The sequence below is a fragment of the Takifugu flavidus genome, chromosome 1, assembly GCF_003711565.1.
Source record: "Takifugu flavidus isolate HTHZ2018 chromosome 1, ASM371156v2, whole genome shotgun sequence".
Classification (NCBI taxonomy): Eukaryota; Metazoa; Chordata; class Actinopteri; order Tetraodontiformes; family Tetraodontidae; genus Takifugu; species Takifugu flavidus.
This window is the reverse complement of record NC_079520.1, coordinates 15187473-15470000: the sequence shown is the minus strand read 5'-3', so window position 1 is coordinate 15470000 and position 282528 is coordinate 15187473. Positions and strand designations below refer to the sequence as shown.

The window sequence follows — 282528 nt, the reverse complement described above, 5'->3', positions numbered from 1 at the left end:
GGGAAACACTAACCTTTATATTTTATTCACACCCCACTTAATAATGCATGATATATCGTGTGATTAGTGTCTGTGTGTGTGGGTGGGTAATGGATTTTTTTTTTAATTGGCTTGAAGAACTAGACCCCTGACCAGTGGCACATCAGAGATAGATAATGAGAAAAACACGCGTAACAGAGGCTAAAGCTGGGGGGGCATAATGAAATAAAACTGAGCTTGTCAGGGTCACATTTACCATCAGACGCTCAAAAACATTCACAGCTCAGAATATCGATGAGGTTTAATAGAATAATCTGAATGCAACTGTTTGCGAGTTTCGCTAATTAGCACCGGAGACAGCGTAGCAGGAAGACCGATGACCACCGTTTGCAGCACTCATGTCATTGAAGACGCAGAATCGGCTGTACGACGGCAGAACTAAGCTTGCCCAGTCAATAATATGCACTGAGGAGTATGTTGCTTTATTGATTAGAGAAGCTGGGGATATCATGTATTGAAGGATGTAAAGGTTCATTTGTGTACAAAGTGTGCGCTGTTCTCAAGCATTAACAAGGTAGTTGAATCTTTCATCGAGTCTTCTTTCATAGATTTTGTATGAACTACTTTCTGTAGTATATTTGACAGTGGCATGGCTAATAATTGTTTAATGATAGCTGCTTTCTGTTTTTTAAAATGTTTATTCCAGAAAAGCTGAATATATTGGAAAGAGTAGCTTTCTGGTGATGGATTGCTTTTGAATTCTGAGCCAAACTGAGATTGTTGTGAGCCAATATCACCTCCCAAAAGTAACGTCCCCACCTCATTTTAGCAAGAGGAAAAGGCAGAAAGACAAACAGCAACTAATAAATATGTCCTCACCCTTGACTTACATCTGGCTTTCACAAAGGACAGAGGTAGACTTGTAGCTGTGGACCGTGGGACCGGCTCGTCTTGGCCTTTGCAAACAAATCTGTCAAATCGGGTTAATGAAATCATGACTCCAATCACACTCCAATCAACACGGGAGGCTAAAGGATTTTGCAGTGCTGATTTCAAAAGGTTAAATTGACACTGAAATGTGGAAGAAAAGGCTTCCAATCAACCAGGCCAGCTGAAGCCGAGAAGGCAGCACTGAGGGAAAAATACCCCTCAGGGCAGCGTGGCAAGAGGGGGTGGCCCATGTCCACCTCCCTCCCTCTAATGGTGAGGTATATTTAGACCTAAGTCCACAGAAGAGGCTGCGAGTCATTTTTGATGAAAACACAGAAAGGAATTACGTTCACTTTTCTGCACACAATGCAACACTCAGAGAGCCGCTGGGACACTAACAGGTTCTTAAAAAGAAAACAGACACATTACGTAACAGTTCCGCCCGTCATTTACCTGTAGTCGCCATAGGTACCTGCGCTGAACCACAGCGTGAGCCAGCCAGTTAGGAGTCCCCCCCAGTGTTGTCCCCCTCTCCCTCCCTTGTGATTCTGGTCAGTCTTTGCCCTGTTTGTCTGTTTCAGGCCTGGGCGGGGCTACTTCCTGGTTCTCTCCCATCATATGATCCACACACCTGCTGCTCATCTCTGCCTCCTGCTTCAAAAGAGTGCTCCACACTTCCATCTGGCCAATTCCTTGTCTTTCCATCCATGGTAACAGCTCGTGTGTTTGGTTATTCCTGTTCTCGGGCCTTGTGCTCCTGGTCCTGGTGCTCTCCAACCTCGTTGTTGACTTCTTCCTTTTTGTCATTTCATTGTTTTCCTCTGCCAACCTGCCAACACCTGATTACGTGGCGCGCGTGTCTGTCTTTGGGATTGTCTCTTCTCTTTTATTCGCATGAGCAGAAAGGCGTCATGTCAGATAGGTGGGTGTGACACTTCAGTTTTAGTGACAGGACTCTCACCTTTATCCCACAATTTTCACAATCGGTCAGCCTAGCAGGCATGAAGCGAGCTTTACTTCATTGACTCGAGCTAATGCTAGCCACCTATTTATCAGGTATCAATTTTGGACAGACCTTATAGGTCCTGTAAGGTAAACAGTCTCTGCTAGCTTGTGTTTGTATTCTGTAACAGTTTGCAGCAGAATAACACTCCTTTTTCCACTTCAGCGAGCACAGGGGACCTTTGATAGATGGTTTGTGTTTGTGTGTAGTTAAAAGAAAAGATGTGCATGTGCACACACTCATTTGTACAGACACACAAAACAGAGGAGCAGACACAGACTGGAGCTTTTAGTGATGGAAGGCACTCCTTTTTTTTCTTTTTGGATGAAAGCATCACTTTAGCCTTCGCCTCAGAGCATTAAGCAGCACTGCCTTTAAAGCATGTATGAAACCAGAAGGACCACTGAACAAATTACTTGACAAGTAAAATTAGCTCCCTTCCCGCCTCTTCATTTCCACCGTTAATCATTCATAGCAAGTATGTGCTGACAGAATAGACAGACTGTTGAACACAGTGAGAAACCTGTTCAATCATCTCTCCATTCTCTTGTTCAGTATACATCCATTGCCCTGCTGGTCATAGTCCTTTCTGAAGGATGGGTCTTACTTTGGGAACTGGGATTATTATTATTCCCTTCTGTTGCCATTATCAATGGAAAAACCGCCCTCTTCAGGCTTGGGTGGAAAATTCTGGTGACACGGACAAACCGGTAAATCTACTTAATCTGCAATGTACGCCTGAAATAAAGTCACAGTCCCAATGAATTATGTATGTAAGAGCCTGAGGGTGGCGCCGTGGATTTCCAGGTTCTGTTCCAGCTCCGGAATCCCCCACTGTCCAAAAACCTGCACATTGACTTGACGGTAGACTCTAAATTGCTCTTTGTGTGTGTGTGTGTGTGTGTGTGTGTGTGTGTGTGTGTGTGTGTGTGTGTGTGTGTGTGTGTGTGCCCGTTAATGGACTGGTGACCTGCCTTTTACCCAGTGCCTGCTGGAATAGACTCCAGCAACCCTTGTGACTCTGATCAGGAATAAGCGGCTGTCAACAAACTGGATGGAAGCAGTGGTATGAAAAAATAAGGCTGATCTGTTCCTGGTGTTTTTTGGGTGGAGGGGGGTGGGAGTGGGGGTGGGGGGCAGGCCAGACCATTCTCTAAAGTCTGGGATGGTCAGGACTAGGTAGGGGATATGATCCTGGGTCTGCCTCGGGCATTTTAAAATGCCCTCTTCATTTTCAGCTCTGTTTTTTTGATGATACCATTCTGGATTGGTTGAACGATCCCCTTTAATCACATCCTGTCAAACCTGATTCCATAGCGGCGCTCTGCGTGTCCACTCTCACGTCTCTTTGTGAGGAGTTGTGATTGTTGGACATGTAGTTGACCCCAGCTTGTCCTTCTCAGCTCTGCCTATCCAGCCCCCCCTGAGGTAGCTCTCTTCTGTAATTCGGGTCCTTATCTCCTCCTTACATGCAGAGAGGAAGTCGGCACAGCCACAGCTCACAGGAACCGCCGTATCCACACATCTGAGTGAATTATTAAAGCAGCCGAGAGCGACGAGCAACCGCTTCCTGTTACCTGGGACAAAACGTTGTTCAGCCAGCTGCCGCTGCAGTTCAGAATGTCATTGGTTCTCATTTCTGATTTGATTGTCATGGCTGGGATGGTGACTCCGCAGGGGTGGAAGTTCCTGTAAACGCAATGAACGAGAGCAGAGTTGGTTCCTCGGGTGATATTAAATCCCAATATTGCAACAAAGTGCATGTATGTGTGGGCGAGTTGACATAAGGCAGCACAAAAAGGCAAACAAGGGCAAGAAGATGGAAGTCAATCCCGTGGTGGGCTCACCTGATCCCTACATTAAGATGAAGGTAGGCGGAGATTTCTTCTTTTTTCATTCACAAAGACTGAAATTAATAAGGATAAAATGCAAGTGTAGCGCAGCGGTTTTGGGAAGGTGAGAGCTTTCTCAGGAAAAACATTTACCCTCCAGTTCTGCCGGTGCTCAGAGAGACTGTAAAGAGGAGCCATATGGCATCTGCCGCTTCTTTTTTTGGCCCTCTTTCTCTGCTGCAGCAAAGCCAAATTTGTCTCAAAGCGACACAGGATGTTGCATCTTATCAAAAGCAGCTGCAGAATGAAACCATCAGTTCCAGGCGTCCCACAGGAGCCATATCCTGAACATTTGAGAATGAGCCTCAACAACCTCCTTTGTTACGCGTTACACCGTTGTTTAAGGTTTTTAAGCGTCTCGGTTTCACTTTTCGAGCACGTAAGGTCGAACGTTGCAACCGAAGAAATGGAATAATGTCCAGCTGGGGATAAGTCACCAATCTTCATTAACTCGCCAGACTGAATTGAGGCGAATGTAAAGGTTTGAAGTGGTCGCACTGATTTTTGACTTAAAAACTCTCCGATGGAAAAAAGTATCAGTCAGTGAGGGGAAATGTAAGCTGCTGTCCGCCGTCAGGGGCAGCTAATCTTCCTCCACTGTGTAACTGACCTGTTTAAAGCTCACTGTCTCCTTCCAAACGTACGCCAGCCAGGCTGGCACTTCGCTCCCAGTTCACCTCAGCCCTCAGCCAGTGTGGTCGCGTCCGCCCGACTGTAAAGCTGCTGGAATGAAAGAAGCTTCTCCTCTTTCAATATATGTGCACACGACAATTCAGCCACAACCAGCTGTAATGTGATCAGATGGCCAAACTCTCTCAAAGTGTCTAACTTTGAAACAGGTGACATTGATTTATGATTCGTTATATGATTATTTACATTTCAACCGCCTGTAAAGGCAGAAGAGGAGCTCCATCTTGTAGCAGGCGGATTGTAGTCACCGCAGATGTGCGGATGCTAATATCCTCATGAATTTAGCCAGGCTGCCAGACTAACACATTTATTCTGAAGCATCTCTCAGCGCTTATATCAGCAGTGTTATCTTCTTTAAAACAAACAACGCTGCGCAGTGGCCACTCCTTTCTCATTTTCTGAAGTGCATTTCCTGACTGAATAGTGGCAAACGTAATCATTTCATAGGCTCAGAGTCTGGCCTGCTCTGGTGATTCCAGTTTTTATGCTTTTATGACCGCGCTTCAGTTTCCCGATGCTCCCTGAGTGCTGCTTTGCCATATGGTGTAAACCCAGTCACACCAGTTGGTCGGAGAGGAGGCTATTTTCTCTGTAGTGCACGTTCATGTCACATGTCATCGTGGTTTTGACACCACTGCTTTAGAAAGCTGCTCCAGTGGCTAAGACCATCCGGAGAAGCTCTCGGTCAATACTGCAGGTCTTCTGTGTTGATGAACTTTTGGGTTAGATGGAAGAAATGTCTTTCATATCAAAGTGTAAATGCTGCACGAACATATCTCTATGTATGCCAGGTTTCGATGAAAGCAAACCTCAGTCAATGCGTGTCAGACCAGGGAGGGCCGTGAACTTTGTTCAGACAGTCAAGCACAGAATAATACATTAAAACCCATGTCAGACACTGAGATAAGGAAGCTCAACCCTTACAAACAAATAAGCACAAACTGTCAAGGGCAGGCGTGCAAACACAACCTACCTGTCACTGTTCCAATCCAGCCAGCATCACCAATAACGGTGACAATGCGGGCTAAACTGGACCCCACTGTGGACTTGAGACCTGTTTGAAACAGTCTTAGCCAGGATGAGCGTTAGAACAGTTCCTGCAGCATCATCTGATGTAGGAATGAACTCAGACAACAACTTCAGTCATCATCAAAACCCTTTTTGTTTAAAAGAACGCACGGGAGCCATTCATGGAGACATTAATGGATGTCCTGACTGAAGTTCAACTAAAGGGGCGAGATCATTTTAAATAAAAACTGTAAAAAGCAATAAGACAAAAGCAGGCAAAAATAGCACCCAGTTCTTTTAAAGAAGACTTTACAAGGAAATCTCAGGAGTTGTGACCCTCACTATTGAAGCATCAGCAGCCACAAACACAACACAATGTTTATCTGATTCCTTTTTCAGGATGACAGGTGGACCTTCTCTGACACGGTGCCGTCACTTTCAACAGTGAGCTAATCTGTTTTAAGGGGTTTTAAAATCTCTTAAATGAGTGAAATTAAGAGTTTGAGTTTTGGTGAACACTCTTTTTCTTGGCTGAGGACTTATTGATGATGTTCTCAGAATACAATGTCAAATAACCTGGAAAGCCTTGAAAGTCATCCAAGGAGCCAATTATGGCAGTGTGGAAGGCCGAGGGTGGGCTGTGTCAAAGGCAGGAGCAGAAGTGAAGAGCTATTCACTCTTAACGTCTTCTTCTTGGTCATTTGTGTCCGTTTCAAAGATCTTTGGGTGGATACAGTCAACCTTCCTCATTTTGCACCAATTTGAAATCAAAGCAGAAGCCTAGCATGCAATCAAAAATGATTCTGTTCCATTTATTCCAACAGAAGTGAGTTTTTAATCAGCGGCGCAAACTGTCTAATAAAATCAACGGTTATTTTGAAAGGGTCTGTTATTGATTCCTCATCATAAAAGGCTCTAATTATTCCTGGTGCCTGGATCACAGATTGAATCAGGCATTTTAAACATAAGGGCTTCCACCATTAATGCTGGAAAATCAATAACAATGCTGGCTGCAGCAGCAGATGAAGCGTTAAGAGGAGTGTGTGCACACTGAATTGTGTGTGTATCTATGTGTGTTTTGGTTGCCCTCACCAGCAATGTCCGTTAATCACAAGGACTCAGCAACAACGCAGGAGGAGAACGTGAAGCTGGGCAGATTTCAGCTCTCGAGAGTGGATTTGAAACCTGTCGGGTCTGAATCATTGACGAGGACGAGAGTCGTCTCAGACGCAGGTGGAGACAGTGCCTCCCGTAGGCTTCCTTTCGGCCGTATGGATTTCCCCGAAGGCCTGCGACCAGAGAGCACAGGCGGCCTTACAGGGAGCCAGTTGATAAGTCATAAAGTCTCTGCAGACGCTGGGATGGGTGATGAGTTGGAGGCAGTCGAGGTGAACCCTGCTTCTTTATGCACAGAAGGCTTCATGCTCTGTCTGCATACGGTCAGATCTTGTGTGTGTTTGCATGGCCAACCAGGGGCAGACGGATCATCTTCTCTACTGATAGATTAAAAATAGGGTCAATTCTGTGTGATAGCTCAGACTCAGATAACTCAGATGACTGGGATGAGAAGCAAAGAGTTCATGGTTCAAGCCCCAGTGCGGACGATGTTGTTCTGGTATCAGGGGGAGGTGCTAGGACACACTCGGAGCACTGTTGAGGTGCCCTTGAGCAAGGTACCTAACCCCCAAATGCTCACATAGGACTCTGCCGACGCTTTCTGAGTTGTACCCTGCCATTGCCCATAAGCAGCCGGGATAGGCTCCAACATCTTCCCTGTGATCCCAGAAGGGCTATAGCGGTCAGGAAAAAGGAAGAAGAAGAAGAAATAATAAATTCTGAATTTCTTGGAACATTTTCAAAATAACACTTTTTTTTTTTTTTTAAATCTGTACGTGTCCTCAATGTTCATTTGCATATTACAAAAATGCTACTTGGCCAGATTTGACGCTGATAGGGAGATGAAGCTCTAAAGCTCTTGTGCAGATCACAATCCCACCAGTGATCCTCCCGTCCACCACCATGTTGTAGGCTCCAGGTCGCTGACGAGCTTTGACCTTCTTTCAAAACTTCACTGCTTACAGAATCCATCCATCCATCCATCCATCTCTCTCTCTCTCTCTCCCTCTCTCTGAGTGTGGTGAGTGAGTCGGTGAGTGAGTGAGAGGCATTAGCGGTTTTCCAAACGTTTTCTACATTCTAATCTTTATTGTTACACTGGGTGGTGTTTATTCACATTGGGGAGCATTTTTCTGAAGTTTCGATTGTTTATTCACTGTCATTGGTGAAATCGTTTGGTGGCCACGGTCGCTATGCCCGTCATGGCAGCGGCGCCGGGAGCCTCCGAGCTGGACAGTGTGTCCGTGGAGGACTGCGCGCTGGCTGTGGGGGACATTGTGGGGCACGGGAGCGTGAAGTCCGCTTCCAGGATGAATAAAATGGTGGTGGTTTTTGTGGGTAGCATCGATAAGGCCGATCAGCCGGTGGCGGCGGGGGTGGCTGTTAACGGTGAACATACACCGGTGTTCCTCCTGTCGAACCCGGCAAGAAAGGTGGTGGTGTCCAACGTTCCTCCGTTCTTTAAGAACGACATGTTGTTGCGGGAGCTCGGCAGACACGGGCGCATAGTGTCCCCGATGAGGCTAATTCCTCTCGGGTCCGAGTCCCCGCTGCTGAGCCATGTGGTGTCTTTTCGACGGCAGGTATCAATGATCCTGAATAATGAGGAAGAGCTCAAATTGGCTCTTCGGTTCCGGGTGGATGATTTTGATTACATGGTTTTTGTCACCACCGACTCCCAAAAATGTTTTGGTTGTGGGGAGGAGGGCCATCTGATCCGGTCGTGCCCGAATGGCGCGGAGGCTCGCCGGCCAGCCGACCCGCCCGTCAGCGCAGCGCCACGCGAGCACGACGGGGACACAACCGTGGAGGTGGAGGAGCAGCAGGCTGCAGGGGGACCGCCTGGGGGACCACCTGGACCTGCAGAGTGAGCGTCTCACCGGAGAGATGGTGGAGCAGACGGTTACAAGAATGATAGAGACCGTCCTGGGCAATGAGGGTGTTGGAGTGGAGGAGAGCAGCCTCAGTGCGTCCACGAAAAGGAAGAGCAAGGATACAAAGGTCAACAACGACAAAGTATAGAAACTGTCCACAGCAGAACCTCACGCACATAGCTCACAGGACGCACATAGCTCACAGGACAAACACAGCTCACAGGACACACACAGCTCACAGGACACACACAGCTCACAGGACACACACAGCTCACAAGACGCACACAGCTCACAGGACACACACAGCTCACAGGACACACACAGCTCACAGGACGCACACAGCTCACAAGACACACACAGCTCACCGCACGCATGTATCCCACAGGACACACACAGCCTACAGGACACACTCAGCCTACAGGACACACACAGCTTAGACAACGCACACAGCTCACAGGACACACACAGCTTAGACAACGCACACAGCTCACACAATGGACACACAAAGCCCTTTGGTGGGCATACAGGAGGCTTCAGCTCATGGTGATGATGTAAAGTCATGCTTACAGTCTGGAGAGTGTTTCCTTAGGGTGACGAAGGGGCAGAGGTCTGTACAAGTAGAGGACTACTTTCCAGACCCCCAGCTCTTCCAGGATTGTGTTAAGATGTTCATGAAGATGGAGATACGGCGAGCCCGCTTTCACCGACCGGGACACGTACCGCCGGAAAATGCTGGTCAAGATTCGGTCTCAGCTTGAGAGTGCTGACTAGGACACACACGCTCCCTCTGTCTCTCCGATTAATTCTTGCTGGACAATGAACAACATTGAGGAATTCAAGAGCACAAAGTGCCTAAATAATGAAAAAGTTTTTTCTTGTTGTAAGAATCATGTTCTTGGTCTTTGTAATGTCAAAATAAATTGAGTTTTGAAATCTCTCTCTCTCTCTCTCTCTCTCTCTCTCTCTCTCTCTCTCTCTCTCTCTCTCTCTCTCTCTCTCTCTCTCTCTCTCTCTCTTTACTGCCTTTTTATTAGCCTTACCTGGTTGAAGTGGGCCCAGAAACCCTTTTAGACAGTTTTTCAGCAATTTAGATTCTGTGTTAAACTTTTTGTCTGAGAACATGAAGAGTACATGGAGAAGCTTCTTGTTCCTGACTAAACTAGCACGGCTAAGATATATTTGATAGCACCGTTTTGTGCTTCCTTCTCTCTGTGTAACTAGCTCCTGGTATCACTGACCCTATGGTTGCACACTGACATGCTGACTCGCTCAGGTTGTAGTTCTGCATATATAGTAGAAAAACTAATTTGCATTTACGTGTCTGTTTTCCTGTTTCTGTTCTTCCCACTTCTCTTATCTCCTCTTCCCCTCCTTGTTCTCCTTTAGCTCGCCAGCAGGAGGTTCCCCCATATCAGTCAGGTTTCTTCCTGTTAAAAGGGAGTTTTTCCTGCCACTGCTGCTTGTTTGTAACTTGCACTGTATAAATAAAGCTGAAATGAATAAGTGATACACAGAAATCATCGGCTTTGCTACTTCAGGGTGAAACAACAAGCAGTAGAATTTATGCAGGCTGCTGAAAGTGACAAGTTTGAGATCTAAATAAAAAGTGTGTTAACATCAACACCTCTGGAGCAGATTAAAATAGATGGGCTCAGTGCCAAAACTTTTTTGGAGTCTGCTTTTGACACAAAACGCCTCCAGAACTGGGCTGTCAGACTGTGTGACATATAATAACTCTGGAAGTAGCAGCTCTCAAAGCTAGTCTCAAAATCAGCCAGAAAATAACACATTCTCCCCAACAAAGGATGCAGGGGGAGTTAATAATTAATGAATGTCAACAGTCTCCTGTTTAATGAGTTTGGGGTACAGTGTTTATGTCACAGGCCAAACAATTCATCTCATTCTTTAATCCTGTGTTTTTGATTCATTTCTGTCTTGGCACTGCATTATACAGAACGTCTGCAGAGCAGCAGTAAAGCAATCAGTGAATCATTACATGAGCTGTCATAAACCATGATCACACCCTCAGTGTTTGGAACTGCAGAGCTATAATTACTGCGGGAATTGAATGGGAATTTGCAGCGTCCAGTACAGCAGAGTGAAGCAAAATTAAAATTTGTACATGAAAAAAGAGGTGATGTTCCACATCGGAACGCGAATCAATACTCCAAAACCATCAGAACTACAGTACGGTTGTTAGCCGACAGGCGCAAAAAACATCAGCGTCTTAGCACGTGCCTTAGAATGAGATTGGATAAATCATGGCCAGAATTATGATCTGCTGCTAAGCAACCATCAATCAGCGAGACACAGTAGTAACCCACCCACAAAGGGGTAAACTGGGGAAGTGTGCAGGTTACACAGTAGGTTTTCATCTGAATGCAAAGTTATTCTCCACACACACACACACACACGCACACACACACACACACACAGAAACACACAGTTCAGGTGAACAAAAAAGTATTGTGTCACGATCTTATTAGGAAAGCAGACAAAGGCGTCATACAGGTTGCCCGTAGCAACAATAGGCCAAGACACATAACTGTTTTTCATTTGAAAGTTTGTTTGGAAAGTTTATTTGAAAGTGTATTTATTACTATATTAATTTGCACAGGGTCTACTTTTTTTAATGAGTTTATTTTCAATGTATGCAACAAAGGCAGACGGCCCATGTGGAAATACAATCCATCTGTTTCGGAGTGTTTATTTTTCTGCCAAGGGAAAAAAAACCTGAAGGAAGTCTTTGAGATGATTACATGCTTTTATTTCCTCCTTCCCACAACAACTAGAAATGAAATGATCTCTCAACTTGATAGATGGGAAAATCATTGCCTGATGCCTGCTGGGTGATTCCTTTGTTCCAGCTCTCATTTTGAACACAACATGCAGCAACTGAGCTGGATACCGAGGACAACATTCAATTTCATCCAAAATCCCACAGTCGTCCTCTGTTTTCACCACGCAGGAGAATAGGGGACAGTGGCCCTGTCGCTGGCGAGGACAGAGGCTTACCAGCACGGCAACATGGCATTTACACCTGAAGTCAAAAGCTAAACATTTTCTGAGAATAAAGGTGCAGCTTTGCACGTTTTACTCAGGCTCTTAAACTGCCTCTATAAAGGCAAACTGCAATTCTTGCCTAATTGCTGCTGCTCCAAATTTCACCTCAGCATGAGTTGCTTGAGTAAACTCCTCCTTCTTTTGTTCTACCGCTGGAACAGAGGCGTTTTAAGCTGACAGATGGCGATGCATCCTTTCTGGTCTGTTTAGCTCTCCTTATTTTTAGGACGTGCACTCCACATGGGTTGTCTGCTACAGTGCATTTGTGTTCATTAAGTCTCACTTTCAAAAGCTGCTCAAAATGGATGCAAAGCTGTGCAGGAGATGAAGCATCGCACTTTCAGGCGTACGACTGTATGATCACAAAACGGTGGCGCCGTTTTACCCCAGCGTCTCTGGCAGCGATGCCGTGAGCGAGCTGGACCTCATAGGGAAAGAAGAAACGGCGTGAGAGCGGCTAGAAGCCTCAGACTGTCTGCTGAAGTTCAAACGTTCATTTCTGTTTCCTCTGGAAGTGTCTGCTAAACCGCTGAGCCGCTATCATGAATCATCGGGAGGATTCAGAGGTGTCAGAACCCAACGTCGATGCATTTGGAGCAGATTGAGGTTGTTTTAGCGCATTTGCATCGGAGAGGATGTCGGTTCATAACTTCTGATGAAAGCCAGAGCAGCGAGGGCTGATGTGATCTGAGCGTGGAAAACTCCACTTTCCTGACATCTTCCGGCTTTGTGTTCGAAATGTTTTGTGAAGCAAGGCCAATGACGACCTGAAAAATACTCTAAACCTCCAGCATGAAGGCCGAGGACTGCATCAGGCAGGTGGCAGCTGCAGGGGATGTCAAAGCCTCCCGGAGGACGACACGGACCAGGAATTTAGAGGAGTGTGAGGGAGTGCAGGTAGCTGAAGGTTGACTTTCAGACTGTTGTACTGTTTTTAAGAGAATTAACACTTGAACGGCATTATTATTACTACTACTGCTGCATTATTATAATTATTAATACGTGCATAGAGAACATCTGACGGCTGATCCACAGACCACAAACATTTGATCAACACAGCGTCCCTGCGGAGACGATAATAGTGCTCCAACCATTGTGGGCACGAGGTGCGACACAGATCCGCTCACACCTCAGCGCGTTTTACATGATCCAGAATCATGAGCAGCTGCTCCTTTATGCACCTCGCCTCTCCGAGCAGCATCAGTGAGCCATTAACCCAAATCAAGTCACAGCTTTGTGTGCGCTCCCCTCCACGCCACTCTCTTGTTGGGCACAGTCCTGGTTGCACTTATTAGTATTTAGTAAACTTAGTATTTGTGTTTTTCGGGCTCTAATAAACTGATCACAATCAGTTTTATTTCAGAGCCGGTGGCGCAGTGACTGTGGCAATTCCTCCTATGTGAGGTCCAGGCTCGTGAGAACACCCTTTATGATGGGCACCTGTCGGTTTTGAGACTATAGAATAAACTGGATTTGGCTGGAACAATGAAATCAAACCTGTGTCCCTCAAAATGGCTCAGGAAAAACTTAAACATAAACTTACATTGAAAAAGAAGAAACCTGAAGGAGAGCCACAGACAAGGGATCCTTCTCCCTAGGAATGCAGTAGCTGCCACATATACAAAGACCATCAGATAATACATCAGATAATAATGGGGAATGAGAAGTCCATGGGCCCAGGTCCATCTTCTGGTGTCCTCATACGAAGCTCTGGGCTTCTCCAGCGAGATCTGAAAATCAAGGTTCAGGATCAGTAAGAATACTGAAATCCATCTGGCGTCTTTATAGAAACCTGGAGTCTGACCCCCGAACAAGCAACAGTGGCAGGAAACACTCTCTGAACAGGAAGAAACCTTGAAAAGGACCGCTGGTATGGGGGGACCCTCCTACCGAAGGGACACAGAGCTTTCCATGGTGGTGATTTAATGATCGCCAGATAATCTTAAGATTCCCGTTTTCTTTGAGCGGGAATTGATGAAGTGGATTCATAGGAAAGAGAGAACCCACGCATGGACTGAATATCAATTATTCAGTTTATGCATAAAACATGACGTGCTCACATGACTTCCATGTGTGATTCTTTCCAGTTCAGCAGGTTTGAGTGAAGCTTTGAACGTTAGCTGGAGGACAAGCTCAACGTTTTCATAGTTTGGAGCCAATGTTTTGATCAGAAGTTATTCTTGGCTTCATTAACGATATTGTCTGTTTCATTTCTTTATCCACACACACTAAAGGAAAGTCAAACATGTGTTTTGGTGGGATAGCAGCCACGATTTAACCTCATAAATTAGAGATCTAAAACCTAACTTCTCTGTAGCTGCCCGGGGCTCCTATTTTAACTTCAAATCAGTAAATGATCAAGAATTTGTTGCTAATGAATAGCAGGAGGGCCGTTTTTGTTTTGATGTCATCTTCTAAAATCACTCTCTTAAAAAGGGAGAAAGGCAGCAATTTTACTTGGCCTTATATTCATTTCTTTTATTCCCTTTATTCATATTTCCACTGTTCAAATACTTTGAAATAAACTTTAAAACAGTCATTGAATTAATTACTACAAAAAAAGAATGTCCACTGATTGCGCTGTCCCGATCGGATACTGTCAGCCTCGGGCTCTTCAGACGCCAGGAAGCCTCAGGGTTTCTCAAGGCCTCCGTGCTTGATGGTCCTGCCTGTAGCTCCATCTCTGAGTTATCTTTTCCCAGCCTGCACCTGGAGTCCTGTCTGGCATGATATCCAATCTGGTGCCAAGCACCTGTTCTTGTCAGCACCCATCATCGCGACTTCATTGCCACCTTTCAATCCAGCCATCTTGTAACTGTCTGTGGTCCATGTCATGGAGAAGAAATGGAGGTGGGACCACCAAGGACAAACCCCTACATTTGTGGGAAGCCACCAGTTCTTCCTGGATGGTGGCGTTAACATTTGCCAGTCCTTGGTCTCTTTCCTCCTGTACAGGCTCAGGGTGCTGGAATGAAACTCTCCGTCAACAACAGGAGCGTCCTCCTGATGAAGTCTGTGTCTTCTAGCTGCTGTTGTTATCAGCTGGGTATATGATCATCGGTGGCACGTCGCTGCTGACAGATAATAATCTCATTGTGACATTAAAATGCATTTTCACAACAGCACATATTCAGCTGTGGCAGAATTCCATCCGACCTGATTGTCATTTGGAGCCGTCTTGAACAGCTGCCGTGCTGTCCTCATCAACATATAGATATAGAAAACGCCAGCGTTTTAAAATTAATTAAGGCAAATTCAGTCACTTGCCGTATATTTTTGTCATGACTTGAAAGTCAAACAACATTTCCATCTGCCAAACATCTTAACCCCCCCACACACACACACCACACACACACACACACACACACACACACTTCTTCTCCCTTCTTCTTGACCACCAGCTCTTTTTTTCCCAATCCGTTCGCGCCAGATGATAGAAGAGTTCTGCGCCGCATCGAAAGGCTGTAGCTGACAGCAGTATCCATTCGCCTAATTAGCCACCGTACCGTTTCAGGGTAGAGGTGATGAGTTTGGCATCCAGATATGTCGGACTTCTTCAAACTGGATTTGGGTGTGTTGGAATAAAAAAATAGCAAATGGAAGGAAGCCGAGTGCTAAGGAGGGAAACTTGCTCGCTCAACAGTGCTCTCAAGTCGGAACCAAATGGAAGTCCACTCCAAAGGCGCACCTTATTTTCTCCCTATAACCAGAACTCCTGTCTGAGCTGGGGCATAACCAAAACTGACCAAATGCAACGTGTGACCTGTAAACAATACATGTGCAATACTTGCCAAGATCATGACAAAACGTGATGCTTCCTCCATCGTATTGCCGAAGGTTCATCCTGGGTCCACCGGTGGCTGTAACACTGCTGAAAAGCCAAAAGGATTTTACTAAAAAGCGTGTCATTTCTAAGCCATTGGGCCAGTCTTATCAGTGCTCTCCACCTTTCCTCCGCTAAACACAATGCTCCGCTACTTCAGCTGCGAACTTTGAATGTGCTTTATGAAAATTTTAAAGGCACGCTGATGTCTTTTTATCTAATCCAAGGTTGCTGCATTCAGCTGTTGCCTTTCCCTCAGCAGATGTGTTCTGCTGGATGGCAGAAAAGCTCTATGACGCTAACATTTATTGGTCAGATGCTTTGAGAAACAGTGTGGCTGTTAACATCTTATTTTTACCCCCCTGCGTGCCTGCTGAGGGCTGGCATGGGGTGAAATCAATTTTTAAAGCATCACCGACAATTTTCCTCATCATAAAAATCAAACATTTGTTTGAGAGTTCTTTACACATCCATGTACTCCAGGCCTGCACTTCCATCATTGTTTTTTTTACGTTGCTTTAGGGAAATCTGATGCTGCTCAGTTAATATGCGTAATGAGATTCTCTATTTTAATTCCTGCCTGTCATTTGCAGCACACCTCCATTAAACTACATCTATCTACTATCGATCTATCCAACTATCCATCATCCATCTAACTGGGTAAAATTAGGAGGTAAACAGCACAAAGAATCATTTTAACAATTATGGCACATGATTTAAAAGCCTTCATTAATGCTACACTTAAAGAGCACTTTGTTTTTATGAGAGGTACTAAGATGGATTGTACTGCATCGCAACCACCACAACACAACTCAGATCTGATCTGATCTCAGCACATCACATCTGAAGACAATAACGATAAACCTGATCGATCATTAGTCTTATTTACTAAATAATGGGGTGGCTCACATGTATTACTATAGCATTTATGAGTGAAATAAAAAGCCCTTTTTTATTGGAGTGATGGAAAGAGGTCAGAAAAATGAGGATCATCAGATATTTCAGGAGACAAATTGCTTGTCGTGTACAGTCCACACTGTAATCGGTGGGATTACATAACAGACGCCGCAGCAGAAACACCCTGTCACCCTTCTGTAAATTTCTGGTTGAGGAACCTGGAGGCTGAAAAAGGTCACATATTAAATAGTTATCAGGGGTGTTTAATACACTTAGCCTTTTGGTCTTGGAGATTAGCACAACATAATGTAATGAAAGGCCTAGCATCACCATCCAAAGACATCTACCAGTTTTCAGCATCACCAAGTAAAAAACAAAGATGGAGCAGCTGTGAGCAGCTGCAGGTCTCCAGGATTTCTCATTGAGCAGGAGCCTATGAGTCTCATGCACATGCTGTCTGATGCCACGGGGGGTTGAACATTGTTTTATGAGGGAAAATGCAAGTAATCCAAATGGTCCAACCTGCAATAATAGATTTCTTTGCTATTTGGCCTCTGATGCTTTTGTGATTAGAGTCTCTGGACTGGAGCATTATTATTTTTGCAAAGCTCGTGGCATTTATGTTGACACTTCAACACATGGCCTTCGCACAGTGTCCCATTAGCCACCTGTCACGTCATCACTGCAGCTTTCGCCAAGGCAATAGGACTCAATGTGCATTGAAATTCAAATGGCGCCACCTGCATTTTTGTGAAGAATGATTGACTACTGTTTCAGCAGTTCAATTAATGTCAAGGGTATTTCTCCTCTCAATACAGTCGCAGGTTGCAGTGACAGAGAGGCCATTTAGTTTTGTTTATCCTGGCTCCTTGGAAGAGTCTGATAATAATAAACTCTGAAGGATGGACAGGAAAAGAAATCATTAGAGAAACAGGGCCCCGAGGTCTGAAAGAAACCCAGGCGGTGCCACAGAGATGATGCAGAGCGCAGTCATGCAAACAAACACACCAGATGCGGTTCGTCCGGGTCTAATCGCTGGCTGCGGGTGTTTGCCCTGCAAAGTGTCCAGAGAGGCCGCTGCTAGGAGCGTTCATTATTCACCGCGTCTGGTGATTAATGAAGTCTGGAAACTGGTCACCATTCATTAGCATCCGCTGACCCGCCTGCAGATTGCAGTGATTGGCCGTGCTTATTATTTGTCACCTCCTGGTCAGAACCACTTTCTCACTCAATCGAGTGAACTCCCATCCCCTCTTCACACCCAGGAAAACCTTCTTGCCTGATGAAGATGCACTTTTATACACACGTTTAACTCAATCATAATCAATTTGCTTAGATTATTACATCCAACAGGATCACTGGATCGTGCGAAGCTTACTGGATTTTACCAGGATGCGGTGGGAGGATCCTGGGTCAGGGATGAACCTGGTGCAGACTGAGCTGGCTGGGAAAATGTTGACATCTGAAAGATACACATCTGCAAAGACGTTGCTGCAGCCAGAAGCCACCAAGCCATGTTAAAAATGTGTTTCCAGCTTCGGAGCAGAATAAATGATTAGATTTGTTAAGCAACGTCAAGTTAATTCCATTTTCTTAAAAAAACAGTTCTGCCACATCAAGCTCAATCATTTCCAACGCTCCAGTCAATTAGTTAGTGACTCATTCTCATATGTCTAGACACCACAAAACAGTGAATGGTCAAGTCAAGCTCTCTAAAGAGAGAGAAAGGAGGAAATGTACCAAAAAGAGAATTCCTCTTTCTTCGCCTCAGAATTGCATCCAGCACGCTCACATCAGCCTTTGCAAACATGAAAAGCTTTAGAAAACACATGGTGAGATTCTGGCTGGATTTCTGTTCTTGTAAACTATTTAAAACCCCATCATCAGATGTTTAAAGACAATCGAAAGAAAGAAAAACTGCTGCTTAACATCACTGATGTGACGCCTTCATAATTCAGAACACAAAGCATTCATCTTAGCTGATGTTTGGTGGCTTTATATTACCCCTGAAAACAATAGGTGTGTGAAACGAGTTATAGAAGTGCCAGTGAAGTAAGGCCTTGGTATTTTGATCTAAATGTGTCATCACACTCAGGCAGGAAGCTGAGATCACTGCACAATCTTTGTTTCCTCCCACATGAAAGTGCTTGACAGGATTGTGTGCGGCGGATGTTGGTAAAACGCCATTAAATCACACAGATTCCACAGCTTGGGGTTCACTGTAATGATGACAAAATCAGCGTTAATGCAGACGGTGGCCCATTGGCATGGCAACAGTTTTGGTGCCAACATGATAGATGAATTGAATGATAACTGGATGAATGGCAGACATGCTAAACCTCTTACATCAGTGACATGTACGTTTAATGGAGGTAAGTCTACATTAGGAGGCCTAGAGCCATTTTCTAAATGACTGAAACACACACAAATCTATTAAAAATTCAAAGAAAAACAGGAAGTTGCTGTGTCGGCCTTCTCTGTATATAAGTAACCACTCCTCTCACCATCAGCTCTGCTCTCATCCAGCCGCTGGGATGACACTGATCAGGCCAGCCCTCAGTATGGTGACACCTGTCAAAAATGGTTCCTGTTACTTTCCAAGTGTCCTGTCTTTACAGTGTGATAAAACAGAGGATATGACCTCAGAAACACCCCCCATCCCCACCACCACCACCACCCTGTATGGTTACAATTTGGGACCAAAGTCCCATTAAAGTAAGATTTAGAGACACTTTCTCAAGTCAATATCCAACATGTTAAAACGTGATGAGGAGGCAACAGCAAGCGATAAAAGAGGCTGCTGATGACGGGGTTCATGAGGCTTTAACGGCATTATGTCTGTGAAAAAGGTAATGGCTTCTAAATGGCGCACTTGCCGCTGCATTGCACACGCCAGAGATGCAACCATTTTCAGCAATTAGAACAACTGGCTAGAGCCCCACATTAAACTCCAAAAGCTTTAGCAGTGAATTCAAGACCGAGGCTTTAACAGCAGCTCAGCTAACACATGTGCTCTGGTCTTTCAAGGAAAAGCAACTCTAAGGTCACTCATTAGTATTCTTTCTATTGCTCTCAGCCATTCTATCAAGCTTTTTATTATTTTCCCCCCAGGCCCTGCATCACCTTCAAGGGAACCTGTGATGGTGTCGGTTCTTCTTTCTTAACCTCACCGTGCGCTAAATAACCCCGGGATTCTGCTGGATGCAAAACAGCTCCACCCCATGCTCTTCGGAGAATTGCGAGATCGCGCAAATTCATGCATAATCGTGCGATATTGCAGGTTGTGGCGTCCATCCAGAGGAGTATAAGGAAATCAACTCCTGCCTGAACACAGGATCTTAAAAGCCTTTGAACTGGTCTCTGCACAACGATTGTGATGTTTCCAGAGTGTGAAAGATAAACCAAATGTTTTAATTTGTCATGGCCATGCTCGGACTTCGGGCACAAATAGGAGCTCTGCATTTCTGTTTTTGAAAGCCAGAGCCAGGACACAGCGCTTCTGTAGCCAGTGGGAGCACAAACAGCAGCTCACACGTTGACTAGAATGGAAGTCATCATATCCGATCCACGGCCAGTAAAGCTTGTCCAACACTCAAGTCACAGCTTTAACATTATTTAAGCACCCTGTGCTCCGAGGTCCTCTCTGTGTAGACTTCACATGTCTTCCCCACACGTGTGGGAATTTTCCATGGAACATTCATACCCCTCAATCGCCATGCTGCTGGTACACATGCAATATATCCCATCTTTGTATACCAGCAATCCAAACCTAGGGAGAATGCACGTGTAATTTGACAGCCGGTTATAGAAGAGCACATATGCTCACTGTCCTTCACTGAATAATTTCAAAAAAGGACTTTCATTTCAGACTAGTACCTACATAAATTAGTCCTGACCAAAGGTGATAGTCTGCCTGACCCAGCTTCCATAGAAGGTTGGGTAGATGACATTAGCAAGTGGCTAGATATTAAATTATATATTACCCTATGCAAGAAACTCTGCGCGCATACAGTGTGCTGGATGACTTTGTCCTGTCTGGGCACGTTTAAAACATCATCAAGGACATTGGGCATTGTTTTTTGTTAAGTATTTCCAATGTCATATACAGATATCTGTCATACACACGACACTAACAGTGTCACTAAGATATGCCTGCGATGCTAGCTGCTAGAAAACACACTTGCAGAAGTGTAATAAAGAATGGGAAAATAAACACAAAGGGCAGTACGAAACAAACGTGAGAAACTGCTTGTTCTGTTTTCACAGCCAACTGTTCTACAAGCAGGCATCTCAGGCAATTTGTGAACACTTTGTTGGTACAAGTCATAGCTACAAATCTGTGTTTTCTGACCCCAAACTGCACGCGCATCTTTCTATTGCATTGCACATGAAGCGGTCTGTAGATACGGCAAAAGGAAATGCATAAAAGATCATCTTTTCTTTTTCAAGAGAGCATGTTTCTCATCATGTGAGCATGGTAAACAAACGGGACTGCAGCGCAAAACAACTGAAGTGAAGAAGATATAATTTATTTATCCCACAAGGGGAAATTTGCGGTTCGCAGCAAACAGATGGAGTAAAACACACTCACTTTGTTAGAAAGCTCCAAGAATGTTCCTCTAAGGGGCAAAATGACAGGAGAGGCCAGGGACAGAAGGCTGCTCTGGTCACCTGGGAAGCCATAGAAGAGATGAGGAGAGGATATCCAAGGCAAGCTGAGTCAAAACCAACAAATCTGTCCAAGAAAGTCAGACTTTCACACAAAGACACTCAAGGAGGCGAAGAGGGAGTGAATCAGGGCTGCTTTATACTGAGAAGAACAGATGAGGATCAGGTGGGAGAAGCAGGTGGAGGTGTGACTGCATAACAAGCAGATGTGATCAGGAGGAGAAATTCTGCAGCAGTGGTAGGCAGGATGGATGGATGGATGGATGGATGGATGGATGGATGGGTGGTGGGTGGATGGATGGGTGGGTGGGTGGGTGGGTGGGTGGATGGATGGGTGGGTGGGTGGGTGGGTGGGTGGATGGATGGGTGGGTGGATGATGGATGGATGGGTGGGTGGGTGGGTGGATGGATGGATGGATGATGGATGATGGATGGATGGATGGATGGCTGGATGGATGGATGGGTGGGTGGGTGGATGGATGGATGATGGATGATGGATGATGGATGGATGGGTGGTGGGTGGGTGGATGGATGGATGGATGGATGATGGATGGATGGATGGATGGATGGATGGATGGATGGATGGATGGCTGGGTGGGGTGGGTGGGTGGGTGGGTGGGTGGGGGGATGGATGGATGGATGGATGGATGGAAGTGCCCAAAGGGAGTCCTGACTTTTTCAGAACAACGGCCTCATCTGATCTAATTCCATCTTTAAAAGGTGGCATTCAAAACTTCAGTCTTTTGCTTTCCTAACATTTATGAACGTAATTTCACTCAGCTGTTGCTATTGTCGTTCACAGTGAAATGCATTGTGGGTCATGGCACCAGTGGCCAGATCAGTGACCACGAGCGAAAGGTCTTCTCTACACGAGCCCACTGAGAGAGACGGGCGTGATGAAGAGAGCCTCAGGATTCTGATGAAATCAGGACGATGTGGTGGGCGAGGAGGAGGGACAAAATCATTAACCAGTAGAAACCAGGGGAGAGCGTGATAATTGCTGTAAAGAGCTAAAATCATGATTTAATCACAGTCACTGTAGTTATTCAAGTAATGCTGTTTATAAAATTGAGAATCTGTACCCTAATTGTCTTTGCTAATGAATTAACTCACATAATGAAGGGGGTCAAATGATCGTACATGATGGGAGTTTTGGAATGGCAAACAAATACAACAATAATCATACATCATCATCCAGAATTAATTGCTGGGACAAAAATGCCGACCTCCACGGGTTAAAAATGCATTATGGAATATTCAGGATTTTGATGCTCTTAAAGTTTTCACATGAAGCTGTAAATTTTAGTCGAGTAGGACAGCAACAATATTAAGTCCAACGTATGTTACTGTGGTTGTCAGGGCTCCCTTCAGTTGTTGCCATCAGTCAGATCGCTGGATCATGTTAATTGTTTACTGGGATCAGGACACAGCTTCATCTTCAGAGTAACATCCAAACGTTTTAAAAGTGGCCCCACAGCAGGAGTCAGAAGTGTTTTCGGCGTAAAGCTGAGGGCCAACCATATGAGACTATGCACACATGCAGACGTAATGGCCGTAGCAGGAAGTCCCACCGGCCTTTTTGAAAGCGTCACGGTTTGGTACCACCTCAACGATGTGCCATGACTTCATGGTGACATTATGAGGTTTGGACCTTTGCCAACAATGGGACCTCTGGGAACGGGATTGAAGATCCCTGATATACATGAATGACGATTAGTGAATGACGGAACGGACTCATTAATAGAGTGTTTAAGGAGGAAGACATGGATCTGGATTCCAGAATCATTTATGAGAGAATGAAGTGAAGTGGACATGACTGGCAGTGAATGAAGTGACCTCAAACGCATCTATGTCTGACATCACTCAAGATTAAAATGGTCCAACTGCTTTCTGCGCGAGCCTCCATCTGTATTTTCTCCTCAATATTCTGTTTCTCTGGATTTACAGATGCCAACATTACAAGTTGGCATCAGCAAAGTTATGCAAGCAAAGGGTCGCATAACTTTGTCCAGATGTCCTTTTGACAACTTCTGATGCTATAATTCTCCTGAGGACTCTTCCATGAAGGCCATATTTGTGCAGGTGTTGTGAACAGTCACACAGGCTCTGACTTGTTTTCCTGGTGATCCTATGAAAACGTTCTCTCTGGTATCTTTCTCGATTCTCCAGACCAAGATTAGAGGAGTCTGGATATATAGAAAGCTTTAGAATTAGCATCATCTGCCATTTCTAATGATGCTGGTCAACAAGCCGTGACCCTGGCAGGCTAATAAAGGTCTGATGCCTCACTCAAAGTTATGTGAAAGCTCCTGTGGTTCTTATCCTTTTACAGATTGCTGTTTTCCCCCTTTGTACTCTAAAACTGAATGAAACAAAAACCAAACAAACTGCTATTAAACAGGGTTTCACGTTTAACGTTATTCTTTTTAGGCATCGTTTCATCTTTCCCTTCCTTAACAGGAATTTTGAACAGATCTGTGCACATTTGTTGATCAATTCAAAGCTTGTAAATATTTTGAATAAATTAAATTCGAGCAGATGAGAAATCAGGAAAAAAAAAAAAACAAGTACACAACTAATCCTTGGGGTTATCACAGACAGGCATAAAAATCTGGAAAAGAAATGAGAACGTGACATCATTAAATGTGAACTGGGGTTAAATTCTCTACTCTGGGACCTTTTCGTGGACAAGCATGTATTCCTCCTCATTTAAGCCCTTGCCAAACATGTTCGCACAACGCTAATTAAGCATGTGTCTGCCAGGATAAATCTTTGTGTATTTTGCATTAACCACTGGGTCGGGGGCGAATTTCTGATGATTGGCTTTTCCTGAGGAGGGGAATCGCTGTAGTGACAATTGTCTCTGAGCTTCAGGCCGCGGCAACTGGAACTATGGCAGGCGAACGGTGCCATATTGTCAGCGTTAATGTAATTAATGCTTTTGCCAGAAGGATTCAGATGTTCTGCATCATATGCATAAAGTTGAGTGACGATGCAAATGTTTACTACTAGTCGTGGCTGAAAAAAGGATATTGTATATTTTCAGGAGAGGTGTGGAGGTGTGGGCCTCTCTCCACTACTTATTCAATAATGATTTAAATACCACTGACACAATTATATTTCTTCATTTACTGTAAAATTATTTAGGCTGTGAGGTAATACGATTGATTTAGGCTTCAAGTTGATGTATTGGGAACTGAGTGTATATCATTTGCGGTCTAACAAAGTATAGGTGTAATTTATACTGTATTATTTTTTTATAGAGAACGGCTCTTTTTTATGTGTTTTTTATAACAAGAAAACTTTGTGACCAAGTGTAAAACTTCCTATGACTGTGACTCATGTTACCCACCAAGGTCTCTTCAGTATCCTAGACAGCAAATTAGCCTCAGTGGCTAATTGAGCAGAATACTGTGATCATTAAGTTCCTCAGTTCATCTGGAGTATGTGAAGAGAACCCATGTAGACACAGGGAGAGCAGGCAAACTCCATGAAGAAAAGCCCCTGACCCAAGGGGCAATCGACAACAGTGCTCACCGGTGCACCACCACCACGCTCATTTGTCACTCTCAGAAAAATCCGAGATCCTGGTGGCCGTGATCTTTGCACATAGTTACAGTGCAGATGCCCCCCCCCCTCTTCCCCACAAACATGTCACAACAGCATGGCGGCCAACTGCCACGGCTGACTGCGCACAAGGCCTCGGCTCATTTCCGAGACACCATTATGGTGAAGGCAGCAGCACAGAGCTCACAGACAGCAAGGTGCCGCGAGGTCCGCGCATCTGTCAGTGACCACATCAGCCCCATAAGGAGAAACCTGATGGTAGCACGCTTGATGGCTTGTTTTTCTGTCCCCGCTTGCCGCTGCATTGCGCACAATAAGCAGAACTGCTTTTGGAGACTTATCACGGCCTCTGACACCAACCGGTTATACCCAGCTGTAGATGATAAATACATCACAAGGGGAATATGAGCATTAACCAGCACCAATTAAAGCCAACCTGAGACTCATCAACAAAATATGTTAACGTCAAGCCTGGGATTGAATGTCACACAATAACTGTAACCTTCAGCGAATGGCTTGTCATCATGATCATTTTGCAACAGCTAGCAGCAAGCGACTTTACCCAAGTGTGCTACCACCTCCGGGGGGCAGGCTGCTCATTATACACTATACTGTTATGTACTGTATGTCGCCATCCTGCCACCATTAGCTCACACACTAACGCTATAATTTACAGTTGAGGGTACTTTCCACTTGTAAATACATACACAATGATTTAAAAAAGCAGCACCAAGACACTCATTAAAACACTACCCGCCAAAAGTGCATTAAAATCATGTGCACCTATGAGGGCAACATGCCCAACCATAGCAGCTCCACGGTGTTTCCTGCAGCATCGACAGCACATACAGCCACAGGTAATACGTCACAGTGTTCACATCACAGAAACAGCACATAGATCACAAAAACACACAGGCAGCAACCACCACTATCATCATGTTACATGTACAGATGCAATTAGGTTCAGTGTGTGGGTTAGGGTTAGGGTTAGGGTTAGCTCTTCACTTATAGAGTGTGTGGTTTCAATGTGGAGCTGTTCGTTTGTCTTGTGAGATAATATGTCAAATTTAGCATGATCATAGCATTCACATATAATATGGCAGCATTGATGCAAAGTGTATTGCATGGCAGAGAAATAAATTAGTCTTGAAAAACACTTAGGGTCATTAATATCACAGAAAAAGTGTAATTATGAGTTGGGGAGTTGCTGCAGGAGTAAAAACGAGGGAATTAAACCAGAGAAAATGAATTCAGAGCCCTGTTATGTTAGCAGCACTTAAGTCAGGCAAACACAGCAGAGCAAGGCCACTCAAGACTTGAAGATATGACGTCTATTCTGATCTGCACTGGAAAACCGAAAAAGAGAGGCTTTGAAAAACTTGCAGGTTTTTCTTCTCAGTGCCTTTGCTTCTACTTTAATAGGGGTTTATACCTGCGCAGTACCTTGCTGGCAGACATGTGTAAAGTGCTCCCAGGTTTTTCCCCACAATTATGCAAGCACATGTCTGGCACCAGCAGTGTGGAGCACTTCATGTCAGTGGTCACTTCAGCAGATGCTCAAGACTGTTTTAATAATACAGTATCGCCGAGGCGAGCCTGTGTTCCTCTGCTTGAGGAATAACCTATTTAGGCTTTTTTTTCTCCTCTCCTGTCATGTAGGTCAGGGCTTGTGCAGGATTCATCCTTTTTTCCTGACTTGTCCATCTGAAATATGGACTAATACATAAGAAATAGGGAAGCCCTGCAGAAAATTAATGGGGCTCATAAATAGGTAGCCTGTTCTTGGCTGTTAATGAGAGAAAAGTTGATTCTACTCAGCAGATCTCAGTAACCCCAAACCCATGTGGAGTTTCTTTTTGACAACTAACCAGCCTATTTTGCATTATTCATCACTTCAGAGGCTATGTTTACGCCCAATAACCTATTTTAACTCCCGCCTTTGAGTCCTGGATGGCTTCGTTCTTGTTTTCTTGCTCAGTATTCATACCAAAACCCCTCACCCTCCCAGTGGACACGGCAGTCGAAGAAAAAAGCCATGCTGGTGTCTGCCATTCCTCCGGCTGGAGATGTGTAACAGTGATTCCTTTGTTTTTGAAACATATATGCCACTGCGGGTAAAACAACATGTTGCTAGCAGTATGTAGAGAGTATATCTACAGGCTAAAGTCACTGTTTTTGTGTGGTGCTTTGAAATATCTAATGTTTTCTAATGAGACTGCATTTTAGATGAATTTTAGGCTTCCTGCAGCTCATCTCACATGTCACAAAAACATTTTTTTCTCCTTCAGTCAATTAATAAAGAAGGATCAGCTGAGCACTCATCTGATGAGGGCATGTCCCGCTCATCCCCCTGAGACCCTAACATATCGATGTTCCCACACAGCAGCCATATTTCTCAGTTTTTCCAAACCTTTAAGTGAGAAAAATGCTGGATTTAAAGCACAGTTAAAGCCTGAGAGCAGCAGCCGGTTGCTGTTTGATTCACAGTCATGCAATCAGAGTTTGGCGGCATAAACATCCTCCAAAACCAACCGGCACCATCATTCCTAAACTTATACCGTTCCTGTCCACAGCATGATGGAGATCTCTGCAGCATAAGCACAAAGACACTTTCACCATCGCCTCTTTTTTATTCTGATGAGCCTGTCTCCTTCACCGCCGACTGCCTGTCACAGACTTATTTACCTCTCTAGCTTACCTTGTGGTACCACATTTGTGTCATGAAAATAAATCCATACAGATTAAACTCAAAAATCTAAGTCAACAACCAGTTTTATGAGATTTATGAAGCCCAGCATTTTCTGGGAAAACAAAAGAAATGCTGCGAAACATTGCTATTAGGAAAATGAAATCCTGGTGCCCTTCTGCTGGTACTTTCAAATCCACCATATAATCAGCAGTAAAATACAGCCAGAGTTTTTCCTTGCTTGCTGCTCCTATTGAGTCTGCAACATACTTCAGTATTCCTCCACACTGATGGTCCCATTGTGCACAGTTGCTAAGCAAATTGCTCAACAAGTTGTCTGCAGGCTGAATTTACTCGTGTCAGTGTGTGGCACAAACATCCTGCTGATACTTTTAACACAAAAAGTAACAATTTGACTTTCAATGAAAAAGAAAATAAAGAAACCATGATGGGAAAACAAGCAGGGCTCCAGTAACACGTAAATGAACTCCGAAAGAAAATGGCACTTGCGGTGTGCAATCCAGAGTGCACCTGACAGCTGTCGCCGGCTGTGTGGAGATGGTAAAGTCACACGTGTCTGCAGCGGTCATTGGCAAAGCCTTCATCTCAAGCTCGCACGACTTGGCGGTTGAAATGGGAGGGATCTGATAGAGTGATGGCGAACAAAGACACAAAGGCGACGCGCATCCGGCATCAGAGCCCGTCAGAGATGTGACATTTGTGAGAGCAGCATCTTTCTCCCCCACACACCAAACACTCCATCGACACCCAAGAAGCTCCCCCACAGCTCTCTGTTGTCTAACACTCAGCGGGTACAGATGTCACCGCACAAAGATGGCCTCCTTTCAACTTGTTCCGTGGTTATTCCATTTAAAGTGTCAGTCCAGAAATACTGGTGGGCTGGTGAGCGAGGGGCCCGCCTGTCACGATGCTCTTTGAAGAATCTTTTGTGTGATTTGCAGGAGTGAGCCTGTCAGAGGCCACGGCCAGAAGAGAATTCTGACAGCCAATTGACCCCACATGCAGAGGTCACATCCCTGAGCAAGGCTAACTAGTTTTATTCTGCTTTGATTTCGAAATCATTTCATTTTTTGGAACCCAAGCAGTGTCTGCTTAAGTCACCTTTGGAGATTGAGAAGTGAGCAAAGTCAGGCAGGAAACACAAACAGATGAGGCACAGTGTGATAGAGACACTTATCAAGTTATAGACCTGCAGGACTCATCTCTGGTTGGGAGAACATTTGAACATCCCCGTTCCTCAATGCACCTCTGATGCTTTGAAAGTAAATAGCCAGAGGCTGAGATCCCGCTGTGTACAGATGGAGGTCAGATAAGACACAATAACATTCTCTTTTACCTGCTTATCTTGAATTTATTACCTCTAATGAAGCTCCTACCTTTCACTGGGTAACATTTCCTGCACAGCAGGCAAACCTTCCCCGCGGAACAAAGTTGTATTTGTGTTTTGTTTTTGTGGTGGTGTAAAAAAAGAGGGTGTAAGATGTTAAAGCTCTAATTTGACTTGTGGCCCACCAGACCTTCAAATGTGAACCCGCACACACAAGTTCAATTTGTAATGATAATAATGTGTGAACTTGGGACAAACTTGGTTGTGTCAGTCCTGGATTTTGATGGCATCTTTAAAAAACAATTTTATTTTATTTTCCCCCCTCCATCATAAGTAATATGTTTTTATTTGTTTTATTTACATAAACGCATAACTGTTGCTAGTCAGTTTAAGAAGACTGGATATAAAAGCACACACATATATCTATGTTTTTGATATCCAAGCCCAAGATGTTATCCCCCCACCGCACACACACACACACACACACACAAACACACACACAGCAACATATAAGCCTTACATCTGCATTTTCTTTGTTATTAATAATTTAAATTTGAATGTGCTGTCGGACACACACACCAGCCTGACTTTGTCTTTGCTGGCTGTCGTACGGCGTCACCATCTCGGGCTGTTTCATCACTGTCTCCTGCTGTGAGTCTTTCTGCAGGTCTGTCTCCTCACTCTTGCCCATCTGTGTCTGTCAGAGCTAATCCAGCCTGTCAGGACTCGTCTTTGTCCAGCTGTTTGATTTAACACGCTCCATCAAAGGTCACAAGGCCAAATGTTTGCTGTGGAGGAGGCAGCAAAACATCTTCTGCTATTTGTCATATTTTATGAATTTCCGTTGCATTTCTGTCAGTGATTTTTGGTTTAAATTCTTCAGTTCCATTTTTCTTTAATTCTGTAGCGTTGAAACAAAACAAATGCAAATTCCAAAAGTTATAATACAAAACTCTTCCTCGCCGGATCCGCATCATTAAATGAATGCCGGTTTAATTCACTTGAAATATGGCTTTTGCAAAATCAGAACCACTAATCATTTCTGGGAGGATGTGATTTGAATTTGTGTATGTTAATTAAATCTTCTCGTGCCTCAGAATGCGGTGTGATCTGCAGCACACAGGGCTGCAGCATTGTACCAGTTGTCAAAATCTCTGAACATCTTGACAAACAAGCCTGAGCTTGCGAGGATGGAGATCAATGGAACGTCTCATCTGGAGGCTTTGAAGAACACCAAGAGCTTTTCTTTGTGTGCAGCTACATTTTAGGTCTCTCCAATAATTGGGGATTCTAGCTCATGTCAGGCACAGGAGGCCTTTTTCTTCTGCCTGCTGAATATGATTTTATCCAGACAATTGAGAGTAGGGACGATTTCAGGATCAAAAGATGGGGATTGTTCACAGCTGAGTGGGAAAGAGTTGAAGTAAGAGCTACTTACTTCATGTAAACCAGGCTGATAGTAAGAATGTGTTGAAGCGCTCACATGGGTAAAATAAGTTTTATGAATTGTTTTATTAAAAAGCACCATTCCGATCAAGTTTAGTTATATTATTTATATATAGTGATAGTATTACATTTTATTTATAAGTGGCTTTCACAAAACTCTCGACCAATGTACGACAAACACATAAAATGACATTGGATAAAATAAAAAGAAATAAAGGTTAGTTTGACTTTGAGTGATAAGGGGATCATAACAGGTGAGTCATGAGTCTGGGTTTAATAATGGAAAGAGAGTCGATATTGTGGATATCCGGTGGTAGAGAGTTCTAAAGTTTGGGAGCAGAGTGGCTGAAATCTCTGCTACCCGTGGTGCTGAGGTGGGCAGAGGGCACTGCGAGGTGATGGAGGGGCAAGATCTATGGGAGCGGGCAGGAGTGGCTTCTGGAGGAGGTAAGACAGATACGATGGGGTGAGGTTATAGACGGCCTTGATGGCAAACAGAAGGGGTTTGTAATTGATTCTTTGGATGACTGGGGGCCAGCGGAGCCACTTCAGGATGGGGGTGATGTGGTGGAATGTTAGGGTTCTAGTTATGATCTGGGCAGCAGAGTTATGGACCAGCTGGAGCTTGTGGAGGGGTTTCTGGAGGAGACCAAAGATACACAGCATGTTTAAAATGAGCACAGTCGACTAAAATGCTGCAATAAAAACTATATTGAATAAAAACTGACTAAAATAGTATTACAAATAAGATAATATCAATGTCTAGCAAGGTGATGGAAGGAGAAACGGCGGGTTTTAAGAAAGGCATTAAAATCAGATAAGGATGAGGCTTCTCTCATGTTCTGTGGCGAAAAAAAACATGGTTCCCTCTGAGCTTTTGCTTTGTTTTAGGAAGATTCAGGAGCAGCTGTATGAGCTCAGAGCTCAGGGTGGGTGGGGCAAGACAATTTAGACAATCAAAAGCAAATAAAATTATTTTAAAATGTTTTTAAAGATGGGCGGGCAGCTTAATTGGGTAAATGTGAAGATGTTTACATGTATTGGTTAAATGATGTGCAGCAGCACTCTGTACAATGGAGATCGGGATCCATTGCCCCCCCCCCAACCACCGGGGTTGCAATGTTTTTTGGCTTACGGGCCAACAAACACTGATCCACAGAGGAGGTGCTGGTGGTGCCACCAAAAACCATCAGTTCCATCTTTCTGTCATTAAAATGTATTAAGTTTAGAGCCATGCAGTCATTTATATCACCAAGACAACCCAAACAACTTTTTAATGAACGACGTGTCGTTCTTTTTAAGCAGCACATAGATTTGAATGTCTCCAACATAGCGATGAAAATAAATGCCAGGCTCCCTGAGTGTGGAGAGAGAGAGAAGAGAGAAGGGCCAAGAACCGAACCCTGTGGGACCCCACATGAGAGCAGAGCAAGGGAGGATACAGAGTCACCAATGCTAACATAAAAATGTGCACCTCTGAATTGTACCACTCCGGTGCTCTGCCCCTAAAGCCGAACCTACTCCTCCAAGCAAGAAATCAAGATTTCATGATCCACTGTATTAAATGCAGCAGTTAGATCTAAAAGCACAAGGACAACACATTCACCAGAGATAGTAGCGGCAAAGATATCACTAAAAAGTGCCGATCCAGTGCTCTTTCAGAAAGGTCATTCATTTCGTGTGAGATATTTTAGCACCAGGTTAAACTGAGTAGTTGGATTGACTAAGCAATTCATTTAAGTTTGAAATACATGTTTATTTTGAATTTCCTTCACAGTAGGAAAACTGGGAGGTTGAATTGATGTTTGAAAGTCTCCAGGTCACGAGAATAAATAAAAAAAAAAACACGCAAAAGAAATGAAACACGCAGAGAAAATCACCATTTATCTGTTTACAGTTGCACGCAAGCTACACATTTGCTGAGTTGCAGTACTGACCAAAAAACAATCAGCAGAACGCGTTCCAAACTGCAGCCACTGAAAATAACACGGCATGAAGTTTTAATTGCGGCCAGAAACTGCCGATTGTCATGAATCCCACCATCAAAGTAGAGATACCGCAGAGGCACATCTTCCTCACAGTCGCTGCCATATTCAGCTCTATTTTGTCCATCCAATGTGACATTTCTGTACAAAAGCCAAGAAGGTTGCGCTGCTACAAGATGAGCTGCTTCCCTAAGGAACAGTGCTGGCATGAAGATGTGCTGCAGGAGACCCTGAAAGAAAGGAGAGAATACTCTCACTCAGTCTCCCAGCTATTGCCCCTAGATTTGTTCTTAGCTTTTATTATGTTTGTGTTATACTATTATCAAGTTGTTACAATATTAGCTGTTAGATTACACAATTCTTCAATCCACAGTGCTTGGGCGTGTGGGAACTACTGATCTTTAGTTTAATTCAATCAGCAGCGCTGCATCATTCCAGAACTGTAGAAGCACCATCACTTTTTTTTCCAGAGCTCACTTTGATTTAACATCCGGTGCCAATATTCCAGTATTGTTTCTGCAATATTGCAGTTGAAATAAGACGGCAGGCTGACGTGCTGGAGTGACAGGCTCTCTCGGCGTGCGCACGGACGCGCCTCGTGATTTATGGATGAAGTGCACTTCTCCTCTGCAGGTCTTCTGTCAGATCGCAAAGCTCCTCCAGGCTGAACATCTGCAGCACCTACAGGCTTCACAAGCAACCGCATCCACATAGAGCAGCCAGGGAATCGGTGACAGTCTAAGACAAAGGAGGTCGTTCCGACAATTAAGCAGCAGTCGCAAATTCCTTGTCTGCGTAATGTTGGGGCGTGACACTTGCGCTGGCAGCCACGCTCATCTCAAATTCGCATTTCACCAATGAACGCCGTTGAAATGGAAGCTGGAATCATTGTTGTTGCCATCAAAACATCACGCCGGATTTCATACTAGACTGAGAGTGACAAGCAGCATACGTATTTAAGCCCTAGTGGCTGCCAATAAAAGAAAGGTAGAGCTAAAACTAGCTGTGGCAATCAAAAAGTCTATGTTGAAGCTCAGGTGAGGGAGTGGGTTGTGAGGAGCCACCTTACAGCCCACTCCCAGCTCCTGTCACGGAATCTCCCACAATCGAGAAGATGGAGCAGTAGAAAGAATCTCTTTGCTGGTGTCCCTGCTGTCAGATTGTCCCCCATCTTTGGCGGATCCGCCGTGGCTTCAGAGTGGTAACTTTACATGTGTTCACGGCATTCTGCCTTCAGGACTGGGTTTTTTTGCTGCCCAATCGCCCCATTCTCCAACTCATGGCCTGGAGCCCAGCTAATCCACCACTGACATTCCCTGCTTCGTGAATTCTCAGATGACCAACCTTCGACCTCTCCTCCATGTCAGAAGGACACGGTCTGAATTTCTGCCTTCCTGACAAATATAAAGCTGCTGTTCTTGCCTCTCACCCTCATCTGGTTGTTTGCACTTAGGCTTAACCAAACACCTGACAAAGTCTAGATGAAATTTAAACACTCTTTCACGAGGTAAATAAGACACATATCTCTGTCCTGTCAACTGTAGCTGGAAGACAAAGGGATGAAGCTCTCAACCACTGGCCTTTCTTGAACAAAACATTGCAAAGTACCCTGTGACTCTCAGCTAAAAAGAGAAGCTGTCTAATCTGCACAGCGGTGTCCCAGAGAAGGCAGGAATCATGAAGCTGCTTCAGGTACACCTGTCTTCCTCCATAGCAGGAGTTTGTCAGTCAAACTGATGAAACGTCGACAGTATGCAGCGCATCGCTGTGTTGCCTTAAGCTTGAATAAGCGGGGGAAAAGACATGCAAGGCTAGTATGTCCAAGGCAATGAGCTCAGCAGTCCTGTGGTTGGAGGAAATCTGTGCAGTTTAAAGGCATCCTCAGAGGAAACACAGCGCGTTTTGACACGTACAGTGAACAAGAACGGCTCTAACGATGTGATTCCGACATCAGGGGTGAGGAAAATTATGCTTTTCATTTCGATGCATTAGCTAATCTTCTTCTCCTTTGTTATGTCTGACTGGTTTAAACTTTTTTTGCAGAATTCATTGAGTGGGGGTTTTGGAGTTGAAGGGCAATTAGCTTTAGAGCCAAACACATACTCCTGTAGTCCCCCTGGTGCCCTCTGAGTGTCTGTATGTCCCTGTTTGTAGGAGGGCTGAGGCCAGAGCAGGGAAGCACCAGCTGCAGGCACAGGCAGCGAGTAGAAAAGGCAAACAGTTGCTATAGGAACAAGGTGCTTTTAAAAATATACATTAATTGTTGCCTTTTTCTGATTATTACTGTTGCCTTTCTCTCTCTGCCATGTCGCTCTGGATGCGACGCAGTTTCCAGGATAAACTTGACATGATTAAGACAAAATGCATCAGCTGGTGAATGTTATCGCATTATATCTGTGTTGGGGGGGATTCTCAGCAAAGAGAGACAGTATTTGAAATTGAATAATGACTGAAAAAATGGCCCTGAGCATTTTCCCGCGTAATCAGCGACCACACGACGCAGGGTAGCGATGCAGCTGAGCTCTTGCGCTGCAGCGGCTTGACGGAGGAGCCTCGTGCTGTATGTGAGGGAAATTCGGCATCGTCGGACAGCTTCTTTCAGATTTGTGTTTGCGTGCAGCTAAAAACTAAATAGAATTTGACTCAAATGGGTCTTTCTTTGCACTCCGTAATTTGAAGCCTCAGCTAATTAAACAGCTACTACTATATTTTTACACTTTCATTCATTGGCGAACCGTTCCATCTATCACAAATGAGCCGCAAATGAGTCTGGTTATCTCAAGGAAATGTAATTAGGTGACTTCAAATGTTTTTTTTATAAGTCTGAGTGTAAATAGAGCAGAAATAGCTTAAGAATGCTGAACAATGCTGTTCCCTATCTTGATACGTACCCTTTAACACAGTTGGATAAATTATGCATACGTCTGTACCGCATCCTAAATACAAACAAATGGAACAGTGAGAGGAACTGTTTAATAAAAGATACCGTTGTGTAAATTCATGACAGCTCACCGTGTGTGTACAGATGTAACATAAAATGTTGGCAACGTCAAGCCCAAAGGAAAAAGCCTTGTGGACACGTGTGATAAGACAGGGAAATCTCGCGTCCCGGCTGCCAAGCATAATGCACAAACATCTGTCATATTGTAAGACGCAGAGATTTTGCTTCATCCTCTGTATAAACCATCATGGCAGCCAGTAAATTTCCCCCACTGGCCTTCACTGAGGTAAAGCAGCTTATCAATGGGCATCATATGGCTGGATAAATGCCGAGTAAATAACCTGAGTTATCACTGAGAACCCTTTACACAAACAGATAAAGGAAACTGCACAAAAGCAACAACTACACCACAAGTCTAGCACTTTGGCTCTTTTTTCCAACCTTTACCGCGTTCTAAAGTCAAATGATGATCCAAAACATAGTCAGTTCTAAAGGAAGCGAGCATTACAAAAGCAGCACTTTAGGATCACAGTAAACACTCGTTTGTGTGTGTTTAGGTGAATCTAGGCCACTAGGGGCAGCAGCAGGTGTCCTCCTTGGGCTGGTCTAAAATCTGCGCAGGGGCCCATCAAGAACAGCATCCAGTGTAGAACCTGGGCAAAAGTAAATCTACAACTCAGTTCTATGACTCCCAAACCAGTGGAGGACCAGAGGTAGACCAGGGGTGGACCAGGGGTGGACCAGGGGAGGCCCAGGAAAGGCCCAGGGGTGGACCAAGGGAGGCCCAAGAAAGGCCCAGGGGTGGACCAGGGGAGGCCCAGGGGTGGACCAAGGGAGGCCCAGGGGTGGACAATGAGAGGCCCAGGGGTGGACCAGGGGAGGACTAGGGGAGGCCCAGGGGTGGACCAGGTCAATGAAAGCCATCACTGCTTGAAATTGTGTTACTGTGGGACAAAAGGAGACATGGAAGGCCTGACCATTGGCACAGAAAAAAAGGGGAGGTAAGAATGAGAGTAGGGACTCTCGTTACGGACTTTAATAACATCTTTATGAAATATTGATAATGGGCTGATGATTAAATTTTGGCAATCCTCTGGATTTAAGAATGACTTGACCTCTGACCTTCCTAGGGGCTTTGATCTCAAATGGATTTAATCTTTAAGCCATTTAAGATTAAGACCTATTGTGTTATGTAGCAGTGCATTACTGCCTATATGCAGTATCTTAATGGAAATGTTACAATATGGGGGAATTGACCTGCTTGTTCTGCACCTCTCCAAAATTCACATAATGTGATGAGGATGAGTCCAAAGTCAGGTGTGAACACCAAACAGCACATCAACACAAATACACCGCCCTCAGTGACCTTCAAGGGTGCTGACACCATGCTGCCTTCATGCTCCTCTGCAGCAGGCTCGTAAACGAACATGTTGATTCAGGAACCAAAGACGAGGTCTAGACCTTGAAGATGAGCCAGTTGTGCTGCCTTCAATTTGTTGGCTCGATGAGTTCAGCTCTCGATATGCTGAGCTGCCTTCTGTACAGCAGATGTTTAAGTCAGAAGAAAAGTTCTCAGAATGCTGCATTTATTCTCTTTAAATTTGTCTTTGTGTGGGAGAAACTGTAGCCCACAAGCAGTGTCCCAATTTCACAGTATGCTAATTCCAGCCGGGTGTTCACACAAGCAAAGTATGATATTTTACATGTTTAATATTGATAGGCCTCTCACTGTGGCATAATAACTCCAAAGGAATGGAGAAGATGTTCACCACTGGATAGTCTTTAAAGCCTTTCCAGGCAATACAGAGATGAGAATGCACAACATGTTTCGAAGTGACTTATGGGCCACGCAACTGCTCAAGTTTGAAAAAGTGGGAGATCCACCAGGACTCTATTATTCCCTTGTGGTTCGGAGGCTTTTTCCTCCGCCTGCTTTCTTCTGCAGCTACCAGGAGTGTCTTTCCCAGACTATCCTTGCCTTCGCTCTTTCTGCCTTCTGGCGCTCATGCAGTGAACGGCCTGTCGCATTAGCTGCCATTCCGTATTAATCAAGGGTGACGGGGACTTAAACCAACATTCTACACACATCCACCCAATAAAGCCGAGCTGACAAGGCTTCCTTGATCAGAACTCGATCGTAAGCACAGCAAGAAGGTTCTTGGTTCAGTTCTGCACATTACTGGTTGGGGAGCTTCCCCCCAGGCGTGACTGATACCAACCTCTTCCTTAAGTGTCCTCTGAACTCTTCCCTGTGGCCCTCGTGAGGCAGCGCTGCAGAACTGTCCAGAACAGGTAAAGGGCCCCGGCACAGTCGGACGGGGCTCCGACCTGCCGTTACTTTGGCACTGAAAACTTGTGCTGCGTGCGGCCGTGGAGTTTTCACTCTTACCATGAATAAAGGTAAAAATAAGGTGAACGCCACAGATGGCGCTGTGGTTGACGCGTCTGCGCCCGCTTCCTATCAGCACCTCACAGTTTCTGCTGTTCCTCCCCGAGCATGTCAGCACCGGCTCTCAGCTTTGTCCTCATACTTTCAGATCATCGGCGTTCCTTGTTCATCGCCCGCCGTTCCCGCTTCATCCTCTTTTAGCGTTTGAGCCACGGGTGTGCCTCACCCACCTCTCGCCTCCTTTTCCTCTCCTAATCTCTCAGTCCGACCTTTGAATTTCTTCCATAAACCTGAGTGCTGTGTTTCGTGCCACCTTTCACTGAACATATCAGTGTCAGGTTGTAAATAACACCCCACAGTTTAGGGATTTTAGCAGCACAACCGGGACGTATTCAGCTAAGCATTGAGCAGCTTTATTGGCTCAGTAATTTTATTTTTACAACATAATTGTAGGAATAAATAAGGCAAATCAGTTGTGAGTCATGCTAAAGAAATTGGAGAGGCCCTGAGGACTGAGACAGGCAGACGAAACAGCTTCTCTTGGTGGATTCACAGCAGAGCAGCTGAAGCAGCACTGGTGGCATATAAATGCTCGGCCCAGTGAAGAGAAGAGGCGCCACACTAACGGTTCAGGGCCGGGCAAGTTTTTACTGATGTTTTACAAAGCCCAGTTAGGCTTCCCCAGGTCATAAATTTAAGAAGAAAACATGGACTTCAAAATATTCACTGCTACTATTTAGCATCCTCCAAGAACGCAGCGTGAAAGCTGACACTTTCCTTCCAACGTGAGATCGGGCACCCAGAAAAAGACTATCAGCCAGTGGAAGGATGGTGTTTGAGTCGAAGTCCGTGAATGATATTAGCTCATTTTGTGCATGTTGCATAAAAGGCCTCCTGTGGCTCGCTGGTGCAGTCTCAGTGTGCAGCACAGATCAAAAGTAACTTCTGACTCGTGACATTTTAGGCGGACCGACATTCTGTTATGGCTTGAACAAGATGGGAGGATTAAAAAATGTGTTTTGCGCACTATACTTCATCAGACGGGTGAAATCAAGGGCTTTGCCGACCCGAATTGGCCAACGTTTCACTTATCAGAGGTTTGAAACATATGGTACGGTAGCACAAGACATGATCGGTCCATGGATATTGAGATTATCACGTCGCTGAACAGACCGTCTTTATGGCTGCTGAAGCTTCTGGACCTGAAAACACAGGAGCTTTCAGCTGGTAAAAGCAGAGCATTATTCCCCATTAAGAGCTCACCTCCTGCAGCACTGGCGTAAATGAAACACTCCATTAAAGCTAATCAAATGATGCAAAACTAAAAAAAATAAATAAATAAAAATTAAAAAGGAGAAAAACAAGATGCATAAACTGCTTAATGATTGTGTTCACTGACATTTTGTCCTGCTTTGCTCTGCATATGCAGCTCAGCCCCGCAGTCACACAGATACATATATGTTTACATGAGGCACCGGCAGGCTGGATTTAAGCTAGTGTCTACATTTCAAAGACTTTTGCCAACAATTTCAGATAAATCCTTAGCTAAATACTACAGAATGCCCATGTTTACATAAAAAAAACCTGAAGACCGAGCATAAACTTTGCATCGATCACTGCGTTAAACATTGACATGTTTACATCAGGGTAACAGCTGACGGTGTTGCTTAGGGAAACCTAATGAAGGAGGGTCGCAGTTTATCCCGGATCCTCCGGCCTGCTTCAGTGAGGGCAGCCTTGGTGGAAATCAGCTGACTGATTCCCAACCGGAAGCCTGGTCTTGAGTTTTACCTCATTTAAATTGGAGAAGCCGTGGCGGCTGTCCGGTCAGGGTGCAGCATCGTCACTGACGACCAGGGCAAAAAAAAAATCCTTCCGTGTTCTGAGAACACTGCATGATGATTGCATGCAAATTGCCTCCAGTCTGAGGCAGCAGAGATCCATGGCTAACGTCATAGCGTTTGCTCTTTTGCTAACAGCTTTGAAGGCAGGCTGGGCAGGTTTAGCACAGGCGGTAGAGCTCCCGCTCACGGCCATCAGATGACACAGTTATAGGTCGTCACTCAAATATCTCAGCCCAATATCTCTGCTTTCATTGTGGCACCTTTAATGTCTCGTTAGCATTTTGCCGGTGTCATTGTGATTTCCTGCCCTGGTAATTTGTCTTTGTTCGTATGCATGGAGTGCCTCACTTTATCTCTGGTGCCCCAAAAAAGTCAGAGTCCTCCAATATGGCAACATACTATTGTGGGTTTATTGTGAGAATCATAAGCATGCAAACACTGGGCCATCTGTGGGTCCTGGGTGAGAGATGCTTCAGAGAGTCTGAGATGGATCTGTTTCTAGACGGAGTAGCCGTTTGCCCTTGTGCGTCACATTATGGCGTGTTATCACGTCAAGGGTAATTGGAAGTGTGGGTGGGAATACCAAACGGGGATACTGAGGACAGAGTGACAGTGTGGAAAAAACAGAGGAGTCCAGAACAACGATTGTGCCGCTGCACCAAAGGGACACAACAGGTGAGGCGTTCGCCTTTTGATGCCGTTATTGGATTCAGACGGGTCACATTTATGGATGCTGGGACATGATAAGAAAACGAGGAACAGTATGATTGACTAGTGTCACTGCTTTTTATCAGTTGAAACCAAAACTCGTATCATTTCGCTTTACTGCACCACGTTTGCATGGACAGAGGAAAGAGCTGGTGGCAGGCCAGGAACAGAAATGCTAGCATTGAAGGGCAAAATAAACTCCCAAAGCATTTCAAAGCCTCCTTTCCCCCTTGCTTTCCGACTCGGTATCACCTCATTTGAGTAACACGCACACAAAATCACATGGTCAACTCTGATTTGGTTGCTTGATGTTAATTACACACTGTTAACCGAATATGTAAGCATTACGAAATCCTTGCCAAAATCCTATGCTGTCCACAGGAACTCTTACATAACCCCTTTGGAAGTACCTCGCATGGCAGTAGCTGCTACAGTAGCAGTGATGAATAAGTGTTGGATGAGCTGGACCCAGACCGGATAAAATGACCATCACCTGAGTCTGTTAGCGTCAACCCTTAACATCCTGCCTCTGCATCTACCATCTCCAGTCATGCTGTTTGTGAATCTACCCACACACAAGCCTGTTCCTGTGTGCCACACATGATTAAAGTGGGCGTGTGGTGACAAGAAAAGTGACTGGCTTTGATGCTTCCTCACTGTAGTCCCTTGTCACGCGAGGAGCCCCACGCATCATAAGATAAATAAATCAAACATGTGAGATTGTTGTTCATGAATCCTGAACTATCTCTGATCATTTGGGGAGAAGAGATAATAGCAGTACTCACCCTCTGTCAGCATTATTTTTAAGATTGGCTGAGACTTATGAGCGCTGCAGCGGCTTTACGCCTGGGTTAATACTGCCCCCTGCTGGTGAGGACAAGCACCACCTGCCGGGCGTGTATGGACGTACAGTATATGAAAAACGATCTATGTATGAATGTGTATGTATATATGTGTGTGTGTGTGTGTGTGTGTGTGTGTGTGTGTGTGTGTGTGTGTGTGTGTGTGTGTGTGTGTGTGTGTAGATAGCGAGAGAGAGACAGAGAGAGAGAGAGAGAGGTAGATTTGCAAATTATCAAGAGGAAAGTTATGTGTTATCTCTGATTTTGACACAAAAAACGCGGGAAACTGCTGTAAGGGGTCTGAATAATTAGGTCTTGCACCTCTTGTAGAGCAGAAAGAAGAAAATCTTCATAGGTTATTATATGCTCATTATTTTTCTCTTTCTGTTACTGCAAAAAAAATTTAAAAAGTCTTGACTCGAAACTCGAGCAGAAGCACTCCGCAGTGAAGGAGAGATGCTGAGGAGCGCCAGAGGGTTGCTGGCTGTCGGGATGGCAGCTAATTTAGTGTGGAAATGGTTCTACGCCAGTTTGAACACACATTTGGACGATACCTCGGATGGCTGTTATGAGCGCGCTGCCTTTCGTGTTTCTCCAGTGTCGCCGATGTCGTGACATCTTGGTACTCACAGATGAGAGGCAAGTACAGCTTGTACTGTCCGTGGAGCGAAGCGAGTGGCAGCACAAACAGCTCTCTATTTTAGGCCATGAAGAATTTGAGATTTTTGTTGCTTCGGGACACTTAGAAGTGTCAGATGCTGCCAAACCCCTGAGCCAATCCATTTCTCCCATTACTTCTAATCAAAGCAAACCTGTGCTGATAGCCTACTGATCTCAACAAAAGCATGACCTTGTTATTGCCCTGCGGAAATAACAAACCTCCAGGCATTTGCGCTCCTTAATAGCCTGCACAGTCTGAATCTCTGATATGCTAATGATTACAGCAAGGTTCACCCAAAGTCTAATCAGTTCTCTGACGGGGTGAAAATCAAAGTTTTGGGCTCCATTCCTGCACGGCCACTGAGGAAACTCACAGGGTCAATTCACCAGCTCCGAGTATCAACTGAAAAAGTTTGGATGTTTGCCTGTTTTTGTCTCCGCAGTGGGAAGGCGAGGGGGGGGGGGGGGGGGGGGCAGTGGCACTTGCCGTGCAGTGACCCAGCACCGGTGGACGGCGGTGGGTAACAAATATAAGCGGAGAACAAGGAAACAGGGGAGGGCTCTGAGAGCGGAGGAAAACAGCTTGCTCCCACATTGGTATGCTGGATGAGAGGCAGGGAGGCGAACCCTGCTCACCTGAGGCAGTCAGATCTATCCCTCTGATGACATACACCAAGAGAACAAATCCTATTGAAGCGTCATTATTTGATTTCCCCACCATCCTCATGCCGTGATCGTTGCTCTTTCAATGCATTTGGGGCTCCAAACATCAATAAAGGAGGCGGAGCAGCGGCGCTCAGTTGGCTCTAAAATATGAAGTAAGAACGGTGGCAGCAGAGATCACACCGGGACCTGGAACTAGGCCGGCTTCTCCTGAACACTCGCATAAGCAATGTTTAGTGTCACGGGGGGGTCACGGTCTTGGGTCACCGCATTTTCTCCCTCAGCTAATGTCTCCCGCCTTTCTCCTTCTCTGGGGCCGCACCTGGTTCAGCTGAAATTCATCCGTCATCCCGCTGCTTTGATAGATTTGTGTCTGTGTGTGTGTGTGTGTGTGTGTGTGTGTGTGTGTGTGTGTGTGTGTGTGGTGTGTGTGTGTGTGTGTGAGAGAGAGAGAGAGAGAGAGAGAGAGAGAGAGAGAGGAGAGAGAGAGAGAGGAGAGAGAGAGAGAGAGAAGGCCATGGCTCAGCAGCTACAGTAGGTTATGAATTCCACTAGATGGTACTGTCTGTCTATATTTCCCTGCTGGCAGAGCAACGCCGTCCTTCATATCAGACACGTCAGGAGGTGTTGAAGACTATGAGGATGTAGAGGTGAAAATGCTTTTTTTTTAAATGTAAATACTCATGATTCTTTAAATAAAAGCAAAACACAGAACAACAGACCGGGATTTATTGTTATTTTAATAAGTGAGTGTGCTGTTACCTCTGTTTTCTATCCATAGAGATAAGAGAATACACTTATTATGAACTGTATCTAAATGAGAAATGAGGTACGTGACCTAAAAAATGTAATCAGAGCAGAGAAAAAGTAATATCCCATGGCCTATTATTTGCTAGATATAGAGTACTGAAATACTCATTCTACAAGCAAAGTGAGGACATTTTGGTGGTCCTGGGAACTTGTGTGTGAGTGTGTGAGGGTTAAGACATACTGTAATTTTAAGGTTGGGGTCAGAATATTGCTAAGGATAGGATCAGGGTTTGCTGGTTAGTTAGGATGGATGGGGTTTGAGTAAGGAACTGAGGAATCTATCGGGCCGTTCAAAGTCCCCGCAAATACTTATAAAGACAGAGGCGGTGTGTGAGTGTGTTCCTATAGTTCTCAGGAGGGTTTGTTGATATTAAATGAGGGTCTCGGAGCATCTGTAACTAACACCACTGTCAGGACTGCTGGCAATCAGAGATGGATCTTTCTTTTAATCACAGCATCCCGAGGCAGGTCTCAGGACCTCACGACAGCTCGGCGTTGCTCGTGGATCTGGAGATCTGGTATCAATCACCCCCTCAGAAATCTCCTCCTGTAAGCTCAGCTGTGGTGCTCCTGGGTGGGGGGGGGCATCAAACGTAGGCAAAGAGGGACGGGTAGGGGGGGCTTGGGCCGGACGGGAATGAGTGATACGGAGCCGCTTCCTGCTGATGTCTCTCGATGGATTTTTCATGTGTTTAAGTTGGACACGAGCAGGAAGAACGACGCTGGAAGCTGATCAAGCGATGGCTCCCTCGCCTCCAGCAGGGCTTAAGAGAGCAGTAATCAATCACAAGCAGCAGCAATAACACTAAATCTCCTCATGGAGAGTGACTCCGTGCAATAAAGTAAGTGAACATCCACACAGCCAAAAATTAAATCAAATCAAAAACCCAGAGTCTTGTTTTCTCTGAATGTGGGGAAACGTGTGATTCCTCTCTGTTTAATCACGTGCACGAGCTCCTCAGCCCAGCTTGGACTGACTGCTCTGCCAACCATGTGCATTTAAGCCCCGTGACAACAGTTTAGGGCCTGAGATTAACAATTCAAGTGGAACGCACGTTGGAGTGTTGATGTTGTTAGGACGTGTGGGCCAGAAGCCTCCTGCTTGTTGGCCCTGCCCGCACATGATCAACACATCAATATCTTTAAGCCTGCTTTTAACTTCTGCTGGGACTGAGAGCGTTTTTATTAACATGCTAATGTAATCCACTCAGTTCATGAATCAGTCCGTCGGCCATTGATTCAGCCTCGCCTGTGATTCGATACCCGCAGACAAATATCATTAAACCTCCGGTGAAGAGGAGAAGTGTAACTGTAAAAGAGCAGAAAGGAGGCAGATCCTGAGAGGTTGTCTTTGGCCCCCGTCACATTCACGCTTGTCCTTTCACAGTCATTCGGAAAGGACAGGAAGGAAAATCAATGTTGCTGCGGCGACAGTGTCGGAAACAAGCTGGAGAGAACAAAGAGGATAAATGAACGAGGAGAGAAATGTCCCAGTGTGGCCCGGCATCAGTTTAGAAGTTTATTTATTTTGTTTATTTATTGGCCCATAATTAAAAGAGAGGGGTCCAAAATGCTGGAGGGTACCTCAGCATTGCTCTAAATATGTCCTTGGAAATGTCCCTCCATTTTAGCCCCACTCTGGGACCTGAACCTGAAACCCTCTGACTCCCAGCCCAGTCCCCTGCAGGACTGGACCAGACCCAGTAAGGGTGAAACCTGCATGAAAAGAAAAGAAAAGAAAAGAAAAGAAAAGAAAAGAAAAGAAAAGAAAAGAAAAGAAAAGAAAAGAAAAGAAAAGAAAAAAAGAAAAATGGCTGCGCAACAGTTTGAGGGTTTTCCCGCCGTCAGGTTCGGGTTTGCTTTGCTGACTTTGTTGCCATGAATCACAATTGTTCAACATGATTGGACCCGCGGTCCGGACAGGTCACCTCTAGCAACTGCAGTTTCAGATAAATAAGAATTAGAATTTGTGCTGCTAAAGTTGAGGGGAAAGAAATACCTTGGAATGGTTTTCTCCAAAAACAGCGGGGAGAGTGTTCGGAACATTTATCTAGATGGATTTATCCTCCTGAGCCCTCTGTGATTCTACTCGGTGATGTCACATGCTGCTCTTTAACTGATTTATAACGTAGATTTAGACGTTAATGGCTCCATTCCGCGCACGGACGCCTGACGTCACCGTTGCGCGCTGGCTCGGCAGAGTTCTTCATCAGAGAGGAGGACAGTCCTGATCAAACGCGCGCTTCAAATGCGGAGCGCGATGTTTTCTGCCCTTTTTTAGATTCTAACGGTGCTCATTGGGTGATAAAGGCTTGGCTGGTGCGACTGTTAAAAGTTTGGTCCAGGCGCAGTTTGTGCGCGTGAGGCGCGGCAGTCGGGAGCTCCGGAGGAGTTGCTGCTGGAGAACAGTGAGGTGGAAATGGTCCACCGCCGTGCGCGTCTTATTTGCTCGTCAGCAACTCGGGGAGGTTCGCGCATTGAGCTTGTGGCCGCTGGACTCGGCTCGGGAGCTGCTGAGGGACCAACAGGATGCATCGTCACTTCACCTCCCGTCGTTTGGAAGCTGAAGACGCGCGGATCCGTCTGAGCAGTTAAATTCTTCTCTCCCGCGAATCACCCCGACGCGCAATGATCTTAACTTTTGTCATCATGTTGGCCCTCCCGGGTAAGTAAGCCTTTCAGCCATCACGCCACAATTGCGCGCGGTGTTCCAGTCACGCGTAAAGTTTGCGTTAGTCCTTGCGCATCTTCGACAAAGACGCAATCACCGTGGACACGCGTGAATCTGCTTCACTTCCAGACCCGCTGCTCACCTTGAGGGGCGAGGGCGGCAGCGCGCCGGCCCGGCCCGTGCACCTCGACTGCGTAAAGGCCAGCGAGCAGTGCCTAAGGGAGCCCACCTGCAGCACCAAGTACCGCACGATGAGGCAGTGCGTGGCGGGCCGGGAGAGCAACTTCAGCGCGGTCCCGGGTCCGGAGGCGCAGGGCGAGTGTCGCAGCGCCATCGAAGCCATGAAGCAGAGCCCGCTGTACAACTGCAGGTGCAGGAGAGGCATGAAGAAGGAGAAGAACTGCCTCCGGATCTTCTGGAGCATATTTCAGAGCTTACAGGGTAGGACTCAGGGCTGGTGCACACCACTGTCATTTCGGGTCTGTTTAAAGCGAAACAATGAGTGTTGAAACTGTAGAATAAGTGAATAGCATCTTAACGTGGTGGCTGGGTGAGAATCCCCCAGCACAAACAGAAAACTCCCAGCGGATCGTTTCAGGTGTTCTTCACAGCTTCCTGTTTGTCCCGCAGGTAATGACTTGCTGGAATACTCTCCTTATGAACCGGTCAACAGCCGGCTGTCGGATATTTTCCGCCTGGCTCCCATCATCGCCGGTAAGATGCTGCTTTTCTACCGCTGTTGCTTAACTGGAGTCAGCGTTCGGAGATTCGGTCCACGTGGCCACGTCTCCGCTGGGAATCTGTTGCTGTTTTGCAGCCACTTCTCAGCAGCCATTGTTCACCACAACGCTCCTATCCGCCGCTGTGACCTGCCATAGCCCGGGTTAGCAGTTTAGTGTCTGTCCCTGTCATCGGTGGGAGTAAAGAGCAGCGGTCTGGCTGAGTTTTGCCTCCCAGGCTCGTGCAGCTAAGAGGGAAGTTGCGTTGCTTCGACTTGGGTTTTTCGTGAACCACCCTGGTGGCCCACAGCCTGGGATTACAGAGCTTGTAACGCTGAGAGGACATGAAACGGAAACCGGGGGGTGCAACGCTGATTTGAAGTGTGTGTTGTCCAAAGTGAAGATTGGGAGCATATGCCTCCAGTAGATGGGAGACACCTATCTACAGAAATCACACACACACACACACACACACACATATACACAGGAGTAATTAACCATCTGTCTGACTAAACAGGAGCTGTGAAATGTGACGAGCTCTGGGCTTCCTGGATGGAGGAGGGCGTCTGCATCACCAGCCAGAAACCATTTCACTCTTTTTTTTCTTCCTCTGGCTCTTTCTATGATTGAATCCACTTAGCATATCACAGTGCCCCTGCGCTCCGTGCGCTGACATCATGGTTAACTGGATTATAAACAGAAAGTGCAATGTTGTTGGAGTTCCTGTCTGTGTTGGGACGCAGGGAGGGAACCAGGAGGACGCTGGAAACAGGGAATCAGGCACATTTGAGGAAGCCAATCAGCTGGTAATCCAGAACAAGAGTTAATAAGGGCAGGAGCTATCTCACCGGGAGCTGAACGGGTGACAAAGACGTATTAGGAAAAGTCCTGTCTGCCGGTAATGCCCTGTTCCGTCACAGCTATTGACGTAGCCGAAGCACAACTCATCGTTATTTATGAGAAATGGCCAGTGAGCAAAATACCCCCCCCCCATCCCCCATCCCCCAGGCAGAGCTGACCAGTGGGTACGACGTGCAGCGGTGTGTGAACAGCCAAAGGGAATTCTGAAAAGAGAAAGAAGGGGAGGGGAAATCACTTTATGGTTTGGATATCAGGAATCCATTTGCCATAAGTGACCTCATTCCTGCCTGTAACTAAGCCGGGCTCCAGGCCATCAGGGTGTAAAATAGTGCAGCGCACAATCACCCACATCATCCTCCGAGTGAGCTGCTGCGCTTTGATACTGACAGGAGCCAACAAACTCGTTACCTCCTTTGTGAATGTAACAGCAAATCCACTTTGATAAAAGCCGGCAAAGAAGATGAGCGAGTTCTCCCATTAAAGTTGGAATCCTACATAAATATTCGCCGGGGAGCGGGATCGGGTGGCCACCCTGAAACTGACACCGGTGAGCGCTGAAGTCACTTGCGGGCACCTCGCATGTCTAACGGGCGAGCGTTTCGTTTGATATGGTCACCAGGGACCTGGATTGGTTACAGGATTATTCAGAGGTTCTCCATTGAACTGGCTGAAAATGTTAATATTCGGACCCTAGTCCTCATTTGGACTCGTGTCCAGCTCAGACTTGATGACTCTGTTACAGCAAATTCAAACATCTCCTGATTGCTGCGTCCAGAAATCCAGGTGGCCTTTTATCTTCTGAGAAATGTCACTAAAACCTCTTTATTTATTCCCACAAGCCCTCTGTGGGATTAATTAGTGATCAGATGGATGTTTATTTATATGACTGCTCACAGTCTTCAGACACCTTGAAGAGATTTATCGGGATTAACGCTGATAAAAAGTGGCGAATGTGGCTTCAAACGCCCTGATTGATTTGATCCCTTTTTTTTTTATTGCAACGCCTCTGGAATGCTTTGCTTATGACAAATTTATTACATTCTTAACTCATATCGAGGGTTATGATCTGCCGCATTGTGTGTCCAGGAACATCGGCAAAGCTCCGCAGCTAAATCAATGACCAGAGACCTTTTGAAGATGTAACACCATGATGCTGTGCAGACGTGAGGGATGGCGGCGATCTCCATCTTTTTGCTAATTAACCCTTGATTAAAGACAGTGTCCGCTGATTCTATGTGCAGGGTCTTGGAGAGCAGAGGGAGAGAGCAGGAGGGTCCCATTAAATGCCTCTGGTCAAGGCTTCTTTACATTAAAGGGAGTTTTCCTTCTGGGGTCACGCCCCGTTAAGAGATTTCTGCAAAGCGTCGAGAAATATGCAAAAAATTGAATTGAACTGAATTCACATAAGCTGCACGCTTGCTTGCTGTACTCAGAGCGGCTAACAAGAGACTTGTTGTCAACACTTAATGTCATGCTAGGAGCTGCCCAGAGAAAACTGGGATGTCTGACTAAAGCCACCTTAGTGTCACGTGAAATTAGGAATCATCTGCATACGTGGGTTACGATTTGATTCCAATTGTGTGACAGCAGTCATGTGACTAAGAAACAATACTAGTTTTAGTCATGTGACCAAGAATGAATACTATTTTTGCCAGTGCCCCAGAAGTGGTGCGGTAGGTTCTCCAACATGGATGACAGTAAGGATGGCTAACATGTTGTTGCTATGTTCTCTGCTCTGACGCTTTGGTTTAACCACACAATTTTACAATGCGGTCTGTTGGAGGTGTACAACTGGTCTCGATTAAAGATTCTTTAACATTGCAGCCAGTTCTGTGGCAGATCCCCATTTTCAGCTTCTATAGTTTTAGCTAGGCTACACACTTTGCCATTTTTGCCATTTTTACATACTCAGCCTTTAAATGATGACATCATGTTACTTTGCTGGTGGATCACAGGTGCATACTAGATAGGATGTCCTTTCCAGCCCCATAATGAAGCTCTCCTTCAGGTTTAAATTGGACCTAACTGGGTGTCTTCCCGAAGGTCTTTTGTGGCCGCCTATTTGAGGTTAAAAGGTGAGATTCCGCTGTTGCTAAACTGACAGCAAAGTGAATGGCAGCAGGGTGGTTTTGCTCTGGGGATGAAACCTAAGAGGGCTTAAACAGACGTGTTCTGTCCCTTGAAGCCTGGAGGCTTCTGAACCGTATTTGTTTTACTTCAGAGGTTCTGGTTGCTGCTAAGGCATTAGAGCTAACGTTACTTAATTCGGTGGATGAATCCGTGTTAGCTATTTATGGTTTGGGGATTTTCTGAGATCTGGTTTCTCTGCCATTAAAGGAAATGAATCAGAAGGAAATATTACTTATAAAAGTGAAGCAAACCATAACAACCATTTTAATTGTGTAATGTTTAGAGACATCTAGTGGTGAGAGGTCAGAGGGTTGTTCTCGTAGGTACAATTACAATTTCCTGCAATTACATAAAACATTGTAGCGTCTCTGACGATGTCTTCACATATTAGACATCCTAACTTTGTATTCTCTTGTATCATCTGAACCTTACAAGGAGCCTGATTGACTTGTGTTATCAGTTCATATTTTATTGATGAAGAAAGATGAAACCTTTGCACCCGCTCAGAGATGTTAGAAAGGTGTCAGGAACCTCTGGCAGATTCGGGCTTGAGGTGGGCAACTCCCCTCTCTGGGCGGCAACCATTTTGTGTGGAATTGTCCCACCTCTGACCCAAGAGCTCCACGCAGCCCGAAGTCCCAGCTCACATCTCCAGGCACTTGTTAGATGCAAGTAATGAGTTCTGTAATATGTGATTAACCCAAGGTTCAAGACTGTATTCAGATATAATCATGGCTCATTCAGCGGCGCATGAAAAAGTGCAGCGGCCTTTAATTCCACCTCAAAAGGCAGAATTACAGAACTCGCTCTTCCATGTCACGGCAGAGGAAGCACTCTGTGTTATGGCACAAAAGTCAGCCGAGCAAGAAGGACTTCAACTCCGAATGAGGAATCCGAGAGGTGAGCGCCTCTGTGCTGGCTAAAGCGTGGGAGAAAGAGAAGCGTCCTGAGAAAGGCTTAGTCGAGAAGGGAGCGCTTGCTTGATGCGCTGCCTTCAGGCCTTTTGAAAGGTAGATTCTCTACCAAGCTGAAAATAACAAAAGCTCAGTTACGCCTATTAAACGGGCGCAAGCATTTGTACGTGTTTGTGTCTGCTCACGAAGCTGCATCTATGTCGTCTGTGCACCATCCACCACCAAAAGGTTCCTTTTCTGCCTCCTTTCAGCTGAGCCCGCATCCACCAAAGAAAACAACTGCCTGAACGCCGCCAAAGCGTGCAACCTGAATGACACGTGCAAGAAATACCGCTCGGCTTACATCAACCCCTGCACCAGCAGGGTGTCTGCCTCTGAGATCTGCAACAAACGCAAATGCCACAAAGCCCTGCGGCACTTCTTTGACAAGGTAATCAGCAGGTTTTTCCTGGTTTCTCTGCTCAGTCCAGGAATTTAGGGGGTGGCACAAAAACACACCCCATTTCCATGAACACTCCTGAGTGCCGCCCCTCTTGCTTTGGGTCCATTTTGTTTTTCTCCTCTGGATGAGCATGAGGTTTTGTGATGTACTATATCGCACTGTTGTGTCTGAATTCCCCAAATCTCACGAGTCCTCATGATTCCCGCTGTCCGGTGGAGCCTGCGGTTGTTGACGGACGGCGGAGCAGAGCCGATCCGCATCCATCGGAATCCCAGCGTTACAGATATCCTCTGTTTTTGCTCTTATTGCGCTGGCAAATTTGAGATCATCAAAGAAACTTTAGCTTAAGAAAAGTACAAGAAACACTATTTTTTCCCAACAATCACCTGATTCACTCAAGATTTATAACTGTATCATCTATGAGAAACAGCTTTTTTCTGTCTTTCCTAAAACTGAAGGTTCCAACAAAATACAGCTACGGGATGCTGTTCTGCTCCTGTCCTGCGGGGGACCAGACGGCCTGTGCAGAGCGCAGACGACAGACCATCGTCCCCATCTGCTCCTATGAGGACAAAGACAAGCCAAACTGTTTGTCTCTCCAAAACGCCTGCAAGACCAACTACATCTGCAGGTGCGACGGCCGAGGGCCTCCCTGGGACCTTTTTGGAAGCTCCACTCAAAACAAAAAATCTCCTGTAATGGAAAGTCCAAATTGAAAGTAGAGCACTCAGAATATTAACGGAGATGGAAAAGGCCGCTCTGACATTGAGTCAGCTTGAAAAGATGGCAGGATTACATATTATAGGCTGTAAAACTGGGAAGATTTTAGCCCGCGCGGCTAACAACAGCAACAAGAAATTAGCATCTGTCGTGTGTGTTTATAGGTCGAGGCTGGCCGACTTTATCAGCAGCTGTCAGCCTGAGGTTCGCTCCATATCCGGCTGCCTGAGGGAGAGCTACGCCGACTGTCTGCTGTCCTACTCGGGCCTCATTGGTGAGTTAGCAAATTTATTATTCCCTCACAGGAGCGGGAGTAAGGTGCTTGAAAAGACGTAGAGATAAGATAATGAAGAGGATTAAGTGGCCACATGTCTCTCTTGTGCTTTCTGATCTCATCTGAGTTTGTTTTTACACGCTGACTCGAGCAGCCACGACTCTTCATTGGGGTTTAACGGTTCAAGTGTTCCTGCATCTATAACAGTCTGTCGCTCCTAAACCAGAATAACTCTACTCTCATTGCCTCCAATGACACGTGTGAGCGTGCACATCTATCCCATGATGAATGAATGGCGTGGCCGTGGCAGGATCGCAGTTTGCTGCTCAGTGTTGCTGAAGAAACAGAAGAAAGAAGAGCCTCATAGGCTCCACCCAAAGGCGGGAGTGTGGTCACCATGCTCGTTTACCCCCCCTGTATTTTCAGGTACGGTGATGACGCCCAACTACGTGCGGTCGCTGGGCATAAGCCTGTCGCCGTGGTGCGACTGCAGCAGCAGCGGGAACAGCAAGCCGGAGTGTCAGCGATTTGCGGAGCTTTTCACCAACAACCGATGCCTCCGTTAGTTCGCACGCTCATTTTGTTTATGCATGTTGGGTTGTAGAGCTAAACTAAACCAACGGTGGATTACAGGCAGACTCTCAACATCCCATCCTAAAGATTCCCGTTCTTTCAGGAAACGCAATACAAGCATTCGGAAACGGTACTGATGTTGGGGTGTGGCAGCCTCAGCCCCCCATTGAGCCCACTGCAGCAGAGCCGAGCATCACTCGAAGGGTCAAAGACCAAAGCAGCAATGCGCTGGATGCGCTGACGCACTTGAGCAAACTGGATCTCAATGGTGATCCGTTGTATCCCGTCTGTGGCACCTTGCAGGTAAAGAATCAGTCAATGTTGTCATGACGCGTTGACTGTAAGACTAACATTGCTTATTGACTGTAATTTTACTTAATTTTGAATCTTTATCGACTCAGAAGTTCACAGGTCAGAGGTCATTTGTTTATTATCTTCGTGTAATTAGCACCGCGTGAACTTTGATGACATCAACAACTTTGCAACAATCTGGAATTCAAAACTAGTGAGACCTAAACATTAGGTTGTGCCAGTTGTGGGGCTTCTGTCTCAGTGCCAGGCATCAGGTTTGGTGACTTTGACGGATCGGGATGGTTTTAAGGCATGCACAGAGTCCCCCCCCCCCCAGGGAGGAAGATGAGATGTCAGTGTGGAGTCAAGGTTTCCAAAGCTGTCATGTCAAAACTAATTGGTGGCCTCAGCAACATCAGAAATGGCCTAAAGGGGTTTGTGTGTGTGTGTGTGTGTGTGTGTGTGTGTGTACAGGTTACACAGTGAGGACCAGACTACACATTACACTCCCATTTGTCAGACTTGGTTTGAAGGTTCAGACGAGGGTTTGGGTCAGGATTAGGGGTTTAGTTATGATGTTAGCATTAAGCTAATAAGATGGGGGAGGGATTAAGAGCAAGCATGAGTTCTCACAAGTACAGTACAAATTTGGTGTTGTTTCAGTTGTGTGTGAGTCCTTCAGCCTAACCTGTCCTCTGGTAAAGACTGTCCACTGGCCAAGGGACGGATCAATGGATGCCATGTTTTTGGGGTCAGTTGACGAGGGTTAGCATGTTTCTGGGCTCTTTAGGTTGGATGAGATGGCCAATTTTCTGTAGCACAGTCCCGGTGATGTGAAGAGACTGTTTGAAGGTCACGCTGAAGGTTGGAGATGGGTCTGCAGCCATTTCCAAACGCTCAAAAGTATCACCAAGATGGGGCTGACCCATGTGAGGCAGCACGTCGCCAAGTGTTTGCTGAGATGTTTCCCCTCCTGCTGCTTCTCGAGTACTTTTTCCTGGCTTTGCCCACAAACTCCAGAGTTATTCTCCTCAGATAAATTGGAAGTGGCCATATTTTTAAGCAAGATGATATCACAGACTTAAAGCAACACAATCTATCACATTGGCTTTTAATAGTGATAATATGATTTATCACCACAAAAGAAAAAATGTTCTGCAAGAGGAAAGACCTCCTCAAAACCAATTAATCATTCTTCTTCTGGACTTTTGGGCTGGGAGCAATCGTTCTGCTTAAACAAACAGTTTATAGGGTGTTTAAGATGTTCCCAAAAGACTTGCTTTATCATTTCCTCTCCTGCTGTTTGTGAGTGTGTATTTAAACTTGTAATGTATTAAACTGTCCTGAAGTGATATTTATGTGCCTAAAATCTGTGTGTAGCAGCGGGAGTTGACTCGACCTTGTTTGGATGCTTAAATATGCCCTTTAACAGTTTGACTTCCAGACTCGGGTGGTTCTAATTTTGCCTTTTGGGCCGAGGCTCCTTAAATGAATGGTAATGTCAGAGAAGCCAGGGGATGAATATTTGATGGAATAGCTGCAGCTCCATCTGTCCGTCTCTCATCCTCAGAGAGCAGCGTGATTAGGAAAGATTGAGTTAAGTTAATGCCGCTTTTCTTTCTGTTTTTTTTTTCCAAACCTTTGGACTCAGGCCCAAAACCTGGCATCCAATCAGACGGTGGATGCCACCCTGTGTGTGGTAAGAACTCGTTTTATTACTTTGGAGCATTGGTCCCCAAACTATGGCCCGTGGGCCAGATACGGCCCACCTCCACATTTGGTCTGGCCCCCTGAACAATACCAGAAAGCATTTTGATTTTTTTTCATATATATGTATTTGTATTTGATAATGAAGTTGGACTTTAGAGACTGCTCATATGAGTCATTTAAGTAAGCTGAACTTGGATCTGTTAAGCTTGTGCATGGCACAGCAGCAAGTTTATGTTCCAAGGACTTTTTTTGTGTGAAGAAACCAGAAAGGGTTATTTGATTGTGCTTTCTTGAAAACAATAATTTTTTACGTTAAGGCACTCCTGCAATCCTCGCACTTTTTCTGTTATAAACTGACCCTGGCCCCTTATCAGAGAAGGCAAAAGTTATGTGGCCCTCACAGGAAAAAGTTTGGGGACCCCTGCTTTGGAGAGTTGCAACATGACACGACAGGAGTGGATTTACTGACAGCACTGATTAGATGCCACCGGCGTGCGTTCGTGTGCAGCCGTCTCATCAGCTCTGTGGCTTCCGACTCCGTGATGTCACTTTTTTGGGTGAAATTCTGCCTCCGATGCGGCTTCGGCTCCTTCTGGGAGCAGATCTGCCCAAACTGACTGGTGTTAGAGTGGTGTTAATATGCAACAGTATTGCACATCCTTCTTCAGAAATATAGTCGTCCCAGTTTGACGTTGCTCTCTATGTATGAAAGGGTTGGATTAGAACCAAAACTGACCGTTCTAATGGAATTCTCCAGCATTTTTATCATCATTAGTGTTGCTAATCTGGTTTTAATTCGGACGTAATCGTTGCTTTATTGTCCCCACGGAGCTCTTTTTGGTCATATCTTAATGTCCTCTAAACTAAAGTCACGTTGACCTTCTGACGTTCCTCCCGCAGAACCATCAACTGGGCGAGTCCAGCAGCTCTAATGCCATCGCCAGGAGTTCAGGAGTCGCGCTCACGAGCTCGTGCGCCTCCATCCTGCTGCTCATGCTGGTTGTTACTTTTCCAGCGCCGCTACAGGACGTCCAGCTTTTGTAAAGGCGGCAGGTCGACGCCGCTGACCTCAGCAAGCTCCAGCTCATTTTTTTATTTTTAAGATTTCGAGATCTTTGGGCGACACACGTCTCCATGTTGACTGTTGTTTGACCAGCGGAGATTCGGCAGTGGAGAACGTCGGCGTGAACGTCACTCCATCAACACACGTATGACGGAAGGCGCTGCACAAATTGGGTGTTTTGAAGTTTCCCACTCAAAAAACAAAAGGAAGTGTTACATGTTTATCCAAAGTTACATGTTCCAAGGAACACTGAAGACACCCACTCACCAAAACACCACCCAGAAGAGAAGAACCCTTTTTTTTAATTCTCCACCTGAAGATCTCACTGATTGTTACATGGTAGTTGGTAGTTCCACCGCTAAAGAAGATTTTGTACATATGATGTTACGTGTGCGCTCTGTTAAAGTTTGCTGCTGGTAGTTCGTGACACGTCCGTATCGGTTTCCAGAATCTATGTTATTAGCAACGGTAACAACTGAGCGCTCTCATCCAGTGTGGTTCTGGTTTGTCTGATGTGACGGCGTGTGATTCTTTACTCCCGTGGATTCTGTGTCTCTATTGTATGATTGTGGAAAAGTGCACAACATTTGCCTAAACAGTATTGAACAGATTCAGCTAGCTGTCGTGGCAACGAGAAAAGTCATCAAGGTAAACTATTGAAATATAGCGATGTTTTCGTTTGCTTTAAAGTGAAATTGATGAATGACTTCACCATTTTCTTTTGTTTGTTTTTTTTGGCTAAAACCACCCAGACAGGGGTTCACAGAGAAGGTGTACAGAACTACAGGCAGACTAAATGAACAAAGGCCAGAAGATGTTAATTGCTAGCAATTATTGCTGATGCAAGTGGCAAAAAGTTGGAAACACTTAGGGCTGTTATTATAATCTTAATGACAGCGTAATTACCGGACCTTATCGAACATGTTGAGGCTGACATTATCGAAGGCGCAGAACGCATCTGGGAAAATCACCGAGCCTGACGACTCAGGCAGAGCCTGTCAGGGCGCACTCGTCTATGTATTTATCAGGTTTGGATTTCCTGACAGAACTCCAGAGTTGTCAGCGATCGGGAGGGTAAAAATGTACGAGCAACGTGTAAAAATTATCTGTGTTTGAAAAAAAAAAGAGAAAAGAATCTGAAATAAAAAGGATCACCAGTGATTCATGCTGGTTTGGGCTATGAAAAATCCTTCATTTTTTACCGTCCTTACATTAGTTCTGTTCTGCTAACCGTGAGGTGTGTGTGTGTGTGTGTGTGTGTGTGTGTGTGTGTGTGTGTGGTGGGGGGCACTATTGCCAGTCCGATCACATCAGCAACAGTGTTTAGCTCCACGAGTCGACAAGGACGTAGCCGGCAGAGGACGGGCTGCACGAGGAGTCGGGGGTGGGCGCAGTGATGGAGTAGATGACCCGAAGAGAGCCCCAGATTTATTGGAGGCACCTCAGGAGAAGAAAAGGCTCTAAAATAATCCACCGCTTGTTGACCGATCGAGCCAGAAGTGACAACAGAGCTGAGCGTCGGGATTAAAGTGAACTTTGATGAGTTCACGTCGAGAGCTGAAGGGTTAAAGTCGCCGGGAACATGAGTGGCCTTTGTGTTAAAGTTCTGTTGCCATGACACCCAGACGATTTAAACCCTGTAACTCCTCCAGCACCACCACCACTCCAGGTCAAGTGTGTTTGCTCTTTTTACCACTAACGAAGGAAACGCCAGCGGATTCACGCTGCAGCTCAGCCTTTGTGAGCCTGTGCCACCACAGTATGATTCCGGTTTTCCCTTATTTTTTTCATGCTGGTTCCCTTCACATCTTTCCCTGGGACAACGATAAGAGACAGCAGGAAGGAGAAGGTAGCTGGTCTGGATTCAAGGTGACCTTGTGGGATGAAACGATGGAGGCCGCTTACAAAACCGAAAAACAGAAAAATAAAAACTCATCTATGTGTTGCACAGGCTGACGTGCTGTGATTTCAAGTTTAAATTGGATTAGGATTATTTTAAAAGTATTTATTTATAATTTTAAGAAAAGTTTAACCCAAGAACACTAGTAATGATTTTTATCTCCATAAGGTTGGATCTGAGGATTCATCATCACCATCACCATCACCATCACCATCATCATCACCATCACCATCACCATCACCATCACCATCATCATCATCATCATCATCATCATCATCATCACTATCTTGGAGAAGAACCCCCGATGTCACGATAAAGTCTCAAAAGTGGTTATTCAACACGTGCTGCTGCCAACGACACTGATCGCTGATCATTCCTGGGAGTTTCTTCTCAGAGGGGAACGTCGGGCTCCAGCTTCAGCACCACGGAGAGCTCCGCCCCCGCGTTCTGGGCTGAGACTGGAGGAAACGGAGGCAGCTGTCCTCCATCCAACGTCTGACCCGCCCGCGTGATGGCCGCTGTTTCTCTGGGACGAGGCGTGACTCCCTCCTCGCAGCGCGTGCTTAACCTGCCGCCCGGTGGCCTCGACCCGCTGCGTGACCCCTGCAGAAGGGGCCGGACACCCAGCTGGTTGGAAAACAAACCTGTTCGGCTGAGATGTTCCACAGCACCAGCCAACCATCACTGATAAGAGCGGTAATAAGCGCGGCAGACATGGAGCTGGAGTTCACTGCTCTAGATGTAATTAAGATATGGCAACAGAGGACTAATGTCAGGTGTCGAATAAGCCCTCCACTCCAGCTTACCTGACAATAAGCGTAACAACAAATACCCCTCTGGTGTTATCTGGCCTCCATTTTGGTTGTTGGGCAAATACTGTGCGTGTGGGAATCAGAATGGAGAAGAAATTAGCAGCAACAGATGCCAAACTCCCTCCTGAGAAACACAAAGAGCAGCCATATGGTGTGACCTGATGTTCTCTCTCTCTCTCTCTCTCTCACTCACACACACACACACACACACACACACACAGACTGGATTACAGCATTGAGGCAGGACGGGCCGTTTTAAGGAGCAGAAAGATGTTTGAAAAGGTGAATAAAATGCAGGTCGGACGTCCACAACAACTGTCTGGTCACAGTTCACAGTCGTTTCTGGTCTGTGACACCTGCCTGTTGAAGGGACAGATCGCGAGAAAGACAAAGTCAAGGTCTCCTCGACTTGATCCAATTAATGTCTGGAACATTTTACAGTGTTATCAGGACAAGAAGGAAATAAAACGAATTAAAGTGAGGGAGGAATGACAGACGCGGGGACTTGACTTTGCCACCAGACCAGAAGACGGAGCGTGTTGAACATGGGCAATAAGGACGTCACCTTCGGAGGACGCGCAGCCTTTACAGTGACGTTAAACACAGGTTGTGTCAGTTCTGTTCAAAACACTCAGCTGTGCGTTTCCTGAAGAAACCGACAGCAGAATTTCAAAAGTCCTCCATAAAGGAGATGATTCCAATGAGGAAGCATCGTCACCAAAACTTCCCATTCGATCCGGGACAAGACAATTAACAAAATAATTCGGAGGCAGTTAGTGGACTGATATTCGCAGCGGTTTTCCAGTCGAATCTCTTCCCTGCAACCAAATTTCAGCTCAGAACGTCCATCGGTCACCTTTCACCTTTGGTCCAAAGGCTGCAGAACCCAGTCGCTCCCTTGGCTCATGCCCCGACGCTGGGCCGATTACCTTCATGTTTGGGTTAACAAAGAAGATCCCACGTGAAGCTTCTCAGTACCACCCTCGCGCCTGCTGATGGTGCACGCCGAGCCGCTACCGATGTTGGAGCAGTCCTCGCCGCTGGAGCCGACGGCTACAGGACGATGGGAACCAGACGATTTAGTTTGAAAGCTCGGCCATGTCCCACTTTGAGCGTTCTGTCACAGGATTGGACACGTAATGACCTCAGCTCTCCTCTGTACAGAAAAAGGGCTAAAAATAGCGTCTTTGTCATGTGCAACCTCCTGGAGACCTCAGCCTGGCTGGTGCTCAAGTCCATGAATCAATCATGAGTCTTAATGAGAGGTCTCATTGTCTGGCGTCGCCCTTCGCCCCAAATTTCTGAACGCTTTCATTTTTTAAAAAGAGGATTTGCTAAGAACAAAAGAAATACCAATGATCATCATATGGACAACCAAAATAGAGGTTATCTTCATCTTTGCAGCTCTACAAGGACATTTTTTAACTTTAAATTGTGTGAATCTCCCAGAACAAGCTATAATCTGGAGAGGGGGTTTAACGTGCACGGATCTGCTAGCACAGACAGGCTGAGCATGTCAAGGACAGCTACCGGGGGGGAAACCGATCTAAAGCTTCAGATTAGGTCTAACCGATCTCCTGCTGGGTGCTGATGGCCAATTTAGGTGGAATTTCAATGATTTTCTGTGCAGGTCACTGATGGGAACGGCGTCTAGCGCCAACGGCGTCATTATCTATGGGCATGCGATGATGGAAAATCACTTTCAGTGATTACTGAACCACTTATCAGCGGATGTGTCATATTGTCAGTGTGTTTGGAAGCTGGACTTGAGTTGCTCCACAATTAATACCGCTGAGTCCAAACGGTGAAGAGCAGCACTCTGACGCTGGTGAGGAAGCAGAGGCACTCAGAGAGGCGCAATAAAGGGCAAAGCTCGAAAAAAAAAAAAAAAAAAGAAAATCACCTTTCAGAGGATGGTGCTGCATTTTCAGGGCCAGTGGGGTCGGCTTGGCAACTGGAAATATACATTTTTAAAAATGCACACCTGTGTGAGAGAATATAATCATTTAAATGGATATTAAAAGGCTTTTTTTCCCATCGAAAATGGCAGAGTAAAAAAAACAAAAACCACCTAAAATGGATGGTTTAAGCTTGTGTTTATCAACAATAACTAGCTTCCTGTACAAAAATGGAATAAGACCTTAATTTCTGCAGCCATAAAATACATTTTCTCAGTTTCACTCAATGTTTCGCAACCCTCAAAGGTTTTAGAGCAGCATGTAAAAGAATTGTAGCCATTTTTATCAGGTCTGTTTAGTTTATTTCCTGGCATGTTGTCCATCATTAAAATACACTAAAGATAACCAATAATACAGTTTATCGTTGTTTTTTTTCTCCATAATAGTGAGACCCCGACTCCTGTGCAGTGTCACCGCTCTTTGGTGACACTGGCAACAGGGAATTAGGTGTTAGCTGGCATCTTTATGAAATGCATCATGATGAGAACATTGCAACAACAACAACAAAAAAGGACAATGCCCACAGTCTGTAAAAAGTCTGGACATTTCAAATGACTTCAGTCGACAGTAAAAAGTTAAATGCGCAATTACACTGGAATTTGTTAAATATCAAAACAAAAACTATCAACAGAAATGCTTCTTCTTCACAAGTGTAGCAAAACACATTGTTTTTTATCATAGATATAATAACAATACTGAGATATTGTTACGATAATGTGATAACAATAAATTACAATAATAGAAATGAGCATCGTCTTTTGCCATTCAATCAGAAAACCTGGAAATAAAACATAGAATCTCAATTGGACAAGACACTGTACAGCCAGATTTCCTTTTTAATTCTGCAGATCAACAGCTGAGTTCATGGAAAGCCCATTATAAAAAGGTAGTGTTACTCCATGTAATCAAAAGATGGGAATACAGGACGGGGAAGGGGGGGGTTCAAAGTTTGGAAGTTTGAAGTGTTCCAGTTGATTGAATGAAGCTGGCGTCCTCTCAACCACGTGTGTGTGCACCCCCCCAGACTCCATGTCTGGCCAGCTTCAGCTGGGCTGGGCGACGGGCGCGGATAAACGCTAGGACAACAAGAGTGCTGACGGGCAAGGACCTCACGGCGTAGAAAGAGTTAAAAATTGTGAAGCTTCATTACAAAAGGCAAATGCAGCACCTTAGAATACCACTTGCTGGCAAGCATAACACAGAAAAGAATCCCAAAAGGCAGCAGAGCCGTTAAAGTCAGGTGATGATCTGACCCACGATGAAGGGAGACGTTTCCTTTGCCTTCAGGGCTCAGGGTGCAAACGTGCTGACAGGTGGAGCGGGGCCGGCTGCAGGTCGGTGCACAGGTCGGCCCCCGTGGTGGCGCGGTGACCTCGGTCTGGGCTGAGGGGAGGGGACCTGCCGCAGAGAGAGCCGTGATGGCGGAAGCTTTCCCCCGTCGTCCGACCTTTGGCGGATGTGCGAGAACCCGGAGACTTGAGTCGTAGCAGCCGACGATACTGAGAAGCCCCCGGCGCCACGCGCCGCTCAGAGGGTGGCGAGAAGGAGCCAGTGGATGGAAGAGCTGCGGCTCACACGCAGGTGCCCTGGAGCGCCGGAGGAAGAGCTTTGCGGTTCTTTAACGACTGGGTCTTGTCTTTAAAGTCCGACGGTTTCTGCTGTGAGACGTCTACCAGGGCGCTAGCAACAATCAGTCCTGAAGGAAGAAACGAAAAGATGCTCATTAATGCCTTTAAAGCTTCCTCGCTTGCATGTGCCCAGCGTCCCAGTTCGGCAGCCTGACCTGACTGTCCCGGTGGAGGCAAACCCGAGGGTCCAGAGGGCAGATGCAGCAGGACAGTCAACACGGCGGCTTTGCCTCCTGAACACGGCTCCATGGCGACAGGTTTGGGTGCCCCCTGTGAAGAGGGGGGGGGGGGGGAAGGAGACATTATTTGTGGAGTTATTGTAATGCGAGAAAGTTAACGCCGCGGTGCAGAGCAGGAAGTGGCTGTTTGGACTTTACAGTAAAAACGCTGCACAATGGAGTGTCACAAATATCAGCGATAACGTTTGTGATGTGTGACAGACGGGATCCTGAGTGATTCGGTTCAGGCTCGGATCGCTCGCCGCCGACTCAAGTTTCCATCTGAAACGTCTCGACAGATGTTTACCGCCGTGTTGCGATTGAATTGACTTTTGCGGCTCTAATCGCCTGAAGTGGCTGCATCTGCCACCCCCCCCCCACGAGACAACACGGGAAGGAAAACCAAAAAGCGCACGGCGCTGCGCGTCGGGACGATGGCCTAACCCTCCGCGGTAATGGCCGAAAACTGCTCGTCTCCAGCGTGGAATACATGTCACCCTGGTGATGAATGCGAGGCTTTGGCAGCATGTTTCAGACGAGGGGATGGAAATTGGGGTACGGTAATGTCTGGAGTGAACCGCCTCCGCTCTGGCATTTCAAATGGAGATGAGAGAGGCGCCGCATGCAGAAGCGAGTGCTGAGACACGGCGGCGGTAGCGTGTGTCCTCCAGTCGCACGTGTGCTAAGCACATTTTTAAACATGCTGTGCTGTGTCGTTCTTAAAGGGCTAGTAGATCCTGGATGTGCAACACAATGTTGCTCCTAAGGTAAAGTCGGGAGAGAGGCGACGTTAGCGCCACCACGAACGTACAGGGGCAGTTAACTGGTCAGGCAGTTGGTGACCGCTCCAAACCCTGTGCACTTGGCCCAGCATCTAGTCCTGTTTTAAAAATAGAAACTGGTTTGCCTTTTAAACTGTTAGGAATGGAGCAGAGCATATACATGGAGCACGTTTGGCATCTCATTGCTAACGGCCACTAATGGCTCCTGCCACCTGTTTGTCTCCTCTTATGCTTTGCTTTCCTTCTACAACGCTCCTGTTGGGCGCCGTTGGCTTGGTAAAACCCTAACCTACAATTAAACACATCCAATTGTTCATATAGTGGTCTGTAATGCCATGCTCAACAGTACAACCATTTACTCAGCAAGGCAAGCTTCCTGTTCACTTTAGCCTCATTCAGTCTCATCAAAGTGCTAAAAATGCAGAAATGTATAATTTCTCATCAACTATTTCATTCTTGGGGCACAGGATTTATATTAAGTCTACCTGAATGTGATGATCCCAAGCTTTCATTTAAAAAGAAAATAAATGTTGATCTGGATGAATTTATGGGAATGATAGCAAAGCTGAAGTTATTCGTTCCATTTCCATTTCAGTCACAGGATTACATCTTCCTATCCAAACCTTTATAATTGCTGCAACCATTTCCATATTTATCAAACAGGCTTACACAGTCTGCATTTATTTACTAGGTCTGCATTACCATCATTTACACACACACACACACACACACACACACACACACACACACACACACCACACACACACACACACACACACACAGTCTGCTCTCCTTTCCCCTCCTGACAGGTGTCATCCATCACGGCGGCTGCCCGCCCGTTCCATATGTTGAATGTCGGCCATCGTGCTTAAAGACATCAGTGACATCAGCGCTTGGGCCTGAAGTGCTCTGGGCCCCGATTCAACTGGCTCGCTGTCCAGCAGCCGCTCACTAAAGCCCAGATCAATCTCCTGAGGTTTAAACGCAGCAGAAGTGGGAACTGATCATAAAGGCTCCTCGTGTCCTCTCAGCTGGAGGGTCCGTGTTGGCACCAGTCCTGCGGTTAGACAAGCTAACAATCACAGGATAAAGCCTTCGCGTCGCCCATGCCGGGATGTGTGCGATGGCTGCCCTGTTCCCAGAGGGAGCGACACGGGAGCTGCCTGTGCGTTGACCTGGAGGAGGTCGGCGTTGCTTTAATGGCTCAGACAGCAGTGATGAGAGCGTGGCATCGGTGTCCTTTCTGACACTAACAAATATCTCCAAAGGCTAAGTGATGCCAGATGCTAACCAATCAAGCTTTATAGGGCTAAATTAGCTTCCCAATATCACGGTTCACCTTCAACTGGTGCCAAACACAGAATTGTTGGACTTTTCTCCCCAAAAAGTGTCCAAAGCACACAGACACATGATTAAAGCATTTGCATCTACAGGTGGAAGATGGCTTGATTTCTCTGAAATGAAACTAAATAAGGTTAAAGTTAACAACCTTAATTGGGATGTTTAATGATTTGAAGTCTCCAAAGTCAGCGCTTAGAAAGGTTTAAAAGAATGTTTGTTAATTATTGGTAAGGGGAATTTTTCAGGCTAAAATCCAGAAAAAGAAGCAAATTCAAAATCAATACATAAATGGAATGTCGACTTCATAGACACATGTATATGGCATTCCATTAAAATGTAATTAAAGTTTAAAGTCAAGGTCACTCTGCATCTTGAGAAGGTGTAGGAACAGAGGAGCGGGGATGAGGTTCCTGCTCGGTTGTCATTTCCAAAACAGCTTATCATGTTGTTTACAGCAGAACTCCCCAGTGGATGGAGACTCTCTACCTTAACAAGAACACCCCCTTCGGGTTTTTCCAGGAAAGGCCTGAAGGAAATGATTAAATAAGAGATGGGCGCACGCTGACGAGTATGCAATTAACATTTTACTGAACTCAAGGTGAAGCCGTGCTTTTCCACATAAGGATTTTGTCTTTAAAAGCTCGATGATAAAGTGCATCCTTCCAGCTCAGAGGCGTTGTTTTTCCTCTCGGCTGTTCTTTACATTGCCCTTCACAATACCATAATGCGCTTTGAGCACCTCTCAGTGCTACACTAATGGCTAATGTCACGTCTCTTTGCTGGTTGGCACGGTGATTTACAGCAGGGGAGAGTGCTGGCCCTGGCTAAGAAAAGTCCGCCGCTCCCCCAATGTCAACTCCAGAGTGTCTTCTATTACTCCAAGAGTTGAAGAGCAACTTCAGAGGTTCAGTAAACGGAGGATGTGATGGCACGTGACTCCGACTTGTTAACGCCGCTTCTCAGGCGAACGCCTCGACCAACCCGACAGGAAACGTTCCCCAGTTCCAGGCGCAGTGCAGCGGGCCGCGCATCAGTTGAGCCAATATTAGACCACAACGCTAATGGGTCGCAGTTTAAAGGAGAAGCAGGTATTATCGGATCAATATCCAATATTCCTGTGCAATTATTGGCGGCAGTTTAAGTGAAAAATCAAAAACGCGCAGGTGGCGAAGACAAACATTTGAACTTCAATACCTCAACAGAGAAAATATTCATATTGAGCTTGATCAACACTAAGGGGGTTGTGTGTGTGTGTGTGTGTGGTGTGTGTGTGTGTGTGTGTGTGTGTGTGTGTGTGCGTGCGTGTGTCAGCAGGACTCACGTCGACCACAGGTTGCATCAGATCCATACGTTCTGCCGTGGCGTCCAGCGCAACAGCGACTGAGGCGAATGGACGGCTGGCCATCTGCTGACGCTCTCTCATCAGCTGCTGCAATGTCAAGCACAGGAGACGGATTAGGAAACCATGGCAACGCTGAACATTAGAACAATGGAAAACGTTGTCAATATAAAGCGATGTGAAGAGCGGATACGAGCAGCTGGTCCAAAACCAACAACCTGCAGCTAAACTGGAATAAAGCCAGAGTTGGTCTTTACTGGTCAAAACCATACTGGTAGGTCTGGTCAACTATGGGATGCAGTTGTTCTTTTATGAGGCAATCATAATATGGAAGATAGGTGATAAGATTGGCGAGAGCTGGCGCTACAGAAAATAGCTTTACCTGGTCCCATCTAATCAATATTGTACAACAACTTGTGCCACAATTTCATCAACAACCCGGCGCCTGATCGATATCCAAACGGGTCCCGTTTTAGTGCCAAGGACATCGCTGACCGCTATTGGATTTGTGATGAGCTTAAGTGTGCCGCATTAGGATCTAATTTCACTTTAGATCACCAGGTGTCGTGCGGTGGTGACAACTGGAGTCATAAGCTGCCTTCTCGTTGAACCTCCGTGATGTTCACTAAATGTGGATGCACGATTCCATTCCCAAACACGAGTGTCACAGGCAACCCTGCAGAATGTCAGATAGTAGCTGAGGCAGGTTCCAACCCCCCTGGAGCTGGCAACCACCTCCCCACGGCACCAGAAAAGAGCCATATGATCAATTAATCGGAAACCACAGATGTCAGTATTCTGACAGTCGTTTATTATATACAGCATTTATTTAGTTGCTGAACACCAATTGGCAAAAGTCCCGAGGTCTAAAGAGAGTCGTAGCTTCCGACTGAAGGTTTTCCAGTACCCTGAACATGGCAGTTGCCAGTTTTTGGTTCTGTTGATACGAAATGTGGGAAAACTTGATTAGATGATGCACGACTGTTCTGTCGGCGTTGAAGCACTTTTTACAGGCCATTGTGGCTCCAACTCAGAAAGAAGCTGTCTGGAAAACATTCCCTAAAGCTAAAAAAGCCTCATAGGAGCCAGTGAAAATTGAGATTGATCACCCGATTGATTTTTTTTTCTTTTTGTGAGACCCATGGTCGATTGCTGAGCATCTCTACTATTAAACATCAAAGCAGCAACACCAAACCTACGGATTTGAGCCGCAGGGCCGGCACAGGTCAGACTGAGAAAGCCTGCCCTTTACACAAAGATAAAAGCAGGATGGAGGGTCCGGCTGGGCTGCTGCAGCTCCTAACGCCTCAAATCCAGCAGCATTCATCCTAAATGTCAGATAACAGTAATGGTATTTATCACGTGCTGGAATTAGTGGGGAACACAAAAGTGAAGCCTGAGCAAGGGACAAAATCAGGTAAGACTCTGGGGTCGTGCTTTACTCGAAAGAGACGGCCGCCACGAGATAATAAACAAGCGAATAAACAACCAAATTAATGGCGGAGAGTCAACCAGCTATTACAGATAACAAAATGTAGAGAAGTGCTGCAACACTGGACAGAGTCTGCCTGAGGATCCTAAGGAATGAATAGGTTTGACAGAAATATTATTCAATGAATTATTTATTTAGTTCAAACAAGTGAGGAGCACTGGAGAGAGTCTGACCACAAACAGCCAGTTCTGAAGAGGTGCTTTCAGACTTTTAACGATTTCCACACTTCAATAAAGATGCTGTAGGGAAATTCAATTACAAAGTGACTTTAAATCCACTCTGGTATTTGTGCCGATCTATTAAAGCTGGAATTTCTACAATTTTTACACAATATCTGTTATAGTGGACCTAGAATGTCCATTACAGCAGATGATATCGCCCAAATTCCACTCTAATCTCTTTGACAAGACAAGAGAATTTTTTTTCCCAATAAATCCTGTTTTAGTAAACGTTGAGAAAACGTCTAAGCTTCCAGATTAATCTTCAATCATGATGAATGGCTCATCAGAGTTAGACTCCAGCATTGAAAAGTGGAAGAAATTATTAAGAGTTCCAACTTTAAACTGAACAAGGAACAATCAAGGTGACCAGGAGCTTAAAGAAGGATAATCTCATTAGAGCAATCGATAGCGGGTGATTGAGCTCTTCAAATGGAACAAGATTGTGAAGCGGCACAGTCTGCATTGGAGACACAGCACCAAATTTAGTCCTTTTAGTTCTGTCAATGCAAGTATAATGGCTAATCTGACAGTGGGGCACTTCATCAAAACTGGGCCATTGTTGCATGGCGGAGAGGTCGGGGGGGTCGTCAGCAAGTATGTTCTGAGAAAGAAGATCCAGATTTCAGATGCAAGAATAATGAGACCATTTCGTCCATGTGCCAGTCAGAACTGGTTCACCTGAAACCACGGGGGCTGAACAATGTCCCTGCCACAAGTGAAGTCAGAATCTAGTCTGAATGGGTAAAAACTGTTTACAGCGAACTTTAAATAACCCACATGCTCACAGAGGACAACATGACAACATAAACTGGATCCGTTCAACGATGAGATGAGACGACCTAATGGAAGCCGAGCTGTCGGCCTCAGTCTAGCTCTGCTTTGTCCTTTCCTGTCACAATATGCTGGTTTAAAACACAAACGCGCGGTCAAATGAAACGAATTAGATGTGTTTGCATGTTTATGTGTAATACGTCTCTGGGTTCCAGACTCGTTAAATGTCAACGCTCCCTCCCATCTGTTTCCCCCACAGGTAGCTTCAGAGAGGTCAGCCCTTGTCCTCCTTGGTGGCATTTACAGCTGTTGTCTTTTCATCCTTGAGTCCCCGACTCGGGGTCCAATTCTTGTCACCTTTACTTAGCTGAAATTATTCAAATACAACAGCTACACCTTCGGTGCTGAGTACAAGATAAGCTATGTAGGAATAAGAAACTGCACAGCTGCCTCCAGACAGGCAGGACAGAAGCAGGGGGAAGGCAGTAAGAACCAGACATCCATGTGCTACACATCTGGATCAGCCTCATAAATACTCAGAACCAGAGTCACCCTGAACCAGTCTTTTTTGCACCCTATCTATACAAAAAAAAAACACCGTCTTGCAACGTCTGATCAATACACCGTTGCAGTGCTGACTTCAGGTAGGCCTACGTTAAAGTTATTAATGCCAAAGCAGCCATGTTTCACAGAGAAATTACATGACACAAAGCTGTTCAAGAAGTGGGCGCATAACTGGAGCCATTCGGCGACGGTTGCCAGATCTTAGCAGCCTGAGCATTTCTGGTCACTGGCCAGACAAAAACAAGTACTAATAACTAAAGCATCAGGCTCCTTTTTTTGCATGTAAAATATTTCCACACTAAAAATATTGTAGCCGTGTTCTAGCCTGTGCTGAACAGTGTCATAAAATAGAGCCATTACAACCTACAAACTGCGCGCGTAATGTGGCAACGGAGGCACTACTTCTGATAGTGTAGCACCACTACAGACATGGCAGCAGCACAACATCCAATGCTAATCAATAACCATCTGCATCAAAATGTCAGGTTGCGTTTATGGTCGTTTAACCGGTTGCAATTTGTTATGGTCATTTTTTTTTTTTTGTAGAGTAGCTTGAAGAGTGTGCGTTAACCTCCATACGTCCATTACCGCGCTGCGTGTACCTCTGTCTTTGTTGACAGACAGTATCTGGCTTGTTTCCTGCTCAGTCAGATACGATCTGACACTATTAAAAAGGTGCTGCTTAATCTAATACTTGGGCTACCACACTACCCAAAATCTGTGTAATGTCAATTAGCATCAATAAGAAAACTTTGTTCCGTGTCCTTGTGTTATAACAGACTTTTAGCTCAGATCACTCCAGTCCATATATTTAGATGAGCTTCCTAAGTGCATGGGCGGTTTTTCACGAGCACTTTTAAAGTAATGAGAAACCATTCCTCTAGAAGAGCCGAATGCTTCAAAAACCCTTGCAGGGTTTTTGAAGATGCCGTTATGGTGTCATCTTTTCCAGCCCATCAGGTCTATCGTGACCAAAACAAGCAGGCAACCTTTGAACATTTGTGCCTTGTTTCTCATCCACCAGTGACTCAGAAAGGCACAAGAGGTGAACGTGCTAGAACTTGTGAGTGTAACATGCAGGAGGCTGAGGTCGTTGGTGTTGGTGTGTCATGCACTGCTACAAAGTCCATCTAATAGACTGACTACCAACCAGCCTTGTGTTCCCCTAATGTCAGATGGGTCCAATGGCTGGAAAATAAAGGGTGGAGACTCTTTAACTATTCTCATTTGTTTGCAGATTCCCAGCTAAAGTAGCAAACACATGACAGGAAGGGATGCCAACAGGCAACGTAAAAGTTAACAGGTTTTCATTCATCGATATCAGCCCATCTGCCTGCATGACCTTTTAATGACTTATTATTGAGGTAAGATTCATTGGCATGGTAGCCATCCGTCTTGTTTATTCTCACATATCAATTAGATGATATAAATTCCGACCTTATTATTATTATGGATGTCGTCTCCAAAGGGAAAGTCATTTGCAGGAGCTTTTATAAGTCAACTGGCCAAATGTCAGGATGGGATTTAAAGATCCTGCAGTACTGAGGAGAATTCAGGATTGACTCTACAGAGATGGAAATGATGGCCGCCTTACAGAACCTCAGCAACAATTCCATGCAGGCTGGGTTGAGAGCAGCCGGGAACATTTGCTGCTCTCCCTGATTTCCTGCAGTACCTCCACCAGCCTTTTCCTGAATCTCTGCTGTCGATTACCTCACCCCTCGCCCGCTTATTCCGAAGCCCCGCATTCACATCAACGCTGAATATTGAGATTGCAATATTTACTTTTCGTTTACAAGCTTTCAGTATTTCCTTCAGACCACTTCCTTCAGATTTTGTGCACTGATTCAATTCACATTGGAAAGAAAATAAATTCTGAGAAAACTGGCAAAAATAATTTGCATCGGTCTGAGGGCATGAAATTAAGCCGCGATCTAAGAAGGTGCTAATATTTCATAGATACTTCTGGTAGCTGTTGACATAGCTTCCACGATATAAAATATTCTCCGTATTATCTGTACTTCTGTGTGTAACTGGGTTTTTTACACTTGCTCAGTATTTCCCAAGTCTTTTTTATACTACAGACAGGGCGGTGCTGAAACTGACTCCCTTGGGGCTTTTTATTCCTTCACTTGGAGTTTCACATTCCACACATGTTCAGCAATGACACTTACTTCTCTGCGTCGTGAAGCCCAGCAGGTCTGTTTGATCTTCCACACAACTGCTGCCACCAGGAGCAACGACAGAAAGCAACTGGAACAGAAGAAAGGAAACAAGATCAAGCGTGAGATCTTCCATTGTGCCGTCTGTTGTTAGAAAACAGGCCAGGGAATACCTAGACTGGTTAGTTTGTAAAAAAAAAAAATAATAATAATATAAAGATTCTTATTTATATGTTGCATTCATGCAGCTGTTCAGCAACTGCTTCAAGACCGCCCTATGGCTGATTTCCTATTACAATAGACATGAATATTTAAAGTTTCCTTTCCATTTTAAAAGGATCACATGGCAGAGGCGACAAGAGACGGTGAGACATCCATTTCTTTTAAGACTGAGTATTTTGGCCGATTACTTCACTTAATAACCCAACAAGTCCTGGGTGCTACTGGGTTAGAAAGATATGACGGATTGAAAGCTTCCACTTCATTATCCCAGTGACAAATGGGAATGTAAAGATGATTACATGATTAAGAGTCTAAAAATGGCTGAGGTTTGGCCCGGCTGTGCAGCTTTTAGTATCGAAAAGTGCATACAAAATAGATTTGCCATGTAAATCCTTCCTTTTTGTGCATTTGGTTAGAAAATACGGAATCCGAGCATCACAATCAATTCAAATCAATTAAAATGATTGCTCACTCGAGGAGCATGTTATTATTTTTCCTCCATTATTCTCAACTCGGTGAGCTGAGAATAATCCAACTGTCAACTGTTCTTGGAAGACAAACTGACCCTCCATCTGATGTCCAGAGACAAAGGAACTTGCACTTCCTTTTGCAATGCTGATGGTAAAGTGATCAATAAGGGCTTGACTTGAGGCTCAAGTCACATTCTTGGCACATTTCACCCCAGACAGATGACCACTTCTGATTTCACAGGATCATTTATTGATATTTAAACATGAATAGGCTCTCAATTTGGTTGCCGCACAGCTGTTTGATCCAGGATAAGGCCTGAGAGGAAGGTGATAAAATCTCTTTGATGCGGCTAAATGACGGCGGCTGGGATTACGATGTTAAATGATGTCTTTGCTGTGGACAGATTTTCTTCCCCCGTGGGATCCCTTTCATTCTTCATTCAGAAGTGTTTGGACCATCTTAGACAGCTTTGAGGGTATCAGTGAATAGAGAAGATTGTTGCGTGGGCTTCAAAGACATTTTCACATGACTGAAGTGACAGATATTAAATCCCTAAATACCTTTTAAGAAGTTAAAGCGCATTTTCTTGTCTTTGGTGCCATTATAAAGTTTAACAATCACTGGTGCTGCAAGTCATTTCTATTGTTTCAATTCTAAAGTCATCAGTTCCTCCATTGGTGTGGTAGCACTGTTGCTGTCGCTCTGATCTCCTGCGCCCACAGGCTCTTCTGTGTGGAGACAGCATATTCTCTCCATTCGTGCCAGGGTTCTTTCCAACTACTGTGACTTCCTTCCACTGTCCATAAACATTTGGAGGTGAATCTGGAACTCTAAACTGATCTCAGGTGTGAATGCGAGCGTGAATGGTTATTCGACCTCATTCAAAGATGAAACAGCAGAAGACGGACGGATGGATCACTGAAAGGCATAATCGTTTTATTTTATTCATACGCATTTAAAACAACAATAGATTGAACAAGTGGGGAATAAAAGGAGAAAGCTGAATTAAAAAGACCTATTCCGTGTCCCTTTGTCATTTATTCACCTTCTATCTGTCAGAAAAGGAGGTCTGGGAACCCTGTGGGGTGACCTGACATTTTGTCATCAGGCTGATTGTGTTCCCAGCAGGTTGATCCCCTTCAAACCTGCCACACACTCAACACTCACACGACTGCACCGAGGCCTTTCGCTATTTTCTGAATTTATGGGTCAGTGAGAACTGGGCTCCAGAGATGGAAGAGAATGCCCCTTCAAGACAATGGAATGAAAAAACAAAAACACACCAAAAGTCACAGAGCAACTGCAGAAAAGCAGCGGTTTTAGTGCGCTGTGTATTCCATGGTTTGACTTCCAGTTGGTCTCATGTAATCTTTTTCTCCATGAATTGTCTCGTAACAAAGTTCGTCTCAGTCCCCAAAACTGTCAGAAACTTTTGTTTTCTGTCTCCGAGCTCTGACGCGTTCTGGTCCGAATGACGCAAGTAATCGTGAGAAGCCTTTCTGATAAAATAAGTTCTGTCCTTCCCCCCTTTTCCTTGCAAGAATTCCAGAATTTGGATGTAATTTGATCCGATGGAGGCAGGAGATACGCGACTGTGTGACAGTGTTTTCAGAAAAATGTATTGTGGTTTTGGCAATGATGGGCAGGTGCCTTGGGCAAAGGCTGTCTTCTATTCCCACCTTGGCTGCTACACAGATAATACGCTAGTCTGTCAGCTTCTCTGGGTGGCACACCTTAAAATAACATCGCCATACATACAGGGAAGCTATAGTAACAGTGATTTTACAGAAAACACAAGTGAATTAAACAAAATTAAATGCAATGGTTCTTTTCAGAATAACCTGCAGCGCACCGTGACAGTGTTAGATGTGGACCCTCATATCTCCATTGCTCACGGTGACATAACTCTCAGCTATATGTAACTATTCTAATGGCCACTGGCAGGTCCTTTGCAGTTTGATGGAGTGAGACACAAGCTGTGTTTGCATGAAGTGAGTTTAGAAGGACAGGCTCCAATTACTCAGCAAGGCCCAAGACGCAGAAGTGGAACATGATGAGTTGGTCTGTCAGTGTTTGGATGAGGTTTGTTACACCTGGATTCACAACAATATCTTCACAACATCAGAGTCTAAACCTTAAGCAAAGGTCATTATCTAAATGACAAATATCTGAGTCACTCACCTGAAAAATGTGACAAAGAACTGGACCAGGTCCATGATATTGTTGTGCTGGGAGAAGGCAATCTAATGGAGGGAAGGAGAAAAGAAAAATCAGGAAGAAATGACAGCACACCACCCCAGTTGTTTTCTTAGTGAATTCAAATTTCAGCTCGAGTGCAGAAAGGTGTTTCAGTGGAAAGATGACGACATATGGAATGATTTTCACTCCAGGTGCCTTATTCTGATGGAGTAAAAGTGATACTGCAGAGGGACCAATTCATGTCTGCAGTGCATCTGATGGCAGGACGCGTGTATGATTATCACCAAGATGTTAAAAACAATGCTTAAATGTGGAGTCCATCTCAACTAAAAAGGAATGATTGCAGTCACTTTCAAAATACCATGGGAAAAATGTAGTTTTTAACTTGACTTACCTGACTCAAAAGCACAAAAAATACGCATTGTGGATTTATTTAGTAAGTGGGGCAGATTGATTTGGAAACAAAAAATTGCGCAATTGGCTTCAGGTTGATTGGATTTCAATTTATCATCACAGCCAATCAAAGGAAATGTTTGGGAATTTACTTCTATTACACCGAGTTCTTTTTAAACTGGGGCACGCACAAACACTGAGCTGAAGGAAAGAACAAAAAAGGAGAGAATTCTTAAATTCTGCTTTATCCTTGTCCATTATTGCGCTGTAAAGATGAACTAGACAGTGTGAGGTCATTTCCTGCTCTTACAGAGGCTTTCTGCTTTACGGCCGACGTCAACCCAAAATAAAGAAGTTTGCTCTGCAGGACATCAAATGGAAAACTAACTGGGCCAGATGGCATCGCTGACCCGTCAAGAGGGACAAGAACAAACTTGAAACGGAAGGAAAATTGCAAAATGACATTCGTGTAATTGTTCACAAATCCAAATTTGTCCATAATAAATCAATCCCCTGACTATGCTCTGTGGAGAGCCATGATGTGCTCCAGCTCTGATTCCCACCATCAGAACTTACAGAACTCACACCACTGACAGAACAGCCAGTAGGTGCTGTTGCTTGTTTTTCTCTACTGTCAAGTCATCGCACAACCATTTCAGTCCCTCATTTTTCATTCAGATTAGTTCCGTTTGGCCTTTAGCCCATTTTAATTTCCCGGTGGAAAATATTTTTGGCTAAAGCTTAATTGTTGTTTTCCAGCCAGCCCTAAAGTGACAGCAAATGGTATTCCTTTTTTTCCCACTGTGTTGTATTTTCATCCCTTTCACCACAGCAAATCAATCTCCTCTATTCAGAAAGAGGGCTAGAAAAGGTTAAATGCTGCTGCTGTCGTCTGCTAAAAACATCTGTGCGCCCATACCCAATAACCAGCGCCTATTAAATGTGTCATTAGAATAAAGTGCACTTGAAATCACCCCGCATCATAAAGACGGCTGTTCTGGTTCTCTATGTTCGAGATGGCTCATGTGACACGTGAAAAACACGGGTACATAACCTGGAACAGAACGATCCTTACCTGGATCTTGATTGGCCATGAGAAGTTACTGACGTAGACGTAAAAGGTGATGTTGGGGTTACTTCTGAAGGTGAACTTCTCACAGGAAAAACTGTCTTTGTATTCCTTGATGTTGGTCTTCGACACAATGGGCACCTCCTCTCCTGAGATGGTTCCAGCTGTTGAGGGTAAAGCGTTTGTGATCAAGGCACTGACATTTGCTGCTCACCTACAGGCAGAGATGGAGCCGTCCGGGCTAAAAGGTATCATTATGAATGCATTATAACTTTAACAAGCCAAGCACTCGTAGGCAGTTATTATCAAGGCCTAACATCATTCAACTTCTTTTGGGCAGACAGAGCAGAGTTTTATTTAGTAATTACAAGCGATCTATATTTAATTGTTAAGGAAACGTGTGGAAAAAAGCCACAGACTGAAAAGGGTTTGGTATGACGTCACTGATGGCCAGAACAAAGAGCAGCCTTTACACAAAACTACACAAACAGTCAGGATGATGCTATGGCTGTTGTCCTCTGAGGAGGGATAAGCATTCTGGGAGGGGGGGGGTAGTGGGCCACCTCAAGGTGTGTCGGGGTCAAACTTGTCTTTAATGAGTAAAGCAAGGGATTTGTCTTCTTATAAGAGGGATTACAAACGAGCAAGACTTCAGTCAATGTAAGGGCAGGAAACTTTTTCCTGGTTCTTATGGTTCTTGGCAGATGCTCATACAGGCTTATAATCGGTAAACTCTTCTAATCACTATCAGGGTGGGGCCGGGCCAGCTCCCCATAGCGCAGTGGCACGCCATAAACAAACAGGCGCCGCAATTTTAAGTGTCTCTAAGACAGCATTTGCAATATGTTGTAAACTTGCCATGAAACACTGATGACCTCATTACACAGCCCCGGCTGACATTTCAGACCAAATATAGTCACAGTGACAAAAGGTAATTAGTAAATAATAAAGCCGCATAGCTTAAGATAGATTAAACATCACAAATGGGTCTAATGAACACAATCAGGGACGTCAAATTTGTTTCTAGATTACAGCTGAACTGTAAAGCTTATGAAAACATAAATCTCTTCTCAGTCTATTTAAACATTTCAAGTCAATTTGTATTCTCGGTCTTACTCTGGGTCCTCACCATTGGCATTCCGACCCATACCTCTGAAACAAAAGAAGCGAAAATGACAGCTCCAGTGTGGCTACGTGAGCGTGTTTATCTTAATTGAAATCACCCTCCTCCCACCCAAAGGCGCTTCACTCTCTCGTCGATTGTCAAGAGACTCTGGTTTCTTCTGAGACACAATATCTTTTCTGAGGGAAAGGGGAGCAGACTTCAAATATTAATGACAGTGCTCTGAAAAGGTTAAAGTGGTGCGGAGGGTGCAGGAGGTTAACGTCTTTTAGTGGCCGGAAAATGTCAGAGTTGTTTTGAAGGGAGAAAGTGGCACAGAGAGAAAGAGAAAGGGGGGTTAAACAGTGTCACTGGAGGACTGCAGTGTCCTTGGGTGTCTTTCCTGGGGGGGGGGGGGCTATAATATTCACTCAAGGGTGATAGTACACGAGAGCACTGACATTATTGTTCCCCTGACACCAATGAAATAACTGTGGGAAAAAGTCAGAATATGTAAAATATATTTTACTCTACTGAATTATTAAAGTAAACAGCCATATTGTGTGGGCCTACAAAAAAGGATTTCTTTACGTGTAAATGTGTGACCATTTTCCCTTGAAACACTAAAAGCAAGTAAATTCTGGCCCATTTTTTGTTTTATACAATTTTAAAAACAAGTGAGCAAGCAAACTTGCACTGTTGGAAAGAGGTTTAAAAATAAGAGTCGAACTGAAATACCTGTTGATCCCACAGACCAAGTAATGTTGAGATTAAAGTTGTTGGATGCATTTATGGACATATCCAGGTTTTTGCTAGCCTTCGGGATGACCGGAACAGAAGAAGACAGAAACAGCAGTGATGACATTACAAAAAAGACAAAGAAATCGAAGCTTTTTGGTTTGGGAATCTTCTCCGCAAACCCCTTCATCAAGAAGCTGAATGCAGCAGCTGCACATGTAAAATATGAAATATCTACCTGCTCAGGTGAGGCCATAAAGTTGATGGCAGTGTAGTGATTATCATCTTCTTGAATGAGACTGAAGGTGAACTGGTAATCGATCAGAAGGTTGTCTGTTCACAGGAGAAAAAACAAAGACCTCAGACGGACCATCTTCCCTGCACTCACATAAAAACAGGCAGAGAAAATAATCAATTTTAGCTGTCAGGGGTTGTTTACAGGACCAGAGACTGCTGTGACAGCCTTCATAAAAAGTACTACTATGTGATATAGCGGTAACAAACTTCAAATGAACAGACTGATGGAGCAGAGAGAAATCAGAATGTCTGTAATCAAGTCCAATAACTGTAATCAGGGAGGACAATTTTCTCATCAAGCAGACAACAAGTAATGCTACCTGACCCTGACAACAACTCTAAAAATGCCCCCGCAGCGATCAATAATTTAACAAATGAATTAATGTGGGCCATGCACAAATTCACTAATCAGAATTACCTAAACACACAAGTGATGATCTTGTATACTTCTGTGATTGACAACTGCACTAAAGATTGATATTTTTGTTTGTATTTGGGGATTTTTAAATTGTGTAAAATCAACAATTATCAATGCACAAATTTAAAGGAGCAGAATGCAAGTAATGTATTTATAGTTATCCTTAAACGGCCCTGATATGCCTGCAGACATTAAGGAATCATGTTGATTCAGAGACATTAAGGAATCATGTTGAATTCAGAGACATTAAGGAATCATGTTGAATTCAAATGCTTATGTCACTGACAACAGTAGTCAGCCAGAATATTCCAAATTCAGAAGCAAAGTGTCAGCCTGTAAACAATGTTGATGTTTACATGTGAGTTTGCTCTGCTGCTCCACCCTCCAGTTATCTATCAATCACAAAGTCAGTAGCATTTCAACATCCAGGGTGCCGGTTACCACGGAGCTTCTGCTTCAAACCTTTGGAATCATAAATGTCTAATGTTAGTAAACCTAAAAGGCTCCATTATGATTCCCAACTATGTGAAAAAGTCAGAAATGAAAGATCTTTAAAGGGCACAGTCCAGGGATTTCAAATGTTCTCTTCAGTCAATTAACATTATGCATATCTGTGTATAGTACACTAACACATGCAGGTGGGTCATCATATTGACTAGGTAATAAATTGATTGAGCAATAAAAATGGTAACTCATCATTGCTAACATGTGCAACCCGCTAGCACTATTTCTCTGGCATAATGCTGAAAAGTTATGGAAATAGTTTCAAAATTAGCACGGCCATTATGTCAATATGAATTGTAACTGAGACAGTCAAATGGGACTTTCTTGATGTATCAGGCAACCTCAACTCTGGGGGGAGGCAGAGGGCTAAAGGGTTCAACAGTAGTCTGATTGTGGTTGCAGTTCCAGCTTTGGCCACAACCTTACTGCTCCTTTAAAGCAGCCACATGGTGCAGGGAGCGGCACGTTGGTTTTGCCATGTTGGCATGGTAACATGAAGCATCGATCACAAATTTGCAGAAAAGACTTTAGCGGGGACAAAGGAAAACACACCATTGCACAGGTTAAGTGAGGTCCAGGACTCAAGTGCCTCCTCCTCCTTATCACGTCTCTTGTGGGGTTATGGAATTTTAAAAAAGGGCAGATCTGTGGCAGAGGCTGAGCTGTCAGTCTCAGAGTGCTGAACAGAGACACTGTGCTCGTCAAGGACACTGCACAAATGAATACACTGTGTACTTCACTGAGCATTAAAACTTCCCACTTAATGTGTTTCCAGTGAACTTTGCACACAGGGTAAGTCAACTTTCTAAATGAATGAAAGAGTGGGCGGGTGATTGGGTGAGTCGGCAAGTGTGGACATTTTACTCCTCCATCTCCTTGATTAGCTCCATCACTCACTCCATCTGATGCTCTTGACATTTTCATGGCAAGTCATTCTGTCACCTAACAAGTGCCCCGGTGCCAAAGTGCTAAAATGCTCCATCTGCCACAGGCGGTGCGGAGGGAGGGGTAAAGCAAGAACAATAAGGGAGGGGTAAATGTGCATTTGCGTGCAGGGAAATGAACCATCTCCCGACCAAGAAGGTGTCCGGTGTGGAATTACTCACAGTAACAGGTTCCTCTGAGTGGGTTGCCAAGGTACCGGTTTTCTGAGTCACATCTGCAGTGAAGAAAACAGAAAGAATCAAATGAGGAAGAGTTCCTACAGACAGAGCAAGAATGCCTCTTATCAGAAATCGTGTGCTAAGTGCCAGCACATTAGCTGCCGGTGCTGTTGCCTCATCAAGTCTCCTTTTTCTGATGAGGAAATTATCTGATAGTTTGAAGAAGTTAATTAGATTTTTTTTTACTTAGATTTATCAAGTCATACTACAATCTCGAACTACCACCTGATCACGGAGAACAGTGTGAAAAAGTATGTTTATTCCTAAAATAACCCCGGGCACATGGCAGATAGATTAATTCTTTCAAAATTTAAAAAATTAATTTTTAATTGAATCAAAACAGTAGCTACTAGTAAGGAAGAATCATCTTTAGTGAAAGGATTAGATAATAAAAAATATACCGGGTAAAAGCATGAGCACCATCCTGTGACTTGTGCTGGCAGTCACCAGTAATGGCAGTGGTGCAGGTCCACATTCACACACATTCACACATAACACGACGGTGCCTCGCTGACGAATGAAGAGGTGCGATTTGCAATGTGAGCAGTTGCTGTTGTCTCCAGGTGCTTCTATTTTACATCATTTGACTAGATGATACATGTTTCTCTGTTCAAAAATCAGAATCTACCATTGGAAAAGCTTTTAGTCAGAATATGTAATCCAATTTATGCAATAATGGGACACAAATAAGTTAACACCCATAGCCCCTAAAACTCATTCATCAGATTACTTAAGATTACATAAAATGCAGAAATGGGAGGACGTTGATAAATTTCGAACAAATACCTTCAGAAAGTCAGTTGTAAATCTGCTTTAAACTAAAGCTTCCACATGATATGTCAAAGTACATAAATGGCTGGATGCAGCATAATTAGCCAATGTTTAAACAGTGTCGCATGTCTGTTGGAGGTGTGAAATGACTAAGCCTGGGGCCAGTGAATCTGGAACTTCGGCTAATGAGGGATCTGACCGTCGGCTGAACATGGTGTGAAAATTACACAATTACTATGTTCCATTTGCCTCCAGTCCAATGTGGTTAGGAAGTAAATGCGCTCATTTAAAGCCTCTGACTCGTCCATTGTCCTCACAAGAGGCATACAAGCACAAGCTCATTTACGAGGAACGATGCGCAGATTAGTCACTGTGTTTTGCTGCGGCTTCCTTGGCACTTGTAATTGAACATGGATGCAGCGCACTCAGGTCCTGCAAATTCCATTTTAGGAGATTTGTGCCTTTTCATTGTCTGTAATGAGGAGGAACATATGGCGATCTTCACTGGATTTAAGTGCTTTTATGCCGTTCTGAAGGCATTGCAACGGTCTCGTGTTTTTAACCGTCTACATTTATGCTGTAAAACTCTGCAACTGTGAAGTCAGAGCAAATTGCATTTTTCAGACATTTTCTAATATGGCAACAATTGTGTCACGGTTGTTTACGTTCAGGACAACTAATTAACATTTTTAAATGAGGCTATCAGAAGAGAGGACAGTGTCATGGATGTTGCCACGGAGAAGGTGATAGTTGATGATGTTGGAATCATTGAGGGCAAATGCATCTCTGAAAATGCTATCAATGAAAGACATCGACAAAGACGCTAAAAGATGCTAACCCTAACAAATTATTTTGTTGTTTAAGTTGTTTTTGCGCAGGTTGGCAGGATTATTTGCAGCATTACACAAAACCCGCTGAACAGATCGGCACAAAAATGTGGCCAGAAGTGGGTCTCAAGTGACCTTAGTCCTCCTATAAGTTTGAAAGTCGATGCTGCTTTTTGTGCAGAAAGCTTTTGTTGTTGCTGTGTATTAAAATAGAGCAAACAAACAATACACATCTTAAACCTAGGTGAATTTTGCAGGTTAGCAATTTAAGATAAGACCAAGACTGCTCCAGAAGAATGCTTCGCAGAGGTATTAGCGTGCCACAGGGGGGCTTAAGCCTGGGTACCTATGTTGAGGACTGCAATGTATTTTAAATTAGAGTTATTAATCTATTTTCTATCGTTCCCCAGCTACACAGACAGTAAAAGTATCCTCTGATAGTATTAACTGACCTGATAAAGGCGCCATTGAACCATCAGGACATTAGATTTGGGGTGAGCTAGTTGCAGCAAGGACATGGTAGAGTGCTCTTTTACTACAGCACATCAGATGAGAACAAACGCCACCGTGGGCCTTAGAACCTTACGGAACATCACTCCTGGGGTGTTGCAGCTGCTTGGCATTTGCAAACACGGCTGCACGCAGACCGCTGGTGGTGGAGTGTATAATGGAACTCCTCCACGCTGTATCTTAATTTAATCTACGTCTGCATGCACGTGTGCACACATCTGAACTGGAGCAGAATCTCCCACACCGCATCTTGACCTACACACGAGCCTTCCTCTGTGCTTGTGCGCATACACGCAGAAACTCACACGGTCTATCGCGGAATGTGCCGCGAACCTTCCCCGTGCCCTTCACGTACGCTGCGTGCACACACAAGGGCGGGCACGCACGTGCTCGCCCCCTGCTTGATGTTACGTCGAGCACAAGAGGAAACCCGAATAATGGATGCAACCAAACGAGCACGCTAATAAGACATATTACCCCTAAATGTTCCCGTTTGACTCGGTGCTGGAACGCCGCGCGCACCTCATCAATTGTTTTCAAAAACAATTCCATTCTGCCCTGATGCATCCTTCACTTCATTACAACAGCTATTATTTAGGAGTCCCAATGGCATCGGTGGCTGTGCAACGCGCATTTGTGTGTTTTTCTGGTAAAACCAGAGAAGCCAGTCCAGCCCTGGGTAGAAGTCTTTGAGGTCGCTGCTTCCTGGGATGTGTGAGGATGACACTCATCCCACTCATTTCATTACACAGCAGAAATGACATTACAAAACGGGATTCAACAAACTTCCCGACCGCTCGTCGAGTCACGGGCGCACTAATTAGATTATACCTGAACATAAATTAATCAAGTGACGACTTAAGCAAAGTGAAAAAGCGTCTAGATTCTTCGATTGGAATAATGACGCTGACCTAATTATAGCCTGATAACGCCTCCTGCTGGTTTGTGTTGCGGGTTAATGGGTTGCTGTAACGGCTGCCCCACTGCTGCCACAGGCTTCTAAACAGCCTCCTTCCATTCCTTTTATCAAACACAGATTTTTTCCCCTCAGAAATATCAGCTCTCGCTGAAATCCTGCCCTCCACAGCATCCCATCCAGTACCCTGACGTGACATTCTGACAGCTCTGCTAGCGCTATTAATGTCAGAGCGAGTACGGGGGGATTCAAACACCCTCATTTAGTTATTTTGGTTTCTGGGCAATTTGCTTTGTTTCCCTTCATTTACCGACGGTGTGCCTTGTATTTCCAATCACACCCGCATTTTCTCAATCAGTCACAGTTTCATCTGAACCCGTTTCCACTGAATCTTAAAGCATTGCGGTTTACAAGCAACAGCACCAAAACACCATGCAATTACATGAAAATGAAGTATAGTTATATTATTTAGTGAAGGCCAATTATCTTCAGCAAGCTAAAATTGATGCATAATTACTCATATATTACATATGAATACAATGTTAGAAGATAACAGGTAGGCAACCTTTTAGAGACCAGACGGTTTACAGACAAAAAATAGGAGTTTCTACTAAATTGTGGTTGTGATCAAAATATGAGCATTTTCTCTAATTTATGCTATATGTGCCAGACAGTGTGAAAGCAGACAGGGAAGGAGGACTGTGGGTGTAAAACACTTAACGCGCTCAGAAACTTCCACCTGAACAAACTTTCTTCTGTAAGATACTGTGACTCAGCGCAGCAGCTTCAAGGGTCACGACAGCTGAATGTGACTTTTGCCGACTCGTGACGCTGTGATGGCCTGTTCTCATTGGTGTGACAAACACGGTGTGAAATCTGTGACTGTGAAACGTGTAACTGAGTCAGAGAACAGAACCTGGATGCAAAAGCTGCAAATATTTATACCAGACTTTACTGTGAGGAGAATATGGTCTATTCGCTCTGACTTCTTTCCAACAACAATATAACTGTGAGGTTTTAACCACAGAGAACAGAACCACACCTCTTTGTTGTTCAAACTGCTTTTGAAAGATTACAGTTAAATAAATGTAACTTTTACATTTAAATTTGACTTTTACACGTTTGATCACAAAGGTTGGTGAACTTTGACTAAATTGCTCGACAAGTTTTAGCGTCGCCACATGCCTATCAAACAGAATTTAAAGTGTGTGTGTGTGTGTGTGTGCGCGCGTATTTGAACTCACAACTGGCACTGGTCTCCTTTTATCCCCTTGGTGGTGCAGAAGCATTTTCCAGTTAACACCTGGCATACATTTGCATGGCCATTACATTTACAGGCTGGAAGGGGCAAAAGAACACAGATGGAAAAGAGACAAGAAGGAAAATAAACACCATTAAATAAAAACTATTCATGATATTTTGTTAAACAAAGCTGAAAATTTTCCAAGTCGTAAAATGTGTGGTTTCCAGATCCCCTGAGGGCATAGCAGAGCTTACACTCCTACAGTCTACATCCTCACAGCTGCATCATAAAGCGCAGGGCTAGCACTTCCCCATCACTTCCAGTGTTTGTGCTAAGCTAAGCTACCTCCACTGTACTGAACACCGAGCTGAAATTGATATTGATCTCGGTGTGCTGGTAAACAAGTATATTACCAAAAGAGACTGGCTGAACTTCAGAAATCTGATACATGAAGGGGAAAAATACTATCCCACTCTTCGAAGGGACATCACAGTACCTACAGGCATGTGTGTATGAAATATAAACATCAATACATGGGCGAAAGAAGCTTTGCCTGGAATGGTTTGGGCTTTGCAGCCTTTAAAGGGCATTGTTTGAGGTCCAAAACTGCTCCTGATATATTCCTTTTATTTAAGCACAGACTAAAATTGTTCACTTAAATTTAAAGCTCGTCAATTCCTAACATGGCACGTTATGAATATTTCAAGAGATAGCCCTTTTCACCTTATTGACCGGGAGGGAAACAGGGATCTAATTACAACCTTTTACAGAACAGACATTACATATTCAGGGGACATCTTGGCTGCACACCGTGTGTGTGTGTGTGGTGTGTGTGTGTGTGTGTGTGTGTGTGTGTGTGTGTGTGTGTGTGTGCGTGTGTGTGTGGTGTGTGTACCCTTATAAAACCCCATGTAAATTTTCAGGAATTCTATCCATGTCTCATTAAGGACAACGGGAGTCAGTCTACTCTTGACCTGCCTTTCCGTCATGCGGACCATATCAGGTGGACTAAAGTGTCAAGAAAACACTCTTCAGATTCCACTGTGGTCTAAACTGTGAGCATTCCTTTAATTGAGATGAGAGTTTTTATCAACCTAAATTTTTCTATTAATCCAAAGGGCACAAAAATTCTAATCAAATTTAATTGGATGCCCAATAGTGCCGCCTACTGTCTATGATGAGATGTTACAGCATATTTGTCATATTTGAGCAGAACTTGATAACAGATACTTGATTTACTACATTATCAAGCTTTTACAGACATTATATGCAATTAAAACAGCTGCTTGTGTTGTATATATTGATAATAAATCCACCTGACTGTCGGAATACTCAAAATGTGATGGCTTAATCTAGACATTTTCAAAAAGATTATCTGTTAACCTTACGCATGTATGTATACTCACCCTGGCATTTTCCGCCATTGGTTGGGTCTCCATGGTAACCGGGCATGCAGGTTTGGCAGTTGGGACCAGTGGTGAGATTGCGACACTGTTCGCACACGCTGCTGTTCACACATGTGCTGTGGCCATTACACTGGCAAGCTGCAAGGAACAAAGACAAACTATGGATTCTGACCAAGTTTAACATTTGTCAAATAAGCTAATGATCTTTTTATAATTTACATCTTCATCACATCGTTCCTGCAGCATTTAAAATTTGGAATGAACCACAATTCATAACATCATTCCACATTTCCTGAGGAAATGAATCAAATAAATGGGTACAGCATCTTCACCAAGTGTAGTGGAGTGGGTGAAGCCTGGCAGACAACAGAAAACCGGTTATGTGCCAAAGGCAAATCTGTTGGAACCATCGCTCCACCTACTCATTCACTTATTTTCACCAAATGCTGCTGGGATTGAGGCATTACACACAGCATGTTCATCAAACGGCCATCAGACATCCACCATTCTTACAAACACAATTTAACAGCATGTTTAATCCGACTAAAGAGAAAAAAAATAATTTAATCACCATTAAAATATTGGCAAGGAGCCTAGTTACAAGAATGACTGTTTTGTTGCAGGCTCATGCGGCGGAATACAGAACCAAGCACTAAGAAAGGTTTAAAACACATTTATTTCTGATCAGAGGGAAAACTATCCAAACCATAGACACGGATTAACACCTAGTTGGGGCAGGCGAGCTGCACAGAATAAATCTCCGGGGTACCTTAATGCTTTCCAGCCTTTCATAACGAGCGGAAGCTCAGGACAGCCAGGCATCCATGCTTAATTCCTAATCTTGGTTGTTGTACAAAAACTGGGGTGTTCAAATCTTACACCAAATGTTAATCTTAGTAAAGTCAAAACCCACAAAAGTGGGGGTGGTCTCACTCACAAATTAGCACCGAGTTATCATCTTACATGAGCTGGCTGCAGCACAGACTGGAGCGCCATGATAGCATTAAATGGCATATGAGTCTTCAGTCCAGAGGGGGAATTGGTTGCATAGGAGCTGTAACTGGAATCGCTGATAAGAGCATCGTCTTTAACTTCAGACCATGTGAGAGTCACTCAGGAATACCAACCTCTCGAGACGACACACTTGTGAGAGATGATCTGTAATTTCAGTAACTGAGACAGGAAGTGAGTCCCTTACCAGGGCACTGAATGAAGGCCCACTCGAAGCCCTTTTCCCTGGGGCAGCTGTTCAGCTCTAGGCTCATGTCTTGGGGCTGGTGATGAGCTTGGACCGGCTGGCCTTGCTTTGCTGGTCTCTTCATCGGGCCCCGATAGGAGCCCTCCATGCACAGGCCCTTCCCTGTGCTGCTGGGGTCACCACACCAGCCGCACTCAGGCTGCTCCAAGCACTGGGAACACGTCCGTAGACCTGAGCAGTTTTGAGCTAAAAAAAAGAAAAACAGAGCAAATAAGAATTAGACAGCCCCATCATAAATCTTACCGATGCATCATGGCACTGCATTTCATAATATGAGGGATTTTTATTTATTGGTGACTTCTCGATGAAAAATCTGTAAATAATCTTTAGGGATGCCGCTTAAAGATTTTATCTTGTAAGACGGCTTTGATGAAATGTCAGGTGTCGCAAAAGCTTCTTTAAACTTCAACCTGGTTATCGAGTGAGCCGTCAGGGGAATTGACATAAGAGCAGGTGAGATACAAGCGTTAAGGCATTAAATGGTTGATAGAGAGGGGGAAATGTCACCGAATGAGACAGAAAAATCAGCCAAACAGGACCAAAGAACATCTTGCAATTCAGGGCAACTACAATGAAAGCTTTAAATGTGTCGTGTGGGAAAGAAAGCCCAGGAATTGATGCCATGTTGTCAGTTGGTGGATGAACTTTGAAGCAACTAAATTGCTTGACAAGTTTTAGCGTCGCCACATGCCTACCAGACACACTTTGGTGCGTGCGTGCATGTGTGTGTGTGTGTGTGTTGGGGGGGGGGTGTTGTTTTTGAGGGAAAAGAAAAGACTGAGTGCTTTTACCTCAGTTTATGTCAAACAAATGTTTGGCTATTCTGTTAATGTGTGTGAAACCATGACAACGTAAGGACAATGAGTACAAAGCGAAGCCATTAAGGTTTGTTTTGACACCAGTGGCAGAATTGTCAGGAATATCACATCCAGATAAAAGCAGCCGTCAGATGAGGACCATGGTCTTGGGTAAAAAAAATCAATAAATAAAAAATACAAAAACTCTTCCAGCAAATCACATCTTTCACGTTAGTAAATCAATATGCATAAAGAAGAAAAAAATCAAAGTGATGCCTGAAGCTGAAGCTGAAGCTGATCTTAATGATGATCACCACTGTGCTTGTCCCTCCAACATCTCGGAACTCGTCTGGGTTTGTCAGCAGCTCTGCAAATCTCTATTCATATAACCAGATATAATTCCATTTCTGGAGTTTTACATAGAAATCTGCTTCTTGTAAAATCAACAATCCCAAGATGCTAAATATTGCTTTGAAAATTTTACATAATGTTCTTTTCATCTACACTGATGTCACTGCACAACCCAAGCAAATGTATTCTAGTTAGCATTGGTCAAACAAAGCTCATTAAAAATGATTCTATATCAGTAGGTAGAAGATCACACATATATTGTATAGTGTTATATTTAGATGAGAATCTCAATCGACATATAACACTTTATTGATAAATATTATGTACTGATTAATCCTGGATTTTCAATGTTCTACAGTTCTCAGCCAGAGAAGAGCAACACCAAAAGCCCACTTTCCAAAGCCCCCTTAGACAGTGCACTGAACATTAGCTGCAATGGATAAGGAGCTAATTCCATTCACGGAAATGAAGGTGAGAAAGCAGAAATAAGTACAGGGATATGATCAAAAATATAGTAGTGAGTTTAACACCAAGAGAATCTTCGTAGATTAGCCTTTTGTGTCCTTGCCAATGGCAAAGATAAATCCCTCCAGACAAATATACAGTGTGCTGCAACATCTCTCAGAGGTATCTAACAACAGATGATTCCAGTGAATTAGAGACCCCAGAGCTGCACATTTGTTTCTGCCCAAACACACAATTCCAACAAAATTCCTAGAAAGTGATTTAAGCCTCTGATTAGGAGCTCTTTCTGACTTTAGTACTTCTTCTACTGTTTTTTTGCTCCATAACAACAAACACCCTTTGCAGTTCTGATGAATGAATTAATGTTTTCATTTAGTAGCATTTCAAAAGGGAATTATAGTGAAGATAATCAACAAATCAAATTCATTCTTTTTCCTTAATCATTGTGTGGGACATGAGAGGTCCTGAATATGTGATTATTTTAATGACACGTTGTTACATTTAGAATTATTCTGATCATGCTTCTTTGCTTGTGGCAAAACCAAGACTTTCAAAAAATTCAATAAAAATGGTGTCTTGCAAAAAAAAAACATGTACAAGAGCTTTAAGAGAATAATTTCTGCAGTAGAAGATGAATAATAAGCAGCATAAATACTGAGCCCATAAGTAAAGCAAATTGAAATCTAGACAATTCGGACACATATTGGGAATATTGCCCCAAAAAGATTCAGGACTCTGTGTGCAATCATTGCCATTAGGCTCTGTCCTCATTCAGGCCCTCAGGTTACTTTAGCTACTTGTGAGGCTGTGTGAAAGAAGCTAATGATAAAGAGCCCATCAGCAGCATGGTCGCCAGGGAAAACTAACAGTTGAGTAAGAGCAATCGGCCACTCCACCCTCAAAAACACCATCCAAAGCCAATCATGGAAAACTAATACCAATTTCACTCCCACAAACCCCGTCCTATCTCCCGTTTCACTCCTCTTCCGTCTGTTCCGTGACCAGCGAATATTGACTGGATTAATTACAAAAAACAATTTTGGGAAGCTGATTGCCTGCCACCTTAATGCTAGTCTGTGCACTTACAAAAAGTATATTGGTTTAAAAAAACACTTACCAACACAATCTCCAGTCTGCCACTCCAGACACTGGCCATAAGGAAAGGAGATGACATAAGCAGTGGAGTCAACGCAACGCTGTGCGCTGCTGCACCACATGCACTCCATGCCCTGGCTGGTGCAGTTGGCACAGTTGGAGTGCAGCGAACAAGGTTTCTTGCAGGATGGGCGGGAACTCTGACTGGGATTTCCTGCACAGGAGGCAAAGCGAAACGTGTCTTCTTCAAATAAGATTCCTGAAAGTCCTGAAATTACTCCTGAAATACTTGAATATCTCACCAGTGGCTTTTTCACAGATGAGGCCATGGGCAGTGGCGGTACAAGGGTTGGCCCTGAGCCCAGTCACCTGAGGCTCCTCCAGGTAGGCGCAGAAACCTGAGTCACTGGGCTCACCGGGCAACCAACGGAGGCTACTGTTGGTGAACGGCGTCATGTCTTCCCAACCCCAGTACGACACATTGATTTTCCTGAGGCCCACCCATGGAGACAGCCGCTGTGAAACAGAGCAGAGGCCTTGGAAACAGTGTTTTAAATAGGCCGCTGTGTTTCTGCGGATGTTCCGACCTTTTATGTTAGAGGAAAAATGAATGTCGAATTGCTTTTTGCATAAAAAGCACAGATTTCATATGATGTGATGACCTCTAAGCTTAGATACATAAAAAGCTTTAAATGGTAGCATTTATATAAATCAGACAGAAAAAAAAACATTGAGGAGTTGGGAAAAAGAGCAACTACTCAAATGGAAAGAAAAGAAAATCCAATGTAATTATCCTAGTTCGAATCAGTGTTTCAAACTGATTTACAGATGGCAAACGTTAAATTGCCTGTCAAAATTAATGTTATAAGGCATCACAGAAAAATAATAATTGGGTGGGTGGGGGGTCACCTCACAATACATCTCGTATGTTACGACAGGCCCCACTAAAAGAATGACTCACTGTTCTCTCTGCTTTATACAACGGCTTTTAAATCCCTCCTGCAGGTATAAAAAGTACTTCTCAATAAGAGACATGTTGTGTTTCCGGCAGCTAGGACCCAGAGTCTATGTCAGGGGTGCTCACATTTTTTCAGCATGCGAGCTACTTACAAAATAACTAAGTCAAAATGATCTACCCACCCCAAAAATGCAAAACATCTAATTATTTTCAAATGTATTGAGGATTCTTTGTATGTACAATGTATGTTAATGTACCTTGCATAATCCAATGAGCCAATATTGCAAAACACACATAATAATTACCTATCAACATTTTTTGTAATTACCTAAGTTTACTTTGATGACTTGCACTGAACTGAATCAGCCAGGGATGCATAATCCGGACAGTAGCTGCTGACAGCCAGCCTCAAGCACACCTCCAAATGTCCATCAGTCATGGTGGAACGTATTTGGATTTAATTATCTTCATGTACTTAATAATCTTCAACGCACTTCGAAAATGACATCGTGATGTCCACCTCCCATTCGGTATGAAAGTGATATGTTTTGTCTTCTTGGTCCCGCTCCCTCATTCATTTTGATGACCATAAGCTTTAGCGATGGCTTAAAATCAGAGGTAATTCGCTAAATAGCTTAGCACTTAGCGCCGTTGTTTGCGCTTGATTGGTCACCTGAATGTCAAATTCAGTCGTCATCTAACTGGCTGCCCTGTATATCAATCAAGTGACGGGATGAATGACGGGCTGATATTTTTTAATGTCACCCCGCGATCAACCAGTACTACCTCTGCGATCGACCGGCAGATTGCGATCGACGTAATGAGCACCCTTGGTCTATGGTTCGAGCAGCTTTAGGTTGATGTGTCGTGTGTGTGTGCGTGTGCGTGCGTGTTTACCTTGTCTTGTTGCTGGAGCTTCTTTAGTTCCTCGAGTACAAAATCCACTTGTTTGGGGGTGGTGAGTGAAGCAATGTTTCCGTTCAGGTTCTTGCAGTAGTGCTGGGCATTGTCGTAACTCTCTCGGCTGGAGTTGATCCTCAGGCAGGCCTCCCCCACCTGGCTCCATCCTTCACTGCACTGCTGGGCTGGAGATGAGAAAACACATGTTAGAGAGCTAAAAAAAAAAAAAAAAAAGGGATCGTCCATCACTTTAAGCTTTCATTGAGGACAGTTCTCTTGAATGTGCCAGGAAGGAAATTGGAAAATTAAAAGCAGTAAGAGAATTGACTCCTGCAACACAGTCACTGCAACATGTACTGTATACAAAAGAGTGGCCAGGAAAACTATGGGAGCCTTTTTGAACATGTTTTTCCTGCAATAGTTGGTCATAAAAAGTGATCCTTGTTTAAGTCAAGGGTATTGGCAAATATAATTTGCCTAAAATAAAGCAAAAATACCCCTCTGCTCTTTCATGTCTTTATTGAGAACGACCCAAAAAAATTTATAGTGTTCATGTGAATGCTTAATGACCTCATAAAAAAGCTAATTTGAGTCATGTGTCAGCATAACCCTAACCCTGGTAGTCTAGATAAGAAATAGAATCTAGAGTTCTGGAGAGTTTATTTTTTGTTCTGCACAAGAAAAATATGCTTATGTGACCCCTGCCTCTTCAAAAGGAGCTTTAAGAGCATCTATCATCCTTTCACGGGATCTATTATCAACTGTTGATTTACAAAAAGCTAGTGATTTCAAAGAAATGCACAATACACAGTCAGGCAAATGATCTTACACTTTAGAACCGTGGCTACTCTACCAAGAGGAGGGAGCCCACTCAAAAGGACTTTTTTTTTGATGCATAACACTACATCTCGCCTAAAAAGGTCAGTTCTTATCATCATGAAAACATCATCCTACTGAAAATGTCTGTGCGTAGTTGGTGATGCAAAAACTGAATCGGCATTTCGGAAGGGCCAAGTCAGAGCCCAGACCCCCCCACCAGCAGAGATGTTATGGACTGAATTAAAGACAACCTCATGGGATCCAAAAAATGTGAAAGAGTTCTGCCATAAAGACCAAGCTAAAAGTCCTCCATAACGATGTGCAGGACTGATCCACAGTTACAGAAAGTGCCGGGGAGAGGTTATTGATGGATTCTAAAATGTCTAAAAAAAAAATACATAGCTTAGTTTCAAATAATGGTATAATTCTAATGAATCCTGTTTTATGCTACAATACTAAAAAATGTATTCAGGGTAGTTTTTCTTTTGTTCTTTTATACCAATGTCAAGCTAGCCCACTTTTAACTTTAATTATGGCAACTTGGAAATCTTGGATCATGGCCGCAGGATATGAGCCCGAATAAATAGTACTTGGGTGGCTCATGAAGTTACGGGAACAGACTGGAGGAAGTCTGCCGCTTTCTAATCGCCTGTTGAATAAATATAGCACTTGTACACACTGTGAATGCAAGATACTGTTGTTGCAATTGGTTCTCCAAATCCAGAAATACAGAAAATTATAGATTTAAAGTTTGGATGTCCTGGGCAAACATACTATGCCACTAAATGTTTTGTATTTGGAATTTTCTGAACACTTTTGGAAGAAAATGGAAAAATAAAACAACATCATCTTTAAATATGACTGTGCGTGTCGGCCTGTTGGGAGATGGGTTTCATTATCTCACCGGGTAAAGCGTGACACTGCGACTGATTCTGGTCCCACTGACAGTTGAGATTCAGTGAGCAGCTCTTGCAGTTTGCAAGCTTAGTGCACAGCTGCTCATTCCTCACCGGACACTCAGGGAAGTTCTTCACACTCTACAGCACAAAAGAATGGAGAATAAAGGGGAATCAGCGTGCCATATTTTAGGTTAATTACAAGTCTATTTCAAAATTTAGAACAAAAGATGCAGAATATTGGTTGGCACATGGTGAACTCAACACGGGGAGGAAAGGAGCTCTTACGCCCCCTGCTGTAACACTCACAGAGCTGCAGTTGCTGGACGCAGAGATGCACTTCTTGTCGTCACACCACTGGCAGCCGTTGGTGTTGGCTGTACAGCTGGCACAGTCCGAGAAGCGGTAGCACCGTTCATCCACTGTGGCTGAAATGAAAGCGTGAAAGATGCAACAAAGTTTAGAATGTTCATACATTTAGATGTGATAACACACAACAATACAATGGTGCAAGATATGAAACTTAGTTAACCAAAGAAATGATCGTCAAATACAAAATAAAACATATAAAATGTGTAGAGGTTTGACTGGCTTTCTTACCTGGTTTAGTGGGACAGAATGAGTCAGGTATGAGGCTTCCATTAGCCATGCTAGGCTCCCAGGACAAGCAGCGGCCTCTGCTCCAGATGCAACGGACCCCTGGCCCAGCCAGCACACAACTCTCCTCTGCCACAAAGGCCTGGCAGCTGGGTGGGCGGTAGACAAGCACATCGTTGAGCAGCATCCCAGAGAATCCTCCAAACACATACATGGACCTGGCAAAAATAATAGAGGTATATAAGATGCAGGTTAAGAGGATTAGCAATATAAATGGATAAGTGCATATACATTTAAAAAACTATAAATAAAAGACTCACCCATTGCTGACCACAGCTGAGTGACCAAAGCGGTTGACATCTCTGTGCAGGTCTGGCTTAGGAAGGAGCCTCCATTCATCACAAGCTGAGAAACAATCAGAAACCATCTGGATTGTCTGGGTAGTTACCACATGAACAGACACCTACGTATCGTAGACCACATATACAGTGTATACACTGAATATAAATATTACAGACTATGAACTAGATAATGCAGGAATAAGCCCCGGAGGGTTGAAGTAGATTCAGTAACAGCTGAGGTCGCCTGTTAAAATGACATGAAGAATATCGTGAGTCCTACCGATGTCATAGGCTAAGAAGTCAGCAGAGAAGCACTTGGCCCCGTTGCTGAGCGATGTGTCATTATGTGTGTTCCCGCCAAAGATGAGCAGAGTGCCGCTGAGGAGAACAGCAGAGTGCAAGTACCGTGGAAAGCCGCTCTCTTTCAAAATAAACCTGAAACATAAGCAAGCACGACAAGAGAACATGTCAGACACAGTGTTGCACAGGGTCCCATCGCTGTGAAGCACAGCTGAGGAAAAATGTGTCTGAATGCGAGTGTGATGGCTAACCATGTCCGGCTGTTCACGTTGTAGCGGTAGAGGTCATCAACAAGGCCGTACTTGTTGGCAGGCAGCGCCTTATAACCCCCGTGCACGTACAAGCTACCGCTGCTGGCATCATACGTGCTGGTGTGGCCGTAACCTCCCTGAGGGACGGCACCTTCGGTCTCGGGCACGGACCATGTGTTGGACTCTGTCAAGAACCACACGCAGGCAGGCAGGGAATGCTGTGAGTTATTGCCGTCTTCACAGCAGTGCAACATTTTTGTCTTTAATTAATCCAGGATTTCTGCACTCTCTTCCAGGACATTCCAGGATAATCTTTTGAATCGTGCACAGATTGGCCATGGTTAATAATGTTACCAGCACATACTATTGAACTATCATGCTGTAAAGCGCCATTTTAACAATTTCTTCTGACAAAAACAAAAACAGAAAGTGCAATCAACCTTCTCCATACAGCCATGTGCTGCTGGGCTCTTGAAAATGAGCTGGATGTAATTAAAGGATCATGAGAAGGATGTGCTCATTTCGACTTTCATATCATCTTTGGCATGCCTGTGTTCCCAAATTCCACCCGTTCTGCTGTCACTCACTCAGATTGTACTCCTGAACATTGCTGATGTAGCTGTAGATGGGAGAGTAGCCAAAAATGAGCAGCATAATAGCATCGCCCCCTTCTGTCTGGATGCAGTGCGCAGAATGACCCTCCACTGCATAAATCTGGGCAGGCTGGACGACCACAGGGTTTCTCCTTTGCCACGTCCGACTTGGCACGTTGAACACCCACAGTTCATCTGTCACATTCCCTCTGCCGCCTTCCAGTTTCCCGCCAAACATGTAGATCTCATCCTGCAAAGAAAAGGGTTGGTTTTTTTCTACAGTGTTCTTCACAAAGATGATGCAACTTGTCATAAAGCTCTCGCAAAGTTGCACCAAACTGCGCCGAGGAGGAGCTGTGCTTACCTGGTAGGCGGCCAGTGAGTGACCGTATCTTGGCACAAGCCCGCTGTTGATGGGCACTGTGTTCCAGACGCCACTCTCCAGGTTGTAGCTGAAGAGAAGCAACAGAAATGTTATGCTCGTGTGTATCATCAAGCACAGTGAACCTGATAAAGAGTCTGTCTTTTGTGACGCTATAGATAGTTGAGCATGAGATTCTGCCTACGTCTGACCAATATCAATATTATAAAAGACATAATAATCAACACAGTAATGGGCCATGTAATAAAACACCATCACACACAGGAACAAACGGTGGCCCAAAACTGAACTCAACAAAATTCCCTCTCAGTGTTTCAGTTCAAGTTTTAAACAGGAATTTACTGATTTTCTTGGTAATGGTCAAGTTTGGACTTTGTGGTTGCAGTATAAGCTGGGGTTGACTGTCCAAGAGTTGAGAGGGCACCAGTGGAACAGTAGTTGTCACTGTAACTCACTTGAGGATCATCTGGAAGGAGCTGTAGTTGAAGGTGTATCCGCCCACCACCCACATGACCTTGTCCTGCACTACCACCTTATGGGAAGCCCGGGCAAGGGACGTGCCAAAGGGCTTGACGCTGGGAAGGATCCAGAAGGACTCTGTTGACGGGACAGTCAGAGAACAATCTGGACCTACAGGAAGAGTGGGGAGAGAGAAACGCACTCAAACGCTGATGGCTGTTTTCACACCTATTCACGGGTAAACATGCACATCTGGTCAGCAGTGTGACCGCACGATAAAAAAGTCGCTGGGCAGGAAGAGGCCAACAGTTTAACCTTTGACGAGCGGAGGTCATATTATATTATCATTATATACGCAGCAGTAGATACGTTTGTCACTGTTCACATCTTCAAGCATAATTGGCATGATTACAGGATTTGTTGCTCTGTGAAAATGTGCGGTTAGCTAACAATGATGCATTTCTAATTGTTTCGGGTAAATGAGCGCTTCCCAGGTTATTGGCATCAATAGAAACATCTGGCCCATTTCCATCATTGTTGGTTAGGACAGAGCTTCCTCTCACCTTGCCAACTGTCGTTGCAGACGCACAGCTTCTCCCCAGTGAGGTCGCAGTAGCCGTGGTCGGGGCTTCCGCAGTTGTTTCTACAGTACGGGATGTCGCAAGCTTCCCCTTTCCAATATTTGTCACATTCGCAGTACACTCTGCTGGCAGCTGAGTTACCAGGTGCGCACTTTCCATGACCAGAACAGTTGTTGGGACAAGAGTTGATCCTAAAAGGAAGACCTTTCTGTTAGAGTAATGCTGTTGGAGACTGAGGAGGAGTTTCTCATAGAGAAAAGAGCAGTTGAAAAAACATGACAAACTGTCTTTCATTGTGTAGCTCAGTCTAAGGAAGTACTTTAAAAATCTGGTTTGACTGTGTTTCTAAACAGCTTAAATTAAATCAGGGCACTTACGAGTAGAATATTTCAAATCCTGTTAAGTTATAGGCAGCATCACTGAAAAAGTGTAGTAGTGCGTAGCCCGAAGTTGTCTCAACCTCAGGAACCGTCTCGTTTCCTCGTAACTCCGGCACGATCAAACCACTGCAGGAAAAGTTAAAACAAAGCCATTGTAAGGTCAGAATAACACACTGCGCTGGATTATTATACAAACCTATCAACGCGAACAAATTGTTCATTTAAATTAGTCACTCTCTTTTTTCCCCTTTTAAAGGATTGCTATGATGTGCTAAATTCTGGATTTTGTTTTGAACAAACCTCACCTGAAAACAGCAACCAGAGGAGCGTAGATGGAGTCTCCGTCGTAAATGTACATGTGATCCCAACTGCACTCTGTGGCAAAGTGGTTGAATCTCAACCGAAGAACCGCATTTGGACTGTGGAATAAACAGTTCACACATAAACATAGCTTAGGTTTTTTTTAGGATTTAGCTTTTATTGCAACAACACCCCCACATATCAAGGACTGTAACAAAAAAGAGTCTAACCAATCCTCACGAGTACATTTTCTAGCAAGATAACATTCTGAGAGCAATCATTTTACTTTAAAGTTTGAGGCAGGTTTGATTGTAAAAAAGGGATTTTTCTGCATGACAGCCCTCTCTTTCCATTTTCATTCTAATACTGCCAAGCAGCTCCATCAACACAGTAATTATGGTACAAAGGGCTAAAATGTCTCTCTCTGACTGCGGCAGCAGCAAAACCACAGCTTAAAAGAGCCTGAACACGCAGACAGTAGCAGACAGACAGCGCTTGACAATCTGCCGCACAAACAACTGAAGCATGACGCCTTCCAGAGGAGCTGCGGGAGCATTTATCTGTCATAACCACACAATTAATCTGAACCATGCAAGCTGAACCTGGTGATTTTTTTAAAGTACTTACTAGCCCTCGATGAGCCAGGTGCATTTTGTTTTATATTTGTAGCTGATAGGACCATCAGTGAGGTATCCTGAAGGCTCCGTCAACCTGGAAGAAAGAAGAATAAACATACAGGACTGTTATTTCAAGTTCAAGTCACTAGTAATTTGGGGCATGTGACACATATTTGTTTTTCTAGATCCAAAATAAGAAATGAAAAACTGACATAAAGGATCATTTGCCCACATTTGGAACTGGAAACAAGTAAACAACTAGTAAACTCCTCAGTCTCACTGACTTTTCACTACAGAAACGCATTAGGAATTAATGTGGAACATTTCCCATTCTTATCCTGACTCTTTGCCCACGGGATGTGATGTAGTTTTGGATTTGGAACAGTTTGTGCTTAGAAGGGATTCATTTTTAATGTCAAAGTTTGGCTGAGGACTTAATGACTCCTTTTGTCCGATATCTCACACACAAAATCCGCTAAGTTTTAATCTCTAAATTTGGAATAGTCAGCTCTTACACATTTTCACGGTTAGTAGAAGTCAGCCTGAAGTCCCCTCAAACATTAGCCTACATAGCCGTATCCCTCTTATTTCTACTTTAACTCTTCTTTACCCTGTCTCTCACTGAATGATTATTTCTCTGTGCTAATTTTCCAGGCAAATTCTCTTAAGACGTGTTGTCGAGCCGTCTGTGGCATTTTGGTGTTCATAGCCCCTTGAAGGAAACATCTGCACTGTCAGTTTAGACTTTCAAGGTATGATTTCATGACTGGAACGCTGGAGGTCACCATTAACCTGTGTGTAATTAATCGTTTCATTAAACATGAGCGCAGTGCGTGGCTCTATAACACTGACTTACAGGTAGTGTCACAATCTCGCTGTTCATTCGTTTGCCTCTTGGTGATCACCTGACAACAGGCCTGATGACAGCCTGCACAAAGCCTGAGACCAGCACTGGTAATTAATTTAATCAAATCCCTTCTGTCCCACCGAGTGCATCTCTGGCGTGCTGAACAGCAGCCGCCGCGCCGGCTATTGTTTCCATACAGCAGTCTGGGATTCTATGCTCGTCATATGCTATTGTTTCCCTTTGCCTAATTACCAGGTATTCACACTAGCATTTACTCTGTGCACCTATTTGTGGCAGCAGGAGAGGGCTGCTATTCCAGCGAAGACACATCTGCTTTAAAGTCAGAACCAGATACACATCGGGTCGCAGCAAAAGCTGCAAGACATGTTTGAAGAAGAGGAGATATTTGCTCCTGCTCTTTATTTGGAATCAATGTGAAGGCATCGGGCCATTAGTCGTGCAGGATTTAGGAACATAGTTGTATCAATCATTAGCCAATCTCGCAAAAACCTTTTAAATTATATCATTTTCAGCTCTCCTCAATCAATTTGCAACCTTCTAACTTGGGTTTATATACCAGGCCAATGTGCCAATTTAGTAAGTGCTCCGTTCCCATACCTCTTCATTTCTGGGCTGAAATTCGATGTAAATGACAACAGACACTGACTGAGCCACATGTGCTTTAGTTGCTGCCACCCATTAATAAGATGGAGGCCCAGCGGTTGCTTTACTGGGGAATCTCCAGTGACACAGCTGCCTGATTGAGACAGCAGGTCCCAGTAAACCAAACCACTATAAACCGGAACATAATGAGACCACTGGGGGCTCGGGTGAGAAGATGATGCTCATGAACTGACTGGCCACTTACTTAAACCTCCCCTGGCAGTGCTGGCACTGGTCTCCAACCCATCCACGGTCACAGATGCACGACCCATTGATGCACTTCCCGGACAGGCAGTTCTTGTCGCACGGTTTGGCCGGAGAGGCGTGAGTGATCAGCACCAGGTAAAACAGCACATAGACCGCCAGGTATCTGCCGACGCCGGCAGACTTGGGTCCCAAGAGGAAGAGTCTGGTGTGACACTTGGCCGCTGGATCCATTCTTATTTTCCAGGAGCCGAGTAGAGGACCGGGCCCTATGGGATCTGCTGGAGAGGGAAGCCTCGGCTGCTCAGGACGATCCTACTGTAACAAACAAGTCCTGCATATTCGCTGACTGTCGCGCATACTGACAATTAAAGCGCAGATGAGTCAAGCTTCCATGAATGAGTTTGGGGGGGGGGGGGTGATTTGGAACGGGGGTCAAACTCTCTTCAGCCTTCCCCCTGTTGGAAGCACCTACCAAAACAGCGGAGCATCCATTAAAAGTATTTAATTGGGTTAATAGTGGAGGGATCCGCTGGAGGATCCAGTGTTAGCCTACGTAGCTTATTTACACTTTCCACCGTCGCAGCAGATTCAACAATGCTCGCTTCCAAATGCTATTTCAGCAGCCATTTTAACGCGTAAAGAATGGCCGGGATTCGGCGAGAATAGAAAGTCTAACCCAGAGTGGTCCTTCAAAGGCAGCCGTGACATTTCAGCCGGACATTATCCAGGACGAACAAAGAGGATGTGGTGCTGTAAGTTGGCCCAGTGCGAAGCCTGCCGCAGTCAACATGGATGTGGTGAGATGAGGGAACTGGAGGTTCCTGAGGGGGAAGCACAGCCGAGGGAACGCTTCGAACTGTTGATGACCCCACGGCTGTGTTCTCCCGGCACCTTCAAACGTATCCTCCGAGCGCAGGTCCCGGTTCGAGGCGTCGCTCCGTGCTTTCGGCTGAAATAAACGCGGCTGGTGACGCGCAGCGGTGGATTAGCTAGCGGAGCGACGGCAGACAAAAACCAAACAGAGACTGCGCATGCGCAATGCGGGCAGGCTGTTTAAAGGGACCGCGCTGAACACACACACGAAATGCGCCATGAAACAGTTTGAGTTACTCGCTAGTATCAATCATCTTTACTCACACCACTTGTCTTCACTCACATTTCTCCGGATTCGATTTTTTTTTTTTACCAATTCTTCCTGAATTAAATATTTTTGATGAGGAAGGCCCACAGCTCTAGGACTCAGACGTACTATTTGCTTGTTTTGTGTCAGAATGCGTTTCAAGCATGTGGTTTTGTTTTTAATCTTATTATAGGGTAATTTATATCACAAATCTATAGCAAATAAAATAAGTATTTAATTGACAATGTAAGAGCTTCATGTGGCTTCAGAGTTAGATACCTCCGTAATTTTTAACGGTTATGAAAATAACCAAATAATTATAACAACGGGCCTAACTTAATGCAGGGGGTGGAACAGTACTGGTTGAGATAGTTGGGCTCACTTCCATGCACAGTCTTGGCTCTGGAACCCAACTCCTTGAGAAAGATTGGACTGACTTCTACTCTGGAGTTGCTCACCATGGGAGGTGTTGAGGTGGTGTGGGCCATGTGCTAGAGTTCTCCCTGGAGAGGCTCACATCCCTGCAACTTCAGGTCAGGGATAGGTCTCTCACTATTGTTTCAGCTTATGAGCCAAACATCAGTGTAGAGTACCTGGCCTTCTTGGAGGCCTTGGGAGGAGTATTGGAATGTTCTCCCACAGGGAATTCCATCGTTCTACCAGGAGTCATCAACGCTCAGCTGCAGCAGCAGCAGCAGCAGCAGTATTATCTATAGGGGTGTGACTGGGAGGAACAGCCTTACCCATCTCAACCCAAGTGGTGTTTTGTTGCTGGACGTCAGTGCAATTCAGTCCCATCAATCCTGATCCTAGTAAATCCCAATCCCAGGGAAATGATTCAGTGGACCGATACTGCCAGGGCGAGTATGCAGCAGCTCGAACGGTTACGGAAGACAGGAAGGAGAACAGTAGATGAGGGCGGTTGTTGACCTCGACTGGGGACATCCTTGGGTAATGGAATGAATACTTTGAGAATTTCCTCACTCCTATTGGCCCGCCTTTTGTAAAGGAAGCAAAGGCTGTGAACTCCGAGGTCGATTCATTCATCATTGAGTCAGTAAGGTAACGGTGAAGCTCCAACAAGGAACGGTGTCTCTGGATTGGCAAACCAGAGTGGTGGTCCCTCAATTCAAGAAGGTGGACCGGAGGGTGTGTTAAGTATATAGGTGTCAACTATCATACTCATCAGTCTCCGTGGGAAAGTCTATTCTATGGTACTACAGAGAAGAATTTGACCGTTAATTGAACCATGGATTCAGGAGGAACAACGCAGTTCATCCTGGTCATGGAACATTGGACCAGCTCTATACTCTCCACAGGGTGCTTGAGGGTTAATGGGAGTTTGCTCAACCAGTCCACATGTTTTGTGGACTTGGAGAAGGCATTCAACCATGTCTATCATGTCCCTCAAGTCATTTTATGAGTGTTCCTTTGGGAGTATGGGATTGGGGGGGGCCCTCTGCTAACGGCTGTATAGTCAATGTACAACTGGATCAAGAGATTGGTCTCCATTGCCAAAAGTAAGTCAGGCTGCCCTTTATCAGCAGAAATGTTCAGTGTTTTTAAAGACAGAATTTCTAAGGACATCGGGGTGCTGGAGGGGTTGCATTTTGGGAACCAATGGATTTAGTTGTTGCTCTTTGCAGATAATGTTGTCTTGTCGTCATCTTCAGGCTCGGAATTTTAGCATGAACTGGGGCAGTTTTCTGTTGAGTGTGAAGCAGCTGGGATGAGAATGCTTCTTGACCATAAGGTGGCTTGCTGTACCCAGGTTAGTGGAGAGCCCCTGTCTCAAGTGGAGGAGTTTAAGTATCTTTGTGCCTTGTTCGAGAGTGAGGGAAGAATGGAGCAAGAGATTGTCAGGTGGACTGATGCACCAGTCATTGTGTTGGTCTGTTGTGGTCAAGAAGGCGCTGAGTCAAATGGCGAAGCTCTTGATTTACTGTTCAGTCCCTGTTTCTACAGGTTGATCAGGTTGCTGGACATAGGCGGCCGAAGCTGGAGGGTGGGCAGACACTTCTATACAGATGAGGGTGAGGAGCTCTGCTGTCTACGAAGAGCTTGGAGTAGCTCCTCCACACTGAGAGGCACCAGCTGTGGTAGCTTGGTCATTTGTATCAGACGCCCCCTGAACACCACCCTTATATGTTTATTACACAGATTATGCACATCTAGCAAGTTGTGCTACATTTCTGAACAGACTTTGTGGGTTGTGCTTGTGTACAATAATGATGGGCAGGATGGTTAAGGCCAGTGATCTTTGCAGGACAGATTATGTTTGTGCTCTGAAAAGAGCCATTTGTCTAACTGCTATGTTGAAAAATTGTATTTGCACATGCTTTCATAAAAAATATGCTGTCATTATTTAACAATGATAACAGGTGGAGAGAGTTGCTTCTTTTATCTATGTATTTATTTATTTTTATTCTCCACTCCTCATGCGTTTGAGGCCAATCTCTCCTGTCAGTTCCCTAACATCAGACGCAGGGCAGCTCCCTGAGAGTGCACTTATCTGTGTGTTTGATGAGGTTTGTCAGGGTGTCCTGACAGTTCTGGGTTTCAGCAGAGTTATGATTTGATGGACCTGACAGAAATACGAGATGCGTTTCTGTTCCTGTCCATCACATCAACTCTGTTAAGTGACCGTTGGTGTCACAGCATCTACAAAATTGAAAACAATTTCTTGCACACTTTCAAAAGAGGTGGGAATGAAATTACCTCAACTTCAGACTCACACTGGAAAGGGGAGGAGATATAAAATATGCAGCATGCTGCAAAGATGTCTGACTTTGTGAAAGTTTACATGTCAATTTCCCACATTTTGGTTAATTTCCAAAACAGGAAAGAAGTCTTGGCTTCAAAATGGTAGGTTTGACTGCCCAATTTTAAAAAGATTAAATAAGAATTATTTTAAGGTGGCAGGCGTCAACGGCCTGTCTACATCTCTACCAGAAGGTGGCAGTGGACACAAATATTTAGCAATGCGAGCAGGAAACGGAAATCAGTCTTTGTGCATTTTTCCATTGTAGTTAAGAACTGAATGGTTCTTAGAGATATATAAGATAAGAAAACCTCGATGAGATTCTTAAGCCAATTATAATATTGTCATTATAAAAGTTTTTTTTACTGAAATAGTGATGAGAAGCGAAAACGTACAGGCAAACCACGTGGATTGCTTTATCACGGGCCTTTTACTGCTGTAATTGCTAAACCTATGGGTTTTACTTCCCATGTAAACAAAGCTAAATATTTTATTCACCTGACAATATGTTGTGAATTATCAGCACATGTTTGAGGTGCATAGTCTGCCAAATGAACTTACTCTCAGTGTTCCCCAAACAAAACATACCTGGCAGCAAGTTTTGGTAGCATCACAAAGAGGGATCATTTCAAAATGTTCCCTTTGAAATGGAAGCCCCCGTTGTTGACTTTCCACAGAGGTCAGAGTGAACATGATCACATAAAAACTAAAGACAATATTATCGCTCTCTGACTCGACATTCTTCTGCTCGAGCTCGCTGGCACCCAGGCAGGTGCACACACCTCAGTGCTGCTGGGAACCAAGCGGCGTCTCTTTGAGGCGTGCCCTCTGCATTCTCGGTCTGGACGTTCCTAAAACAACAGGGAGGTACAACAGAGTCAGTGGATTCTACTTTCTTTGGAAATTCCTAGACAGGATAGTCAGAGGAGCCTCACGGTTTAGACGAGATTAGCTGAGACCTCAATAAATGGGGGGTCTCCTTTCAAGAGGGACAGGAAGCGTTATGGGCCTCCCGCGTGTGCAGAAAATGGGTGTTGGGGGGGAAAAGAAGGCCTGGTGTTAATTCTGAGGTCATATTGATAATATCAAGTATTGTTTTGAAGTTCATGAATGTGACGCCTATTCTTACACACAAATGGAGCGATGAACCTGCAACGCCGAACCCTGAGCAGCTCAGAGAGCACTGCTGATCCACAAGAATGTCCCAGCAGGATTAAGAGGACAGATCTCCTGCTGTGGATGAGGAAGATGGGAGGAACTCACAGCCAGACCACCCTTGTTTTCAATGAGCGTGGGGACGTCAGGCCTGACTCACTCTCACGCTTTCACTTAAACTCACAGTGGAAAAGATCTGTGACATCACATGATGAGGTCATACTGAGCTTCACCCTAAAAAGAGTGAACATACAGCCAGCCTTGTCGCAGCAAGTGAGGAGTAGAAGGCTCATCTTAACGCACAGCAGCAAAGTTTGAAAGCAAAGATGTAATGAGAAGTAGGAACATTTCATTTCCAGTTTAGTATTTAGTAATCAAGCAGAAAAGGAAGTATTGTCTGGAGCCTCACCACACCTGCCTCAACGGCACCCTCAAATGAAGTGACTGCTTCTCCTTCGGACTCTCACTTATTGCCAATGGTTCTGGATTATAACTGTCAGAAGTGTTGTTATTCCTGCACTCACATGGAAGGATCTTGGAAAATAAAGCTACATCTTATGGCTGTATTGCACTTTGGCTGGTTGATAAAGCACATAGGTGCACTCTCAGCAAATTTGTTCTTTGGAAACTGCTGCAGAAATTGATATAAACCTGCTTACACTGATGAAATTCCCTGATTGTAAACAGCACCTTAATTGAGCAGGTGAAGTGAATCCGGTTTGACCTGGTACTGGTACTGGCTGGCTGGGTTTCCTCACTCTTAATGTGACGGTGCCTGTTAGTTATAAAGTTGATTAATATGGAAGTTTCACGTTTCAGGGGGTTTTTATGTGCTGGTGTGATCTGGCTTCTTCCTTCTGTTGTATCATGGGGGTTGTATAAACTTCAATGAAGAATTTCTGGGAATTCTTGTATATCCCGAAACTTCTCAAACTGAAACTGACCCCCTTCCCCCACGACGCAAATAGGCTATGGACCACTACCAACGTTCATCACACGAACGCGGTGGCTTTTACTCAGCAGGTTTGACACAACTCATTTGAATTAAAGTCATTATCTTAGTCCCCTGAGATATTTTGCCCCCACATCCCTGCCCTGCCCCCCCGCGCCCCCAGGCTGATGCGGGGATCTTGGAAGAGAGTTTGGAAGAGGAACCGCTTTGGATGCTGCGCGCAGGAGGGAGGAGGCGCGGCGGGCTGGAGAGGAGCGCTGTTCTTCCGTGTAAAGAGGCAAACTCTCCAGTCACTCAGTCAGTCACTCAGCCAGCCAGCCAGTCGGTCAGCTAGTCGGTCACTGTACTGTCGAACACTGGCTGCGTTCGCCTCCAGCTGTTGGCTGTCCCTGCGCAGAGGGGAACGCGTCTGCAAACTTTTCCCTCTCCTTGCGTTTCCCCCGTTTCCTCTGGATTGATTGATTTTATGAGAAGAGAACGGCGAGGAGCGCAAAGGTGAAACTGCGAGGGAATGGAGAAGCACAAAGGTAAGAAAGAGGATTTGTTGACTTCTCCTAATGCAGGCTTCTGAAAGCCAGGCTGACATTAACAGCCTCGCCTTTTTTCTGAGGCGATGAGTCGTTTACAGAAGAATCTGGCGTTTGTGTTGGTTGACTTTGGGTTCTGCTGTTGGTCACCTGCTGGTGCTGACAATTAAGATTCCTGTGCAGGTGAATACTGAGACATGAATATCCCCAAATCACTCCTGACTTTACACTTTGGGCCACGGCTGAAATCCAGTAACGGCAACATTATTCTCACGGCATTCCCCAAATTCCTGTCTGTGTTTTTTTTTTTTTTTTTTGTCTGTGAGAGACAAGCGAATCTGCTTAATGCACCCAGATGGACAACAACAAAGAATCTGAGCCACAACGTTTGAGTGAGTGTTGGTGGAGTTGCCGGCTGTGACTCGGACCTCGCATTGCTCTGATGAATATGATTTAAAACACCATAATCCGTCTGGATTAGCAGTGGTCCGCAGCCACCAGACTGACAGCAACAGCGACAGGAACTGGAACAGGATCATCAGCAACTGAATGGAGGCATTCTTGCTGCAACATTCCTGTTCTCCAGCTGATTAACTGCCTCTTCTGTTTGTCTTAGAGTGTTGCAAGCAGCTGACCACAGAGGTGTCTACTCCTAGTGGTGGGAGAAGTCTGAAGCAATAATTGGTGGCGAGACTCAAAATATGTCGATGTACCTGAAAGATTTGATAGCAAAAGGATGCTTGGCCAGGTTTGGTCGTGTGTTAGTTTGGCTCCAAGGTAATTGTAGATTTCAACAGGGGAAAACAAACTGAAATGTTGCAACTTTCTGGGGAAACAATATCCCATTTCCCACCAGGGCAGCTGTCATGCTGTTTTTGAGATCCCCGCATTTACATTATTTATCTCTAAACATCCGAAAAAAGCTACAAAAGCTCATTAATTCACTTCCCTGGAGGAACTCCAGACTTCTGCAGAAGGAGCATTTATGAATCACCATTCGTGAGAGGTTTAGGGGCGCGTGGAGTCGGGGGGGAAAGAGTTGCTCAGGGGTCCTGGATTGAGAAGTAAATTGTGTCCTCTTTGGCAGCGACAGATCGCTGAGACAGGCGCTAACAGCTGCTGGCAGCTGTAGGAGGAGGTAGAGCGGAGGAAAACACAGGAATTTCCAGTGAAACCATCGGCTGTGTAGTGGACTTTGCGTCACAGCATTTCTAGCCTGCTGCCAGAAAGCCAGTTTCACCTGTAGTTTAAATGAGAAAAGATGGGCTTGCTGATCCCGTCTGACCTCCGGATTAAGCAAGCAGCTGTCTTTTGCTGTGTGATAAAGATTTCTTATACATTTCCATATTCCGCAGGTGCTCCCCTGATTATAGCCCCCAGGAGTTCTCCCAGTATGGCTGTAAAAATAATTTATTTGCAGAATTTTCTCCATTATTTCCCTCCTCTTCTTTCTTCCAACTCATCCCTTTTTTAATGGTATTCTGAATCCCCAACGTCTGCTTGAACTGTGTCTCTCTTTCTTTTTTTGCGGCATCAAACGTCTTCTCTAACAGTGATTTCAGCCCAAGTAAAATTTAAAACAAACGTAAGTAGAACAACAGACACATTTGAATTTATTCATTAGGCACAAAGGGAACTTTTCGGAATCAAGCCAGAGTTTCAGGGACTGTTAGTGGGCGCCGTTTGGTGTAGCAACACAACACCTGATGTGTGCTGTACTGTGCAGTTTCATGGCATTCGCTCTAACCTGTTTGATGTTGTGCACGCTATCACAACCAGCTGTTGTTTTTATTTTTAATGCTAATGAGTCAGATATCCCCATAGCGGTGTTGCTTCCGGAACTGTTGGATGCAGTTAAGTGCGCGCTGCAATCCGTCATAGTAGGAACCGAGTTTTAAAGACGCCTTTTTAGTGCCATGTGGTAAGTATGTCCGAGTCAGCAGGTTTAGAGACTTTGACCTCCCCTCCTTAACTAAGCAGAGGGCAGGCTAAGATTCAGGCCATCAAGGCTGGCATGGGGTCTGCTGGTTCACCTACCAGGGGCTGTAACTGCCAACGGGGAGCGTGCGTAATTCAGGAAGCTAGACCGGGCTATAAAAATGATGAAAAGAAAGACGGTCTTCCTGATATGTGGCCTTTTTTTTCTCTTGTTCCTTTACAACACATCAAACGCGGCTTTGTTTATTGGATTCAGGAGCTCTGGATCAGAGCTGCATTGTTGGATTCTTTTTCTCACCAGGTAGGAAGTGAAGGAAGTGGTACTTAAAACCGGAGCCTACTGACTAATCACACACACATGCTCACACTTTGGTTCTCACTCTCCCTGCAGCCCTTCTGGCCATGTAACTGTGGTATAACAACCAAGCAGAGGAGCTTTTATGTGGGTGACTCTGAGGTGGCGTTGCTAGTTAGCTTTCATTTGTCAACAACTAATTCGAGTTTGTTGCTTACTTTCCCATGCAGAGCCCTGTGAAGCTCTAAAAAAATATGTTGGTCTCTCAACTATTCATTGTTTGATGAGATGCTTGGTGGTTTGACAACTGAGGATGTGCAAGTATGTGTACATGTATGCATATAGCACACGCACACCTCAGAGAACGCTTCAACGGGGCCCCACAGAGCGACCTAATGTAAGGAGACAGAGAATCAGGCAGGGTGCAACATTAAGAGGAGGAGGTGGAACCACATAGTCTCCTCTACCTCCTCGCTTCAGGCTTTTTAAACACCAAGGAGTCTGTGTGTTCCTATGGCACCTTTTATCTGCAGGTTTAGGACATTTTTAATGAATGTTCATTGCCTAGAGTGTTTTTTTAGGGATGACGATGAGGAGTTACCTGCTCCAATACCTGTAGGATTATACCTGTAACTGTTGTACTAAAGTGATCTAAAAGAGAGAAAGGCTAAGCTTCCGTGAGCATTAATGGATGCATGCGCTCTTTACCTTGAGTTAATGGCTTCCATATTTTTCATTTGCAAAAAAATGTTGGGTTCCTTCCGTGCCTTGTCTTCCACCTACACCACTGGGATGTGTAGGCCAGATTTTTAGACAATCAGAGACAACTGTGATCCCCTATTTGAACACTTTGTTTTCACTTTCGGGTTTGCACTTTTTCTCACTTCCTCCATTGTTTTTGCACACCTACAAACAATCGAATGTCATCAGCAGCGTAAGCCTGGCCCGTAGCTGCAGGATCAGCATTAATGCACGCTGAATCCTAATGCGTGTTCCAATGCTGGGTCCCATCCTACAAAATAGCTGTAGTTGCACTTTTCTAGGGCATTAGCATGTTTCAGCTGATAAAACTCAAGGAGGTACCGATCAGAGGGGGAGCTGTGAAACAGTGCATGAGGGGAATAAAGACATGAATAAATTGTTGGGCCAGAGGGAAGATAAAGGAAAAGAATTTCTGAGGTGAACTTTGTCTGGAAGTCTGGTATTTTATGGCAGGTACAGTAAATAGAAAACTATTTTCTGGACTATAAAGTGATAAATTATCTTTTTCTTTGCGTGTGCTGAAAAGTTTGGATGGACTCGTAACTATTCAAAGTGATCCATGTTCTCTTAGGCCACCCCTGCACTCAGACAAGACCAATAAGTGGTCAAACTGCTTACCGGCCGGATGAGGTGACAACTGTCCCGGAGTGTCCACTAAGGCAAGGGAGACCCGTGAGATTCCCATCACCATGGTTCTTTATCGGCATTATCTCCGCCACGCTGAGTCATGTCAATCCAAGCGTTGTGGTTGAGGACGGCAGTGAATCTTAATCCCATAGAGCGCCGTGCTGTAGCTGTTGTGTAGACAGGACTGTTGGCTCGGAAGTGCGCTGAAGGAGTCCATAAATGTCAAATTGAAGGAATTCTTCTCAGAGGAGGAGGGGTTGCTGCTCCAGTCACTACAGTACTGGGCTGAAATGGTTTTCGCAGGCACAGACAGAGTGAGATATTTTGGTAGTTCTCAGTATACAAACTCTAATGCATTTGCCTGGACTTTAAAGCCCAAAGAAATGTGGTGTTAATGTCCTTGTTGTGTGACGTAGTGCCTTTCTGAGCTCTACTTCTCAGTTGTCTCATGTCAGTTGTCCCTGTTTTCTAAAGCTGCTTTATATTACTGTTCATCTCCCCCACTGCTGAAGTCATTGACATCCACTTTTTTTCATTTATTTGGGTTTCTATGACAATAATATCACAACACAGCTTGAGTTAATTCAGCCATGTCCACACTGCCCCTGCCCCACTGCTGAACTCAGCGAGACCCTGGCAGGTTCCAGCAGCCATTAAATCAGTGATGGGTCCTTTTGGACCACGTTTAGGGACCATCTTGCAGTAGATTGTTGTGTAGAATGTGGGGCTGCGGTAGATGAATAACGTCCTCACCAATGCCCCTTTCTGGCTGAGGGGTGACAGTTTCATGTAGAGGCTGTGGCACTTCTGTGGATCTAATGGTTCTGTAGACATAGTGGTGTTGGTGTCGATCAAAGGGGCTAAAACTGGTCACTCTGTGTTGATGTTGCTCTGTTTGGGGTCGGGAATTATGGCAGATTTATGTCAGGTGGGAACAGTGACCTGGGACTGAGCCTGTGAATGAAGCTGAGCACTGTCGCGCTCAACATAGTCCAAGATATCAACGCTGAGTTCCTAGATGTGGCAAGAAAATACAGGTTTGTTGGGGCTGCTTGTAGAATATTCATTAAATAGAAGCGAGCTATTTTTCCACAGATGGATAAATTTTTTTAAATTGAAAAACCTTAAACTGTCTGTACTGAGGAAGCTGAGAGCGCCATTTAAACACGGAGAGCTAACGTGTTTGTTTTACAAATTGTTATTCAAGGGAGGGGAAAATGCTTCGCTGGTTAGGTTTCTAATGGTTTCAGCCGTTTCCTTTGCAGCGTTATATGTAGAGATACAGTGGACCTTATCTTTCTCTACCACTGATCGAAGACACAAACACGACTGACTGAGAAAACATCAGAAACCACAATGGCCTGAGAAACATCAGAGACAGATGAAGGCTGGGTGAAACGTGAAAATGAAGCCTGCTTAAGAGAATAAAGTGGAAATGTATTGAATAAGTCATTGTGACTTTTTCTGCTGTGCAAAAAAATGTTATCCAAATGAACATTTTCGAGAGGTAGCTCATCCTAAAATAAGATTACTTCTTATTTTGCTAATACTACTTTTATAGAAGTGCCTTTTTGGCTGCAACATTTACTTTTGAGGAGATTAATCACCTTTCACGTTGTGTTTGATACCTGACTATGCTTTATTTTCCTGCTCGCTGATATGACAACCACATCTGCCTATGTGCAGCAAATATGACTGCTGATCAGTCTGATGGGACCCAGAATGTGGTGGAAAGGCTGTGACGTCATAGGAAGTGCAGCACCGTGCACTTACATGAGAAGCAGAGGGTTCTCAGTTCAAGCCCTGGTGCAAACCAAAACAAAACTTGGGGGGTGCTTTGTTAGCAGGGGGAGGTGCCAGGTCACCCTAAGGTCACTGACAAGATACCCTTGAGCAAGGTGCTGAACCCCAAATATTCACATGTTGCCCTGGGATGAGCTGGGGACTCATCCAGGGGTGGACCCTGCTGGGATAGGCTCAGACACCCTCCCACAAAGGGATTTAACTACCGGTACACTATACTACTTTTTTTGCCAGAAAAAAAGATCAGATGTTACTCTCCCAAAATTCTCCCTTTAATTTGACACAATGAATAAGTCTTGTGGTATTTTTTGCCAAGATAGGATCTGTCCTATCACTGCTGGTGCAGAACCACAAGCTTGTCTGAATAAATCTTTGCCAGAGTCCTGACAAGACCTCCCCTTGTGCAGCCAAAGATCTGCTCAAACTTGACAAGGAGAAACAGACTCCATTCCAGAGCCCCTCTCCTCTTCTTTTAATGGAAAGCCTTTATTCATAAATGATTTCAAAATGGACCCATCAACTGCAGAACTATTTTTGTCCTTTTCATTTCTTAGCCGACCTACTCTAGATGTGCTTTCAGTTAGCTTTGTTTGGAATCCTCATATGATCTTGAGCGTGCGTGCGCATAAAACAAACTTTCAGTATCATCTCTCCATGCGGAGGGGGAGCACAAGGTTAGAGAAAGTCAGCCGCTGCGATTTCTGCAACATCTCAGTCTTCTCTTGGGGGGAATCAAAGTAAATTACTCCTGCTCATAAAATAAGAACCTTTAAGTCGACCTATTTACTCTCAGAAATGGTTCTCTGTATTTTGCAATTACTTTACTCACCCTTGTCAAGTCTTTCCTCATCCGAAAAAACACCTAATTGTTCTGGCTCTGGCCGATGGTCTCCGATTCTTTTTGGCCCCCGTTCTAAAGGGAGTTGTTTATGCTGTGGAAGTTGTGGCCGCCCGCTGGATGTGCAGCGGGCGCTCGGCCAACCCGTAGCCTGCTGAGACGGCCTGCCGCAGACCTCCCTGTCCCGTCAGCTGACTTGCTTTCCCAGGGTCCCCCAATGCCAAAGGCCAGCGGAGTCAGTCTCTGCAAACACATGTGGGGGAGAAGCTGGAAAAATGTTTAGATTTATACCGGACAGCCAAACACGAGCAGCTAAACAATGGTTGAGTGGAAATGAGAGTAATTGTGTTTTGATCAGCGACAGCCCAAGGAGCCAAAGCTTAAGGTTTTTCTTTTTTTCTGTGTGTATGTATGAGTGTGTATTTATCAGGGTGGAAGCTGATTTTCATTATCTGAGCTGCCTGTGAGTCGTGTGCGTCATCTATCTGTGTGCAGACCAGTGCTGATTTGGTGGGACCCTCCTACCACAGGGGCCTCTCCGCAGAAGTTGACTCAGCTCAAGCGGGAGTCATTAAACTCCCTGCTTGCTGTAGCGCTGGGAAAGCCTCCCCTCATGTCCAAGAAGCAACGCTTACCGGGTTACGACACCTTATTTTGCAGAAATTTCTCCCTGCGGTTCTTTGATGTGAGGGCGTATAGAGAGGAGGATGGAGAACATTCTCCCACAAGGCTCCGTTGGAGCCGGAAGGAGCCACCGAAATAGACTTCTTATAATAGTCAGTGTGGTTTGTGATTTATTCTTTGGCAATTTGAGTTACATTTTTGTCAGATGATTTTCACATCCATTTATTTTTGTTTTCAAAATCTTAAGCTCTTTTTTTAAAATAGTCAGGAAGAAGTGTCGTGGCCTGATGACAACGAATGTCTGCATCAAAGTCTCTATAGAGATTTCTTTGTTGGGAGAAATTATCCTTACCACGTTATGAAAACACAGACGATGCAGTGTATCAAAGGTCCACTTCTGCAGGGCGATTAATAATGGAGCAACAGATTGCACCACAACAGCTGTCTAAATTCAGGACTTCACGCTTCAAAATGATCCACCACATCTACAGTGCACAAACCTCTAGGCAAAAATAAGGAGACAAAATTACTGGAGTAAACATTTGTTTGCAACTCTGGCTAACAATTTTCCCAAAATATAGTAACGCAAATTAGCGCAATTTATCACAGGCTGACAAGTGGGGGAAAAAATCTACTGTCATTATTTCCTATTTCATCGCAGCCCTTTTTTGCTGATCCTGGCAGTTTTTCCTAGTTGAGGGTTAAGAGAGAGGTCGTCCTCATTTTCACTCTCTTGTATGCAAAGTTAGTTACACCCTTTTTAAGCTTCAGAGCCGCACCAATCGAGCAAGATAAGTGTTCCCGTAGTTCACCAAAGACTCTCAGATAACATCGTGTTGTCATTTATTGATGCACAGGCTCTTGGATAAATGTCAGCTGCAGTGATTCAGTAATGTGTTCACATGTTGTAATGAAGCTCTTTTAAAAATAAAGATCAGAAAAAAAAGGTCGGGGGGGGGGGGGTCGACCTCAAGTCGGTGTAGTAGAGTAGGGCAGGAAATAAGTCGGCCGTGATGCAGTAAAGGTGCAGAATTGCATCTCCGGGCATCACATTGTAGCTAATTGTGATTGAAGAAATGATAAAAAGAAATCAACAAAGAGATGAATTTCACAATTAAATTATTAGCCAAGGGGAAGTAAAGGTGAATCTCCACCTACAATGCATGAAAGGGCCCGCGTTCTGTTAGGGGGTTTCAGGCATTCCAGAGCACTGTGACACTGCTCCCTCGAGCTTTCCCTTTTAATAATGTCCCTCTTCCCCCGTCTCATCTTTTACCGAAGTCTCCACACACAGAGGCCCACTGTAGCAAGGAGCCTATTCATGAGTCTGAGAGACACTGAGGCCAAACACAAAGAGCTCTCCTCAGAAGGGAGAAGGCCGTGAGCTCAGCGCTGACCCCTGAAGGATGTGTGTGGGCTGCACCCAGTCGCCGCCTCAGGCCCCAGGCTCCTCCCTCTTCTGGAGTTGACCTTTCACCAAACTCCCAAAACAAGTTCAAACAGGCTCGCAACTGTCAATAGCAACAGGGTGAGACTCACCCAATGACTGGTCTTCGACCGCTGCCAGGGCCGTCCCTGTCCCTGTATCACTGCGAATTTGGCATCTGAAGGCAAGATCGTGCAGACTTCATTTTTTTCTCTTTGGGAACTTCAAAGACTTGCTCTCTTTGTTCCTCTAATAGGAGCTGAGCAGCGCGTATCATTAAAAGCCAGTGTTTTAATATTACATGCCGAAGTGTGAAATCCTTTCATAACCATTGGGGATTGAAATAATTCCTCCACTGCTGACCCTCTTTGGTCTGTGCTTTCTTCCAGTGCTGGACCAGCTCTTGGTGGAGCTCCACCGCTTCCTGCTCATCCTGGACAACGAGACCCTGAGCGGGAATGCCACCATCCAGAAAGGCCTGCTGTCTGACCTGCTCTACTCTTACAGAGCCTCCAATGGTAAAGGAAGCAAACAGAGTTTTATCTAAGATATCAAGTTGCCTCCGTGAGGAAGACTTCCACATTTTCTAAGCCTTAAAAAACTTTATATCTTTATATACTTTATATCATAACACTACAAGGATGAGGATTAATTTAAAGCTGGAGGATGTGGATGAGTTGAACCAGCACTGAGAGGATGTCGTGCCTCAGAGTATGGAAGTAGGAGATATGTTGATCTTCCTGGTTTCTATGTATGTACTGAGATATATTTAGATATCTGAAAATCTGAGTTAACCGAAAGTCCTTTTTAAATTTGCGATTGGCTCACTTCTGATTAACGCAGCCACAAAAGTTCAGTTCAATTGTAATTTTCAATTTCAGTGAACTGAGAGTTTTTTTTGTACACTCGCTACTCTCTGTTTTTTTTTTGGTGGATTAAATAAAACTTTATAGGCTCTGCAACTTCCTCTCCATCTCACACACTGTCACACGCCATCGCTTCCCAACACACAGACACACACACAAGCAGTCGCGCTTTTCCATGTTCAGGTCCCGTACTCGTCTCCCCATACTTCCTCTCCTGGCTCCGAGCTGTATCATTTTTCCGAAGCCACATTTATTCTCTGGGGATGCTCACTTCCTTTGAGCGTGGCTTTATAAATAGCTTTTCATTCTGTGTTCCCTGAAAAGTCTGTTTTCACTGTACAGGCAAAACATTGTCTTATTCTTCAGTTGAGTTTCACCTCACGATATCGATTTCAAAGGAAAACCCTTCGCCGCAGCGCTGTTCCACTTTTGTTTGATTTCCTCTCGGGCTATAAACTGAGCTAAAATATTTAATTTAATGAAAGAACCTTCCCCAAAACTGTGCTGCACCTCCGGAGTGGATCCCCAGAGCCGGCTCCACTGACCAGAGGAAACCCACGCATTTAACCATTGGGTAAAGACACATTATGCTGGAATAGTTATAGCAGCGTCTTCATCAGCTTGTAATTAGCCAGTTAGCCCAACAGACTGTTTGGTGTTCTCTTACTGCTGACTTCAGCCGTCCTGTATGACATAAAGTTTCATCATCTGCTGCCTAAATCATAACAGTACTCCCACAGAGCCTATAAAGAGATGCACTGAAGTACTTTATTATCAAATAGAAGATTCCGGAGTTCAAGCCGCTTGTTGTTTCCATTTTAATTCAACGTACTGTATGGCAGCGCTCTATCTGCAGAGGGTTTTCTCAATGTCCTGAGAATGCCAGTCATGGTGAAGGTGGGTGACGATAATGGAGCGTCTGTCTGCACAATAGGACTCTTGTTTGGGTGACGTTCCTCCTTAGTATAAAACCTTTGGTCATGGGTCACTAGTTAGATCCTATAATGTTATTATAAATGTTGAGGTCATGACAGATTATATCTGTAAAACTACAACTTGATAAGTTATAATAAATATATACATTATATAAAGGCAACCTGGGACTGAATATTGAACCAGTAGGCCTCAGGTGGTCAGAATCAGCCGCTACTCATCCACAATCATCCACATTGGTCGTGAACGTGGGTACAACTTCAGGGTGCATCCACACGTCACACTCTCTCCTAAAGTTTACTCACACCACCGCAGTGGGTCTTACACCCCAGAGTCACTACGGAGAGCAAAGCAACACCGGACGGGGTTGTCAGACAACAAGGTGGCCCTGAAGACGGCACAAAGACAGAGATAAGACAACTGTGCCTCATTAACCTCGCGACACCCTTTAAACTTCTCCTGTTTCCTTGCAGGTACAGATGAGGAATACATCTACATGAACAAAGTCATCGTCAACAAAGATGACAAAGGTGGGAAACTGTTCCATTGTTTGATTTCACATTTCCTCTCGCGCTCTGCCATTAGACAGACAGACAGACAGACAGACAGACAGACAGACAGACAGACAGCTAGCTAGCTAACTGGTGTGAGCTAATGACTGACAGCTAAAATGCTATCTATCTATCTATCTATCTATCTATCTATCTATCTATCTATCTATCTATCTATCTATCTATCTATCTATCTATCTATCTATCTATCTATCTCAAATGTACAACCCCTTTTTCATGACCTCTCTAATGTATAGCATGTGTGTTCTAGAATGAATAACAAACTGAACCATGCTACAATAAAACCTGCTACTGCTCTTTCGATGCTTTGACACCATTTAAATGAAGAGCAGACAGCACCCCCCACCCACTCACTGACCCAACACCACCTCCCACCACCCCCCCACCCATTTCCTGCCTGCTTCTTCGAAGCCGCTCAGCATCTGAGAGTGACCTGTTTTGTTTGGACAGAGTTGAAGAATGTGGTTTTTAACTGTGAATGCCGCAAGGCCACAAGTTTTTCTGTTTTGAGCAACCCGGGAGCCGGAAACTGTTAGGAGCACAGCAGAAGGAGGTGTAGATGCCCCAAACATCTCATGATCACGACAGTGTTATCAGTAGGATGGCCTTCTTGGTTTCAATAAGAGTTTTTTTGCATGAGGCTTGTGTTTTGGGTACAAGATCAGACAGGGCCTGCCAAAAGCTCAGAGCCCTAAACTGGAATAATTGAGTGAAGGACTGATGAGGTGGACGAGAAATGAAAGCAGATAACATATTTCTGGCATTTGTAATCTCATTGTAAAACCTCCAACTCTGTGCTTTACTTTATGGTCCCTATTTGCTCTACTGGTTTACAGGCAGTTAAGGGAATGCTTATTTGCTTCCGTGTCGATAGCGTTCAGGCCCCCCTCGGAGCTGTCCGCCTGCTAAACATTAACTGCCAGCCTTCACAATATCAGGTTAGCTTAGCATAACTGGTGGAAGCAGGGGGAAACAACAAGCCTGGCTTTGTCAGATCAAATAAAATCAGCACCTTGAAATGATTACTACAATTAGCCTGTACTGTGGGGAAAGTAGCTTTACCATTTTATTTAACCTCATGGTAAAGTTACCAAGGTTTCTTTTTATCTCAGTTGTAATTATTGGGCAAATTCACCAACATATTACTCTAAACTTATCTTCAACTGGGTGTTTTGTAATAAGAATTGTATTTATTTGTGCTTTGCAGTCATCTTATCTAACAGGGAAGGTTCTGTTTTCACAGCATGTGCAGCAGACATCAAAACATCCAGAAATACATTCATACAGATTCTATCTACACCTTTTCCTATTAATGAGCAACGACTCAACGTTTTTCTCTACCTAGATAACAGATCAGATGGCCAGGTCAATGGAAGAGCTGCAAAGCATGTCCCAGTCCCACAGAAGAGCCTTCCAGAGCTACCACCCCCCAGAACGGTAAGTGATTCCAGCATCAATGTGTGGGTTATTATTTTAAGTGATTTGGCTTGATTTGTGCAGCGTTTTGAGCCTGGGCCATTGTGGTGGGAATGCCAACAGCATAATTGACCCCAGTAGAGTTGCTGAGCTCCGCTCAAGTGCATGGGAAACATTCAGAGCCCCAAATCAAATTCCAACTTCAGATCTAATTAATAGCATGTTGGTATTGTCTTACAGTAAATGAGATATTTCTGCATTTTCTCTGATAATCCCAGTCTGTGACAGACCCAAGTGCTACAGGGATTTTGACAGCAACACTCGCATAAGCTAACTTACTATGATGCAGCTCTAAAGGTCTGCTGGGAAAGTTCTAGCACTACTTCCAGAAGGTCCTGAGGATAAGTGCAACTGACAGATGAGTTGACGGATAGAGGTCCCACTGTCCCAGTTTTCAAATGATCTTTGACGATGCAGTCGTGGTTTAAGAGCATACCAGATTCGATTGTTGTCACATTTTAACACAGATCGACTGATCCCCTTCGTAGTTTCACAAGCCAAAAACATTCCCCGGGTTTTGTAAAAGCTATTCTCAACAGAATCAGCTGCTCAATTGCTCAGGCGGCAACAACCGTGGGAGAAGTGCCTTTCCAAAGGTGAGAGTGCCGTCCTACTGTGAAACTGACAGAAAAAACCAAAACAGGAGGGAACTGGAGGTTTAAAATATCCCATCAGTGTCTTTGAACTTTACACACACACACACACACACACACACACACACACACACAGAGTGGCCTCTCCTAATATAAACCACAGTACCAGCTGTTGCTAATCAGAGCAACTGTTGTACATGTGTGTGTGTGTGTGTGTGTGTGTGTGTGTGTGTGTGTGTGCGCGCGCGTGTGTGTGTTCAAATTCAAATGCCAAACATTTGTTTCACTTCACTTCTAATCTAAAAATTATTCCAGTTCAGAAATCTGAAAATGGGAGGTTGTTTTAGCCTGACATGAATGTCACAGTTGTGGACTCGTAGCCCCCCCCAAACCCTCCGTTCCTCCGTTCTTTCCATCTGCTCCCAGCTGTGGGCTAACTGGTCCCATCTTGGGTAGCCTGAGCAAACACGTCCAAAGTGAACCGCTCTTTGGAAATCCCTTCATCTGCCTGCGGGGTTTCCATGCACCTTCAGTGATGGTGTATTCAAGAGTTAGCATGTGCTTCACCGTGAACACAGAGTCGCCCCTTATCATTGCAGTGAACAGCGCCCCCTTGCTGTTGATGTAATGTCCCGGCAGTGCTGTCCACTGGCCGCTTGTAATGTTGTAGCGGTCCATGAGACACCGCAGGAAGTCGTCGCTAGGCCCATTGCGCATCACGTACAGGTTGTCTCTATGAGCCACCATGCAGTGTCCGTAGCTTTGAGGTTTGATCATAGTGGTTTCCAGTCTCCATTCGTTTTTCACAGGGATATATTCGTAGATGTCGGTGGTGTCCGGCGGTTTCCAGAAGCAAACAAATATCCGCCGTCTGGCAACAGCGCACGCCGTGGATGCGACAGGCCGCGGCGCATGTCGTATGAATGCCCACTCTCCCGTCTCCACATCGTAATTCTCAGCCGAGGAGATGATCTGTTTTTGGAACTCGCCGCCGATTGCGTACAGTCTTCCGCTGTGCCCGAGCAGAGTGAAGTTATATCTCGGTTGCTGGGGCCCCGGAAACGTGGTCCAAACCCCTGAATCGGGGTTGTAGCAGAAACCGCCGTCCACGGCGTCTTTCCCGTAACCATAAACTCCTCCGACAACATACAAACAGTTGTCAAGCACCGCGACTCCAGCCAAGGAGGTGCTGCACAGACGGGGGAGGTCGGTCAGATGCTTCCACTCTCCCTCTTCTTCGTCAAGGTAGCAAACGACCCTGAAGGAGTCATGGAGCTGCTCCACGGAAGGCGAGTGCGTGCCTATAGCAATGTAGGAAGCGGGAGACAATGACTGGGAATATTCAATGAGGGCGGGAGGGAGGCTGCCCTCTGCAGCTTCCTTCAGATCATCAAAAGAATCCTGGAGGAAAAGAGCGGCGTTTCGGTAGAGGGTATGCAACCCAAAGACCGAGGCGGCGTCATAAAGCAAGAGGCAGTTCTCCGTGTCAATGATGTCACACAGATGCTGCACCAGACAGGCAACCTGCAGGAAAGCAGCGCACTCGACGGCTTCCACAAGCTCGTCCGGCTCGCTGAGGGTGGGAACCTCCCCCCTGCAGACAGCGAGGGTGATCAGGAAACCCCGTGCGCTCACTCCTCCTCTCAGGTGGACCTCGTCCTGGTGATTTTCTATCATCCCTGACCTAAAGAGGGCGCAGAAGTAGCTGCTGCACCTCGCCAGTAAAGACCGCTCGACTGCGAACCGACTGCCCTCCACTTTCACGCTCACCCAGCCGGCCTGGTGGTCTCGCTGCTCCGGATCAAGGGTCGCATTCTCTGCTTGAATCCCCCCATGGACTCCTGCCACTTCTGGGACTTCCATGAGCTTCGTTAATCTCAGTTTCTTTGGTTCTTCAGATGGTCTCTTGAGCAACAACAAAGCATGACTCAAGTGTAAATCGGTCGTTTTTTCCCATCGAGCTGGACGCTAAATGAGGGTTTGTAGGGTTCCATGGCGTCCTGTCTGCACGCTCTGAAAATAGAGCTGGTCTATAGATAGCTGCTGAGCTACTTGCTGGAGTCAGGCAGAGAGAAAAACTGTTGACGCGCTCAGTATCCAGCGATGTGGCAACCAGCTGTTGATGATCATGACTACAATATACCGGTAATCACGTAACCCGGGTTATTACCGACCTGTTCGTCTTGCCTGCCACCCCCTCGCTTTCGTACAACATACATTTTTTGAACGTATCACGCGTACCATTTCTGTGGAACTGAAAAACATAGACAGGTTTCTGGGGTCAAGATATTCCCCAAGTAGGGAAGTAATGGAAAAATGAGTAGAGAATGAGCGCGACCATGTGAAATTCCTGTTCCCATCATTCAGCGAAGCAGCTTTTTTTTCTTTTTTCTTTTATATGATTTATCCGCCCTTTGAATGCAATTGGAATAGTTCTGATTTTGCATGACTGACCAGAAGAGACAAAGCAAAGCTTACTGTCTGTTTTTTTCGCCAACTTCTCCGCTGTTGTCGGCTCTCAGAGCAGGCTGGGAGTGTATGTGTGTGTGATTTCAGACTCTTGGCATGGAAACTGGGGATTTTCCATGTTCTTGACTTTTCGTTTTTAGTCAGAGCCCCTCCACCACACCCCTATGCCTCCTCCACCGCCCCACTTTCCTTGCATTGTTAGTTGTCCTCCGACTCCTCGGTCCAGTCCATCTCCCCAGTGTTGTGAAGGTGTCTCTCCGTCTGTGTGTATTTGTGGGTATTTCCAATTTTCTGTTCTATCAGGAGGTCTGACCTGACTCAGTATACTCCTCTTCTGCCCTGGACCAAAAACAGGCTGACTTACCTTCTTTTTTTAAAGATGAGAGTGAAGGAGAATAAAAGAGAAAGTAACTAGAGATAAGGCCGGGTGGGCGGTCGGGAGGAGGGCTCCTGGGCTCTGGAATGCATGGCCCTTTGCTTTTAATTAATAACAGATGCCTGAACTTCCATGTTTTCCGTGCACACTCAGGTCGTTTGCTGTAACGTCTCCATCAGACCAGGAGCTTCGTGCTGCTGTCAGACTCACAACAGAAAGAGTCACTTGTTTATGACCACGTAACACACTCATCACTTTGTAAAATAATGAGCTCCAACAATTAAATAAAGTAATTGATCTGGAATTCTTTTGCTAAATGAACCGGCACAAAACTGTTAGTCAAAGACCTTCCCTGTCTGAAGAAAAGCATTCTCTGTTTCTTTACATTATATGAAGGGAAGGAGTGCCTCTATGGATTTTCTCTGTTGGCATGAAAACACATGTGGAACAATTTGCCCTCATGATTTTCATCAACAAACTATCATATCCCACATTAATGTACTGAAAGTCTCATGGACTGTGCTATGGAACTGCACTTCTGTTCATTCCTGACTTATTAGCACCCAGAAGGTTCCATGATGCTCATATGATATGAAATACATAATCTCCACCTGCGTATTGGTATGGAACCCATGTAGTTCTTTGGAATAAAACCATAAAACATAAATGACTGTGACTTCAATTCTATGCTGCTGAAGTTGGGTCAGCTTGTGCAACAGACAAAATAAGGCTTTGCTACTATTGTCTGTTGAGGCTGAGATATCCACACGGCCTGGCAGCGTATAATTATTTACCATTTCTATAACTACCGAGTGGAGTTTGTGTTTATGATTAGAGTCATAAATGCGTAGGAATGCAGTGGGACCCTATAGATGTGGTCACAACTGCAAACTGCTCATTAATGCGGGCCCTGTTTTTCATTTCTAAACTGCTGATGTGCACACGCACCAGCGTGAGCACTATGGGTGAGATGGTGCCGTGCACCTCAGTGGAATGCAACTGTTGCACCGTCAGACTAGTGGTTTTTGGGGCCGTCTGGTTTACATTGTGTAATAACACGGCATTGCATCACTGAAGAGGAGGGAAACTGGCAGCCGTGTAACATTCTGGCACTGGTGTTTGCTGATCTTTGCATAATAAAAAAAAATCCCCAACCGCTCTGTAGCTCCTCAAACATTGGTGACAACACATGTCTCCACACGGTCTTTATCACCTCTGTCAGCCATCTTCAGTCTGAGACTGGAAATGCTGCTGTGATGTGGAAAGAATAATGACAAAGAGTGTCACATGGACAGATCTGAACACGATTGGCTTTGGAGCCGTTCTGCATGGACTGACTCAGCCTGCCAGAGGTGAGCTCATTGGCCTGCATGGGGGGAAGCACTTTTGTTGTATGTGAAGTTGCTGTGCTAGAGAGACACCCTGGCTATCTTGGCCGACTCATCTCCACCCTTAAAAAAAACAAACTCTGATCTTTTGACTTACTTCAAGATGTTGAACTCTGTGAAAGCTCATACTTCTGCACAGAACCAGCCTCCCTCCAGCTCTCTTTGCATGATAAATGGAGCTCTTCTGCTTATGGCTTGTCTTTGGGAATTCTCTGATCTTGCAGAGAATGTGACAGCCTTGGGGGGAGAAGGCAGTGAAATGGAGGACTACAGACAGTTCATTTAACTGGTGGGAGGAAACCTAAGACAGAAGAAATGAATTTTTTGTTCTATATAAAGTGGGGCGTCACGAAGTTCAATAAATATTGTGAATATACAGCATGAGCTGTGTCCTCACAGCACTTTTGTGTCGAATGAGAAAAAGAATGAGCAATTCCTTGATGGGATCAGCTTGTCCAGAATGCTCCTTTTCATCTGTCCCTTAATAACGTCCTTCTCTCCACTGGAAAGATGGTTGTCTAAGTTCTACTGTGCAGACAAAACCAGTCTTATCAGGCATCACCAGGTGAGATTAGGGGAATCATCTCTTGCACTGTGTGCAAGTGTGTGTGTTATTTACTGCACTTAGACACTCATGGGCATGATTTAAACATTTCATTTCCTTGACTGTTTTATCCCTTTCTGCATGCAGTCAGGGGATCCAGCAGCTTGCTCAAGGATACCGGAAAACCTTTTATTTTTTGTCTATACCTGGGCTTGAACCAAGAACCTTCTGCTTCTTTGCCCAGAGGAGTGTGATCTCGCCTGAGCGACTTCCGTTGTCGTTGTCTCTTATAATGGTTACTGATCGCTGTCAGTCACTGTAAATTTTATTAGTGATTAATATATTGAAGACACCCACTAGCTGTTTGTTGAAAGACCACTTTGTCTGTAATAATTAACTTCATTATTCATTAATAATTATCATCATGTCTGACTTTTCATGCGTGACCAGAAAGGATGATGGGATATATTGCTTGGTAAGGAAGCAGTGGTTGTGTATACATAGAAGAAGAAGAATTGTTGTATTATTTTCTATTATACTGAAACTTTCAGCTGAATAATGAATCGTTGTCCCTGTACAATCTTAATTGAATTAACACCCAACCTGAAAATATCAGAGAATTTAATGCTATTCGGGATATAATATGTGGTCAGTGTGTGTCTAAATGTATCCATTATTTCCAGCAAGTCCCTCTAATAATATTGGTTGTGTGGCGTCCATTCAGTTAGTACTGCACAAAGTCAGTGGGCTGCATGACCCGGAAGTAAAGCGGAATTAATAAAAACCTTTTCAGCATACCTGCTGGGAACAATTGGGCGACCATCGTGGTATCTTGTGGGCCTGATCGGTTATAAGTTTCTGTTAATGCATTATGAAATATACTGAGTGCACTGAATTGGGTAGAGCAATGGAAAGTCCCCAGTTAGTGCACTGTGGGTGATTTCAGAGTGTAGACCAGATCTGTAGATGGTGCAGCAGATCTTTAGAGATCATAAAAGTTAGGCCAAAGTCAGAGAGTCTGGTCCCTCCGTGCTGTATGAGACGGGGCAGCCACAGACAGCCTGTGCCACACAGGAGAGGAGTAAAAAAGGCAGAAGTAAAGCCAGACTGCTGATGGATTTCAGGAAAACCACGAGGCCCACACACACATACATAAACATTCAAATACTTGTGCAGCCTCACTTTCTTCCACGCTCACACACAGATACGCTCTCCCTTGATAGCGGGCGCACATGTCAGCCACTCAGACGAGCATCGGTGACTGGAGGAATTCCCGACGTACATCTGGCCCGACAGACAAATTAGCTTCAGTCTGAGGGAGGGCCAGACGTGTTCGCCGCCATTTAGATCCTAAACATAAATAAATTCTCTCACTTCTGGGGGAAAAAAATCTTGGTTTTACTTTCACTGCAGAAGAATGACTTTGACTTTTTCAACTATGGTTTCTCATATGTTGTTCTGCCACATTTCTACAGCAGCTCAAACTGGACAAACAGACATGAATGTCTACGTTTTTAATCCCAGCGCTTAGCTCTAATTATGTTACCAACGATGAGCCTCTGAACAGTAAATTCTAGCTGACAGTTGAAAGAATACTTTTTGTTCCCCTACAGCCACTGTAGGTGCTTGGCATGCCCATCAGATGCTTCTCAACCTTTACACGTGGACCCCCTCCACTATCTAACATTCCCTCCTGTCCTTGTCCTCCCTCAGGGGCTGGTGGGCCATGAGCCACTCCCCCTCCCCGCAGCTCCTGTCCCAGCCTGTATCGATGCTTCAGAGAGTTACTATGAGGAGGCTCAACCTTACGGGGAAACGTTCAACGGTAAGAAGCAGAATCCCTCCCAACTGTCGCCCACGCTAGACACAACCCAACACTCACTTTCAGAGTAAGCAGGATGATCACCAAATGCTTGATTACAGTGTGCAAATTCATACATATATGAGGAAGAACCCCCCCCCCCCACACACACACACACACACACACACACACACTGACACTCTCTATTTTAATCTCCTTTCTGAAACTTTCCAAGCTTTCTCTTTATTTCTGTTTTTCCTCTCCTTGGTTTTGTTTAGCTCTGTACTCTTTGGGCCTCCTCTCAGGGTCCCGGATGCGAGTGCAGCACTCTGACAGTGCGGTCTATGCTGTTATTAGCAGGGGTAGATGTCATTGAATCAGTATGTTCACATGGCCGTGCTTCAGTGTCGAGGCATTCGCCGCCATCAGCACCCAGTCATCGTGCATGCTGACGCTAACTGACGCTAACACCATCGTCATCACACCTTTCGTGGCTGAATTGCAAGGAAGTAGAGTCAGAGACGGCAACGCTTTTCTGAATCTTGCTTCTTCAGATGACGGGGAGGCAGTCAGCAGTTCCTACGAGTCATATGACGAGGAGGAAGTGACCAGAGGAAAGTCGCCATCGACGCAGCACCAGTGGCCGTCGGCAGAAGCCTCCATTGAGCTGATGAAGGACGCTCGCATCTGCGCCTTCCTGTGGAGGAAGAAGTGGTTGGGCCAGTGGGCCAAGCAGCTCTGCGTCATCAAGGACCACCGGCTGCTGGTGGGTGCAGAACCTCGGCTTTGGGCCTAAAAAAAGAGATTGTTGCACATTTCCTCTCACACATTCCTTCTGTCATACTTTGATTATCATCCAAAGAGAACTTTGCCCTCAATTACTTTCTTTCTGTCAAAAGACTGGAGCTAAGAGGGGAAAAAGAACTGTAAAGCTGATGCCGTCACTTTGCCTCCCACAGTGTTACAAGAGCTCCAAGGAGCAGACGCCGCTGCTGGACGTGAGTCTGCTGGGCTGCATCGTTGTCCACAAGGAGAAACAGCTGAAGAGGAAAGAGCACAAACTGAAGATCATTCCAGTGGGGGCAGAGGCCATCGTGCTGGCGCTACAGAGCAAGGAGCAAACGGAGCAGTGGCTCAGGGTAATCCTTCAAACTCACTGGCTGAGGTCACGGAGATGTTTTGTGCGAATTGTGTTCAATGTTAAATTGTGACGAAACACTCAATCGTATCTTCATCAGGTAATTCAGGAGATCAGTCCGAAGCCAGCAGAAAACTGTGACCCCCAGCTCTCTGGGTTTGACTCCCCGAGGCTCATTTGCACAAAGGTGTGCTTATTCGGAACATTTCCGTGCGTTGTCTGAACCGATAGGACGCCACTTATACTTCTGTTGTTGTGAACGTCCAGGGAGAGCTGAGCGAGAGGCACTCGGTGGCGTCAGAGAGCGGCAGCAGCACCGACAGTCACGCTGAAACGTCTGACAGCAAAGACGGTGAATCATTTAGTTACAAAATGCTGCGCGAGCTCAGTTGTTGCCACGGCGATCTGACCGTGCCTTGACTTCCTCCACAGTGAAGAAAAAATACGGTCCGGGTTTAATGCTGAGCAACCTCATGAACCTCGGGAAGAAGAAGTCGTCCTCGTTAGAAAACCCAGAGAAATGCGTGGACACCTCAGGTGAGTGATCACGTGCACGCGTGTCGTTTGAGGGCACGGATTCTCCGTCATCAAGGTGTTCGTGCGAGCCGCTTCGGAAAGGGCTGTCTGTCTGTACAGTTGTCCTCGATCAGTAACCAGCAGCTAACTATGGTCTCTCCAATTGGTGGGTAAGATTAGGGGACAATATTTAGACTGTTAAGATGCTTTAAGATATTATACATTTAAGTGAGATCTGTGTCATTCGCTGCCAATTAGCAGTGACACCCACTGAACCCACTCAAGCATCCTTGTATCTCTATCTTTGGAAGGACTTTCACAGGCACACATTTCCCCCAGATCTTAACCCTAATCATAACAATCCGAACTAACCCCAACCCTAACCCTAACTAACCTAACGATGTCTTAGCCCTCAAACAGCCCTTTGAGGTTCCTGACTTCCCAAAAAATGTACACACACACACACACAGGATAATTGGGCCAGGAATAAAGCATTATATTTAAGGTGTTGGTTACCTGTTATATCTTCTTTCAGTCAGGATAAGATCTCCCACTGTCTTTGGGACACATCTGCATGATGCAGGACCGCCACCTCCAACCTAACCTTGCTAAAACTGAGCCAACAGTCATTCATGACATTAACAGACATCAAAAATAACACCTTGCCTCTTGCTCCTAACAAGGCTGTTTGAAATCTTGGAGTCATGATTGATGATCAACTGAAGTTTTATTGATCATGTAGCCTCTCTCCCCCAGATCAGAATCAATCGGGCCGTTCCGACCCCAGCATGCCCCCCAGCTGCTGGAACAAGGCATGGTGGTCTCCCACACTGACTACTCCCCAGCTCTGTCAGCAGGGGCAGCCCTCTCTTCCTTTAAGCAGCTCTTGAAGACACAGCTCTTCCCAGAAGCCCCTGCTCTCCTAACAGCACTCATTTTTCTCACCCTGTCTCGTTTCACCTCCTGTTTATATCCCTCTTCACTCCCTCTGCACTCTTAGCTGCTAGCTGCACTCATAACCGCTAGTTTAGGACTGTAAGGTTGTCGTTTAGTCACATAGGTCTCAATTGCTTGGCGGCTTGATTGTGTCTCTCACCTCGAGGCACTCTGGACAAAAAGGTCTGCTAGAAGACTAAACTCTGAATGCAAATGTAATGTTCTCTCCCGAGTTGTTACTGTGAATATCCGTCTTTGAGTTTCTGTGCTTGTTGCTCTGTTCGATAAAATTCATGACATTTTGGCCACGCAATTACAATAATTAGTTGTCTTAAATCACCTCCTGTTTCCTCAGGCTACCTCAACGTCCTGGTAAACAGCCAGTGGCGTACCTGTTGGTGTCTGATAAAGAACGGGCAGCTGTGGATTTACCAGGACAAGGGCAAGAACAAAGTGAGCCAGCCGGCCGTGACCCTGGAGAGATGCAATATTTTGGCCGACCCCAGCCCGGAGCACCTGTACTCCTTCAGGATAGACATGGATGGCACGCAGGTGGCCACCCTCGAGGTAGACAACCGCCGACGTTTCCTGCTGCCCCGCTGCCAATGTTTGTGGTTGTGTGGCTAGCCCGCATATGCTGGGTGCAATTACAGTTATTTAGCTCAGTTTCCACCAACGGTTTGAATCTGGTGTGACGCCGTGTTGCTTTTCCTGAGCTGCTGTTTACCGCAGACGGTCTGACAGCTACTTATGGGAATGTGTAATCCCATCTCATCCTCCTCTGCAAATCACTTTCATCAGTCTGCATGATTTATGTTAGCACAGGGTTACGTGTGTGTGTGTGTGTGTGTGTGTGTGTTTGTACCACCATGCTGCACTGCACATAAAAATAGTCGATAGAATTTCTTTTTATAAGCACAGCAGCGATGCAGTTCAGTATGTGTTATAGGATTGTGTGGCGTTAACCATCAATAATCGTGGAGAAATGACCTGAGCAGATACGTCTGTTGCTCCCGTCTCTCAGGCCAAGACATCTGCAGAAATGGGTCACTGGCTGGGCCTCTTGCTGTCACAGACTGGGAGCAAGACGGACCCCGAGGACCTCACGTACGACTACGTCAACGCCGAGAGGATCTCCACCATCGTCAACGCTGCCAGGACGTCCCTATAGTGAGCTCTCTTTCATGCACATCTGGCTGCTGTGTGGCAGAATATTTACAACGGGGGAAATTTCTGTGCTCATCTGTGTCTTTGCAGTCTGATGCAGAGGAGGTACTCGGAGCCGAACACCTACATTGACACGCTGCCCTCCAATCCTCACAACACCGATGAGCTGTACGATGACGTGGCGTTTACTGCCGACCCAGAGGTTTGTTCTGGCATTTAGACACTCCAATGGCGCCACAAGTGTCAGCAGTTAGCAAGTGTCCCCCAGCTCTCCGTACCACCCCAACCTGCCACCTTGCTGACCTCCAGCACCGCCATTCAGGACGCCTATTAGTGGTGGTCAGGCTCACGACACGATCAACCTTTGCATCTTTTCCCTTACTCTTTTTTAGGATTGCAGCAATTAATGTAACTCTCACAATCTGTTGATGAACTTCAGATTAACATTACAAAGAACGAAAGATGTTAAAAATGCAGTCAGCCCAGTGCAACATGTGCAACGTTATCAGCCAAGGAGAGGATCTACTGTCCAAGTCCTCAGGCGAGGCTTCATCTCTTGTGCTTCTCCTTAAAGGACAAGAACCAGGTTGAAAAGATCTTCTTTTGGATCTAAAGCTGCAGAGATTCAGTTTTAATTTCAATTGCGTTGCTCTGAAGATCTACCCCTGGGTACTTTGCAAACCTGACCAGCAGAACCTTTAAACTGGACCAGATTGTTCCCTTTGAGGCTTTTCAAGTAGTGTCTGAATAATATTTGCAATGTTTTAATCATTTGTGAAATTATTCATAGTCTCTCTGTTGTGAGAATAATCATCACAGCAGAACTGATAAATAAATAATTAAAAGACAAGTTGACATTCATAAATCAAGGTTTGACTAATGAAATAAACATACATATATATTTTAGATTGGATTAAATCTGCTCATGGATCTTTTTTTTAAAGTTTTTATTTTGACGTTATTCATCTGGCTACTTGTATCTCTTAATTTCTTTCTTCTGTGTCCTCCAGGATACTGAAGAGAGCAGCCTGGCAGACAGTAATCTGCAGGAACAGAATGACGCATGTCCAGAGGATTCGGAGGACCCTTTGGGAACAGAACCGCCAACCGATGGAAACAGGGTTTACCTGGACTTGCTCCCTGTCAGATCCTTCCTCCACACATCCTGTGGGCATAAAAGCCCCACCCTCAAACACGACACTTGTGCGCAGGTTTCAGCAGAGGAGGTGGAGGAACCTTCAGCTGAGATCAAAGAGGTAAACATGCGTGTTACAATATGGCACCACATTGGAAATGTTTACCTTTTGTGACATCTTTTACCCTAAAATCCATTCCAGATCATTCCATCTGACCCTGTTCAGCTTGACTCAGCGTCTGTTTTAAACAAGACAAGCTCAACCAACAAGCCAGAACAAGAGCAACCCCAGACACCGACGCCTCCCCAGGCCCAGGCGCAGCCACTCAAGACCTCCTCCCAAAGTCAGGAGACCCCTAAGAAATCCAGCCTGGGAATCCCACAGGCCTTCAGCTCGTCAGGGGTGCAGGTCCACAGAGGCCTTCACACTGCTGCCGGGTTCCCTCAGAGTCCCCAACCACTGCGACCCAAGGCCCATACAGTAGGTGAGGATGTCAGTGGAGCTGACCAGCAACAGCTCCCTCTAGCGGAATTCACCACTACTACACTAGAAAAACGTGGCGTGACATCGCTTCTGGTTTTGGATAAGAAATCTTTTACTTGAATGATCAAATAAACATTCTACCCAGAATTTGGGTGGACAGGCAGAGATGGACTGTAAAGATGTTTATATACGCATGTGATCGAGCTTATAAATGACACAATAACAATATTCCTAGGGTCTCCCAGTGCAGTGGAAGGCAAACTAGGCAAGAACCGCACAGAGGCGGACCTGCGGCGCTACCTCGACGAGCGTGACCGCCTGGAAAAGGAGAGGGAGGAGGTGCGGGCCAGTCTGGCGAACCTGAAGAGGGAAAAGAGGGAAATCAAGGAGGAGCTCGGCAGTTGCCACGGTACAACCCCGTCACCCGGTACACGTCGATCCCTCGTTGATCTGTGTAACTGATGACTCTCCGTTGTCCCCAGATCCCCAGCAGCAGGCCTCGCTGGAGGCTCGTTCGAAACAGAAGGAGGAGGAGTGTCGGGAGGCAGAACACCGAAGGGTGGAGGTGGAACTCCGGCTCATGGAGGTAAAGGAGAGCCTGAAGAAGGTGGAGTCTGGGCCTTTCACGTTGGGAACCACACTAGACAGCAGCCTGCAGGAGTCACTCACGGTTAGTGCCACGTCTGTCATCAAACGCCGGCTCGTTCCTCAGCTGGAGCTGCTTCTTAACCACATCTCTGCCACTTTAGAGTAGAGCAGCAGCTTCCTCCGCTTCCCAGACACCATCGCCATCTTCAACAACAGCAACAACAGCAGCAGCAGCAACATCCCAACCATTAAACAGTTACAGCAGCACAGACGCAGCCTCTCCCATCAATTCTGTATCTGTGCTGAAACCCAGACCCGCCTCCATCACGGCCACCAAAGGAAAAGTGCTGCAGAAGGCGAAGGTGAGACCAGACACGTTTGGCCCCAACACCAGTTTTTCACACGCCTCGGTTCTATAGATTTGATCCTCTGCTGTGTCAACAGGAGTGGGAGAAGAAATCCACCACTTAGAAGTGAATCTGTTCCCCCAAGAGCACGAAAATCAACAGTCATCATCCAAGCCATCTTCATCAGAACCTCTGTATGATAAAAGAACCAATCAGATGTGTACAATGCTTCCCAAATACCACTGGAAAAAGAGCTATACTGACTGTGGTAGTATGTTTATACTGCTAACACAGGAAAACACATGTAGTCGTATGTTGGCCCGTCCAAAATGACATTCCAGACAGCCAAACATTTAAAACCACTTCAGTCTTGTAGCTTGGTCCATATATGCTGGTAGCCAAGATGTAAATATATTTACACCATTTTCAGCCTTTTGGCTTGTATTGCTAGCTAAAAATGCACTTTTTATTCAAATAAATATGTACTGACAATATCGCCTCAGGGATCATTTATTTGCAAAAAATGCCTTATTTTCGCTCTGCATGCTGCACGTGAACCCAGATGGTCGCTCAAAAAATCCGATGTCTCATAAGAGCCAACACCTTAAACAGTAACATTCAAAGGAGCAGCCTGGACATGTTAGCATCTGCAAAAGTTTAGCAGGCCATATGGAATTTGTTTCATTGATTCCTTTATTTTTTTTGCTCCTTCTTAAAACTCCAAATGTTTCCAGCCCTCCCTTCAATAATACAGTATATACAAATGCTAAAAATGGACCTATAAGTCAGGAGAAAAACAACTCGATGAAATGATTAAATATAGATGTACTGTAAAAAATAGATTCTTTTGGCACAAATAGGTTCCTGTTGTAGAGGGCTTGTTAACATTTAAAACAAGAAAGACATTTAAAAAAACCAGAACGTTAGAATTATCTATGAAACTTTACATGTGTGAACTGAACTATATTGAGTGGACAGTGGACAGAGCAGTTCAGAACACAAACACTGAAGCGGAATAACATCAGTCTAAAGGCACTTGTTCAGAGGCTGTAACTTCATCCGTTCCCTCTCAGCACCCTGTACCTGCAGGAGTCCTCAACTCTGCCTGTGTAGGAAGTGAGTTCATGGTGCTGTCAGGCTGCGTGTCTCCTACGCTGCAGTTTGAAGAGGTGCAGGAGCTCCTGCTGGCTTTTCTTCTGCCGGCTCTTCTTTCTGAGACCGGAGGGCTTCGGGCGATCTCCTCGCGATGAGGGCCTGCTGCTTCCTGCAGACAAAAAAAAGGGAGGGGGGAACCCATCAGGGCTTATTTGTACATGAAAAAGCGTGAACGAGCAGTGTTGTGCCATGGACCACTGACTTGTTTCACAGTGTGGTCCTTCGTAGCCTCGGCACTGGCAGTGGAAGCTCCCTCCAGACAGCGTGCAGACGCCGTCATGCATGCATGGGTTGGGTTTGCACAGATTTACTTCCATCTTCGCCTCTGAAGGAAGGGGGAAATATGCTTTATAAAGCTTTTCTTCGGTTTATCAGCGACATCTTACTCATTCTGATGCATTTTTTACATTTCTTCAGGTATTGTGTTAATAAAATATGAATATTTGGGAAAGGTTTTGCTCTTCTTCTGTGTTTTGGATACGTTTTGCAGCACTGTGACTTAAGAAGAAGAAGACAAGCTGTCCTGACAGGTTTGAAAACAGATGTTTGTGTATTCACCTGAACACAACATCTGCACCAGCACGTCTTCAAAATACTTGAGGTCTTCGTAAGAAGGCACCAAAATCAAGTGTTCCTCTGAACCAGCGATCTGCAGCAGCTTTTCTCTCTGCATATCTCCAATTCCGACCACAAATACCGACACTCCGTTGTCTCTTATCTTCTGAGCTGGAACTACTGCGTCAGCGCCACCGGAGCCGTCCGTCACCACCACCACGGCTTTGTTGACCCCCGGACGTGCTCCTTTATTCACTGTCAGGACGTTGGAGTGGATATGGAGCAAGGCTGCCCCAGTTGAGGCCACTCCACCCATGAAGTTGGCTTCGCCTATGGCCGTGAGGACGGCGGAGCCGCTGTCATGGCTGTCCAGGTTAAAGACGGTGGTGGCCCTCCGGCTGTAGGCCACGAGCCCAAGCTGAGCCACGTCGCGGTTCACGTCAAACTGTACGCTGAGGCTGCGCACAAATTCCTGCAGGGCGAGGAAGTTGTCCCGGCCGACACCATCAGAGGCGTCCAGGGCAAACACCAGATCCAAGGCCTGGCCCAGACAGCCTAGAGACGTTTAAGATATGAATTAGAATATGTGTCAGCCAGAAGACTTTTGTATTTATTAGACAGTCCCTCCTATAATAATGGATACTTTTGACCTGAAAAATTTCATAATCTTATTTTTTTAAAAGCAGGAGAGTTTGGTTTTTAGAAATGAATATAGAATATAAATAGTATAGATTAGACATCTTAATCTAGACATGCAGCGAATAACTGATTTGTGGTTGGCACTATTGTGCGAGAAGGTTGCGGGTTCCAACCCCAGCGACAGCTCAGAAATTCAGTGGTACAATTGTGTAATAACAATAAAAGTTCCTCTTCCTTGAAGCGGTTGAGTACCGTCTGTGCGTCAAACAGGTCAAATGCACCATGATGCCAAAAGGTGGCGCCAAAGCGCCAGCAAACACGTGGATGCGGCGGCTTGGTGGAAAAAGATTCCTCGATGAAATGGGATGTTTTATGAGGAAATAAATGCATTCTTTGGATTTAAAACCAACACAATGCTTTTTCTACTCCAATGTACCTTGTGTATCCACACTGCAGATTTTCGCCTTAAGCTCTGGAATCTTGATTCCAAACTCAGGTGAAGAGTAGGTGATGGTCCTTTGGGGATTTCCTGTGATATTATTTAGCTGGCTCTTTAGGTAGTGTGGCCCCATCCCTATTAGGAAGATCTCTCGGTCCCGGGCGTATCTGGAAGCCTCCACAACCTCGTCCATGGCAGGCGTGGATGTCATTAACACCACAACACGGGGGAGATCGTCTGAGACGTCAGCGTAGACCGGCGTGCTGATAAATCCATGACGTGTGACGTAGCGAAGGGCCTGGCCTGTCCTGGTTTCACCGCCAACCTGTTGAAGAGCCTCCACAGCTTTAAGGAGACTCTGTGTGTCCCCTTTGAATCGGCCCACCTGGGCCTCGACTCTGGTGTCACGGCCGAACACCGCCAGGCCGACTTTACTGGGACTGTTGGACCCAATCACAGTCTGCAGGAAGCGTTTTAAGAAGGACTTGAGGCGGAGGAAGCCTTCCAATGTAATCGTGGAAGATCCTTCCACCAGGAAAAGCAAGTCCACAGAGCAGTCGAGCGACAACGCCGGAGCTGTCGGGGTTAAAGGGGCAGACTGGGGTTATTCTCTGCATCATTCCTCTGAAAATACACGTGATGTGACGTCAACTGACCACAGTGTGGGTCCCCTCCGTAGCCAGGTGGGCAGACACAGCGGTAGCCCTCAGAACCTTCAGATACACACGTTCCCCCATTCAGACAGGGTTGAGAATCACAGGGATCTGCAGCACAGGTGAGAGACTGAGGCCGCTGGCACACGCCACAAAACCAGAGACAAAGAATTCCCCCAACTCTTACCTGGACAGATGGTCCTGTGGCAGACCGTCTGGTGCCTCTTGTACACCTTGTTGTACCTGGACACAGTCACGTATGTGGATGGTACCGAAATTCACCTCAGTTCAGTTTCAAAGCAAATCAGAAGTGTGTATTTTGATCAGTAAAGCGCTCCAGTCACAAACTGTGGCTACATACGCGGACCTTCTTCCCCTCCACCCTGATGGAGAGGAGTTAAAATCCAATAAGGTACAAAAAGCGGTGACAGTTACGCAGATGGATCAGGAGTTCTTGCAGTTGGCCAAAAGGCTGCACTGCACTGTTAAATTAATTTGGGCAAAGGCAATCTCATTTTACACTGTGCTGTTCAACCCTGATGGAGCACATCAATGCCGGGACCTCGCCACAAATCCGCCGTCTTGTGGCTCATTGAGCACAAACAATTGAGTGCATATTACCTCCCCAGCCCGCTCTGGTACCAGCCTCCTTTGGGAAACTGTCTGAGGCAAAACTATGTGGTGGTTTTATCGCTGATAAACCCAGCCAGGCTTTTCATCATCATTCAAAGAAAAAAAAAAAACCAAAGCCACTTGCCTGTAGTGTGGGCAGAGAGCCGTGTAAGGGGAATAACCCTTGGATCCTTTCCAGCACATGAAATTCCCCAGGAGCTCTTTTACTGTCTCCAGTGTCTTCCTCTCACAGGGAAAGGAATTCACATGGCAGCCTGGAGAACAGGAAATGGTGGAGATCAATAGAAAAGAAGAAACAATCATCTTTTTTGATTCCTCATATCCAACAGTAAAATTGTTAATGAATCACCTACAGACATGGATAAAACCTGTTTATGTCCATATGTTTATAGTTTTAGGGGAAAAGAAACCCTACATGCCCTCTAACAAAGGTCTAACTCTACCTGGATTTGTAGCTTTACCTCATTTTCAGGGTGTGATTTAAGTTATATTCTAGAAAATGACATTTTTTACCAGAGGGGTATTTCAATTGGAAGAGATGAGGAAGAGTAAATTGAAAACCAATGAATCAGAACCTTTTACTCATTTCAATCTTGAGTGGTAACTTTTTAGGATGAGCTCCAGGGCTGATTGTTTCACCAGTCAGTCCGCCATCACTGGTATACTGGACGCTTGAATATGGACACCACACAGAACTCCCCCCCCGTGACTCTGACTACGTGTGCCAGAAACATTTCAATCTGAGCGCAGCGGGATGACAAAGATGCCCGTCTTGTGTGGGATTGACCCACTGACCTTGAGGTATGGCGCTGCAGACAGCGAAGGTGGACAGGGTGGTGTACAGGCCGTTGACAGCATCATAGAAATGCTCGGCAAAGAAAACGTGGTTTTCCACAGGCTCGCTGGCCAAAGCGTGCAGCTCCTCCCACCTGCAAAACCAAAGGTTCTTTGGTCTATCCGCTGGACTGTTTTGTGCTATTACAGTGAGTGATCACTATTTTCCAAACACACAACATACCTGGGGTAACGAAGGCCCACAGCAAACAGGACCACACCCGCCTCTTTGAGCTGCGCTGCTGCCTGCATTGCGTTGCCCTGGGACTTTCCATCCGACAGAACAATGACAACCCGGGCCACGTCGCTGGAGTTGCGGCCTCCTGGTAAACCCTTCCTCAGGACGTACTTCAGGGCGAGGCCCGTCTGGGTGCTGCCTCCTCTGGGAGTTCAAGATAGGACAGGATATTTCTTAAAATCTGGGAGAGGACGCATGAGCTGCATTACAAAAGCCTGGGAGGGAGCCCTGCACTGCTTATCTCTGCCGTAGAAATTCAAAAATTAGCTCTGCTTTGACTGTGAAATGTGTGTGTGGAAAAAGACTGATAGGTTTCATCACTTCAGAGAAGGCAAGAAATATCATTAACCCATAAATGTCAGCGACAACAGGAGACTCATTTGGTCGTTAGGAGCGCACGTGCGTGCGTACACTGCCTGCCCGAAGGACTCGAACTGAAGCACAACTGATCAATCCTGATTCCCTTTTCCAGTCTCTCTCCAACACGCATGCAAAGATTTTCCACTGATATCTGCACCATTTCATTTCCCCCCCTGTGACCAATTCAAGAGCTGCCAGCAGAAAATGACATAGAAGACACAAACACCGTAGCCAGAGTAGGACTTTTGGAATTCACAGTCTGGCCGGGCAAATTACCTTCCTCTGGATCAGTTCATAGACTCCAGGAAATGGAATACCCAGTGAGCAGCACCTGTGGGGTACCTCTCTAATCTGAAACTAATTGGTTTTCTTCCTCAGCATTCGCTTTTTCTTAGTCTTTAAACGTGCAGGCGTTTGACAAAACCCCCTAGGTTGGAGCCTGTAATGACATATTCTCTTAAGCTTTAGCTAATTGCTTTGCTTTCAACTATATTTGCCCTTTTCACCCAGAAGGAAACTGCCCGTGTTTTTAGCACACTTCATCATTTTAACAGCTCTAGAGGTTTCAAATGACATTAATTCCATCTAATGCTGCTGCACCAGTGGTATAAGGTCAAAATGATGATAACTTCTGTGGAAGGACTCCTCAAAAATGGGTCTGCTGAGAGAACCAAACCTGTAAGAGATCTTCTTCATGTGTCTCGTCAGCTCTTGTTTCGTGTTGTGCAGGTCCAGCGAGAACTCCAGCCGAGGAGCCGAGCCAAACTGAATCAGCCCGACTCGCACCTGAACGAGGATGGAGCCACATTAGCGGCTGACTTTGATGAGAGGAATTACAGAAAAAGACAGACACGCCAACCTTGTCTGGTCCGATGTCCAGAGCCTGACAGAGCTTTATGGCGTAGTGTTTGGACCTCTCGAAGCTGCCCTTCCCCACGCTGTAGGACCCATCCATGAGGAAGAGGATGTCCATGGCTGCTGAGCACTGCATGACTTTTAAAAGGGAAACACTGCGGGATTAAGAGTGATCAAACGGGCTTTGCAGATGAAACCAGGAGAAAAAACAGCCTAGCATGCCAGGCTTCAATTTTCTCTCTCCCAGGTGCACAAATCATTACCAAGCTAAGAACGCGCTCTTCCAAGCGTGTTTGGACTTGCAAAAATAACCAGCGGTGCTGCTGTCATGTCAGAATGTGCAACTAAACTTAACAGAGGCCATTAAAGACAGAAGATTGAACTGTTACCCGTCTGTCTGTCACTCATTATTTAGCTTTTAATGTTTGATCCACTTGATAACAGGACCACCCACACACAATGGATTAATGATTTGGCTCTTTCCACTTGAATCAATCCTTAAATCACTTCTTTTTCCTTCCCAGCAGGTTTATAAGACACACATGTACAATATAAAGCTATTATAAAGAAAGCAGTGAGGGTAAACTCACTTTCTCCTGCAGCGTTGATCTTCATAATGTTCTCATGGCTGGTATGGATCTCCTGCAGGCAGCGGCCTTGCTGGACTGAGAGGGGAAACGCCAGTCAAATCTGAGCCCATTGTTCTTTAATTTTGTAAAATATTCCCTCTTTGTTGACTTTAATACCCCCAGAAGACAATGTGCTTTGGCAAGTAAACCGCTTGTCTCCAAAGGCTTACCTAAAGATCTGAGAATCTGAGCAGCATATGAATTCTGTGCCTATATTCACACAGCTCTGTCCCTGATTAATGGAACCACGTGGCAGCTTTTGTGCTTCGGACATTCAATCTTGTTTTGCACATCAAGATGTCACCATAACTCATCCCCCGGTGTGGCTCCTTTCCAGGCGCTAAATCAATAGGAGGCAGACTGCCTGGAGGATTACAGTCAGGTTGATGGCAACCGGCTGTCAATTACCTTTGGCAATGATCAGAGGAGCTGTGCGATTATTGAGTCATCTTTCATCGCTGTAAAGTCCCTGGATGTTGCCCATAGCGTGTGGTGTTTGGAGAACATGACATATTCGTGCGGCTTTCTCGCCGCTGTGTCTGAATGGAGCAGCGTCTTTCAGGGAATAGAGTGAGTGAATGAATGGTTGTCCCCGCTTGTCCACTCACATTAGCTTTGGACACTCTATTATCACGTGCAGGAGGTCAAATGTGGAGTCAGAATGGGTCTGGCTTCTCATTCGGCCTCTCATTTATTAACCTATTTTTTATATGGGTATTTTTGCTTCACCATCTTACACACCAGAAGCGTGTAACAACACACTTTAGGTGCTTCATCACCTGTCATTATGACTGTCAGAGATCCACTTCAAAGGAGGAAATAGGTCATCATAAAACGAGGAAGCAAATTTGGGTTTTGACAGATTTAGGCCTGAGCCTGTCCCAGCTAGAAACAATGTAGATGAAATATAATTGAACCAATATAACTAAAATGTCAAACCATGTGAGAAAGGCCAGTCTGAACAGCTATAAAGATGCCAAAGTTCCTATATCCTGGGGGAGAGCGTTCCAGAGCTGGGGTGTAGACCAAAGTCTAAATCTTAGTCCCATGGTGGACAAACCGGCGGGAGAAGTGAAGAGGCTGGGGATGCCCCGAGAGTATGGAAGGGTGTGTATGTATTTAGGAGATTGTGAGCTTGGAGGGGGCAAGATTATGAAGGGATTTGAAGGTGAGGAGCAGGATTTGAAAGACAACGTGGGAGTGGAGCAGATGCCAGTGAAGCTGTGTGAGGAGGGTGATGTGCTGAGTGGAGGGGGGATCTGGAGATGAAGCGGGCAGGAGAGGTCAGAACGAGTGGCAGTTTCCGGGGGGTAAACCATGGAGAGGAGCGCTGGGACGACTGCACTAACCTTGGTTGCTGTTAAGAGGGAGCGATGGGCAGAGGTGGAGAAATTGCTATTGTGGAGAAAATCTGACGCCAAAATCTTTAGAGTGTCTTCTACCAAAGCCACTGCATTTACTCAGCATGAGTCAGGGAACTTTAAAGAGGAATACCACCTGCAGCCAACAGGCCTCACCACCCAGGTGTCCGACAATATGACCTTTTCCAAAAGCCCCAAAGATCTTCTGACAGTGAAAGTTAATGTTTTTAAAGAGATTCATCATGGCGGGGGGGCCACGCAGGTCTGAACAACAGGACTGTCTGTGATGTACTTCCAGGAGCACACAAACTGTGGGTTTGGGTCCATTTCTAATTCCACCAAGGTTCATGAGAGGTAAGGAGCATCTCCCCAACGTCAGAAACAAGGGGATTCTTTGTTTCTGGGATGGCCGTCCTTGATTACATGCATATGAAATTGTTAGGACAACATGTTATCTTGGCTGTCAGCGCAGGAGGAACAGGGGGCGTCTTGACTAGGTGAAACAGTCTGGTTTGCTCAAGTTCAAAGTCTTAAAATGGCCAATAATAAATACTTTAGATGGTGCTGAAGCTGTCATTTCTGAAAACAACTCAAAGATTATATCGCCCAACAAAGCCCGCCTCTCCCCCGGGGCGCATGCCGATATACTGGGGTCGAGCAGAAAGGCTAAAGATATGCTATAAAACTGAAGCAAAATTTGACTTGCCTGGAACCAGCCAGCGTTTGAGGGTTAGAAAGAAGGAAATCACTTTGAGGACAAGATCATGGGAATTCTTCAGCACTGTGACGTGACAGTTGAGCCAGTAAAGTTTCCCCCGTAAAGACCCTCAGGTTGACCAGAGGACTCAACCAGGAATCTGTGCAGCACAGACCTCCAACGCTCCACACTTAGTTCCATCCCTGACAATACAATGATTCTATTCTGTCTATTGCAATGATAAAAAAAAAAAAGATCTTCTGGTAAATAGATTTTTTTTTAAAAGATCTTCTGGTGACTTTTGGTATTAGAGCTGAACCTTCATGATTGAAAGGTTAGATGAGATAAAACAACAGCCTCATTAAAGGCATCTTAAAAAAACATACACATGTAATTAGGTCACCAATAACTGAATTACATATTAAATCAATTTGTTTAACAATAAACAAGACATAAAATATTTAAATCGGGGATTAGACTGCAGCAACATAAGACTCTGTTAGGTAGCTAATAGCTTAAAAAGGTTATGTAAAGCATTCAAAAAGAGAAGCCCTTCATGTGAATGCTTTGAATACCAGCGGAGATTTAATGAGGAATTTAAAAGAAATAATACCAATAATAATTCAACTAACCTTGGAGAAGCACCAGCACCGAGAGGAGGGACAGGCGGATGTGGGGGTGCATGTTGGCAAACCTGAGGTGGTTAAGAATAAAGCACACTCTTAGATACACAGAGGCAAATAATAGCAAAGAAGAGGCAAAATCAAAAACTTTGTTTCCTATTATAGACCAAAAAAACCCCCATCAGCCATGAGTGATGTGGTGAGCAGGTAAGATTACGCTCGCAGACATTTCACTGCCTTGACACTCAGGGTTCTGTCTGGTTCACAGAGATAACAAGCAGATTGTATCATCCACTCACACTCGTGTGTGGTCAGGAAGTGTTTTGATCTGTATGGGGCTCTATTCAAAGGCTTTTCTCTACACTGAACTGCCAATGTTAGATAGAAATGCAGCTATCCAACTGCTAAATCCAATTTCTTGACCAAAACAAAATGATTCTGTGAGCCGTGACGCTTTTATCTTTCCTCGGTAAAATCTAAATGAAGGTCTTAATGTAATGACATCAGGTGGGTCTGATTAATCCGATCAATAACCCCATCAGTCTGCAGATAAAGCTTGATTAAGTCTGGCTTAGACATAATACCCTCCGTCTTTGTGTCTCCTGTGTGTGTATTCCTGAGACAGAGATAGAATTGTGTGCAGGATGCAGCCTCCATTTAAGAGGAGCCTCATGTCTGATACGGATCTGCAGCCCTGACGGGCAGCAGAGGGGCTGATAACCATTGTCAGAAGCTGCTGATGCTGTACGTCGCTGGGGCAGTTTTCATTACTGCCCCGGAGGTCGAGAGGCCGGCATGCGTGCCTGCGTATCAAACACACACCTGTCTCACCAGCGGTCCCTCCGTCTTCACAAGAATTCTTGAGGCTCCTTGTTTTTCTTTTTGGATTTTTTTCACTTTTTACAACAAGGTTCTCAGACACAAGCTGTCGCTGCACTGACACATAACTTAAATATCAGTGAAGTTGAGGCATCAGTTGGAATTTAGAATAAATCTGGGACTGTAAAAGATAAGTGGTGGTAACAGTTTCAGTTATTTCAGGATGACTCTTCTACAATAGCCACTCAGCATTTTCATTTTATTTTATTTTTTTAGGGACTCAGCAGAAATTGCAAAAAACATGCATTTCCATTACAAATGGTTTCATCCTAAACCATATCTTGTGTAAGGTGTGAAAATTGGCTGCAGAGGTGAGCTGGACATCACACCTCTGCATCCTCCACAGGTGGAGGGAACTATAAACTAATGACGCAAATATCTGATTATCAGATAATCCTTTTTAACAGCAGTTCTCCAGCTTCACATTCAATTAGCTGAAGAAATTAACTCAGAAAAATATTTTTGTTAGGCCACAAAAAGTGTTGCCAGGTCATTCTCAAGTGTGCCAAAGGTCAAGGAAACCTGAAGAGGTTGCGACCCTCACACATTGTATAAGACAATAAGACCATATAAGGTAGAAAAGGTAGGAAACACGTCTAAAAGATTGAACCCAAACAAAGTTACATCTTTGCCAATTATTTTTCAGTTCCAGGACACACACGCGGTGGATACATAAAAATGAAAACGCAAAAAGCTGCTAACTAGGAAGTGTGAGGTCCTTACCCTGCGCTCGGTATTCCCAGTCTGTTAGGCGGTCAGGAAAGCGCTCCTGGCCTCCGGCTCCTCTCCTCTCTCCTCTCTCCTCTCGTCTGTCAGGCTTCCTGCTCCGGGCAGGACACGAGCAGCGACCCCACCTCCTCACCATGCCCTCCTCTGGTGTACCTGCGCCGGTAGGCTCTAATTTGTTCACCCGCGCAGGCAGAAGCCGAGGGATAATGAGATGGGGGCGTGGCTAAGGACATTTAACTCGGCTCCCATTGGTCCGAAGATTAGCGTAAAAATCTTCTTTATATCGTTTATTAGCGTTGTCAATAATATGAGGACCATCTACACGCACGTCTTAACACGTCACTATTGTGGGCATCCGCGTGAACACGAAGCACACACACGCGCAAAAGACACGACTTTGAAGGTGTTTAATGGTTTGATGAAGTTGAGGCTTCAGACTTCATTTCAAGACGAAAGCACAACACGTGATCAATTGTATTTAATTATTAATAACACAATTACGCAACAGGATATTTGTTAGGAAAAGCCATATGTTTATTAATTACTGTATTAAATCTAAGATGGTGCACCATGACTTTTGACTGGAGATTTGTTTTATTTCTTTTCATCTCAGATTGACACTGGGGTACAATCAGTTACACTTGTTTTGTCCAAAAAATGCTTATGTAATAACAGAAACAATTTGTTCATTACATATAACTTGATCAGCTTGAACATCCCAGCTGGACAGATGTGTAGGACTGAACAGAAACACTGCATGTGCTCTACAAGCGCATGTGCAAACAACTACAGCCTTGTGTAACATGTTCTTGGTCTTGTGCTGCTTTTTTCCTGAAACCTGCAGTAATAGTGAACTAACAATGTGACTGGGGTTACAACCTCAGGTTCAAAAACACCTGGAATGCAGTAAATGATTAGTGATAAACAACATCAAAATAAACCCTAGAAATCAACTGATGAGTGGCTGCTCCTGGAGGCCACATTTAAAATTAAAGAGAACAAACACAACAGGATGGTGCTTAAAGTTGTCTTAATTCTGTTGCAGCAACTGCTTGATCAGAGAAAGCTGCAGCTGGGCCAGGTGCTCCAGGTGATCGATCTGTGCAAGAGGAAAAGTTTCAATCCCTAATCATTGAAATAAATGACAATTTCCACCTCGTGGGGGGTATTTATTTGTCCAACAACTCAATAAAGGGGGGAGTTAATGGTCGTTTTTGCTGTTTGATTTGTGGAATATCACCTCAAAGACTGACCTGTTTCTTTAGGCTCACACAGCAACAGGTCGGCCTCCGAAGATCTGAAGTACAAACATGGAAAAAAAAGTAACATTAACGTCCAATTCCTGAAAAAAAATTCTGGTTTTAGAACAGGTTTTGGTACTCGTCATAAAAAAGGGTTTCATTTGCTCAACAATCTTCTAAATTTGGTTGACTGAAAGAAGAAAAAACATTGTTGCTGTAATTCATCAGTTGTTCAATCAATCATTTTCAAATCTGGTTAAACAAGTACAGTATATTCAGCAAAAGTCAGCAATAATAAAGTTTTCTAAGTCAAATTTACCAACCGGTGCCAGATGCTGCAGTGGTGTTTTTCTCCAGTTTGGGTCTCCCTGCCCCTGGCTCGCTGCTTACAGTTTTGCAAGAGCTAGTTGGTGGCTCTTCTGGGCCCTTCTGTGTTATAGACAACATTGGCTGTGGACTGCGAGGTACAACTGCTTCACTGCCATTGGTTTGCCCTCGTATCTGGCTAAATGGGGAAAGATAAGCTTTGGCCTGCTCCTGGCTGCTCTTGGCTGCTCCTGGCTACACTGGCTGCTCTTGGCTGCTCCTGGCTACACTGGCTGCTCTTGGCCTGCTCCTGGCTACCTGGCTGCTCTTGGCTGCTCCTGGCTACACTGGCTGCTCTTGGCCTGCTCTGGCTGCTCTTGGCCTGCTCCTGGCTACTCTTGACCTGCTCCTGGCTACACTGGCTACTCTTGGCCTGCTCCTGGCTACTCTTGGCCTGCTCCTGGCTGCTCTTGGCCTGCTCCTGGCTGCTCTTGGCCTGCTCCTGGCTACTCTTGGCCTGCTCCTGGCTGCTCTTGGCCTGCTCCTGGCTACTCTTGGCCTGCTCCTGGCTACACTGGCTGCTCTTGGCCTGCTCCTGGCTACACTGGCTGCTCTTGGCCTGCTCCTGGCTACACTGGCTGCTCTTGGCCTGCTCCTGGCTACTCTTGGCCTGCTCCTGGCTACACTGGCTGCTCTTGGCCTGCTCCTGGCTACACTGGCTGCTCTTGGCCTGCTCCTGGCTACACTGGCTCCCCTTGGCCTGCTCCTGGCTACTCTTGGCCTGCTCCTGGCTACACTGGCTGCTCTTGGCCTGCTCCTGGCTACTCTTGGCCTGCTCCTGGCTACACTGGCTCCCCTTGGCCTGCTCCTGGCTACTCTTGGCCTGCTCCTGGCTACACTGGCTCCCCTTGGCCTGCTCCTGGCTGCTCTTGGCCTGCTCCTGGCTACACTGGCTGCTCTTGGCCTGCTCCTGGCTGCTCTTGGCCTGCTCCTGGCTGCTCTTGGCCTGCTCCTGGCTACACTGGCTACTCTTGGCCTGCTCCTGGCTGCTCTTGGCCTGCTCCTGGCTACACTGGCTGCTCTTGGCCTGCTCCTGGCTGCTCTTGGCCTGCTCCTGGCTACACTGGCTGCTCTTGGCCTGCTCCTGGCTGCTCTTGGCCTGCTCCTGGCTGCTCTTGGCCTGCTCCTGAAGAGCATCCAGGATTAGGGAAGTGAGTTGCAATCTGCCAGTCTCGGTGACAAGACAAAGTGATAGCACATTAGCAAAACCATCAAAAGACTCGACGGAAGCAAGGACACCCTTTGACAGCAGGCTTTGAAAAGTGTGCTGTAATTCCACTGGCCACACCACTGGGAAGTGTTCCTTACCTAAAAAGAAATTTGAAAGAGCGACATCCATCAACATAAATACGCCTAGGCCAACAGAAGACCACTGGTGTATGAACTAATTTTTTCTACCAGTCAGAGTGCAGCGAGTGATCTGAAAAGGAAGCTGCAACAGGTGCTTGGGGATGGGCAAAATCCTGGAAAATGGCACCATCTCAGTGTTGCCAAAATCTGCATAGATGACTTTCACCTCATTCTCACCACCCTCCAGGACCACTGCACGGTACCAGATATTGTCAGCTGTAAATAAAGAAATAAGCAATACATTCATAAACAACTGCATTTGATTGTTTTTAAGCTTTTTGAACAATGAAACCCATGCTGTTCTATTAATTGGACTAAGATTTAGAATATTTTATACATAAAACACCAACATTGTCTTGGAATCTAGACTGAGTAATAACAACTGCATATAACTATAACTAAAATGAAAATGAATGGGAATCTACCTGAGCCAAAGTAAACACTAAAAAAGATCCATTTAAACAGACCCTGTCGTTATCTGCGGAATGTATACCAGGCCATAGTCTCCTACCTGCATACTGTGTTTAAAAAAGTGCCACTCCTACACTTGGCTACACGTGAGCTGTGTAATTACATCTATGAGCAGACACCAAATTACCAGTTTAAAGTCTATGGGGGCAACCACTGCAGGTGGGGCCTCAGCCAGGCACGGGTGTCCACTAGTCAAACATAAAATTGATGGGGATGAGGGAATTTGTGCCATCAAATTGTGAATGAGTGCAACTAATCCCCAGAGAAACCGATACATGACCTTTGCATAGAGTTTCCCCTTCCCAGAGGAGACAAACAGGCCAAAGTAGCTGCTAAAAGTCAGGAATCAGAAACATGAACTTATTATCATTTATAGCTTGTAGGAACCTTAGTGGAAATAAATACATGGTTTGATGTAATAAAAATCCTAAGCCTGAACTTTTTCCGGGGAGTATTTACATGCAATTACGTTAAGTTAAAGAGAAGTAATTAATGAAATTATTTGATTAGCAACCATTTCATACTGTAAATGGGATGGCATGTTTTTAACATGTGTACCATTTGTAATTTTGAAGTTCAATTTATCTATGAAACACCACCTGCTGTTCTGTACATGCACAGTGCCTCATCACTTTCAGTCATAAAGTTTTGGATCTCAAATGTTAAAACAGTTAATATCTATGTAAGGTTGCATATTGGCTTTCTGCGGTTTAATAAGAATTTGAAATGCACAAAATGCATAGCAGTGACAACAATGTTGTCACCAGGAACAGCAAAATTTTAAAAAAAAGCTGTGATGATGATGCACATTCACCTGGGCGCTACATTTCACTGCAGGACTAATGTGCATACGCCGTGCGTCACCATCTTCTTAGAACAACTCTCCCCGTTTCCACGGAGACAAAAACAATAAGATTCTCAAAACTCTTCACGCCAGAACCCAGTTTCAAAAGTTTTCAGATTTAGGCACTCCGTGTGCGGTTCTCAGGTAAACGAAAGGTGCATGTGCAACGAAAACCCCGCTGTTTTAGTTGTATAAACGGGCCCTCAAACACATACATTTTTATTTTTCATAGCACCACGCATGCCGACACTTTTTCAAAATACTTCAAGCCCTGTAATTACAAAAATACACAATGCTTTTATTGAGTAAAATGTATTCCTCACCAGAGAACTGGGCACAACAGACAGCCCCAGGAAATGCTCTACTCGAGACAGAGGAGGAGGATAATGATGGTAAAGAGTTGTTACTGCCGCAGTAGTTGGCCAGCTCCCCCATCACCGCCTGAAGCCTCTGCTGGTTCACTGCACAACAACAATACAACAGGAATGAGAATCAAAATGTCCCAATTTCACACTTCTGAAAGATACGGGCACAAGAGGGAGTTGTCTGACCCTGAATGGGGCTAAGCACATAGAAGAGAGAAGGACTAATGATTGCCGCGATGCACGGCTGAAAGGTCTCTCCCAGAGGCAGCTCTGCTGTTTTCCAGTCTGCTGGGAAATATGGGACTGAAACAAGATCACAATTTCAGTGAGGTTGAGTCATCAAATGCCTCCATTTAATCTTTAGAACACCCACAGTCCAACTGCACGTCTGATTGTGCTGCCGGTCCTTCTGTTGGCATCTCTTTGGAAATGGATCCTGACTGGCCGGGGACTTGGACGTCTTCTTGTTCCTGGTTGGGTTGACTTTCATACATCTTTTCTTGGTGCTTCAGTTCAGAGTTTACACATGATGTTCCGGAAATTGCTCCAGGAGCTTTAGCTAGTTGCACAGAAATGAGGGCAGCGGCCATGTCCTGCCCTCTAATCCCCAGCTTCACCTCGTAGCCTCGCTCAGAGACAGAAAGGACACGTGCTGTCATCAGCTCGCCATCCATCTGAGACCATAACCACTGCTTAGCTTCACTGTTCCACTCTGATCCTAGAGGCTCAACACCTACATCAAAAAATGCAGATATTCACCTTGAAAAATAACTAGCATCGATCCAGTGTTTGCAGAACACAGAAACCTCATTTTGCCATATATGCTATATATTGGACTGGAAAAGGTCTTTAAAAGCAATGAGTAGATCTCAAAACTTTACATCTGAATATCGCTCAAGGAAACTATTCTATACCATCTACATGAACACATTTTGGCACTCACAGTACCTGCTAGGCTGCAGCGAACTGCCTGGAAGGGGAGAGTCAGGAATGACGCTGTAATAGGCCGAAGATTTTCCTTTGGCAATTTCATTTTACGGCCGTAGTCCACACAGTTTACAGACACTGCCGTTTCAGATATATCATTCAACATGACTCGATACCATTTCCGATCATCTGGCGAGGGGGACACAAGGACAACAAAAATGACTAAATTCATAGACACAAAGTAACTCTTTTGGGAGTATCACAAAAGTGCAGGAGTCTCACCGGGACACATGGCGCAGCACGGCTCTCCCACTTTTGGCATATAAGGCGAGTCATTTGCAGCACAGTGCTTTTTCAGCGCAGCACCCAGCTCTAAAAGTTGCTGAATGTCTAAAAATACATACAATAACATGATATAAAATATTAAAATGGAAGACTTTTTAATTCAATCATCAAAAGAAAACGTGCAAATTTATGACCACAGTACCAGTCTATTGTATGAAATAACAACACTGCAGTCAGTTCATAACCACAGCACTGCTTCAAATAACTAGGATTTACTGTAATCATAAATCCTATTAAAACTGTGGAACTTCCATTTGATAATTTCATCTGGGAATTATTTGACCAATATAAATTCAGGCTTAATTTAACCAATGATTTTTTGGCTTCACGTCTGGGAAAGTAAATAAAAAGTACCTTTTCCGTTACTCATGTGACAGTAGAACTCCTGAGGATTCTCAATAACACTGGCAAGCAGTGACACTGTCTGGCCATCAACGGGAAGCTCAACACAGCGCCAGGCCAAGGCCTCAGAGGATACAGAAGGTACTGAAATGCACAGAGAAACGACTGCGGAATATACAGAAGAAAATCCACCTTGTATATTTTAGACAGACCTTAATATCATATTTATATCACACCTCAAGTTGCAGAAAGATCTCACCGTGTACTTTTGCTAATGGTTTAAGGTCAGCCTGCTGGTTCATACTGCTGGTAACTAAGACAGGCGCAGCAAAACCCGAAGAGGTCAGTAGTTCAGCTACATTTTCCTGTGGGTCACTGCCTTTGTCAATCATGGCCACCAAAGCTCTGCCTTCATGCGCTCCCTGAATCGCCATGGACAGTATTCGGTTGGATACCCTTTGTTGCAAGGCCAAGATGCATTCCTCTGACCATTTGTCCCCAACGGGCTGCACCCCTGAAAGGTTCAAACATGGAATGTCAGAGGGTGGTACATACAAATTTGTTTACAGGTGATTCATTGATTTTTTTATTTTTTTTTTAAAAAGACTTTGCAGAATCTGACTAAGAAAATTTGTTATAACAAGTGAAACTTATCCAGGTCACAGAGGATACACAACCTGCGAGACCACAAGGGATGGTCTGCATGGGTATGGCCAGTAGTAAGGGACTGATAGGTCGCAGGTGGCCTATATACACATCCTCCGAGTTACCAAAATCCAGGTAGCCAACACAGACCCGCTCTTCTGATGAATATGCCAGAATTTTAGCTCTGTACCACTGCTTGTCCTCTGCAAGAACAAACACTGATTTAGGCTTTACAAACATTCCAACAAAGTTAAGCACTAATTTATTAGTACACTCTATGCAATAAAAAGCGTTTAATGTCGATTAAAGAAAAAAAGGGCAATTTTGGATTGAGAAAATTATGGTTTGGGTAAATTATCAGTCATTTAAGATTCGAAGCAGAACTTTTAAATGGTGTGTGGTGATATAACTGATGTTTGACTGATGTCCTGAGAGTGCAACTGTACCTGAAAACTGAGCACAGCAAACTGTGCCAGGAGCTGGTCTGAAATTCTCTGGCGCTTTCACCTGAAAACAGTGGTCCCTCAGTTGTTGCTGCAACTCCTGGATGACTCCTGTCAAACACAAGATCAAGAATAAAATAAATATTAATGCAGAAAACTTAAACTCTGAGCATTAGAGATTAAAAAACAACATACTCTTACTTGCATTCTCAACCTTCTGTACAATGAAATCACTGGGTGACTGCAGGTGGGTGACCACAACGGAGAATGTTTCGCCCACGACTTGAGTCAGTGGCTCGGGTGGCTGAGCCCAAGAATTGTCATCTTTTCCATCAGAAAGACTCTTGAAGTTTTCAAAGGATGCAGTCATCAGCTCGTCTGAGAAATATTTTAACTTATGTTAAATGCAAATATGAAAGCGTCGCCACAGGATCCGCACAGGAAAGAAAGAGGGGCCGTTTCAAAGTTTTTTGGAATAGTGGAGAGTACCAAAATTTCCTCTCAGCCTGATCTGAAAAGCAACAATGACTGTGACGTACGGATTTCTTGCTCAGTTGGCGTGACGTTCTTGTTCTCTGTTGCATAACCGTGCGCAATGAGGAATGTGCTTAACTTTCCTGAAAGGCAAATTGACACAACACACAACTGTCATCCTTTCACCGATATGGAAAGGCTTTTCCCCCCTGCTCATCTCCCAAATATCTCCATGTATTTATCACCTACCCATTGACAGGTGAATATCCACAGCATGGATGCGACCGTTCTCTAGTGTGTCCACTAAATGAACAGTGATAATCCTGCCTGCCAGCAGCTGTCTCACTGCCATACAGCACTCAACCGACCAGCTGCCACCCACTGGCTCTACCTCGGCAATGCGGCACTCCATTACCTAAAAGATGCAATTGTGCTTGCAAAAAGTCAGGCTGCTGACTGACTGTGCATAATTCAGAATACAATATGTTTTGACATAAATGTATTGATATATTTAAGGATAATCCAAATTAACTGAATATTTACTTACACATGGACAATATGGCTTGATTTTAGTGGCTAGTTGCTTGATTCTATCCAGTGGAACGCACTCTTCATTACCAAAGTCGATGTAAAGGATATTTGCCATCTTCTGTTCAGCTGCCAAGTTCTGAACAAGACCTCTGTACCAGTTCTTCATTAAAAAAATATATTAAAAGGCTGTCATAGACCCTGTAAAATATGTCTGTACGCTACCTTCTGCTCACCATGTCACACGAGTACTGAACAGCACAAACTTCTCCCACACAGGGCATATACGGAGTTGCTGGTTGGAAGCTGTAAGTATTCTGAAGCTCTGTGGTGATGATATGCAGAGTTTTCATCACCTCTGAGTTGTGGACAAGAAGGAAAAACCTGCCGGGGTCGTAGAACTCTTCAACCTTTGCCTGAACAACATCAATCACAACAGGAGGGGTTACACTTCATGGTTGGCCTTGACATTCTGAGGCGCACTGCATCTGCTATACCTGGATGTCTGTTCCTTTAATGACTTTAGCCACAGGCAAATCTTTCATCAAGATCCTCTGCTGCCTGGATGCATCACCAGACTTTTCTCAGAAACAAAATCAAAACATAAATTAGCCAGAGAGTAAATCATCAACATGCCAATATGTTAAAATGTAAAGCAGAAATATACACTTTAAATTATCATTGCAATTACCTCAGAACAAAGCAAGCCAGATCTTTCTTCTAAAAGAGAAATGGCAGCTTCCAGAGGCTTCACTCTTTATTTTAACAAAAAAGGAAAGTGCACATTATTCATAGGCCTTTTACAATACATTTGCACAAGCTAAAAGCACCATGCCTTGTTATTGTACTGATATTGTGATCAGAGCGCATAAAAATGCAAGTAAATGCTTTTCAAGAGAATTGAGCATTTAATTCTCACAGTGTTTTTTTAACAGTGTTTTTATCTCTTGCTAAAATACAATGATAAACAACACTTGTTTTAAAATGCCTCCATGCTGTTAACACATAGTCAATTATATTCTTACATCAAAAGATGTTTAATGCTGCGTTGCGTGAGGATTCACTTCAACTTTACTCATTTTGTAACGATATGCAGAAAGGTGTGTTTAAATTACTGTGACAGGTCTGACTGGTGGATGAATCAGACCATTTCTATGGTTTTAGTGCCATAAAATAAACCTTTAAAAGGACGTCGACACCGAGTGCTGCTCAGCGTTCAACCAACTTACTTTGCAGGTTCCTGATCAGTGGGTATGCAGATGTGCCGGTGTACCGTCCAGTCTTTCCCCTGACACTCCAGAGAGCAGTAAGAAGTGTTCTTGCAGCGTTTACATCTAAATTTACCTGCAGGATCAACACAAGTCCATATGGACACCTGACTGAAGACCTGACTGATACTGGGGACGCTGGAGTAACATTTTAGAGCAATAAATGCAACTAAAGTCATTTCAAGTACTTGGTATACAACCTTGGTGGCCACAGAAGACGCAATAATGCACTTTAATAGCCTGTGGAGAGCAGTCTGAGATCTGCCAGGAACAGGGAAAAAGGACTTCAAAATTGATTTCATTTGACACTTGGTAGATGCAAGAAGAAGTTCAAGGTCATCACTTACCGCCGGTGGAACCTTGATCGAAGAACTTGGATGACCTACAAAATAATACATTGGTCTACAGCAGGTAATCGGATTGTGGCTAATAGGTGGTAATGGTAATTTGGTAGTGGGTCATGTTCGAATAGAGGTTGTAAAAGACGGATGTCCGAGAACTGTTCGTTTTTGAACCGGGTGTCCACATTTGGGACGTTCTTTACCGTTTCCGACGAAGTCTTCGACGTGCACGGGCGACACCGCCGATAGTTTCGGAGGCGACGGTGGTCCCCCGGGACTACCGGAGCCCAGCCACGGCTTCCTCAAGGCCGGGTTGGGTCGCGTCGCTTCGGGAGAAATTGTGTTGTCCATTGCGTTGTCTGAAACACAACAGAACATTAGGAGGGAGATGGGAAAAATGCTTGGTTACTGAAAAAGGCTCACTTTGACAAACTAGGAATGAATTCATTTGAAGCATCGGCATTAATGTAATCTGTTCGCTTCGTGATTGCCAATTTAGCTTGATAGGCTAACATGAGCTAGCACGAAGGGTAATTGAGTAACATTTGCACACACAAGGTCAGATACCATTATAGTAGATATTTTAAAAAGAAAGCAGGGGAATATATTTTCTTTTTATGATTTTATCTTTCCACGTGTTTACCTGCGTCCGTTCGTCCAAAAATGACCGATCGCGCATGCGCAACTCTCCTAGCGGTTAATCCGAATACAATTCATTTAATATTTGGTTAAATTTATACAAATCTGCCCAATAAAACCAATGAACCTGCTTCAAAGCAGTAAAAAATAATTTAAAAAAAAACTGTACTCTGAGCAATGCTGTAATGAGCATTACACATATTTAAACTATTTACCTTATTGTCTTGTTTATTATTTCATAATATACAGATTAGATGAGCTCTGTTAATGGTGGCTTGATCTGTGTGCATGCAATTTTATATCGTTTGGACAATGAACAAACTGCTATCTTTTGCTAAACAAAGAGCTTCAGAGCCCCGATCCACTTACAAACATCAACAGAAATCAGATCCCCCCCAAAGGTCTCATAATCTCTGTCTCTACTGTATAAATGTCAGGCAATATACCATCGTTGAATATGTCTCTACGTACGATACATTATCAATGAGATCAGTAGATTACTTTGAATTTATGGCATCTGATAAATCATTAACACCAAGGAACCAATAAAGCATTGGTCAAAGACAAAATTCCCACAAGGAAATACTTTTTTCAGCTTTTACTCGTAACAATCACAGTCATACAAGTATCACATTACATTATTATATTACATTTATAGCCACATTACATACCCCCCCCCCCCCCCCACACACACACACACACACAATCACACACACTTTTTTTCACCAAACCTGTATGTAGAATTTTTAAATCTTTTTTTTATTACGCTGCTAGATTATCCATCTTTAGCCGGAGGAAAACACACTCTGAGGATAATATTGACGCTCCTCCGTGTTATTGATCCTTTTCCGTGCACGCTCCTGTGCGCGTGCACGCCCGCACGAGCCGACTGCGGAGGTGTTCCGCGGGTGCTGGCCTCAGGTGACGTCACCCGCCCGCGCGCTCCCATTGGCTGCGCCCGCTTTATGGGTCCTCCGGCCGCAGCCATATTTGTTGATGTGTCATATCAAAGACACTTGTCAAGGCTATCAGCTGGCAGGGCACAAACGGCGAAAGTCCCCTCATTCCCCGTCGTCTTTGTGGCGACGCGGCGGTGCACCATGCTGTGGACGTGTTCGGCGGGTGCTTTTATATGCGTGCCGTTCATTTGCTTCAGGGGCTAACGGAGGTAAGCTGGATCCAACGTGAAGGTCTAAATGACTGCTAGCTTACATCTTACTTAGAAACAGCTTGACCAGTCACAGGTAGCTCCCTCCATCCCGTGTGTCAGCCTCTTTTGTGGCGTTTAATCCACACGAACCACATTTTCAGTGGGTGACAGAAGGGAGTAGCACACGCCTAATTCCCTGTTGCTAACTAAATGGCTAGCAATCTGGTGTCAGGGTTGGGTAGCTAACAGTAAATGCCCCGAAGTGTTAATTAATGGCGAGAAAACAACGTTGTGAATCAGCCTTCTGTAAGCTAAATATATAGGTTTGGGTCCGAGTTTCAGTAATGAAGGCTCCAGATGTTCGCTACTTGAGCTTAGCATGGCACCTGTCAAAACACAGGGCTTAGAATTAGCTGTTGCGCTTTCGCTCGTTCATATGAGAGGCTCGATTGTGTTGCTAAGCCTAAGCTACGTTATGATGCTCACGGTGGGTAAATTCTTGGACTTTAGTGCTGATGACTTGGACTTAGACTGGGGCAGAAAACCGGCTACCTACAGAATGCAGAAAGGAAATTGCATTGAAAGATGAATATGATGTTACTTGACTTCCAGCTATGCTAAATCATTGTAGATTAGATATAGTATATTATATCCAAACAGGTTTGCTCTTTAACAGAATAACTATGAGCCTCCCAGTATTTGAGCGAGACAGACAGAGCTGCTTTGGATATTTATCTCATCCCTGGTCTCAGGCAAAAGACTGGCTACTTTTTGTTATACCCGTAGCATAAACTGTACAAGGACACTGTCAAATCAGTCCACAAAGGGACATTTTATGCAACATAAACTTGCGAATATACATTCAAAACCCAATACTGATAGCCAATACCAAATTATCTGAAGTCTATTGTCTCTTAACTTGGTATGTGTACCAGAACTAACTGTGACTATTTTTGGGAGTAAATAAGGATTACTTATCTTGATTAAGTGACATTTTGCACCTCAAATCAATACATGTAAACACATCAGATATGCCAACACAGCCGCACCTATTGTTTTTTTGCCTCTTTGTGTTTTGGTTCGGTCTCTGGAGGGTAGGGGTTGTTTTTAATTTTTGCTGTAACCGGTATCTATTTTTTTAGCGTCTTTTCTCAGTTTCTCTTTGGTTTTCTGCCAGATTTAAACAACAGAGAGCATCGTGAAAGAAATGGATCCTGTTTCGTATTCACCCACGATGGAAGGGTCTGAAGGAGAATCCCTGTCAAAGGGGTCAGACCAGGGCGATCGTTCTGCTAACAGCCCATTAAACACAGAGGAGGAGCAGCAGGTCTGTCACAATGATCAGGAGGAAGCAGAAAAATGCTGCCAGGCCCATGGAACATCACAGGCTCTCAGTGAAGTAATGAAGGCTGACACAGACATCCAGACTGACACAGAGACGGAAGTCCAGACTTGCAGCCAGGAACAGGCGAGAGATGAGCTACACACGGATGTCATCAGTGATGAGGCTTTTTCCACAGGAGGTGAAAAACCCTCACTTTCAATTCAGACTGACGCAGCATCAGCAACACCAGTAGATGAGGTGGTAGAAAGCTCTCCATCAGTTCTTGAAGGGACACTTGCAACCTTATTGACTTTTGATGACGTGAAGGATTCCTGTGCCATCCATCCCAGCACCGATGAGCATCCGTTTGATTTAGCTGCCGATTGTACGGCAGCAGCGCCACCGCACGAGGACAGCGCTTCAACTGTGAGTCCACCATCTGTCCAGTGTGGTTCAGAACACTCCCCCACTGACTCCACAACCACTTCTGGCATCTCCAACGGTCCGTCCACTCCCAGTTCCGACACTGTCGGCTCCTCGCCTGCATCCAGCCCACAAACCAGTGCCAACACCCCAGTGCCCTTGAATTCCCTGTCAAGCCCGTATGACACCGATTGTAGCCGAAAGCTCATGTCTCAGATCCAGCGCTCGCTGTCACAGGAGTCGCTGCTGGACGAGCTGGAGTCGGAGCTGTTGGCCTGTCAGCTGCCAGCGGGAGTAAAGAGTCCAACGGCCAACGGACTTGCAGCGGACCAAGAGGGCTGCGTGGTGGTCTTTGAGAAGTGTGTGCAGTACAATTATGCACAGCAGGAGAAAGCTATTCAGAGGTGAGCAGCAGGTCCATCCATTACAGCAGATGCCTTCGCTTCAGTAATCCACCTTTATGGCTTTATTTTTAATCTGTGTTTGCCGTTATTGGTTTAAAAGATGAGACCAACTCACATTATTTCTTTATTTTTTTAAATTGTGACGTAAAGAATGACAGAGTCCGTGTGTGTGTCTCTGTGTCTCTGTGTGTGTCTGTTTGCAAAGGTTGTTGGAGGAGAACAAGAGGCACCAAGAACTGATCCTGGGTATCTGCTCTGAGAAGGACGGCATGAGGGAAGAGCTGAAAAAGAGGACAGAGACAGAAAAACAGCACATGAGCAGTATTAAAAAGGTCAGTTTATCTGGATCGGATCTGTTTGTGTTGTTCACTCACCGAAACATGTGAATTGCATTAGTCCCTCGGTCCAAAACCCAGGGACTGTTTTAGTCAAGCATCACGATAGAAGCCTTTTCTTCAACAACAGTTGCTAATGGAATAGGAAGTGGTTGACTCCACGTTTTCTGGCCTATATTGGCTTACCTGTGGTCACATAGTGCTACCAATTAAGCAAATATTTATTGTTTTGTATAAGGATTAGTCTCAGTGATGTAATAAATAATAAAAAAAAAGGGCATAAAGGGAAACTGTGGTTTCACAGCAGCCCCCAAAGGCAATACTGATAAGCCACAAGCTCTTCTTAACCACGATGATGTTGGCTTTGTAACATTTTTAAATCAAATGTGCACATATTATTAACATATTTAACTTTATTTATTATCATGTCATATCATTTATCTTGATTTCTTAATATTTATCTTCAGAAATATAGTCTCTTTTTTAATGTGTACAATGTAAGGTCAACACAAACAGGTGTTGGGTAACCCTGCTCACATGCAGTGTCATGTATGGCAGCTAATTAAGGAAGTCAAACAAAGCTTGGTGGGAGAGGAAAAGTACACAGTTCTGATTACCTGGATTCATGTTGCCAAACAGGCCTTAAAGCTGCCAGAAATGACGCCCTTTGATTTACAAAGGTGGTACTTTCAGACCACAAACATCTATTCACTGCATTCATCTTTGTTCATTTGACAGAAGCTGCTTTATATTGTCTCTGTGTCAACTTCTTTGCGTTTCTTCCTAATCCTACTGAATTTTCTTTGTTTTTCAGTTTGATTTCTGTCACTTCTGTTTTAACCCTGTGGCATTTCCCTCTCATTTCAAGGGGGGAAAAAATCTTATAATCTGCCCCCTGAAAGTCTCTTCCTTCCATCATTATCATTTCCAGCATCTTGTGTCAAGTACAAGACAGCGGAACACGCTTTTCAAGGTGTCACCCTGCCGTAAATGCGGTCCAACAGGTTTCTTAGCCAGCATACTCCCTATTTTTGCAGTTGGAGGGCAGGGTGGAGGAGCTCCTGAAAGAACTGAAAGAGTCACGGGATAAACTCATCCAACAGGACCACGCAGCTAAATCAGCCTTGCAGATGATGCAGAAAGAAATGACCTTCCGGCTAGAACAGGTAGGCTTGGACCTTGTGTTCCTGAACCATTCCAACGTTCATTTCTTACACAACCTTTACCCACATTTCATTCTTTTTTTAATAAACACAATTTATAATCCCTTAATTTTTTGCAATATATTTGAGATTATTTTAAAATGAACAATCATTTGACTTGAAATAATGACTTATAGGAGCTGACACCACTTTATGGATATTACAGAGCAAAGTTCTTGCTTGGGTCTCCTTTCATGAATGAAATAAAAATCCGACTCGATGAACAGTGAATGTAGCACTACAGTAATTATAAGGATGTGATGTGCAGCAGTGTAGATGTGGCCAGCTATCCCTCGCTGAGGATGAATTAGCAACTAACTTGCATATTTCATGAAGACTTTTCAAAGCAAAACACAACGCTCTTATCAGCCACAACTCAACACATGCCAGGCTTGTCTGGAATGATTAATACTGGTATGGGGTCAAAATCACTCATCTGGAATGCAATTACGGTAGTCTGTGCGATTCTGCTGCAGATTGTGTGGATTGTGCTGTGCTGTGTGTGTGTGTGTGTGTGGTGTGTGTGTGTGTGGTATTTTGGTTTTTTTTTGTCTATTTAAATTGTTTTACTACAATGTTTTTGTTGGATTCTCTGAATAGTTTCTAAAATACTGCTTATGCATAGCAGGCCTGGAAACATTTTAGTTCTTCTCTTTGAAGATGTTAAAACGAACTGAACAGCCAGGGTCTTTACACCTCAAAGGCTTGTTATTACAGATTTAATCACTTGTGAAAAAGTGAGCCAAGGTATATTTCTCATTCAGTAGTTGTGCACATATTGGGTATCTTTCTTGACAGTTTGATACACTTTGTAGTTTTTAATTTCACTGCTCAGTGAACAATACAAGCTAGATTTTTAACCTTTTAGTCCACCGTTTGTATGAAGATGGTGGTGCCAGTGCGCATCAGTTTATTCCTCGGGGGTTGCAAATGCTTGTGCATGTGAAAAGAAATGTTGTCTAGATTCTCTGTAATTGTAAATTGTTCAGATGGGGATATCTTTTTAGCAAATACATGTGTGCAGCAGTTAGTGCAGTTGTTCTACAAAGAAATTTCTCCCTGTGACCACCCAAGGTATTCCAGTTTCCTCCCACGGACCAAAAACAAAACTGCCTCTCAGCCTGTGACCCCAATTAAGCAGTTGTAACCAATCAAGGCTTGAGGTTTGGGCTTAGTGGGTGTACAAAGTGATGAATTGTGAATAAATGTAGTTTGAAAGTACATTCACAATCAATTCATGAAGTTAATTGGAGCTAAATTTAAGATAGTTGGCTTAAGAATCTGCTCAGAAACACAGAATAAATATGGCTCGTGTGTTAGAAAATATCACATTTTCTAATCCTGAGAGGATCCAACTCTATAATCAGCTTGGAGAGAATTATGGGAAAATCGATAAAAGCTCCGGATCTGAACATTCTCAGGCCAACAAGAAATGTGATGAAGCACGCCAAGAGAAGGAGGCCATGGTTATGAAATATGTGCGGGGAGAGAAAGAGGCCTTGGACCTAAGGAGGGATAAGGAGGGTTTGGAGAAGAGGCTGAGGGAAGCTACCAAGGAGGTGGACCGGCAGGCCCTCCGAGGGAACCAGCTGGCCCAGGACAAAGGCCGACTGCAGCAGCTCTGTGACACCAAGGTCAGTCATTTAAAAGGGAGTATTAAAACTCATTATCAAAAGTAGGCTATCCAAGTACCTTTTCCCACATTGAATTTAGGCTTCACTGAATGTATCAGGCACGAGGGGCTGAATTCATCCAATCGTGTATATTGTATCAATTTCGGATGGTGCCACGAAGATTTTATTACTGTCAAGATTTGTGTCTCCTGATACGTTCAAGTTTCACCCACTCTCGTCCCGCCAGGAAGCCGAGGTCAACAGGCTGACTCGAGAGGTGGAAAAGATGAAGGAGGACACCAACTCGCATCTTATCAAGGTCAAATGGGCCCAGAACAAATTAAAAAGTGAGGTGGATACACACAAGGTAAATGAACTGCAGCATGCTTGTGTTTGAATGTTGAAGGTCAGAGCTCATTTATGTAATCGGTCCTTTCTGCTTGCAGTGCACGTCAAGAGAGGCACTCCATAATTTAAATTCACCTTCTTCTGTTGAAACCGTTCATTTAAACATTTATAGTCTTGAATTTACATATTAAGTTAAAACATTATCTTAATATTTGTCATATTAATTTTACTGCCAAGCATAAAAAATGTCAAGAAGTCTTTTTTGTGTGTGTGTGTTGCTTATATTATTCTTATTTTAGGATCCTTTCTGTACCCATTGATATTTACATTTGAATCCAATCTCTACCTTAAAGTTTGTTGGTTTTCTAAATGTAGCCTTTGTTTTTCCCCACATGTTGTGTTTACTAAGTACTTCCAGGATCTAAATGACACTTCATTCATTTCATCTGCAGCTGCTCTATCAAATAACAGGATTTGGTGCAGGAGTGAAATGAACTGGAGTGAAAATGGGACAGTAATGATCCTAATCATTATTTTTGCAATCTTTGGGAAATAACATTTGAACAGTCTCCTAGCAAACCTATCAACATAAAAAAACAAAAAAATGCAGTTGCCCAATTAGTCCCACAGGACAGGAGCCTCTATCACATCACGTTATATTGCTTTGTTCACAACAAGCCTTGCTTTGGAATGAAGTAAATATATTGGATGATTTCCTGCTCTTGTTGTTCTTTGTGCAGGAAACTAAAGAAAAACTGCGAGAAACAACATCCAAGTTGACCCAGGCCAAAGAGGAGACTGAACAAATCCGCAAGAACTGCCAGGACATGATCCGCACCTACCAGGTCTGCACTATTCCTAGCATGCAAGTTTTTGGTATCACAGGGCTAAGGGAATCACTCAAATAACCTTTATTTTACAATTAGATCTGCTTCTAGTGCACAGCAGTTTCCACGGAGACCTTGTGATGGTAGTAAAGAGCTGCCTAATTTTTCCACTTTCACTTTGAGCTGTTGTATTTTCCACCATATGGTCAGAAGATCCCCAGACAACAGCGGCATGTGTTAATGAGTTTTTAAGAATAAGAAACAATCTAGAGTGGGTTTATCACATGTTTGGTAAATAATAAATATTTTATTTACACAGTGCACGCTAATATAGTCTAACCGTTACTTCTTTAGATGACCCGAGGTCTGCTGATGCATTCACCCTGTTGTTCATCTTCTTTCCATTGATTTCACATTATTTACTTCTCTGTTGTGCAGGAATCAGAAGAGCTCAAATCCAATGAGCTGGATGCTAAACTGAGGGAAACGAAAGGAGAGCTGGAGAAACACAAGCAGGAACAAACAGACCAATTAGAGGTGAGGACTAATGTGCAGAAGTACAAAGATGATGTCACATGGGCACTATTGATGTGTACACACGAGCTTAAGTGGGTCTTACTAATATAATTTTGCTTTTAATTAATGCTGAACAACCTGTTCCAACCAGGCCATTACTTAACTTATTATGGTTTGCCACCATTTTACTGCTAATGTTTAATTTTGGTGTGGCATCAGTGTCTTATAGGAAGTATTAACGAAGTAGCACGAAGGCTCCACACAGGCACAGACATGAACTCAATCCAAACATGATGGCCTGTTTTTTTCTCTCTGCTCCATTCTTAAGGGAACTGACAGCACTTTAAAAATAAATGGCCTAGAAATAATCAATAGGAAGCTGCGCCTTTCAGCAACAACCAACGAAAATCCTCAGTTTATTGACTTGTCTCTCCACTTTGTTTACAAGTCTTTAAAATGTCATCGCATGTGAGTGAAAAGTTCTTAAATGGCAAAAGCATTTGCTGAGATCATTTTAATGGATTTTATATTGTAGTAAATTTGCCAGCATCTTTAATAATGTGGATGTTCTTCATCACCACAGGGCAAAAATAAAATTCAGAAATATCACGTAGATATGTTAGACTGATAATGCTTTTGTTTTAATGTCAAGCATTCAGTTTAATTTTTGCCTTTCTATCTGGTGCTTTAGAAAAGTAATCGAATGGCTTTGGTGATGGAAGCAGAAATTGTTTACATGTATGAGATGGAGTCATATTTAACATTGAAGTAATGTGTCTGACAGGTTCATCGCGTAAAGAGCAAGGAGCTGGAAGACCTAAAAAGGAGTTATAAAGAGAGCATAGATGAACTGGAAACACTTCGCACCAAGGTTTGCCATTCAGATAAGCCATAAACCCGCCCAGTGCAGCCCGGTGTCACCAGTTTTAAATAAGCAACGTTGCCGTTCTGCAGTTAAAGTGTCTCGAGGACGAGCGTCCGCGCTGGGAGGACGAGCTTAGCAAGTACAGGGAGATCATCAACCGGCAGAAAGCTGAGATCGGCCGGCAGAAAGAGAAAGTGGATGAGGTCACCGCGCTCGAGGAACAGCATCAACGGTACAAACACTCGCCACTTAATGACGGTGCTCAATAGTGTATGTATGCTGATACCACAGTTTGTTGTACCTTTCTACTTACATTTAACTATTATCAGTTTATGATTCTGGTTGCAATATAGCTCTTGTCCCTGGCTGAACTTAAAGATAGGCCATGCACAGATATAGCACCAATAGCAGGATGGGACCTCATGTCCCTCTGTGGCTCTGCCAGTCATGTGAAGATTATTTGAGAGAGGAACGTTTCTACTGATTGAAATGCTGCTTTCTGTGAGTGCCAGACTTTAAATTAGTAGGTGGCCCAAACCCAGATTCATTTATAAGTTTTTCAGACTGCCCTCTCCCTGCTCACTCATTACATTGAGCAAACCTTGCTAATTTGAACGCCAATTTATACCAGTAAGACATGTATATTTTCCGCGCAGAGATAAACAAGAGGTCGCATCTCTTCGGGAGGAAGTAGAATGTCTGACCAACCAGATGGCCGATTTTCAGCATGATGTACAAGGCAGCAGGGAGCGTGAGGCTGAGCTATTGGGCTTCACCGAGAAGCTGAGCAGCAAGAACGCTCAGCTCCAGTCAGAGAGCAACGCTTTACAGGCTCAGCTTGATCAGCTGACCAGCAGCTTCGCAGAGCTCCAAGCAAGGCTGGAAGGGACCACCGAGCTACTGGATGAAAAGGTTGGTGGGATGCCGAAGATCAGATCAGGAGTGATGAACTGCAATGGCTTTTGTTATTAAAGATTAATGTAATACTGGAGGAAATCAGCTCTTTAGAACACATTATATACTGTATAACTCATAATCTCTGACATTGTTTTATAAACTGTCATGATTTCTTTCTTTTTTCATGCCTCCTTTAAACCTTCAGTCCCGCCAGCTCAAACAGGAGGAGGGGCTGCGGCGGCAGGAAGTGGAGGGCCTGCAAGAGGAGAGGACAGCACTTCAGAGAGAGGTGGCTCAATCAAACATTAGGATTGAAGAACTGAAGGATGAGTTGGTGACTCAGAAACGAAAGCAAGCTGCCAACATCAAGGACCTGACAAAACAACTCACACAAGGTTAGAAGGAAAGCATTTCAATACAAATTTAGATGTTTGTTTCAGTCATTCAAAAGGCATCAAACTGTTTAGTTTAGAAAAGCACCTTTTGAAGCTGAAGCACCTCTGGAACACAATGGATCACTGCTGCTTTGCTCTAACAGCTGGGTAGCGATGTGTCGTTATTAAGCAGCTTCTAAAATGTGACCTCTTTCATGACCCTGTTTCTGTACATCCTCATCATCTGCAGTTCGTAAGAGACTTGAGCAGGTTGAGAATGGAGGCTGTGACAGGGATGCCAGCAGTATGGGCAGTCGTTCAAGTTCCTCAGGTACTACTCCTGGATTTGGTTAGTATTTAATGCACAGGGAAGTAACCCTAATAATGATATACTCACCAGTTAAATGGCAAAGTAAAAGGATTTGGGAGAAATCTAACTGAAGTATTCAGTCCATTGCTTCCTTTCCTCACACCAGGCTCCTTAAATGCCCGCCATGGTGGCAACGGCGGTGTCGAAGAGCGGTCTCCAGACGGCCAAATGGGCCCTTCCGTGGTGGTGGTGGATCATTTTCCAGAAGTTGACAAGTCTGTGCTTGTGGATCGAATTGTTCGTCTGCAAAAAGCACTTGCTCGCAAACAGGAAAAGATCGAGTTCATGGAAGATCACATCAAGCAGCTGGTGGAAGAGATTCGCAAAAAGACCAAGTGAGTGTTCCTATAGGAACTATAGAAGAAAAACAAACGGCTTTACTTTTATGATGTAGATGTTTTAATCTATTGATGCAATGAATGGTGGCATTATAGTTGGAGGACTGATGCATCTACTTCAGAGGGAAGTTCAATGACTAGAGTGACACAGAAAATATACTGGCTTACCGTAAACTAATCTGGCGGCACCGTGGAGCCGTTATCACACCTCACAGAAAGGTCCTGGGCGTGCCTGAGTTTTCATGGGTTCTTTCCTGGCTTTCTCAGCAATCCAAAGACTGTTCTGCTATTTTGGGGTCAGGTCTGGCTTCTTTAAATGTGATCGTAAAAGTGATTGTTTGTGCTATGTGCTAGCCCTGGTGACTGGTCCAGGGTGTAACTCTGCCCCCCACCACACACACACACACACACACACACACACACACATGCATTTAATTTGAGCTGACACTGTCACTAACACCCCTCCCACCACCTCCTGTGACCCCAATAAAGGTGTGGAAGATGGATGGATTGACAGTAATTCTATTGTACTCAGTTGACCCTCGGAAACATTATGAGCACTCACAGTTTAGAGCCTGATTGTTTGTCCCGTCTCGCGCTCCACTTATTATACATGATGCATCTTATGGATCCCTGATGATGCTCCATCAATATTCATGATCATCAGTGCTGAGGACTGAGGCTGCATACTCACATCATCATTTTATGTAGATCTGAGTGGGATCTCTCTCTCCCTCCTGTTCATTGCAATTGCACATCACTGTAGATTCTGCCTCAATCATTTCCTTTATTGTTTTTAGACTCAACCTACATTCAAGGCTTAAAATTGAGGCTGAATCCCACGGCCACTGGTCTAAAATTAGCGCTGTAAAATCTCAGCTAAGCAGAAGGTGTTCGCTTCTGCACTGAGGTTGTGCATGTGTCCTTTTGCATGTCCTTTTGTCCTGTTCCTTCACCACGGCCTGGCGAACACTGACAATCAAAGCGTAAACCTGAACTGGGTCTGAATTAAACGACATAGCATCGGGATCTTAACCCGAGACGGAGGGATAAATAAGAGATTGAGAATATGCTAATCTTTCTATCAACCTTTGGCATTTAAAACTCATTAACTGTTGAATGGCACACTCGTCAAGGCAATCCAGTCATCTTTTTAAGGTGCCAATTGATGTGTTGTGAAGATGTCAAAGACTGTTCTAAACACCTAAACAGCCCAGGATGCTGCTGCCTATCCATTCCTACACATGTTATGACTAGATCCAAGTTGGTTGTTTGTTATTTGAAATAAATAAGGCCTATTTTGACAGCTCCCATTCGTTCTATAATTGCTCTACTCATCTGCATAAGCTATTATAAAGCTGCATGAAATTGTGACGGTCCTTTCAAGGTTACCTTCTCAGCTACATCTCTGAGCTTTGCTTTGCTTTTCTGTTGCTTTGTAACCTATCCCAATGTTTCAGGATGTATTTAAAGAGGCTTCTCATCATTAGCATGTAATAATAGTATAAGAGCACAAGATGAAGTCTGGCATTGTTTTAATTTTGGAGCTGCAGCCACTGTAACCACCCCAGTGGTGAATTGAGCTGTTGGTTGCCCTTTGTCAGCTGGGAAAGAAGGTCGTGTAACTCGTCTTCCTGCACACATCACTGTTGCCCCACTTCAGCACAGCCCCGAGGCCACATTTTTAATTTCTGTCACTTTTTTGTTTTTTACACAACACTGTCGTGAGGGAACTAGAGTCAAAATATGGGCCCTCGATGGTCTAGTGAGAGGTAAGTCTTATTTTATATTTGCCAAAGCCCAGGTGTTGTGTGTGCATGTGTGTGTGTGTGTGGATTGGGGAGATTTATGATGGTGGCTTCTTCGTAGTGCTTGCACAGCCATTGATTTAGCTCAGCTATTTTGCATTTTAGATGTTTTTATTAGTTTGTAATGCAAAAAAGCCTTTAGGGTTATTTAGCACTCTTTGGGTTTTTTTGGGGGGGGTTCTTTTTACTTGGGAAGAAAGGATTTATAATTGTATCCTTCCTTTTTAAAGTGCAATTTTAGTTGCCATGTTTTCTTTTCTTTTTTTTTTTAAAGTGTCAAGTGTTTTTACATTTGAATGTGTTTTTGAAATTCAAGTGTTTCTCTCTACAGTATTTCTGTGAGAAGGTACAATACACACTCACTGGCCACTTTATTAGTTACACTTTGCGAGTAAAGGATTGGACCCACGTTTGCCTTCAGAACTGCCTTAATTTTTCCTGATATACCTTCATCAAGGTGATTGAAACATCCCTCGGAGATTTTGGTCTGTATTGGCACAAATCTCCTGTTGCGCCACATCCACCCAGGTGGACAGGGTCTGCAACAATACTCAGCTTTAGCTTTAGCATTCAAACAATGCTCAGTTGCTGCTAAAGGGCCAAAAGTGGGCTAACAATATGTTGGCTGGTTATTTGAGTTACTGTTGCCTTTCTATCTGGACCCAGTCCGCCCATTCTCCTCTGACCTTGCACATCAAGAAGGTGTTTTCATCCACCCAGCTGCTGCTGACTGGATATTTTCTCTGTAGACCTCAGAGATGGATGTGTGTGAAAGTCCCAGTAGATCAGCAATTTCTGAAATCCTCTTCCCAGCCCGTCTGGTACTAACAACCATGTCAGGTTCAAAGTCACTTAAATCCCCGTTCTTCACCGTTTCAATGCTCGGTTTGAACTTCAGCACGTTGTCTTGACCTCATCTACATGCCTAAATGCGTTGAGCTGTGATTGGTCCATTAGTTTTGTGTTAACAAGCACTTGAAGAGGGAGACTTAATAAAGTGGCCGGTGAGTGTATTGCAGTAATTGACTGCCGTGATGGCCCCTATTGATGCATGGTCTATTTCTTTTTATCTCGGCTCATCTTTGACATCCTACATTGTTTTAAGCACTTACGTTCATTCAGTCACACAAAAACACTTGAAGCAATCCATGATAGCTCTCAACACAATGCAAACTATAAATATGTATCTGCATATAGCAGTTCTGTGAAGGAAACCAGGCCAGCGAGTCGGAAGGTCTGTTTAAGGTCTCCGGTTGGATTGAGGGCATCTTATAATATTCCCTGACTGTTGAGAACAGGGAGCTGTAGCTCCTTAATTCCACCGGTCTGTGTGTTTCTGTCGCTGGTTTTGCAGAGTCAGGTCAGCGTTCACCCCCAAGCAAATAACAGGAGCACAGAAAACTCCCTTCAAAAGGAACAAAATTAGAGCCTGACCAGGTCGATAGACAGATGGGTAAAAGAGGAGGAGAAGGGGAGAAGAACAGAAATAGAGTTTTATTATTATCCTATGTTGTGATGACTCAAAGGATTCTGATCATTCTGTTTGGCTATAAATATAACCATGTCAGTGTTCCCTGGGGGCTGCTGTTAACACAGGACAAGGGGATAAACGTTGGATTTTCTCCCGTTTTTTTCTGACCCAAAACTTGACACCATGTTGTTAAACATTGAAATGAATTCCGAGCATGACTGTGAATACTTCGCATGGTCTAATTAGTACAGCGCGCACGGGTTCAATGTGTCATCCTACTGGAATTGATATTCTAAAAACATTTGCTGCTTGTGATGCAGGTAATGGATTCAGTACTCCTCGGGAACTTTCAATTCAGACTTCAGCTGAGGCTGCGTGTTCCCTACATTTCCTGTGCTATATATATTTTTTTTAATGTGCCCTGCTTGTTTCCTTTTTTCCTTTCTTTTAACTCTCAGAATAATCCAGAGCTACGTGCTAAGAGAAGAGTCAGGGGCGCTCTCGTCAGAGGCTTCAGACTTTAACAAAGTCCAGCTGAGCCGGTGGGGAGGCATCATGGCTTCACTTTATACCTCACACCCAGCGGACAGCGGCCTGACTCTGGACCTGTCCCTGGAGATCAACAGGAAGCTGCAGGCTGTGTTGGAGGACACTCTGCTGAAGAACATTACGCTGAAGGTACAGCATGCTCCTGAATAAGGCGCCCAATCCCCAGTGGTTCCCGGGCGCAGTAACATACGTGGCTGTCAGGGGGCACCTCAGTGGGCACCTCAGGCTGCACCCTATCTTAAGTTGGCTGGGCGAGCAGAGCCTGAGAGCCTGAGTACTGTGTTACTGAGAAGCTGCTAAGAACCCACGCTTTACTCTAACAATGCGGCTCCTCCTGAGAACTCCTCCTAATCCTCATTTAGCGCTGACGCTTGTGAGCTGAATCCATTTCTCATGCTTCAGTGTCAGATCTGTGGATCAAATAAAGCTCTCCGTTAATCATGGCAGCCTAGATGGGCCATTTGTGTTTGGGAGCTGCTGCAACAGAAATTTCATGTCTTTTTTTTTCCTAGTTCTCAAAGTTTTCCCATGTATTTAAGCTCAGGTTCAGTCCCTCAGCTGTAGAGCCTCATGGCTCTTGGAGTTCTTTAGGTAGTATTAGGTTTATTTGACATTACATATATGTTTGATTTGGGTTGATCGTTTGTTCATAAACCTACATTTGAAATGTTTTTAATGCGAAATAGTGCAAGTTTCAAGTTGAATGTATTCTTTAACGGAGCTAGAAATTGCAAAGGTTGTTGTTACAGTTGATTTAATAAGTAGTCACATTTTTCAAACAAAGGGCTTTTTTTTGTCTCCTGTCAAAGCTGATAAAGCAATAAAAGATAAATGCTGTGGGAGTATTTTCTAGCAGCTGAAGAGACAGTTGGCAGTGGGCAGGAAGTCCTATAAAAACAAATCAAAGGCAACTTGCAGGCTGATGCGCACTCTGACAGGATGCTAAGCCTCGTTTCCCACAGTTACTACAAGCAACAAGTCTTTACTGTCTTCAACAGGAGAATCTGCAGACCCTGGGGGCTGAGATCGAGAGGCTCATCAAACAGCAGAGATCCTGAAGATGGAGCAAAAAGGAAGTGAAGTGTTGATGAAGAAGAGGCAGTGGATCACTGTCTTGCCCCAAATAAAGGAGTAAAGAGAAATTTGCTGAAGCCGTCAGCACCTGGGCCTCCGTTTGGCAGAACCTGGGTCTGGTTTGGAGAACATGCCTGAACTTACTTGAACCGTCAGCATTTTATCCTCAGCTTCCTCCAGCACCACAACTAGTCTCTGGTCCATCTCGTCTAAGCCTCAGCAACATTAATCAAACCCTCTTCAGGCACATTTTCAACTCTGACTGCCTCAAAAAACCCACAAACTACAGATGCCATATTTCTGAAGGTCCAGCCAAACTCTGCCCCACAGGTAAACGACTGTCAGTTATTCCAAAGGATTTGCCTCTCTTTTCAAAAGCTGGAGATGGAAAGTTCACCACGGTGCACCCTCCCTGCTCGTCTCCTCGCCTGCCAATAGCAAATGTGTTCATTCATCTGCTGGACGAACAGCTCGTCATATGCAGGGCAGAAAGAGAAAAACACACCTTCCCACCTCCGCTTTTTTCTCTCTTTTTGTTTTTTATTTTCTATTTTTCTGGGCCTTGCACCATTAGCACTTGTAACCAAGCTGGTGAATCACAGATGTGAGGCATCGGCCCGTCCATCTGTGTCGCTCTGCTGCTCCAGACAGACGCAGCCAACAGCAGCGCGTCATCAGCTCGTCTTTGAAAAACAAAATCAAAAAACGCCATTGTGAATGTATGTTTTAATTTTCAAACCCTTAGTTTACTAGGTCTATTCTCTAGTCATTGTGCTGTCGCTATTCTTTTTAATGTTGGACTTTAAGGTAATGATTTCAGACATGTCTTGATTGGGGACAGTGACATTAAAATTTTACCTCTAAATACGTAACTAAAGTTCGGACTTTTAGCTTTAAGAGATTTGAAGTTATTCAGTGTCTGAATGTGAGCAGGAAGCTCAGAAATGATCCCCCAGCGGTGACCGGCAGGGTTTTCTTTGGCAGCCTCAGCTGTTTATTCTGCAGCTCTCCAAATGAAGCGGGACGTCCAGCTGTGCTGTAACGTGCGTCCACCTTGGTGCTGCAGGCGTCTCACTGTCCGGCTCATCGTCTCTGCCATCGGCCTTTCGCAGGAACTTCATTATCAACTTGATCCCACGGATGTTTGTTCTGTTGGGGGGAGCCAAATATACCAGCTACTCTGACCACATCGCTTTTTTTTGTATTGTCACCAAGTGTGTGGAGGGGAGGGGGAGGGGGGGAGCTGTAGCTCAGGAAAGCCAGTCAAGCCTGTAAAAGGGTGCAGGGACAGAGTGCAATGTTGTTCCCCTCACTGATTTGTTCCCCTGTTCTTTTGCTGAATGTATTGGCGCGCCCACGCGCAATTTTATGTTTTTATTTATGTGTGACATGCATCTCACGGGGGTTAAACAAATTCCACAGTGCGTGCACGTGTGTTTGTGTCTGTGTGTTTGTTTGTGTTAATGCCCACACACGAACCACATGTTTGTGTGTGCACGCTTCAGTAGTCGGAGCCACCGGGCCTTTACTAGATTGACCATGAAGTTTATTCCATAGGGGTACCAGAAGGTTAACAATAGACACACACACACACACACCCCTTAATACTAATGCTGTTGCCTCTCTCACAAAGGCTGACACGCTGAAGGATGTGGAGGAGACGGCTAACACAATTTTTAGATTTTCTTTATTCGATCTGTCCCAACTAATGTCTCCGTCTGTCTCTTATGAAGTGCTCCTCAACACACTCGGGCGGTCATGAATGTTTCCAGGCAGATTTCCCATCCACCCTCGGGCAGCGTTGAAGCAGGCGGGCTACGTGAACGCAGATAAAAGTTTCCAGGATTGATGTCATGGAGTTTTTAAAGCCTCCCTCTCACTCCGCGGGGCACCCACCATATGATTTACCTCTGCTTCAATGTGAGACAGACTGATTTGTGTGACACGGGATTGGCATTTAGATGTGAAGATTAGATCTTTATTCCTTTTAGAGGAAGCTCCGTAACTTTTTCCACTCCAGAATGTTCAGTTCTGTTCAAGGTTTTTGTTCAGTTTTTTTGTTCCCCAGCTTGAACCAGGTTGAATTTAAAGCAGCTTATCTGTTTTCATGCCTCTGAAGTGGAAATGAGCTTCTTGCTGCTAATTTGGTGACAGTTGTAGCATTTATAGGTTTTGTTGTGTTGCAGAAGCAAACCGCTACATTCCTGAAGGATTTCCTGACTAATTCTCCGTGATTCGCAGATGCACGCTAATTCCGTGCTGGCCATACGAGTCCGAGATTGGACGCACGTTGCGTGTGTGTGCGCACGCGTGTGAGAGAGAGAGAGAGAGTATGTAAATGTGACATTAAATGTGTGTTGTCTTTCCTGCACCAGTGCAATGAGTCGCCCTGGTTTAGTTCGTGGAATTTATGAACTGTGATTATAATATACATGTAAATATGTCATTCTGTAAGATTTTGTTTCTTTTTTTATGCTGAATCATTTTTTTTAAAATGATAATATGGTGTTTGTGGGGAATAAACGCAGCCTCATCTGTCTCTTTCCCTCCTTTTGTCTGTTCCATCAATCCAAGGTCACGGTTGACGGGAGCATGTTGTCACCTTACAGTGAGTTAATGTATGCTGTATGATGCAGGACGTATCCACCATTTGCATATTTGCACCTCTCGGGCAGTAAATCTGCAGCCTCCAGCTCTAGGAGCATTTCTCAGAAACGGCGGTGTCAGCAGGGCTGGAGGTCACGGACGGCGCCGCCTCATTGTCACTCAAAGCGAACAAGCTTCCCTCATCACTCCAGTGCCATCGCTGAGGCGACATGGGCACATTTTCAGAGAGGAAACAACGGTCATCGTCTGACATCCTTCACTGTTGAAACACTCGCGGAACATGACTCGGATCAAGTCAGGTGGTCTCAAAAAGCAGCTTTGGCAGCACAAAAAGTCAAAACATGCACCATTGTGTCGTTTTATTCCACCTCTGCTCCCAACAGATTTACATTTTAATTCCAGATTAGATGAAGAAAAGCTTCTTTTGTAACTTGATGCAGGAGAAAACCTAATTTCGCCCCCCTGCATACGCAACATTTTGGAATAAAGCTCGGTCGCAGATAGGGAATGACTGATGAAATGCTTAATTAGTCATGTCGTCCTGTTGGTCAACATCATACTGTACCATCCATCAATCTATGCCCACGCTTGGAACAGCGCACCAGCTTTCCCTCTTTCCCTCCCACGCGTGCACATGTGCACACACAGACCAATTCCTTTTAAAAAAAATAATGCATGATTTAGCAGTGAGATGAGACCGATTCCTCGGCCATTCTCTGGAGATTTCCCATTTTATCCGCAGGCGCGGCGAAAGACGGGTTCACATATCCAATTGAGGCCAGTGATCACTGACGAGCTATTTTTAGCTCGCTGATAATGGAATTCACCTGTCAGCCTATAGATGACTACTCTTGAATTAATGAAACGCCATCCGCGTCCTTCAGCTGTGGCAGCAACCACAACAGGACCTCTGCAGGTGTGGAGATAACACGGGGGCTCTTTCCTGGCTGGTTTTGTGTACATCAGTCAGCTCCACACAGGCAGGATGAGGCATTTATGGAATGTTTGATCTAATGTGCAGAACTACAGGCCGTTCTCGTTCATTTCCTTCCGTTTTCCTCTCTCCTTTATTCATAAATACGCATTTGTGACATTCAGCCTGGATCTACAGGAAGGCTCTGATTTTGTGGGACCCTCAGAAATGTGGTGACTGTGCTATAAAAACCAATCTAACACCATTTTGAGCTCTTCTTATGCTCCAGCGTGTCCTAAAAACTATTGAGAGTGAACACTTCCGTGAAAGTTAAAAAACCAATTAATGTTTTGCATACTCCTGAGGGTAAATAAAAGGTCAAACCTTTGAACTAAAGTGGGAAAATCAGATCCAACTACTGAATAATAATAATATATGTAATGATCATGTGGCTCAGTAGCTCCCTGTAGGCCCTTCCTACATCCTCTGAACTGGCTCCTGCTGAGATCAGGGATGGCCTCCTGGGACCTCTCCTCCCAGACCTGGACTGAGACGTCAGTCAGCTCCTGGACTTTCTGTGGTGTAAGTGTTGGTGATGGAGGCAACACCATGTGCTCAGCATGAACCTGTTAGCAGCCCCGCAGGAACGACAGAGCAGCATTTTCAAATCTGCCCATCTGAGTACTCTGGCCAATGGAAATAGCCCTCACACCACCCTTGTGGGACCTGAACATGCACACCAGTGACCTGCTGGACATCACTTCCTACGGCTCTGGCCAGTGCTCTTGTTCCTCCTCGCACACAGGAGCAGATGGCCGTCCTGCTGTTGGGTTGTTGCCATCCTACGGCCCAACTGTCCTGGTGTGCTGGCCCGTTTCCTGCCATCTCCTCCACGATCTCGAGCCTTCTGGCGATGGCACGTATGGGCGTGTGAATAAAGGCTACCACTGGTGGCGAAAGGCTCTGGGATAAAACATTCATAAATATAAATGACTAGCCAAGGATCAGACTGTCCCACCTTCACAACAACTTGTGTTTCCTTTGTTTTGAGCAGCACAGATTCATTCAGAATCGAGCGCTGTTGTTTTCACGTGTTTGATGATTCTTTAGTGACTTAATTGTAAGTTACTTCCATCATGACTGAAAGAAATGAAATTATTCAGCGCAATAATGGCTCAGTACTGAACTCTTTTACACAATAAATAAATAAAAACTGTCTGAGCAGCAAATATCTCAGATGTGCATTGAGAATTGTCAGGTTACTTTTCTGAACTTTTTAACTTTCTAAACCAAAGCCGATGGCTGACTGTGCTGCCACCTGTTGGGAGAGCTCCTTCATTTCCTCTGTAACTAGTATTCATTTGTGTGATGCAAAAGAATCAATCCATGATCTACTTCTGTCTTCCACTGGATGACCGGATTTGAGTTTGGGAAAAAGAGGACCCTCCAGCGGGGGGGGGGGGGGGGGGGGGGGGGGGGCGCTGACTGCTGTGTGAAGAAAGAGAGAAAGCAGATTCCATGTCAACCTGCTTGAGACTCTAGTGGAATAGAATCAAGTCAGGAAAAGGTGGAACGTCTGGCCATCCAGTGCTTCCATCCAAAGTCTCGATCACCTTCAGCAGCTGATTTGATCACGGCGGCCTCGGTGAGACAAGACGTAAGGATTCTGGTTCTTTAGCATTAGCGCAACTGCAGCAACGACAGACATGGACCAGTCCGGGCGGAGCAGGTGGAGGCCGCCGAGCACCAGGGTCACATGGGAACCCGGACAGCTGGGCCCGTAAAGTGAGCGCACGCACCTCGGCGTTCACTTTACTTCCATCTCTTTGTTTCCCTTCTTTGCCTTCGCCGACGTGCAGGAAACGCTGAGTCTGCATGAGCTTCATCGACTTTGCGCATAATTGCATCTGCCGTCGAAGCAAACAGCCCGCTGATTGTCGCCATTCCCGGCCATCAGCTGCCATCTGATAAGGTTGCAATCAGCAGCCAGCAATCTGGGGCAATTACCTGCTGGCGCTGACGTCTCGCCTTATGAAAAATGAATTCTCTGTCACTGTTGTTTTTGTTGTTTTGGTCGTTTCTTGTTTTCGTCTGCCTCTCCCCGGGTTACCCGAACGCGACACGTCTGTCAGCAAAAACATGGCAGAGGGTTCACCGCAGCCGTGCGTAGGTTGCAGTTGGAACAGAAACTGTGGATAGAGATTCAGTGATTTCTGGTGTTGGAGGTGGCTCTTTGAGCTGCAGACGGAGGTTTAATTCATGGCCTGAGGAGGAGGAGGAGGATTTGGCTGACGCATGAATGAATGAATGAAAGATCATCTTCTGAACGAAGAGGATCCCTGGGCAATAACAGGGTTTCGGGTGGAGTTTGGGGTGCGGACAGATTTAAATGTGTCATCTAATCAGTCTGGGGGTATAATGAGACACCTCCAGTGGCATCTGGTCTGAATCAATAGGTCTCGGTGACACGACCATAGGAACAGGTGCAGAGTCGGGCAAACTCTGCAGCCCGAGCGGACTTGTGATGTCTTTGCCCTGCAGACATCCCGCTCACATCGCTTCCTCAGCTCTGACTGGGAGAGGAAGGCCTTACGTGCCGGTAATGCTTGACAAGTGAGAGTCTGATTAGCTTCTCCTGCGCCCAAATCTGCATAAAATAAGCAAACTTCCTGCCCATCAAGCAGCATTGAACCATGAAGCCCACCTCTGGCAGCAGCCCGTCAGCAGCACCGGCACTCACGACGTTGGTTGTCTCTCTTGAACGCAGCTCCTTTTCAAAAATGTTCTTCCTGCTATAAAAGAAATGTGCAGCTCAGCGCTTTGGGGAGAGCATCATTAGCCGAACACATTGAGCTAATGAATTTCAAAGACGTCCATCTTAGGGGCTAATTAATACTCCCCAGAAAGAGGGGAGAAGGGGAAATCTGTCATCTGAGAGCCTCTTCAGAACACCAGCTGTGTGATAAAACATTTTCATGAAAAAGTTTTCACGCTCCGGCCGGCAGCAATCTGCTGGGGAATAACCGATGTGTGAAAAGGTCCAGGTTTTGAAAACCCTCGACTGTGTTCAGCGTGCAGTTTATATTCTCCAAATCTCCCTCTCCCTCAATGTTTCAAAGTCCTAATTGGAGAAAGCCGAGCGGGCTTACGTTTCTCCATTGCTGCTCCCCTCTTGGTCTTATTTCTCTGCCCTTGTGATCTAATCTTTGCTCATGAATTCAACCCTACGATTCATTCAGCGGCGTGCAATTTGCAAGGACACACACACACACACACACACACACACACACACACACACCACACACACACACACACACACACACACACACACACTAACACCCCTCCCACTACCAGTAAATTAAGAAAAAAGCATTTTCATTAGACATAGAAGGCGTATGCTGCAAACACAACCAAACAGGAAACCAAACAGATGGATGTGGATGCACTGAGGGGAAACTAAAAGCTCTCCAGATTTGTACCAATGTTTTTAACATTTTAAAATTCTGAAGGCTCGTGATCATTTTTACTGGCATTTTCCTTGTTGTGAACCTCTTAATAGTGTCAGACTATTAGAGAAAAGAGGAGTTTTGACAGTAAATCAGGCCTAATACATCCTCTGGTTGAAGACTCGGGTTGTCTTTGCAATTTCATTGGTCTCCCCCGAGAAACACGAGGTCACCAGGTCGTGACCCAGACAGGAGGTGGAATAAGCCAGAGGAAAACCAAGGATGGCAAAACTGATCGTGCTTGTATTTTCTCCAATACTGAGCTCTCTCAGCTGTGCGGGGCTGCCCCTGACCCCGGGTGACCTTCTGTTCCTCCTGTGTTGAGCTTCCTCATCCTCTCTTTGGAAAGCAATGAATATTCGGTGTGTGTCCATTTTGTAACTCTGTCTGGCTTATTGTTAAAAATCACAAGAGGGGGCCTCTTCATAAAAACACGAGTAGCCTCTGCGTCATATGAAAACACAGAAACAATACTTTGACATTTTGAAGCAAACAAATTGCGACTGTTAACTGCACTGTAGTGTAGTCCAAACCAAATAGAGCGCTTTCATTGGGACAGAGCACACGGAAGTATTCTTCCGCTGTGCGTCAGGGTGCGTGAAATCCACTTTTCAGATCTGCCTCATCGCATTAAAACAGGCTACCAGCACTTTTAAAGGAACTTTTCTTTATTACCACATGAGTCAGAGCACCACCTTACAAACAGCATGTAAAGCTCAAGCTGAGGAAGCTCACAACAGCGGCTCCAAACTTCGGAAGATTGGACGTCCTATATTTCCTGCGTGGGCTCCGAACGGCGCGCATGGATTCGGTTCCAGGAGATGGCGCGGAATAAATACATAAATACGTAAATGTTTAATATAAACAAATGCCTGTCGTAGAAATTGCACTTTTCGACGGCTGTGAGGTAAAACATATGGTGAACACATCAAGATTATAGTACAGTCAGTGCTAAATGCCTCTTTTCATCATCCGTCGGCGCGCCTGAGCGGTCACCTTAGGTTCAGGCAGTCATAAACTTGGAGATGATTCACCCCCACCTTCCATCCTTGTGAGCAGATGATTCACTGAAAAAAATAATAAATATCATTAAAAGATGGGCCCGGTGGTTGTAATTTGCGTGTTCTCTTTGACAACTCCCTGATTTCCGCTCGGACGCACGCACCCGTTATGATTTTTTTCATATCCGCATAAATGCGGGTCAGTTTGGCAACGGGGTCATCTCGCCATCACCGAACTGTCTGTCATTGCACTCCCCGCTGCACGTCTGCTTAAGACGGCCTCTTTTATTGTTCCGGCGATGAAAGAAAACGGGGGGGGCTTTGATCAAAAACTGCGCCCTTCTCCTCGGGCACCGCGCGGAACCATTGTAATCCACTTTAAAAGTTCCCCGTCACATCGTGGACTCTGAGTGAGAGCGCTTTGCGGTCCCAACCAGGCTGCTGTCGCTGTTGTCCAGGGCGGCGCAGTCGGACCACATCCCCAGTGTCCCGTTCTCCAGCGGGGACACGAATCCCCCGGAGCAGCGGGACAGGTCGCAGGAGCTGATGTGCAGCCTTCGGTCCGCCTGTCTCGGGCAGCACAGCAGCCTCTTGAAGGCCTTCCGAAAGTCCGGGCTGCGGCAGTAAATGATGGGGTTGAACGCTGAGTTGACGTAACCCAGCCAGTTTAGGAACACGAAGAGGTCCTTGTCCACCGTCGCTGCGCTGAACACCCGCACCACGTTGACGATGAAGAACGGCAGCCAGCACAGGGTGAAGGTCCCCATGATGATGCCCAGAGTTTTCAGCGCCTTCTGCTCCCTGAGAGCCAGGATTTTAGAGGGCCTCTTTTTGCACTTGGACGTCAGGCCCGTTAAGGTGTTGTGAAACCTGCCCTCGCACTTGTCGATCTTCCTCAGCTGCAATTTGGCCTCTCTGTACACGCGCGCGTACACAAAAATCATGACCACCAGAGGAATGTAAAAAGATATGATGGATGAGGAGATGGCATACGCCTTGTTGGTGATAAAGTCACAGCATTTCGGGTCCTCGTAGCAGGCGGTGTGCACACAGTCCCGGGACCAGTGCATGAGGATTGGGAGGAAGGAGACCAGCCCCGAGATGGCCCAGACCGCGCACACCATCGCCTTGGCCCGAGCTTTAGTTAACAAGCTTTGGTAGCGGAACGGCGATGTGATAGCCACATATCTGTCGATGGCGATTACGCACAGAGTCTCGATGCTGGCGGTGACGCACAGGACATCCACGGAGATCCAGAACTCACAGAAAAAAGAGCCGTACTGCCACGACCCGCGCACCTCCAGCGCGGCGCCAAACGGCACCACCAGCAGTCCCATGATGAGGTCTGCGCTCGCCAGCGACACGATGAACACATTGGTGAGCGTCTGGAGCCTCTGCGTTTTGGCGATGGCCACGATAACCAGGATATTCCCGAAGACGATGAACAGCACGACCAAGCCCATCACCAGGCTCATGCACGCCAGCCAGTGTTCGGACGCGGCGGAGTCCGGTGCGTCCGACGCGGAGCTGTTCTGCGAGTTGACCGGCGATGACGGGTCGCCGTCCCCCATGACGGGCTGCTGCGCTGTGTGCGTGGCCAGGTCGAGTTCATCCAGGCAATGCAGGGCAGCCTTGGGCAGACTGTCGCGCAGGCTCCAGCTCGAGGTGCGCCGTGCGCCAGCTCCAGCAGGAGATGCGCTCTCGCCTTCAGCCTGCCCGAGCTGCGCGGTCGGCCAGGACACCAAAGCGGGCGGTGACATCACCACTCACAGCGGCCAATCAACGCTGCTCATCATCCTCACATGAAGTGAGGAGAAGAGGCAGAACACAAAAAACCCAAAACACCTGAATCCGACAATTACCCTGATTCTAAAAAATTAGGCAGCAGCACGTCTCCTCTGGGGGGAACAGTGCTCTCAGACCCCCGGTTGACCGCGACCTGTCGAATCGTTGCCAAATTCTAAGAATAAATGAAAGCAGTGGCGCTGCAAGCCGCAGGGATTTCTCTGTTTTCATCCCTCGCCAACGCAAACAAAATCTATTGGAGCATTTTATGGTTTTTTTTTATCAGGAAGAAGACATTCCACGGCCATGAGAGCGGCCCTCGGTCTCAGCTGTTACATAAGATAACTCAGAAGGATTTGATTGAGCCTAATCGCCCATTCAGAGGGTTTCAGGGAGCCTTATCACAGGTCATTTCCAACTCACGAAAATACACATAAATCAAGTTCATTTGGATTGGAAGAATACAAATTTTATTTTAGTGCGCCCTCCCCCCATGCACTTTGATTTATTTGATTGATTTTTTTCAATGATTCTAATCCCCCCTTCCCAAAAAGAAACACTGCTTGTGTTACACTGGTAATCCAGACATGGCGGCTGCCTCGGGGACGCTGGCTGTTGTCTTGTTTTACTGTATTTGTGTGTTGTGGTGAAGCTGCTGACCCAGCTCCAGAGGGCGTGACATTGGCTGACCCTGAAAAACAGGACTCATCTGCACTCAACTGAAGAATGCAGCTCTTCAATAAGCCGCTACCTTTGTGCTCCAGTGTTAAACATTCTACTGTTTCACATTACACCGCTTTCTAAAGAGCTACTGAAAAAAACAACTTGTTTTAAAAAAGCCTCTTTTACAACCAACAAATTTCCGTTCATGTGATGATGCAGAAATTGGGAATGAATGAACTGAATTAGCATTTATTGAAGCCGTTTATCACAATGTTGGGAGAAAGAAAACAAAAACAAGAACCTGAAAAGAATATGGAATTAAGACATTACTAACCAAACAGGTATTACAAAATCAGCGCAATTTATTCTTTACGCTTGAAAATGGAATTTATGGGCCTCCCAGGGACTGTTTAATAAGACCAACTAAATCCAAAAAGCTGGCCTTTAACCCGCGCGTGCATCGGTGTGCCGTCCCTGGGGTCGCCTCGGGCAAAAGCAGGGCGGGCTGCGACTCCTGAATTTTTAAAATGTCATCTTCAAGGCTGGAAATAAATTCCTCCACTTCTGCTCTGTGGCAGAGGCTGGAATAATGCTCAGACTTCCACCAGCAGGGAATAATCAGAAGTGAGAGGTTCCAGCTCTAATAAAGTGCTAACGGTCACGTCCGGATGACTTAGATGAGCAGCGGTAACAGTCACGTGTGAGGAATGTAGCGAAGCACCAAGCTCCCCGGAGAGCGAGCGGCTGAGTGGAAATACTGTTAGCATGGATCACATCTGGAGTTCAATGACTGAGCTTTTGTTGTGGTTCTCAACCTCGTTCTGGTCGCTCACTTACATTTATAGCAGCTCTTCTCCAGTCATTCAGCTCCCACTGTTGGGCAAACACTTCCCCCAGCTTCACAAAAAGAAGCTGAATCAAGGTGGTCTCCCTCATCTGCTGAAAGGGAGCCAGGAGGGAGCAGGCAGAGCTCCGCCGTGGAGCTCGACCCGGCTTGTGTCAACAGCGTCACGGGGTCAAAGGTCGCTGCCTCAAGGGTTCCAGGGAATTGGTGCATCCAGGGGCCCATTTTGAGCAACTCTACCTGGCAAAAGAACATCATTTCCCTACTTTTCATCTGTCTTTGCACCGACAACTGCACGGTTATCTCTCACATAGATACGATCTTAATGGAGCCCACAGAGGCAGAGTGAAGACCGAAGACAATTGATAATTAAAATGGAGAAAAAGACCTGCTTTCATCCTCAAATTTGGAACTCTTTTGTCGCTTGGTACAACTGTTTCTAACAGTGTCTAGTGTCTGTTAAGCAGAGTCAGGATCATATGATAATGGAAGTGACCCCCTCCAGGAAGCTTCCAAACAACCTTTCCGTGCTTATCGCATCAGACCGTCAGAGTCAGGAGGGTTTACTCGAGGGAGCTGCTAATTTTATAGAGAGATTAACTGCTTGTATCACAAAAGAAAGAGCTGGCTGTAGATGGTGACGTCCTGGCAGTTGGTTCAGCCCGCAGCAGAGGCCAAACCTTCAGCACTGTAACGTATTCTAATCACAGCGGAAATAAATATTATGGCCGTGTTTTTGTGCCGTGGTGCGCGCTGCCTCCTCACGTGGCTCCTGGATCATCACTCAGGTTGACCCTGTCCAACATCCAAGCACAGCATCACAACTAAATACCCAAGCATGAGTGTCTTAACCTTCCAGTCATTTGAAGATGACCAGCCAAAATTCCCCACTCTGCTAGTAGAAGGAGTATTTTGGTGCTCGTAAGTACAAGAAAAAACAGACACACACACACTGGAAGAACATGCGACACCACTTCAAACAATAGATTGCATAATTTGGCCATTTCGGATGTCAGGGCGAATATTTCCTGATCTATTTTTGTTCATGGAGATACAGCCGTTGCTAGACTTCATGGAACCCCCCAAAGCTCCATCAAGATGCCCCCCTCTCCACCTTTACTGCCAGTAGCAGGGACAGAAAGCTCAAGAGGGCAACTGGAAAAGAAAAGCAGACTGAAGCAACAGATGTGGCACATTTCTGGAAAGTAATAACAACATCTGGCCTGTTGTTATTGATCCCCGTGACCAGAGAAACGCTGATCATCACGCCGCGGCCAGCCGCTGTCTTTCTGGCAGCAACGGAAACTCATATTTTAAAATATGTGTGATAATATTAAGTGTCTGCTTCGACACAGAAACTGCAGCTTAATTCACTAGAGCTGCATCAATTATTTACACATGTGGCGCAGTAACAAGAAAAGTGATGATGGTCAAAGTTTCACGGTAAAACAGACACACTATTAATTATGCTGCTTTAGTACTTGAACGCACCACGATACACGGTCGCAGATGTGCACAGGCGCTGTGATTTTAAAAACACTGAGAAACACCTGTTGTTCAGTAACATGGAGGGAAGATGCTTCCTAAAACAGCAGAATAAGGTCTGTTGTCACAGCCCCATTCCCCCAGGTCCCTCCTGTCCCTCTGCCCCAGTAATTTTCCACTCTCCCTGCCTCTGCTCCGCTCTACCTGCCAGCCACTCCCGCCCCGTCAGCTCAGCTCCACTCACCTGCAGCACAGCTGCAGCTCATTCCCACCCAGCCCCCTGCACGCTCAGTCCTTGCCAGGTTGTTCTTCAGCGTTTCCATGCAAGAATCTCCTCATCCATCATTATTCTTATCTGCCTGACCTCCTGTTGCCGAACCTGTTTGCCTCTGACCTGCCTGCACCGCCTGTCTCCCGGTAAACTCACCACTGACCACGACGTCTGCCTCAGCGTTTCTGGTTCCTGTCCGCTCACCTGGTCCCGACTTCGCTGCTGCTCATCCCAGTCTGCTCTGCTGCATCGTCGGCCTACTCTCTCGTGCGCCCCTCCCTGTCACTCCTGCCTGCTCTACACGGACCTGTACGGTTCCGAGGGTTCACGTCCTCCCCCACTGTTCCGCATTCTGGCTCAGCTCAACCCACTCCCCGAGCCTGATAGACTTTGTGTGGGCCCTGAGCCTGAAGAACAGACTGTTTCCTTGTCTGCCTGAGTTCCTGTTTGGCCGTGTACTAATAAAGGTCCTTACCAAGGGTCCCGGCTTTCCAGAGTGCTGCTTTTGGGTCCCAATTACACCCGTCACATCTGTGGCCTCTGCAGCGTGACTGGGTCATGGTTCCTGTCGTGCTGAGAGCTTTTAAAGACATATTTTATTGCCTCTGTGTGAAAGAGGTGAAAACACTGTTTTGTTTTGTCTTTAGCAGGATCTGAATCTGCATCAAACCGCGCCATCCATTTTCAACAGCTGTCTAGCTGTCATCACACGGGCGGAGACTTGATAATGACATTGCGTCTGCCTTTGTTCAACACAAAAACACCCTAAATGTCTTTCTTTTCGCTGTAAAGAAGAGGATAATGGGAGGTACAACAACATCTTGACCGTTTTCTGCGGTCTGAAACGCTCTAAAGAGCTGACATGGACCAGGACAGAGGGACAAAAGTGACAGAAATACTGACAAAGCAACAAACGGGAGCTGACAAACACGAGCAACTTGGGTTCCAGCAGGATTCCAGTTCATCTGGGGGAGGTGTGACACGTTAGCAGGATATTTGCAACAACATGGAGGAGATTTCTGTCTCCAGTCGACGTTACTGCTCTTGATAAAGTATCAGTGTTACGCCGTCCGTACAGTCATAAATTACAGTCCGGGCACATGAGCCCAGTGAATCACGGCACTGTGACCAAACAATGTCCGGCAACTCGATCTAATCTCTTTGAATGTTTTGAATATCAGCGTAAACAACGGGGAACCGTGTCCATCTACGTGCATGACAGGGAGATTCTTTAGCTTTATTACAGGCACATTATCCATTATGTTGCCTTCAACCAGAGCTATATTCAATCCGGACTGAGTCAAAGCAGCTGCATTCATCCTAAATAATTATAAACTTATGAGAGAAGCTTTCAAAGAGTAAAGTTGGAGAAAGAACAAAGCTGGTGTGTTGTGATCGGTGTAAACTTTATTTTCTTTACCGTTATGTTATTCAGTCAAGTGTAAAAATACATGTTTATTCTCTCGCATGAGTTAGCGCAAAGATCAAGTCTAAAGATCTATTTAGTGCTGCTTTGCACACGCAGAAACATCCACAATCATAGAAATCAAGATCTTTCTGAGAGCAGCTCGAGCTGTTTCGCACAGTGTTTAGTCATAACGCCGTCATTTGTTGGAGGGGAGGAATCAAGGCAGCTGCTCTCAGTTTTAAAAGAAACGTCAGGATTTTAGGTTTCCCTGTGAGAAAATGGATCACGAGAGAGCCGACGCTTGTCTGTGGGAGCGGAAGTTCGGATCTCCCAACCGCACAGAAACTTTGCAGATCCTCCTGGGAGTGAATGAAAAAGGTCCAACGACGCTACACAGGAAATGGTTTCAAGCACAACGCTAATTTTTTTCCATTGACTAATTTTTCTTTTTTAATCAAATCTGCTGGACGTCTCCCGTTGTGTGACAGTCACCACGCCCCCTCATATGAGCACGCGGGGGACAGTCAGACGGGCATTTTGGTTGCAGCGTTGCAGAAACTGTGAAGGTTTTCCAGGACCAGGCTCAAGCTGGTGTGGTAACAAATGAGAGAATCCCATCATTTCCTCTTTTTAACACTGAGCTTTTTTCCCGAGGGGTCTAGAAGGCATGAGCCATCGCCACGGTGACCACGTCCTCTCCAGGTTTGGCACTAATCCGAAGAGGCTGCTTGAAGGAGGCTGCTTTCATCATACAGGTATGGTCTGTCTCCTTGCAGTAGTAAAGCCAGACGCTCAGAGTGAGGCCTGGAACGTCAGTGGAGTCCTTTATAGGGACTGGAAGCCTCGTTGAGATGGTGAGGGGTTTCGACAGGTCCACGACGTTGCCGGTGACCGTTGGACTGTCGAGCAGCCACTCGCAGCCTGGCAGAAAACAACAGCGATCAATGGGATGAAGCACAGCCCGGCCGATGGGTAAATGTTAGCATCTCCTACAAGTTTAAATTCCCGTAAAACTTAAATTTCTCTTTTCCACCAGTGATTCTAATCATTGTGCTTTGAGCACTTGCATCCATTTATATGATAATGTTAAATCTTGGTTGTTTCTTCCATAGAATCCTCAGATTATTTAGAAAATAATGGATAAATTATTAAGAGACATATTTTTACCCCAGAACTGGACCAAAACGTGATGTACAGACTAAAACGTGCCAAGGGCTGAGATGGTATTCCAAGCTTTAAGAGCTTGAAAACTGCTGACTTTTTTTGCATTAGAACCCATCATCAGTGGTTTCTTCTTGGTTCACCAGTCCACTTCCTCCATGTTCTGCTGCCCATCAGCTACACTGTTAGCATGACATTCAGGGTACGGTTCTGACAGAATAGTCCGAAAAACCACATGACAGAGTGAGTGAGTGTGCAAATGACCAATGAAATTAGTGCGCAGAGACAAACGGGCCAATCTGATAAATAAAATAAAAACGGTGCCAGACTACCGTTGAGAGCCGTGCAGCTAACAACGTGACCAGCTGGTTACTGAACATGTGGGCTGGACTCTCTGCTGTGTTTCCTCAGCAATGTTGGCCAATACCAGGAAAATCCTAACGCGTGAAATGGTGGCGCGAGGACGTCAACGTGCTGAAGCACAGAAGATATTTTCAGGGACCAATACAGACGTAATGACACCATTGTTGAAAGATGAATGACACAAATGAAAGAACACCACTGTGAGAACATAATATGCAGGGGACATGGTCAAATTCACACCAGCGGTGATTAATGAAGCTTATTCCTAACACGAGGTCCCAGGGAGGCTAAAATATATTTTGAAAAAAAAAGGACTATTTCGCTCTGCCGTGCACTTCTCACTCCAGCCATTAAAATTCCTGCCAGGGCTCTGATCTGATCAGCACAAGTCTAGACGGAGTACAACAGGACAGCGCAGGATCACGTAACATAGGCTGTTGGCTAATTATGTGAACCGAGGCATGTTGCCTTATCGCAAGGCTTTAAAAATAGCCCGCTGATATCTCCGACTCCACGCTGCATCACCCTGGACATACAGCCACACTTTTCTTCCAAACCTTCACGATGTTAATGCCAGGAGACCCCGGATCCTCCCCAAGTGTTACATTTGTTTCACACAAGCAGGAGAAGCAATTTGAGAGGAGTTACGGTAACCAAACTTTCTGAAAAGCATTTAGCAGCATTTAGCAAGATGTCGGAGGGCACAGAGAGAATAAGCTGGTTGTGCTGGAGAGTGAATGTTGAGGACCATTCACCCTTTGACAGGCTCATGAGCACAGAGACCAAAATAAAAATCTCGTAGGAGAGGATCAGTGGGTCACATTCACAATAGAGCCAGTATAAATATAGAGAGCTACAGTGGTTTGCATGCAAAACAACTGTGAAAGGAAGGAAAAATACTTAAAATATGAGTCAAGCCTCCTTTAAAACCTACTGAAATTCCAGCATTGATTTCATTTTCATGTCCGAGGGGCAGAAAAGTGGGCTTTTTCTGTTTGTTTGGCCAGCCTGTCATTTAAAACCCGCCAAATAACCCCAATTTCAACAGGTATTTGTTCCGTCTTTGTCAAACGCAGCTGTGCTTTTCACGGGTTGACGGTTCCCTAATGCAGGAATGATCCAATCACGCTGTAACAAGTGGGAACCAGGCGCAGCCGAGCCGCTGATCGCCGGCTCTGCCCACATCTTGAAGCAGTCACCACGGGGTTGTGGCTAAAATTGGTGCACAAAGCACTTGTGTTTGTGCCCTGTTAGCTTTTATAAAACCGAAATCTCAAGAGCAAAAGTGCAAAGGAGTGACTGTGTGTTCTTACATAAGCTGAAAACTTGGTGGGTTCAGCTTTTTACACACTCTTGCAACAATAAAACACTGTTGCTTTGACTAACTTGGTGGAATGATCTTAGATAAGCCGTGCTTCCTGTTTATGGCAGCCATGTTTACCTCATATCTTTGACACAAAGACATTGTGATTTATTCACGTTTGCTACAGTCGGAGGCACCATTAACAGGTAATGTGCAGCCGTTGGCTGCTCCCGTCTCCTCAGCAACGGAAGAAACAGTCCGTACATTGACGTGAACAGCTCAATCAAGCTATGCTCAAACTTCGACTTTAGCGCATCGTTGCAGTTCGGTCCTTGTCCCAGTTTACATGGAGAAAATCGAATTAATGGCGTACTCCTCCTCGACACTAGGTGGCGGTACGCATCATTCAGCAGGTTCTTACGGCCCTCTTTCAAGCTCACCGATTACGTGACAGGGCGGCATTTTGAACACCAGGATGATGGATAATTGTGCAGCTTTGTTCCTCATGTAGGTAATGTAGTTTTAGAAGTTTTATTAGATAAGTGTCATATTTCACTTCTCAGTAAAGCTTGACTAAATCTCACCCTCAGCCGTGAGAGCCCAGAAGCTGGGGGCCTCTGCCGTTAGTTTGGTTCCATGCGGGAGCGTCAGGCTGAGCAACATGACCAGGGTCTGGCCTGCAGACACTTCCACTGGTGGCATTTCTATCCTGGTGGCAGATTTAGGCAGCGCAGGGGCTTTAGCAGGACCCGAAGGCGCCGAGTCTGTGCAGTCCACAGAGATGGGGAACTGGAGAAGAGAGGGGAGAGACGGACAAAAGAATGAAGCTGAGAACCTGCTGAGTTCAAAATAACTCATTAAGATGAGCAAAATACTGTTGGCAGGTCATCTAAGTGGTCATTGGTGACGTGTTTCCTTTTAGTGGAGTCAAAGGCTGAATTACACTGAAAGTGTGTCAGGTTTCTTGAATCTGAGCTCAAACTTGGTTCTAATTTTGCTTTTTTTGTTCATATTTTGTTGAAGTGGACAACATTAAAGTAACCTTTGTTGTTACAGCATTCAGGAAGAACAGTTATTAGTTTTCTTTAACAATGATTATTTAAATTAAAAGCCGTTTGCCTCTGATGCAATATCCGGGTCGGGAGGTTGTTTTCTCACCGGACTGACGGTTCTGGAGTCCAGGTCCAGCACCTTGACCCGGTGGTTGTTGGTGTCGGCCACATAAAGCAGCTTCCCGCCGCTGCCGACGCAGATCCCAGCGGGTTCGTTAAAGAGAGACTGGTGGAAAGCAGGGCCGAAAGCGTCGCCGGCCTCACCCGTCCCCGCTAATGTGCTGCACTGCTTCGCCTTTGGATCCACCACCTTGATCTTGGCGGCACATGAAAACAAACAGAATTTTCAAAAGGATCCCTTCAGCAGTTGGGTTAAAAAAAAGTACCAAGGTACCGTCCTTGTGCGTCAATAAGAACGAACAAAACGATTTACAGTCTTGTGACAGGGAAAATTACCTTGTGGTTGTACGAATCGGCCACATAAAGCCGGCTTTGTTGAGGAGCCCAGGCCACGCCTAAAGGATGCTGCAGTTTGGCGTCGACCCCTTTTCCGTCCACATCCCCAAAAGCAAAAAGGTTCTGGTTCACAATGTTCACAAAGGATTAAATGACAACAGGAGGACCCAAACTGCCTCCCCCAAACGGATCAGAGAGGAGAGCATCTGAAACAGCCTCGTGAACGGCTGTTTGACTGTTCATTTATAGCAAAAAGCAAAAGGAAGAATGGAGGCTATGCAGCCGTCCAGATGAAAGATCATCATCAGAAAGTCCTGGCTGAAACTATTATATGATTAGTTTCCATTTGAAAAACACTTGAAATGAGAATATGAATACGATGCTGACTTCTTTACCATCAAGGTTTCTGAATAATTCATAAAATAAGAGAAAATGGGAATAAATGTCTTTGAACTACATCCATTTATTAATAGATGAGTCATTCTCAAGAAGTTCTCGAGAAGTTTTAAAGGAGTTAACAAGAATATTATCTGCTGGTAAGACATTTTGTTCAAGTATTTAACTTTTTGGGGTTTTTAAGATAATTAGGTTTTACTCGACAGTCCCAGAGGATGATCTTTTATGAAATCTGTTATTGTGCAGAGACTCGAGCCGACAGTCTTTGTCTCAGCGGGGGAGGAAAATCTGTTTCAGATTGACGTGCAGATACGTGAAAGATGAGTTCATAATTTGGCCAAATAAAACCACATTTTATCTTCCTAACTTTGACGCATACTTCAGCGTTCAGACTTTTAATACCATTTATTCTTCTGACCCGAGAGGAACGAGGTCTTCGTGACATTGAAGGAATGAGGTGCTGTTGCTGAGTAAACTGCTTTAAACTGGCGATGCCCTTCCTCTATTCTACCGTTGACTCACCATTGGGTCTCTTTCTCCGCCGACCAGAGACTTGACGGCTCCGTCCTTCAGCGCCAGGGTGCGGACGGTGCTGCTTTCGCTATCGGCAACATACAGGCAGCTCCAGGGCTCCTCCGGGGCCGAAGCCAGGCCCGAGGGCTGTGCGAAGCTAGCTTTGTGGGGGTAGGAATTGTTACGGTTTTCCTCGTTGCCACTTCCCGCCCAGCGCAAGCACGTGCCGGCCTTCGACTCACTGTTCAAACAACACAATTATACACAAAGCTGGCTCCACTTCTTATCTTTATGTCTTGACTCAATAATATTATTACTAGGAATGTGTCAACGCTAAATCACAGGTGTGAAGAGGGGCCCCCTCTGCCGGTTGGCCGTAGAGGTCATGCACCAGTCTCTCACCTTCCTTTGGGCAGCTTCCCATCTTCAAGGAACAGAGCCCAGATCTGGTGGGTTCCTGCCATTGCTATCCACAGCACGTTACCTTCATCTCCACCTACACACACACACACACACGCACGCACGCACACAAATGAATTAATGGTGGCAGAGATATGAGATATTTCAGTCATGCTTTATTGTGATGTACCATAATTATGGTTACTTGTTGATGTGGATAAAACTGTGTTCTTATTGTCGTTAAAAAACAGCAGCCCTGAGGGCAGCGGCAGCAGCTGGGGTGTGACAGACGCCACCTCCAAGGCGCTCTGCAGAGACAATGCCGTGTTGGTGACATGGACAGGAGTAGCATCTGGGTTTTTTTTGTTTTTTTTTAAATGTTCAGGCCTGTCGTGATCGCCAACTGGAGGACTGCCAAAGCCATTAACATCCCCGGCAGGTGACCAACAGCCTCGGTGTTACTGTCGTACATCACAGTTCAAACCGTTTGAACTTCGGTTGATCGTGCATATGGACAACAAAGCATCAATATTCATCGGCTGACTGGATGTGCGCTGACAGAGGCAGCCCTCTGCATAGTAACCGGATTCGCTCAGGCAGATTAAATGGCTTGATCCCTCTTTGATCTTGCACTCTCAACATGTTGACAGTCCCTCTAACCTGCCTGGTCACCACAGAATCCAGGCCTCAGGAACTACATTCAATTCCTGCCGTCCTGCCTCGAACCTGCCTCCATTAGCCGAGCTGTGACCTGAAAAATGGCCAGACCCCACAAAGTCTATTCGCAGGGAGGAGGGGGAGGAGCGGGAGGATAGGCAGCCGGGGCGACCTCCCTCTTGGGTTTATCGATCGTGTCGGAGAGTACAGAAAGGAACAAAATATATAGGAGTGGGGGGAGGGTCAAAGCACAATGGTAGGAAGGGAATTGGAACACCCACCTGCAGTACCAAGAGTCACATCCCAAGGAGAACTGATTGGCTGCTCAGGACCTGGTGCTCCGCCATCTTTGTCCGTGCCTTGTTCGCCCGTTCCAGCGAGCGTACTGACTTTTCCCGCTGACAGGTCAATCTGATAGACACAAACAGAAGCATTTAGGCATGCAGATAGGCATCATGGGAGATACGGCTGAACAAAAAGAGGCGGTGATCAGCGGGACCTTTCGGATCAGGTGGTTTTCCGTGTCGGCCACGTACACAGTGTCCCCTTTGATGGCCACACCCTGAGGCGAGTTAAAAGAAGCTTCTGATAAGTCACCATCTTTCCTCCCGCTTTCAGGCCCTGAGACAAAAGTGAATAGTCAGATTATCCTTCAGACATGATATCTATTCACCCAGCACAGATGCTCTCAAGACTTTGGTTTTAAAATTAAAACGGTCAACTTAAAGCACTTCCAGATTTCAAAACAATTTTTTCTTATCTTTAACTCTGCTGCTCAAGAATTTATCATGAAAAAAGCAGTTTCTGTTTCAGTCATTATTTAAACATGTGATATGGTCTAATGTGCTGGGACTCCATGTAACAAGCTTGTCCCCAAATTCAGTTAATAGAGGATATGCGGTGTGGGCACAGCTTAATGGCCGACTATTTTTAAAGATTTGATCGCCTGTTTAAACTTCTCATAAAAATCTAATTGCTAATACTGTGAGAACAGAGACATTTTATTTATCTAGGGGGAATGGACTGATAAATAAGGGCAGGTCAAAGAAGAAAAATATTTTTGCCCCCTTGTGTTGCCAGAGTTGGCTCAGTGACAGTTCCCAGCATGCCCCCTGCTAAGATTAACCTTCGTGTTGGTCAAGGCCTGTAACAGGTTCCTTTGAGGACTTGAAAAGGCAAACAAGCACTCTAAAAATATCAGTTGAGTTTAATATTGTTCCTAAACACAGCTTTTCCGCAGCCTCCATGTGTTTCCTATGTTTTACCTCCTATGACTTGTAACAGCTGCCCGGTTGTGGACACCATTAGAACGCGGTGATGGCCGGTGTCTGCTATGGCTAGTCGCTTATTCCCGTCATCTATGGCTATTTTCCCTGGAAATGACAGGATGCTGGGGGGGAGGGAGTCTCGAAACAGCCTGATCGGCACTGTGTGCGTCTTCAGCAGGCCTCGCTCCTTGTAGTAACGGAGGGCGGCGGCAGAGAAAAGCATCTGTTTGTCTCGGTGGCCTTCGCCCACCAGGGAGAAGAGCAGGTTGCCGCGAGGGCCCAGGAAGACGAGCGTAGGCCAGCAGGACACCTCCAGCTCATGCCAAAGACACGCCTCGCTGTCATTAACCACTGGATGGCAGATGTCGTAGCGGAGCACAGCGCTGCGGATGTTGTCCAGGACCTTTGAGAAATTGGCAGCAAATAGACACAAAATTAGGAATTTAAGCCGCCTGCTTTTTAAATATAATGTTAAATGTTATGTTATATGTCAAACCGATTAAAACATTTCAATATATAACTTGGGAAAATGACCAGACCAAGGCTTTTAGCTTCGCTGACAGAAATTCTTGCTGGAATGTTTTTTTATTAGAGATCCCTTAAAAAAATCCAAATTAACCAAGAGCAGGGAAAACTCTTACCTTTTCATTAGGGAATTTAGCTGAGTGCACTCCAACAACAACCAAGCCATCTGAGGGAGACACAAAGACATAAGAAAAAACACACAATAGGAGTATTTGATCGACTAACTGAGCCCATTTTTCTGCCCTTCGCTGTTTAACATAATCGAGGCTCTGAGAGACACTGACTGACACGGGCGAAAAGTTTTTTTTTTCTATTTTTTGCTCCTGCGCGCACAAAAAAGTCACTAGTTAAGATGTATAGGGCAAAAAAAAAAATCTATCACTGTCAAAAAAAGGCCTCGATCAGCCATCCAATGGTCATCAGAATGTTTTAACCAGCGTCATGCAAGTGATTTAGTTCCTCGGACCTCCGAGAACAATACAAGACAATAAAACAATTAGATTGATTTACAGCTTTGGACATGAGGAACAGATGCTACAATGTTATGCAACCAAATTGCCTGTAAACTGCTGAAAACATGTGTTTGTTATATTCCTTTGAACAAACTCTTCTGTAGAAACGCTACACAAGTAGCCTCACACAGCTGATATCTCAATTTGTTTACTTCCTGTGTCTCAGCTCTCAAATAATTAATGCCTCGGTTTGGTTTTTTTAATTAGTCTCTTCAATCTAAATCAACTTGGTTCATTACAACCTAAAGGCTTTACAGAGACAGACTTCAACAGTGTTGAAGTTTCAAAATGTAGAGTAAAACGATGTTGAAAACAGATGCAGCTTTACAGCTGCAGCTGCAACACCAGGGTAGCAGTTTGTTAAAATGATCACATGCGTTGGCTCGTTGTCATTAACACTGTAATAACGTCCGACCATCAGCGGTAATAGAGTAGCCACACTGAAAGGAGCTCCTATTTGTGTCACAAATGCTATCGCTTCCATTTCAAACCGCCAGATTCACTATCTGCAGTGGATTTCATCACCCACGTCGTTTGCCAGGCAATACAGCGCCGGCACAGATTGCCATGGCGATGGGCGGGTGGACTGAGGGAGCAGCTGGGCTGGGTGGCGCCCACACCTCACTGACCAGAGCAGTAAACAGAATGTACCCACAGCGGTGCCAAAGATAAGCACTAGGCTGATAAGTGAAATGGTGGTGACCGTGCACGTTCTCCCTCGGAAATTTCAAGATGCGGCTTCCTTTCATGATCTCTTCTAGGGCCAGCGGGAAGGCGGAGCCAGTGGGTTGTGACAGCGCTTAATGCAGCGTCGCCATAAAAAGCTCCATACAGCGAACAGCAGAAGGTTTCAATTATGGCCACCGCGCTCAGCGACAGCGCTCACTGGAAATATATTTAGTTAGCTATTCACAGCTCAGATAAGGACCCACGTGCGCTTGGAAACAAAGTAGCCCTGGTGTGCTGCAGCTTCTGTGCCCCAGTGACCTTAAACATGTCACTGTGATGCAACAGAATCAGAGATGTATTTATGGAATTGCTTTGTCTTGCCTGGAGACTGCCCCCCGTGTGGGTCAGTGGAGCTGCTGTGTAATGGAAGAGGGCCTTAAAATTGACTCTGGTACACTGATGCTGCTTTTATTTTGTTAGGCATCGCAACTTAAGAGAAATGCACAGTCGGCAGCAAGAAAAATGAATTGTTGGAATGCAAGTAACATAATGTAAATGCAAATATCAGGACTTTTCTTTAAATGGTGGGAAGCTTGAAGAGTTTGATGTCCAAATTGGTTGGTTTTGGAGCGCTGGCCCAGAGGGAAGAGACGCAAGCTTGTGACTCGAACGTTCCTGATTCAAATCCATGTCCCAACAGGGTGGTTCGGGTGTGTTGCATTGACTTTCTCCACCCTCAACTTAATCCCCAAATCTTCTCCAGGAACCTTTGGTTGTTGCTCACTTAATCTCACTGGATACGTTTGAAAAAAAAAAAAAGTCAATTCAGAGACAATCAGTGTGGTCTTGGTTGAGAATGACATGGCAGTTTTCACCTTGACGGCTTTTCAAAGCTACACCAGAGTCAACTGCAGAACTTGGTCTCAATGAATAAGTCATTTATTCACTGGCGTGTTGTTCCTGCCATGTTAACAATGGTGAACAAGCTCTTCCAAATTAGGTGTCAGCAGAAAAAGCTCCATTTGAACTCACTCCTTATATTTGTCTCTGGTATAATAAGCATGCTAAAAAGGCCATACCTTCAGCAGAGTACTTCTTCTCTAGCTGGTGCAGGTCGGGCAGAATGTGCAGGCAATTGATGCAGCAATAAGTGAAGAAATCCAGCAGCACCACTTTACCAGCAAGCTCTTTGTTGAGAGACAGGGGGCCCTCTGTGTTAATCCATTCCAAGCCTGGAGCAAGAATCAAAGTTGGAACATGATACTGTTATCTTATTAATTATATTTAGTCACACTGCAGGCTACTGGTTTACAGCTGCCAAATCTGCCACAGGACTGATGCGGCTTTTATGATATTATGAAAGAGGGCGAATGATTCAAAATAGTGATATTAAAGTGTTCAAAGCTTCAAATAAGGGAAACATTTTTTCCTTCCTGTCACTAATATCACATGCTCTGCAGATATACTTTCAATTCAGGATATAGCAGGGAAAAAAATTAAGAAATATTCTTTGTTTTGCAATTCCCACATTTGGTCCTCAGCATAAGAGATGGAGACAATCCACGGTACTGATCTAAACCTCAGCTTTATGACATCAGGAAAAGGAATATTTAGGAAAGTCTTGTTTTCTGACACATAAAAGAATGATCTGTCTCTCGTTAACACAGCATATGCACATGGCTAACTGAGCAGACTGGTACTGGCTGTATACATGGCACTGCTGAGAGCAGAAAGCTCAATTTTTGATGAATTCCTATAAAAAAAAATGTTCAAAAACAGCACCTGTAACATATAAAAATGTAGAAATTGAAGAAGAAAATGTTAATGCATGTCCCCTTACAAATGTAGCACATTGCCTACTTAAAAGCTGAATAATGACTACAACAATTCTCAGTATTGATCTTAAGAAGCACGCCAAAGAGAAAAACTATACACCCAAAATCAGATATTTCTGTTCTGGTTTTTTTCCATTTACTTTACTTTGGCTGGACTCAGTGAGTACCTGACATCATAAATTTGCTGTACATTTAAAAGAATATCCATGCAAGCTTAAAGCTGTGTTATTACAACCATTTAATAGCCTATAAATGAAACTCTTCTGCTGATAATTGATGTTCTACACCCGAATAGGTGTATGGAAACAGGTTCCATACCAACACAGGATTAGTTACTGTGGTCAAAGATTTTATTCTTGAATTCATCGTTTATTCACGTTCATCTTTATTTATATATCATCTCTTACAATTCTAGATTGTCTCGAAGCTCTTTACTGAAAGTTAAAGCAGTTAAAACCCCATCATAATGAATTGTGCTTTACTTAATCACAGAAGAGTAGTGTATTTCTCTATCTTAAAATGTATTGTTGGTAAAATCGATCAAATTCAATTACATACATTGTAAGTTTAGGATACCTTAGATTTTGATAGATTGTTTGAAGATTGATAGAAACTTTTAAGTGTATTCGACAACACTAAGATAGAAATAACGCTGGATTTCTACTCCAGATGATCAGATTCTGCAAAAACGGAGCTAATGAATTACAACGTGACGATTAAAGGGTTCTGAATACGAACGCTGGTAAAGAATGGAGCTGCTAAAGTCAAAAACAAGTCCAGTCGTGTCAAGGAATTGACTGTTAGCAAACTCAAGCCGAACTGTCAAAGTGCTGCGGAGACCGCTAAGAGGGCTGTAAACAGAGTTAACCTGGCTGGAAATCGGGTATCTTCAGGTCGTCTCTTTGGTCCAGCGTTTTCAAATGCTGGTAGACGAGGTCCTCTTTCTCTTGCTGGGTCTTGGCTTCATCTAGTGCGCAATCCAGCTGACTTTGTAGAGGAAATAAGGTGGAGAGGCTGCACTGAGACGCCATGTTTCTGTCAGCGAACTGTTTAGGTAAAACCACGACTGTGTTCATTCCAGATGATTCGACACGACGGAAATATTATCTTGAGAAATATTACTAACTCTGTTTTCCCTGAACAATTGGATGAATTAAACATTTTTAATCACAACTACACACACATATTCTCCGATCAGTTTTTATAACAGCGACTTAATTCAGTTTGGCAAATTGTGTGGAAAGTGCTCGTGTGTAGGTGCTTGTCTTTACTTCATTCATTGTCAGTGGCGGTAATCGCCAGCATGTCTTTGCATAACTCTCCGTGCTTTGTAGCTAAAGCTAAAAATCTGTTGATGGCCTCTATCCATTATGATTACATCTTTTTTTATGTCCAGCAACCGCGGTATGTTCTTAACTATTAGATCTTGTCGAGAAACGTGGGTTTTGAGGACAATCCTGGTGGGACATCTGAGTTTCCTTTTGTCCAAATGTCACAGGAGGACGACTCCGAAAATGAGTTTTGGGATTATAAACCACTTAAGAAGAAAAGGAATAGACTGTCTGCACGATCGTATTCGTCTGCAAGAAGTACAGCTGACAAAGTCAACACAGTCCAAGCAGCTGATCCCCAACCAGCTGACAGCAGGAAGCGCGCTGCTGTTGACGGAGCAGGCCGCCAAAATGATTCTTCTGCTAACAGTAACGGGGATGAAGATGCCCAGGATCCTTCTGGAGACTTTTGCCCAATATGTCAGATGCCCTTTTGCATTTTGGTGGTGCAGACGCCCAGATGGCATATTGCTGAATGTCTTGACCTTCTGAGGGACACATGTGAAGGTAAAGACAAGACATCCACTCTACTTTTATAGATTCTCATGGTTTGAAAAGTAGGGATAAAACCATATTTTCATAAGCCATAAGATGTCTGAAGCCACAATCAGACTCAAAATGTGCTTTATTCATTCAACATGCGCCACTAATAAAATTGGATTGTAGATTTTTTTAAATGTAAAGATCAGTCAGTACATATTCATCAACATGTAAATATGCATGAATTTTATATAATAGGAATAATAACTAGAAGCACAGAAAGCAATGAAATAATTCATGTTACTGAGACAGTCCAGCAATTAAGAGACCAATGGAAAAGTAAACTTTTTAATAGATTATATCACCCTATTGTGCAAGGTTGTTAAGTGCTCGTGCTTATTGCACAGTGGTGTATTGCTCATATTTTACACAGATGTGCAGGTGCTGCTGCAGACTTAGCATACATAGATTTTATGGAAGCATTATTGCCATACTTATGCGTTTCTGTGCCTTAAGTCTCTGATCGGGTTTGTCGCCAGCCACATCCCCAACAAATAAGCCCTGGCAAATAACACACAAATACAAGGTACATGCAGCACATCCAGGGGAAATTTAAGATTGATTATGATTGCAATCAAATTAAGAACAAATTTAAAGCTACTCATCTTCTCTCACAACTAAATCAGAAAGTCATTTATACTGTTAATTTGTTATAATTTTGTTTATGATTTTTTTGTTTGCTTTATTTTTATGACTTCTGGCATTAGAGATTATTAAAATCAATTACAAACATACAAACATGTGATTTTATGATTTTTATTGTGTGAGTCACTGCATTTTTTGGTACTCTTTCCATTCCACGTGCTTAGTCTCTGTTTTTTATTTGTTCATTTCTTTTTTTAAACAGAATGTTCAGATGGCCTTCGATGCTTCTCCACTAATCCAAACCATTACAAGACGTTCAACCACACACTTCTGGCCCACAGTCGAGCAAACAGCAGCTTATCTCTTCCAAGTCAGTCAGAAGAAGGAACTGGTGAGAAGAGCGCTGGCCCAGGACTGTCCATCAGCGAGCTGAAAGGTTTTACCTTAGAGACTTCACAGGAGAGTCTCTCTACTTTATCCAACTGCAGCGATTCCCCTCAAAGTAGTCAGACCAAAACATCTTCCAAAATTACCAATGGCCTTCAGCTCCTGCGTTCCCCAGGCCCAGAGGATTTTAAGAAAAAGAAAGGCTGGTCGTCGTCAGCTAAAAGGCAAAAGTCAGTCAGTTCTTCCCAGGAAAGTAAAACCCACCTTTCATCCACTCCTCTGAAGGCTGAGAGAGAAGAGGGAACTCAACATTTACTCAAATGCGAAGCTTCTCTTAACACTAAGGACTCAATATCCTATTCTCCTATTTCTGAGATTCCTGTTGAGAAGGAAGTTAGAGATAGTGAATTTAGAAAAATGCTTTTTAATAAAGATGCATCTGTAAGTGAACATGAAGACTCAGTGGAACGATTAAGTGACTTTTTCTCAAGTGAAGATGAGCTACTGGCTGAATTTATTGATAATATGGAGTCTAATTATGTGCAAGCACAAGCGCATGCGCCCTTAAAGATCCAGCTGGAGTCAGTTAGCTCAGGCCTGCCCACTAATCAGCCAATCCAGCAAGCTGCTTCAGATTTTGATGAAATCGGAGCTGGTCTCATGGTGGAAAAAGAAGCTCCTTGTAGCTCAACCAGTCTTAGTAAAAGTATCATTCAGTCTCCAGAAAGTCTCGTGTTGGAGCGCCTCAGAGAAACGATTCAAGGTTCAGTGAGCCTGAAAGACAGCTTAGACTCAGGGGGGCCTCACACAAGTCCTCCTCAATCGTCTTCATCTGAAAAATCTCAAACCATGCCACCACAGAAGGGCCACGCCAAGCCAGGCCAGGCGTCCTGTCTGAAGCAGATGGACATTGGAGTGTTTTTTGGCCTCAAACCACTCAAAGAAAGTGAGAAAAAGGTTCAAAGTGGACCGAATGAGCTTGATGCTTCCGCTACACTGGTGATGGGGGAAACCTCAGGGGGACAGAGGCAGCCACGAAACAACAGGCAAAGAAGAAGCAAGGGTGAAGCACCTGCGGGTACCTCCAGGGGCTTAGGGGTAAACAGCCTTGTGGATGATCAGGGAGAACTGAAAAACCACAGAAGAAGAAGATGGAACAGAAGGAATGCTGATGGAGAAGTGGAGCTACCACGCTGTCCCTTCTACAAAAAGATTCCAGGTCTGTGCGTTGTTGCATGTATCACACTTTACTGCTTGAATCAGACTCTTCTTTGTTGGCCAAGTACATTCACACATACGAGGAATCGATGCTTTTGCATCTGTAATTTTTTGTTGTTTTAACAACTCTATTTTTATTTTCTTCAGGTACAAAGTTTGCCATAGATGCCTTCCGCTACGGGATGATCGAGGGCATCACCGCTTATTTCCTCACACATTTCCACTCAGACCATTATGGAGGTTTGACCAAAAGCTCCACATTTCCAGTCTACTGTAATAAAGTAAGTTCTGTTTTGTAAAGAATGAGCTCCCAAGCATCATCTCCCTCAGTTATTTCAGTGTATATCAGAAAAGGGAAAAAACAGGCAGCAGTTACTAGAGACAATCTATGACTTGATTGGGAGAAATGGGTTTAGTGTGCTGACTTTTTATGGTAATGTTCTTTTTCATAATTGGAAGGCTTTGAAATATACATTTTATCCTTTTGGAGGGGTCTCAAAATAGACCTCCCATTTAACCATGCACGAATATTTACAGGACATTATCAGCATGTGAATGCTAAATAATTATATATAAAGTGGATTGATTGAATGGGTTCCTTCATTGCTTGTTATTGGGGCCCCTGTTTGTGCAGCTTGTTCGGTAGGTCTTGGGTAAGTTTTGGGGTTGTTATTTTTTTTTCCTCCATGAAGTATCAGCAACACAGATTTTCTACATTTGTGTATGATCTGCGGCTGCTGCCCGTGTTTGTCTCGTGGTCAGATTACAGGGAACTTGGTGAAAAGCAAATTGAAGGTAGCGGAGCCGTACATCCACGTCCTCCCCATGAACACCCAGGTCACTGTGGAGGGGGTCACTGTCGTCCTGCTAGAAGCCAACCAGTGAGTTACCCACTGGACCTCAGGCACAGGCTGGGGAACACGTCTGTAATAGTTTTGAAGCTTCAAAAGAGACTTTGCACAATAAATATGTTGGTTTAGGGCAGTACTGAAGGCCCTGAGCCCCAGCTCACCCTTTTAGGGTGGTTTTGCTCTTTTATCCATTACTTTGAAGTTACTGATCGGCGAGCCCTTCGATCCAGTTCTAACTTCAATCCTCCTCTTGTTGTTCCAGTTGTCCGGGAGCTGCCATGCTTCTGTTCTTTCTGCCCGACGGCCAAATCGTCCTCCACACGGGAGACTTCCGAGCCGATCCCTCGATGGAGCTCTATCCCGAGTTACTCAGCTGCCGCGTGCAGACTCTTTATCTTGACACAACGTGAGCTCCCCTTTCCATCCTCATAGGCTGGAATATGCTCCCATTTGAAATGGCATTTTTTCTGTTCCAGTTACTGCAGCCCCGAGTACACGTTCCCCACACAGCAGGAAGTCATCAATTTTGCAGCCAGCACTGCTTTCGAACTGGTGGCGCTCAACCCGCGCACACTTGTAGTGTGTGGATCTTATTCTGTGGGAAAAGAGAAGGTCTTTTTTGGTGAGTTTTTGCACTAATTTTATGATTAATAGCTGTTGCATTTGGAAAAAGTGAAGTAGTGTCACTAAAAGTCTCAGTGTTTGAGTTTAATGTAGAGGGGGGGAGGGCTTCTTTTAATGTTACTGTAGAGCAACCTGGCCTTTCCTCTTGTGGAAAAGGTCATGAGAGCTGACAAATTGAAGTGGGAGTGGTGTGGAGAACAGGCGGATTAGTCTGGTTTTAGAAAAAAGGTGCTCTCTGTGTGTTTTTCTCATGTGAAGACAAATGGTCTTCTGACGCAGGACTTGGAGCTGATGGGTGTGTGGTCACGTAATCAAACAACATGAATTCGTCCTCTTATCCCCCTGTGCCCTGATAATCTTCACATGAAACAAAGACTGATGCAGTTACTTTGAGGAAAAAGCAGCTTTTACGCAGCCTTGATGTAGTTGGGACTAAATGCAAGCTGATGGATTCCCCTCTGGTTTTACCTTTATTGTGTCCTCTCTTCACAGCCCTCGCAGACGTTCTGGGGTCTAAAGTGAGCCTGTCCAGAGACAAATACAACACCATGTGCTGCCTGGAGTCGGAGCAAGTCAAACAGTGTATAACCACAGATTGGAAGGCAGCCCGGGTCCATGTTCTACCCATGATGCAGCTCACCTTTAAAGTGTGACTCAGCTGATTTTTAATTTGACATAATTCATTAATATTCCGCTTGCTAAGTAGGATACCTTTGATTTTTGATGAATAAAAATGGCATATTAGATTATACAGTTCCTTCAATAGGTTTTTCATCACTTTGTGCTTGTCCTTCTCAACTGGCTTCCAGAAACTGGAGCAACACTTGGCCCGCTTTTCCAGCCAGTATGATCAACTGGTGGCCTTCAAACCCACAGGATGGACATTCAGCCAGCAGGTGGAATCGGTGGGAGGGATTGAGCCAGATGTCAGTGGCAACATCTCCATCTATGGTATGACTTAAAGATAAACCTCTGAAAAGAAAAATTAAAAAATAACAAAACACTATTTACAATTTCACACACACTTCAGTTTAGGTTAAGGTTGTACTGGTTGATTTTGCCCTTTTCAATTTGGAACAGCTTGAGCTGTTACTGCTTTTATTAATCAGACTTGTGTAAGTATATTCTTTTACGGTAATTTTGCAATCACATGCTGACCTGCAAACATGGCCCTCGTCCTAGAAATCATTGTCCTCATTCCATTTGCCCGACAGCGCCCCCTTCTGGTCAGAAGCGTTGTGACGGCGGAGCTCTTGAGCTCCTCTGCTGACGGAGCTGAGATGCAGCTCCAGCTGCCATCATGTGAAGTGGTGCTTTTAAATGTGCACAGAAATTCATGATTCAAGTGCTGAAATTCTGTATTACACCAAAACAATTGGCTGATTTGCCTAGTTTGGGTTTTTGTTGAATTGACTTAAAATAAACAGTTATGAAATTTGTTTGGGGGCAAAAGAAGTCTATATTTTCAGATATTATCATTTTTTGATACCGTTGTAAGATCAAGTGCCAAACCTGTGGGGAAAAAAACCTGATCCTAAAACAAATTTTAAAAAACAACAAAAAAACACATGCAACTGAGCCTTTTTGTTACACTTGCTTTCAGTCTGTGGATTTGCTGATTTATTTATTTTTGTTGTTGCCAGAATCCTCCAGGTTTTGTAGTCTTACCAGGTTTTCCGGCTCATTTCCTTTAAAAAGTACGAGCGTTTGCTGACAGTGGATATAATTTGTTGTAATTGCAGTTTCCTGTTTTCTCTACCATGTATTTAATAAATGCAACAGCCATCTGGCTGCAACCTCCCATTACCAGCGAGAGGCTTTTGTGATGCACATCACGTTTAAATGGTTTGTGTATCAGTCAGGCAGACACCAATTTGGCCTCCCCCTCTTGGCCCATATTAATCACCTCCTTGATCTTTGCAGTCGATGCTACTCCTGCTCCCAATATTGTTCTCTGCATGTGGGGGACATCGCGTGTGGCTACGATAGCCTTATGGGTTCTGCTAGGCATTTAAAAATAAAATAAAAATAATGGAGGGGCATGTGGGAAGAAATGGGAGCAAAGATGTAATGACAGATTTTTAAAGCAGTTTGTTCTTCAGCAGCCACCATGTTTTTATGTTTGTTTTTTTAATGAAGTAACTGGGAACTACTAAACTACTGCAGAAGCCAGTGAAGCATTTCTGCTGACCTCAACCCCTGAATAAATCCTTTCATGTAAGCTGCGACGGTAACGGTCTTTATTTTTGTTGACAGGGATCCCTTACAGTGAACACAGCAGCTTTGTGGAGATGAAGCGTTTTGTCCAGTGGCTGCAGCCGCTCAAGATCATCCCCACCGTCAACAATGGCAGCTGGGAGAGCAGAAGAGCTATGGAGAAGATCTTTGGTGAATGGCTCATGGAAGCTAAAGCTAGGCGCTAACTATCAGAGCAAAACTGCTGTTAATGACGTAATCATCGCTGCTTTTGTTGCAGCAGTGATACTTTAAAGAGCCTCATTTTAAGTTTACCTCAGATTTCTGAGCTCTAAACGTTGGCAATTAATGAACAGAGAGCTCAAAGTAATGCTGGATAACCTTTCAAGCATCACGCTTTTGTCCCCAGGCTGAACTAAAATGACTGAATTTGTGAGCAGGTCTGGGGTCAAACCATGTAACAATTGGACGTGACATCAGTGAACTGGATTGTTTTAATGTGATTGAGGAATAAATAAATGTTTTATTGCCGTTTTACTTCACATGCAGCCTCGTCTGGACTGCTTCTGGGACTTGGCTTCCACATTCAATACCAATGTTGTGAAGTGGTTTCGTAAGTGCAAACTTGCCTTGAAGATTCTCTGGCAGATCCCTCAGTATTTATCTCCAAGGCAACAGACGCATGGTGTGGAGATTAGAACGTCCTCTCGCTAAATGTGCCGTCTGTAAGGTTCAAACTCCCAGTACGGAAAAGGTGAAATTTTGCTGCAGCTTCCCAGGATGAACACATGAATCTGCTGGTATTGTGGCATCGAGTGGCTGGATGTTTAGCCGCCCTTCATAACGCGAAGCATTAAAATGCAGATTGGCATCAGTTTGACATCTTTCTCTGCACCAAAATGGAGTCATGCTTACGCTCATCACCCGCTGCGACGAGGTGACAGATGTTATAACAGCTGTATATTTGCCCCCTGCGAGTCGCTATAATAAGCTGGATTCTTCACCCATGGGCATGAATTATGCTTGAGTAACCCCACTAAAATGGAACTGGCTCCTCGGGGTGAGTGGGCAGCTACTCATTCTGGAGGATTCTCAATGAGGCTGAACTGATGAATAGCAAACTTTGCAACGTTCAAAGATAGCTATGGATCATTGTTTTAAATTGGGGAAACTGGAAGGTCAGGTTCTGTCATTTCTCCTGTTGAAGACACACCTCCAAGTGTTTTATAACTGGAACAAAACAAAAGTAATCTGAGCAACAATGTAACCAAAAGCGCGGTTACAAAAGCTCGGTTACAAAAGTGCTTTTGGACGTCACAAATCTTAAAATACACGTTGAATGAATGTTGGGCACGTACATCATTTATTAGAAGAGAAAAACATTCACAGGCTGTTTTCATGCCCTTGTAGAGCTACATCTTTCAAAACACGACCGCCCCCTCCTCCACAAAAAAAAAGTAATAACTGTTTTTTGTAATACAGTTGGGGCCTGGCAGAGAGAGGTTTTAAATACAAAATCCATTTCAAGGTGTCTGCATTGTGACTGGACTGACTCATGACGAAGGTCAACGTCAGATATTGGTTTAGAGATGAGCTTTGTCCTTTGTCCCCTCTGGAAATGGAAAAAAAAAGATGTAGATCCCCCCCCCCCATTCGAAGTCAGTTGCCCACCATGTGACATCAGTCACCAGGTGCAATTACAAATGGGATTAAGGCCATATTGTGCAGTTTCCTGCCTGGGGAGTGATGGGCGAAGCATTGGGTGGAGGCGCAGCGTCACCCCGTCTGCCACACCAGTATCAGCCTCTACTGGGACACTCAAGCAGGCAGCCGCTCACAGAATTCCCAAGATAAACACAGGGCGGGTTAAATATAGAAGCACAGGTTTGACAGAGGACGCACAAAGCAAAGACGCGTTGACATTTTCCTAGTCTGTTATTGTGCTAGAAAAACAAAGTGTTGGCCTACAGTCAGCGCGTCTGATGGATGACATTCAAACTGGTCGCGCAACTTCTTGCTCAAGCTGCATTTTGGCACACAACTAGAACCCGAGTATCGAAGGGAGCGTTTTATACTCCCGCCCCGTCCAAAGACGGTATTATTTTAATGTGTGAATACTGGTCCTGTGCCTGTCATTTGATTAAACTCCTGGATTGAAGCTGATTTCTAACACAAGCATTCAAAAGAAATCACATTAGTTCAGTCAGAAGAAAAAAAAATTAAAAATCACCAGAAATCTATTAGTTTTTATAGTTATAGTTCCTCCGAGTTATGATTATTAAACCAAAGCTTTGCAACGGTGAACATTTCTGCAGTTACTGTGCACGATGCCCCATTTCTGTCCTACATTTTTGTGCCCTTTTGTTATCACCATGCAGGTGATACAAGGAAGCACACGAAACATCCGCCTTTTGTTTCCTTCTAGGGCAAAACTTAAAAACAAAGTCTTTGACTATGATGACGCATGCTGACTAAAGCGCAGGTCGAGGGGAACGAGTCCTTCTGTCCGATCGGCTTCACGGTGACGCCGGGTGCTGCATTTGAGATTCGTTGAAAGAGTCGTAGTCAGAAGGGAACCGCCCACAGCCGTGGGAAATGATGCTCAGGTGGCGAAAGTGGTCAGTGCAGAGAACACCCCCCCCCACTCAGAGAAAGGAAGAGCCATTAGGAAAACACCCAGACCCGCAGCCTCTCCTGGGGTGGATGGTTTTGTGGTCAGCCGCTGCAGATGCTGATGGGCGAATGCAGAGGGCGGCACCCGTGGAGGCGCAGGATGGTTACTTTCACCTGAAAGGAGACGTTAGGGTTGCTTTTTTGGGTTTGTTTATCCTGATCTGTTAATGAGTTCCAGGTTTTATGCATGTGAACTTTGTGAGGATGGGAGGAGGAATTCACCTCGTTCTTCAGAGACTTGCTGAGGTACATGTGGACCTCCTCCACGGTGCCAGCGTGCAGGTCGTTGATGGCCAGGATTTCATCTCCTTTGTGGAACAGGCACACTGACTGAGGCTGACCGGTCCAGCTACACACACTGACACACACACACACATCAAATCCATCTATGCGCTTCATTATATATGGGCTGTAATTTGTTTTTATGGTTGGATAATGCTGAATGATTTAAACATATTGTATAAGTATACTTTTGTTTTCCCTAAAAATGGCATTCTTGAAAACGCCGTTCTAATAAAAGGTCTTGACGTTTTCCTCATAGAACTGCACTTCATTTGCCTCTTATATCTCGGCCAAGAACACTCCTGCTGCCTTTACCTTCAGTCAAAAGATCACTGACACTCTTCAGCAGGTTGTTATAACTCTAAGTCGTCGCAGCAGGTGCCCCCACCCTTGCTGGTTTTAATGAAGTCTATGGGTCGTGTGCAGGCATCTGTATGAGTCTGCTGCAGATGCTCAGGCAGATGCTGCTCTGCTGCTCTGCCCCAACTGAGCTCCACTGAGCACAGTTCAAAGGCAACTTGGTTTGGCTTTGATTCTCTGTGGCGCCTCGCTGCCGTAAGCTCAGCTGGAGCTGGGATGCACCTGGGTATCCCCGGCGGACTTACATCGGTTTCCCCTCCACGTCCATGAGCGTCAGGTGTTTCTTCAGGTCGGCCCGTTTGACCACAACATCTTTTTCTTCGGTGGAGATGTCGTCAAGGCTTAGGGGAGGCAAGAAGAACAAAAGCTTAAATGGCACACAAAGGAGGGAAACTGGCCTTTTAATTAATATTGGGACGGGTTGCATCGGCAAAGACGTGTATCGACAGCATAAAGATGGACTTTTACTGCATGTCATCCACCAGCCGAACCTCCTCTTGCATAAACCTTCAGAAACAGCTCAAACCGGTCCAACGTGTCTGTCAGAGTGACTGCGTTCCTGTGTTTTTTTTAATCTTATCATGACTAACTATTCCAACTAATCTTTTAAGGCCTCTAAGATGTTTCTGACTTTGTTCGTGGCAACGCCACTGAATCACTGTCGCCACTGTCCAGTCCCATCCCATAGATTCAAACACTGCTTCCGTGAGCGTCACTGACGTGTTACTGTAAACGTGCGCTCACCTTTCCGTCGAGCTTTGTTTGTCAAGTCTGAAGAAGCTTGCTCTCTTAACCATGTCAACAGGAGAGGTGCAACCATTGTCGCTGGAGTTGCCGCTGGAGTCTGAAGACAGACGCGTTTCGTCTCTGCAAAAGCAGGTGGGAAAAATAAAGAAAAGAGGATTGTGGCAAATGCAGCGGTTGACAAATGCAGCACGGAAAGAGAATAAGAAGATAAGCCCTAATTCTAATGGACAGGCGATACAGACGCAAGTCCTTTGGCCTTCATGTCAAATGTAGCAGGAAGTTTTGCTAGCACAGCAGTCAGCCACTTAGGTGGAAATCAATGCAAGAGTCGGAGCTACCGCCTGAATTCTCAGAAGAGAAGAAAAACAGGAAAAATAGCATTTTACACAAGACACGACACAACTGGAAGAGGCACCAGGAGGTTAAACCTATTTACCTTCTGCTGCCGCATGAGCACAAGATGAGCAAAGGTAAAAGGACCGCGAATTTAACATAAAGGGCGCGATACAAGCACTGATGGCTAACGTGATGTGGGAATCATGCTGCACGACGGGTGGCAACAGTCTGACCTCTGGACGTCCCAAGAGGTCCTGAAGGTTCATGTCATTCCAACGTCAGACGTGCAGTCTCCCAGTGAAGGCTGATCACTTAATGCCCCTGCGGAAGTTGCTAAACAAGCCGAGAGGCCTTGCATCTCAAAGATTAGTGATTTGTCCTGATTTTATCCTTTTAAAGATAATACGTCTCAGCAAATGAGACTGGTTTCCACTGAGCAGTCCTTTATTTTGGGACCCGGGCAAAACAAGCTTTACAAAGGACGGGGAGATAAGATAAGATAAGATAAGATCGACTTCATTGATCCCACATCGGGGAAATTCACAACATCGGGGAAATTCACGAGGAAATGAAAAGGTAACGCATCACACTGAAGCACGACTGATCTGGGGTTTACCTGGTTTTGGGAAACGGCTCCTCGCGAAAGGTAGACAGTGGGTAAATCTGTGCCTTGGGGTTTTTCCTGGTGGCAGATTTCAGCAGGGAGTTTCTGGTAGCCGCCTCCACTTCATGGTCCCTGCAGGCGTTCCCAACAACAATGACGGCTCCAGTTCACATGCTGGCATTTGTTGCAGTGATTTACAGTGAAACTTACGCAGCCAGTTGGTCACTGGTGGAGCTGTACATCATTTCGTATCTACATCAGATGAATTTAAGGTTTGTAGGACTTGGCATCACAAATTCCATCACAATTAAATACAAAACATGTCAGAAATCACTCACATTGAGTCAATGCTGCCGTGATGAGATGGAACTCTATCCCCAACCTTGATCACATCATGAAAAAGGATCCAAAAACATGTTACTTAGTTTAAAAAAGCACTAAAAGAGATCACATATAGTAACATAAACAAAACAAATGCAGTTTATCTTCTTTCTACCTTTTTTATGGGTCTGGGAATATTGTAGATGGGATTTACCGGCTCAGACGCCCGTCTTTTAGGGAGCTCTTCACACTATTGGCCCATCAAACAGCAAAATTACACAGGACAAGAAATAATTGAGTCTTAAAGAATGCACAAATACAGTAGGAGAGGAGCTGCACCTTGGGCATTATTATATCCTTATCCATGTGGTTTGAGGAGGGGTCAGACAGGGACCGTTGTTTTAAATCTTGCTGGAAAAAAAAACGGATACACAAAACCACATGAAATCATTCATCCGTCCATCCATGTGGCATCAGGCCTGCCAATCTGTATTTAGCTTGTCTAAATCCAAATTTAGCTCCACATAAAGATGTGGCAAAATCCTGTAATGTGGCCCCACCTCTGCTGTCAGAGGGCTTAGCAGTGCCTTCGACTGGATGGGTTTGGAAATAACCTGGAAGGAGAAAAAAAGGGATTTATTCAAAAATAGATTGATCAAAACACTCCTTTTTGTCAGCGTGGTTTGTGATCAATAGATGAAAAGCAGAGTTTGAATATTTACCCTAATGTACGGGGGCACACTTGGCATTTCCTTCAATATAAGAGAGATGGTCAGTCAGGAAAGCAACACTCCAAGTGAAAATGCTCATTTTAAAAGTAAAAGTACCTTTGAATCCATAATTTTATGTGGTCGGTCTTTCATGGCTTCATATAGGTCACGGAACCAGTCATCCACGTCTTCACTGAAAGCAATAATTGTACAGGAAAGACTAAAGAAAAGCAAATCATCCTCAAATGGGGAAATGAAACATTTAGCCTGTGTTCATTTTAAATCCAATTGGAAAATCCAAATATAAAGCAAGAAGCACAGTAGCAAATTACTGTGCGCTGAGGGGAGAGGAAAAGCAATTCATGGCTGATAGATTGTTCCTAGCTTCAGGAAAACATTACCGCATCTGATTGTTAGATATCCCCAAAAAGCAGACAGTGTTAAAGACAACAGGAACAGGGAAAAAGAAAATATCCTTTAAACAGTACTAATCAATGTCTATTAATGAGTAAGTCATAAAAATCCAGCTTATGATGAAGTGCACCTTTTCACCATTACACTGGCAGAGTGCCGTAAAAGTGTCCTTTATTGCGTGTTTTTGTAGTGTAACTATGCAACGACACCCATTTGTTTAATCTCTAGGTTGACAGCTGCGGCATTTTTACACCTTTAAATTCCACCTGTAGCCTTTTTAAGCAGGTGACTGACCTGGTCTTCCCAATGAGGAAGAAATCTCGCTCTCCAGCTTTCATGTTGAGCACGCAGGACGGGGAACACTTGAGGTTCTTCTGGATCCATCCCCATTTCTGGTGTTCTTGAGGACTCACGTTCAGCAGAGAGACTCTGATGCAGGATTACACATTGTTTCAATGCTTTGCTGTAAAACTCACGTGTAATACAGGCACAAACACACATGCAGACTCTTGTAAATGTGTATGCTTGTGGGGACATACTGCGATAAGTCTATCCCCCCGAGCGGCTCGTCTCTTTTGTCCGCGGATTTAAAATACTTCAGCTCGTACTGTTTCTCGCTGACCTTGAACAGCACAAAATAGCGCTGCTTCCATGATTTCTGCAGGAGACATGCGGAGAACAACGAGGAATTAAACCTGCATGAGCAATAACAGCGGAGCGCCCAAAAGCCCCCCTTCCCACGTCTCCCCACGTCACCTCTGTCTTGAACTGTTTTTCAGGGGGAGACTTGCACAGAAATCCAGCTCTGATTTCCTTGGTCATGCCGGCTGGTTTGTAGAAAACTGCATTTCCAACTGAGAGGAAAGAAACATAGTTTTTAAATCTGTTTTCTGAAATCCATCAAGATCTTTGGGGGGAAAAATAGACTAACAAACGTATGTGTACATTACTACTCCATAGTTCAGTCGCCAACCATTTAAATGAAAATGTAGACTGTGAATATTGGTGTTGGGGTGTCCCACCTACATATTCCACCACATTAATCAGACCATGAATCACGTCTCCAAATGCAAACACTACCTGTGTTCTTTTGGCTCTTTTGCATGGTGACGCACACAAATCAATCAGACTTTGTCACTGTAGAAACATCAAGAAGGAAATAGTTACCCTATTAACCTCTGCAGCGCCGAAAAATACACCACTGCTGCTTTTAAATAACACAGAACTTGAATGTTGTTGATTATTTGTGGATGATTTCAGGACTGAGAAAAATACACGTTGTTATTGTTTTCACAGCGCGGCGGTCAACTTAGCCATGACAGCCAAATGCCTGTGTTTGCAGCAGATTATCCTTTAATGCTTTAATGTTCTAAAGTAAGAAATCAAACTCAGATACTTGGAGAAAAAACTCCTGTTCCTACCTGTGAGAGTTTCTGCTCAGCAGCGTCGATTCATTTGGAAGCTCTCTGTCGTCCTGCGACTGGAAAACACCAGCAAGGTTTTCAAACTGGGAACTGGAGTTTCCTGTTCGTCACTTCGGCGCCTTTTAAGGTCCACCCAGCACTCTGTTGAGCTGCAGAAATTCCACACAGAATTCCTTAAGGTGGAAAAAGACGTATGATTTGCATTGGTCAAATTACACTTTACAGACTTTAAATGTGTGGTTGGTGGATTATTTTTTGTTTTGATAATGAGCAGGTAATTATCCATCCATGCATCCATTCTGGGGCCCTTCTGGGTGTCATCATTCTTCTTGGTGGGACGTGCCAAAAATAACTCATGGGGGGGGCCACCTCATCTGGATCCTCTCAATTTGGAGCAGCAGCAGCTCTAATCCGAACCCCTCACGAGTCACCGAGCATTTAATCCCATCAGCCATTCCCTCTAAAACTGGCCTGGAGTCAGCAGCAGACGTAGCTCTTAGCCGAAAACATCCAGCTAATGTGTGTTCCTTGTAAATTTTGCACCATTCAAAAGGGAAATGAACTTTTCAAGGTGTAGATTTATGGCCAGGGAACATTGCTGCAACAAAAACAAACATATAAACAGGCTTTGGAGTGCACCGATCGGTTTGTTCCTGCTGATTTAAGTTTAGCTATGTGGTCTTTCAGAAACAGGCCCAAGCACCACGCCCTCTTCGAACCTGCGGTTCATCATCCGTTCTGCCTGCAGCGCCTGCAGAGACAGTCATGACCTACAGGCAGAAAAGCAGACGGAATCAAGCTTGAGTCAGTCACCGAGTGTTCCTGCCTGCATCTGTCACTCGCTAATTAACTTTGCTCAGTTCCTCCCTTAACATTGGGGCTGCTGTCAGAGGCAGCCATGAATTTAACAGCAGGTTTGCTGTGGCCGGCATGTTGACGCACGAAATAATCTAGAATCAGGCGTCACTCCGAGTGAAGTGAGCGATGAAGGCATGCGAGCCCAACAGCTGCGTTACCCAGCTGCTGAGGATTTCCTCACATTAACAAATCAGGTTTCTTTTAAAGTTGTAAGCTTAAAACTTTCGTCAAGAAATCCTCTAGTCAGTATTGTAGCCACACTCATGCTCACAGGCAGAACGACTGTCCTGAAATGGCTGCACACATGTTGTTTCCCTTCAGTGAGCTAGAAGCTATTAAAGAAGACTCACAATGTCACGTTAGGATCATTGTAGGAAAGGTGCTGTGAGCAGAGGTGGAAATGATTCTCTAATGCAGATGAACACCAGTAATAAGGCAACGTAAGGTGGGACGATTGCAGTTGAACTCACCCTGACCCAGCTGGACACCAAGCACAAGGTCACAGGAAGGACGCTGAAGCATTCGGGAGTTCGGGGGATTTCTGAAGCTGAAATCATGTTTGACACAGAGCAAAGGTAGGATCAGGTTTCAGGAAATGCCCCATGACGTGTGTGTTCTGTGCTGGAAAAAGAGGAACAGAAATATTCCTAATTTAGCAGGCATGTACGGGAATACACCCTTATTTAATCAGTATCCTGCAACCATTCGATAACTTCCTTATCAGAAGTGAATAAGTTGTGCTTATTGTTGTTTTCATTCCTGCATATTTGGTGAGGAGCTTTATTTCTATCCTGGAAACAGCTGCGGAACTTTGACATTCTCTTAACTGCAGATTTTAATGCATTCTGGCCTGAATCAGAGGGACTGACCTCTGACCTCCAGACACCAAATGTTTCAGGTCCCAGACCATCTGAATGCATCCAATAATGCAGCTATTTTTTTATTTTTTCAATCAATCTTCAGGGATCTTTTGGAGGAAAGAAAGAGAATGGCCCAGTTGCCCCTTGATCCCGGTCGGCTCTCCCACCCTCAGTCAGCCAGTGAGTTACCACAGGAGTTGGGTTTTTGGGTTAAGCTTATCTAATCACAACAGTTCCAGTCATTCAGGTTTTCCTTCATTCTGGAGACACAGAAGACATCTAAATGATTTCTTTTTTTGGTCATTAAGGGCTTAGAAATGTCACTATTTCGGTTTGTACTCTGGAATACCGCTTTAAAAACAGCACCTGTCTTTAGAAAACAGCATAGCTTTTATTGTTTGCAAGAAAAATGACACACAGCTCATTATTACATAATGATTGCTCAAGTTTTAATACAGGAAAATGTCTACACAAGCATCTGCTTTGATTCTTTTCTTCAAATAAAATCGCCCCCAAAATAAATAGTTTTTATAAAAGGGCCAGATTATACTTTCATTCATTCTTTTATTTCCCAAAGTCTTATCAAATATATTCCTGAGGACAACAGCATTTAACACCTGAAAGCGTTCAAATTGTTTAAAAAAAAAAAAAAAAATCATTCAAAAACAAGTGGAACAAGCAAACACTCTTTTCAGCACAGGTTGGGCATCACATCACTGATGAGAGATCCATGAGAGACAGGTCAACAGCTGTGGCCGCGGGGACGCGTCCCATCTCCCAGCAGACTTTTATAGTGTGTAAAATCTGACTAAAAACAGGGGAACTGACAGATTTGGCTATCGCTAACCTCCCCCTGCGTGACCGACATGTGAACCATGTGAATGGCAGAATAAAAACACGCACTCACATTGCGATGACAAAAGTGCGTTGCAGACGTGTGGATTGAGTATGTGCAGACCACCAGTAATAGCTGCCTGTAGTTGATGGACTCCTAACGTGACAAAAAGCAACGTTGCAGGAACAGATTTTTGGGAGGAAAATCTGAATCTATGACTTCAGACCGAACCCTAAATCTGGTGCTTTTTATACTGTTTAGGCTTTGAAAGACTAGTTGTCTTTAATATCCTATTGTAGTGTAATGAAATGATGATGTACAACAGCGATATACAGTAAAATGTGGTGTTTGTGTTTTGGGCCTCAGTCCATCCTGACTCTATGGAGTGTCCTTAATTTAAGACACAGTTCTGGACACATCTCTCCCTCCCCATCAGACTCCTTCAGCGGGTCTTCCTGCTATTTTAAAGAAACTTGTGTCTCAATTTGAAAAAGGGGAAATCAAATCACACGGTGTGTTGACTACACAAATCGTGCACTTCTGCTGAACAACGAGCAAGTCAACGTTTTCATCCTCATGCTTAATAAAAGGGCAAATTGCAAATCAACTATGGGAACGGACCGTGTGATACACAGCAGAATGACCGTACCTTCCCAGCCAAACACGACCTGTCTCGCCGCTTCCAATTACAACATTTAGCCACGACACGAGACGCTAAAGAACCTGAGGATGCTGCTATTGATCTGAAGTTGCTAGGAAGGCTGGGACACAACGCCGTCGGTACAAAGCACTATTGCCTTTCTCAGTGTCCCCCCCCCCCCTCCCCCCAACTGTGGATACAAGAAAACAGAGAGATGAAAAGTGCCTGACCCATTTTCCAGATGTATTTGTTCCGTTCATCACTCAGAACCTGGATGTCAAACAAAAGCCTTCATTTAATAGGCCCATGTGCTGCTTATGTGGCGCTCTCAAGTCCATACGGAGGGTTCTGAAGGGTTCCTCGGAGCTGATGAAACACTAATACTTGTGCTTTATTTAAAAATGGTTCAAACTCTTTCATAAGGCCGGTCTAATAATGGTCAATTATAATGATGTAACTGTCCTTGTGTTATCGGACAAAGACAATGTTGTCTGAGAAACACACCTAAATAAACCATTCAGAACACACACACACACACACACACACACACACACACACACACACAGAGGGTTTTATGCTCTTTTCTACACTGATCACTGGAAATGCTGGAAAATGGAGAGACACATATTTAGATATCATTCCCTAAACCCACAACAAGTGGCAGCACATATTCTGGGCTGGTAGTTTAACATGGATAATTTACAGTGCCTGTGAAAAATAAATAAAAAAAATTCGAAATAGAAGATCAGCTCAAGTGTGACGCCACTATTCTGAAGAAGAGCCTGAAGAAGAAGTTCCACCATAAACACATGAACAAGGAGTGGTTCATTAATATATATATTCACATATATATATATGTGAATATATATAATTCCTTCTTTGTTTGTCCAACAGCGTGCTTGTTTTCAGGCCCAAGTGAACCTGTTAAGTGTGCCTCGAAGTCATCCCTGAATGCTTTGATTGAATAATCAGCACAGTCAGTCAGTCAGTCAGTCAGTCAGTCAGTCAGTCAGTCAGTCAGTCAGTCAGTCAGTCAGGTCCGCTAACAATCAGTTAAAGTACAGTTCTTTTGTCAGCATCGAGACCACGCAGGGGATCTGCTTTTTCTCACTGAAGCGAGGGTCCTCCGACCAGGACTCAAAGCTGGTAGCCACCATGTAGTTGACCCGCGTCAGGATCTGCATAATCTCCAGCTGTTTGCCAAACTCGCTGAGGACATTGCAGAGGGCCTGAACGAACCAGGAGCCACGCCCGGGGTTCCTCCACGAGTAATACCCTGAAAATCCAGCATGAGATGCATTTGTGGTAACAGACACTATTTCACGTGAGGAAACCTCAGCATGTGTCTACCTGGCACTGTGGAGTAGGCGAACAGGAAATCTGCCTCCACGGGGATCTTGTGTCTTGGGTTAGCATCCGTCTCCATGGTGTCGTTTGGCGGGCCAGAATCTGTCTGTATGCCATCATCAAACTCTGAACCCCGACAAGCCTGGTGGAGTAAATGAAATGACATTTCATTGTGATCCTGAGTAGCTTTCTCAGCGCAGACCTGGTGAGGCAATTAAAAATGATCTTTTTATAGCTGAGATGGGAATATTTTCACAGAACAACCACCTGTGGAAATCACCTTAGCTGCATTGACATGTTTTCCACTTCCTTTTTAATAGCTTATTTGCACATTTCCTCCAAAGCATCACACACAGGCAGAATCCCAACTCCCCTTTTGACCCCTCCGTCTACTTTTGTCCCTCAAAACACAGTGGCAGGGAGAAAACATTCCCCTAAGAAGTGTCGGCCACTTGACTACTGTGTTATCAAACACTGTTGCAAGCATGAGCGATACATCACAAAGAATCAATATGCCGTCGTCCACGGCGACAGTTGCTCTAGTGTTATTTGCAGTGAATCTGCCATCGGTGAAGTGCGCATTAGCAGCAGATGCATGATCGCAAATGATTTAAAATGTAACTACCAATTCAAAACAGGGCTAAATATTTAGGCGCATTAGCCAACAATTTAACATATGATTTAAAACAAAAGAGCGTCGTTGGTGTGAAAATCAAATCAACCGTGCTTAATTACATTTAATTGCTTCCTTTTCTTGTCTCTACCATCGTGTCTTTAAGCATGGTGTACCTCTGTATTCTCTACTCCTTCCTTTCAAACAAGGTCTCGGTTTGTCCTCATTGTCCCCCTTAGCCCTACCCTTGACCTTCTGGAGAACTGAGACGCCCCTTCGCTTGGCTAAGGGGTAGAATTGGGATTCAGCCTTACTGTATAATGGATTTCACTGCAACTTAAGGTGATAGTAAAATAGAGCTGATGCCAATTAAGAAAAGTCTTTACAATTTCCTACCTGGATGAAGAAGAGTTTGGGCTTTCCGACTAAGCTTTTGCACATGTCCCCCCTGAACAGAGAGGTCATGGTCTTTATGGGCATGGCGCCGTCTGTTCCGTAGATCATGCCCTCCTCACCGTGGCTTAGCAGGATGCAGGCGAAACACGAGCTGTCGCTGTGGTCTTCCTCTGAGGCTGACCCACACACACACACACACACACACACACACACACACACACACACACACACACACACACACACCCAACTCTTAGCTTGGCTCAGTCCTCTATAAAACTCCATCGGTAAAGGTTCTCTTCTATGAACATGCACACTGCTGTCTCACTCATCGTCGGGAGTGAATCCATCTGGAATTGAATTCCCATTCCTTCATTCATGAAGCGGTTTGAAATTGAGGCCGGTGTCGGTAGTGGACAGTCTGTGGCCCACTCAGAATGAGTAATGAAACTAAATGGGTTTGGCTCATTACCAAAGCCAGGACTTTGGCTTTGGTGCTGCCTTCAGGAACAGGCAGCATATCCACTGCTTTACTGCTTATTTAGCTTTCTCCATTTCTAAATCTCAAAAAGCAAAATGTGATTTGAACCCAGATCTGGAAGGTCAACAGCGTGGTCAGATATTACTGAGGAGCAGGAAACAGCGTTTGCTACAACGGGGCACTGCTGTAACTGACCAGCCTACAGACAAAAGACCCCACAAACTTTGGCCTTTATAGAGACAACAGTTGAGCTTTGCTGGGACACTAAAGCTGTCCTGAATGAAGGCAGGTTCAATGTAAAAACCACTGGATCACACTGGATCTGCTTCGGCTAATGGAGGCGGTTAGGTGGACAGGACGTGGTTATATTTCAGTACGTCCCTGTGAGAATTCAAGAGGAAATGTGTGGCCGTCGCAATCAGATACATCGACACCTGACGGTCTCACCCTCTCTGAGGAGACGTTCCATCTTCTCACACGTCTGATCGTTGTAGATGAAGACATCAAAGCCGAGGGTCTTGAAGCACTTGAAGAGCTCGCCGGCATCTCGATCCGTACCGTTGCGTACATTCATCCCTGTTAAAAACAGGCAAACCCTCTGCTAAGGGTGAACGCTCACAGCACGACGACGTGTTACAAGAGTTAGATTAGATGTCTTTTCTCTACCTGTCTTCTCATCAAAGTTTTTGTTGTTGATGATGATACACTTTCCCACGCGTTGGTGGCTCATCTTATACTGGAATGTTGGTGAAACAATTCTGTAATGGCTTTCAGAACAGTAGTCCTGCTCCCGCATCTGGCCATCCTTGTTCTTCTTACTGACAAATTCAGAGGAAAAAAGAAACACTTTACTGGACATTTTTGGATGTAAATCTGGATCATCATTTTTGAGCTGTCCAAAGTACAAAATAAGGTGCACTAGTGTTTACAAAAGCCTTGTTCTGTCCTGGCAGAGTTTGACAGCTTCGCTCTACCTTTTAAAGCTGAGCAGCTTTTAACGCTGTTTTTAAGGCTGTTTAAAAGGTACTATCAGTTAATATTTTGAAGCATCGATAAAAAAAGCCAGATTTACATCCAAATCTGTGCACCCAGGTCATTAAAAAAAGGACAAAACACAGCAAAAAAAAGAGAAACAAATGGACAATTACACACAAATCCCCAACACAGGTAAAGCCTCTTTGAAGGCACAGATAAAGAGGGAAAAAAACACTTAAAAGCAGGTCCGCAACCTTGAGAAAGCACTTAGAATGGTAAATTCTATCTTACGTGGTTGTGACCGACAAGTCTGCCATTTTTCACAACATATGCTGAACCACACAAATAAAACAAATAAGAAGCACACACTCGGAAGAGTTTCAAAAATCAAAGAATACATACGTTGTCAAATGAGGCATTAATTTTGCAGCCAAATGTGGTTGCACTGATCCAGGACGAGGCTTGAGAAGAAACTAGAACATGTTCGCCTCGCTCAGATATCGATAAGTCGTAAACGCGGTGATGTAGACTGAGCAAGAGGAAATCTTCCACCAGTGAGAATTGTCACAGACTTGTTATATTTCATTCTTTAAAAGGTCCGTCTGGAAACCTAGACTGACAGCGGCCTATTGGGGGGCTTCGAAATGCCAAGCTCGTTCCAGAAAAGCCTAGTCATCGAGTCAGTAGTCGCGGGAACAATGCACAGCAACGCGTACAGTCTCTTACACTCACAGGCAGCACAACCATATTCCAATAAACATGTGATCCAGAACTTTTGGAGAACCCCCTCCCACCTTGAAATCGTGCCATCATATTGCACCAAACAACTGCCCGAGGGTGGTCAAAGAGCTGCAGCTCAGTACGGCTGTGGGCTGGTCCCGCCAGAAACAGGAGCGGGCAGGAGGCCAGCGGAGAGAAGTAAGAGGCGGTCGGGTCTCCTTACCTGGGTTCGTCATTAAGCGCTACGCCACTCTGCATCTGAAATTCGTTGGTTTTGTCTCTTTTTTGTTTTGTTTTTTGCTCTCCCAAACCAAGTTTCTTCAGATCTGGCAGCTTAATTTTTGGCTGTGTGCTAGGATACTGACATGCTCTCTGTGCTGGATGGACACCTGACTGGGCCAGCAGGTGCTCAGGACAGGGGCGGCGCACTGTGAGCCCCCTGAGTCAGCACCCTCGCCACCACACCAGTGCTTTCTAAAGGCCTATTCACACATGGCCCCTTGTGCCTCGCTCCCTGCTGAGGTCAGACAGGGCAACGAGTTGCTCCTCTGCTGACGGGCACAGAATCCACCTGGACTGATACAGTGCTCAAGCAATCCAGCAGGGCGGCAGCACTAAAGTATTAGAGGAAACTCTCCTGACATCTTAGCTATTATGTCTGAATTCAAAATAAGAGCAGAGAAATAAATACATTTCCCCAATCGTAGACAATTATCATTGGAATCAATACAATACACACACGGAGTGAGAGTGAAGTTGACCGTATAGGGCCGATCTGAAGATCTGTTTCAGGACTGTGGTGCCTTTGACAAAGCTCTAGTCCTTAAGGGTGACCCAGCTTTGGACTTGGTGAGGTTACGCTGCAAGGTTACTGAAACTGCAGTAGTTCTGAATGTATGGTTTCTGTAGAACCGTGAGTCATGTCCTCTTAAAGCACAAATAACACAAACCTAAAGCACAAACTTAAGATGACTCATTTTAAAGTGGTGGATTCTGTGGGCAGCCTTGCAACTGTGCAAATCTAACCTAAACCAGGCGATTTAAGATAAGACTTAGATAAATAACAAACTAGGAGAGCACAAAGGAGCATCTCCACTGTTGCTGGCCCCAACCCTCAAAGGTTCACAGTGCCCCCCTGTGGCTCAGAGCGGTAAAGCATTCGAAATGTGGTCATATTAAAACGTACTCATACTTATAATAGAGATAAAGTGAGACGTTCAAAGGGCGGCCCCACATTATCCGACATCATATCAAATATAAATATTTTTATTTCTGTAGGGTTTAGTTCTGGGTTGCCTCTTGAGGACTGATATCAGCCATAAACCTGAATTGAAGACAGCTTGAACAAGCCCTACCTTACCACTATAATTATTTTATCCAAAGGTGGAGAAAAGAATGTGAATTGTCCAAAACCTGTTGCTTCTGAAGGCAGCAGGTTGAAACCATGTTGCATTGGAAGCATTAGCTCCTGAAATGCCATCAGTGTTCTACAATAGGACAAAAGGCCTTTACCAGGATCTTCAGCCAGGCTCTCCTCCAGTTCACCATTCAGCCTGTCTAAAGACATCTGTCATCTTTCATCTGCCAAAAAAGACTACCATCACCATCCTCAATGAGTACAGGCTGGTGGCACTAACACCCTTGGCCATGGAGTGCTGTGAGAAATTGGTGCGAGGTCATGTGATTTCAAGCTTGCCACCTGCCCTCCACCCTCAACAGTCTGTGTGTTGCAATCCTGAGCCAGCTAGAGCAGAAGGGAGTTGCGCAAGGCTTTTTTGCAACCTGCACGCCACACCAAACAGAAGTGCAACATTCTTCTGTTGTGGTGGACTGACATAAAGCAGCCTGGCCTCTACGTGGCACTAATGTCCTGCGGCAGTTGCTGCTGGGGCCTATTAATGCTGCTGACATGTTGGTGGACCGTGCTGGGTCGTCTGCTATCCCTGTGCTGACTGCCAGGTTCAGTGATCTGTCAGGTTGGCACGTGTCAGATGTCCATTCTGAAGCAACAAAAGGCATCCTGACAGTCTCTCCAGGTGGCTCAGGAGGTGCAGAGCAGTGGTGATGGCATTGGTGATAAGCCAACTGGGGCACAAGTTACTGCCGCCGGTCTGTGGCCAGTGATGCAACTCAGTCCCTTTTGGAGACAGAGATGATGGTGTGAACTGTTTTAGGGCTCCACCCAGGAACCCTGAACGGCGTTCTGCACAGACCTTGAGCGCTTTGCTCTGTATTCATGTGTCTCTGTGTGTTTACAGCCTTCAGCGCCTCTCTCAACTGATGTTGCTTTGAAGCTGCATCATTGGATCAGAGGGGCAGAGTGGGAACAACAATCTACTAATGCTGAGCTCCAAAGTGTTTCTGTATTCCAGGCTGCTGGAGAGACAGGGTGGAGCAACAGCATAGCACTCATGTAGGGGAATCTGCAATGATATTTGAATAAAAATCTTTGTACTGAATGACAGAGTACTGGATGACAGCATCTGTATACCAATGTCATTATACACTGAAACATGTTGTCTACATGGTATGTTTGACCTGTGAGAGGTTAAAGATCTCACACTGGATTTATCAGTTCTACAGATATGTGATACATGGATAAAAAACAAATCATGACACTACAATATGCCAAAAACACTCAAAAACTGTTCCTTCTGAGTTCCAATACTTGATGGATACATTTTTAAAAATAGCTCAAAAGCACCCTGCTGAGGAAATTACGAGAAACGATAGTGAAAGTTGAGTTCCAGGCAAGGAAATTGAAAGTTAGTCTTTTTTTTTATATCCTGGATCAAAATTGTGTGGTTTTCTCATGGAGATTCCAGCTTCCCCCCGAGTTTTCTGCACACAGAAATCACTAAATCACCTCTTGAAGAGCAGAAATCTCCCTTTTCGATCTGGTTTGGCGTCTACGTCGTCTTCACTCTGGCCTCCCTCTTCCACTTCAGCCCCCAGGTCAGATATCTCAGTGGGTTCTCCAGCCATCTGCATCGATTTGCGCATATTATACCAATATAATATCATGCATATTATATAATACGTACGCTTCTACTATTGCTCGTCGTAAACCACTTTAGGGCGTTGCAGGCTGATGACATCAGCAGCAACAGAATAATTTACTTTTAAAATATCTTCGGCTCATATTGGAGAAGTCAGCAAAAGTTTCGACTTACCGTTCTACGTTATTCCGAGGCAGTTTTATTGTACATACGTATTTGTGTTTGTATTCTTGTTCTTGTTCTTGTCTGAAGTTGAACGCAGTTTCCGTATTAAACCTGGAATGATAAGAGTTCGCTCTGCTCGGGTACGGGCGGTGCGTCATGACGTCAGAGCTTTGCGTCAGCCAGGTCTGCCCTGTGATTGGACAGGAGCCGGACAGGAAACGTAAACAAATCTACCTCTTAGGCGTGAATAGCGGCAGTTAAAACTCGAGAGAAAACCTTAAATGCGGACCTGATATCGCCTCTTTTAAGGGATGAATGCCTAAAAGCCTGCACAGCCTCAACAATAACAAATGAACTCATTTAATAAATATGATAGAACATCCTGGTATATATTTATTTACCTGCATGTCAGTCTGGGGCCAGTATGGATTCAAAATGGGCTACAATGGTGTGAGTGTGTGTTCAGTCAGCTTTAACAACACACAGCTGATTAAAGGGTCTAAGTGAATGGCCATGGGTTTCACAGAACTAAAACTGCCCTACATGTTTAAGGTATCACCTTTTAAGTTTGCTAGTACTGTATAAATAAAATGTATGAGATGACAAAAGATATGCTATGTATTCCTGACTGAACACATTCATTGACCAGAGCTCATGGATAATAGAAGTTCTATGTTCAGCTGTGGACATGAAGAGGAGTCACGATTGATAGATGTTGTCACAGTATAGAGGTGATAAGTTCTACGCTATAATTGGCCCCTTGTTAAAAACAAGTGCACTGTTGGTGCAGAAATTCAACTTCTTCTCAACAGTGACTAATCTTTCTATATTTGCCATGTGTCCAGATCCTGACAGTTGAACTCTGCTGTTAGCGCAGTAGATTATGGAGCTAAGTAAAACTATTACACAATGCATTAGTGTCACCACTCCAGTCAGGAGGATTATTCATATACCCTGACATCTGAACCCCCCCCTCCTTCTGTCTTTGTCATCCTACAGACAGACAGCTGGCCTCAGCCAGTCTTCTGGAGAGGGGCTGGACCATCCTGGGACCTGGTCATGTAAAAGAGACTTGAGAGAGTTTGGCAGACCCAGAGCTAAGTTTACCACCAGATGCACCGTGTTCACCGGCTAGGAGCCGCCGCAGGTCCCCTGAGCTGAACTGTGAACTCCTGCCTCACTCGCTTTATCAGTATTTTCCATTTTTTGATATTTTTGGGAGGAAAGGACAAGTGTTCGCCATGCAGTCCTGCGCCAGGTGTGGGTTTGTGGTCTACCCGGCAGAGAAGATCAACTGCATTGACCAGGTAAATCCCACTGGGAATTTAAGCAACTATTCCAAATATTTGAAGAACTGCAAAAAAGGCTTTAAGGAAGTTTGTCAATTAAAGTTTCAGATGATCTAAAACTCATCCTCAATCAAACAGGAGTGTCCAGAGACACTGTAATTAATAAGGACAATGTTTATGTTTCTATGGATTTACAACATCTGACTTTAATCTGACTTTCACATTTAATTCACAAGAAGAACAGCTATAGAAATTATACTGCTCTGGTATCCAATGGTAAAGAGCCGACCACCCCAAAGATAAAGATCCTGAACACGTTTCCCCTCGTTGACTGTCAGCCTGTGAAATCACAATTAAATTCTCATCTTTTTCCCCTCTGTCAGAACTGGCATAAAGCGTGTTTTCACTGTGACATCTGCAAGATGGTGCTCACCGCCAACAACTTTGTCAGCCACAAGAAGAGGCCATACTGCTCCGTGTAAGTAGTCAGCAGCGCTCCAGGGCTTCATCTCTTCAGCTGCCATTTCAAATAGGATGTTTTTTGTTTTTTGTTTTTTTAAAAAGAGCTTTAAATTGAATGTTTTGACCTTCCAGACACAATCCCCGAAACAACACGTTCACGAGCGTCTATGAGGCACCCATCAACATCAACGCCAAGAAGCAAAGCGCAGCGAGCAGCGAGGTGAGGTGATGGCGTAGCAGCTGATATATTTATACCACGACTGAATTAATAATAGAAGTGGATGCATGCGGCCAAACCGAACTTAAACTTAGTTGAATCATCAGCAGCAACCAAATTCTCACATTTGGTGTTAATGTGCTCTGACCCGGATCTGCTGAGCTATAAATGGAGGCAGACAAGTTTGTTACCGTCTCATCAAGTAAGAGGTGCCATTCCATGTTTTAATGGAGAGGGAGAAGGGCAGATGACTGCCCTGAGTCCACGGTGACGGCAGTGGGGAGGAATGGAGGGCACTGCTGGGGGTTATTTCTGTTCATGAGGCAAGAGAGACTGCCCCCCTCCTCCCCATAGCCCACTTTTATGTACGTCTAAAATTATACGTCAGGAGAAAAACAGCCCCACATCCTTTCCTCTCCTCTTGCCCAGCCACCTGTTTCTGTCTGTTTGTCCCTGTGCATGTACGTCTGTCTGCGCCCGTCTGCCTCTACAAACTAATGCAAACTCATGCAATGGTCTTATGCTTATATTAGCAGCAACTAATAGTAGCAAGCTAATCAGCTGCTGCTATTTAGAAACGTTGGATTCAGTTGCCAGTAATGTTTCTCACATCTCCCAGAGCTTCTCTAAAATTAGTTTTGATTACTATTTGCAGACATTCCAGTATTTGATTACTCAGCACTCTTCTGGATCTTGGAGGCTGAGAACTCAAACATTATCCTCCAGCTTTATCATAGAAGAATGATGGTTTATTTCTGGGTTTTAGCTGCCAAAGAGGGGACTTTAGTGGTGTGTGTAGTGTGCACTGCAGTGGTCCGGTGCAGGCTTTGGCTTAATGCTTATCGCTTATGTGCACTTGTAGCTGAAGTATCGTGAGGATGGCAAGCGCTTTTTGTCCACCTTTCACTATGACATGAGGTCCATGGAGCTGGAGAAGGCTCGCCTAGCCAATCAGCTGGCCGGCCAGGTGAGCTCCCCGTAGAGCAACTGGCCCCTGTGATCATTTAGGAAGAATCCCAGCGCAAATTCTGATCTTTATGAGAATTAATTTGGCATTTCTGTAAGCTTGATTTACACTGCAAGTGGGAACACTGTTCAGACAAGTCCTAACTGTCCAAACAGGCGTTCCAGTCTCAGTCGGAGTTTTCCCAGCAGCAGATGTGGTACTCAGGCACGGTGACCAACCAGAAGATAGTGACAACCTCGCAGACCGAAAATACCATCAGCGACGTGAGTTTCCTTAGATTATTGTAGCATCAATACGGGATCTTTGCATCTTTAAGACTGATTTGGCTTCTATTCAGCAGTACACAGCAGAGTATGAGCAGTCCAGAGGAAAAGGCAGCTTCCCCGCCATGATCACACCAGGTTACCAGACTGCAAAACAAGCCAGTGCTTTGGCCAGTAATGTACGCTGGCCTCTCACCTCTGCACCATTGAATGAGGAATTCCTTCAGGTAGATGTTTGCATGTATTTGTTGTGGCTCATGGCAGCATCCGTTCTCCTCAGCTGGAATACAAAAAAGGACACGAGGAGAGAATTTCCAAGTACACCGCCTTCATTGACCCGCCAGAGGTGCTGCTGGCCAAGAAACAAGGACAGATTGTTAGCGATGTAAGCTCCATAGAACAGATTTCAAAATAGAGATCTCTCAACAGCTGGATCAGGGTCTTTTTCTCGCTGCAGTACGCCTACACGGAAGAATATGGGCATCAGCGAGGTAAAGGCAGTTTTCCTGCACATCTCACACCTGGATACAAGATGTCGAAGAAGGCCAGCGAGCAGGCCAGTGATGTGAGTCGGCACGCTACCCAGTATGCAGACTCCGTTCTAACCCCTGCTAATGAGTCTCGTGCCACCAACAGATCAAGTATAGACAGATGTACGAGCAGGAGATCAAAGGCAAAGCCAGCACCGAAGCAGCCATGGCCGAAGCCGTCCACGCCAGAGAAAACGGAGAGAACTTCAGTCAGGTCAGGAATGTTCTGCACCTTCACTGCGAGAGTCTTAAGAGCTGGGGAAGGGGGGGCTTTGGAGGAAGATGCTTCTGTATCCATGCATTTGTTGTTTTTGGTTTTAAGTTCCCATAATGAAAAACAAGTTTATGTTTCCATAAAATGAATTAGAATAGAACTCCTTCAATTGAGTAACTTTAGTTTGTAGTGCAGGAAAATTAAGTACAAATCAACCATTTAAAAAGATCAGCTAAAGTCTCTGAATGTATGTTGTTAAATTTGTATTTTTCTTTTCAGTAACTGCACAATAGCTATTAAGACATGTTATTGATCTAATTAGATTACTGAATTTATCCCTCATATGCGTTGCTGTATAAAGGACTTATTTTAATCATTTCCTGCAGATTGCCTATACGGAAGAGTTTGAGCATCAGCGGGGCAAAGGCAGCTTCCCAGCAATGATCACTCCTGGTTATTATCTTGCAAAGAAGGCTCAGGAAAACGCCAGCGATGTGAGTATCAACACAGGCCGGCGATCTTGAGCTTAATGCAATGCAATCGTGAGGTTGATCTGATTTTTGGGGGGTAAAAAAAGGACCAACCTGGTCACAGCTGTGCCATCAGCTGCTGGCAACACAGAAAATGAATTAAGCTCCAAACTAATATCCCTTTACAGCTAAAATACAAGAAAGACTTGAGCAAGATGAAGGGGACCTCGCACTTCCACAGCCTGACTTCTGAGGACAACCTGACTTTGAAGAACGCCCGAAAAATCAACAAGATTGTCAGTGAGGTCAGCTTTCTCTTCCCTGTCGTTGCGTAACAACGTCTCTAAATCCAGACAGACAGAGTATGCCCACAGGCATGTTGCTGCCCAGTGTGTGTGTGTTTAAAATCCAAATATCAGGGATACCGTGTCAGTTTCCTATAGACATGACACCACCCAACGTGCATTTTTGCCACCTCTGACATGCCTGCCCAGCGTGGTAACAGATTACGTCCAAGGTCAAACAGCATCACGTCCAACTAATGTTACCTCAATCACTATTCTTAGCTGGGACGTATATATATTAGCCATTAGCGTCTCCTGTAAAGCTCCTGGAGAAGGCATTCTGTCATTTCCCTCTCTGTGAGCAATGTTTCTGACTTATTTCAAAGGTGACACATGTGAGACTTTGTGGAATTTAAATTCCAGTCATTGCTAAGATGAGAGCGTTACAAGGAGGACCAGGGGGCTTTGCCAACAACCTGTTGTAACAGTGCTTCCCTGCAGGTGGAGTATAGGAAGGATCTGGAGAACAGTAAAGGTCACAGCATCAATTTCTGTGAGACGCCGCAGTTTCAAAACGCCGCCAAAGTCGGCAGGTTCGCCAGCGATGTGAGTGAAAAATCTGCCGAGTCATAAAATCCAAAGCTGCTGCTCTGCTCTGCACACTGATCAGTCTCCACCTCTCTGCATTTGGAAAAGATCAAATACAAGGAGAAGCACAACAGCAACCTGAAGGGCCACTATGAGGGCATCGATAGGAAGACCATGCACGCCATGAAGGCCAGGAAGCTGGCTAGTGATGTAAGCTAAACCCAAGTGCAGACAGGACACCTCACATGAGTTAGCATTATATTAAAGCTGCTGTCAAATAAAGAGACAAATGAGTGTCATTATATTTGACTTAAAGCTGACAAGAAATGAAGTATAAATGTAAATCTTGAGACTGATTAAAGTCTTTGTGTGAATATCAGATTGCATATAAACAAGGCTGTGAGCAGGAGCAGGGGGAGTACAACTACCCGGCCACCCAGACCCCCGGATACCAGAGCCAGAGAAAACTGGACCCGCTGAAAGATGTGAGTTACAGAGTCATTGTGTGTGCAAGTTGCTTTTTGATCGACAGTAAGTTGCATTAATTCCTCTTATTATTGTTTTTAACTACTGTAGAAGAATTACAGGCAACACATTGACCAAGTGAAGTACAGCCCGGTGACAGACACCCCTGAGATTGTTCTGGCAAAGAAAAATGCTCAGCTGGTCAGCAAGGTAAAGGGACAACCAGCCACGATCACGCCGGCTCCTTTAGCCTCTGACTCCACATTCTGTCTGTTTCAGCTCAACTACACAGCTGACTATGAAAAGAACAAACATCAGTACACGCTGTCCAAGGACCTGCCCCAAATCAAGACCGCCAAGGCCAACGCAGCCTTGTGCAGCGATGTAAGTTGACCCGTATGTGCAGGCGCACTTGGATTATCCTTCAGACTCCCCTTCTTCAACTGAACACTTCCCTATAGATTAAATATAAGGAAGAGTGGGAGAAAAGCAAGTCCAAGGCCTGCGATATTAGCGTGGACGACCTGAGCGTCAGAGCCGCTAAAGCATCCCGCGACCTCGCCAGCGATGTAAGTCGACACACACTCTTCTCAAACTCATTTGAAGAGTGTACTAACATCTAATCTAATCTAATCATCATATTTCTTGACTACTTATGCTTAATTTTGATGTAAATATATTTTCATCGTAAATTTGGTGGCAGTATTACAAATATGGACATTTTGTAGTGTACAATAACTTTAGAATAATTATTGAATAGTTGAGTAAGAGGTGACATTTATAAATATTAATACAAATCCACTTTGTTCATAAAATTAAAAGTGGAATTTAAAAATCCTAAAAGTTTTGCAATCCTCTTACCACAAGATGGTGCCAAATATTACACACTGAACCTTTAAGCATCAACTTCAGTGTGGTAAATGTAATCTAATCATAATAACGAAAGTATAAAAGTCGGTCTGTCAGTATAGTTACTGTACAGATTACTTTCAGAAGCACATGTGAAAAAATGACTTCTTTTATAGCTACTCAGGTCAGTCAGTGAGTCACTAAACTGGTCCAGAATTTAATTTGTGATATGACATCAGATTTGTATGTATACAGTGGTGGACAAAATGGTGAGATGACTTTAGAGTGAGACAGAAAATGAAATGGACAGATGGCTTGTGGATTCAAAGGAAGGCCTTTGGCTTGGGCTGCAGAAGATATGGGAGAACGTTACTGTTGAAGCTTTCAGGAAATACTATATTGACTGAGGTGCTGCTGCCAAAGGTGGACACACAAGATATTCAAAAACATATTTAGTTCAGAGAAATCATCTGCATATTTCTGGGAAATCTTTTAGGGTAAAATAAAGAGCTCTATTCTCAGATGTTGTACACACTTTGACCACCACAGTATGTGAAACTTTCATTTACGATTCAGTTGAATATGGAATTAAATAAAACATTATTTTCCCAGATCAAATATAAGGGGAACTTCATGAAGGAAAAGGAGATGGCAGTGGGGCTCAACATGAGTGATTCCAAGACTCTGCACTCTCTCCAAGTGGGCAAGATGAGCAGTGATGTAAGCAGAAGCTCAGCAATTACAGGCAATAAAAAGAAAAACACGATGGCCTCATTTTTCAATTCTCACCACTAAAGATTGAATACAAGAAAGGCTCTAAAGAGAACCAGGCCAACTTTAGCCTTCCTCTGGACATGGTCAACCTGAGCCATGCCAAAAAGGCCCAGGCTCTGGCGAGTGACCTGGAGTACCGCACCAAGCTGCACGACTACACCGTCATGGCCGACGACATCAAGGTCCAGCAGGCCAAAAAGGCTTATTCCCTGCAAAGCGAGGTGAGACATCACGTAAGGACGTCTGTCCCGTCGCTGGCGCAGAGCCACGAAACTGAGCTTTGTCTGATGTTCCCTGCAGAACCTTTATCGCTCGGACCTCAACTGGATGAAGGGAGTGGGCTGGGAGGCCGAAGGCTGTTTGAACATCACCCAGGCCAAAAAAGCTGGAGAGCTGCTGAGTGATGTCAGTAAAGCCTTGTGTTGGTGCGTCTGATCGTCCAAAACCTGTTTGCATCAAACCTGTTTCCTCTTTGGCCTCAGACTAAGTACCGTCAGAAAGCAGACAGCATCGGGTTCACCCAGGTGGCTGATGACCTGGCCACCCAGCACGCCAAAAAGAGCCAGGAGCTGCAGAGCGACGTAAGCCTTTCCACTCTAATCATCCGTGCGTCCCCGGGGGTGAGTCTTCTCATACGACTGACTGTCATTTCCAGCTGGCGTACAAAGCAAACATCGAGCAGACGCTCCACCAGTACACCATGACGAAGGACGAGCCCCTTTTCAGACAAGCGAAGGCCAACGCCGACCTCCTCAGCGCGGTGAGTTCAGGGGATCAAATCCCAGTAGGAATAATGATCCCCCCGACACGAAGACGCCTCAGTACGTGCAAATCCGTTGAGGTAGTTAACTTGTTATTGTTATTGTTGTTATTGTTACAATATAAAGAGAGCTTTCACCTCTCTTTTCCCTAAAAACATGAATAACATAAATGGGAACAAACTGATTTGGGCTCAGTGTTTACAAGATATAACAGTGAACAGAGTGGTTATTAACACCAACTAAACCTCCGGGAGGTCATTTTGTGCTTCTATGCAGTAAGTCATGTGACTCAGATACCTTCGACAGCTATAGGACGATTAATTAGTCTTCATTTTCCAAACCAAACACTGAATGAAATCCATGTGATTTCATTTCCTTTCCTAGAAAGTGTACAAGAGCAACTGGGAGAAGCAGAGGGACAAGGGCTTCGAGCTCCGTTTGGACTCGCTCTCTATCCTCACCGCTAAAGCCAAGAGAGACCTCGCAAGTGATGTGAGTCAGACTGTAAACGGGCCGTGGTCAGAGGTGGCAAACCTGGAGACGCCTTGGCCTCGGTGCTAACATGCTGCCCCCCCTCCCTCCCCGCAGGTCAAATACAGGGAAGAGTATGAGAGAAACAAAGGCAAGGTGATCGGCATCAAATCGGTGAGCGACGACTCTCAGATGGCTCATTCTGCTCTGGCCACTAAAATCCAGAGTGACCGCCACTACAAGAAGGAATACGAGGACACCAAGACCAAGTACAGGTGAGGAAACATCTGGATTCTCTTCGAAGCAGAACCGGGGCTGAACAGCAATCTGGCGGCAGATGATTAACTCCACAAATGTGAGCCGCTGTATAATATGAGTTGTGTCCCCAGTGTTGACCTGGACATGCTGCACATCAGCCATGCCAAGAAAGCTCAAGACCTGGCGACAGAGACAACTTACAGGACCGTCCTGCACGAATATACAAGTCTGCCCACAGACATGAACGTTTCCTGGGCTAAGAAGGCCTACGGGCTGCAGAGTGACGTGAGTCTCCCCACTGGGCTTCAATACAAATGCCTTTATGTCAAAAGGAAAATTTCCGTTTGACTCTGCCGGCATCTCTTCGTAGAAACAATACAAGTCCGATCTGAACTGGATGAAGGGCGTCGGATGGGAAGTTTCCGAATCCCTGGACGTCCAGCAGGCAAGAAAGGCCGGAGAGCTCATCAGCGAGGTAGGCAAAGCACTCGCCAACCCCACTGAGGTGATATCAGTATATATTGATAACACATCAGCACAAGAAAGCCGGTGCTGTGTGAGCTGGAGGGTCATCTGTTGGTTTACAGGTGAGGTCAGACTGTAACAATTACTGCTTATGGTTCAGCTCCTCTAAATACAGCTCATTCTCTTCATTATTTGTCCATTATTATTTCCCAGTAGTTATATGCAGGTATTACGTGTGCGCATTAATGCAGATATATCACCTAACTGTGCATGTGATGCATCTAGAGCAGCTTCTATTCACACCTGTTGATACCAGCCATGTATTTTAAAGCTCATTGGTGTCTCGGTTACCAATTTTAGACCCTCCGATCAGTGACTGTCCACAATTAGAGCAGAGAACTAAATATTTCTGTTTGCATGTAGACAAAGTACCGGCAGAATGTGAGTGACCTGAAGTTCACCAGTGTGGAAGACACTCCAGAGATGGTCCAGGCCAAAGTCAGCAACAAACTGGCCACAGATGTGAGTGTGTCGTTCGTGAAAGAACCAACAATGAAGGGATGGATTTGAAAAAAGCAAGGCTGCCTGCCGCTCATCCCGCGGATGCTCGTGTTATCGCTCTACAGAGGCTGTACAGGGAGAAAGGAGAAAACGAGAAGCACAGCTACACGCTGAGCGGAGATCTGCCCGAGATGGTTCAGGCCAAGCTGAACGCCAGAAACCTGAGCGAGGTAAAAGGCGTCTCACTCTCGCCCTCGCTCCGTCTGCAACGTGTTTCCTGCATCCGACCCATTTCCTACATCTGCTCATGGACATTTTTAGAGCACATACAAGGAATCCTGGATGAAGATCCGTGACGGCGGTTACAAGCTGCGCCTGGACGCCATTCCTTTCCAGTCGGCCAAATCCTGCTCAGAGATTCTCAGTGATGTGAGTGTCCAGTTGGTTGACCTTCTGCCTGCCTGAAAGTGCTCTACAAGTAAAAGTTCTGTATTTATCCGGACATGAAACACATGATGGAAATAATCGTACTTTTAAAATTTATGGTAACAATATTATAACATTTGTACGATGCTAATGCTACGCTAATGCAACATACTCCTAAGGTAAAGTAGTCATGTAGCAACATTTGTGTAACCTTTCAGCAATGTTCTCTCATGGTTCCCTTTCCAACTTGCTATTTCAGCAAAAATACAGAGCAGAATTTGAGAAGAACAAAGGGAAGATGATCGGACTGAAGGGACTCCAGGATGACATCAACATCGCTCACTCTGTCTACGCCACAAAGCTCCAAAGCGACGTGAGGCCTCGGTCAATAATAATAATAAGAACATTGGCTGTATAACATAAAACTAATTTCCACTCCTATGTCCTTTCGTCTGTCTCCAGATTAAGTATAAGGAGAACTCGGCGAAGGACCTCTCCAAGTATCGTCTTTCCATGGACATGATGGAGGTCGCCCACGCTAAAAAGGCCCAGTCGCTGGTCAGCGATCAGGACTACAGGCTCATGCTGCATCAGTACACCGCTCTGCCTGACGACATGAAGGTGCAGGCAGCTAAGAGGGCGTATGCCCTGCAGAGTGAGGTGAGACAGATGGCTGCAGGCTGCTTCTATCTGGCCCCTGCACAGTTGATCGGACTACAGCGCACTTAGCATAAGCACCTTGTTGCTCGGATGAGCCGCATCTTGACTGTCATGGGTGTGTTTGCTGCAGAACATTTATCGCTCTGACCTGAACTACCTGCGTGGAGCAGCCTGGATCGCCACAGGAGCTCTGCAGATTGAAGGCTCTAAGAGGGCCACCCACCTCATCAGTGATGTATGACCACCTTGAATGTTTCGTGATAAACCACAAGTTCCCATTTAGATTAGAATACGATTTTCTAAGTTGATCTTTGCTTTTTTTTTTCTTCAGAAAAAGTACCGGCAGCAGCCGTCCACCTTCAAGCACACGTCTGTCACTGACTCTCCGGACATCGTTCACGCCAAACTCAGCGGGCAGCTCACCAATGAAGTGAGACGACGTGCTAACCCCCTTTTCATGCAACTCGCTCAGACTTCACATGTACGTGTTCTGTCCTCCAGCGTTTGTACAAAGAAAAAGGGGTGAATGACCAACACAGTTACACTATAACAACCGAGAGGCCGGAGATTACACAAGCAAAGGTTAACGCAGCCAACTTCAGTGAGGTAATGACCAACAAACTCCCCTCTTTACTTGGACTAAATGTACCCTGCCTTTTCTCATATGCTGTTATTATAAGGTGAATGATCTTGGATTCTCTGATACAGGTGAAATACAGAGAGTCCTGGCACACTCTGAGGGCTCAGGGCTACAAGCTCACCATGCAGGACATCCCCTTCCAGGCTGCTAAGAGCTCCACGGGCATCGCCAGTGATGTAAATTCATGTTGTTATTATAAGCTAAAATATATCTGTTTGGGGTAAAATGGTGTTTCTCAGCATTGTGTTCATACAGTAAACTGTAGCTTTGTTTCCTTTTGCAGTACAACTACAAGTACAACCACCTGCAGGATAAAGGAAAGCACATCGGCGTCAGAAATGTTTCCGATGACCCGCGTCTCCTGCACTGCCTCCACGCCGGCCGACTGGCCAGCGACCAGGAGTACAGGAAGGACGCCCTGATGGCCAGTGGCCAGTACCACCTCACCCCAGAGATGATACATCTGGTCACGGCCAAGAACGCGCAGGCCCTCGCCAGCGAGCAGGACTACAGGAAGAAACTGCACGAGTACACGGCGCTTCCCGATGATATGAAGGTCAGATGGGCCAAAGAGGCCTACAACCTGCAGAGTGAGGTGAGACACACACACACACACACACACACGCACACACACACACACACACGCACACACATTCTGATCTCTCTGAACTCAGGTGACCACTTCAATGCTTTTTTTTACTAGAAACTCTACAAATCAGACCTGAGCTTCATGAAGGGAGTGGCCTGGGATGGCGTGGGCGCACCTCAGCTGGAGTCAGCTAAAAAAGCCACCGAGCTCATCAGCGAGGTAAGTAAATGCAAAACCATCCGAGAGTCAGGCCTTCCAATAAATGAAGCATTTCCAAAAGGTTACATTTGAATTTTTGCAGAAATTCTCATATAATTGTTGTTGTTGTTGTTCTGCGCTTGTGTTTATATTTGAGTCTATGCAATCTTTCATGGGGAGTGTGTAACTGCAACACTCTTGTGATGAAGTTGCTCTAATACAAGTCCACTCAGTGAAACATGTGCTTTCTTCCTTCCTGTAGAAAAAGTATCGGCAGCAGCCCGACAGCCTAAAGTTTACCTCAGTGACGGACTCGCCGGATATTGTGCACGCCAAGGCGAGTTATCAGCAGTGCAGTGAGGTGAGAGGAAAGACATCAAGTCCTTTATGATCAGTCCTTCACAAAGCTGTCTGGGGTGCGTTTGTGTTGTTCCTGACCATGTTCCTGCCTTCCCGCTGCAGCGGCTGTACAAATCCGGACAGAACGACGACATGCACAGATACACTTTACATCCAGATGACCCAGACTTTGTCCGAGCCAAGGTCAACGCCCAGCAGATAAGCGATGTAGGACAGCTTCCCTCAAGCAAAATCCTGTTTCAAATGAATGGCAAACTATAGTAAAGGGCTAACCATTTTTTTTTATTGTTTCCCCTGAAGAAAGTTTACAAGGCATCTGGGGAGCAAGTCAGGACGGCAGGTTATGATCTGCGGCTGGATGCTATTCCCTTCCAGACTGCCAAGGCCTCCAGAGAAATCGCCAGTGATGTAAGTTTAGTCTTTCAGTTATCAATCTGTGAAAGCATTTTGTAGCATTTTTAATCAAATATACTGTTGATATTGTTTATTGTTTGACAGAAAGGCTCAGGTATATTGTTTTATGCCACATATTTTAATAATTTGCAGCTCAACTACAAAGTGTCCCACCTGAAGGAGAGGGGCCAACAGGTGGGGCTCCGCTGTGTGGAGGATGACCCCAAGATGGTGCACTCCCTGGCAGCCAGCAAACTGCAAAGCAACCTGGAGTACAAACGCCAGTCCAAGGAGGACCGGGCCCACTACAAAATCCACGCAGACCAGCCCGAGTTCCTGCAGGCGAAAAAGAGTCAGGCTCAAACTAGTGACATCACCTACCGCAACAGGCTCCACGACTACACCTGTGACCCCGAGCAGCTCAACATCAAGCACGCCAAGAAGGCCTACAAGCTACAGAGTGATGTAAGTGGCACATAGGCTTGAAATAAAGAAGAAGAAAAGATGCTTTTTAGTGTTTTTTGCACCAGCAAAATATTAAAATGCCTGAAATGCCTGAAATGCCTGTATCTGTAAGAGATGATGCAGCTTGTATAAAAGCTGCCGAAGGCTACGAGTAAATTTATTGCATCATGTGTCACAGGTGAACTACAAATCGGACCTGAATTGGATCAAAGGAGTGGGCTGGACCCCTCCTGGTTCCCACAAGGCCGAACTTGCCCGCCGGGCTGCAGAGTTGGGGCTCGCCGAGGGAGTCAGCGCCGATGAAGCCATCGCGAGATATCAGCAGATGATGATGGTAAGGAAATGTAGCTGCCTGTTTCAAAAATGATGATTCTAACGGTGCGCACGTCCGTTCAGCTGCACTATCAGCAGCAGATGGAGCAGCAGCAGATGTCTGAGCAGGCAGAGACCACTGAGCACCTTCAACCAGGGGTCAACATGGATGCTATGGAGGTGCTTCAGGTCAAGAGGAATAAGACCATCCAGAGGGTGCAGAAAACGTCCACGTCCGCAACTTCCTTCAAGTCAATAGAGAAGAAATCCAGCAGGTCTTCATCGTTTGCCGTGCAGAACACCATCAACACGTCCATGTCCAGTAAACCTGCTGCCATAGAGGATGAGTAGATCAGAGACAAGACTTTAAGAGAGTGTGGACTTCTGCCTCCGAGTGGAGGATTTTGCCCGTAGTGTCTGTGTTGAGGAAGTGTGTGTAGCTATGAGATGCCACATCTGTGACCAGTGTGTCACACTGAGCTACTGTAGGCGCAACAGTGAATTGCAAGTTAAAGCAGGATTTAGCAGGTTGATCAGGCCAGAACTTGTTCAGATGTTAAGATTGTCAACATACTTTATGTGGAAAGCAGCAATATTCGGGATGACTCTTAAACTGACTCAAACAGAGGTATTTAAAACGTTTTAATGAAACTGTGTCAGCGTTTATAAGGTCCCTGAAATCTGCATGTTGCTTGAGGACAGAAGACAGAAATGTTTGACAGCACGTTTGCATTTTCTTACTTCATTTTAAGTGTGTTTACAGGATGTGAAGCTAAATGAGAGATTGAAACTCTCTACAAAGCTTTTCATACAGTTTTTTTAATGTTACCGGAAGACGCGACCGTGACGCTGCGATGCAGACGCACAGGGTCACACCGAGGTGCACTGTGAGCTAGTCTCAGTAGGAAGGCAGCAGAAGACCCTGAAATGATGATACTTTAAATTTGACTGGCAGGTTCAGCTTTGGGACTTCGTTTCACCGCCTTCGCATTTACCGATGGAATAAACTTCTATTTTTCAAGGCAAATCGTGCATCCTTCAGCTCAAAGTGTTCAGTTCATCTTGTTCCTGATCCAGCTGTTAAAGTTGTGGACGTTGGCGTAGACCCCAGGTTTGTTCCTCTGCCCGCAGCCGTCTCCCCAGCTCACCACACCGGTGATGTAGTGAGTTGCGTTTTTCTCGCACACCAGGGGTCCTCCTGAGTCGCCCTGCAGAGAGCGACAAACACTATTTGAAACACCGTTTGCAAAAGGCTGCTCAACCTCTAACTGTGCTTTCAAAACAAGCACCTGGCAGGAGTCAACGCCCCCCTGAAGAGTCCCCGCGCAGAACATGCTGCTGTCCAAAACGTCCCCATAGACGTGAGGGGCTTTGCAGCGGTCCTCAGAGATGAGGAAAACACGAGCATTCAACAGTTGGCTGCTGTATGCCTCTGAAACATGAGGAGGGCAAAAGACAGAAATATTCTGAGGAGAGTTGTTCCGTCATCGTATAAAATCTGTTCAAACTTGAGGATATTTTGGAGGGGGGGGGAGCATTACTGGTTTCAGTGGCTCCCCATCCGGAGATCACACATTCTTTTCCAGCCGGGAACATTTGGTCTGGCAGACACACGGCCCTCACGTAGCGGGTTTCCTTTGCACAGTAGGGGGCGTCCGTCACTTTAAGCTCCATCAGAGCTGCGTGAAAGACGGCGTGCACAGTGAGAAACAGCTGGATTCAAAGAGTTTTAAAAGAGATTAAAACATAATATGGTATCGGTAAAGTTTAAGTCAAAAAGGATCATCTATAAATAGTATCAAACCAATGTCGTTGTAAATGGCAACGCCGGCGTCCCTGTAGTTCTCGTGGACAATTGTTCTGATTACTGGGATGGTCTGGTCCATGTCTTCCTGTTTGTTAATATTCACTCCTCCCAGCACAACTTGGAATTCCTCATTAGTTCCACTGGAGGAGAAGAAAAGAAATGAGTTACATTTGATTTCGATGCCACCGAAAACCTTTAGAATCACCTACATGCAGTGGGCAGCAGTGAGGACCCAGCAGGAGGAGAGGAGGACACCACCGCATGTGTGGCCATATGGGATGGAGGTGCGTTTGGGCCGGACCTGGACTGAGACCTGCCAGGGGTGGGCACTGTGGAAGGACTTGGTGCCGCCAAAGATCCTGCTCATGCGAGAAGGTTGAGATATTCCACACTGAGAGAATGCAGCAGATCCAGGAACTGGTGGGACCACTGGAGGAGCTGGAGTTACTGGGACTGAAGAGCAGCAGGCAAACATTAAGCATATTGTGCGTGTGCGTGTGTGTGTGTGTGTGTGTGTGTGTGTGTGTGTGTGTGTGTGTGTGTGTGTGTGAGACCTTGAGAGCAATTCTGGACTTTGCAGTAGTCCCACTCGAGTCTGTTTTGTTGTTTATAGTAACACCATGGTTTTTCATCCTCATCTGGATTTCTGAAGTGAAGAAAATGATGAATCAAGAAGAAAGGCTTCCTGCAGAGATGCTTCATCATTACAAGGGTTCATTAGTTTTGTATCGGCGTGCAGGTTGAAACACTTGTGTACTACAACTATATTTTGGCAACAATCAAGGTCAGTCAGAGATAAGAATTCAGACAAATCAATTTGATTGTTTAGCAAGCTGGTTGAGAAACAACTTAAATAAAAACCAAAGGCCACTTAAGAATCCATGAGCCGTATGTACATATATTATCTCCAAATGTCTTGTAAGTCATCAAAAATAATTACACATGACTCTTTGTTCATTTTGAATATTAAAAACCTCAATAAAACCTTCAGTTAAAGGTCGAGCTACAAATACACTTCCTGATTGGAAATGACTGTGGGTGCTATTGTGGAAAAATGAGTTTTAACAGATGAACTCGAGGGCACCTGGAATAATCTGCAGGCCAAGGATTCTGTTGAAAACTGAAACATCACAATATGTGAATATACCTGCAGTGGTTATCCTCCAGTCCGTTAAAGTCTGGGAACAGGATGAAAGGATCCTCCCCGTTTGTCAAAATAAAGTAGGAATTCCAGTTCAGACACTCGTGCCCGTTCTCTGTCATGCTGACAGCACCCCTGTATGTCTCCCCGTTTCCCAAGTAACAGTCAGTGGAAGCTATGGGGGAGGAATTCGAGAAGAGTGGAACAGCGGGAAGGGGGGGGGGGGGTGTTATTTCAACATTTGAAATGACTGGTGAACGTGATCAGTGTGTGAGTGATGGCTGACCAGTCTCACAGAACTTCCCAGTGTACCCTTCAGGACAAGCGCATTGGAAACGGCGGTCCCCTTTGATGCAGGAGGCCCCGTTTTTGCAAGGATTGGGCTCGCAGGGCGACGCTGGCACTGACATAAAAGGGTGACGTGTTTCTCTTTGATATCCTCGAGCTAAAGATGCAAATCGACTACAAACGGGTGACGACTGCTGCTGACTCACGTGTTAGGCAGTTGGGTCCTTGAAAGGGGGGTTTGCACTTGCACTCATAGTAGGGATGTTTTTTCAGGTTGACCACGCAGTCGCCGTAGCCACACCTGACATTCTCGCAGAGGTTTTTGACTGGAAATACATCAGATCCATCAAAGGAGGAACCTTTTGCCACCGTAGGGTTCCAAACAGAAGCATTCAAATTCTCCACCAGACTTCATTTGGCACGAGCCACCGTTGAAGCAGGGGTTTGGATCACAAACATCTGGAGGAGAAGAGATAAAACACAAGTCCAGACGCTGGGAGGAGAGACAGCCAGAGGAGCAAAAAAAACAAGAGGCACCTACTGTTATCCAGGAGGTCAAACAACCAATCACCCAGGTCGAAAACGGGCGGGGGAGCATCAGTGCTGTACTCCCCATAATTCACATCTGCCAAGAACAGCAAGCAAGAAATGAACACATTGTGAAGAGCAACTAAACATGAGCTTTAAAAAGGCATGCTTGATGTAAGGCGTGATGAAGTGTCATCACACAGTTCGACGCAGAGCGGATTCTTACGAGAGTCCAACTGAAAACGACAAAACCAGAAGAGATTAGCTTCAAGTGTTCCCCTCATTTGTTAAAATCACGGGGAGCTGAGTCAGCGTTGAGGAAACTCACGTTCAGGTATTGCCCGTGAACGCTGAGTGCGCTCAGGATGATGAGGAAAGCCCCAGCGGTTAGCATGGCGCCTTGTCTAATTGTGGCTCACACGTTGGAAACTGGTGGTCTTCGCTCAGCCTGCACGATATCCCTGCAGGCAGTCGTCAACCTTTAGCCGGGTACATTGATCCTCTGCTCGTGGGCTGTGTGTTTTTGATCACAGCTGATCTGTTATCACAGTTATTTACTTTGCAATATTTGTTTTTTGCAAAGGGCCTGGTGGATTTAGCTTTTTTAGAAAATTGCTTTCAATTTTTAGCATGTGTCTGGCATTTGTGCATTCGAGACTTCACTGTGAAAGAACAACTGAGTTGAAGTTTAAACAATGAAGCTAAACAGTCAAATGATCAGTACAAATCAGTACGCATCGTGAACACAGCTGGTTTATTTGTGCTTTTCTGTCAGGAGTACAGTCGTGCAACATTGAAAAAAAGGTCCTCAAGAGAAAACAGTGGGGAGGTTCACAGGTGTCTGCGACTAACTAGAATCTATTTTTACTTTTGTTGCATTCAAGAAACCATTGTTGTCTGGAAACTAAGAGGGCATGATATAGATGTAGTGTTTCTCATTTATTTTATTGTCGTCTTTTATCCAGTTGACGTCCACTGAAGTCGTCACAGGTGTCTTGATTTAAGGGCAACATGATTTACGCCCTTCGTGGCTGCGGACGTCCTCATGAGACGAGACGAGTGATCCAGTCACTGAACCTGCTCACGCTGGCGTACACGCCAGGCTTGTACTTCTTCCCGCAGCCATCTCCCCAGCTCACCACGCCAACAACGTAATGGGTCCCGTTACTTTGACACACCAGCGGACCGCCAGAGTCGCCCTGCGGGTGTTGAAGGGTGGAGGAAGTAATGAAGTCGCTCCTTTTCCCCATCATGAGACAAAAAGACAGTGTCTCTGACAAACCTGGCAGGAGTCGACGCCTCCATTGATGTTGCCTGCGCAGAACATGCTGTCATCCAGCGAGTCCCCGTAAACATGGGGGGCTTTGCATTTGTCCTGGGAGATGAGGAGGACGCGAGCATCCATCAGCTGGTTCGTACCGTAGTGCTCTGAGACAAAGACAGGAAGTTTCACCAGATACTCTCCTTATATCCAGATTGTGAATGCACATCATAATTATAGGTACTAATATAACAAATATACATTATTACAAGGCTGAATGATTCCAACTGATGCAAACATGTGATAACATCAGATATCCAAAAACGATCTGATGGATTTAACACAACGCTTACGTGTTTCTGTCACGCCCCATCCTGAGATGGCGCACTCGGTGCCGCTGCTGAAGGCCTGGTTTGGCAGGCAGGCCGTCTTTACGAAGCGGGTTTCTTTGGCGCAGTACGGCCCGTCGGTGGCTTTGAGCTGAAGCAAGGCTGCGTGGGACGGAACCAAAGCAAAATGTATTCTCACATCTGCATATTTTACGAGAAAGAATAACAAAGGGAGCCTACTGGATAATAAACGCCTTATTTTCCAAGCTCACCGATGTCATTATGAAGAGCAAAATGGCTCTCCCTGTAGTGCTCGTGCACGATGGCTCGCTCCACCTGAATAGCCTGATCGTATGTTTCATCCTTCTCTATATCCACTCCTCCAAGTACCACTTGCATTTCCACTCCTGTTTTTCTTCAGAAGAATTCAGGTTATTGTGTGAATATCAGTGCAGCCCCAGTCAGAAGGGTTAAGAGCACACTTACATGCAGTGGGCCGCAGTGAGCACCCAGCACGACTCAATGAGGACACCCCCACAAATGTGTCTGAAGGACTGAGAATAGTCCTTGGACCTGATCTGCAGGGAAGCCTGCCAAGGATGGGCCCCTGGGAGAGACTTCTTCCCTCCAAAGATCCTGGCTGAGCGACTGGGCTGCGGCCTCCCACACTGGGAGAACTGGGTATTGTCTGGTTTAGGTGGATTTATCTCATCGATGGTTGGTGGGGTGGCTGGAGCTGGGAGGAAAAAGTGTGAGTGTGCGTGAGAGAATTGGAAAAACCTGTGTGTGTGTGTGTGTGTGTGTGTGTGTGTGTGTGTGTGTGTGGTGTGTGTGTGGTGTGTGTGTGTGTGTTACCTCTGGCACATTTCCTAATTTTACAGTAATTCCACTTCAGCCTGTTATTTTTATTAATGAAGCACCAGGGCTGATCGTCACCGTCAGGATTCCTACACAAAGAATTAAAAAAGAAGAAGAAAAAAATCACTGTTAAAGGAGCCAATTACAATTTTTACACATTTCATTCAAAGACAGATCCGTGTAAAACGCATGCACGTCTTTATGTCAGCGTGTGCACTGTTCACCCGTGTTAACCTCTCACCTGCAGTAATTGTGTGGCCCAATTCCATCAAAGCCTGCATACTCTTGGATCGGGTCACTGCCTTTCTGCAGGATGAAGTAGGAATTCCAGTCCAGACACTCTTCCCCTTCTACCGTCACGCTCACCATACCACGATAAAATTCCCCATCCTCTTGGTAACAGTCGTTTGGCCCTCGAGAGACAAAAATAAAGAGAAGTTCAGCAGGGCGAGGTGTGTTCTGGGTGGTCAGTAAAGCAGCCGTGATATGAAGGATTTACCGACTTCACAGAAGGTTCCACTGTACCCGCCAGGGCAGGAACATTGGAAACTGGAGCGTTTGGGACCCTTCATGCAAGTGCCCCCATTTTGACAAGGATTGGGCCTGCAGGGAGAGGCTGCGAGAAAGAAAATGCTAATGAATGAATGAGATGGCTGGGAAAGATTTTTTTAAATCTATAATAGCACCTTTTTTGCAGTCAGGAGGCCTGTATGGCGGTTTACACTTGCACTCGTAGAACGGGGGAGTCGATTTGACGGTGCAGCTTCCATGGCCACATTTCACATTCTTGCAAACATCTTTTACTGAAAAAAGAATCTGTCTGTTTTTCTTTGTCCTTTTTGTGCTTTTTTTGTTTCATTATTTTAGAAAAAATGTAATTGGACGACTGCAATGATGAAGTCTTTTTTTTCCCCCCAAGGACATTGAAACTCTAAAGGGAAAATCCAGTAAAGAGCAGAGGTTGTTCGACAGAAATGTTGTGAATCGAACACAAACCGTTTTGGCACTTTCTCCCCGAGTAAAGTTCAGGACAGGAACAAACAAACCCGCCGTCTGGACCCACGCTACAGACCCCCCCGTTCAAACACGGGTTTGGCTCACACTGATCTAAACGAAGAGGGAAATGCAGAAGCAAAAGCTACAACCAGTCTTGCCAACAATAATCCTCAGTCGGCAGCTTTCCTAATTAAACCAAAGCCAAACTACACAACACGTTACCTGTCACCTCCAGAAGTTCAAACAACCAGTCGCCAAAATTCAAATCAGTATCTTCTGCGGGGCTCTCTGTGGCGTAATCGTAGTAGTATTCATAATCTGCAAAGAAACGAGAAGCATTTCACCATTTTTAACTCGTGAATATCAAATGGCTCGACTGAAAGAAAAGTGGCTCACCAGCAGTGTCACCTGTGAGTACCTGTGAGAAAATCACAATACATCACTCTGTTAAGCAGCTGTAATTATTTGCAAGACTTAGTTTACTCACAACATAATCCTGCCCAAACGCAGCGAAAGCACACAAATATAAGGTTAAAGCTATCAACCAGCCCATCTTAGACCCCAGCCACGAGGACAACATTCTACTGTATTGTCTCATCTCCTCTAAATAGACCCGAGATTCCAGAACACTGCCCCCATCAGTTAATCATTAGGGCTATTGATTGGCAATTGATTTGACAAGAAAACTCATGTCATGACTTTATCTCTGCTTAAGTAACCAAAAGCAGGTTCCACAGTCTGATCGCTTCTTTTGGGGGAAAAGAAAAGGTTGAGAATTTTGGGCTTAATCAAAATAATTTACCTGATCAGAATTTTCACAATACATATAAACAACGCATTTGTCATGTTTATAACACACGTTTTTTTTTTTGCTTTATGCTACACAAAGTGAGGACATCAACAGGATAATCGTGTCCGTGGAATTAAATAGCTGATCAATTCAACCCATATTCAAGCGCTTGGATCCTGGCCCCGCCCACACAGGTGGCTCTGCTGGAGCTCCACCCTCGCAGGACTGGGGGCCCCTCCCCTAAATTAAATCTCGAGACCGGAAACGCACAGTTCCGGGCGCGTGCTGGCCTGAAGTACAGTAGAGGCCTGTTAGGAAACGTTAGTGATACATTATTGTCATATCAGTCCCCCATGACAATAACTTACTTCAAATTTCCTTTTAACTTTGCTCATTAGCAACCCAAAGGTTTGCCTGTACTGATCAAACAAACCGCTTTATGTTGTAATTGTGCAACAACTGAGCAAAATGTGCTTGTGCGCGAGGTCACTTCAACGCTCAATTTGAATGTACCGGATCTTTCTTCTTGACTAAACTTTACGGTGTTTGTGTTGGTTACTGACCTTCTCACTGCGCCAAACCACGACCACTTCGTTTACACGGACAGGAAAATAGTTGATGCACAGGCATAGGTTTGTTTACATTATCCATCACGCGCTGTAGTACGTTGCCGCGAGAAAGAAATCGCGATCGAAACACGGCAACACGCACGTGCTGGGTGTCGCACTTAAGAACTACAAACAAAACGTATTTTCAATGACGAAAACACTTTCAGAGCACAAGAAAGTTTCATATTTTTTATTCGGGGATCACTTTACAGAGGTGGAAATAGCATATTCTTACAATACAGAATGATATATAGTAAACAGTAGATGTATGTAGAGGAAATAATGATCTCCCATTCTTTGTTCGTTAACCCCTGACATAAAGTGGATCACCGGTGTCAAACTGCTTACATGTCTTTTGCAAGAGGAGTGCTTGTATAATTTAAAGATGACATTCAACTTTCTCCTGGAATATTAGTACAACACTCCATATTTTCAATGGACACTTCCAAACCAGCAGTCGTTGATGATCACCATAAGTGCCTCAATCCTTCATTGTAATACAGGTGTAAAGATTTATGCATCGTTCTTGTGGTGTAGTAAACTTCATACACAACAAAAGTCCTTTTTTTAAAAAGTTTTAAGTTGGGTTTTTTTCTGCTTAATACTTGATGTTTGCTAAAAATATAAAACTAGAAATTCACATTCCCATTGCAATCTCCCAATGTGCTACTGTAGCTTGTAGATTGTTCTGACACATTCACTTCATTTCATAAAAAAATATGGCAAACTCTGGTGCATTTCACAGGTTTTCCTCTAGGAATGGAGGCGGATATGATGAAGCTTCCAGTGAGCACCAATTATGTATAAAATCTATAAATATAAGCTAGGTTTGATGAGAAGAGTCAGCAGCAAAATCACTCCTTCCGACAATCAAACCCTACAACAACAGAAGTCCTGGTGCATCACAGTGCGTCCCGGTGCTTGTTTGTCTTTTGTTCCATCTGCATGTAGATTAAGCCTTCATCATAGTACATTTCGATCCACAACGCAGAACTTGTTCATGTGTATTCTGATTTGCGGATGTAGTTGGAAGGCACGTAACCTTGTTGGCCGTCTGCCTCCCCGAGCCACCAGTCACTGTTCCCATTCATGTCTTGAAATTCCAGTATCCGCAGCCGCTGATTAGCCGAGATGCTCAGCTCGTTGGAACAACGAGCTTTGAAGGAGTAAAGCGCATAGTAAATCTAAAGGGAGACAAATAAAACCAAAAGCAACATTAGCAGATTGCTCTGGTAGACACAGTTCAGCTAATTTCATTAGGTTGAATGTTTAATGCAGCCAAACAGAATCTCACCTGATTGCTGTCTAATTCACTCTCGCCTTCTTCCGCCTCTGGCTCGATGTACTCGTCTCGGCTGTACACAGGCCTCCCCTTGCCCCCACTGTTCTCTCTGTTTCTCCACTGGTGTGAGCTGTTCTTCTCCGCCTGTCCATACCGCTGCGACCCGCCGCTCCCGTGCGAAGCCTCCTGCGGGTCCAACATCTCCTTCCGGCTGCTCGGGCTTGCGTGACTCCCGTCATACGTGTCTCTGTGAGCAGCTGTGTGCTCGGCGTTTCTATGACTGGAAGAGTTTCTGTGTGTCCGATCTTGAAATTCTTTGTGGTTTCGTGGGGAGGATTTTACGGAGCTCAGACTGGCGTCAGCGTTGGGTACATCCCTTGGATGACTCCGATGCGATGAGGCCGAGTCCAGTGAGGGGTGTGGGGAAGAGTGGCTTGGAGGCTGTGATGTGGAAAAACTGACTGTAGCCGTGTCCTGGTTGAAGGTGAGGGTGCTGTTGCTGTTTTGGCGGGAGAACACGGGTGAGGAGCCTCCGTATCCAGACTCATTGGAAGATTGGCTCTCAATAGACACGTCTGACTGACTTCTGCGCGGGTTGTAGGATTTGAGGAAGGAACTGTATACAAACCCCTGAGCGACTGAAAAACAAAAGATGTGGAAACAGCTGAAAAAAAGTGACCATTTGGAAGAAATATATATTTAATTACAGACAGCCTACCTCCATTATCAATCAGCCAACGGCTGTTGCTGCCCATAGGGTCCTGCTGCTTAATTACACCCACAAGGTCCCCCTCTTGGATGGAGACATCCAGGTCCTGAGCTGCATTGAAGTTTCTTTCTGCCTGGAAGAGTTTCTCAGGACCGTACCGTACCAGGAGTTCTGCTCTGTGCTCGTCTGTCTGCACGGCGCAGTTTGGCTGAAAAGACCCAGAAGAAGGTTTGTGGTTGGATCATCTTATTGTGATTAAACATGATAAAAGCTGTCTGAAATTTCAACTCACAGGTCCAGCCAATTGTTTTTTAGAGGTCTGCTTCTCCAAAGTCTTCTTCTCAAAGGGCTTCTTAGTGGAGGTGGTCGGAGGCAGGGTCTCCGGGAAGAAGCTGAAGCCCTGCAGAAGCTGAAGTATCCTCTTGTATTCGTCCTGGAACTGTGCGATCAAGTTGCCCCCTTTCCCAGCTTTGGTAGAAAACTACGCATGCAAAAATAAAGTTCACAGTTACACAACTAGAAGCATCTGGAAAAGTTTGAATGCATCCTGAATCCTTTCACCACCTGCAGGAGAGGCTTCAGCTCTCCAAGTGTTGTCTTCATGAAGTCCTTCTGAGCCTGGGCGAAAGCCCTCACGCAGCCGGTCAGCAGCTCCTCTGCGGTGGCGTGGAACTTGGGAAGCTCATCCAGTAGTTGGGCGTTGAGAGCCTCGTAGTTGTTCCGTGCAACCTGCAGCTCGTCCTGAATGCGGCGGTCTTTGAGGCGGTCGGCGCGCTCCTTGCAGTTGTCGTAGTCCAGCAGTTTGTCGAAGCGCTTTTGGATGAGTTTGTGCGGCCCAGCGAACATGAGCAGCAGCTGGGTGAGCGGGTTGATGACCAAGACCTCTGTGCGCTCTTTCTACTCAGGGAAGAAAGGAAGAGGGTTGAGAGACAGCGGGAGGTGGTTGGACCTGATTCCGAAAGTGGTTTAATCTGGATTAATGTGAGACTCAGAGACGGAAGAGGACTTACAAACTGTGTGAACTGTTTGTCGCTGATGCAGCGGTGAGCTCTTTGGAAGCGCTCAGGATCGAGGACACTGCGCTCCGTGTAGATGTCACAGAAACTGATAGCTGCCAGGACTTTTACAGACACTGATTCCTGAGGGCAGTGATGTTATTAGTGTCATATAACAGAGAAAAATACATGATATGTTAATACAATATGATCAATATTGCGTTAAAGAAAAACTAAACATTTAACGTCCATTCTAGTCCAACTAACAGTGACTAGGATGTAAAAGATTTATGTGTCAAGTTTGCTTTTAAAAAGAAAATCTGGAATTTAAGTGCTTAATGCTTCAAATACGTGACTTAAAAAGCTGTTAAAATGTTACCCTGATGTGCTGCAGATACAAGGAAATGTCCCGGATAAAAGACTTAATGAGTCTCTCCTGCAGCCTGAAGTTTTTCTCAGCCTCATCAAAAGCTTCATCCTTGATCTGAAAACCACAGAGATGTCAGTCAGGGAGTTTTCCTGGCATTTCTCAGGAGATCTTAGCTGTAACCAGTGAGCTACCTGTGGAGAAATTCCAGTCAGGTGTTTGAGGTGGCTGCTGACTCTGTTGGATTTTTTGATAATGGAGTGCATGCTTAGTTTGGAGATCTTTTCAATGAACGTGTCCTCATCGCCTTTCCTGTACTTCACCACTATGAACAGCAGAGGGAGTACAAGTCATACACACACAAGTCAATTGCTCTCATTGGATGTTGGTATTCTTTTTTCTTTTCTTTACCAAGGTCTTTTCTGCGCTTGTACTCGTTGATGTTTACGTTGATCTCTTTGACGGCTTGCAGAGCCTTGGTCAGCTCGGGCCGGTCGGGGTGGATCTCCGGGGTGGCTCCCAGGAGCTCCATCAGCAGAAGAGGGTAACGCATCACCCTCTGAACAGGCTTGATTAAGAAAGAGCCAAGGTTGATGTAGTTTGTTTTCCCCCTGGGAGAGGGACAGACAAAGGCCTCTGATAAGAACTGGGGAGAAACACGCACCTGGGTAGAAACACGCACCATTTATTGTTGTTGCATGCCACTTATATTGTGTATATTGTATTATCTATTTATATGTATCATCTCATAAGGTATACAACAATGCATACTGAATGACACATCAAAGTAGGCAAAAAGCGCAAAAACAAAACACAATTATTTGCTTAAATTAAATGCAACCTAGAGGACAAAGTTGTTATGGAAATGCAAAAAATTTAGAATTTTATTAATGAACAGTTTCATCACATTATATCAAGGTAGAAATAATGAGAATTGTATTACTTATTATTTGATTAGAGCAAATTGAAAGGCCGAAATGTGAGCTAATTATAGGGCTATATAAAATGTTAAACTATCTGTTGCCTAGATGTTCCTGTGAAGTACATTTGCTAATTTTGTCCAGTAGGTGGCAGTCAAAGCATTTCCCAGGTCAACAGTATGAAGAGAGATTTATGGATATCTGGAGGAATTTCTCTTCACAACAGCACACAGCTTTCACACACAAACGCACCACCACCATAGAAATGCACACAGAAATGACAACATAGTCGGACAAAGCAAGGAAACAGAAACGGGAACATTTCTGATATTCCAGGTAATCACACGCATATTCACATGCAAAATCATTTCCAGCAGAGTTAGTCAGCAAAGAAACATGCGGTAATTCTCATGCTGGAAACCATTTCAGAGACTTACCACTCCCGATAAATGGCCCTGTTGAAAGGAAGGATGAAAAGACACAACAAAAACAGGATTTATAAATGTAGACTTGATACAAGTTAAACTTTTCTCACAACTCCAAAATTTAGCACCGACTTTTGCCTCTGAGCCAGAAATAATCCCAAGAATCTCACTTCATTTTTGCAAGCCTCAATAAAACAAGCTTCTGTGTTGTTTTGGGTTTGTTTTACGTCTTCCTACAGAGCCCTGAAGAGGTTGTAAAGCTTTGCATGACCTTTTTAAAAGTGAATAGGTGGAAGCAGACCAGTTTTACTTGAGACTGGTTTCCTTAAACAAGCAAGTCATTTTAATGTAAACAAGCTACCGGTAGTCATTTTTTTAATGTAAATTTTTAAAGTTGGGCTTGTTAATGACAAGGAAGGGAGGATTTGGCCATCTTTACAAAAAGCTTCCTGTGTGACGAAGCCTCGTCTATCTTTAGGTTAGTTATTATATTTCAGAGCTGTGGTGACACCAGACCAGTGAAACCAGGTCAGCTGCATTCTTTAAAATCTCCAAATTACGAAACACAGGAAAACTAGAGGATGTAGAAGAGCCAAGTAACAAAGTGGGAGATGTGTTTTCAAAAGAATGATCACCTTTTAAAATTCACCTGGCTTCTCTATCATGCCTCATTCTTGTCTCAGAGGTCAAAGTCTGCTGAGCAGAGCTGATGATAAATTCATTCTATTAATGGAAAACCTGTCGCACACCTGAACTCCACAACAACATTTGAAACACTCCGTACACCGTGATGACAGAAAAACGGACCTCTTCACATTATTTCTCCCCTGTCAACCTTCACTTGTGCGTTTAATTCATTTCTGCTTGTCACCGCCTTTAGTTGTGAACTCTAACACACTCATGTTGCCACAGACCTGTGCTGGAATCAATAATGAAACAAAAACTGTGTTTTTCCTTCCAGGCAGTGTTTGCTGTGGTGACTCACCTCAGCCTCTCCAGGCACTGCAACACGTGCCGCTGGATGGTTTCGTCTTTTTCGTAACCCTCCAGCAGAGAGATGGCATCGTTGTGGTTCTGGCAGTAGATCTTGTACACCTCTTCTAGCTCAGCTTTGAAGTCCAGGAAGACCTTTCCTGAGAGGACGAGGATTCAAAAAGATAGGTCAGGGGCTCAAATGTCATCAAAACACAAACTGCCAGCTTTGTGCAGACAATTAGCAGGGATATTTGGGTGACTTCAACACGCTGGGGTACACTGTTATTATGGGAGTAATAAGTTTGTTTACTTTGTGATTTTATCCACTAGGGGGCGCGGTTTTTACTCCACCTGACCGAAGTTGATCAGGTGACTGTTAATGGTTGACAAAGTAAATAATGTACAAAGTACAACACAGGATGGACTAAGTGTTAGAATCAGGTCATAAAATAAGCATTTTTCAAAAGCCAGTTGCTAACCAATGTAATCCGTTTCCTGAAGGGCATCAAACAGGCGTTGTGACAGGTCAATCACAGAGCTGATGTTTCCAAACAGCCCTTCAAAGTCCACATTCTTCAGCTGAAGGAAAGTCAGACAAGATTCGGTTACATTAAAAAAAAAATCAGTTAAGTGACACACAGGAAGACCAAAAGAGGATACAGCTGCACAGTATTTGATGTTTTCTAAATATAAAACACAAAAGGATTGGTTCCGCATTCTGCCTTAAAGGAACATCTTAATGCAGGTCTTCCTGTAAGGTTTTTCGCAATATCAACAATGTGTGAAGATTCTGAAGTGATTCCAGTTCCAAGAGGTAATTAAGCACCTGGACAGCATGTTCGCTGTTATTACTGCTGCTTTCTAATTAAAATAATCCTACATCTAAACCGACTGCCTTCAGCTCCTTAACCAAACAAATAAACAATTCTAAACACCTTCAGACAGTTTGTTACATCTTCATGTTTTCACCTGTCTCTTCTGCAGTGGCTCGATGATCTCTTCCACACACATCTGCAAGTCCTTGATGTAGTCTTTTTCCGTCTGCAGCAGCTCCTCGACGACCTTTGACCTCTTCTCCAGCATTCTCTGCTCCGGATCCTCGGTGCCTGCGCCAGCAGAGGGGCACGAGTCCGAGGCTGCTGTGGCATCCAGAGGCTTGGGTTGAGACGAGAGGAGGGTCATCTCTGCACAAGACAGGAGGGAAAAAAAGATGAAAATGCTTTCGCTCAGAGTTTAAATTTATAGACAAATCCCCTGATGAAGATGAAAAAATGGCCTATTCCAGTGGTGGCAAAGAGGAAAATGTTCCCATGTCACCATTCAGTGTATCCATACATGCCCACGGCCCCCTACCCAATCTGCCTTTTACTCCTCTCCTCGTCTGACTAAATTTTGATCAAAGTCTCTGTGAACCCTGCCAGCAGGATGATCCCTGGGGATGCCTGGGACGGGAGGGAGAGCCTGGTTCATGGGTCGCTGCTTTTCCTGAATGGACCTAAAACTGGAGTGGACTCAGGCTCTTTGTGTGTGGCAACAATGTCCCGTGACACTGACCACGGACCTACAGGCTCTCAGGGAGCAGATATTCATAAAAGGCTGCAGGAAGAGCGCTTACAGCAATGACACTAGTTGCATATCAGTTAGTATCTTTTGATGAAACTCGGATATTACTTTATCTAAAATCATAAATCTGCAGAAGCAAAAGATTTGCAAGAGGGGAGTAAAGGAGCAAAATCCTTAACACACAAAAACTGCCATCTTCTTTATTGGTGCCATCAGATCAATGAAAATGTATTATAATGAATGTTCTGCTACACAAGACTTCAGGTTTTATTTAAAAATAATCCTGTAGCATTAAACATGTGTTTCTGTGAGACTCTGAGTGTTTGATTTGCATGCAGCCTGCCTTTTGTCTCCTTCACTGACCCCTTCCTTCTCCTCTGCCTGGCTCTTCACATGACCTGGCTAAAGCTCGACTCAAAGGAGCTTTTCTCTTCACTTGTGCCACGTATCAAACACACACACGCACTCACTCCTTGCACCGTCTGCTACTGCAGCTCAGCCAACATTGGCCCATTTCCCCCCTGATGACAAAACAGTCTGTTAACGGGTTTTAAAAGTCATGCAGCAACTAAATACAAAAGAGGCAGAAAACAAAAGACTCCAAACCTAATTGGAATCAATCGGCTTATTCCCACGTTTGATCCTGCACACACACACACACACACACACACACACACACACACACAGACACACACAACCACATCATGTGCTCCACTTCACAGGCTTAAATACTCAACTATTCCCACCGCATCCAACCTGTAAACTTGCCTGTGCACATTTTGACCCACTTTTCTGGAGTTCCAATGAAGAAATGACGAGGGGACGGGGGGCACAGTGAAAGAAAAGAGGCGCTACAGTAGCCTGTAGTCAACACACATTTTGTTACTTGCCTGGCTATTTCTCAACATATATCAACATAGGTGCCTACAAGTTGTGTATCAGCCAGTACAAGGAATCAGATGCCTTTCATTCAGCACCTTCGATGAATCGCCTTGAATGATACTCACTCGGTGTTTGTTGCAACACACACCTGTCACACCCATGACCCAAGACTGGATGCCAACAAACACACTAATCACCTGCAGCAACCTGTTGCTCCAAACCTTATTCTGCCAGAGTATCCACCCCGCCTACTCCAGGATTTTCACGTCTCGCTCAGCTGATAACACATTTTTAAAAAAAATGTTTTTGTTGTTTTCATTTACCGTCGTCTTCTGAGAATGTTTTAGATTGAAAACGTGCGACTGTGACAGGTGAAAACGCGTCGGTGTCGTGTCCTGATTCAACAGGAACATTATCTACATTTAAAGGGTGTTTTGACAATTGCAGTACAGAAAAAGTCCAGACGATGTCCGGTGAGGAACATCTCTGCAGGGGGCCGTTTGGGCAACTAGAAAAACAAGGGTTAATACCAATTTCATTCAAATATTGACCTGGTTACACTTAGAGCATAGAGAGTGTAGAACATGGAACAAAGGGAGTTTCTTTATTGTCTTTTTAATTATATGAGGTCAGACACTACTGGGGCTCGTTCACAGCAAAACACGGATAATTAGTTAAAAGTAGACTAAATGTGCTGGATCTTTCTGATCTGCTAAACACAGTTATGGCCTAAACCTCTAATGTTTAAGACTTTTTGTTGAATGCTTTTGGCAGTTCAGAACCACACAAAAAGCAACAGCTAAATCTAAAGGTAACACATTCTTTGCTGCCCCCCCAAAAAAAGTACATTGTATTTTTAGCTAAAAATCCCTTGAAAAAATAGTTTTGGGTTGGAAGCCCTGTTGGTATGAAGTTGTTATTGTCTTTAGGTTGTGATTCTATGTTATTACATTATACTACACTACATTTTTGACATTTGAAGTAAAAAAATAATCAAGAAAAAACACAACACTGATCAAAAATACACCCTGATCAACAGGCAGAATCCATAGTGTGCTCAAAAGCAAGTTTGGCGGCCTCATCACCATCCACTACATTTGGGAATTCACTCAGCAAAGAAGTCTGACTCAGACGAAAATCATTCAAAATGGTTTCAAGAACTACAGCTGCTCTTGGTTGCTAAAATGCTAAAATTAAACACTGAGGTCTTTCTATGAGGAATTTAAGCCCTGCAGATAGAAATTATGGGACACTGACAAATGGGGGTGTAAGTAATAGTGATATAAAATGACAAAAACCATTAACACATCTTTTACACTACAGTCACCAATGACAGATTAGGGGCTGTGACAAGGATGATTTAGTAAAACACGTTGAACAAAACAATACAAATTAGACCCTCCTTCCCTCCTGCCACAAAAACCCATCCGAACTCAATGCATTTGAATTCAGTGATGCATGCGAGGAACTGTAATTCCACCACCCTTTAGAAAAAGACAGCAAAAACATGCCCACCTGCTCCAAACTTTGTTCCAACAACTTCAAATCACCACAACCCCTCCCTCACACACCCACAGGTTTAGGCAACGTCCATTCTCTGATAGTCCATTGTCAATCAAAAGCAACTCCTGAGCCTTGCAGAGGACGTGCATCTCAATGCACAAGCCCCATTTCAGACCTCCAATTACCATGAAAAAGGAAGAGAACCTACTATCATCAAACACATTTACACACACGAGGAGGGATGGCAGAGAATAAAACATGGACTTCTCTGTCTTGTTCTGGGACATCTATTATGGGAATCGGCCCAGTTCTGTAATGAATCCTTGCCATGTTTCACAGCATGCCAACAGCTAATAGGGCCCCTCCTCTGACAGGCTAAGTTCTATCAGAATTAATGACGCCTGGATTTATTCATTTTCAAATCTTCCCACGTTAGCTTGCACTTAAAACTGCTTAAAGACTTTCATAAATAACAAAAGATCAATGTTTGAGACTACCCCATAAATGCAATTGCAATATATCTGCATTAGGGATCAAGACTCAGCATGCTAAATATTAAAGTTTGCAGTGTTTAAAGGGAACATGCTGAGGTCAGACACAATCAACTCCACTGTGTGTGTTCACAGCAGAATGCTCGGTAGCCTTGGCAACATGAACGGTCAGGGGGGGGCCTCCTCATATCAAGCCAAGTTTCAGAGAGCAGGGAGTGGTTTAGCCGACATGATCACAGGGGAAACTGTGGAAGTATTCAAGTACTTAAAAGTGAATGTGAACAGTTTCCCAGACTTGCATTTATAGCGGACCACTGTATTTATCCAATAACCTACATTCAAGATCAATTTTTAAAACATACAGTCGGTGTAAACGCTACCTTTTTTTCTCCACACTTTATAATTAGAAAAATATTTGAAATATGCATCTCTGTACAAAACGATCCACTATGGTTGTTTATGACAACACAGCGCATCTTTTGTCTAGATTTTCATCTAACGATTGCACGGTATATTAAAAAAAGAAAAGAAAAAAAAGGAAAAAGCAGTTTACCTAGTGAAATACCATCAGGTTTTATCTCTGTGTCAAAGGTCAAATTCCTGTCCCTGATAGAATGTCATAGCAACCTCGCTGCAGGATCTTGTGGAACTCCAGGTAATTACATCCTCCATTCGACTCCCTCATATAACAAAAGCAGGTTGCAAACCTATACATATAGCACAATCATGCATGCAGCATCCACACTCCAATTAACAAGTTAACTGAGCTTCTGTCGCATATCTGACCAAGACCATAACGACCATCCTTGCAACATCTCGCTTTGTCTCAGCTCTATGAAGAGCAGCGGTCAATTTAGTCAAGAGACCATCAGTTTTACATATGTGCACAAAGAATGCTGAGAGACACCCAAACGCTGAAGTGACTTCATTCAACATCCCCACTATTTTGTAATTCAGGGACATTTAAGCAGAGCACAAAGGTTCTACTGTGTCCCACAGGTCCTTTTGCGATACAGGCCTATTTTTATTCAAAACTAAAAAGTAAAATGACTTTTGTGTTCCCGTCTCTGCAGGAAAATTGTTTTTAGTGCATTGGGAGTGTGAGAACTGGGTCTGAGAGGAACAATCCTGGCACAATATGAGTGTTTCCAACTGTTAGACAAGTACAGGCAAAGTTGTACTTGAGCAATTGGTGAAACGTTCCCACAGGATAATAATAAAGGAACAGAAAATGCTCTGTTCACCTTGTGGCATGGGTAACAAAGAAAAATACAGGGAAACACTCGAAATACCTGTTAAAATGGCATAAATCACTAACAAAAGCATAATTTTACCATAAAACAGGAGCTGAAATCAGATTATCAGGTGGCTATTCTTGAAAGAAAATGAACATTAAATCCAATTTCAAACCAAAAAAAAAAAAAATCTGAATAAAGGTACACAGAAAATACAATTTAGTTTGGAACCAAATAGAGCGGTGCTCATCTGAAACTGATTTTGTTCATGAGTGAGCGGACCAGAAAGGCTGTTAAAAATACTTTATGTGATTAACAATTAACTGTCCTCGATAGGCATTCCTGTCTGCCTGAAGGTTTGGACTAAATACAGCAAATCACTTGCAAATTAAACTCCATTTAAACCATTTAAAAAGCGTCTGAAAATTACTTTTGCTAATAGTTTGGGTAAAGCAACCATCATCATGTGATCTGATGGCAAAGGCCATCGTGTCAGAGCACAGGTGTCTCTCGTTTCCCACACTTCTGCCTAAAAAGGGGCAGATAAGATCTGGCAGTGCTATGCAGGTACCAGGAACACGATCCATCCCAGAACTGAGACACACAGAAATGTGAACAATGATGTCAGGTGGATCTGGATTTCAAAACAAAAGTTATCTACACTTTATAGGGAGGGTGGTCAATAAATCTAAAAACTGTAGGAGTAACCACCAATGACTCATGCATTACCTAAATAGTGAGCCAACTGTGCTTTATTGCCTGTCAGCAGGGAGATAAGTTTCTCTAGAGCCGTGAAGTTGATGATCTTGTCCAAAGATTTCCTGTCTAACTCTTCAATACCTCACCCTCACTGCCCACCAATGGCAGCAACTCTTCAAGGATTACAGATTACAACAGAGCATATGCTGCCAGATCATTGCTAGATGACGGCACTTTACTCACACAGATGGCCAAACGCTGTCCATTAAACAGGGGCCATCATTTATAGAAGTAAGTATAGAAAAGAAAAGGTTGGTTTTTAGCATACAGGCCAGTTCAAAAGGGTCAAGGATGGCATTGCCAACAGAGATGAACAGCTTAAATTTCCAACTTGTCCTTGAAATATAATAGCTACATCAATGTCATATTGATTGATAGTAGCTGGAGAGTACTCGCTATGGATTTTTCCCCCTCGTCGGACCAAGGAAGAGGTTTAATATCTAAGATTGGATTAAGGAGAACAAGGCTGAGGCTTTCTAAAACAAAGGCTGTGGCAGAAAGCCCCGGCCGTCACCTCAATGTCCCTGAATCACAGCATAAACCCAATAAGCACTGTGCCAATACGGTGTAATATTTTTAGCCCTGCAATCTAATGATTTAGTCAGGCCAGAACCCTGACCGGGCCGAAACAGTTTAACAAGATTAAAGGATGACAAGACACTGCAGATGCAAGGGTGCATGTGTTCTGAAAAATGGTGTCACCTTTTAAAAGGGCCTAGAATGTCTGTGCACGTGCACGTGAGGGAGTTAGGCCCAGTGCTGTCCCCTGCCTGGCACCAGACAGACCCCTGCTATCCACTCACCCTGCTGACACTGGGGATTAGGACTTGCACACCCAAAGCAGCGTTTGGTGGGGGCGCACTGTTTACTCTGAGCCTGCGTGTCCTGAGCGTGTTTGAGTTTCTAGGTGGCTGGGGGAAGGGCTGTGGGGCGCCACCTGCTTCTTCTCAGACACAATTGAGTCGGAAGGGGGCTCTTCCTCGTGAAACCCTCGAAAAGACACACGTCATTCAATGTGCTGATATTTTTGTTTGAAAGACAAAAACAGTGAGAATCAAATTGGTTTCAAATGAGCTACTTGGATTTGGATTTTCCCTTTTCCTGATAATAGTCTTCCATCTTAAACAACTGGCAACTTGACTTTCTAAATAAAACTGAAATGAATTTTCTTTGCTAAACAATCCTGGCTTGTTTAGCAAATGCTAACTCCTGAACTCTGTTTGATTTGCACACAGTCATGTCAAGCTATGGCTGTGGTTCACTGACCTTTTAGAATATTGATAACACTTCAGATTAAGAAAAGCCAGCTAATTTGTAGCATTGTATTGAAAGCGAGCTGCCACAGGAGGAACAGAGTCTCCTTGTCAGTCCAAAGTACACCGGAATTACTTACCCACTCTCTGCTGTTTCCACCATGTTAGTGAACTTACATTCAAGTTCAAGAATAAAATTCAAGTTAGTACAATTTTAATCAGACTAACATGAGATAGACAAAACTTTATAAGTCTGTGTATAGTTACACGTGTGCCGACAGACACCAACTCAAAATTTTTATGGTCTGTATGATTGATATTGACGCACTGGTGTGTTGCAAACACAGAACAGACAGCAAGACTGTAGCAGAAAATTGCAAGACCAACAAAGACTCACAAAACCCGTCTGACTGGATTTACGCCACCAAATGCCTGACAATGTGCTTTCCTGAGACAGGTGATACTCACTCTCTCTCTCTCTCTCTCTCTCACACACACACACACACACAACACACACACACACACACACACACACACACTCTAAGGCGGGGAGTGTGGCTAGTCAGCATATTGAAACCAGCAGTATTGATTATGCGGGCACCTCTGGAGGTCACCACTGACAACTCTGTCATTCAGACGACTGTAGCTTGTTGACATGAGTGAATGACACGCCAGCAAGTTGTGCAAATACATAATATGTGCCAAAGTACATCGCCTCACGTGGGTGTTTACCTTTGTTTTTTCTCATGGTAGTGGCAAACTGGGACTTTCGTACTGAGCTGGGAGCGGTCTTCCTGTAGAAGCTGTTCCGGTCAAGTGAGCCCACATACACAGGCTTGACACCCCGCTTGGAGCGAGTGCTACCAGCACTGGACTCGTATCCCTTTTCTTGCTCGTCACTGTGATGGACGATGGGATCCTCAAACGAGTGCATTTCCCTGAGCGCCAGCTTTTTGTTCTGCTGCTCAACCCATTCCTCGCAGTGGGTCTTGCTGTGGTTTTTAGGGTATTCCTCATACGACGAATCCACCGATAGTGAGCGCAAATCTCGATATCCTTCTCTGGAGTTATAGCCGGAATGTTCTCTTTTTCTGCCTTCCTGGTCGTCATAGTTGTGATGGTCTTCAGGCCGCTGCTCATAGTGCTCCGATTTGTAGTGGTCCCTCCTTTTGTGGTTGTAGTCTCCATCTCTTCTCTCATCACCTGCAGCTTTGTACCTGTTACAGTGCTCCTTCTTATAACCACAATGTGTTTCTGGTTCAGAGTCATATTGCCTCCTTCTCCTGCTGGTATAAGTTCCTTCACTGTGTTTGGTATAAACACCCCGCTCTTTATGGTCATTTTCTCTGCTGCGATGTCGATCCTCTGCATAGTGGTCAGAGTAATATCTTTGCTCTTCGTAATCATCATAGTAGGAGTTGTCCTTTCTCCGCCGATAGCGTTCGCCGTCCCGATAGCGTTCGTCGTCCCGATAGCGTTCGTCGTCCCGATAACGTTCGTCGTCCCGATAGCGTTTGTCGTCCCGATAGCGTTCACCGTCCCGATAGCGTTCGTCGTCCCGATAGCGACGGCATTCTCTGGAGTCATAATAATCTCTGTCAGGGTCAGAATAGTGACCGCTATCCTTGTAACTGTCCCTGTTAGCATAGGAGATTTTATAGCAGTCTTCATATTCACTATTGTAAGACTCCTGTTCCCTTCGCTCAGATTTGTGCTGCTTCCTGCTGCTGTAATGTGGATTTTCTCTGTTGTCATCATAATCATTGTATTGCCTGTCATAATGATCCCTGTACCTATATTTCTCCTTACTGTCAAACTCTTCTCTGTCTCTGCGACTTCTGTCATAGCGCTCAGAGTACTGGTAGTTTACACGGTTGTCCCGTCTTCGTCTGTCTTCCAACTCTTCATCATTTCTGAAGTCAGTGTCGTCTTTGTCCTGTGCTACATTCCTGTAATCTTGGTGGATGTAATCCTCGGGACCCTGGTAAAAACAGTGTTTACCTTTCCATTCAGATATTCTCACATCTAGATGACCATCCTCTGAACCAGGGTGGAAGTAAACATCCTGCCTTTGATGACTCTTCTCAATAAGAGTAGCCTTCTGCCCATCATTGTACTCCCAACCAGGCTGGTTTGCCCACTGCACCGGCCACTGAGCCGGCACGTGAACTTGAGGTGGCACCAATCCACCTGGTACCATCATGCCTCCGTGTACAGGCATCGGGCAGCCTGGAGCTGGGTCACCAGGTCTTGCTAGCATGACTGGACCCTGTGGCTGTCCAGGAGGAACCACTGCATATCCATGATATCCAACTTGTTGCTGCTGAAGTTGCACTTGCTGTAGGTGTTGTAACTGTTGCAGATGGGCTGCTCGCTCTCGTTCTCTGGCCCAACCAGCATCCCCCAGCTCCTCCATACTTTTCCCTTTCCTCATCGGAGGAGCAGCTGAGTAGTTCCAATCCATTGTACCAAACATGACGGGGTTCCCATAAATCACTGGACTCTTCATGGCCCGTGTTGTTATGAATCAGCTTACCACCTGTAGGTATTGTTTCTTAATCAGCGTGGCTGATTTTGTCTTTCCAAAATGCCGTATTCCATGACAAAGCAAGGCAGGAGAGTCCTCCTATTAGACATGTTGTCTGTAACTCTCCTACTTGTTTGCTGTCTCCTCCCGAGTGCCTCAGCACGGCTCCTGGCCCAAGCACCTCCCTGTCCACCACATCATCCCCTCCCTGCAGCTATCTCAGAGAGCCATGGAAGGGAAGGGGGAGGTGTTATGTAGGGGGAGGAGCATGTCAGGGTTAATAATTCAGTGGGGCCGCATGAGCGGAGGATTAGACAGACAGCTCCTCCCACTGTTTCAACTGGATAGTACGTCTCTCTGCAGGAAAACACTCTACAAAGTTTCTCTGATGAATGACGGGGACATAAATTACCACGAGGGTCTTTAAAGGTTTTCCACTGAACAATCCTCCATCCTTCCTCTTATCCTGTTCTCTTTGTTTTTACTCCTTCCTGCCAACTTCACAGCAACGCTCATCAGGGGCGTTAAAAGCAGTATCGGCCACACGGCTCTAACTTTCATTTTACATTCTGCACCAAATGCCATAACAGTGTCCTTTTGACTGAAACTGAGCCCAGCCAGACATAGACTCTGACCTACAAATCAAGGGTGGACACTTATTAACACTTGCACATGGGAGTTTTCTTTTTATTGAATCAATTTTCTTTTAGAGAAATAATTGAATGACAAATTAAAAGTATACTATTCTGACCACCATAAAGGTTGTAGAAAAGGAGAGACATTTGAGCTCACGTTGCACGATTAGGACACGGCAGCAGCGGCTCGTGAATCCGTTTACAATGCGCTATTGTTGAAGACTGTCCCCACTCACAGCAGAGGCACAAGCTCTTAGTGTGAGAAAAAACTGCCCTATTCATAAAGTTTGAGTTTATTATCCATCCCCTCTAGCTTGTAATGGAGGGGAGGCCGGGACAAAGAGACGTTTTCAAGGACCGCAGCACAACAAAGTTCATGTGATACATAATATACATGTGGGACTGAGGACATTTTGCTTAATAATAATCTGGAAGCTAATTAGAGGCTTGAACTGTTCTGTGAGCAAACTTATATGACGACATTTCAGTTCTGTATATTAAAACTGACATGGATGTGATTATGATTTTACCTTAATACGCTTTCTAATATTTGCCTGTCGGTTGAAATGTCTAAATATTAGGCAGCAAATTGTTTTGTAAAATTATTTTGTGTAGAAAATGGCAATTTATAAAATTATTGTTGTACAATATACAAGGACAAAACTAAAACCGCACACAGAAACGGTTTTACAAGGTAAGGCTGAGCTGTGAGATCTTTATTATGTGAGGCCATTTAATTATCAGTGTTCAACAGCTCAGCTTTCAGGACTGGAGTACGACCGAAACTCCAAAGCACGTCAAGTGTAACAAGGAAAAAAACAACATTCCTCTCTGTGACTATGTTAGATTATGTACATGAAGGTATCAGACGGACTCAAGCAAACCCAAAACAGATGTCCTGTGAAAACAGAACTGGCTGAAACCTCATGAAAATGTAGTTTATTTAAATTCAATGGAATTTGTGATTTATTTATTTTTTAAAGTGAATTACAAATTGTGGTTTTCTAACACAAGTTGTTATAATAACTGAGGTACGATGTCCTCTCAGTTTCTACAAAAAGCTTCCATAAATCCTGCCTTCTTACAGTCAAGTACAGAGAGAACAGCTGACATTACTCACTGCCTCACAACAATAAGCTTTCTATTGCCTTTCAAGCGTCGCTCTCCAGAACACACCCTTCAAAAGCATGAAAAGACACTCCTGGCTGAGCAACACTCCTCATCCACACTACAGCAGCGGGTGAGACAGGACTAGAAATGCAGACCCTAAAGGTGGTTTTTGACTAAATATGCCAGTCATTCACCGGCCAAGAACCAATAGTTAGGGGGAGCTTTAACAACTCTAAACTTTTCTGAATTTGAATACATGAATTTTATTACTGTGAAAGTCTGGTGTGAATGTCGGCTGTGTGGTTAGGTGACCTTCACAAGAACCCGCGGACATTAGCAGCACAATTGTCCTTCGGCTGATTCTGTTCACCGTGTGACTCAATCAAATGTTGAACTGCTTGATCACTTTTGATCAATTCTACTTGTAATTACAATCTGCTGAAGTCATTTACCAATAATCTGATCATCTGTGAGGGTTTGTCAGAAGCCTTAAAAAGTTTTAATTTTAACATTTTGGAAACTGATCAGTTTTTCATAGTCACACATTAAGAAAAATGGTCAATCAAACAGATTCAATCAACAGCAAAAAGTCTTTTTATGTTAATAAAGGCACCTTTTGTCAATGGAGAACGTGGTAATCAAAGTATGGGTGTGTGACAATGAGGAAGAACTGAAACTGGAGTTAAGGTGATTGGTTGATTTACTTTCTTTTAGGGCTTATATAGAAAACCAGGAAATAAATCACCATATTCTAATTATATGGATATAAACAATCAGTGAACCTACCGAGGAAACATGTCTTTATAAGGGAAAAAAGTCATTTTTGGGAACTTGACATTATGGGGCGATACCGATACTGATTTTTAGAAAAAGAAATTGGCCGATACCCGATGTCAACTGATACTGATTCTTTTTCCCCATTTCAGTATGTTTCAGTATGGGAAACAAAAATCAATAATTGGATAATTCAGTACTCAATGTTTCAAAACGACTGGGCCCACCATTACACCAACCGTGATGAGGACAAGTTCAGTCACACAGATTCAGGAAGAAATCTTGCCTGCCGACTGCAGTCCAAAAGCATTTTCTTTCCTTCCTCAGAGCTCCTGCTGGCGGCAGGTTGTGCTCTCTTCCTGTCCAGTTCACCTCTACGTTTTTAGTTGCTTTTAGTTGTTGTATTCTGCATCTTTTCCAAGCTTTTGTCTGCACGCCAAGACAGCAGAGCCGACACGCTTCTGGTCAAATAATGCACCCAGACACTAGGCAGAAACCCTCTATTACATTACCTTATTACATTACCTTTTAAAAAAATATTTAGAATATTAAAGACAAGAGTTACAGTAAACAACATCTGTGTAATACTATATTAATACTATTAACTTGATGCTATTGTCTTAAAAAATATTTCAACTAATTTCATCTATTTTTATTGTACTGTGTTGAGAGTCAACATGTACACCCACCATGTACACTTACTCACAACAATCCTTCCAATAACCAATGGGGGGGGGCATGCACAGAAACTCAAGTCAGAAAGGAAATCCCTTAAGCACATAAAACTCATTGTAGATTCCTACTATATTATATTTTGTCTTCAGTTATTGTTCTTTTTCCCTTATTAAATTAACCTGAGGCTCAACAATGAACTGTGACATCACGCTCTACTTTGTCTTCTGTATCATTTCCATTGAGCTTCTTACACTAAGAAACGTTAACACATTAACACACTTCAGTTCAGAAAAGAAGAAAAGCTTCTTTTTGAAGACGAAGAGACTTTGTTGCTGTTGTGTTTCCATTTCTCATCTTCGACAAATGCGTAAATCCACAGGAAGCTCTGTTATTAATTGTACTATTTTACATCAAACTAAAACAGAGAGCTGTAAGGCTGCGACAAGTCCCTTCAAACGTGACAAACATCCCATTTCCAAAGCAGCAGGAGGTGGACAGACGTCCTGTACAAGTGCGCCTCACCAACATCATCTACCATTTGAAAAATAACTTGAAATTGTTGTAATTTATGCCCAGTTGTCTTACCTTGTTGTATCTGCAGCTGCTCCAAGGCCAGCATCTCCAGAGTGTAGTTGCAGAACTCCAGATTCTCCAGGGCTTGCATTTGGGCCGTCTCATCCTCTTCGTCCTCCAGCATGGCTCGCAGCTCTTCTGCCGTGTGTGCATATGCATCCATGTCATTCTCCACCTCTTGCAGCCGTAGCAGCAGCTGGTACTTCTCCCCCTCCTCCCTCTGTCTCTCACGCTCCAGCTCCAGCTCCATCTCCATCTCCCTATCCATCTCCCTATCCATCTCCAACTTGTGTTCAGCTTCCTGATCTTGCTGGGACTCGTGTTCACCTGGGAAGTCGTCAGTCTCGTTCTGCCCATCCGTCACATGTTCTAGGACGTTAGCCGCTGGTTCATCTGGGGTGAAGAAGATGGAGTCAGCGGTCGGATGGGCAGTGTTTGGTCTTGGGCAACGAGGAGGGGGTCGTGGAGCAGGACGGGTTGGCTTGTACGGTGGGGCTGGGGGCCGAAGGGCTCTAGGGCGAGGAGGAGGAGGCCGAAGGTTCCGGCGCTCTCTTCCCGTTCCCGAGTTTGACTCAGAGAGGTGGGGCAGGGGCGAGGTGGAGCCCTGAATGATATCGTTCTCATCGCTGTAGTCCATAATTGAAAAGTGACGGGAGATGTGGGGCTGCTGGCTCGTCTCCACGTGCTCACCGCAGCTCATGGTGGGGTTGCACGGCTCAGTCAAGCTTTTCTCGAATTCAAACAGCTGTTGAGAAAGCTTCGACTCCAGGTCACTGGCTGAGGCTGCCAGAGCATCGAAGGTGTGGGAAGCAGACATAAAACCATTCACACCATACTGAGCTTGTTGTGTGTTAGCGTTGCCCATCATCAAATCGGAATCTCGAACACAACTTTGTTGAGCTAAGCTGCTGTGGACTTTGCCGCTGTTAAATGTAGTACGGCCAAGAGTAGCACTTCTTCCATCTTTAGACCAACCACGGCCGGTGCTGGGGAGGGTGAAACTGTGGCTTAATTTGCGGGGTAAGGATCCAGAGGTACCATTAGTATACTTGCAACGATTAGTGCCGGAGGACGTGCTAATGCGCATAGAGCTCCAGGCAGGTTGGCTAGGTCGCGACGGGAGTTTAGGTCTTGCTGGCGGAGTGGATTTAGGTCGTTCGGGCCTCCGTTGTGCTGGTCTAATGGGTCTTTGTGGCCGAGAGCCACGGCCGCGTCCCTCATCTCTCTGCTCTCTGTTAGTTTGAGCTGAAATGCTTTTGTTTTCACTCTGCAGTCTCTCCTCCTTGTTCCTCTCAAAGTAGTCCAAATCCCACACTGTATGGTCCTCATACATCACGTAATCAGACTCAGTCTCTGACCCATTAGGATGTAGATGGTCTATGCTGGACTCCAAACACCTTTGTTTTTCATCTTCCTCAGATTCATCTACAGTTTTCTGTACATTATCCTCCATTTTGACAAAACGATGAGGAAATATACCACGTCGTCCTTGCACTTCCCCTTCTAGCCAACCATCTTCTAAAGTGCTTATGACACGAATGCGATCTCCCATGTCAAAGTCTAATTCACCTGCTTCCATAGCTCGAAACTCATAGAGCGCCACTACATAAACACTACCCTCCTCTTCTTCTGTTTCAGTTTCCTTGTTCTCTTCCCTTACTATTACATCTCCTTCTTCTACACTTTCCTCCTCTGTTCCCTCTTCTACATCATAGGAGTCCTTGTAGCTACATTGTTCAGGAAGATGGGTTGAATACTGGTCATCCACAGGCTCCTGAGGAGACCGGAGAGGACCCACAAGCTCCACAAACCCTTCTGGAAAGATTCCTCTGCGACCGTCCAGCTCCCCCTGGAACCAGCCCGGCTCAGGCAGGCCAGTGATGATGATTAAGTCTCCCTCACGGAAGTCCAGTTCTTCATTGAGCTGGGCGTGGAGACTCATAAGGGCACGGGCCTGACCAAGGGCATAGGGTGGGAGTTCAGAAGCCTGGGCTTGAGCTGAGCGTTCAGACAGCTTCCTGGAGTGTCCCGAGAGGTGCAGCTCCTTCACACATGACGTGGGGAAATGGCCACGCATGCCCCAGGCATTACAACCCCGCTGCCATGTTTCTCCGAGGTCCAAGGACCCTCCTGTCTCTCCAACAACCACATCACCTTGAAGAAAGAGGCGGTCGTAATTATTATTGAAATTACTGGTGTATTATAAAGACTTGCATACTAAACAGAAAAGTAAGTCAACCTATTCTCAATCATAGAATTATTTAGGTAATATCTTAAGATATTGCAACCACTGCAAGGATATCAGGTGTGCTGAGCCTGTTCTCTCTCTCACAATTCAGTGATATTAAAGCATAAAATGTGTAGTCACATGCCAAATGACTGTACTGCACTAAGCATTGTTAGTAATAAAAGATATCAGAGAGGCAGGGTTGAGGAGAATGTTGACTGGTCTGTCAGGGGTCATCGGGGTCACATTCCATAGAACTGTGGCTCCACCTCCCATTGTGTTCACATAAACTGTTATTTGGCCAAAAAGGAACATGGAATTTTCATGCTGGAAGTAAACATTTCAACTCTCGTGTGGCCTGCAGGTTTCTTTCAAGTGAGGAAATGTTACTCATCCCTGAAAAACGCACTGTAGATTATTGCTGAACATATCTGTGAGTCACATCCCGATCGTCCTGAAATAAAACTGAATAGATGCTGAATTTCATTCTAATAAACAAAGCTGTTCAAGCGGAAGTTTTTGGGCTTATGTTTTAAAGTAATCCAACCATACTAACCTAAGAGTTTTAATGTGGTTCTAGGGCCATCTAGTGGGGGATGTGGGAAACGTTTATAAGAAAAAAACTTTTTTTACAATTTATTCACTGTCTTATCCATATATTTCATTTTTCTTTCACACACATTGTAAATTTATTCATAAATATTAAATGCAATATATTACCAGCTAAAGAGATCAGTCAGTGAATAGAATTACAGCAGAATTATATTTATTAAGAATTTAAAAGATGGGATGGGAACAAAAGGCTGTGACATAATATCAATAAATCAATGACTAAGCTAAATATATTTACATAATATTTATTGATGGATTTGGTACTATAAAAACTGAAAAAGTTTGATTCCGATTAACATTCACATCACAATGGGGCAGTAAGGACAAGATCATTAATGCACTACACAACACAAAACAACCACACTACACAAATACAAAACCAAAGCAAAAACATTACCTCAACCCAGTGACATCAACAAGAAGCGTTAAGCTAAGTGAGAAAACATGTGTCCTTAGTGTTAGTTCTCTTTATCTTGACGTACATTAAGTCCTATGAAACCTTTTCATTACAAAGAATCTAAAACAACATGTGAGCTCTAATTAGTTACATGTGATTACAATAGATCAGGGTGACACATAATTCATTGATAAAATTGTATCCATACCTCTTTTTAGGGATAAGCTGCCTGTGTCTGCAGCATTGAAATCGTTGATGCACACATAGAGTCTGTCTCCAGGCTTGGTACTTGGAATAGTAACCTCCTCCACAAAGGTGCTGGGAAACTGACCTGGAGACAGGTAGCAAACAGACACCACAACATACTGTAAGAGTACTATCATACTGTTGTTCTAGTATTGTATTCTCAAGCTTTATTTATCTTTGGACCAGAAATGCTCCTGAATAAGAATAAGGAACGTGAAAACGAGGAATTAAATAATCAGAAATCCAGTAAGTTTTAAAAAGGAAACCAACGGAACAGAGATCAATTATCTCATTTGCATTTTGCACATATAAGTTAGTTATAAGTTATTTTATCAGCTCTATTTTGTAGTTTCTTTTCAGAAAATCTAGAAATTTGACATGTGAATATGAAAAATAACTTATTTGTTAGAATTTATAGCTTTCTCACAAGCCTTTATTACAGGTTAAACTTAAAACTGGAATCCAGGAAGTCTAAAGACTCATACAGCAGACCTTTAGTTTTCCATCGCTCACTTACAAATCAGGAAGTGGCCACAGATGAACAACTGGACACCATAATCTGGCAACTGGCCAACACATCATGAAAATACAGTTACCATCTTAAGGAGACTTCCAACTGGGGGCTTCTTCTCTGAAGAAACGCTCCATCTCCACTTGGAAAACTCAAGAGGGTTTCTAAAAGCTGAGCTCGATTGTTCTAAGGTAGCACAGCACCAAGAGCACTGTACACTTTACAGGCCTGTATTTCACACACACACCAGCCTAATTTCCTTAAACGAATGAAAAGTTTTAAGTCATAAGTTATTTTGCCCAACAAATTTTTTACTATTATGAGCCTATTTAAAGAACTGCAGTCAAGGATAGATAATGTAGCGCAGCAATAAACCTGACAGGAAGTCAACCGGAACATGTGGCTGCATCACCTTATTTGTTGCTTCAAACAAAAAGGGCTCATATATTAGCTACAACATAGCCAGCACCAAGTTCATCTACCCGATGTCTCATTTTGTGGTCACTCAAGCTCCTTGACTTCTTACCTGTAACTCCATCTTTATTCCCAAGCAACCAGAACTCATCAATGACACTGAGCACCTCGATGACATCACCGGTGAAGAGGGGCAGCTCCTCAGAGACGCTGGGCAGAAACTCGAATACGGTGCGCACCACCGAACCTGCTTCCATTACTCATTACCTGCGGAGTACAACAGATAAAGACATGAGTCCTCAGTGGTTCAGGTCCAGACGTGTTGGCACATTTGAAAAATTCTCCTTCCAGTCAAAAGAGCAGAAAAGAGCAGGCTAAAAGAAAAGGAAATGGCAAAGGCAAAGGAAAAGGAGGCTGTGTTCAGGAAGAATTCCCAAACACACACCCTTCTCTACCTTCACAGGAGTGAACAGGAGTTACTGATTTATGGGAGCTACTTTATAGCTCTGTCATCAAATATTTGACTCACTCCCAGAAAGTTTAATACCTTTTGTTATTTTGACTTTTTGATGATTCAACTACCAGAACTACCATGACCTGGATGAATGAGAACCTTCACAATCTTTATATTGACTTGATGCATCCAAAATATAAATCTAAAGTTTAAGAGTGGCACGCTTGCTTGCTGGTTTAAAATAAACATTTTACAACTGTAAAATTGGTGGCTGAAAACTAAATTAGTATATAGACACTATACGGAATGCTCACTCTGACTATTTTTGCCGAAGCATTCTAAATAGAGAACGGTCATTATGGGATAAACAAGACTGTGTCTGAAGAGAGTGCTTTGAAGAAAAAGCACATTCCTGTCTGAATCCTTTAATGGGATCAGTTATGTACACCGAGGAGCTGAGGGAGGACAGGAACAGAGCTGTGGTCTATTCGTGTGCCACAGTGTTGTAGGAGTCTCAGGTTATATAGGATAGGAGTGTGGAGGGAGACCTGGGGGTAATAAGAGAAGAAAGAGAGAGCGTAACGTGTGCATTTGGGAAGCGGAAGCTTGTCGCACACACTCACTTTGGTTAACGAAAACAGTTGGCAACCACTATCCAGTAATGTAAAGCAGGATGGGAACTGAAAACCACATTGTGTTAAAAGCCACAGTGAAACCCAAGTCAAGACATTAACTAATGCAAAGGAGGTAGAGAACCAAGAGGTTGGTTTTTACTATTAAATGGAAATGGTTGATATTTCTTATGCTTCAATCTATTTGAAACTGATACATGCTTTATTTAAATTAAAATAAAATATTGAATTGGGAACAGGATCAGTTCAAAATTAGAAAATGGCAATGTAACAGTGCACTGTGTATATTAAATATACCTCAGTAATGTTCTCGCAGTCTTGAAACTGCATTAAATTGAAACAACCCTTCTCTGTCCGTGCGGCAGAGCTCTACAACCAACACCGGCAGAACCAAACCTGCACCAGCAACGTGAACAGTCTCTGGATAATCCTGAAATCTGCAGCCAGACAAGCTCCTTAGTGATATTTACGGTTCTGTCACTGTGTCACTGGCCTCTGTGACTTTTACACACCTCTCCAGACCAGACCGCCCACACTCATCCCACAGCAACAGCACTTTATTAAGAGGCTCATCTTTTCTATTAAAATGAGGACACCAGGCATTGATATTGTTCACAATAAACTATACAATTACCCTCACTGCTGAAGCATATGTGGCAGTTGTGGTGTGCACCAGCTGAGGGCCGTCTGGTTTGGGTTCGGAAAACCGTGGTTTAATATCCAAGGAGCACTTAAAGAGGCTCCTGTTACTATTTATGAGGCTTTGATAACTGCCCATTGACGAGTATCCTGGAACAATCCATGGCAACAAAGAAAACTAGTGAGAAGAGGAAAAAACGGACATCCACTTTTACATCACCCCGTCAGGAATTAAAATTGGGTTCTTGGTCAGAATTCTTCAATTTCAACTCTAAGCAGGCCACACACGCACCCAAACACACACACTCACACACACACTATATACTGTATACTATGTGACACAGCTGACAGGCAAACAAAGCACCGACTGTCTGCTTGGAGACGTGTCCCTGGGGGTCTTAACTGTGTGTGTGTGTGCACATGTGTGTGGACGTTTGTGTGCCTGTGTGGTTTATAACATAACTAATCAGTGACGTACACAAGACCAACACATGGCTTCAACAAAAACCACATTGCTGTTTACTTTAAACCTGAGCAGGACTGAGTCCTCCCCAAAGACAAAACACCCAGACCCACGGACGGAGATGTGCTGTAAACTCTCCGGTGCAGCGAGGGTCACATAGAGCTTTACTGGGAGAAGCCACACAAATCTGGGTCCCTGGACGGCACAAACTGGGTCCTTTCTGTACATGTGCCCCCTCGCTTCCATCCAAGCACCGTCAGCATGACGAAGTGACGGCTCACAGCTCCCTCATACAGTTTCCGGGCGACATTTAAGTGGCAGGTGCATTATTGGTTTGTAAATGCTGCAGGCATTCTATTAACGGGAAGCATAAAACACAACAACAACAAGGACTTTATTTTTTTAAATAGTTTAAAGCGCATAAGCAGCAATAATTTTGTTGACACACTGTAATGTTGCATCATGCAGTATTTTGTTGTGAACGTATTGACAAGTGTTGTTTTTGTTACCTGAATTAATTTAAAGATATTTCTATGTTAACTGTGTAAATAAAACAGAATTTGGGATGAAATAAAACAGCATTTTACAGGACTCTACAACAACCTTGTGGCGTTGTGTGTGTTGCTTCCAGGTGCTTCCTGACAGGTTAGGTTGGAGTAAAGAGGCGGCTCAGTACTGACCTCTGTCTGGGTTTGAGTCTACAATTGAAGCATAAGGACAATACATTTTTTTCCATCTAAGGCACAATCTGCCAACACAGTCGTATGTTCTATGCCCAGATGCCTCAACGCCCATTCACACTGATGGCATGTGACCCAGACAGTGTTTTTATGTTAATAACTATCACAACTCCCTGAAGTCTCCAAGGAACCTTAAGAACAAAAACCAACGTAATGTCATCAAGAAAAAGACATTAAATATGAAATCACACCTTGACAGCTGTATATATCCTGATGTATTGGTTCATCACAGATCATTAGATTCCATGCAGGACATACTGGCATCCATGGAAATAGTGTTGAGGCATTATACATGACACTGAAGCTCAACATGTCACTGGAGTGTTTTCCTCCCTATATTTTCGGACATATATGCAAAAATAAAGCATCTGGAAGATGCTCAAACGTTTGGATAAGTATATGAATAAAATACGACATATCTACATATCTTAAGGAGTCCATCTTTGCCAAATATCTCTGGAAGACATCGTAAGTTTGCATTCATCTTTGCTGTTGCAGCAGAAAGACTGTAAAATATCTGGATGAATACGCAGCAGAGCGGAGGAAGTGGGATGTGCTGACTGCCTCCACCTTTTATTCAACCATAGTCATCTGATGCCAACAATAAAGCTGCTGCCTCATTATCTGTTTGACTGCCAGGACGCAGCTCACAACCAATATGCTATTCATCCTTTTCACATATACTGAAGTGGCAGACTGGCACGCGTCTGTGTTTCAGCGCCATCAGCACAGACAAACAGACTGGTAGAATCCTCTGGAGTGGGATGGGCCACAGCTCGTGGTTTTGTTTTTTTGATACTGGCTGTTTGCTGAGGGAAATGCTGAGTCCATTAAAATGCATTTAACTCAAAACAAAATCTACACAAGAGGTGAGAAACCACTGGATGGTTCTGGACTGTCTGTTGACACACGGGACAGTGAGGCGGGGGATTTGTGGGGTTCACAGCTGAGCTATTTGCTTTCCCAGCCATCTGTTTAGAAGCTGGGATTTTCAGTGTGAGGTTTTAATAGCAAGAATGTCTCCTGCCATCCCTAAAACATAGTCTTCTATCTAATCTTTGATGCATGCTTACAATCTCAGGTCCTTACAGTTGATTCCCCATGTTATTGATCAAATGTTCAACACGTGAACACTATAAATATATGGATCTAATGACGTGCTTTGCCAAAACCATAAAAAGCAGCACACTTGAGAGCCGTTTAAGGTGCATATCAAGTCGATGAGGCATCATGCGGAATGAGTCATTTGAATAAAAAGACACAGCTGGCAGGCTGACTCAAAAGCCTGAAGACACTGGGAAATATTTTGCAAAACTGTTCCGTTCTGCTTAAACATGGAGCAAAGAGTGAGAGAGAGAGGAAGAACTACAAACATAATGTACTCTTTAACACCATGTTAGCTTTACATTTTAATGCAAACAAAGAAAACAAGTCAATCAGTTCAAACCACTAAACTCAAAAGAGAAACTGTCCAAACAAGTTGTTGACTTATAAGACTAATCACTGTGAAAATATGTCTTTCCAAGACATGTCAGAAGAATAAACAATCCCTTATTGCATTGCAAAAACATTCCTTATAAATGAAGTTTTGTTTGTGAAGCTGTTGGCTCTGAGGTTTGATGATGACAGCGGGCAACGAAGCCCCATTTCCACTGAGTACCAGGTCAGTTCAGCACAGTACAGTTTGGAATGGTACACATTGGTGTGGCCTGAATTCAGGTAACAATTCTCTGTGGACTGCTGTATTTAGCTCCACCCACACTGTAAATGCAGTTTCTCTTGATAGTCCCAGAGATATATGCCAAAAGTGGAATTTCTGGACTGGTTCCCAGAGTCTGAAAAAATGTAAAGCAGATATATGGATAACACAGAGAACCAAGCTGTACCACTCACCATGAATTCCATTTTAATGAGTCCGAAAAGAACTTTAACATTTTAAGGAGAGATGGTCTAGCATTACTGTTGCTCTGCTAACCAGTAACCTAAATAATAAAATGAGCGGCTCTAAATCAGTAGCATTTGTCAACTTTCACCCAGGGACTTTTACGTCCCTGTTACACCTCCTGATCTGCACAGACATGTCAGTTGCCAAATGTGTTCTACTTCTCAGACGCATTGGGAGGGTCTGTGTGAGCAACTAATTGCAATTAGACACAGACACACACCCACGCACAAACAAACACACGCGCGCGCGCACACACACACACACACACACACACACGTTTCTTTATTTTATAATTCTTTATGTCTGTCAACCTTCTGTTACTTCTAAGCAGGTTAGTACAGATGAGTCCAGTTGTATGGGATGAAACCTTAACTTTAATGCCTCTTTCATAACAGCAGAAGGAAAACTCTGAGACATGGGGAAAATCCTGGGAGGGAAAAACTCCTTAATTCCACTTCTGGCTCAATGTTTTCGCTTTGTTTTACAGGGTGTCGTCATGAGAACAAGTTTCTCCTTCTCATTACATCTTTCAAACTAGTTTGACCGTTATACTGCATGTAAAAAATATTTATGATTTTGATGACCAAAGGATGTAAAGTACATGTTGAGTTGGAGACTTGCTGTTCTGACATTAATATAACAATCTGTTAAAATCAGGGATAGAAGGGTTAGAAAGGGACAGAAATGGTTAGGGTTAAGTTTCCTAAACCTTTCTCAAAGACAGATATTGAGATTTGGCCGCACCCTGACATCATGGCTGAGTTCTAATCGCCTGCATATGAGCTGTTATATAACTGCTGTCTCAGGGAATCGTGTCATCATAATCCTCCAGAAATTATAAAATGATGGAGGACGTCACATGCCAACACCTTTTTGGAAAATTCAGTCTATTCAAACGTAAAGTTCTCAATCTTCCTTTTCAACAATTCAGCGTGAATTCAAGAGTGCCAAGATGGCAAAACCAAAATGACTTCCATATGTCTCACAGGATCATTCACAGGAATAACACAAGGAAGTTAGCAATAATAAGCTGCATATGAGGCCAGATGTGTAGAGTAAGTCCACGTAAATGTAAGACAAAACCCCGCTGTGCTATAAGCTTCATAAACACAGCTTTACAGGGTGGTAAAGTTCAACCAAACCCTACTTTTCTGACAATGCTACCAAGATTTTGATTTATTTAGGTAAAAACAAGGCATGCGCAATGACCAGTGAGTAATGTTATATGTTATGACTGACAAAACTGTTTTTGTCTCTTCCTCAATACCATAACAACCCTGATCTCACCGCAACTAACCAGTTAATCACATGAACTCATAACTGGGACTTGTTGAGTCTTGACCATGTTACTCCTTCTTGGCTATTTCCTCCATACAAGACAACTTTAAGGCTTCCAGTCCCAGCCAGCCTGTTTCAACAAATCTATAGATTAGCTATCGACCGGTCTACAAAAACAAATTAATATAACTATAGAGTTCATTTTTGCTCCTCTAATTTAATAACCCATTATTTCAAGTCTTGATAGAGTTATATCAGATGAATACTTTTGTAATAAGATGCATTTTACACAACCCTGGTTGTGGTCTCTAGTACTGGCATGGTGTTCTCCTTTTTTAAGTCCAGTTTAAATCAAATATATTTTGCAAACACATTAGGTAACACCACACTGACAGCAGGGAATGCAAGGAATGCAATATGTAATGTGCCAGATATATCACAAATGTGACAGTATATTATGTAACAGGAAGCAAACTTGCATTTTCTCAGGTTTCACCAAGAAATGTTGATCTCTGCAATCGTGAACGCAAAAGCGTATTACATGTTTTGAGATTTCATGGCTTCATGAGGGCAGCCGTTAAACAGTATTTTAGATTGGTAGTAACAAATGCAAATGAAGTCAAACATCTCAAGTATCTTGCACTATCATTCGACTCCGCTGCACACATTTAATAATTCAGTATGTGTGGGATGTTTACGTGCATTTGAAATCTTTCAAATGTTCTAGTTTAGAACAATTACAAGCTTTTTTTACTACTTCATTTTCAAGTAAAGAAGATTAAACTTGCTGCTGGCGGCAGAACCCCCCCCCCCCCAAAAAAAAAAATCCAAGGCCATTATTCTGTATCTGTAAACACCCATTAAGCAGAACTGCTAAAAAAAAATATGGGGAAGTTAAAAAGCATAGATCATGTCATGTACTTCTGTATTGGATCTATATATTACATTTAATTGTTCCATTTAAAAAAAATGGAATCATAGTAGCTGAAAAAGGCTACATATGGGTGAGATTACAGCTATCGTGGATGATGATAATATATTGTTTAGCAGAGGATAATAGGCCAAGGGCACAGTTTAAATCAGGCTTCTGTCAGTTCTGTGGCCCAACAAAGCTCTGTGGTTGGAGAAGTGTGCACATTAGGAAGAACGGCAGAATTCAGGCTATAATTAACCATTTGTTTTTAATCACTTCAAATCCCTGCCATTTCCCTGAGTGTGTGGCTGTGAGTTTAGAGTGCACAAAACTCGGCTCAGTTTGAGCAATGACTCCCAATTATCTTTGCCAAATGGACAAAAACATGATCTCTCGTGCCAGAGTCTGAAACTAATGATCCATTCACTACGGGAAATAACATAGTGAAATTTTTATCAATGCGTTCCTATATTTACAATCTGCTCTGTCACAGCAGACTTCACCTGGACGTCAACAGAGGGCTGCTGATGGAGGCAGCACGGTCAGATATGTTTTATCAAATGTTTGATGTTGTTGCTTCTGAAATTGGTCCATGTTACAATTAAACTATTAAAGTTAAATCTTAAATTAGAATAAACAAAAGCCTGGAAGGCTTTTAACACCTGATCCCATAAATGTAATGGCATCTCATTGGGTGGAGGAGACTGGAACACATGAGTTAGGCCGTTGGATCTTAGAGTACAGACCCATTCAGAAGAACCCACTATAAACATCCTCACCCTTGCTCTCTCTTTATGGGGGTACGTCTGTGGCTCTCACATGGTGGAACAACTGACAGGGCAGCCACAGGTGACAGACAGCGGGGAGGCACTCGCTCTCTTCACGGTCAGTCCAGTCATAAATCGGTTTACTTGACAGTCTAAAACCACTTTCTCCGTGCCACATAGTCGAGCGTTACTGAAATCGATTTTGCCTTGCATCCCAGACCCACCTCTGAGAATGAATAATGGATTTGTTGTAGGTTTATAAATAGATGTATCGTTTTAAAAGCGCCAAAGTGCAAGATATTAGCCTACCTGTGAGGATCGCGAACGCCAGAATAAAACGCTTGTCCTGTCAGAGCAGAAAATCGCACTTCTTCAGCCTGTTGCTGGGGAGCCGCTTTTCACCCAGGCGCAACTTTTCTACTGTTACACGTCCCGGGATTCTGGTGCGGAACGCGGGCACATCGTTCCAGGGACGAGCGAATTACTGCGGTCCAAAGGTCAGGAAGGCGCGCTGGTTAAACGGCGACACGGTGGAGCGGATTCTGGCTGGCTACAATCAGCTGTCACCACAACAGAACAGCAGCCGAGTCGCCCCGCGTCCCTCCACCATTGACTCCGCACGAGAACACCACCCACTTTTCCGCGGAGAGCCGCAGCTGCCCCCGCTAACGCCTGACTGAAATTAGACAGGCGGACACGAAATTCGTTTATTTGTGAGGTTTCCTTGTGAAGAGAGAGTAAAAGCAGAGAAACAGAAGAGTGCAATGATATTATTAGCAGTTATTATAACACTCCTAACCTACCAGGTACCTCTGTGAAATATCAACGCATCACTTGTCCAGTCCAGTCATTTTTTTAATGTTTCTTTTTTTCTCTCATGCAGTCTGAGATACTATCCTATACAATATATATATATATATATATATATAATATATATATATATATATATATTATATATATATATATATATATATATATATATATATATATATATATACACACATACTGAGAAGTGAAGAAGCCTATATATATATATATATTATATATATATATATATATATTGTATAGGATAGTATCTCAGATAGTATCTCAGACTGCATGATATATATATATATATATATATATACATACTGAGAAGTGAAGAAGCCTTCTGGATAGAAGGCGAAACGTCAGTTCTGAGAACTGAAGTTCTGAGAAACGTCAGTTCTGAGAAGTGAAGAAGCCTTCTGGATAGAAGGCGAAACGTCTTCAAGATAAGAAACCCAGTCCAGTTGACATAGAAAACTACCTTGGATACAATGACCTGGATGACTGAGAACCTACACAGACAATAGCACACATACTGATGTATTCCTGGAGATTTATATCATTTGAAAACCTAGTATGGATTTGTATATAATTTTCCCTTAGGAGGATGATTTTTGTATTCATCGGGGGTGTTTTTGTGCATGTCCTACCAGCATACAAGCCTTGAGCAGGAGAATTAACTCAACACTGAGCTGCAATATAAACTGTACTGACAGCAAGGTTGATGAAGGACAGGTGTGTGGAAAGAGCACAGCCAGCAGAGTGAAGAAGAAATCTACACTCCTGAATTAAACACAAAATACCAGAGAGCACTAGGAAATATGCTGTAATGCAGTTAATTCGTGACAGCACTGTAGTCATCAAGATGTTTACTGTCAGGGCTGCATACTTGCATCTATGTGATTACATCTGGTCCAGAAACTGGAGCAAAGTTCTGAGCATGTGAAACACTGCTCTATAGTTTTTTGCAGCGTCTGCATGAATGACAACTTCCTCTTATGACATCTTGCATACGTGCGGAACAATGGCAGGAAAGTCAGTTGGAAGCTTTTGCCCTCAGCTGATGGTCCAGGAAAGGAAAGGGAAAATACATCCGAGGCCATTAACTCAGCTCGCAGGGACAATAGTCCTGGAAAATGCCACACTTATGTACCTGTTTTGATTTTTTTGCTCTTGGAAAGCCACAAAATCCTCAGTTAACAACTGTGTTATACCCAGTGTTTATTAGTCACGCTGTCCACTGTGCTTCATTGGATCTAAATCTAGGTCTGGGTTGCACGTTTGCCACTTGACTCACAACCATATAGTGGATGGACACATGTTGCTGTTTAGGTCGGCCATGAAGCCCAGGTCTCTGAGTGCTGCAACTGGACCCTTGCCTAGATTATGCTTCAATGTGGGGCCCAAAGCAGGGTACGCTGATCCTTAATTTTCTTCTGAACCCAATGTATGTCATATTTCTCACTTTGGATGATGCTGCCTTCGGAGAGTGAGTCAGTGGCTGGTTGGTCAGTGTGGGAGACCTCTTTCATCACCAGCCCCCTGTGGGAGTCATTGATGCTGCATTTGACCAACTAATTGGAATTAAATGTGCAGGACCACGCTTATATACACAGGCACACACTCTGAACAGTCAACATCATTGACTCTAATGAAACGCTGACATTGTTGCCTCTCACAGTGGCCACTTTCACTCAAATCCTGTCTGTGACTCTGCTGTTGTCTTTAGACTTACGTCACTGCTCCGAGCAGGCAGAGAACACACTGTTGTTGCTGTACGCTTACTCAGCAATGAGAAACAGCAGTTATGCTCACAGTTTTAGAGTAGGCAGAAAATTAAAATCATCCCACTGGTTTGTTGTGGTCACTGTGCTGTCGGTAATTCGATGACTAATGTGATGCTCTTTCTGCTATTGTGAGGCTCTTTCTGCAGCTGTTTCCTCCCTCACTGTTGCCTCATAATATGAAAGGTTATGGTTCAGCTGTGATGCGACTTTTTTTGTTGCCCTATCCCTGTATGGGTTCTTTCCAGGTACCCTAGGCATTTTCCTCCTGCAGTCAGGACACATGCACATTGGCGTGTGTTTTGGGTCTTGGCAATCCCATAAACCTGATTAGGAAAAAGTGTTGGTTAAGGGATGGATGGATGGATGGATGGATGGATGGATGGATGGATGGATGGATGGATGGATGGATGGATGGATGGATGGATGGATGGATGGATGGATGGATGGATGGATGGATAATTTTTGTAGGATTTGTAGGAACAAGCATGTATCCTGAGTTTCTAGCTTTTATTATTTGTGGCCTTCACTCTTTGTCTTCAGGGATCCAAGAAACCCCAATCATGAATCAGGAGTGACAGGTAACGTGCGCTTTTCCTCTTTCCTGTTCGTCAGAGAGAGGCTATTGTTGTATTCTCTTGTGTTTGGGCAGGAACAACAAGAGTCCAGTGTGTAAAAGGGTTACTTTTTTTTGTTTGTTTTGTTTTAAATAAGTGTCCCATGGAAAAACTGACAGACATCAGCATTTACATCAGGTTGGAACAGTGATCGGTATTTAGTATTATGGGAATCAATTGTTGGTGTGACTGCTGAGATTATAGCTTCTGTTTGCTGTTCTGCATGAATTTTGAAAAGACTGTCATCTTACTGTCAGTGAAAACACAGTCACTGTGTCACTTTTAATAAAAAATATTAGTTTATTTAATTAAAGGGTCCAGTGTGCAAGATCTTTAACCATCTTTATTATGCACAGAGAGTTTCTAAATTGTATAATAACATTAACATATATAAATATATTTTAATGTAGGATGAGGATTAGTATGCAGATATTACCCTCTACACTGCGGACTTTTCATACAGTTCATCATCATGTCCCCTCCAGAAGTTCTCTGATGACTCTGCTGCTGTCGGCCTCATCACTGATGGGGATGATACGGAGTACAGAGGGCTTATTCAGGACTTTGTGGACTGGAGCCTGCGGAACAACCTCCGGATCAATGCCAGTAAAACCAAGGAGCTGGTGGTGTATCTCCGCAGGCGTAACACCCCCCCGCCTGCACCGGTGAACATCCTGGGAACGGATGTCGACGTTGTGAAGACCTATAAGTACCTGGGTGTTCACCTAAACAATAACCTGGACTGGACACACAACACAGACGCCCTTGTCAAGAAGGGCAATAGCAGACTGTTCCTGCTCAGGAGGCTGAGGTCTTTTGGAGTGCAGGGACCACTCCTGAGGACTTTCTATGCCTCTGTGGTGGGATCAGCCATCTTCTATGGGATTGTCTGCTGGTCCAGGAGCATCAGGGACAGGAAGAGGATGGACAGACTGGTGAGGAGGGCCAGCTCTGTCCTGGGATGTCCCCTGGACTCAGTGGAGGTGGTGGGAAACGGGAGGATGATGGCTAAGCTGTCATCCTGTCATGTTGAACAACACGTCCCCCCCCTACAGGACCCCCTGGCAGCACTGGGCAGCTCCTTCAGTGAGCGGCTGCTCCACCCTCGCTGTGTGAAGAAGAGGTATCGCAGATCTTTCCTGCCGGCTGCTGTCAGACTGCACAACAAACATAACGCCCGCTAGCACAATCTGAATATTATATATTCTGATATGTACAAGGGCTGAGTATCCACTTATGTTGGATTATTGTATATATGCATCCTTTTTTTTGTATATTCTCTATTCTATCCCAATTTTATTTTCTTTTTCTGCGTGCTTTTGATGTTGTTGCGCTGTAAATTTCCCCGTGTGGGACAAATAAAGGATCTGAATCTGAATGTAATCTTATATTTTCCATGCGTTTTCCTACCGCTAGATGGCAGCATCGTACATGCTGGATAATGTGGCCCTTACAAAGTTTCATCAGAATACGTTATCAGAAATTAAGAATGGGGTCAAGTTCACCATTATCAACATTATGACCTTACATTTTTATTTTGTGTTGCATCATGGAAATTTGCGGTCAGGTCAAGCAAAGACAGACTGAATAATGGTGTTTTTGTTTCCATGTGTTTTAACAGCTATTGTAAAGAAGCATTAGTGCAACTCTTTTGTTCATGTAAATTAGTAACAACAAATAAATGTGTATAATAAAATCTACAGAGACAGAGGATGAAGTTGGTGAAAATATTTTATTTTCACTTTCCCACCTTGTTGTAATCAAATTCAAGTCCTTGACAAATACAGGATAACTGTAATAATGCAATACTGTAACACTGCTGCAGAAATACATCAGGTTTGCAATATTTTCTCAATAAAGGCACAGTTTAAAGTCATCACCATAAAGAATAAAATGCATTCATATATTTATGAAGGTAAAATTACAGACCCTGTACAATTATCACTTCCATATTTCAAATGTGTATATGTTTGTGTGGGTGGTGGTGTGTTTGTCTATATTTATATAAGAGTGTGCATCTTATAATTTGTCTCATCTGGGGCCGAGTTTCAAAGGGGCTTTAGGAGATGAGAGGTTCTTCTTGTGGAGCTTGCCTTTCAGGTTTTGTTGTTTTGGTGCTCTTTTCAAGTAAAAGTTAAGCTGAAAGACAAAGAAAAACAAGAAAATATTGTGAATAATTCAGATCAAACCAATGCCATGATGATAAATTTTTCACTGACATTTACATGTTGTCAATGTATCCATTAATGTAAAACACACCTGTGTGGCTTCAGCCGGTCCCACCGTGACTGTGCTGGTGGAAGGGATGTAACCTGATGCAGATGCTGTCACCTTGTAAGTGCCAGGTAAGAGAAGTCTGAAGTAGTCACCATCCACTCCTGGAAGAGAGGACAAGTAACAGAATAAAAGGCTGGAAATGGCAAAGTGATGTACATTAAAAGCTGTCACATTTTAATGTACAAATAAACTGCTACTGATTCAGCCTTAGAACTGGACTATTCCTGCGTTTTTAATGTAGGTTTAATGGAAATAGTTTTCATTCACAAGTAAATTGTGCCTATCCCAGGATGCCTTCTCAAATATGACCACTAGAGGGAGGCAGGCCGCATTCAAGTTGGAGGAGACCAAGATGTTTCACAACTTTAAAATATAGCGTTGAAAAACCAAACAAAAAAAGCTTTATTTTGTAATTTCTTAGGCATTCTGATTGCTTTTGAAAACAGTAACACAATACCACAAACCTCATTCATTTTGTAACTAATTCAGTTAGTTACAGAGAGTATAAATATGAGCAACTGAGCCCAAACTCTTCTTACCACTGGTCACATCGTGGTTAACTCCAGCCACAGAGATCTCCACAGTGGTGATAGGATTGTTGTTTTCATCGTACACCATACCTTTTATCCCATGATGCACCTGAGAAGAGAAATAAATATTTGTTTCTTTTTGTCAGTTTTAATGTAGATATCCACGGTACATTTTGAATCCTGCTGTTAAAAATCAAGTGTTTTTAAGGCTTGAGTTCCTGGTTAATGGATTTATGTCCACTGACATGATGTGTAACTAGCAGGACGGTGACTATATGTGACATTTGTCTGTTCTGACCTCTTCCAGGTATGAAACTAGAGCTTCTCTGTTGGCCAGCCATTCTCTGGGTAAGGCTGCTGCAGGAGGAAATTTATCACAGCTCAGCTCCAAGGTGATCTCAAAACAGTTGGTGTAAAGGTAATTGAAGTCCTGCATGCCTAAAAAACACAAAACAAGCGCAAATAAATTACACCCTGACCGTTCTCAAGAGCTTTGGCTGAAGCCCTAAGGTGATTTATCACTTCAGTCCAGGCGCAAAACAACCACTTTAGCCAGGAGCTCTTTTTTTTCTTCCCAAAAGCAGAATTCTACTGGGTTTTTTATAAAAATGGGTGTTTCAAAACCTTTGACAGTGTAGCACAGCCTTGTGTAACAGTAATGCACATGACACAATGACTGGAAGGAAAAGTTCAGAGCCGACCTCATGGACCATGACTTAATACTTGGAGCAGAAGGAGCTGCTAAAATAAACATAACACACTCCGACTAAATAGAGTTTTTTTCCAGTTCAAAAGCTCGCATGGCCCCAAAAGGGAAAAAAATTTGAATCACATTCCGAAGAAAATCCCAGACATGGTTTAAATCAAAAGGTTTGCACATCATGTCACTTTTTTGCAATACAGATGAACTGATAAATGCCCGGTTTACACTATATTTCAGACAAAAATGCAACTGGAAGCAAAACGCTGTTCTGAAACTAAACACAGATTTCACAACAGAAGCAAAAGAGGCAACGAGAACTGAAGGAAAAGTGATTGCTAAAGTTGGCTTCCTCAACTGTGTCGGGCTTAGGGTTTTTTTTCTTAAAAACAAGCCTTTGCCTCACATTAGGGCTGAGAACATGTTGAGGATGGTATCCCTGTTATAGTATATCTAAGATTCTCCATGGTGACACTTATTATGTCAAGTAAGATCCAAAAGATTTATCTCTCAGGCCAACATAAAAAAGAAAAATGGTCTGTACCACTGTTAATGAATTCTAAATGGAGTTCCTTTTTAAAACTCTCAAGATATCCATCAGCTTTCCAATGGCAAACTATATTAAATGTAGAACATCTGTTACCTATTAACCAAACAGTGATTACGCTCTTCAGCTGTGTCAAGAAGGGCTCAAGTGAATTTTAAATCCCTTCAAATATGAGAAGTTTTGCCAAAAGGCTTCATAATTACTTCATTG

At 44.6% G+C, this 282528-nt stretch overlaps 17 protein-coding genes and 1 long non-coding RNA gene across 32 annotated transcripts in view; 5 read left to right on the top strand and 13 right to left on the bottom strand.

Annotated features, from left to right (window-relative positions):
- The first annotated feature begins 44857 nt into the window (after nt 1-44857).
- Nucleotides 44858-56387, top strand: gfra1b (gdnf family receptor alpha 1b). Its single transcript, XM_057046640.1, has 10 exons — nt 44858-45497; nt 45633-45944; nt 46134-46217; nt 50379-50557; nt 51028-51200; nt 51454-51563; nt 51990-52124; nt 52240-52439; nt 54079-54126; nt 55038-56387. Exons 1-10 carry the CDS (start codon nt 45461-45463, stop codon nt 55179-55181), a joined length of 1422 nt encoding a protein of 473 aa, XP_056902620.1. The 5' UTR covers nt 44858-45460; the 3' UTR covers nt 55182-56387.
- Nucleotides 56388-60149: 3762 nt separating this feature from the next.
- Nucleotides 60150-99719, bottom strand: atrnl1b (attractin-like 1b). The gene is made up of 29 exons (XM_057034815.1): nt 98693-99719; nt 96988-97071; nt 96366-96479; nt 96058-96186; nt 95663-95871; nt 95096-95270; nt 94623-94710; nt 94253-94508; nt 93666-93849; nt 93395-93549; nt 93094-93178; nt 92777-92991; nt 92486-92604; nt 92185-92317; nt 90459-90646; nt 88906-89119; nt 88626-88817; nt 85836-86081; nt 84638-84775; nt 83233-83326; nt 78908-78960; nt 76821-76915; nt 76583-76661; nt 74749-74906; nt 73263-73324; nt 70401-70479; nt 65161-65268; nt 61654-61768; nt 60150-61566 (listed from the first exon to the last, which is right to left on the bottom strand). The coding sequence occupies exons 1-29, from the start codon at nt 98923-98925 to the stop codon at nt 61442-61444; spliced, it is 4125 nt and encodes a 1374-aa protein (XP_056890795.1). The 5' UTR covers nt 98926-99719; the 3' UTR covers nt 60150-61441.
- Nucleotides 99720-104898: 5179 nt separating this feature from the next.
- On the top strand, nt 104899-131343 carry afap1l2 (actin filament associated protein 1-like 2). Of its 2 annotated transcripts, XM_057026982.1 has the most exons (20): nt 104918-105209; nt 105293-105392; nt 113912-114040; nt 115795-115851; nt 117239-117330; nt 124453-124564; nt 125095-125306; nt 125500-125679; nt 125779-125865; nt 125946-126030; nt 126111-126215; nt 127486-127697; nt 128155-128300; nt 128388-128499; nt 129308-129553; nt 129635-129917; nt 130152-130325; nt 130399-130586; nt 130666-130866; nt 130949-131343. In XM_057026982.1, exons 4-20 carry the CDS (start codon nt 115818-115820, stop codon nt 130973-130975), a joined length of 2496 nt encoding a protein of 831 aa, XP_056882962.1. In that variant the 5' UTR covers nt 104918-105209; nt 105293-105392; nt 113912-114040; nt 115795-115817; the 3' UTR covers nt 130976-131343. The 2 variants fall into 2 exon arrangements, with proteins under 2 accessions (XP_056882951.1, XP_056882962.1); XM_057026971.1 differs by lacking the exon at nt 105293-105392 and having other exon boundaries at nt 104899-105209.
- Nucleotides 116936-119962, bottom strand: LOC130522522 (kelch repeat and BTB domain-containing protein 13). Its single transcript, XM_057027007.1, has one exon. It carries the CDS (start codon nt 119823-119825, stop codon nt 118323-118325), a length of 1503 nt encoding a protein of 500 aa, XP_056882987.1. The 5' UTR covers nt 119826-119962; the 3' UTR covers nt 116936-118322.
- A 2-nt stretch (nt 131344-131345) lies between the features above and the next one.
- Nucleotides 131346-142335, bottom strand: vwa2 (von Willebrand factor A domain containing 2). Its single transcript, XM_057026994.1, has 14 exons — nt 142125-142335; nt 140532-140593; nt 137803-137877; nt 137217-137350; nt 137034-137143; nt 135944-136141; nt 135721-135854; nt 135050-135179; nt 134480-134535; nt 134296-134403; nt 133637-134215; nt 132565-133116; nt 132209-132331; nt 131346-132115 (listed from the first exon to the last, which is right to left on the bottom strand). Exons 2-14 carry the CDS (start codon nt 140581-140583, stop codon nt 131985-131987), a joined length of 2382 nt encoding a protein of 793 aa, XP_056882974.1. The 5' UTR covers nt 140584-140593; nt 142125-142335; the 3' UTR covers nt 131346-131984.
- Nucleotides 142336-142642: 307 nt separating this feature from the next.
- On the bottom strand, nt 142643-152789 carry tdrd1 (tudor domain containing 1). 4 transcript variants are annotated; one of them, XM_057026923.1, is made up of 26 exons: nt 152724-152789; nt 152284-152439; nt 152087-152121; nt 151940-152000; nt 151701-151815; nt 151163-151226; nt 150969-151049; nt 150708-150887; nt 150491-150634; nt 150193-150358; nt 150009-150086; nt 149665-149847; nt 149473-149580; nt 149059-149229; nt 148641-148895; nt 148394-148546; nt 147977-148084; nt 147716-147883; nt 147141-147500; nt 146954-147070; nt 146726-146863; nt 145136-145303; nt 144642-145045; nt 143695-143902; nt 143384-143427; nt 142643-143229 (listed from the first exon to the last, which is right to left on the bottom strand). In XM_057026923.1, the coding sequence occupies exons 2-26, from the start codon at nt 152429-152431 to the stop codon at nt 143161-143163; spliced, it is 3726 nt and encodes a 1241-aa protein (XP_056882903.1). In that variant the 5' UTR covers nt 152432-152439; nt 152724-152789; the 3' UTR covers nt 142643-143160. The 4 variants fall into 4 exon arrangements, with proteins under 4 accessions (XP_056882903.1, XP_056882915.1, XP_056882911.1 ...); XM_057026935.1 differs by having other exon boundaries at nt 148394-148525; XM_057026931.1 differs by having other exon boundaries at nt 149671-149847; nt 152724-152788.
- Nucleotides 152790-153672: 883 nt separating this feature from the next.
- ccdc186 (coiled-coil domain-containing protein 186) lies at nt 153673-171146 on the top strand. Its single transcript, XM_057026956.1, is given in 17 exon segments — nt 153673-153887; nt 155060-156020; nt 156226-156352; nt 157393-157521; nt 158979-159191; nt 159418-159537; nt 160259-160363; nt 160784-160882; nt 161646-161732; nt 161816-161958; nt 162383-162638; nt 162829-163018; nt 163248-163346; nt 163474-163702; nt 167443-167662; nt 168532-168578; nt 168580-171146. Coding segments are annotated over 17 exon segments (3231 nt in total). The 5' UTR covers nt 153673-153715; the 3' UTR covers nt 168614-171146.
- Nucleotides 171147-176283: 5137 nt separating this feature from the next.
- On the bottom strand, nt 176284-178532 carry adrb1 (adrenoceptor beta 1). Its single transcript, XM_057047435.1, has 2 exons — nt 176799-178532; nt 176284-176700 (listed from the first exon to the last, which is right to left on the bottom strand). The coding sequence occupies exon 1, from the start codon at nt 178392-178394 to the stop codon at nt 177027-177029; it is 1368 nt and encodes a 455-aa protein (XP_056903415.1). The 5' UTR covers nt 178395-178532; the 3' UTR covers nt 176284-176700; nt 176799-177026.
- Nucleotides 178533-183069: 4537 nt separating this feature from the next.
- nhlrc2 (NHL repeat containing 2) lies at nt 183070-195253 on the bottom strand. The gene is made up of 12 exons (XM_057041616.1): nt 195068-195253; nt 193444-193596; nt 191300-191349; nt 190656-191061; nt 189890-190011; nt 189672-189801; nt 188737-188830; nt 188344-188575; nt 187426-187548; nt 187076-187285; nt 186502-186706; nt 183070-184011 (listed from the first exon to the last, which is right to left on the bottom strand). The coding sequence occupies exons 1-12, from the start codon at nt 195228-195230 to the stop codon at nt 183749-183751; spliced, it is 2151 nt and encodes a 716-aa protein (XP_056897596.1). The 5' UTR covers nt 195231-195253; the 3' UTR covers nt 183070-183748.
- A 228-nt stretch (nt 195254-195481) lies between these two features.
- Nucleotides 195482-202473, top strand: dclre1a (DNA cross-link repair 1A (PSO2 homolog, S. cerevisiae)). 2 transcript variants are annotated; one of them, XM_057027503.1, is made up of 9 exons: nt 195482-196037; nt 196918-198261; nt 198408-198541; nt 199023-199141; nt 199374-199517; nt 199588-199733; nt 200228-200382; nt 200545-200686; nt 201992-202473. In XM_057027503.1, exons 1-9 carry the CDS (start codon nt 195689-195691, stop codon nt 202156-202158), a joined length of 2700 nt encoding a protein of 899 aa, XP_056883483.1. In that variant the 5' UTR covers nt 195482-195688; the 3' UTR covers nt 202159-202473. The 2 variants fall into 2 exon arrangements, with proteins under 2 accessions (XP_056883483.1, XP_056883492.1); XM_057027512.1 differs by lacking the exon at nt 201992-202473 and adding an exon at nt 200950-201538.
- A 798-nt stretch (nt 202474-203271) lies between these two features.
- On the bottom strand, nt 203272-211268 carry LOC130522794 (pleckstrin homology domain-containing family S member 1-like). Its single transcript, XM_057027518.1, has 18 exons — nt 211131-211268; nt 209800-210572; nt 209459-209515; nt 209135-209232; nt 208918-209036; nt 208673-208807; nt 208082-208157; nt 207977-208006; nt 207815-207868; nt 207594-207665; nt 207430-207504; nt 207272-207315; nt 207144-207185; nt 206946-207065; nt 205991-206113; nt 205492-205587; nt 204827-204962; nt 203272-204718 (listed from the first exon to the last, which is right to left on the bottom strand). The coding sequence occupies exons 3-18, from the start codon at nt 209481-209483 to the stop codon at nt 204647-204649; spliced, it is 1317 nt and encodes a 438-aa protein (XP_056883498.1). The 5' UTR covers nt 209484-209515; nt 209800-210572; nt 211131-211268; the 3' UTR covers nt 203272-204646.
- Nucleotides 211269-211891: 623 nt separating this feature from the next.
- casp7 (caspase 7, apoptosis-related cysteine peptidase) lies at nt 211892-220856 on the bottom strand. The gene is made up of 7 exons (XM_057027544.1): nt 220698-220856; nt 220391-220509; nt 216496-216647; nt 216277-216405; nt 215352-215527; nt 214346-214484; nt 211892-214271 (listed from the first exon to the last, which is right to left on the bottom strand). Exons 2-7 carry the CDS (start codon nt 220507-220509, stop codon nt 214045-214047), a joined length of 942 nt encoding a protein of 313 aa, XP_056883524.1. The 5' UTR covers nt 220698-220856; the 3' UTR covers nt 211892-214044.
- Nucleotides 220857-220953: 97 nt separating this feature from the next.
- nrap (nebulin-related anchoring protein) lies at nt 220954-235586 on the top strand. Of its 6 annotated transcripts, none has more exons than XM_057027482.1 (45): nt 220954-221240; nt 221338-221419; nt 221534-221995; nt 222361-222455; nt 222572-222659; nt 223519-223623; nt 223779-223886; nt 223961-224065; nt 224167-224271; nt 224344-224451; nt 224523-224630; nt 225017-225124; nt 225289-225405; nt 225886-225990; nt 226081-226182; nt 226353-226457; nt 226549-226647; nt 226717-226821; nt 226899-227006; nt 227899-228006; nt 228084-228281; nt 228361-228465; nt 228543-228641; nt 228716-228820; nt 229206-229313; nt 229410-229567; nt 229682-229835; nt 229921-230025; nt 230439-230537; nt 230642-230746; nt 230838-230945; nt 231202-231315; nt 231405-231602; nt 231733-231837; nt 231934-232032; nt 232104-232208; nt 232311-232418; nt 232526-232837; nt 232946-233050; nt 233292-233390; nt 233492-233596; nt 233690-233797; nt 233936-234247; nt 234426-234581; nt 234659-235586. In XM_057027482.1, exons 3-45 carry the CDS (start codon nt 221930-221932, stop codon nt 234908-234910), a joined length of 5367 nt encoding a protein of 1788 aa, XP_056883462.1. In that variant the 5' UTR covers nt 220954-221240; nt 221338-221419; nt 221534-221929; the 3' UTR covers nt 234911-235586. The 6 variants fall into 6 exon arrangements, with proteins under 6 accessions (XP_056883462.1, XP_056883457.1, XP_056883449.1 ...); XM_057027477.1 differs by having other exon boundaries at nt 220955-221240; nt 225289-225396; nt 234644-235586; XM_057027469.1 differs by having other exon boundaries at nt 220956-221240; nt 223964-224065; nt 234644-235586.
- LOC130522798 (hyaluronan-binding protein 2-like) lies at nt 235187-238148 on the bottom strand. The gene is made up of 9 exons (XM_057027532.1): nt 238002-238148; nt 237794-237910; nt 237514-237682; nt 236921-237012; nt 236576-236819; nt 236364-236506; nt 236101-236238; nt 235849-235991; nt 235187-235767 (listed from the first exon to the last, which is right to left on the bottom strand). The coding sequence occupies exons 3-9, from the start codon at nt 237627-237629 to the stop codon at nt 235612-235614; spliced, it is 1032 nt and encodes a 343-aa protein (XP_056883512.1). The 5' UTR covers nt 237630-237682; nt 237794-237910; nt 238002-238148; the 3' UTR covers nt 235187-235611.
- A 6-nt stretch (nt 238149-238154) lies between these two features.
- LOC130522814 (uncharacterized) lies at nt 238155-238814 on the bottom strand. Of its 2 annotated transcripts, none has more exons than XR_008949720.1 (3): nt 238652-238814; nt 238337-238559; nt 238155-238254 (listed from the first exon to the last, which is right to left on the bottom strand). It is a non-coding gene; the product is annotated as an uncharacterized LOC130522814 (long non-coding RNA). The 2 variants fall into 2 exon arrangements; XR_008949721.1 differs by having other exon boundaries at nt 238337-238420.
- Nucleotides 238815-239054: 240 nt separating this feature from the next.
- Nucleotides 239055-242370, bottom strand: LOC130526582 (hyaluronan-binding protein 2-like). Of its 3 annotated transcripts, XM_057034389.1 has the most exons (14): nt 242255-242370; nt 242164-242185; nt 241990-242085; nt 241768-241878; nt 241458-241574; nt 241271-241387; nt 241013-241184; nt 240769-240860; nt 240400-240649; nt 240186-240328; nt 239938-240075; nt 239606-239751; nt 239335-239522; nt 239055-239277 (listed from the first exon to the last, which is right to left on the bottom strand). In XM_057034389.1, exons 1-13 carry the CDS (start codon nt 242363-242365, stop codon nt 239367-239369), a joined length of 1671 nt encoding a protein of 556 aa, XP_056890369.1. In that variant the 5' UTR covers nt 242366-242370; the 3' UTR covers nt 239055-239277; nt 239335-239366. The 3 variants fall into 3 exon arrangements, with proteins under 3 accessions (XP_056890369.1, XP_056890364.1, XP_056890370.1); XM_057034384.1 differs by having other exon boundaries at nt 239055-239522; XM_057034390.1 differs by having other exon boundaries at nt 239055-239522; nt 240400-240643.
- A 970-nt stretch (nt 242371-243340) lies between these two features.
- dnmbp (dynamin binding protein) lies at nt 243341-275678 on the bottom strand. Of its 2 annotated transcripts, XM_057034363.1 has the most exons (17): nt 275366-275678; nt 267338-267492; nt 266263-266385; nt 262831-264972; nt 249808-250022; nt 249318-249417; nt 248849-248996; nt 247876-247893; nt 246930-247129; nt 246713-246843; nt 246531-246635; nt 246167-246295; nt 245721-246053; nt 245449-245637; nt 245166-245364; nt 244460-245085; nt 243341-244349 (listed from the first exon to the last, which is right to left on the bottom strand). In XM_057034363.1, the coding sequence occupies exons 2-17, from the start codon at nt 267480-267482 to the stop codon at nt 244164-244166; spliced, it is 4989 nt and encodes a 1662-aa protein (XP_056890343.1). In that variant the 5' UTR covers nt 267483-267492; nt 275366-275678; the 3' UTR covers nt 243341-244163. The 2 variants fall into 2 exon arrangements, with proteins under 2 accessions (XP_056890343.1, XP_056890351.1); XM_057034371.1 differs by lacking the exons at nt 262831-264972; nt 266263-266385; nt 267338-267492; nt 275366-275678 and adding an exon at nt 257257-259251.
- A 4299-nt stretch (nt 275679-279977) lies between these two features.
- cpn1 (carboxypeptidase N, polypeptide 1) overlaps nt 279978-282528 on the bottom strand; it is a 7958-nt gene continuing 5407 nt past the window's right edge. The window contains exons 6-9 of the mRNA XM_057027920.1: nt 281370-281509; nt 281081-281180; nt 280524-280642; nt 279978-280403 (exon numbers count right to left, since the gene is read on the bottom strand). Of these exons, the coding sequence (XP_056883900.1) occupies nt 280296-280403; nt 280524-280642; nt 281081-281180; nt 281370-281509 (467 nt within the window). The 3' untranslated portion in view covers nt 279978-280295. The remainder of the gene's footprint in view (nt 280404-280523; nt 280643-281080; nt 281181-281369; nt 281510-282528) is intronic.

Coding starts and splice junctions, on each gene's coding strand:
- LOC130522522 (XM_057027007.1), bottom strand. CDS start 119,825: ATGGAAGTCCCAGAAGTGGCAGGAGTCCATGGGGGGATTCAAGCAGAG.
- adrb1 (XM_057047435.1), bottom strand. CDS start 178,394: ATGTCACCGCCCGCTTTGGTGTCCTGGCCGACCGCGCAGCTCGGGCAG.
- atrnl1b (XM_057034815.1), bottom strand. CDS start 98,925: ATGGATCCAGCGGCCAAGTGTCACACCAGACTCTTCCTCTTGGGACCC. Junction 96,187..96,365: donor CCTCTGGTTGCTGTTTTCAG/GTGAGGTTTGTT, acceptor CTTTTCCTGCAG/TGGTTTGATCGTGCCGGAGT. Junction 76,662..76,820: donor TTATGGCCTCACCTGAGCAG/GTAGATATTTCA, acceptor GTCATCCCGAAG/GCTAGCAAAAACCTGGATAT.
- nrap (XM_057027461.1), top strand. CDS start 221,930: ATGCAGTCCTGCGCCAGGTGTGGGTTTGTGGTCTACCCGGCAGAGAAG. Junction 232,838..232,945: donor CCTACAACCTGCAGAGTGAG/GTGAGACACACA, acceptor TTTTTTTACTAG/AAACTCTACAAATCAGACCT. Junction 234,582..234,643: donor GATATCAGCAGATGATGATG/GTAAGGAAATGT, acceptor ACGTCCGTTCAG/CTGCACTATCAGCAGCAGAT.
- LOC130522794 (XM_057027518.1), bottom strand. CDS start 209,483: ATGCAAAAGAGCCAAAAGAACACAG. Junction 209,233..209,458: donor AAAGAGCCAAAAGAACACAG/GTAGTGTTTGCA, acceptor CTTTCCTCTCAG/TTGGAAATGCAGTTTTCTAC. Junction 207,869..207,976: donor GTGTGCCCCCGTACATTAGG/GTAAATATTCAA, acceptor TTCTCCTTCCAG/GTTATTTCCAAACCCATCCA.
- LOC130526582 (XM_057034384.1), bottom strand. CDS start 242,365: ATGAGACAATACAGTAGAATGTTGTCCTCGTGGCTGGGGTCTAAGATG. Junction 242,186..242,254: donor CGTTTGGGCAGGATTATGTT/GTGAGTAAACTA, acceptor ATTTTCTCACAG/GTACTCACAGGTGACACTGC. Junction 240,076..240,185: donor TGCTCTTCATAATGACATCG/GTGAGCTTGGAA, acceptor CGTCCCACGCAG/CCTTGCTTCAGCTCAAAGCC.
- LOC130522798 (XM_057027532.1), bottom strand. CDS start 237,629: ATGACAGAGAACGGGCACGAGTGTCTGAACTGGAATTCCTACTTTATT. Junction 237,013..237,513: donor CTGGAGGATAACCACTGCAG/GTATATTCACAT, acceptor TCTTCACTTCAG/AAATCCAGATGAGGATGAAA. Junction 236,239..236,363: donor TGCCATTTACAACGACATTG/GTTTGATACTAT, acceptor TCTTTCACGCAG/CTCTGATGGAGCTTAAAGTG.
- gfra1b (XM_057046640.1), top strand. CDS start 45,461: ATGATCTTAACTTTTGTCATCATGTTGGCCCTCCCGG. Junction 45,498..45,632: donor CATCATGTTGGCCCTCCCGG/GTAAGTAAGCCT, acceptor CTTCACTTCCAG/ACCCGCTGCTCACCTTGAGG. Junction 45,945..46,133: donor CATATTTCAGAGCTTACAGG/GTAGGACTCAGG, acceptor TTTGTCCCGCAG/GTAATGACTTGCTGGAATAC.
- casp7 (XM_057027544.1), bottom strand. CDS start 220,509: ATGGCTGGAGAACCCACTGAGATATCTGACCTGGGGGCTGAAGTGGAA. Junction 216,406..216,495: donor AAACTTTGATGAGAAGACAG/GTAGAGAAAAGA, acceptor TGTTTTTAACAG/GGATGAATGTACGCAACGGT. Junction 215,528..216,276: donor GGAACGTCTCCTCAGAGAGG/GTGAGACCGTCA, acceptor TGTGTGGGTCAG/CCTCAGAGGAAGACCACAGC.
- afap1l2 (XM_057026971.1), top strand. Junction 124,565..125,094: donor TTACGGGGAAACGTTCAACG/GTAAGAAGCAGA, acceptor TTGCTTCTTCAG/ATGACGGGGAGGCAGTCAGC. Junction 126,216..127,485: donor GAAATGCGTGGACACCTCAG/GTGAGTGATCAC, acceptor CTGTTTCCTCAG/GCTACCTCAACGTCCTGGTA.
- dclre1a (XM_057027503.1), top strand. CDS start 195,689: ATGTCACAGGAGGACGACTCCGAAAATGAGTTTTGGGATTATAAACCA. Junction 198,542..199,022: donor TTCCAGTCTACTGTAATAAA/GTAAGTTCTGTT, acceptor TCTCGTGGTCAG/ATTACAGGGAACTTGGTGAA. Junction 199,142..199,373: donor GTCCTGCTAGAAGCCAACCA/GTGAGTTACCCA, acceptor TTGTTGTTCCAG/TTGTCCGGGAGCTGCCATGC.
- vwa2 (XM_057026994.1), bottom strand. CDS start 140,583: ATGCACCCCCACATCCGCCTGTCCCTCCTCTCGGTGCTGGTGCTTCTC. Junction 136,142..137,033: donor ATGAAGAAGATCTCTTACAG/GTTTGGTTCTCT, acceptor TTGAACTCCCAG/AGGAGGCAGCACCCAGACGG. Junction 134,536..135,049: donor GCTCTCTGCCCACACTACAG/GCAAGTGGCTTT, acceptor GACTGTGTCCAG/GTACAACAAGGTGTACAAGA.
- nhlrc2 (XM_057041616.1), bottom strand. CDS start 195,230: ATGGCGTCTCAGTGCAGCCTCTCCACCTTATTTCCTCTACAAAGTCAG. Junction 190,012..190,655: donor GCTGTTACAAGTCATAGGAG/GTAAAACATAGG, acceptor CTTTTGTCTCAG/GGCCTGAAAGCGGGAGGAAA. Junction 188,831..189,671: donor TGTGACTCTTGGTACTGCAG/GTGGGTGTTCCA, acceptor GTGTGTGTGTAG/GTGGAGATGAAGGTAACGTG.
- dnmbp (XM_057034363.1), bottom strand. CDS start 267,482: ATGGAAGCAGGTTCGGTGGTGCGCACCGTATTCGAGTTTCTGCCCAGC. Junction 250,023..262,830: donor GCAGCTGCAGATACAACAAG/GTAAGACAACTG, acceptor TGTCTTGTGCAG/AGATGACCCTCCTCTCGTCT. Junction 246,054..246,166: donor ACAAACAGTTCACACAGTTT/GTAAGTCCTCTT, acceptor TTCCCTGAGTAG/AAAGAGCGCACAGAGGTCTT.
- tdrd1 (XM_057026923.1), bottom strand. CDS start 152,431: ATGGACAACACAATTTCTCCCGAAGCGACGCGACCCAACCCGGCCTTG. Junction 147,071..147,140: donor ATCAGACGTGCAGTTGGACT/GTGGGTGTTCTA, acceptor ATCTTGTTTCAG/TCCCATATTTCCCAGCAGAC. Junction 146,864..146,953: donor TGTGCTTAGCCCCATTCAGG/GTCAGACAACTC, acceptor GTTGTTGTGCAG/TGAACCAGCAGAGGCTTCAG.